The sequence below is a fragment of the Temnothorax longispinosus genome, chromosome 1, assembly GCF_030848805.1.
Source record: "Temnothorax longispinosus isolate EJ_2023e chromosome 1, Tlon_JGU_v1, whole genome shotgun sequence".
NCBI classification, from domain to species: domain Eukaryota; kingdom Metazoa; phylum Arthropoda; class Insecta; order Hymenoptera; family Formicidae; genus Temnothorax; species Temnothorax longispinosus.
The window spans coordinates 8,162,433-8,389,549 of record NC_092358.1 but is presented as its reverse complement, the minus strand read 5'-3'; the positions used below and the strand labels follow the sequence as shown (position 1 = coordinate 8,389,549).

Sequence of the window (227,117 nt, the reverse complement as noted above, 5' to 3'; positions counted from 1 at the left end):
GAACGAGAGAGAGAAAGAGAAGAGCCTCACATTAAAATATTTTTAAATTTCTTTTACCCCCGCACCACCGTGTGTTATAAATTTATTATATATTTTTTACACGCAATACACGATTACATATTATGCAAATCTATCTAGAAGAAGAGAGTGGCTAGAGAGGGAAAGATAAGTTTATCAATGAAGCTGTCCGTAACCATATGCCGTCGACAGTTCCCGCGGAACAACGGGAAACGGAACCGTCGAGAATCACTCTAATCCTCGTAAAGGGATTCCCCGTGTGCGTATATATCTCCGTCCCCTTTCCACGTAATCTGAGCTTAACTAAACTCAGTCTTAAACTTGCTCGCGGTAATAGTCTTCGCTGTTAATCGAAGCTCCGTTCTCTCGAGCGCGAGCGTCCCGCTCCCGGAAGTTGCTCTGGACGACGCGGCATGCACACGGGGCGATTTTGTCGTCGTTACCTCGTCGGACTTCGCCGTTGACCCCAAAGCACGACGCAAAGGCTCGATTAGGGCGTTATCCAGTGCGGCATGAATATCAAACTTCGGCGCCGGGAGTGCCGCGCCGTGCCGCCGCGCCGTTCCGTTCCGTTTACGTAACTTCAGCCGAGAGGGGTTGCGCACGAAGTCTCACCTTCGACCTCAGCGTCTTCGCTGGAAAACCGATACCATCTTACTACGATTACTATATTAATAAACGAATGGTTTTTCAACGATATCGATATAGTATCGACCCAGAGAGCATTATAACGTCTTAAAGACGTCTTATACTTTTATCGTCTTATGGACATCTTATAAGCGTCTTATTTTAATTAATTTAAACGACTACTTTTAGACATATTGTGAAATAAAAATTCATGACGGAAACACGTTAACAAGAAGAAAAGTACGAAAGAGCAGCCAGTGTTGCTCGATAAATCGGTATATAAAAATAATTTAATATTTACATAGTTTTTGATAACAATCTATATATCACAACAAAGATCGCGTCGATTCTGTCGTTAGCAAAGTTATGTAAGTATTAAATCATTAATACCGATATATCAGATAATTCCACATTCTGTCTCGTATTGATCTTCTTGTTAACGCGTTTCCAAATAGTTCCGCCTTAATTGTATCGTTGTGACACTAAATAATGCAAAATATCTGAGTACCAAATTAGCTGGCAGTAAATGTTTTGTAGATTATGTTATATTTAAATTGGCCATATCATATATATGTAGTTTATTCGATTAATGTTATATTCGATAATGTAAATATCTGTGCATGTTCCAAAAAATATCTTATAGAAGACTTTCAGGTGTTCTATTTAAAAAGTCTTGAAATTTAAGGCATCTTTTTATAAAGTTTTAAAAACGTCTTTTAGACATGTGCGTTGTCTGGAAAGGCATACATATTATTTTCGAATAATTGAACATTTAAAGATGAAAGACCTCCAGCGAACCCAAAGCTTCGAGAGACACAATAGACGACAAAATTATATTTTTGAGTTAATTTTATGTTCTTCTCTCTAGCACGCGGGAAATCTATTCCGGAAAAGATGGAATGTGAAAATAGCTTTTTCACTTGCTTTAGACATTATTTATTTACAATTAGCTTTACGCCTCGTGGAGTTTTAATCGCCCTCGGCCATCACTGCCCCCATCAACGCGTCATCCCTTGTCCGGCCGCGTAGGGGTCGACCCTGGGCTGGTATAAATTGCACACTCGCTCGTTTGCTCATTCGTATCGGTAAAATTAGATTTACACGAAAATAGGTGCGGGACCGTAAGTTTGGCAGCTCATTTTATCCCGTCCGCAAATGTAACCCCGTCGTCGCGTCGGCGCGACGCACGGACGAAGAGAGATGTTTCCCGGACGTTCCCGGACGGTTCGTCGGTGTGATACGGTATGAATACATATAAGGCTGGTACTAAAGTTGGCCCCGGGAACGTTATAATGCGTCATAACGGGACCGGCACGCACACACGGGCTCGCTCATCCTAAACACGAGGAAATGCAGTGCCGCCCGTAACTTCAACTCGCGTCACCCATACATTCGCGTTGCATATAATTTACATAATGAGCATCCATCTGCCTGGAAACGTTCGCTTGAAAGGGGTCGGACGAAAGTTAAACGCGTATGTGCCGTTCGTCCGACGTAGTTCCCCCCGATGTTGTCCGATCCGTTTCGTTTGTGCATACCGGATACGCCAGGCCGGATATCGTTCAACGAATTTAATGAAATCTGAGCCGAACACGTAAAACACCTCCTCTCGAATTCATTTTTAAATCCAGATTGTGAATTATCCACTGTCAACATCAATCATTGTTATTTAATACATGATATCGAATTGCCGTCGAATTATATTACCCAAGGATATTTTTTTAATGGCGATTTTGTTATTGCGCTATTTTTACGAAAATTTAATTTGAAATATTAAATTTTGAATTCTTAAAGCAAAATATTGGTAACATTTTGCACTGAACATTTGATAGGGCATTATTATTTGATAGGGAGAAATTCACATATCCTTCTAACGCAACGCTAATAACGTCCGCATTATATGGACGTATATCGTATACATTTCGTACATACGTTTATATTAGAATATGCAGAATTAACGCGAATTAATCGTCGTACCGGTTATGGCACTTTGCGATCGACAAACAAATTTGAGTTGCGACGAACAACGACGCCGCGGCGTCATACGCGTTACCTTCGTTTACACTAGCTTTCCAATCTGTCGAGCTGTTCGCAATTTTCCATCGAAGAGTTCGCGTATTCCGTTTAGGTACACCTACGGAACGCGGGACATATAAGCTCGTTTCTACCTAAAAGGACTGCTCGGACTCTCTAGCGCACGATATGAATACGTATAAGGCAATATTAAGCTTCGCATAGGGCTATCCACTGCGATACATATATCTTTTCTGCCTCAACGAAGCGTACAAGTGGATAGGATATATACCATTCACGCAAGGCTGACCATATAAATCCTTTTCCCCTCGCTGCGTATTCTCTGTTTTTTTTGCATTTTTTTAAATGCGTAAATATAAGGAGGTTCAATGTTTCGTCTCATCTAAATTATTTTCGAGCCGAATATTCTAAAAATATATATATTTAGAGGTGAAATATATACAGCAGCGAAAAGATTTTAAACGTCTGAAATATAAAGCTTTTTTAAATTTTTACTGTTTGAATTTTTTAATATCAAACTTCTTTAAATTTCTAAGAAACAAAGTATACTTTTCCTTGATGTTCAGAAACTTGCGAAGAGATACCTTCGCAAATTAATCGATGAATGTTTTAAATGCCATCATTTCCGATATCTATCATTATTTACTCAATTGATACTGACTTTATCTCGCTTCTATATTTACGAGAAGAAACAATATTTCGGTATTCGCAAATATGCAAAATACTCAAGCCATTCATATTACTTTGGCCAATATGAAGGTCTTTTATTCTTACGTAAAAAAAATTCTTCATTACAATTTTATCTTTAGTGTTGTAAGATTGAAACTCTGTTAAATTCTATTTATTAAAATTAATCCAAGAATATAATGTTACCATTTCATCTTCTTTAGAGCTGGATTCGTCTCTGACACTCTTTATTCTCAATCACTGAAATATCGTAAAAACGTTACAGATGCTCCGACACTTCCGTTCAAGAAGATTCGTTTCCTGAATGGCGAAAGAGAGTCCGTCGTCAGAAAATAACGCGTTAGAAGTAAAACATGCGATACGTGCGCGCGTTGCACGAATATATACTTAAGCGCACACGCGCGAAACGATGGGTTCCATGCACATAACGACGGCGCGTACATTTGGCCGGTGCACAGCCCAGGATTTTAGCATGCGGAGCAGACCGGTCTTTAATGCTGAAATATCGCTAGAACGTCGCAATGTTGCCCCGTCATCGTCGTCGTCGTCTTGCTGCGCGATATTTCGGGACCTGAGTGCGCAAAACCCTTAACCGCGCGCTCAAATCTACCCCTCTGCTGTTTTGTATGCGTATATACATAAAGTTACAACTATAATTGTTAAGTAACTATTGGGAAAGTTTTAACGCTTTGATATATTATACAATAACTATTATTCTCTCTGAGAAGTGTTTGCCGAGTAATTTAGCAAGGAAGCCATTGGCAGTATTAAATGGGATACATAGATATTGGTTACATAGACGGAAGATTAGTAATCCCATCGACATAGTTGAATGCCTTACGTGCCTAATCGATGTCTGCTTAAGCGGGAGCAAACGTCTCGAGTTTGAGTGTTAGCCGAACGGCAAAACAACGAGTCGCCGAGGCGGAAAGCGAGCGGAAAGGAAGTTTCGAGGGCATCTGGAAGCTCCTAGTTAGTACTCGGAAAAACAAGCTGCCTGTCGTCAGGATAAGGGGATTAAGAGGGTTCGGAGCCAGTAGCTGGCAACGAACGCTCAGGCCAATTCCTCGGAACGGGGCTGCTGGTCCATATATATATAGTCGCATTCAGACAGCACGTCGGCTTCGACGAGCCAAGAAAGAGAATCCGCCGCCGCTGCCGCGCTGTCGTGATTTATCGTCCGTTATTGCCGGTATTTTGCGAATTACGTGCGCCTACGTGGATCGGAAGGGAAAAATGCGAGCAAACGTCGCGGTAGAAATTAATTCATGTATTAATATATGTTTAAAAATAAATTCTTAACATATATATTATTTTTAATAATTTTATGGTGGGACAGTAGAGAGAAATTTTTAAACAGCCTAAGACTTTTCTCAGACTGTTTCTAAGACTTGAGACTGTTCTTTTCTAAGTTCCTTATTTTTGCAAAACGATTTAAGAAGATTTATTATCATCGTTTTATAGAACGAGAGAACTAATTTCTTCAATCTAAATTCTAAACAATCATCATTAATTTCAGAACTTTTTTTTTATTCCATCAAAAGGAACAGAGGTAGGGAAAAGAGTTTTCCAATCCTGCGTTTAAAGAAACTCGAATCAATAACTTTATTCGAATATTCTTTATAACGGAATTCGACAGCGCAACCGTAAATTTTCTGCGTCGATCGAATACATCTTATAACTTGGATCACCAGCACCATCATGCAACAAGGATCGAGGGGCTGTAGATCGAGGATCGAGGATCGAGAGAGGGGCAGCGGAGCTTTCGGCTAAAGTCGAAGGAAGTCGTAAAGCGCTTAGAGGTAAAAATCCATCTTGCTGCGGGATAAAGTCCGACCGATAACTTTAGACGGAAAAATTTCTGCCGATCGCAGGGATGAAACCCCGAAGTTGTCGGACGATAAGTAGCGGCTGGGCCGAAGTTCGCTCGATTTCCTACAGTTTTCATTAGTGAGCGAATCATATTTCACCCTCTTGCCCCTCGGCTGCGCGTGTATCTCGCCTCCTTCTTCTCTCTCATTAACGGCCCGTCTCGGGCTACTCTACAATTTCCTCGACTAGACAATAAGTAGAGCTACGAAAAGAAAGAAGTACGAGGCTACGAGAATGAGGAGAAGCATCGCTCCCCCCTTCCATTGCACTTGCCCCGGCTTTTCATAAAATCCAATTTAAGAACTACTCTGATCCCCCCCCCCCATCGTTTTTTCTTATTTTTTTTAAGTAGTGAAGAGCCGACGGACATCTTTCTTCAAGATTGCAGTTAATGCATAACAGAAATAATGTGCAAAACGTAGGGAGCTATAAACACGTACAGTGTACTTTTCTCTTTTCTTTCTTTTTTTAGTATAAAACGCAACTTTTTGAAAACATAAAGAGCACAGAATTTTTAGATTGGGTATTTATTTATTTACTAAAATAATTATAATAATAAATTACTTACAAAACTTTAACTATTTTTGTGTTGTGCGCTTATTAATTCAATCTAAAATTATTTCAAAAAATGAAAACGGAAATACTTTCTGTATACAAAAAACGATTATATTATTTCTTTTAGATAATTATAACAATATCGCATTTTAAAATAATTTTTTAAAATAATGTTTTATATTATATTAATTTTATTATTTTCGGCATACATTTTATTTATATATCTTTTTGTTTTATGTCAACTATTTTATTTTCCAATCATGTGTAGTAACGACGAGACCTCTCGTGTGAAATGTAATAATCCCGCATCGACAGTTTTCACGTCGTCGGTAACGTATTCCATCGAGAATCTGCCGATAAGATTTTGTGTGTGGGATTTAATAATATACAAAATAACAATAACAAAATACAGCTTTATAAAATTGCATATATTCTGCCAATTCAACTATACAGCTCGTTTTTTTCTAGAAAAATATTATTTCATATAATATATCGATTACAGCATTATTTTTACTGTTATTCCATTATTATTTAACGGACTATTTCTATAATTCATGAATTATACATCAATTTTTAATTACAATGAATATGCAATAAGAATAAAATTATTAGATCCTTCAATACCTATTACATTCTCTGAGTCAAACTATTAGCTTTATTAAACTAAAACTGCCTTATCCCCATAAAAACAGTCACGTCACATCCACGTCAAATCCACGTAATTTCGTCGAATCCACGTCGAATCCACGTAGCAATAACGTGGATCCACGTACTGTTTTTATCGGGATATTGCTTAGGACATGGTTCCACGTCATTCACCGATTTTCGATAATTGTCCCAGACTTTCCGATTATCAAAGCAGACAGTTCCACCGCCTCGTACGTATTGGGTATCCTAAAAGATAATAAAAAATCAAATTATACTTTTCTATTAAATTTATAGATGAGCCTTGAAGACATAAATAAAATGTTGAAAGCTGTAAACTAAATATATCTGTTACTTGGAAAAACATAATTAATTTAATCAATTAGTTCTTCAATTAAATAGAGAGAAGTGCCATCTTCGGTCAGGCTGAATCTTGGTAGCCTAATATAATTTATGTTACCTACTTAATTGAAATTCATATCGATCCAGTTTTATTTATTACTGCTTAATTCTTCTTTTTAACCCTCCATTTAATAAATTTTTCTCCCTTATTAATTAATTTTATTAATTTTAGTTTATAACTTCCTTTTTGCAAAATATTTCAAAAGATGTGCACTTACCGCTCGATTGATATCACCAATGCAGACCCAAGTTCGGTTAGCTTTACCTTCAACAGCCACCGCCCACTTGGAGTGATCGTGGCTACTCTTAAAATCGATATCAACCGGCTTCAAATGAATGGACATGATGTTGTACACTCTATAAAAACAAAAAAAATTTAATCGAATGAGATATGAGTTTAATTAAAATCTACTAAACAATCAAAACGGAAAAAAATGTGATATATTACTTCACTTGTGCGCAGTCCGATGGTAATCTACCTCGTCCGTTCAACCACGTTTCGGCAAATAAATCGGTTTTTAGTGTCGGCGCAACAAACTCGTCATATAAATCTTTAGATTAACATATTAAAGGATACATTAATTATTTACAATATTTTATAAAAATATATATATTAATTATATATATAAGAAAAAAAGATATTTATTCCACTCGTAGAATTAATTCACATCGTAAAATAAATAATTAAAATGAAAAGTAGAAGTTTTTAAAATTTAGCAGATATCCAGATGCAATATTTCAAAGATATTGCTCATTAGGGTATCTTATAATACAATATCAAAAATGTATATCTTGCTAAAATATGCTGAACGAAAATTACGTATATTAAGAATAAGCAAAATATCTCAAGTCTCATTTAAGAAGATATCGCTCTAAATTATTTTACGCAATGTATCGAAATACAGAACAATGCCAGGGATGTTTACCTTTCTGCCACTTGTCGCTCTTGGCAAATGATACGAATTGGACGCCGTCAGATGATTTTAACAATGTTTTGCTGGTGAAGGGTGCTTTTCTGATACGCTTCTGATTAGCCGCGTCCGTCAGCACCGGAAACGCTGCGGCGAACTTGACAGGGATGCTTCTCCTATATACTGTTATTTGATTGTACATCAACTGTTGACCGATCGAATCGAATTGATCGCCATCCACGGAGATGCATAGAAAACTCTGTCCGTAATGCATGCCGGATGTCGGATAATCATATTCAGACCGGTTTCCCGGAGTCGAATTTTCGGTCACGTTTTGTCTCTGAGAATACTTTAGAGAATATTTTATCCATTAAAATCCATTTAAAGATATCTTTAGATGTCATAATAGTAATGAACCATTCGGGTAAAAACTACTATTAACAATTATTAAATTAATGATTGCAACGAAAATGTTAAAGAAAGGAGAGTGACTAACAATTTTAATAAACGTTAGAAAAATCTGAAAAACACAACGTCTTTAAAAAAGACGACATTAATTTTATTAACGGATGATCGTTATCTGGTTTATTTATCTGACGATTTTGCTGATAATAAAATTATCCAATTATCGAACGTTTATGGAAAAAACTGAGTAATGAAAAGGAATTATCGATATTCATTATACTCAAAACGCTTATATACTACGTACCCGTCTTGTATCGTTACCGCTGTTGGGTACAGGTGGATAATTCGGAACACTGTGAATTAACCAGAAACCTTGCTTTTTGTTCGCCATCACAACACCTTTCGTATGACCGTTTTTTCCATTGATAGGTCTGTTAGGCGGGTCGTCATTGTACAAGATCCAGAAAGCTTTCGACGCCACTGACTAAACGCATGCAATTACATAAATAAATATTACGTGCACGTGCATTTGAAGAATAATATAATTTGAAAAATTATATTCCGAAAAATTAAGTTTTACATTTTTATAATATCCGAGAAGAAAAATTCTCCGAAATATATGAACTGTAACGAATTGAAAATTAAATCAAATAAAATATTATTATCAATTTACAATTTAGATTGATTTAATAGAAAAAGTTAAATTTCGTTATTTATTACGCAGCAAGCAGTGAAACTGACAGTTGGCGCCAGCGTAAATAATTTATGTGCTAAACACGCCTGAATAATTAAACAAATACACGTTCATATTACAGTTTATTCACTCTTACGTCATCGTATAAAGGTGCTAAGGTATTCCCCGGTATAGAATTATTTGCGCTGATTTTTCTCGTGGATAACTGCCAACCTTTATCGACAGTATTGCTGGTTATATATAAATACGCTAATCCACGTCTAACCACAGGATTGCTGCTTTCCGATACCTTCGGCAACTTGTAAAGTACATACCTGAAATCGCATTGCAGTAATTATCGATAAGTTATCGTGATAGCGAAAACACGATATAATTGCACGCTCAATGCAACATTGATAACATTAATAAGACTGGCGAGAAACATTACAAAATAACGTTCGTTATAAGCTCATTAAAAAATAACGATTGTTCACGTTTGCTGAAATACTTATATCGATCGTTCCATATAGGTACTCAATTTTTCTAGTAAAGATATAAAGATTTGTAAATGAGTAGAATTAATTAAAATTTAATTATTAAATTAAATAAATAATTAAATTAAATTAAATTAAATAATTGTAAATATTATAACTTGTATTATAATTAACATAAATTGCATACATATTAAATTCTTTATATTATTTTATTTATTTGTAGATCTAAAACGCCTTTTTCTTATAAATTGTAATGACTTAAGACAATATCTCGACCTTGTTTTTAAAAATATTCTAAAATCTGTGAAAGTTATCACAATTTGTGACCAGCAGCGAAAACATAAGCATACATAACATGTTCAAAGCACTCACCAATCGACGACTCGATTGTTCTCATCTTTACACTGATTTGCGGCATCACACACAAATAACAAAATGCTTAGGAACAATAGTGAAAACATCATTAAGTTATGTTATCCAAACTTGACGAAAATACGTAGCGATCACGAACACACTAGATCACGATCTGCTGCTCTGAATTAGCAAACATTTATGATATATAATAGCGTTAATCAAAATGCATCTACAAACACATATACTTCTACTGTCCTTGTATCAGTTGTATCGCCATACCCATACTATACGGTTACGTCATAACAACAAACTACAAAGCGAAAGCTGGAATCGCGCCGACAAATAGTTCGGTCTGCATTATTTCCGGCTCATTGAAGCGAACGTCGCACATTTCAGTCGGAATACTTTCTGGAACACATACGAACTTATATGTAAATTTGCAGCTATAATAACATTGACATTCGCCGTGAAAATAATGTCCCTTTTGTAATCGTTATCATTATTAGCATTCCACATATTTTGCACAATGATAAAAAGTTACATAAAGTCATAAAACATATATATAATATGTACAGAGTCCTTAGGATGTAATAAGCTGCTGTTTCTTGTCAAATTTTGTTCAAGTAATTAGTCTGCAATAAAAATCTGGAAGTTGCAAAAAGAATTGCGAATAAGAAATATATCGTTCAGTTTTAAATTTGATGAAAATTTTCCACTTCTTCACAAAAGAAGCATTTTGATTACTAAATCCGCTTAATTGTTACATAATATCCGTATAGCGCGAAAGATAATAGTCTGTATTTTAATTTCGACTATTTTCAGTAAAATAATATTTTTAGTTCATAAAATAATTATTTATTTTATATTTCCAAATTTCTATTATGTAATAAATATTTCATTAAAGAATTTTGAATATCAAAAATTTTGATAAATTGAAAAAGAGAACGATTTTTTATTAATATTTTATTATCAATGAAAATAGATTCTTCATATATATTTACAACTTAAAATTTCCCAAAATTTATTTTTCTCTATTTATTTTATGATATATCTTTACAGGTTGATATATAGGTATCTAATATGTAAAATTTCATTAAATGTCGATTTCTGTTTATAGAAAGTTTATTTGGATTAATGGAAAAATGAGATCTATTTATTCCTTGAGTTTATAATATTAAATTAATTCTTCTGTCATATTTAATCCAACAAAAAATTTTTAGACGCTCGGTATATTAAAAATTATGTCGTTTTTCAACTAAAATGCTAAATTAACTTAAGCGTTTTGAAAGGAAATATATTACAGTACTGAGAATTATTTGAAGAGAACAAAGCGATACCGCCGCCTCCACACGTAGATAACGTCAGAGCGATGTCGCGCAGTGCGCACACTGCGCACCGCCTCTGCACACGATCTGCGCCTATCTTCACGCGGATGACCTTTGATATAGTGCAGCAGCGCCGCGGCCGCGGGCCGCGTGAGAATTTTATTAATAACATCGAAATGAGAGACGCCTGCGTCTAATAATAAGAAAACATGTTTACCTACAGTCTTTCCCACGATCTGCTTCTTCGACTGATGATATTAATACTGTTGCAGGACAGAGTATCTTCGCCAACGATATGAATGCGACGAGGACTGACGCGAGGGCCAAGGAACTTCGTCAAGACACCAAGACTGCCCGAGAGACGCGAAGGCACAAGAAAGAAAAGTGACCGCTGATGACGTCACACAGTCCCTTCCACGCGCACAATGCATCCAGACGATGATGCATTATATTCCTGCAATAGAACACTAGATCTTTATTGCGAGAAATAGAAATAATCCGCGTAATAATTTTAAGATTATTTCAATCTTTAATACAATAATCTTAAAATTATGTACACAGATCGTATCAAAAGTCAGGCTTCACGTATACATATATGTGTATTGTGTGTCATATGTGTACATGTAGGCTTATTTAATGATTAAAAATAATAGAAATAACGTATGCATTAATTGGCTATTACTATTATATTTGTTCTTCGGAATTAAATCACGAAGAGACGAGTTCTATATAAAGAAATAAAACGTGAGAATTTTTTTTTTTAAACATCAAAAAGTTGTTGATTTGCATTATGCATTTATTACACGCATTTCATAATGTTTTACTTGCATCTATCTTTGTGCGAATATACTTGTATTACTTTTATAATATAAACTGCATTCTGGTTTATCAATTAATATTCTAGTTTATTATTTATTCAGGAACAGGTGATATATATTGATCGTGTTTATTTATGCTCGTTGCATTCTTTGAATTATAAAATATAATTTCAGTACCTAGCATAACTATATATATTTAATAAATAATAATAAATAAGATAATAAATGTGGAAGCACCCGCACTTAAAATTGTTTTTAGTTGTGAACGTCTAGCGCGAACCCGCAAGATCGATCCAAGAAATTCGAGTAATCGATTGTACCTCAATTAAGTGGTAAGAAAACATCCGCCTTACGATAATTTCGCTCAAACTTTAATTAACTTTAATCGGTGATTAACTTATCTTATCAAGTAATATCCTAGTAATAGGTAATATATTTTGTTGACATGAGATAGAATGATTAATTTTTTGTTATTTAGTATATATGGAAAAAAGGATTAGATAACGAATTATAGTTAGAAATTTAGCTTTAAACAATTCAGTTGAATTAAATTAATCGATTCGACCTAAAGCGTTTCCTTATCGCTTGAAATCTTTAATAACTCATCATCATGCATTCATGAACAAAAGTATACAATTATATATTTAAAACACACGAAATTAATTTGATGTATTTAAATTTCACAGAGAAATACTAAAAATCTCAGAAAAAGATTTAAAAATATGACGTACAATATATGAACATTATTGAAATTTTGCTAAAAATATATTTTTTATTCTGCTTCAAAGTTCTTCGATTTTCGAGCGAAAATTCGCCATGACGAAGCTGAAAAGATCCGCATCGACCGCATCCGGTCGCATCGAGACATCCGCCGGCACACGCGCGAGGCTCCCGAGCGCCTGCGGCCGGTCCTGTGGGATATCCAGAGCGCACGGACGGGAGCAGCGAATGCAGCGATATCGCCGTCGGTCGGTCGGTGTCTGTCGGTCCGCCGCGTTCCGCGGTCAGTCAATTCGTGCGGCGGTGTATGGCGGACGCGAGTTCGCCGTGCGGAGGCAACGCGGTGCCGAACTGGCCGAACGTCACGAGAGGATCAAGGGTCCGCGGGGATCACGAGAATGACCGAGCGACGCGTGGCGTGCAGCACGAGGTTTAGGCTACGCGCGCGGCGCGAGTGACTCGTCTCTTCTGTGAGTTCTGTGCACCGTCCGCCGCCTTTCCTCTCGTCTTCTCTGCTCGCGTCCGTGTGTACGTGGTCCTTCCCCCTTCTCGCAGGAGAGGAGACGCCGTGATAGCCGATGGCACCGTCCGCGGTACGAGTCCACCGAGTCCACGAGCGTCGCTGGGTCCGTCAGTGACTGGAGCCGCGCGATGACTTCCGTCCCGGTGTCCCGAGAGATGATGCTCGGCTTGAAATTGTCGGTCAGTCCACTCTCGCGATAGAGGAGATTGAGAGGCGATAAGAATCACGCACACGCGATTTAATCTCACAAATTGGTCTCTCCAGCAGCGCGTTTTGTAGGAAGATTCTTTTGCTCGCTAACGTTTCGTCATGACGTAAAATGTCAATTTTTCTAATAAAGATAAAGCCTTGAGTATTGACACGTGTTTTTCCTCAAGAAGAGTTATACTATCTAATACTACGAATATATATTATCTAGCATAAAATATACTTTATTAACATCTTAATTATTGTAGTATCAAAAAGCAGACATATGTGTGTAAAAGAATATTTCATTTATCTTTTATTATTCCTATACTATAACATTCAATATAACTCAATATGACGTTTGCATTAGTATTTATCTTAAATTTTATGAAAGAGTATCACAAATTAGGTATCGTGAAAATCTCATGCTATTACTTAAATAATCTAAATTTATTTAAGCTTCTCAGTCTCCTTATTTTTTTTTTTATCATTTTTTGTCATACAATACATACTAAAAGATTTTTCTGTGTTCTTTTTATAATAATTATACCTACTTATATTTATAATAGTTTTGTATTTAACAGGTAGCAGCTTGACACGAATGGAACCTTGGAGAATCTAATGCATGAAGTATCTGCAAAATTATAAATGTGCCTTCAATGCTCTAACCGTTGAAAGAAGAAGTATCAAAATGAATAGGGCAGAGAGCGAGGATGCTGGTAAGGGCTGGCACGAGTGTGCCAGTTGGTTGACCAGATGCGGTGCGTTACGAGCGGATCACAAGGCCAACTGGCCACAGGCAACTGCGTTCGACCTGGCCTATACATTACGGGACGGTGTGTTGCTGTGCAATCTACTGAACATTGTGGATCCTGGGTGCATAGACATGAAGGATGTGAATCAGAAGCCTCAGATGGCACAGTTCCTGTGTCTGCGTAATATAAAAGTGTTCTTATCGGTGTGCTCGAGTGTCTTCGGCCTTTCCGACTCGGAGCTTTTCGAACCGTTTATGCTGTTCGACCTTTCTAACTTCCATCGCGTCCTCTGCACACTCTCCGCTTTGTCCAATTGTCCAAGACTGAGGCGAAAGAGTATACTGTGAGTAACTTTCGAGTTTTGTATTTTTCATCGCATTAGAATTTGCCATAATTATAAGATAAATAGATTAATAATTATGAAATAATAAAGAAATCTATTTTATTTGTTGCAGTGGATTCTCTGTTGGTCATGGAAGATCACAAGAGGACATTTATAAGGATTTACAAAGTGCTGGCGCAGGGTAAGAACCTATTGCTAAGATAATAGTTACATTTTGAGTTTATTAAATATTGAAGTCCAAAAGCATTATATCTTGATTCTAAAAGATTAAGGTTTGTCTCTTTTAAAATGAAACTTCCATTTTCTATTGTCACGTTATACAGACACGTGTATATCTTCTTAAATAAATAACTTTTAAATAACGATTAATGAAAAGAATCGATAACGATTAATGAAATTAATGAAAAGAAATAATTGCATTGTTCTTCAAAAATAACATCAGAGACTTTAGTAATTTTTATATTGGTTTAGCGCCACACATGGATTGGTGGCGTTTACCATAAAAACTAGAGCTGCAGACGTAGATGAGTCTCGGGTTTATCAGGAATTGCTCTGCTTCTCGAGCAATTCTCAACGTAACTGGCCTTCCGTGGAGAAGGTATACGTCATTTTACGATTTAACAATCTTAAAAACATTTTGCTGAAAGAATACCAGCCATCATTGTATCCTTCTTTCGCAAATGCAGTCTATGCCTCTTCAATCTATAAATAGTAAACGATCCAAAGCATGAATCGAAACGTTCTTGTGTACACAAACAAAATGTTATGCTGTGATTTAAAACCTATTGCTCGGAAAAAATTTCATTTTGATTCAAACAGCTTCGTTTTCGTGAATGTAAAAATCTTTCTGATACTTTCTTACGTCAAATTTTTGTCTCGACTTATACCCCAAATTATTTAAACATAAGTATAAATTACATTTATTGTACGAAAGACTTTTTTTTTTTAATATTGAAAGTTTTTATTGTGCATGGTACATTTTTATACAGATATTGTATATATTTCTGTGTGGAAGAAGCTCTATTTCATAATATTTTATATGCTTTATGAAGCATAAATATTTTCTCGTAATATTTTTCAAAATATGTATAACTGATCTATACGTGCATATTATGTATTATTAAAAAAAAAATTACATGTATACATAAAATTGTATATACATGTATATATATTGTATATATATAATATATATTAAATTTACATGTTGATGCATAAATTATATATACTGTCTACATGATACAATGGTGGTACTGTTTCACTCTTCATGCTGAAGATACATATTGAACGCAGTTATCATAAGTGGCAGACCTTATAATTGTGCTATATTATAATTTTAATTTTTGCCGAGAACTTAGCAATTCCCGTCAGTATGCATGTCATAGTGCATGGCCACGTTTTTTTCGTGTTTTTATGCTAAAGCCGCGAAGATGAGGGTCGCCGCAGAAGGTTTAGGAGACGGGAGGGTGACGAGACGGGCGGCGGGAGGGATAATGAGGATCCAGTCGGCGAGGAAGATGGGTATGGAGCTTTTTGCAGCCACGCGCAAAGCGAGGAGATCTACCAGGACCTCTGTAGTCTGCATTTACCACCTCCTCCGTCAGTTGCGCAGGTTATCATTTTTTTTTTTTTTGCCCTTATTTCTATTCAGTTAACAACTTTTTATACTATTGTGTAAGACGTTGCCAAACCTTCCCTTTTTTCTTCGGCCATTATTTGAAAAACTTGAAGAAGAAGCAGCTAGTCAGAGAGACCGTCTGCTAAAATGCAGAAAGACTGCATGAATGTACTAAATGTTTAATCTCATTATTGAGAATACAGGAAAGTCGAGTGAATTCTTGTTTATTATTAGCGCATTTACGTACGATTAATTTTGTTATTCACCATGCGCTACGCTTTACACCTTGCATACTACTTTGTAATTCGCACAAAAAACGCTTCTTTTTATCGAGATAATCTTCGTGCAACAGAGTAGTGCCATTTCTGGAGGTGAGAAGAGAGATTACGTTATCCAGGAGCTCGTGGAGACCGAGCGAAACTACACAGAAGTTCTCAGTAGCCTACTTAGACACTTCGCCCGACCGCTATCGTCGTTACTCCGGCCCGAAGATTCCGCCCGCATCTTCTTCGGTATCAAGGAGCTCGCGGAAATCCACGTAGGCTTTCACAGTCAACTACGCAAGGCGCGGAACGGCGCCGCGCTCGCCCAAGTCTTCCTGGACTGGCGGGAGAAGTTCCTCATTTACGGCGATTACTGCGCAAATCTCACCGTAGCACAAAATACTCTGCAGGAAGTCTGCGCGCGTAACGAAGTAATCAATCAAGAAGTTATCGTAAGTTTTACAGTGCAAATTGTAAAACTAAATTACCAAAAAAAAATAAAAGTTTTATATTTTACATTCAGACTTTTTAGATTTAAAATTAAAGAAATCATTATTTCGCCAAATTTATTTAATATTCCGATGTGTATAATATCAGAAATATAATCTCTAGAAATACCTGTAAAATCGTATAAAATCACTAATTCATTAAACAGAGTAATATATTTGAGCTGTTTTAACATTGATACTTATTACAGAGGTGCCAACAAGAAGCTAACAATGGTAAATTTAAGCTGCGCGATATACTGTCTGTGCCGATGCAAAGGGTGCTCAAGTATCACTTGCTATTGGATAAGTTGGTGGAGGAAACGCCTCGCGAGTGGGTAGAGGACTGTCATGCGTTGGCCAAGGCGAGGGAAGTGATGGTCGATGTCGCTCAGTATATAAACGAAGTGAAACGCGATTCCGATACGCTTGATATCATCAAGGACATCCAAGCATCGATAATCGACTGGGATGTGCCTGAGGATGCGCAACTGAAGGATTTCGGCCGATTACTTCGTGACGGCGAGCTCAAGGTTTGCTTAATATCTTCTTAAACAAAAATAGATATTTTCAGTTAGTTTCCAATAAAACGTTGCAATGGACTCTAAAGTTAGCTTAGTACGATTGAACCGTATGACTAATTTAGTTTTTCTATAGGTAAAAGCTCATGGCGACCAGCGAATAAAGGCCCGTTATGCATTCGTGTTCGAACAAGTGGTACTGATTTGCAAAGCTGGCAGAGGAGATCAATATTGTTACCGAGAAACTCTACGATTAGACGACTATAGACTGGAGGACCACATAGGACGGCGAACTTTGGGCAGAGATTCACGTTGGTCCTACCAGTGGTTACTTGTACATAAGCAGGCGTACACGGCATACACTTTATATGCGAGAACGGAGGAGCAGAAGCAGATCTGGATAAAGGCGTTGCAGGATGCAATGGATAATGTTAATCCTGCAGCCTGTCGGAATACCAATCATAAATTCAAGTTGACAACGTTCGACACACCTAAGAGCTGTCAACGATGTGGAAAATTTCTTAAAGGCCGCATATTCCAGGTAAATGATTTAGTTCGCAAAATGTTTAATTATTTGCATTATCAGTCGCTTATAGCTATACGAAAAATAGATAATCTAATCTTTAGTGGACACAATTTATACCAAAAGTGCCAATTTTGTAATTTTTGTATAATTTTTTTCAAAAGAGCCAATTGTATAAAAATTGGATTACGTAAATCTTGAAGAATAAAACTAATAAAATTCATATAATAAAATCCTAATAAAACTCTAATAAAAATTCACCGAGAACTTGTTGAATCGTGTAATTTTCAAGATTCAAAAGAAAGTATAAGAAAGAATTAAAGTAATTTAAAATTATAAAAAATGAGAAATGTAAAAATCGATGATTTGAGAAATTAGCATTTCCAAAATTTGCCATTCTGTTTCTTGATCTTTCTCAGAGCATCAGAAAATCCAAATCACAAACTTTTTAACTTTATCGAGTATCGTATCACATAGGGCTATAAATGCGAGGTATGTCGCCTTGCCGTGCACAAGCAGTGCATCGCGCACTCGGGTCGCTGTATGCCCACGCCGCCGTCGCCGACACCGCCGCCGCCACTACCGTGCGAACGTGCACTCACCATGAAGCTGTGGTTCGTTGGGGAGATGGGTAGAGATGCAGCTTCCAATAAACTGGAATCTCGTGAAGATGGCACCTACATGCTGCGCGTCCGTCCGGCTGGACAGCCGCGTCTTAAACATGAAACCAATTACGCTCTTAGTATCAAGTAAGTTTGAACGCGCGACAAAAAATCCCTTTATTTTAGAATAATTCTATTTAATTTTATCTTTTCCATTTCCATATTATTTTGAAGAAAACATATTTAGATCATTTATATATTCTATTATTTCGATAAATTTTTAATATTTAAAGTTAAACATTCTTCTATTTATTCTATTTATCTATTGGAATTTCTTAAAGTCTTTCATTGGATACTGATAAGAGTGATAAGACCATATTATATCTTTTAGAGCGGAAGGAGCAGTCAAGCATATTCGAGTGTTCAAACGCGATGTGGACGGCGCGGATCTGTACTATCTTAGCGAGTCTCGGTTTTTCAAGAGTGTCGTTGAGTTGGTCGAGTACTACGAACGAGCGTCGCTTTCGGAGAACTTCGAGAAACTGGACCAGCGTCTATTATGGCCGTACCGGCGTGTCCTGGCCAAGGCGCTATTCGACTTCCGCGGCTGCGAACGCAATCAACTGAGCCTACGACGTGGTTGTCGAGTCGTGGTACTGAGCAAGGAAGGTGATGCCAAAGGATGGTGGAAGGGTAAAATAGGCGATCAAGTAGGATTCTTTCCAAAAGAATATGTGGAGGAGGAATAGGATTATTAAAAACACGGACCGTTATTATATCGTTGCATATAATATATCGGATTCCCAAGTTTTCGGCTAGACGTATTTTGATCATTGATTACTATGTATTGTGACAAAACGATGAGATTCTTTTATGAAATGCATACTTGTAAATATAAAGTTTTTAATGAATTGGTGAAAATTTGTGAGATATTTTTATAGGAGATACGTATAATATTATTTGAGATCCCTACATACACAGATATGACATTTGTTACATAAATTTTACACTTAGGAGGAGACATTTTTATCTTCTGTGTGATAACGTAAGATCTATTAACCTCACGGCATGAAGAATGTTATATATAACTGAAGGTGAAATGTAAAAAATAAGATTTTACAATACATAAAGTCGGGTATAATTTAAACCATACTGTTACAAAACTTCTAATTTTTTTTAATTATAGAACCGACATCTTATACGCAACGACTTAATATTTGTTGACCTCTCGATGGCAGATAAACGCCATGGTAATCATCTTACGGTGCAATTATAATAACTCTATCGACGCATACCTCAGTAGGGAAGAATAAGAAGACGAGTTTATTCACGAGGCATTTTTGCGTTGTATAAAAAAAAGTAGGTAAATGTATGCACAGTTTGCACGTCGCATGCGTAATTTTGACGCTACTGTTCTTTTGTGTTTAACGAGATAAAAACGCGTCACATCGATATGTGCATGGCGCTACACTTAGGCCGGTATTCATAGTCGGTCCTTATCTTTCAAGACCGTCTTAAGTGATGTCTTAAGATGCTAATACGGCTCTCTGTGATTGATTCATAACACCTTAAGATTATACTTAAGATATCTTAATATAAGATCGGTCTTAAATATAAGATCCGATTATGAATACCAGCCTTTAGACAACTTAGAAAAATATTTTTAGCCACGTGTATAGAATTATAAAGATAATTGCGTATATATATTTTTTACTGCGACGCGGCATTCCTGATAATCGTTAGGCGATGGTATCATAAAGACTAAAGTTGTCTGAAAGTGCGAATTTAGAAAAATATGTGCACATACAAAATAAAAGAACGGGAGCTTATTTTCTTTGAGAATAAAATTTTTCTTAAAGAAAATTAAAAGAAGAGAAAAATCATACCAAAGAATTGCAACTAATATTTTTTATAGATGTGTCTCCACTTCAACTTTAACAAAATATGAATTTTTCGCCTAAAAGATCTGCTTCCAATTCCCTTTTTTCTATGAGCATACTATATGTGTGGTGGTCTATATCTCTCTTGTCAACAACTTTCTTCTTTATGATTAAATTTCAGAGTCAATTGCCAGAAGTTAATTGTACATAATCCTACTCGTACAATTAATAAGAGATATTTCTAGTTATATTTAAATTGCGAACAAATAAGCACACAAATTGTATACAGGGTGTTTGGTAATTGGAGAACAAAGAGAGCAATTTCTCATTAAGATCAAGTCAAGAATAAGATCATTAAGTCTAAGATCATTATATTTGTATAAATTATATTCGTGTTTCACGTGTTAATTATATCTCAAGAAATTATTCATTTTGCAAGCGTTCAATTTTATGATTCTTGAAAATATCTAATCATTTCTATTAATTATCGGTGTCTATTGACTTTTATAATATCATGTATTTAGATAAAATATAATTGTATATAAATTTCTATGATCTGATTGTTGCTTGGAGTTACAAGTCCACGAGAGAAAAGCTGCCTAAAAATTTTAATTTATTATAAGCTCAATTAGTGCCAATCAAAACTCTGTCTAGATGGGAAAAATAGTAATATTTAGGTACTAGTTTAAAAGTCTAGGAGAGAAATACACCAAATCTTATTAACGGCTTGTAATATTTGCTTGATATATTCGTTATTCTAAGCAACAAAATTAATTAATTATAGAAAATTTATTCGAGAAATTGAGAAATTATTCCTCTTTCTTATAGTTATATTACTTATAGTTATATTACTGGTTATCAAACAACTATATATAGATGCAAATATATATATATAATAAATAGATATATATATTTTTTATTGTAAGTATAAAAAATTAATTTTACTATTTTTTTAATTGTTAGACATATTTTTCTGAGTGTGCCAATAAGAAATTCTATCAAATAAAGGGTCTTATCGAGATGTTATACAAATGCTTATACGATAGTGTCTCAATATTTTTACTTTTATTAACAATTCGAGTGTTTCAAATTATCTCAATCACTTAATAGTTTTGGTCTCCGATCGTTTACGATACACAATCGCGGCAACTTTCTGTTCTATCCTCTTACAGCCGGCCATCGAGTACAGATTATGCGGCTCGGGGCCAAAGGTCAGGTGCGATAGCGCCTCCTCTATCTCATCATCCTTTGGGTTGACCCCTCGCTCGGTGAAAGCTCTTGCCAAGCATTTTCTAACGTGCACCTCCTCAAGAGGTAGAAAAGGCACATAATGATCGATCACACTGGTCTGTATAGTGTCGCTGTGATAGAAACCACCCTTCTCACTGAACGCTCCGTCGGCTATCAATTTCTCGAAATCCTGCAATTGCGTGTCCTCCCGATTGTTGCCCCTTTCCCACATGTTCGTGAGATGCTGCACTATCTGTGTGCTGCCGGTATTCGAGAGAAATATAAAAATAGCTTTGTTCTGATACATGGATTCTCCTGTCTTGGTGGATTTGTGATAGCTGTTGTAGTCGAGAAAGGGAACCAGCATGTTCAGCAGGCCCTCCGGCATTTTGTCCACCTCGTCGAATACATACATCGACCTCTCGCACTCTTGCAGGCCGTTGGAGATAATTTTATACAAAACTTCCTAGAAAAAGAAGTTGTCTATTACATTTTTATTTTCTTTTAGTATATTACAATAAATTATATATATTTGAACGTACCTTGTACTCATCTACTTTTCGTTCTAGAGGAAAATCATTGCGGCCGTTGAAAAAGTGGAAATACTTGCTCTCCATACCGTTTTTATAAAAAGCTCTCGCGATCATCTGCACCACGAAGTTCTTGCCAGTTCCTGGCGTACCATGAAAACTCATTACCAATGCCTTGGGCGAATTGTGAGTTTCCCAGTGGCCCCGCAGTGCATTTATGATTGTTTCACGAGCAATTTGTTGTCCGTATAACTTAGCGGTAAGCATGTATTCTAATCCTATAATTCCAATAATTCTTTAATTATACATAGTCCTTTTATTTCTATCTTAATATCGTAGAGGGAATACATAAAAATATTACAGACAATACTATTAAATTGCTTGCAGAATTTCAAAATTAATTTCTTATTTTTCATTAAATAAAGAAATTTATTTAGTAAAAAATATACTATTCTTATTATTGAAAAATACAAAGATACTAATCACTCAAAGCTAGATCTCTATAAAAAAAAAAACAATTGTACCCTTAGTTAATTAGCAAATAGAAAGGTCCCTTCTTAATATATAAGTACAATATACCACAAATAATATAGATAATTAAATATAAAATCTAATGACCATCGACAATCGTACGACAGGATATTAAAGAAAATAAATGACAGGAAATCAAAGAAATCAAATTAGTTATAATAAAAATAATAAATCCACCAGACACACGAGTCTTTCATCGGATTGAAAAGGCGTCTCCGATTCGATTTAATGGAGATACGATAATCTAAGCTTCTTTTTCTTCAGAAGAAAAATTATTCGCACTCACTGTCTAAGTCAGGATGGATGTACTCGTCCGTGCAGCATTCCTGATACCGGCACTTGTACTTGTCGTACGCGAAATAACCTAAACCACTTAAACCGCTTAACGCACCGACTACACCGAGCGTTATGAGTTCGCACAGTGCGAACGCGAGGACCGTAGAAATAAGTAGCAAAGGCACCAGAACGCGATCGGCGAGATTCATGTTTGGCTGTCGGGGTACTTTCTTGCTTTCTTCTCCACCTTTGTTTTCCTTCACAAGTAAACATCGCTCACAATGCTCACATCAGGTTCACATGACGGATCATCGACGGTATGCCGCGCCGTGTTGCGTCACGAGCCAGCATCGCTCTTCGCTCCATCGCGCTTAATTGGATCTGTCACCTGAAAAAACGTGCGTAAGCAATGCGTGAGCGTGACCGCATCCGAGTGAGTTGTCGAAGATGTTGTGGCGCGAATCGAAACGCGAGGTACAATGTACATACAATGGTACAATTCGACCATTCGACTGATTCGACGCGTCGCGAGGACGCGAGTATCGAATTAGGCGGAGCGGCGGAGGGCGGAGGTCATGGGAGGTCTGACAATGGGACACTCAAACGAGAACCGGTTTATACCGTGCAGTGTTCGATTACACTTGGATTGTATCCCATGAAGCGACCGCGTACCACCTCGGGAGTCCCTGGGACTTTAATTCTTGCCGTCAGACACGAAATCGTTTTGTATAATATAAATTGAGGGAAAGAGAACAAGAATATTTCGCATTTTTTAATTAAATTAACGACTAAACTAATCCCTAATGTATATAACCAAGAGTAATCGCGAAAATTTGAGAGAAACCACGTACCCTGTCAGAAAGCGCAGATTTGCATGTTTATTATTAATTTCTCTCGATTCTTATAAAATCCAACTTTCCACCCAAAATAACGAAACAAAGTAAAATTAATTCGCATATCCTGTGAAAATCATCAGCGTCTCCTCGACTAGCTCGATAGTGATCGCAATATATAGAAATATGATTATTTATATTGATCAGTTGACCTGTGAGCTTTTAAATAATAAAAAGCATTATTGGTTAGCTCACAGTTGCAATACACACAATATGCACATAATATTTATTTCCTTTTATCACAAATATAAAATCAAAATCCTTAAAACTCCTTAATTTTTCCTGGCATTCTAAAAATTGTGCCTAAACTATAAAATAACACTGAAAATAAAATTGCAAACAAAATATAAATTTTCCGATATTTCTAACGAAATATGAGTCTGCTTATCCCCTCGATCCGATGATAGATTACTCATTATTTAAATAGATGACATAAAGACATAATGTTCAACATATAATTTACATTAATTGTATCAATAGATTTATAGATAGGCCTTAACTTTAATCTCTGTTTAACTTACGGCCATTGCACACAACAAAGTTTTAGTCATAATCGTAAGGCCGTAAGTAAATAGACCAATCACAGTCGATTATTCTCCTTGAGCTCGAAGAATAATCGAGTGTGATTGGTCTATTTTCTTATGGCTTTACGATTATGACTTACAAGCAATGGCCCCTTTAATTAATTATATTGTCTTTTTCTGATTAATTCTCATAACTTATAGAACAAAAAATAAAAAATTAATTAAACTGAAATTAAAGTTAAAATCTGCATTGGTAGAAATAGATATAATGTCCATTTCTACCAAAATGCCGATTAATTAACTTTAGAGATTAAAGTAAATTAATTGGCAATATTGGCATTGGTAGAAATGGACATTACAGTTGAACTTGTTACATGTTTCATCTTTCCTCTTAGAAATTAGAAAAAGATAAAAAGTAAATTAAACCGAGATTAAAAGTTTAATCCGTATTGGTAAAAACGGACATAAAGTGCCACTATTTCCAACGTCTGTTAAATAATCAATAGAGATTGGCTATTTCGATAGTTAACGCCGTTAACGGTCGGTTAGAATAAGACGTTGGAAATTGCCGCTCTTTTAAAAGAACAGCTGGCCTAAAGGTGTAGAAAGTGCGGATTACGCGTACTCTCATGTAAACCGGTCGTTCGACGACGATCGACGATCGTGTCGCCCGGGGCCCGGAGTCCGGAGCAGCACGGTGTCAAGCGACCGATGATAACACGAAATCGCTGGCACCGATCGAAAACGCTTATCCTAACCGCGAGCGTCACTCCCTAGAGCATTAGTCGTTGGTTGACGGTCTAACGCGCGCGTCGGTGACGATTGTGACGAAAGCGTGAGAAAAAACGCTGAGTCAATCTACGTGGATTGTTTGCTGAGGAACAGTGATCTTTAGTCCCGACGAAGAGACCCGCTAACCCCGCTAACCGACGAGATGGCAACTAAGGACGTTAAGGATGACACCGCGGCCGCTGCTACTTCAACCGGCAAGCTCTTCACCCGGGCGGAAGTAGCGAAGCACACCGACACCTCCCAGGATACGTGGATCATCATTCACAATAACGTCTACAATGTCACTCCGTTCCTCAATGAGGTTACAGTTTTTTCCCCTCCCGCAAATATTAAAAAAAAAGAGAGAGAAACTTTAGACACCGACTTGCGTATCTTTGAATCAAATTCAATGAGAATCTAAATCTTCTTAGTCTTTCTTATTCAAAATACATGCATATTTCGTGTTGGAACTAATCTAATGCGTTAATTTTCTGTAATAGCATCCCGGTGGCGAGGAGGTACTCCTGGAACAAAAGGGACGCGACGCTACGGAACCTTTCGAGGATATAGGACATTCGACTGATGCGAGACAAATGATGGAATCGTACAAAATTGGAGAGCTGGTAGAAGTATGAATTAATTTTTAATTTCAAGTCACGTTTTATATTACTCTTGCATTTTTTTTCTTCTTATTGTCAATTATTTGTATTTCAGGAAGACAGGACGAAAGATGGCGGAAAGAAGGGTAAAACCTGGTCTAGTGGAAATGAAAATCCTAGGTATGATCTCATTTCCATTTTCCTATCCTGCTATTTTAAGAACATGACTCTAACTTTCTTCTAACAATTCTCTAACACGTTTCAATATTTCAGAATAATCATACTTTTTTTACTGTTCCAGAAGATTATTTTCTTTGACAAAACAATTCCAGTTTCAACTTATTCCTAAATTTTCCATTTTTACAGCCATCCCTAAATTTTCCAGTTCCACAGCCAATTCTAAATTTTCCATTAGCATAAGTAACTCCTCTCTCTTCTTAACTTTCTTTAATTTTGATTATTCCACAAAGACGGTATGAATATAGAAACTTGCTTTCAATAAAGGTGATGTCATAATACTTTATCTAACGTTATCTGATTTGGATATTTTTGCACTTGTGCCGTGCAGATGTGTAATGATTTTATTAAAGCTGAGTATTTTGTATACTTGTCTTTTATCACAGTAAAATCACAATTTTTCATTAGCTTGTTTATTATAGACCAATTCCTTTTAGTGACACAAGTCGACACAAGTGTCGTTCTGTCTTTGTTATTCATTGAATGCCAAGAAGGATAGAACGATGTTTGTGTCGACTTGTGTCACTAAAAGGAATTGGCCCTATGTAACTCCAAGAACACGATATTTTCTTTTGTTAGTTAAATTTTCCATGCTTTGAAAGTAGTTTTAGCAATGCTAATGCTTTCTTTTCCAATGCTAATATTCAGCATTATGTTAGGAAGTCTAGTTTTACATTTGAAATACCTACTTTTTATTTGTGACTGAAAATAGATCTTTCTTAAGCGTGATTTTCCGGAGAACTATGGCTTTTTGATACAAATAATTTAATAATAATAATAATAATTTAATTTTTAATATACTAGCTTCTCCTTGTTTCAATGTTTTTTTAAAGTCTCGCTAAACTTGTAGACAAAATACATCAGTTTGATTTTAATTCATTTAACACCTGCATGAATAAAATCAAATGTGAACATGTTCATGCTGTCTAAATTCATATTTATTGGAAACTGACAAAGTTTCCCTTTTTAAGAATCGTTATATGTAAATAGTCGATGCTGCATCGTGATGTGATGATTGGCAATTGCAGTTCTTGGTGGTCCTGGTTGATTCCAATCGCCATTGGGGTGTGCGCGACCATCTTCTATCGCTACTTTATCAGCCTACATTAAAGCATTCCGAGCCCTTTTTCATATGTTATTTGTTAATAACTATATATGTAGATAGATAGATATATATATGTATACATATGTATTGATTGATAAATTGTTATACATTTTTTCCGAATGTATGTCGCGCACTGTTGTTTTCTATGAACCAAATAACGCATTTTCTGGCCTATAGGCTCTAAAACCGAGACAGAAAGAGGGATAAGGAGAAAAGTCGACGATGTATTATATAATGATATACAAATAACGCGCATTTATATATTTATATGTATACGTTTGTACACACGGTATATATATGCATATGTACATGTAGCGTTCGTACGCGACGTCGTTTTCCGAATTGACGACTTTAATTGAATAAACTACTTTAATTCCTTAGAAAGAAGAACCCCCGTGAAACAAAGAAGTAAAATCCCGTCCTTAAATCCTTAAACGAAAAAAAACAGGCGGCTGCGAGCAGACGAAAACTAATCAAAGTAATTCATCAATCAAACCGTACGAAACGTGATTGCGATTGCTTACGTTATTTACACTTCTTGCAGCAAATTGATCCAGCAGACTGTGTCAACCGCATCGCTGATGAGAAGAAAAAAGTGGCTGCATCGAAAATAATATTTTATATAACGAGTACAATGAATTTATAATTGCATTCACTTTTTTTTTTTTTTTTCCAAATTATTTACCGATAAGCGCGTGATACATCTCGAAAAATCTAAATAATAACGCGTACGAGTTATAAAGTTTGAATTAATAAAAATAATGTGTGCAAACAAGATTAGGACGCTGTACAAAAAATTTGGGAGATACTTGAATCGAACCTAAATTTACTAAATCTCAACCTCAGATCGATTCTGTGTACTTGCGAAAATTATCAATTATTCTTAAATAGATCATGCGGACCAAAAAAAGAGAATATATTACCATTAAATCATTCTTTTTTAATAAGACTATATATCCTATTATAAATTATAAGTTTTACATAAATTTTACATAATTTGTATAAAATTTATAAGGATACATATACATATCCTTTATTTATGATACATATTTATATTAAATATTCATATTGTATATATTTTACATATTCATAAATAAAAATTCTGTTGCAAAAATTCAGGCGCATAAGCGTTCATCTAAACCGCACGAAACTAATTCGACGGAGCTGGCGTTGAAATTAAACGCCGGCGTCGAGACGTCCTGGAGCACGCAGGAGCCGCGTGATGAGCGCGGGATAAACCAATGGATGCTTCGCACCATTCCGGAGTAAGGATTCACGGCGGCGTCGCTCCGTTGTCGGTATCGAGCGAATATTCTCCGACGCGCGCGTCTCATCGCGCCGCGGCGCACCGCGCCGGCTCTCCTCGCTTTGCCCTCGCGTCTCTCCACAGTCTCCACAGTCCACCGTCCACCCTCTCGCGTCTCTCCACTCCCTCGTCAGCGACGGCTTTGGCTAGACCTCGCCTCCGACTCCGACGAACGCCCAGTAAAGCGCGAAAGCTCGCTAAGTGAGCATCGTGGAGCGTTACTCTGTCACAGAGGCGTCAGCAATAATCTATTAAAGAGAAAAGAGATACCGGGCGAGGAGACACATCGCGAACAAGTAGATCCGGCGGACCGAATATAGCGGTGTCGTCGCGAGGGCGAGAGCGAGAAACGAGAGAGGAGAGCTAACGAGAGAGAACCGGAGGACAGAAAGCGGAGAAGGGAGCGCAACGCACGCTGAAAAGGGCAGCAGGAGAGAGGAGATAGAGCAGCGGCCGGTCCCGGAAGTGGAAGGGCAGAGGTCGGCGGGGCGGCAGTGAAGAAGGGGGTGCGAGTGGACGAGGACGACGAGTGGAAGGACGCGTGAGGATAGCAGCTGCGTAAGGCGCGAACGGCGGTGGTTGCATTGAAACGTAGCGGCGTGGTGTCATGAGAGGCGGTCTCACGGTCCGCCCTTCTTATCGGTCCCTCCAAGAGTCATGCATGTCGCGCCCCTCAAACGAGGTAAGCGCGTAATCGCAACCCGGCGTATATGAGCAACTTTCCTACGTCGGAAGATCGCGCCGCTAACTGACAGGGATGCCGGTCGCATCGAATCGTTGCTCTAATCGGTCGGTTTAACCGGCTCCGCACAATTTTGTCTTCTAATGTGAAAGAGAGTTGATCCAAATCATATCCGGTTGATTAACGAGCCAATCTCTATCTTAAGGATTCTTAAAACTGAATGTTATTATTTAATTAAATTAATTAATTAATTAAATTTTTTCTTTATATTTCACCCGTGAATGATTGCGATGCGATCGGACCTCCCTCGGTATACACAAGAAGTATAGAGCGAATTCTAGCTTCAGAACGTCTTCTTGACCTTATACTTATTTATTTAGGGTTCTTATATTGCTTTCATTCTAACTGATAACTTAAGGACTTCGGTACAAAGATGATCTCGTGCGAAAGTAAAGTTAAATTAATCAGTAACTCTTGCAAATTCCTGGAGAAGTAGAGATTAGATCATTCCGCCACAAAGCCTCGCGATTAATGGTCCCCGCATCTCGCCGGTATGCACGCGATACGCCTACGTTTGTTTGTTTGTAATGGAAACAACTGGTGCGCTTAATTGTTTCAGGGGGAAAAAAACTGCTAGAAGTTTAAAAGTAATGAAATTTTAATTGAATAATCTTTGTCCGCGCGTTGCGTACGATTCGTTATAATATTATTTCTGAGAGAAAAGCAAACAATTTCGAATTAATTACAAAATAATCAGTATTGATGAGAAAACGACTCTAGGTATTAATTAGAACTTTATGAAAACCACCTACATAAAGTGTTGCTAAATTACCATTTATTATTTGCGAATATCTGTTATTTTTTTTGTTAGAACTTTGGGATTTGTCTCTCGATTTTGAAAAAAGACAGATTAACAAAATTGTTAATCAAATAGCGTGCACATTATTTTCGTACATTATTGTTGAAAATATAATATCTCTCTCTTAATACAAATTTATTATTATTAATTTATATAAATAAATTTATTAGTCATTACAAATTCTCGATCGGCGCGGTTTACCGTTTCAGCAGAAGGGAAAAAAGGCGCGATTAACCCATGTCCATATATAGCTTTTTTTCTCAGCGGGAAAAGTAACTTCCACTAGGACAGTTTGTTTTAAAAAAGTTTTATATAAAGAATTGAAGCGTTTCGCGTCGGCAAAATATAATAAAACCAACAAAACAAATAGAACAGCAAGCGTTGTAAAAGCCGATAATAATCGCGCGGCTGAGTTTTCTTCCTTCAGTTAAAAATAGCGCTGGAAAACGAAAATACCCTTACAAGAATATGTTATTAGGTCTAGAATATCTTGGGAATTATCTCGATGAAAACAATATCATCTCGGACTGTCTGTATATGTATGGGTATACATATGTGCGCGCATGTATGTGTTTTATGCGACATAAGCACCGACGTCATTCTGCGAATATAATCTAGCCTTATTAGCACAATGAAAGGGAGGCAGGGAAAGAGGAAAGAGTGCGCTTGCACTCTTGGGAATTTACAGGAAAGAAAGAAAAAAAATTCAATTAAAAAATAGCTCAACCATTCAAGAGTATCTATATTCTCTCGCTAGCTCATCTCGAGTGTAGAGTAAACAATTCCTCTCAACGCCTCCTGTGACGTCGATATCGAGTATCGATGACGTTCTACGGCTGCAGGTAACATTAAGAGGTATTAGACGTGCTCTTATTAATTATGAAACATGAGGAGTAGTTGAAGGCCGGCGAGAAACACGTGGACATTACACGAAGACATTCCTTTTCAGGGCGTGATCGATGAAAAACGATAGCATCGCGTAAACGGTGTGCCACCCCTGCAAAAATAAGAAAATATCTATATGATTTTAGTACAGTTGTGTCCTGTGAAAGATAAAAGTATTTTAGTTCTTTATCGTAGAGGTGTTTATGGTTTAATGTTTTCTTTGCATTAAAAGTCTATTAAAGGCTCTGACAGAGATTGCGAATTCATGACGATAGCAAGACGGATTTAGAGAGAACGTAAGTCTCTCCTTTTATGCCTTTAGTCACTTGGTGGGGTAATAAATAATTCCCGGGCACCCGGTGTGCCCGCAATTGAAGGCAACGAGCGTTTCGCGTCACGAATACACTTGGATGTATTAACGAAAAACCTGTTGGTCGCGTCCTCGTGGTCGAGCGTAGTGTGCCAAGAAGATGTGTCCAGTGGTTACTCTCGCGATAGCTCGAGTCTCGAGATGTTTGCTAATTATAAACGTCTCGCCGTCGAGCCTCTTATTCCCTTTGTCAATGAAAAAAAAAACGGGTTTTGCTAGGTGCGACTCGGTGAGTTTGCGGCTGTCAATCATTTTTAGATGCGACACTACGTGAAACGGTACGTTGCGTAATCCTGCGCTTGAATTTCACGCGTACTTACTACTTAGTCGAGGACGTAGTCAGTCAAAATGTAATCAAACCGACGACAACCGCGACAACTCAAATTATCAACGATAATGGCAATTAATAATAGTAAAAAAATAATTAAAACTGTATTATAACCATTGGTCGTGACGAATATCATTTATTAATCAACAAATGGATATATTTTGTTATGATTATTTATTCGAAGAATAAATAATGAATGGACATGTTTTATTATTATTATTTATTTGATGAATTAACGAAATTCTGTACCTTTAATGAAAAAATTTGTATTTATTAATTAACAAAGTTTTTAAAATTAATTGCATGACAAAGTTAAATTTGTTTTTAATATTCTCATTTTAAATATTTCATTTGATAAATTATTAACGAAAGAATTATAATAATTATTATGTATATATATAATTATGTGTATATAATCATATTTAATTAATTTCTCCCAAATACTAACAAGTAACGATTGGCTGCATTTTGAAATACATTTTACGATCGACTGTCCAAAATGGGTGGCACTCTTCGTGCGACAGTACTTTCTATTTAACTCTCTCGCGACATCGGCTCACGATGATAAATGACTCGATGTCACTTGAGCGTCGTAGGTTCCCTTTCCTACGATTTATTAATATGACGGGAAATTTTAGATCATTGCAAAAACTGCAGTATCGGTTATTAATATATTTACAGAAAATAGAAATGATAAACTTTTGGATAGAAATTTAATTAATTTTTTAATAATGTTTGTGATTAAAAAGATAATAAAAATCTCATTAATTTTCGTTCGATATAACAATCGTAATCTGTAATATTATTATGAGAATGTTAATAATTTATTAATCAAACGCCAGCAATTACACTTAAGTGGAAACAGCACGTTATGGTCAGACGGGCTAAAATAGTCAGGCGGGGGCACACGATCGATTCTACGATAACTCGAGATCGGGCGCGAGCCTCTACTTTGAGAGTATCACCGGTATCAGCCGATTTTCTTGTCTTGTATCGACCGCTTTCTCACGACTGTTGACCCATAATTGTTACAAATCGCGCTTAACGCGCGATAAAGTTAAGCGTCCACTTGAATCGACGAGGGCCGCTAATTCATGATTAATCGCCAATGAAGCGATCACGATGCTATCGGGTTTCATCCATTCATAATATACTTAGCGTGCTTAGTATATATCCTTTTATATATCCCCTGACAATGAGATGTATAGAGTTCATCCATATATAAAATTACAATTACTTAATAACCTTATTTTACAAAAGTGTGTTATACACTTTAATAAGTATACCGTAAAGTAGATACTTGTATATGCGAAATAATCATATTTTCATGTCTCGAAATAGCTTCTTATTTGTCTTGCGTCTTATATTTTTTATTATGATTATTTATTCGATCAACTAACGAAATTCTGTTCCTTTAATGAGAATTTGTATTTATTGATTTTTATTAATTTATATTAAGTTTTCAAAATTAATTACATGCCAAAGTTAAATCTGTTTTTAATATTATTCTCGTTTTAAACATTTCGTTTTTATTGAATTACATTATATATATATATACATATATAATTCTAATTAAAATATAAAATATTTAAGGTATCTTCTCTCTTTCTCATGTCATTCACCCTGTCTCTCGTATGCACCGTTCTTTTTTAACTATATAGTAATAGCGGATAAAAATGACAGTAGAGACATCGATTTTGTTAGAGTCGCTTCTCTATAATAAGTTTCGCAAGTTTATTCTACTTTGGCGTAAAGACTTGTTTTATCGCGCGTGACCTCTCACGCACCAGGAATAGACTTATTAGTAGAATACGATGCTGCAACGTTCTCCTTCTCCTTTTCCTACGTGGAAACAAGTACTTACACGATAAACGTTAATGTACTTTCCCGCCTACATCTCGCAACTTTCACGGTACGTCCTAATCTCGACAGATTAATGCGAACATTACTCAGCCGCTGGCGAACGATCCACGTGTTTTATCAATGCTGACAATGTCCGATCTCGTTTGCTTTGAGAGATAAAACGCTAAGAAAACTTCATTTGACGCTGGAATTTATCCTGGAATTATATTAGATTTAAAACACGAGGTTTAGATTTATTACACGAGGTCTCTCTCTTACATTCTACTTTAATGAATAAAATTAAGATGTAAATTAAAGTTTATGTTTTTACTACAAAAATTAACATTTTATAATGTCTATCTCATATTAACTTTAATAATGTCTTTTAAAAGTAAATTTTGTTATGTGTGTTTTATTTATTTTATTAAAATATGTTAAACAATGTATAAGAATAGCAAATAGATAAAATTTTCTTAAGATGCTTGAAATTATTGCTTGAAAATTAACGAGTTTTCACGATATATTTTAAAGTCGATGTATAGAAATAGAAGGCAATGGAAGATAATAAAAATCTGCTAACTTCTATGAAACGAATGGCCGAGTGTCAAAACGTAGTTTTAAAGTTCACATACGAAAGATATAAGAATTTATTATCGTTGTAAGTTCTGCAAATATACATGTTGGCCAGCGTTATGATAGTTTAGCTTTTTAGCACCTCGTATGAAAAGAAATTTCGCTTCCGACTGTATCCATTATGACCAAGCCTTGTTTAGACCGCGTCTCCCGACGAGAAGTAATAGAGTGCTGCTGCACTCTATCGCGCGTTTCTTTAGCGTGGATTCATTGATGAAAAGCGGCTCGTGCACGAGTTCGCATGCATAGAATGATTGGCTTAAACGGAACGTCGCGGCTCCTCTCTTATTGTTGCCGTTCCCTCTTTCTCTTTTTTCTCTCTTTCTCGTCTCTCATCGATTCGAGCTCGTTGAGGAGTCTGTCTATTTCTCGTGTCCGTCTATTTATGGCCACTTTAGCATGCCGCATGTCCATTTGGAATCGTTAAAAATAATCTCGTGATCGCGCTCACGTGGACAAGACTCGGCGCGTATTGCCGAATTAAATTACGAAGATAAGGAAATATCTCTTTTCGACATATATATATATATTTTTTATACATATATGTAAAATGTCGAAGAAGTCATTGGGCCGCATCGTCGCGACTCTATATATTTAGCGTCAGATCACGCTAATCACGTGAATTTTATTCGTGTGATTTGCCAGATGAGAATCATGTCCAATTTAACGTTCAATTTCACGTCTAAAGACACGTCGTATCTCCTTTCGTCAGCAAGAAGACTGTTCGTGCTATTTCTGTACAATATTTACAAATTTGTAAAGCACATTGTAAAACATAAGTTAAGCAAACTAATGAAACGTTGAAAGTTATTGAAAAATAATTATTGTGAGAAAGAAAAAAATTACTTATTTCATATTATCTAAATTTATAAAATAATTTACAATGATAAATTAATGTTATTAATTTTGTACATAATTATTATATCGATATCTTGTATAGTTATTGTGATAATGAAATAAACAATTAGGTAATAAAATCATATTTAAAATATATTTACATAGATTTGCTGTATAAATATTTGTGCGCTATAATACAATAATCAGCTTGTCAGGCACATTTATTTTTCTTGCCACGTTGACACATTCGTAACGTAATATCTACGTAATCTCGTAAGCGACGAAGGATCAAGCAAATCGATGTCACCTCATTCGCGCTCAATGTTACTGACACGTGCAACGAAGCGTGGATATTTTTGAAACGAATTGCGTTTCGGTCGAACGGAAGGCATCGCGTGCTCCAGAATCTCTCTCTCTCTTTCTCCCCCTGGCGTTTCTCTGGTTACACGAGATGACGCAACTCCACATAGCCTCCTCCGCATTTGCTCTCGTATTGCATAAATTACCCTAATAAGGACCAAAATGTGATAAACTGATTCGATTAAATGCAATGTATAATACATCTGAACGTAGCGATTTTAACGAATTAGGAATTGGGTTATTAATAACGGAGAGATTAGGGTGTATGATATAATATATGATATAAAATATTTTTAATGATATAAAATAATTTCTAATTTGCTATTTTTTAAATAGAATTAATAACAATTTTCACAGAGTATTAATAACTTTGTGAATAAAGGAGATCATTAACGTAAAGTAATAATTAAATTCCAAATTACATCTGACTAACGTTCTATTTTCTGGCCCTTTGACTAGTGCCTGAGCAATTATAATTTGCTTTACTACTATAGCTAACAATATTATATTATAATAATTATCTCTATACGTTTTTAAGTAAGCTTCAATTTAAATGAGATTTCAAAACTTCAGAGCTTCAGTTATTCATGTATAAAAGTTAAAATTTCAAAGATTATAAATTGATGGCCCTTCTTTCTATTCTCCTGACATCTTCGCTAATGGAAAATTCATTCTAAGCTTCTCAAGGGACTGTGCTACGTATCTGCCCGTTCGAGGACACCTCGTGCATCAAAATTCATCATCGTAATTTCTTAACGAAGTGTCCTCTTGTAATTTCTTAAAGTTTCGATTTTTTTGCAATGTCACGGTTTTGCGTCGCGTAACAAGAGACACTTACGGGAAATTCTGAACTGCCGTACGAGGCGGATTATATACGAGATCGTACACGCGTGTCGATCGATAGAACGCGAATAACGTGAAGGCGAACAATGCGAGACCAATACTCGTGCCGGTTGCGTTATTAAAGCAGCGCGTCAGATCGTGAAACGAAGGCGCTCCTGAGAAAAATTGCATTCTCAAATCAATGTTTATAAAATATCAGCCCGAATGCCGAACAATACGCCCGATGCTATCGGCTCTCAATAAAAGTTACCAGGATTTCAATTCGCCCACGTCCGTTCTTTTCCCATTTGTACCCGATACAATTCTTTTCTATTAATAAACTTTACAATTTTATATTTCTACACAGTTAACGTAATATACATTCTTGGAATGCATTCAACTATTACAGACAATTTAATGAAATATCGATCTTAGACTCTCAAAAAATTTAGATTTACATTCGGATAAATTACACAATAAGAAATATAAATACATATATATATTATATATGTATATATAACTATAAATGTATTATACACATATAATAATAATATGGATGTGTAATTTCTCATAGAAAATATATTTTTTAAATTATTAATTTATTATTATTATTATTATTATTATTATTATTAATAAATTGTTTAAATTATATTAGACATATAATTCAAAACGTATTCTATAAAATTATACACATATACTTATAGAATTATGAAAAAAATATATAATTCTACGATAAGACTCGTTGGGAAGAATGAACTATTGTGACGCATGACGTAATTTCAAACGTGAAGCACATAATATTGTATTAGCGTTGTGTTTAACTACAGAGAGAGAGAGAGAGAGAGAGAAAGAGAGAGAGAGAGAGAGAGAGAGATTCGTACTACGGCGTTGAAATAACTTCCCGAATAGATTTCAAGCGAAGTCTTTCTGAGAGACAATATTTGTGTGCGATGAGGCACGTACGTCTCGTCAGCATTGGAAGAATTAAGCCTTGCGATGTTCGGCACACGTGTAACGAGCTATTAAACGAACAAATTATGATAATCATAATTTGACAGCAATTACCTTGAGTAAATTTGCTTTCTAGACGAGCGTAATTTCGATGCAAAAACGTTCTCGCCTTGAAGCCAAACTTATTGCTTTGCGAACGACAAGAAATTTGTTTTTAATAACCCTGAGCAATTCTTTTAAAAAAGGAAAATTAGCTGCAGTTTTTCAACTTAATTGGCGAAACGATATCGTTAATCACGTTGAAAGAAATGTGGTAACCGTAAATTCACTTTTCAGGAAAAATTTACTGGAATCTAAGTATACATATAGTGGAGGCTTTTTGCGGGAAAATGTGTGCATAGAGTGAAAATATGTACGATAAAGAATTATGTTTCTCTCAAAAATTTAATCTCAGTATGTGATAAACGCTAAAATTTAAAATAAAGATTAAAAATACATAACATACATACACTATAAAAAAAAGTATGCAAACGTAAATAATAAGTGTAAAAATTACGCAGTCAATAGCGGAAATTTGAAAATTGTGTAGATATTTCTAAATTAAAAAGTAAATATATCTTTATATTTAATGGAAAATTACACGAACGATTCTATGTTTCATAGATTTTAGATAAATATTAAAATATACCAATTTTTGTAATATTCCATAGTATAACGATAATATATACACATCACAATTGAATTTGTACATAAAAAAGGATAGCTACAAAAAATTTAAGGTAAATTTACATACAATTGTATGCAATAGATATATAGTTATAGAGTGAAAACGATACACGAAATGGCGTTATCACCATTGCTGCCATATCATGTAGTGTTTTTGCGTTTAAAAAAAATTTTTAATATTAAAAATATTTAAAAATATTAAAAAAAAATAAAAAAATATTACATAAACGTTTCTGCAAATTTATATTCAACTGTAAATTTACTGGTACAGCCAGTTTAATTACAATAATTACTATATAAAAAAATAAATTTTTATAGACGCAGGAAATTTACACCTATAATAGTTGGCCTATAAAATTACATTACAAAATTTTTTGCAGTGTACATCTATTTAATTTCTTTTTTAAATACGACAGAATTTTATTTCAGATTTCTTTTATTTGCCCTAGGTTCTTTTACAAATACCTTTTGTCACGGCTCGGTTTCACCGATGCGAAATTGTACGCAGTCCGCACAAAGATTGACGTCATTTCAATCGTTCTGTCGGTTTTTTTTCGTTACTCCATCATAGTTAAATTATCAGACAAAAAAGTTGCATTGTGCAAAAAGCGACCCAAATAGGAAGTGGCCTCTAAAATCGCAAGATCTCGAGCATCAGGATAAAAAAGTCCGCCGAGAATTAAAACTGGAAATGACTTTATTCTTGCTACGTACGAGGTGTCCTCAATTTTCTCTCAACTAGAAATATTAGAAGAAGCTGGAGAATATATATTATAGTTTGTTGAAAATTATCCGGGAAAAACTGGGAGATTACTTTTTATATAACATCTCTTTTGTAAGAGTAACACATAAATTTCTCTTTGATTTTCATAAAATCAAATTGGAATTTAAACTGAAAGTTTCTATTACAAAATATATTCCGTACAGCTTTTATAATATCAAAAAATAAATAGATTTATCCACGTATAATGTATTTTAATATGCGCACATTTTATTTTATAATTTCTAATTACATTTATAATATTCTAATTTTTGTGAAGCGTTATTTTTCTGAAAAAGAATATATAATATTGTTGCCTGTTCGCTCTTGAAAGATTCAGTTTGAGAGTTATTACTTTTTCTATTTAATTCCGACTTCAACGTAAAAGGCAAACGATAAGATGAACGCAATGGCACGACTCCGACAACGAGCTCGATGGGATTCTTACGATCGACACGACCTTGCCCGTGAAACGCAGTTACAGTAATTCCGCTTTCCGACACCTCCGCGGATGAGAAACGCTTCGTCCGTACTGCATATATGCGTCTTCGAGTCAGACACAATTGGATCATTGTGGCACTTCATGGTGAACGGTTATGGTTATTAATACGATTTGACCTGCGACAGCGCGTTAATGTGCGCAAAATGCGTGTCGTTTTAATCCTCAGTATCATGTATCTCCTGAGATACATACGACGAAGTTACGCGATAAAACATACACGACGCGGTTATCCAGGTGAAAATTGATCCGGTCTCTAATCGAAACTGTCCGAAACAATGCAAACACATGAGATCCATGAGCAAAACCATGGGCAATAAGAGCTAATGCGTTAGTTGACGGGATGCAAACAACGAATTTTTTTTCAATCACTCAATCCATCCGCTGACCGGACAGCTTTATTAATAAAAAAACATGCGCTTCGTAATTGGAAATCTTCTCCGCGGATACGAAGTCAAGTGAAATTGAAAATTTATATGTCAGACGTCAGACTATAAATATATATATATTTCTCACTGGTTTATTCGGTAAAAAAAGGTCTGAATTTTTCGAATTAAAAAAATCTATTTATTATTAATAATATAATGTATATTTATCATTAGTAAAGTTATCCGTTTTCGGATAAGCTTATTAATTCATTTTCATCGATTTAAAAAATTTGTTGTTTGTGTAAGCTATACTTATGAAGATCTTTCATTTTTTTTAGGTGTAAAAATTTTAGTTATAGTTGATTTTTAACCGTACTGCTTCAAAGTTTTTAATTAAAAGTTGACATAAAAATAATAAGAGACACCTTCTAGAATATTTTACGTAATTTGTGTATCTAAACTTCTTAAATTTCTAAGTTTATTTCGAAATCGACTTTAATCCTTTTTTACTCGACAGTCTTTCGCGACACCCCGTGTATGTCGACGCGCCGTACGCGTCAGACGACGACGACGATTATCAACACTGACACGTGTTGATGAACGCCATCCGATCGGCCAATTTGCTGTCGTCGTTGTCGTGTTGACACTTCGCAGAATTTTGTAATTTAACCCAACCCAATTCGCCGCGCTGAGAGATGAAAGATCGAGGAGGAATCACCTTCTTTACTTCGCTCCGCGCCGTCCCGTCCTTATCGTCTTTGTGTTCGTTGTCGTCATCTTCGTCGTTTAATGGCTCGTCTACAATAGCCGTAAGAGTATACAGTAAGACGTAAGCAGTAAGCTATTAACTAATTTTACAATTCAAGAATAATCGACTGTGGTTGGTCAATAGCTTACTGCCTACGTCTTACTGCATACTCTTACAGCTATTGTAGACGAGGAGCCATTAAAATTATTAGAAGCGCGCGTACGATCGTATTCCTTGGCGTCATCGGCAATTACATCGTTAAACGACGGAATATCGGTCGCGCTTGGTTTTAAATGAGACCGGATTACGGAGGCTGGATCACGCGAAAGAAATCGCAATTTCCATTTTGTCGCTGACAATAAATCTCGCAAAAGTCGAAAATTGCCGCGTCGCTGATTGAAAGTTAATCAGCTTAACGGCGATCCGAGTGCTATTATTTTAATGCTGCACTTAATGGATATATTACGCTTTTTTTACTGTTAAAAGAAATTCTTTTTCTCAAAATATAGAACATCTGTAATCTTTCTTTAAATCGAAGATGCTTCTACACTTCTCTTGTTAATTATTAAGTGCAGTTTTTAAGAACATATAATCAGTAACTCAGTAAATAAGTTATAAGTATAATTTTATTTGAACGCCAAATGTGAAATGATCTCTCGCTAGTACGAATTTTACCGTCACGTCCCGCATCTCATTATATTTAGTATTTATGTGTTTGCGCCTTTGTACATCACTCCCTCATTTTGCACACAAAAACATCGCGAACTGGCAGTTGTTACAATAGTATTAGCGAAGTTTCGACGAGTGATGCAACGACGTGGATGAGTTATAAGACGATGTGACAAGTAAAGTCAGTTTAGTTTGGTGCCAACTAAAAAATACATTACCGAAAGTGTGAGACAACGAAAGTCAGCCAAAAGGGATAATTTACAGTCACGACAATGCGCTGTCAAATTGAATATGGTATCGTTAGCGCAACATTTCAGCGTGATGTTTTGCAAAGCGCATATTGCGCGCATTGCAACGCTTTCTCGCACGTTATATGTATATAATACGCAAATTCGTTTGGAAAGGAAACTGTAGTCATGTATCGTGGATAATTAATCTCTAGGAATTGAATAACATTTAAATATATCCATATTAATTAAAACGATTTGTTATTATAAACTGAAATAGTCATGTCTGAGTAATTTGCACTGCTGCTACCACTTGATTCTTCACCTGTACATTACATAATTGAATAGGGAATGGTATTCTAATTTCTAATGTTTCTGAAAAAAAATTCTTATATTTCTTCCCCCCTCAAAAAAAACGGTTCTAAACGAATTAACTATAGCTTAACTATCTATAAATTATGCAAATGCACGCAAACAGTAACGTATAATTTATAATTGTCCTCTCAATATAATGAGAAGATCCACTTCTAATGGAATATCCCAGGATTCCCTACGTGCCGTTGATCTTAATCAGAGTTCCAACACCTCCAAGGATAAAACTTAATTAAATATTAATTAAAGTGACAAGATGTACGAAAATCCATCCCGCCTTGGCCACAATTAAGTTGCTACAATATTAATTGATAGAGGATTATCATTAATGGCATAATTGATATAGAAAATCCGCATCTTCTAACTTTATATTTTTTTATTCTTTTTTAATTTTTTTTTCCGTGAAGGATTAATTAATCAATAATCTATTATCGCATAAGAAATAAATTAGACAAAGTTCAAGCAATTCATTCTGCGTGTATAGAAGTTACTTCGCGATTTGGCTCAACGTGTGTGTGTTTGCATAGCGATCATTTCTCCCGTTCAGAGTACCCCTATTCTGTAACTCTTAACGACAGTGTCGTTATCGTTATGATGTCGTTGCGCAGGTATATTATATGGAAAAAAAACCTGCGCAACGATGATATAACAATACCGATACTGTCGTTAGAGAAGTCGTTACAGAATAGGGCTACAGATCTATTGTTTTTCGACGATATAACAATCCCGACCTTGTTCCGTTAAATCGACCTCGAAATTAAACGCCGTTGTTCTTTTGCCAGCGAATCTGTAGTTGATGATTCTTAAAAATTACATCTCTTTTTCCAATCATCCTTTTAGGTATATTGTTTGCCAGATCGGAGGTCATTCGTTGAGAATTCGAGGAATCTTAATCAGCTCTGCGATGCTCCATGACAATGACAACCTAATTAAGACTAATGGATGCTTAATCGATTTACTGCTTAACAGATACCATAGTTAAATAATTGGAATTTATACTTATCTTCTTATCATCTATTCCATACCTATAATCAATAATTGATTTCAAAAAATTTGAATTTTTTGCATAAGGATTTACTCATTAACTATAGTTAATGAATTAACTACATTAATGAGTAAAACTGTAAGTTAAAAAATATACGAAATCCATAAAGAGAGAGATAATCTTACCCGTTCGTAACCCGTTCTCTCTGATGCAGTATAAAATGTTGCTGGTAATTTAATGTACGATTTATTTTTTGCCTACCTATAGTATATCGACATCATAGTTATCTATGCTATAGTTTATATAATTTACATTTATTTTTTATATTGTTCGCTAATAAATTACTATTGTCACTATTATTATTGAACCTGCAAGGTTTATCGGTCTTTGCTTTATCAACTTTTTTTGCGCGGTTACATTCTTCGAGTTAACTTATAGAACAAATTTGGCCGCTTGCACTACTTAGTGCACAGTGCACACTAAGGCTTATTCTTAGTCAATTCTTATTTACAGATCATCTTAAATACCTCGTGAAATAGTTCTTAGCCAGTAAAATAATCTGTACAGCATCCATACGGATTGTTTTATTGGCTAAAAAGTTTTCGAACGTGTATTTAAGCGATTTTAAATATAAGAACAGATTATAAACAAGCCTTAGTCCGCACTCACTGTGCACTAATTATAATGCAACCGCCCGAATTCGCTATAAATGTTCTGTATAGCAGTGTTCCTCTTTTAGCAAGGGCATTGTACTTTTTCCCAATGCCTATAATGTATACGTTCGTCTGTCGGTACGTAATAGAGAGGACAATGCCATTCTATTCGATTCTTTTCTTAAGTGCGACTAATTCCTGAAGATCGATAAATATCATCGCTCGGTATTTGAGGAAGACCTGCCGTACATGAAAGCGTTTAATCCTTTGAAGAAAACTCTCTGTAAATCTTTAGACGTTTATATGTAATTTATCTTAGAAATTCCTCTCTCTCATTATACGACTCTCCTTTCTCATAAATTTATAAATTATACTTTTTGTAATTTAGATTTTACTTATTTTTATAATTAATTAATTGTATCATACATATTCGCTTGATTTTCTATAAAGATAAATAATAAATCTTTATTTAAATTCGCGAGAGAAGTGGTCGAAGTGCAATGAGATGAAAAGCTTTTCAGCGTAAAATTTTGACAAGTTATAATAGGTCGACTTCAATACCGTGTCGAATCTGCATGTAATTTCCTGCGGAACCGTCCATGCGGTCAATTACGATAAGCGCACTTTAATAGCCCGGTAAACGACGTTACATCGGTAATTATCGATTTTACGGCCTCAACGATTATAACGCACATTTCGCGATATCGCGCAATCATTCTCGCGGATTCGGGCACACATCACGCGTGCGCGGGCACACACGCGTGTAAAATCGTGAACAATAGAAATATTGTTTTGCTGGCATGAGTGACCTGTTCTCGTCGCTGTTGGACTTCCACGTTTTTTGGCTGTACGATTGAAGCGCGCAGCTGTCATACGAAATAATCAAGTCAACGAGAGAAGCGGGAGAGACGTATACGTGACCATCAGTCCGGTGTATCGCCGCTCAGAAATACACGCGCAGGGTCAAAGTAAAGCTTTTACGATCCTCGGCTGTAACTTACGCAATAACTCCGACGATCTATCCCCGGAATAATAAAATTGTTCTGCAATTCTATAATTTTATAATTTCAGTTATTTTAACGTTACAACAACCAGCGTTATTTTGGTATACACGTAGACATTCTATGTACAGAACTTTGGAATTAGAGTGATTGATGGAAAGTAAAGTGGCATGTATAATTATTTTTTTTTATCTTTGCAAAAGCCAATATAAATTCCAACAAAAGCTTAATAATTTCTGTAAATTCAGCTATTTGATATTGGTCATTTTGATGGGGTTGAGTGTTCCAGTGTTAACGAGAACATTAATTGCGCGCTTAAATTCACGCTTGCCGAAAACGCTGAGTATCCTAGAAACTCAACAGTTTATTTTCGACGCTATATTCTTTCGCTGGCACTGGAAACGATGATCAAAATGAAAAACGCGCATTTCCATCGGACACGTCTATCATCGATTGAATTACCCATTTGTTCGCGCGAATGCAATTACCGTATCTCCATAGATCGTACGTTATCTCATTTGCCCGCCATTCGTTCTTCGATGAACGAGTTCGATTTTCGCGAGCAACGTCGTCGGAGCGGAGCGCGACGCGCGGCATCGTTAGGTGCGCATCCAATGAGATCGATAGCTCGGAGCGGGGTCACCTTGAGAAGGGGGACGCGCACCACCCGCCCCCGCTTCGCGCGCGCTTCGAAATTTCCCGCGCCGTCCTGAGAGGACTGGGCGAGTTTCGCGCGCATTTCCCCGCTCGTTATTTATCGCCGCGAAAGAGGAGCCGAGCGGCGCGATGCCTCCCTGGCGCTCGGCCACGCGAACTATTACGGTCGCGACGCGGTGACTTCGTGATAATAATATGATAATCGCAACGCCGTCACGTGGCGCGGGGAACACGCGGGGGTTGGCTGGCGGCGGCCGGTCACGTGGCCGCCGGCGCCGCGGGCCAATCGCGCGCGCTTTACCATCCCAGCGCATCCCAGTAAGCGAGAGGGATGCGGTACGGGTTGGTCGGTCTCTTTGTCGCGCCCTCGAGTAATTATCCAGGCTCGGCGATCTGTTCGTTCGCGACACCCGGTATATGATAAATCTTTATATTTGTTAATGCGTAAACACGATTGTAAATTTGCGACGAAATATTCGCAAACGTTACATTTTAATAATTACATTTCAAACAGCGATGTAAACGATTTTGGGTGCGGTGGAAACCAGTTCGCAAAACGTTGTTTCGTTCTCATAAAAAAAAAAAATACGCACGCGGCCGGTCTCTGGAGGGAGACCTGCAGAGGCGGAAGCGTAACAATTTGCGCGTTTATGTAAGAAGCGGCGAAATCCAGAATTATTTCGAGCCCGGCGCGTTTGCGACGAAACTCCGCGCGCGTATTACGCGACGACGAAGACGACGAGGGCAGACCACGTGGTCCTCTCTCGCCGGGTGGCTCTAAACTTAGGAACCGGCACAAATCGAATATAACGAAGTCCATTTGGTTTCACGGCGCTTTCTGCTTTGTTTTTTTCTCCTCTTCTCCTTTTCGCAGACGTGCGAAACGCGATGAATATAGAAATCGCGCGACGAGTTAGCGTGCAAAAATTATATAAATTCGCCTAACTATTAAGCTTTAATTTCCGCGTTTATAGTTCCTATCGATTTCGATCTGCGATTCATTCACTAAACTTCCGTATATCCGTTCACTATTGATCACGCTCTCTAAGTGCCAATCGCGATACTCCACCGTGATGTTTCTTTAAGTGGTACGTGTTTCTTTCCGAAACCCTGCAGTTTCGCTAAATGGAAATAAAACTTCCGCGAGCAATCAGTCCGATGACCCGGATTCAGGTCTCTCGCTCGTTTGTGTTATTCTGTTATTCTGTTATCGATCTAAGTTTTGGATTCTGCAATGTAAAATGGCTCTGATTGAAGTGGAATCATAATCCGTGACGATATAAATTGCAGCGATAAATTGCGAAATAAGATTTTCAATCGATTCTATGAAGTTGAGATTCGAGTAGAATTAATTGAAAACCCACCAGATCAATGTGGTCAATACGCTTCGTTTCCCAAAGGGTTATTTATATTGTACCAGATTACACAGAAAATAGAAAGGGACTGATTAATGGTAAAGAGCAAGAGCTTGTGATACTATAGATATGCGGTGATACTAAATATGTTTGCAATCCTCTTTAGTCTTTCAATACATTTCTCTTGTGAGAATCTGTATTCTCCCTTTAAACGGAATCGCTCAGAAAATCGACATATCTTTAATCGAGTCGGCACCACTTCGCGAAGTAATCAACTTCGTGCCTCCCGGACAAGTTTGTTACTTTATAAGACAGGTGTGATTGATCCGTTGCTATTTAAAGAACTGGGAAAGTTTGTTATTCAAAACTTCAACAGAATCAATATATTATTTATGATAAGTTCACCAGACTGTTTACTCCGTTCTTTGACTTTCTTAACGTAACTCGTTAAAGAAGTTTAATCGGATAATAGACGAGAAAGATGGCTGCAGAATACCTGAAAAATTAAACAATGTATCAAAACGTCGTGTCTAATTAATCTTTCAAATCAACTTTAAAGTTACTAACGAAGTAATCTATCCATCGAGTAAATAACAAGATTGTATTATTCATCGGATAATTCTGCGAAAACGGAGTTATTCCTGCCTGAATAAACAAAGATAGTTTTTGCTTAGACGTGCTTGGATAAGAACAAGCTTTTTTATAGCTTTTGATTATAAGAAGATCGTGCTTCAAATTCCGGCAAATAAAAGCAGCGTGCGCAATAAATTTAATTTACAAATTAGTAATCATTTAATGTAATTGAATTAGTAATTTTCACTTAGTTCGATATATATTTTCAAGTACCTTTCATCATTTTTTTTTTTTTTTTTTACAAAGCAAGATAGCGTAACGATAATTCGTGAATGTTAGCTGTTTCGTTACAATTTTTTCATCCCTTTAGTTATGTTAATTTTCAATGTATTCAGTCTGTTAATTGTAAGACTCTGAAATGTGCATCAGGTAACGTATAAAATAGCAAAATAACAAGATATCTTTTCCTTCGCAGCTACCGTGGGACATGCCGGACATGATCCGCAAACGAGCAACGGCGGTCAGGTACAACTGCAGCAACAGCAACTACAATCGGGGGGCTGGCTGGGAGGTGGTGCCGGCGACACTGTCGGCGGGCTGGTCTGCCGATCCGGAAAATCTGTCAACGGCAGCAGCAACGGCAAACCGTCGTTACACCATCCTCAACAACAGCGGCGCCAACAGCAACAACAGCAACAACAACAAGGCCAATCTGGGGGTGTGGGGGATGACGAAGACGGGGGTGGAGGGAGCGGAGGGCTGGAGGGGACGGACGCAGAGGCGAACGACCCTGTTCACCTCAAGAGACGGGTGGGACTCGTCAGTGGGGTGGCTCTAATCGTCGGCACGATGATCGGCTCCGGGATCTTCGTCTCGCCGTCGGGTCTGCTGTTGCGTACCGGCAGCGTCGGCCTCAGTTTCCTCGTGTGGACCTCGTGCGGTCTGCTGAGCCTCTGCGGCGCCCTCGCCTATGCCGAGCTGGGCACCATGAACACGAGCAGCGGCGCCGAGTACGCGTATTTCATGGACGCGTTCGGCGCCCCGCCTGCCTTCCTCTTCTCCTGGGTGTCCACCCTGGTGCTCAAGCCGTCGCAGATGGCGATCATCTGCCTGTCGTTCGCCCAGTACACCGTCGAGGCGTTCACCGTCGACTGCGAGCCGCCCGACCAGGTGGTCAAGATCGTCGCCCTGCTGGCGATCGTTCTGATACTCTTGATCAACTGCTACAGCGTCAATCTGGCCACCGGCGTGCAGAACGCCTTCACCGCCGCCAAACTGATGGCCATCCTCGTGGTGATAGCCGGCGGCTCGTACAAATTGATACAGGGTAACACGCAGCATCTGCAAACGGCGTTCGACACCATCGACGGTAGCACCATCAACATCGGCCGCCTCGCCACCGCCTTCTACACCGGGCTCTGGGCATACGACGGCTGGAATAATCTCAATTATGTGACCGAGGAGATCAAGAACCCTTCCAAGAATCTGCCCAGGTCTATCATGATCGGCATCCCGCTCGTCACGCTCTGCTACGCGCTCATCAACGTATCCTATCTGGCGGTCATGTCACCGTCAGAAATGATCGAGAGCGAGGCTGTGGCAGTGGTGAGCATAATCGACGAAAAATTCGCATTTAGGAAATATCGAGAAAACGTCGAGAAACGCGATAGCGCCAAGAATATTTCTGGTTAATTACATTTTATTCTTTCACGTCGCTTATTTGCGAGTTAAGATTAAGCCGAGTCATCAGAGAAGCTGCAGTAGATTCAGGAATGCAGATCGCTACCTTAGCCCGATCAATTTGTTTCTATAGTCTGATTATGACGGATGTTCCTTCGCAGACCTTCGGCAATCGAATACTGGGCGTGATGGCATGGCTGATGCCACTCTCCGTAGCGATCAGTACATTCGGGTCCGCTAACGGCACCCTGTTCGCCGCGGGTAGGCTCTGCTTCGCCGCGTCGCGACAGGGTCACCTGCTCGACTGCTTGAGCTACGTGCACGTGCGACGCTTCACTCCTGCCCCAGGCCTCATCTTCCATTCCCTCGTAGCAGGTATCAAGTCAAATCCAGATCAAACGAACAAACGCGAACAGATGTGACCAGGCAACTTCGATAAGTATTATACTATCGACACTATCGTTCGCACTCAAGCCAAAAGTTGCTCGTTTGCGTTTATTCACGTTTGCCCGTGTTCGCTCATATATTTGTGCGCTTGGAATCTGACCTTACGCAATCGCCCTAAATTTTTTAAATTGTTTCTTAGACATTTTTAAGATGTAAATTTTTTGATCATCTTTTATATATTTAGGAGACCTAAATTTTCGAGTTGCCGTAGACGTTCTTCCGGCTTATTTGAGATTTTGTTTTATATATTATATAACATGTGTTGTTCTACTTCCAAGGCGAGACCGTTGCCATACGGACTGTGTCGACTATAAGGTATCTAAATGTGTTGTAAGCCAAATTACTGATTTCGCAGGCGCGATGGTTCTCTCCGGTAACATTGACTCGCTGATCGACTTCTTCTCGTTCACCGCATGGATATTCTACGGCGGCGCGATGCTCGCCCTACTGGTGATGCGGAGGACCAGGCCCAACCATCCACGACCGTACAAATGCCCGCTAGTGATACCTGTGCTTGTGCTCGTCATCTCCGCGTATCTCATAGTGGCGCCGATTATCGACAAGCCCCAGATCGAGTACCTGTACGCGGCTGGGTTTATCGGTGCGGGCATGCTCGTCTACCTCCCCTTCGTAAAATTTGGATATGTGCCCAAATTCATGGGTAGGTATATATCCCGTTACACTGCCAAAATAAAGACCGACTCAATTTAACGAACAATTATGGTGACATTTTACAGTGTCCTGTATTAATCATTCAATTATTCAATCGTAATATATAAAACGATATATAAACTCGTTTTTAGAAAAAGAAATAAATTAAATATCTTGCTGATAAAAAGAGGAAACAAAAAGTAAAACTCCAAGTACCTCATTAACGATCGAAAAATCTAAAATTCAAATTGAAGACTAGTCTGCATGGTAATAAATTTCAAGAAATCTGAGATTAAGCTTAAAAAGAAATATATATAGAATTTAGCACAAGAACTCTAATGAAATTAAGATTATAATTTCGAGTCTCGAAAAAGCTGAAGATAAGTTTAAAGTTCAGAATTTTTCGCATCTTTTTTTAAGAATGTACTAAGATAAAAATTTCAACTTTCGTTGAAATTTAATCTTGTTCCCCCGTTTTATATTTCTACTCATCTACTGTACCTTTGCTTGATGTTAAATTTTATGTCGAACGTTTTCGTTCATTTTCTCTGATTGTAGAAGGTGTCAATGCCTTCCTGCAGATGTTACTAGAGGTGGCTCCAACGGCGGCCGCCTTCGACTGATTTCATTTCGAAAGATCAACGTACAGTTCTCCAGAATGCCGAATCATTCCATTATGGCATTGCGTGAACTGTGTGCACACACCTGAATATACCCTATTTTAAATACATACAGACGAGAGCGTTATATCCTATGTATTACAAAGCTCAAGGCTGGCCCAAAAAATTAATCCACATAAAGAAAAGGCATATATATTATATAAAAATATTATTTTATTACTTGTTATTCTTCGTACATAGTATACAACATGCAGAAGAGATATTATTGTTAGACAATAGATAGTTGATGTTGTAACGAGAAAGCGATGAATCAACAGAAAATATTTTAAATGTTTGCAGTTACAAATTCGACTCTTTTTCTTTGTACACCCTTCTTATCCTTTTTCCCGAATTTCCATCAGTCAAATTATTGTACATCACTTATTCGCAAATCTCTTTTTCATTCTTTCACATGTTACTTTTCAAGAACAATCCTTGTTTAACCTAATTACAAAATTTAAATTAGACATCTGATTGACAAAATTATTAACAAATACATTTGTTAAATTTGTATTCTATATATAATCAACAGTCCTTACAAGATAATTTATATATATTCTAGGCATACTGGACTCTGCCAATCTCGACAAAATTTCAAAAAACGTTTTTGTCGATAAATTCAGCTCTTCTGCTTCTGTTTAAGCAAGACATCCTTCGGTACCTTCCCATAAACGCGTAGAATACCGCTGTCCTTCTTCCGCGTTTTCTTAGACTTGGGTTTGAGCAAACTACTGGCGAGTCCAGACTTATGTCCCTCCTTCTTCTTCTCCTTCTCCTTCTCTATCTTTCGACTCGTCTTTAACGCTTTGTAATTCACCCTCCTGTTCTTAGGAGGTTTTGCACCTAAGCTAATAGCGAGCTCGACCTTTGCTCGCCTTGCCTTCGGTTTCTCGAAACCGGACATACCGAATTTGATAATTTCGTATCGCAACCTCTTCATCTCTTTTTCCTGCTGCTCCTTCAGCTCAGCAGGCGTTTGTTTCATTACGGACTCATCAGAGTTCTCTTTACTATCCGAGTTATCTGTAGATTTTGGCTTTTTCTTTCGAGCCTCATAATTCACAGAGACATAATTACTCGTCGCAGTTTTCTTGACTTGAGACCCACGCGTTGGTACAAAGTCGTCCATTTCTCACTGAAAGACAATTAATATAAAGATGAGAATTAATATTGAAATTAATATTAAAAGACAAGTGCTTTACTTCTACTCTTAACCTAACCTCCGTTAACAATATACGAGTTAGGAAAACTAATTTTCATAACTTTAAAGGTAATTAAAGAGTCACGGAAACAAACTTTAAATGTTTTGAAGGTGAAAAATATAAAATAAATTTCTACATGTATGTGACTGTGTCAGTGATTGTGTATATTTAACTTACATCAATTTAAAAACATAACTCCGTTAGCAAAATTGATTCGCAGGTTTGCTCTAAAATCTATCTGTATTACTCCGCGTTCACATTAGATACGGTACAGAAATGTAAAAACGTTGCCTCAGGTTAGGTTTACTTTTTGTTACTGAACTTTTTGCACTTTTCATCTTTCTTTTCTTTTTTTGAACGTGATTGGTGAATCCAGAAGAAAGAACCAATCGGATCGAGCAGTGTAGCACTGATTGCACTCAAATGACACCTCGTGTACCTCGTCGGTGCTCATACTGCTCATACACGGGAAGGTGTAGCCGTGTAGGTCCATATGCCTATTCGTCAGAATCATCCACGTGGGGTGCGTGACATAGCATCAACAATATTTATCAGCCGGTGACGCTTAATCAAAAGAAATTGAATTGCCGGAAGGTGAGAACAATCGGGAAATCGAATTTTGTCAATATTATTGTACAATGGCTCAATATCCGCCCATTAACGTACGTCTGGCGGTGAATAGGGTAGACTTCAATCTAATAGCGAACGATGGTATCCAGCCACGGCTCTACACCCCCGGCGAGGAGATATCCAATCAGCCGGATTTTCTGAGGTAAATAAATATATTCGGTTCGCAACGTGGGATTATGGAACTGACTGTTCAATTCATTTGAATGTTTAATTAATTAAAGTCGATTGTTTAATTCATTGGAACTGATTGCTTAATTAGAGGACATGGAACTTACGTTGATGAGGAGAAAACGTTGCGCGCCTCAGTCGCTGGGATCCTGGAGAAGGTGAACAAACTCATATCGATCAGGCCCTTGAAGGCGCGCTACAACGGAGAGATCGGGGATCTCATCGTGGGAAGGATAACGGAAGTGCAACAGAAGCGTTGGAAAGTCGATGTAAATGCCAAGCTTGACGCTGTCCTGTTATTGTCCAGTGTTAATCTGCCTGGTGGTGAATTGGTAAGGCACATATAAATGGAGTACTTTTTTTTTTGTACATCTGTACAAAATATTTCGAGTTTTTTTTTCTTTAATAACTCTAAGGACCAGTTTCACAAGTTTTTTTAGGCCCACTTTCACAAGTGTCGGTTAACTTTTAATCTTACAATTAGATTAACTCACTCTTCGTCTCTTTCTAAGGGGGACGTTAGAAGGAGACGAAGAGTGAGTTAATCTAAGATTAAAAGTTAACCGACACTTGTGAAACTGTATCTAAGGGCCACTTCGACCAAACTCCGAATAACTTAATCGTTGATTAGTCCATTGAAAATGACCAATTGCATTTGCTCATTAAGCAGATTGACAAATGCGATTGGTCATTTCCAATGGACTTATCAACGATTACGTTAATCGGAGTTTGATCGAAGTGGCCCTGAAACGCATGAAAATACTGGGTTCTTGATTTTAAAATCAAATTTATCCAACGAGATAAGTTAGACTTAATTCGCGGAAAATTAAGTTTTGATATTTATCATTATTGTTATTCTTCAGTGTATTAAAATATTTTTCAGTCAAAATATATTGCTATTAGAGGTATCAAGTACCACTGTAATCAATTAAATTTCCTCAAGTTTCTATTTAGGAAACGCTAATGCGTGTTTGTCAAAATTAATAAAAAGATACCAATAGCTCCGAATGCGCCATGTATTGAATTGCTCTTAAAATTCACAGAGAAGAAGATCCGCCGAAGATGAGCAGACGATGCGCAGGTACCTGCAGGAGGGAGACCTGATTTGCGCGGAAGTACAATCGATCTTCGCCGACGGCTCACTCTCTTTGCACACACGGGTGTTGAAATATGGCAAGCTGTCGCAGGGAATAATGCTGAAGGTACCGCCGATGTTGATTCAACGTAAGAAGACGCACTATCACACTCTAGAGAACGGCGTCACTTTGATACTCGGTTACAACGGCTACATATGGATCGGCGCAAGCATTCAGAACGTCGATAAATCCGAGGGAGGTTTCACCGAAGATCTGTCAAAAATCCCGGTCGAGAATCGCAACGTCTGCACACGGTTGCGTAACTGCATCTTGATCCTGGCGCAATGTAACATGTTGCTATCCGATACCTCGGTGACGTACGCTTACGAGGAGTCCTCTAAGTACGAAGTACACGAACTGCTGCATCCCGAAGCGATGGTCGACGTGTCGTTGTTGACGCATCAGAGACTCACGCAATCTATGTAATCCCGGCCAAATGAAGAGATAATACTGTAATTCGGGACGCTACAATTATAAAGCTTTAAACTTGAACCTAAATACCGTAAATGGATAAAATTAATTCTTCCATCTGCAATTCTGAAATGTAAAAGACATGATAAATAAAAGAATTTTCTATATACCGTTGTATAATATACCGGTGTAATATACCGAGCCATTTGAAAATAAACCAATCCGAATGACGACAAAAAACGATACTTACGGAACACTTGTTACCCTTCAAGAAAATCGAGTGGGGCTAGATTACATATTGCAGTAACAACGATAAGTATTATATATAGAATACTGCAGTATTTCCGTCGATAGATCTATATTTGGCGGAGCGGTCCAGGTGTAAAGTGATCGGACGGACGCTAATCTGAGTATTGATTAAACAAGTGGATTGGAACTTGGAAACAGGTAGTCGGCAAGTAGCATTGAGAGACATGGACGCATGTTTCAATGCTTTCGATAAGGACGGCGACGGATTTCTGTCGATCTCCGAATTTGATCTCATATGCCGCGCGTTGTTTCGAAATGACCGCGGCAAGATTTACGGCCTCGAGGAGGACCAGCTGCGCGAGGTGTACTCGATCTTTGATCTCAAAGGCGACGGCCTGATCGACAGGGAAGAGTTTGAGGTACATAAAGAGTGCTCAGAATGTTATCAATCAAATTATTCGTTTTGAGAGAGAACTTTAAATATAAAATGTAGAAAATGGTTTAACTTTGAGCTTTTTCTCCGTCAATAATAGAAAGTATATTAGGAAGTCAATGTCGTTTTAACAATTTTACTTCTGCTGCCTTACTTGGAAAGGTAATAGAATGTCTATGTAATAATATTAATGCGACCAGTTTTACGTTTAGGTATTTTAGAATACTTTCTGAAATGGGTCACTTAATTACCGAAAGTGTTAATAAATTTCTGAAATTCAGAAGTTTACATTGACTTACTTATTTAATGTTATTTCCATTGATGCAACTTTGTAGGTCTGCTGGAACCGATGGATCAAAATATGCACGCGTCCGAAAAGCGCCTTCCTGATTGTGGATGTGCAAAATGATTTTATAACAGGTTCCTTGAACATAAAGCAGTGCGCTGCGCAGCACGATGGTTCGGAAGTAATCGACCCGATTAATCGGTTGTTGGAAACTGTGCCGTTCGACGCGGTGTTTTACTCCCTGGACTGGCATCCCGTGGATCACGTATCCTTCATTGATAATTTGCACTTGAGGTAATTATCAGTATATTGCAAAACGCAAAAGTTTACCATGCCTTTATTTAAGAAATGTCTATACAAGTTTGTCTTAAAACTATAACTGCCATATTTTTATTAAAGTATTTCAACTTCTGTTTATTAACATAATTTTCGATATAAAAGACATCAGAGGTCATTAATAAAGAAAGTAAAAGAAGCGGGAAGAGCTTTTCGCACTGATATTTATTTATTTGCGATCGTTAACAGAGAGGTGGACATCAGCAGCAATATCTCGAAGGAAGCGGCGCGGGTGTACGACACAGTGACGTTCCAGGGACCACCGTTGCTGAAGCAACGTCTGTGGCCGCGTCATTGCGTGCAGGATTCATGGGGTGCTGAGCTTCACAAGGACCTGAAGATCGTCGACAACGCGATCAAGATCTATAAGGGCACGAATCCGGAGGTCGACTCGTACTCGGTGTTCTGGGACAACAAGAAGCTCACCGAGACCACGCTGTCGTCGCAGCTGCAGGAAAAGGGTGCCACCGATATCTACATCTGCGGATTGGCCTACGATGTTTGCGTAGGCGCTACCGCGGTGGACGCGCTCACCAGTGGTTACCGCACTATATTGATTGATGACTGCAGCCGCGGCGTGGATCTCGTCGACATCGAGAAGACCAAGGCCACCGTGATAGGCAGCAACGGCGTGATAGTGAATTCCACCCAGGTGAAGGGAATGGTGGAGGGAAGAGACCGACGACCGGAGCTCGGTTACAAACTCGCATTGGAAATCAAGCAAAAAATGAGCCTAGGCGAATAAGTGTAGTAAATTGTGTAGTACTAATATACTTAGAAACATTCGATTGGTAGATTAATATGAAAGGCCATAATCTAGCATTTTGAATCAGATCTTGTAAGCATAGAACAGTTGAAAATGAAAAAAGAAAAAGTTGCAGAGAAGTTATAGAATGCATGTACCTTTTTTCGCTGAGCGTTAAGGTAGTTAAAATAGATGTTAGAAAGTAAACGTTGAATTTGTTAATAAGTCTGTTATCTTTTCTAGATTTCTTTAAGAGAGATAAAATTTATAAAAATTGGATCTAAGATCTGAAAGTGATAAGTGATATAAGCATTTATTAAACTTAGTATAGATATATGAAATTCAATCTCTCTATTTTAGAACTTGAAGAGAAAGAATATTTATTAAATATATATGTATAAGTAAATTGCGTTAAAGATGATTTATCTATATGCATGTATGTATGTACATTGTACATACATACATACATATTATTAATGAGAGTGAAGTTATGTTGGGAACAAAATTCGCATAATGGGTTCGATGGGTTCCTATAAAAGTATTACAATGTTATGGAACAATAAAGGGTAAAATTAAAATCTTAGATGTGTGTTACATGTGTTGGTAGTACGTAAAGTTTCAACAATTTTAAACATCATCTTGCGAGGAGAAAATAAAGAAGCGTGAGTTTTATCGCACGTTTTATTTGTATTAGAAACGCAACAATTTGCGCGTTATATGTTCCTGATTTACGATAGATTTTGCTAATATTGAAAATAAATTATTAATACATATAGTTTGTGTTGTGTATTTCTAAGAAAATAATCGGCCGATATTTGCAATTTTGTTATAAGATTTTAAGACTTTTTTATTAGATAAATATTCGAAATATTAGATAAATCGCGTGAATTTAGCGCGGGACACGATTTATTTACCGCCGCTTTTATTACAGAAATTCTTTTATTATCATAAACATTTATATGTAAAATCTTAATGTCATTTATATTTATTTTATGTATATGTATATATATAATATATCTAAAATATATTTCTTATAGGAAATATAGGACTAAGAAAAACAAATAGAAATATATATATATATATATAAAAGAAATATATATATTGGATAAAATAAAATATTGATTATATATGTAATTAACAGGCAAGAAAATGAAGCGCGGGAAACAGTTAAGATAAAAAAATACCGTAGTCTCACGAGTTTCGAGCATGATTTCTAGCCATTTTTAAAAAATTATGTATTTTGACGCTACCTTTGCGAAGCGCTATCTCGCGAAGAGCGCAAGCGCAAGAACGTGTTCGGGCCGGAACCCGGAACACGGAACCGGAGAAAATAGATGACGGACCGCGTTGCGTTGTAAAGCAAAAAGCACGCGCGCAGGCCGCGTAGTAGGGCACCGTGTGTTTTTGCGGGCCGTCGCGAAGGATGTCGTCGATCTAAACGACCAGTCGTCGTCGCGCACGCTCGCGCAACATGTCTCAGTGCTTTCGCACACTACCCGGACGGCTGTCGTCGCTCGTCAGCGGCGGCGGCGGTCGAAAACCGCTGTCGAAGCTCGACCGTCTTCAGCTGCAGCTGCAGAAGAACGTCGAGTCGTCCGCCTTCCTGAAGCAGGTGCGTCGCACGCGACGGCCGATTCCGCTCGGCGGGTCCCTCGCGGCGTGCGGAAGGTGCCCGCCGGCGCGGCGGCCGACTGTCCTAACCTCCAAACGCTTACATAATCGCGTGACTCCGTGTCCGTAATCACTCGTAAGTGAATGTTAAACTCGCTGAAAATGCGCCGAAACGCGGACTTCCGTCGTAAATTTCGCGGTAACGCCGCGCGAAACCGGAGAGCCTCCGACTCCCGATTACATCGTGACGATCAAAAGTTGCTCGGATGACGTCACGCGTCACGTTGATGCAAAAACCAAAACGCCGGATTGTTTGTTGACGGGATGTTCCGGAAGTAATTGCGTAAATATTCTTCCTTCCAATTACAAAACTATTCGGGGGCGAATTTTTCTTTAGCAAAAATACGAGGAGCAACGACTCGTAAATTTACGATGATGGACAAATGACTGAGCTACGAATCAACTTGAGCTATATTCTAAGTTTAAAAATAAAAATGATCATAGCACGAATTCCAAATAAATCTTGTAACTGCTATTTTACGTTTATGACTAATAGGAATAATTTATATGTTCTTCTTTCTTGTATCTTCTTATAGTTTTATATCTTAGCTGTACACTTTTATTAAGGCTCTATAACTTTTACTGTCTCTCTTACTATCTGTCTCAATTTTCAGTTCTTGGGTACACAGAGAGCATTGTCCGTAAGAGCAAATACCGCAGGCAAATCGGTACCTTTTGTGGGATGTACATTGCCTCCAAATTTATCCCTGGCTTATCTCGACGTTCACAATCAATGGAATGAAAAGCCACGCAAACGACACGCTGACGACGAGAGCAAGAGCGCAATGACGTATTGGGTCCAGAACCCACGCAAACCGCACAAGACACAGAGGCTCAGCGTTGCCTTCTTGAAAAGCAGGAAACACGTAGCTCCCATAGGAATCGCATCGGACAACGTTGAAATATTTCAGGCACAAAGTGTTGTAGGAAATTATAAAGATAAATCATTTCTAGATAATGATAGGATTTGTTTAGAAAGCTTGCACAGTAGTCGAGAAACAAATATTAACAAAAGTATCGTATTTACCTCCGATGATACGAGCACTCTAAAGACGAGCCCGCAACAGTCGTCACCGCTAGAAAACGAGGGTAAACCATCGCAGGAACGACTGCAATCCATAGTCGATTGTCTTAGTCAAGATGTATGTCATGTGATTTATAGGAGATACCAGAATTATTGCACTTTTGTTAACTTGGATTCTTCGAACAATTTCGCGGTATCAGAAACAAAGTACAATAATTCTGAGACACTCTTGAGGCATAATTCACAAGAAGCACCTCTTGTGCTAGATAATTTTTTTTCTGATTGAAACGTTGCTTGCAGTTACCAAAGCTGTTTGTGAAACCTCAGAATTTTTCGATATATACCGATGATATAATTTTTATCAATAATATTAGGGGAGTAACGACGAGGTAAATTAATTTTGTTAAGTATCCAAAGCAAATGAGAGTTTTTAGCATTAAGTATTTTTATTTTCTCATGATGTACGTGCTCAAAAAATATTGCAGAGGACTTACGAATTATGCGAAACAGTTGATACTGTTAAGGTGCGTTGGTCATATAAAGTTTGCACACGTCAAGTTTGACATCATGAAGATCACAATGCATCCTGAAAACAGTACCGTGCAGGTTCGTTGGCGTATACGAGGTGTCACAGGCTGGAAGGTATTTTCTATGTTTTGGAAGTATAAAGTTTGGAAAATACATGATGCCATAAGCGCTGACCAGGAAGTGTAAGTGTAATCAATGCTACAAACATTCCTTTTAACAGTAATATAAAATTGTCCTTATAAACATTAATTACAATTAATTAAAGTTGTCTATTATTTGGAAAGAATTTCGCTTTTGGTTCCGTTTTTTATTCTATTCTATCCAGAAAAAGATAAAATAATTTATATTTCCTCAAATTAATTTTGCTTATGTGTTATTGGAGAGGATATTTATTATAAAATTGATTATAATAACAAGACAATTATATATAACGATTTCAGATGGTATGACGGCTTTTCTACTTTTTACGTTAATGCTGATGGGAAAGTTTATAAGCATATTGCGGACAAGATGATGCCCGATCAGGATACAGCCACGAAAAAGGAAGACCTACGCATGGCACCGAAATTAGCGCTATTCACAAGCCTTACAAACATATTTAGTAACAACGAGGATTCTTTGAATTGAGCTCCGCCTTAAAATTGCATCAATTGAAGTGAATTCACTGCTGAATGCTAGAATTACACGATTTTATCCGTCACAACGAATAAACCAAGAGGAATGCTTTTTCCACGAATCGATGGTTTCGAATGTTGCTGGCGTATCCATTTCGTTACAAATGCATCATTGTGAAATGATGACTGGTAGTAAATAAGAGATATGTTAATTAAAAAGATGTACATTACCTAAACAGTATCTTTGTATGATTACAAACTACCTACATCTGGTTTTTTAATTGTCTTAGTAGTGACAATATCCGAATAATTTTGCGTTAGTATTTCTGTAAGAAAACATGATTATAGGCGATTTTTGGCGATCGTTTGGTATGGTTTGGTACATATACCAAAGTTGCTATCGGTGGTTGCTATTGGTTCTGGTGCAATTTGGTACCCTTTGGTTGCTCATACCAGAGTCACGCCAAAAATCGCCTTATACTCCAGTATATTTGAAAAATGTTGGAAAATGAGACGATTGTTTAATAGAGTTAACGAAGCACCCTGTGTATCATAGCATCTATTTGCTTCGCTTCTGTGGACTGTTAATAACGCGTAAGATAACATGAATTAAAGTAATGTTTATTAAATACATATTTCGTACTTAAATTTTATTTTAGAAATATTATCTATTACAATTTATAATTCCTATGAGTCGTTTCCATTTATTACCATTATGATTCCAACATAATTATAGAGGTAGGGTGTTTAAATTGTTACGATTCTGTTCCATCCAAATGTGGCTTTTATATACTATTACTATATTTTCATATCTTTTTGTCGGATTGATTATATCAGTATCTTATGTTATAAAAAAGTAAAAAGTATTTCAAGACACTTGTATCGTTCCAGAATATAAATCCCAGAATATAAAAACTTATTTAGATAAATTAATAAAATCTTTTTGGACGAGCAGACTGCAGACACGCTAGTTGCATACAAGACCTAGAAAAAGGAAGAATAAATTATAAATATTGCATTTAAATGTATTGTGTGTGCAAACGATAACGTTAAACATGCCGTTACCTAAGTAGTCATCCATTAACGTGCCAATAGCAAACTGAAAAATAATTTAATATGTAAATTAGTGTGAAACAGAATAATTTTCTCATTATTAATTTAATTAATACTAACAATTCCCGTAGCATCGACTCTCGTGCCCACGATTTTCAATCTAATCTCGTCATCCGCTTGGATAACTACGTCCTGAAAGAAAAATTGTTATTGTAAATTTACAATCACAAAATTTCTGTTGTGATGCTTCACAACACAACTTACTTCTTCTTTCGATTTGTAGCAGGCTGGATTCACATTTGGACAGAACTGCATATCCTCTGGGATTGACTATAGGAATTTAGGTTCATATATTATTTTATATATCGTATGTAACTTAATAATTAACCTTGTACTAATTAATATTTTATTTCAATAATTAATTAATTTCATAATCGTTACAATTACTCACGTGATGAGATATAAAGCACGAAAGCGGACCTATTTCAGCGAACATGCCAACCTACAAGTGTGAAAAAACATGAAACATCATCGTTGTTCAATACTTAATGAATCAATATTCAAACGGATCATTTTACATTTTTGAAAAAAAAAAAGCATCTATTCCTACCTTATTCACTTGAGTTACGATCGCGTCCAGCACTTCACCTTTGAATGGCCTGAATACAATCGCTTTATATTTGACTGGATATACTACAAAGCCTTGTCCCGGTTGTATAATACCAGCTCCTATGTTGTCAATCGTCGTGACTGCGACGACGAAACCATATCTGAACAAGCATGTGAATAAAGTAAAAGATCTGGGAATTTGTAATATCAAAATAAAAGTATGATACTCACTTTCCTGTGCAAGTGCCTTCTACCTCCGTATAGAGCTTCTGCTTTACAGTGTCGAGTAATTGGGGACCGAAGTACCGGGGATGTAACAAAATCTCATGCTCCAACGAAATCTATGTATTTATTCGAGAAGTTGAAGAGCGATTAATTTTATGTTTCCTTGTGAATTTGAATAATTGATGAAAGAGCATGACAGAATGAAGTAGTTTGAAAACAGTATGAAGAAGTTTTACTTACGTGATAAAACATTATGGTTAAGTATTAATTGAAATAATATTACAATTATCTAATCAGATATAAATTTGAGAGAGTATTAAATAAACTGGATGATCTTAGCTAATAAGTCTATACAGTAAACAAATGTCTGTATAGGTTAGAATACAATCAACTGCAACCGGTATTCCGGTAAACATGGATTACTGATTACTGGATACTGGCGCCACTGGCGGCCTGGCGCTACATCGCTACATGATGAGAATTGAGAAAACAGATCTTCATGAAATTTAAATCCCTATAGCAGTATTATTCTGAAGGCGCATTTTACAAATGCAGTCATCTTTCTTCATACTAAAAAATGAATTTTATTTCTCATTTCAAATATCGAAAAAATTTATTTAATAGAAGAAATGTAAGAGAAAAATAGTTTGTTTTTATATAATATTGTATTTTATAAATATATAAATTTTTTAGATAAATACTTTTTATATAAGCATAGTTATAAAAACCTAATGTTAGAGTAGTCATATTAGTAATCTAGCAAGTAAAGGATTCAGATTCAATTTTCGGAATCCTGTCGCCTCGTATACACACACACGCGCGCGCACGCCATGCATACACGAAATGACTCATCAAATCCGATTGGAATCCATATTGTGTCCCGATAGAAAAAAATCAAAATATTTATCTAGCCCCCAAGTAACCTAAGGATAAACAAGTCTCGTCGTTCGTTGAAAGACAAAAACTTTCAAATAGGTTTTAAAAACAAAGCTCAATTTTTCAAAGCAGAGATGATTTTGTTTACAAATCCTTCTTATAAAGATTACTATTTGTATGAAAAATCAAAGATCATGTGTGATTCCGAGTCTGTAAAACAACTAGTTGTACATAGAATATAGCATTTATTTATTAATGACATATATTTAAAAAAAAAAGCATGATCAATCAGTGACTTATATGTAATCGATAATATATAAAACTAAAAATAACATTCCAACTGATCTCAACTTAAACTATTAAGTTCTTTCTATAAACTATTATAAACTATTTAGTTCTTTCAGAACATGTTCATGCTGTTGACTTATATAGTAAACTCTTCAGTATACGGAGAAATGGAGAATTTTCTCTTGCATCTCGTTAATAATAATCGTCTGATGACGATTCGTAATCATCGTCATCATTATCACCGTCTGATGACGATTCGTCATCATCGTCATCATTATTTCTCCAGTAGGTGCGTGTATATTTCTCGACATAATATCCGCTTCCATCTCTACCACTCCTGTAAGAACGTTCGCGTACGACGACAGAGTTTTGTCCTTTCTGCAAATCAACAAAAATCATCATCAAACAAAAGGCAAATTAAAGAAGATTTAGATAGCATTTAAAAATGCTAAAAAATTTGAAATGACTAGAATTGAGATATAAAATATAAGAAATATATTTTATCGCATTGTATTATTAAAATAAAATACTGTGGTAATCACTGAACTATCTTATGCAATGTTAAAGTATATATATGTTTTTAGTATTTTCCAAGATATTTTTTATTCCATACCGTATAATCAGTACGTCGATAGCGGCTAGTTTCCCCCTGGTAATTGCCCCTTATCGCAACTTGATTGCCATTTCGACAAGCTACAGCTTTGTTTCTATCAAATAATTTTTCATGTTTTCCTTTTGAAGAATGTTGGTCAACATAGTCCCAAGCTTGGTCGGGTGTATCAAATTTTCTATAATTGTTATAAGAGTATCCGTTAACTTGCTCCTTACAATCCTCCCTTTAATAACAGAAAGCATTCATCTAGAACTTTATTCAGAAATAGGGTTATTTCAATTATCTCATTATCTTCTTACCAATTGTCATAAACTCCAATCCTACGACCATTGGCCACTGCATAGTAGGGCATTCTATTAAGAAAAAATAATAAATTTCAAAACTTCATACTTAATTTCTTTATATTGTCTATTGCTACTACTATTAATTTTATTGTTGCGCCATTAACATATAAACTTAGAATTTACAAAAAAGAAAATAAAAAGTAGCATCAAAGAAAAAAAGAGTGCTAATTATGATTGCTTTTTGCATTCTTTCCATTTTCCCTTTTTTTTCCTTTCCATCTTGCGAATGTAAACAATAAGTATGACCAGAAAAGAATAGATCTTGCATCACCAAAAACTCTCTTTATTTTATTACACCTATAATTACGGTGTTAAAAATGTGGCATTAATAGAAACATAATTATAAAGGAAAAAGAAAAGAATAGTCCATAAAAAGGTCTTTTTTCCTTTCTTTTGTAATCAACATCAATCCTTAATCAAGTCTCAACCATCATTGCATTAATCAACAATTTCAAATGGTTAATATTGGCTGACAATTTCGTGATACTTCTTAAACTGCAGTCCTAACTGTAACATTATAGGTACATATATATATGAAGGAGAGATTTATTTTACGACACAAAGCAACGAAGCAAAAAAAGGCCTCGCTAGCTGGATTATCCGAGATCGATCTCCACGGCATCCTATCTTTTTGCCAAAGAAAAGCGTCAAATGTTCGTTAAAGCACTTAATTAGTTTCACCAACGTCGGTTAACTGTAACCTTCGGTTAAACTCACTCTTCGTCTCTTTCTAATAGGGGGCAGTTAGAAAAAGATGAAGAGTGAGTTTAACCGAAGGTTACAGTTAACCGATGTTGGTGAAATTGACCCTTACTTGATCAATTTGCGATGTCAGCAATCACCACAGAAACGACCAACGATCTCAGATCAGCGATCAGCCTTCCGTTCGACAGAAGACGTAAGAAAATGGCGAAGCCCTTGTCTTTTTCCGTTATGTGAGTGGCTTCTTCTTCTTCTTTAATTCAGTTGGCTCCTGCCTCTTTTCATAGGACAATACGGCGTTATGTGAGTGGCGATATCAGTGGCGATCTGTTATGCTTCTTCTTTAGAGTATGACTGAGTATTGACAGTATGACCTTCGAGAGATCTGTTATGCATATATATACATATTATATAGAAATGCACACATACGTGATAATTGTTTGGAAATTTAAATCCTGTGATCTGTGATTCCCGTGATTCGCGGGTCACGTGGCCGTTCGAGAAATCTCATTGGGCAGAGATAGGGAAATCGGAAGTGTATTACGTCATCCTTCGACGCGCTGCCAGTGCTGCCAATGAATGTTGAGAAACAATGGCCGCGTTCAGGCAACACAACTGTTGAGTGAGCGCTAGCAAGTAAAGAATCAGATTCAATTTTCGGAATCTTGTCGCCTCGCATACACACACGCGCGCGCGCGCGCCACGCATACACGGAATGACTCATCAATTCCGATTGGAATCCATATTATACGTGCCCCGATAGAAAAAAATCGAAATATGAATTTAGCCCCCAAGTAACCTAAAGATAAGCAAATCTCGTCGTTCGTTGAAGGGCAAAAATCTTCAAATACGTTTTGAAAACAAAGCTCAATTTTTCAAAGCAGAGATGATTTTGTTTACAAATCCTTTTTATAAAGATCACCATTTGTATGAAAAATCAAAGATCATGTGTGATTCCGAGTCTGTAAAAAAACTTAGTTGTACATAGAATATAGCATTTATTTAGTAATAATGACATATATTTAAAAAAAAGCATGATCAATCAGTGACTTATATGTAATCGATAATATATAAAACTAAAAATAACATTCCAACTGATCTCAACTTAAACTAGTTCTTTCTATAAACTATTAGGTTGGCCAATAAGTCCGTGCGGTTTTTATAAGTATATATTTATACTTATAAAAACCGCACGGACTTATTGGCCACCCTAATATTATAAACTTATTTAGTTCTTTCAGAATATGATCATGCAGCATGCTGTTGACTTATATGGACAGTATATGGAGAAATGGAGATTTTTCTCTGGCATCTCGTTAATCATCATCGGATGACGAATCATTATTTTTCCAGTAGGTGCGTGTATATTTCTCGACATAATATCCGCTTCCATCTCTACCACTCCTGTAAGAACGTTCGCGTACGACGACGGAGTTTTTTCCTTTCTGCAAATCAACAAAAATCATTATCAAACAAAGGAAAAATTAAAGAAAATAGCATTTAAAAATGCTGAAAAATTTAAAATGACTCTAGAATTGAGATATAAAATATAATAAATATATTTTATTGCATTGTATTATTGAAATAATGTACTATGATAATCACTGAACTATCTTATGCAATGTTAAAGTACATATATGTCTTTGGCACTTTCCAAGATATTTTTTATTCCATACCGTATAATCAGTACGTTGATAGCCGCTAGTTTCCCTCTGGTAATTGCCCCTTATCGCAACTTGATTGTCATTTCGACAAGCTATAGCTTTGTTGCTATCAAATGATCTCTCATTTTTTCCTTTAGAAGAATGTTGGTCAACAAAGTCCCAAGCTTGGTCGGGTGTATCGAATTTCTTATAATTGTTATAAGAATATCCGTTTACTTGCTCCTTACAATCCTCCCTTTAATAACAGAAAGCATTCATCTAGAACTTAATTCAGAAATAGCGTTATTTCAATTATCTCATGAATTATCTTCTTACCAATTGTCATAAACTCCATTCCTACGACCATTGGCCACTGCATAGTAGGGCATTCTATTAAGAAAAAATAATAAATTTCAAAACTTCATACTTAATTTCTTTATATTGTCTATTGCTACTACTACTAATTTTATTGTTACGCCATTAACACATAAACTTAGAATTTACAAAAAAATAAAATAAAAAGTAGCATCAAAGAAAAAAGAGTGCTAATTATGATTGCTTTTTGCATTCTTTCCATTTTCTCTTCTTTTTTCCTTTCCATCTTGCGAATGTAAACAATAAGTATGATCAGAAAAGAACATAATCTTGCTTCATCGAATACTTCCTTTATTTTATTATACCTATAATTACGGTCTTAAAAATGTGGCATTAATAGAAACATAATTATAAAGGAAAAAGAAAAGAATAGTTCATGAAAAAGTCTTTTTTCCTTTCTTTTGTAATCAACATCAATCCTTTCAAGTCTCAACTATCATTGCGTTAATCAACAATTTCAAGTGGTTAATATTGACTGACAATTTCGTGATATTTCTTAAATTGCAGTCCTAATTATAACATAGGTACACATACTACACATATGAAAGAGATTTATTTTACGACACAAAGCAACGAAGCAACAAAAGGCCCCGCTAGCTGGATTGAGCAGGATTATCCGAGATCGATCTCCACGTCATCCTATCTTTTTGCCAAAGGAAAGCGTCAAATGTTCGTTAAACCACTCACTTGATCAATTTGCGATGTCAGCAATCACCACAGAAACGACCAACGATCTCAGGTCAGCCTTCCGTTCGACAGAAGATCAAGATCAAGATGTTGTACGAAAATGGCGAGGTCCTTTTTGTCTTTTTCCGTTATGTGAGCGGCAGTGAGCGGCGATCTGTTATGCATATATATACATATTATATAGAGATACACACATATACGTAATAATTGTTTGGAAATTTGAATCCTGTGATCTGTATGTATGTATGTACAATACGTGATTCCCGTGATTCGCGGGTCACGTGGCCGTTCGAGAAATCTCATTGGACAGAGAAGGCAAATCGGAAGTGTATTACGTCATCCTTTCGGCGCGCTGCCAGTCACCAGTGTTGCCAATGAATGTTGAGAAACATTTCAAGTATGTTCTTTTGTTGCTGCACTATGGTGTAGGGTGTAGCAATAGAAAGCACGACGGACAAATCGTCATTATCGCGCATATTTTCGTGTCTTCGTTTTGAGAGATCATCGGAGAGAGAAAGAAAGTCAAAGCGTGCTTCATGTGCTCTATTAAATGATACAAATACTTATGGCTTCGTCAAAATGAGGAAGGAAAGAGAGGAGGAAGAAAAAGGGTTTGCAAGCGCAAATAGATCGCGACAGTTATCACTTTGTCAGATCTGAATTTCGAGAGCTTTTGTCCGCTAACAGCTTCGCGCGGCAAATCCAAAAGTCAGGCGATTTCGCGAAAAAATGGCGTTCTCGCAGTCGCATCAACAGGAACTGATTGAACTGGCCGAGATAACGGGAATCTCCGCGGTACCCGGCGTTTTCCGGTGAGACACATTCTCGACGATGACGAAAGTGGCGTATTGTCCGCGTGACATAACCTCCACGCATGTTCTGTTACAATTCTACATGATACAATCTCTTTCTCTCCGTTTACAGCATCGTGTTGGAATTACTGGCGTTACAAGTGTCTCCAGAAGATATTTATACACTTCTCAAACGAATCTCGACGAGATCATCAAAATCGGTGAAACGACAGACAATAAATGAGGATGGGCACGCTTCTGGCTCATCTTCGAGGAAACAATAGTTGTTTATCAAATTGACGTTTTTATCAGACTGACGTTAGCAATTAATGTTCTTAATTATGTTACGAAAAATGTATTGACGTAGACGAAATGTATATAATTTATGTAGATATAAAGATATATAACTTAGACGTTTTTCTATAAATCTGACATAAATGTAAATTTTAATTTAACAATTTGTATATCTTTCATTATATTTATCCTTACTTAAGGAGAACCAACCGTTCTGTATTAAATAATATAATTTAAGTAGTCAATAATTTTTAATTGTAGCAATTTTTTCTATCTTACAATTTATCTTTTACTGACATAATCTGCTTTACTCACTAGAATTATAAAAGAAAAGGTTTTATTACATATCAGATTTAGTAAATTTTATAATAAATGTCTAATTACAGAATATTTTCTATAGGAAAGTTTACGTAAACAAAAATAATTAGATAATCTAGAATGCAATTTATAGAAAATATTTTGTACTGTTAATCTTCGTTCTTAAACTTGACTTTTATATCGTAAGGCGCCGTCTCTTGCCAGTTTGTCTGCCATTTCGTTACCATGAATTCCTACATGTCCATTCACATGATTCTAGAAAATTAAATATTTGGTATTTTCACAATAGTACAGAGTATATCTATATCATATTAATTAGATAAAAAAAAAGATATGTATATGACATTTAAATTTCATTTCTATAAAACTTTAAATTAAATATTAAAAGATTGCTTACCCAAGCAATAGTCAAAGAATTCAGTTCCTTTTCCATTTCCAGCAACTCTGTTTTGTTTGTAACTGGCTTGCCCTGCACTGTCTTCCACCCTCTTCTCTTCCAGATTGGCATCCATTTCGTGATGCGGGAGATAAGGAATTTGGAATCGGTATTGATTTTCAGCTTTTTGATTCCAGCCTTCTTCGCCTGCCTCACAGCTACCGTGACGGCTTGGATCTCTGCCATGTTATTGGTAGCTCGTCCCTCCACCGGTTCAGATACGTTTCTATAAAAGTTATAACTATGTTATACACCGATTCATTGGATTCTGACAGACAATTGACAGACTAAAAAATAAAACGTACAAGGGATGATTGTCTCGGAACCAAACGCCGATACCGGCTCGCGCCTCCTTGTATCCATTTGAACTGCACACGCAATCCGTGAAAACGTTCATGTAGCCATCTTCGTCCACAATAAAGTCCGCTTTGTCATCCTATATAATTCCAAATTTGTGGAATGTATAATTTTGTAGTATAATTTATTCTTATAAATCACATAGTCTGAGAAACACTGAGCTGAGCTCAGGCAATTGTCTGAAATATCTGACGCTATTTGTCTCTTTTTGCTTGATTGTTCATTAGTATTGTCATTTGTCGATAAAGTCCTCTTTGGAACTGATGCGAATAATTTTGTCGGAGCTACCACAGACTGTTTACCACCAAGTAAATATAGTTGTTTCGGCAGAGTCTGAGATCTAGATAAAACATTATAACTTTAAGTGATATTGTAATGAGATTTCCATATTATTAGCTTTACAATGCTCTTTTGTTATTAAAGGAACAGTTGTTATTCAAGTTTTACCTCGCAGATTTAACAATTTTTTTACGAAAGGAGGAGGCTATTGGTAGAATTTGTCTCCCCAGTTGAAGAGGAATGCTCCTTTATGAAGTTTTGAGCCTCGCTTCCCGTTGCAAATTTCTTATATATTGATCCAGGAAACTCAAGAACCTGAGCGCTGCATTCATCCCTAATAAAACAGAAAAACTCTTTATTTAATTCATTTTTGCTGATAATTTATTAGTTATTAAATTGATTTCCTTACCATGTGACGTAAATTCCAGGTTTTCGACCCCTGGCTACCGTGTAGTAAGGCATTTTGCTTAAGAAATAATGCCTTGTTGTAAATATGAAATTCAATTTCATCCATTTGCTCAATACAAATGACGTTTATTCAGGAGAGTCATACCTTTGCTAATTAATGTTTCCACTTTTACTACCAAATAATGTTAATGCACTTTCAGGATTTTCTCTCAGGACACAAAAATTAAAGAATCTTTTAGGAAAACCTCTTACTCTAGTAGTTCCTGTACGTGCTATATATATACCCTGTTATTAGTGGAAAAGGAATAATTAAGTACATCTGCAAAGAGTAAAAAATAATAATTAATTAAGATGCATTTTCGAAGTACGACACACTTATCTCCATAAGCAATTTTCCATATTATTTTTCCATATTTAAGTTTGCAATGTACTGCAACATTGTATTGTATCAGTGTAATTGTGATTTTTTAATAAAAATGAGATTAGTTTGTAGGATCTTACAATTTAATATTGTTTTTGTGATTTATCTTAGTCCATATTTTTCAGTTTGTTTTGTTGACTATGCATACGCATACACAAATTCACAGCCCATCTGCACCAAGCAAAAGCACGAAAGGTTATAAATCGTTTCAGTTTTCAGTTACACCCTAAGCACCGCTAAGCACTTTGCTCTTTCTTACACCAATGCCGTAGCATATAAATCTATCTCGTTTTAAGTGTAGAAAATGATAAAGAGAACATTTAACCAAACATCACAATTGACCACAACATAAACATAAACTATTAAAACGTAAGTACTTGAAGGTTGAGAGACACTTTAAATTTATACTTTGCAGTTACATTTTTTATTTAAAATGGATGCTATAGAGAAAAAAAAGAAAAAAGAAAGTCAGCTATAGAAAACATTTTTTTTTCACTGTTAAATTTTAAATATTGTTTCTCGCGTAGACACTTGACGCATTTCCTTTATTTTTTCGAAAAATAATTTTATAAAATTTATGTATGTACATACAATGTTCATATAAATAAGCATGCTTTTATAGACAATATAAACAAATATAAACAATATAAACAAAACATTTTATATGTTTTATATACATTTATTAACATGAAGTTGCAATGATCATACAATGCTATACATCGTTATGAAAAAATACAACAATAACATAACATTCTTATATAGGATAACTTTAAAAGAATTATATTCAACAAGGACAGCGAGAGCACGTGTCAAGCTAAAGAGAAGATTTATAAAAATGATATCAACGATAAATATACATATAAATCTTAATGCGAGTGAACACAAATATTGAAAATAGAAGTTTAATAAATAATTTCGTAAATATGCCATTATAATGTCACGTAGACCGGTATTCATAGTCGGTTCTTATATTTAACACCATCTTAAGTACTATCTTAAGATGTCATAAACTAATCACACAGAGCCGTAGCACTTTAAAACATTACTTAAGACGGTCTCGAAATAAGATCAGACTGTGAATACTGGCCGCAGTCGTCATATCACGTGATATCACGTACGGAATAATGGCCAGTCTACAATGAGTCGTTAGTCGTTAGTCAGATGTCGGAAGAGAGTCGAAAAAAGTCATAAACGTGTCATAAGGCGATCGGAAGTCTGTAATCGGCAATCATAAGCGATTGGCCAAATGCCATCTCTTACGATCACCGATTACGGGTCTTCGATTGCTTACAATACGCTTATAACTATTTCTTCCGACATCTGACTAACGACTAACGACTCATTGTAGACTGGCCATAAAAGATATTCGCAATATTATATCCATTCACGCAACCAACTCGTCGCCATATGGATTTTTCAAATACTCGTTAAAAATCGACAAACATTCAAGAAATGCAATATAAATAAGTGCAGGTTTGATCGCCGAAGCATATTCTTAATAAAATCACAATTTTTTTTTATCGTGGCAGACTGAAATGCCGAACCCGACTGAAATGTAGGTCAAAGTAGCTCAGAACGGACGTCTCGCCGAGTTTGCGAAAAATGAATGTATTCTTTCGCAGATTAATAGATCGCAATCCGAAGTACATCATTTCTCTTTCGCGAAAAATCTTATTTCTCCGCTTTCGAGAGCATAACATATATTACATTGGAGAGCGAAGACGTCCTCTTGGAAGATGCGTGGCTTTTAAAAATCGTTACTGATAATTGATAATAATTCCGGAATGCTAAATCGCTTCGTAGGCCAGATCAACGCCGATTCTCGTAACCGAGCCGTTCAAAAATTACTCAAGCTCGTCTCGCTCTCGATCTTCCTTCGTTCGATGCGACGAGCGTTTCTTCTTCTTCTCGGTCTTCTCCGTTTTCTCTTTATCCTTATCCTTGTCTTTTGACTTTTTCTTTTTCCTCTTCTCTTTCTCATCTCCTCGGAATCGGTAAAAAATAAGTAATAAATCAGCAATTCAAAATCAATCATGATAATTGAGAAGAATACGTTCTCTAGTTCAACTAACAATCTTTTATATGTCACTGTTAAAGACAATTACCTTCTCTTCGTGTTTCTTTTTTTCCTTCATCACCGGACTACTGGCATTGGAGCTCACCTGGCGCATGCTAGTGTCATTGAGCAACTCCAAATGAACATTGGAACTCGTCACGCTAACATCCAGACTCTTATCGCTCAATTCCAGTCTATCCTTCCTCGTACTAGTGCTACTCACATCTTCACCTCCTTCAGGACTTTGCCGCCATTTGGAATCTCGTCGTAACCAGTTATCAAAAGCGTCTGAGTTTATGTCTGATTGCTCATTCGGTTGCTCATATTCATTGGAGATACGCAATTCTTGCTCTATAGAGGAAACAGAGTCGCGTTTCGTGACTTGTATTGGCTTCTCGATATTTATCTCTGGCCCTGATAATGGTTTTAATTTGTGTTTTTGTTTGGACAGCGGATTCTCTGCTAATTTTGGCTGTACAGGAGAAACTACTTCTTCGATGGACGACAAGTCATCCTCATAACCGGCTACCAGAGGATTACCAGTCTCCACATCACTGTGCGAAAAAATCGTATTGTAATGTATATTAAGGCTCCTGGGTAGTCACCGCGGCCATATTAGATTCTTACTATCGAGGCGAGGAAAACACCTAATTTTAAGTTGCGGTATTTTCCGAAATAAAAAGACATTTCAATAAAAAATCACGACAGATCGTTTCAGCACACTTCAAAAATTGACCGGATACTATCCTTTTCCCTCGACAATAAACAAACAGCCATAAAACGAAGCCTAAACATACGGAAAACAAGCCGTTTGACGACTATCGAAAGGAGTGGTGAATGTTCCTTCCGCATATATATTTCTTGCAAATCTTACCATACGGTCAATTTTACGAGTTTCACGAATACGTTAAACGTTAGAGCACAAGTACAGAGCGAATAATAAAGAAATATACCGCAACTTAAAATAAGGTTGTCAACATGTTACAAGACAGAATTCTCCATTGGAGAGAGTGAGAGAAGAGAGTTCTTATTTCTGCCGCGACGGTACGGCGCTACCGTCAACGCAGAGTTCTCGGCTCAGGGACCAGGAGCCTTAATACTATTACTATTAATATTAATACTGTATAGTTATAATTTTGATGATATATAAAATGGAAAATAATTCTTAGTAATTATTGTGTATTGATTGTATTTATAATATACTGAAGAATAGAAAGAATTATATTATTAAAAAAACTTTACAACGGATAGAAAATAACCATTGATATGCACGGGGAAAATGAAAGAAGATAAATAGAAGAATTACAGATTTTTTGTTTTAATAATAATGATAATTTTAAACAGATTTCTTTTAATATTAATAGAAAGGTTTGATAATAATTTAATATATTTAATTATGAAAATAAGTTTGTAAAAAGCAATTTGCTTTGTAATTAGAAGATAGTTTAGAAAGCTGTGCATTTACCTCTCAGATTCTGCACCTTCTTGAGCTACAGGTACAGGATCTGGCTCTGGAGTGAGGGAGTTGGAGCTCATACTGCAGCCTTCCAAAAACGATTTGTCCAGCATTCCATCCGGCACGAAGTCTTCGACACTAGTCAACGGTGCGTTTAAACTAACATTTTTAATATTTGGCAGTTTCCCGTCTGTCTCGTCTTCCTTCTTATGCTTATGACCGAAGATCATGGATGATGGCCGATTAAGCGAATCTCTTCTCTCACCGTTGTTATTGGCAGATTCAGCCGGTTTAGCCGCTTCTATTTTAGCAGTGGAATTTTGCGAAATGGATGATGTCGAAATTTGTGACGTTTTCGTAGAATTAGATACGTTATCTGATGTGCTCGTCGTATAACTCTCTTTTCTCGGTAACGATTTCATCTCTAAATTTTTCATCGGTATTGGAGTTCCGCCGCCGATCGGACCGGGCATCGAGGCTGATCTTTTGACTTCCCCAACAGCATTCGCGTTGGAAGGTGCAAGATGATAGTTTCTCATAGACGGAACATTTGAGACTAGATTACTGGCGGACACTGAATGGGCAAGGGCTCTTCTACGATTCACGAGATTGTCCAGGAATTTGTTGTAGTCAGCATCGTCGCTATCCTGGAAGAGATCGAGCTCTTGGACAGTCAGACGGATCTCTTCCTCGTTGGTCTCGAGCTGCTTTAGCAATGTCTCGCGTTGCAGCTGCAGAAACGATAGATTAAAAAATTTGTGCAGCAGTTTTAGGCCGAAGCCATTTCGCATCGATGACTCCGCGTATCTTACCTGTACCAATTCATATAAATTCAAAATTAAGGGCCGGTTGTTCCAACTTGTTGGTAAACGTAACTAATAGTTAAATCATATATATATATATATATATATATATATGTGTGTGTGTGTGTGTGTGTGTGTGTGTGTATATATATATATATATATATATATATATATATATATATATATATATATGTAGGTCTAGAGGTATGTTCCGGGACTGTTTACGTTTTTTGAAATGTACAGTCCTGGAATATAACGCATATATATGTAATCAGATTCAAAAAATTGTCCCGAAACGTGCCGTAGGACATGAATTTTTTCCAGGACAGTCCTGGAAACTGCCAAATGTCCTGGAATATACCGATGTAAAAAAATAAAAGTCCCGGAACATACTTCCGGACCTACATATATATATATATATGTCTTTGTTTATCCTTTACATTAGACAAAGATAGACATATGATTTAACTATTAGTTAGCTTACTAATAGGTTGGACCAACCGGCCGTAAGTAAACTGTTTTAGTTGGAATGGATTTGTGAATATTGCTCGATAAGTTACATGGATGCGCACACAAAAACACACACACACACACGCGCGCGCGCGCGCGCACGCACGCATACACAAAATGACTAATTCCGATTGGAATCCATATTATACGCGCCCCGATAAAAAAAAAATCAAAATAGAAATTTAGCCCCCAAGTAACCTAAGGATAAGCAAATCTCGTCGTTCGTTGAAGGACAAACACCTTCAAATACGTTTTAAAGACAAAGCTCAATTTTTCAAAGCAGAGATGATTTTGTTTAGAAATCCTTCTTATAAAGATTACCATTTGTATGAAAAATCAAAGATAATGTGAGATTCAGAGTCTGTAAAACAGCATGTATTTATTAATAATGACATACAAAAAAAAGCATGATCAATCAGTGACTTATACGTAATCGATAATATATAAAACTAAAAATAACATTTCAACTGATCTCAACTTGAACTATTAAGTTCTTTCTATAAACTATTATAAACTATTTAGTTCTTTCAGAACATGTTCATGCTGTTGACTTATATAGTAAACTCTTCAGTATACGGAGAAATGGAGATTTTTCTCTGGCATCTCGTTAATCATCATCGTCGTCGTCGTCGTCGTTGTCGTCATCGTCGTCGTCGTTGGCGTCGGCGTCGTCGTTAATCATCATCGTCATCGTCATCGTCGTTGTCATCGTCATCGTCATCGTCATTCTCATTGTCATTGTCATCGTCGTCATCATTATTTTTCCAGTGTGCGTGTATATTTCTCAACATAATATCCGCTTCCATCTCTACCACTCCTGTAAGAACGTTCGCGTACGATGACGGAGTCTTTTCCTTCCTGCAAATCAACAAAAATCATCATCAAACAAAGGGAAAATTAAAGAAGATAGCATTTAAAAATGCTGGAAAATTTGAAATGACTCCAGAATTGAGATATAAAATATAAGAAATATATTTTATCGCATTGTATTATTAAAATAAAATACTGTGGTAATCACTGAACTATCTTATGCAATGTTAAAGTACATATATGTCTTTGGCACTTTCCAAGATATTTTTTATTCCATACCGTATAATCAGTACGTTGATAGCTGCTAGTTTCCCTCTGATAATTGTCCCTTATCGCAACTTGATTGTCATTTCGACAAGCTACAGCTTTGTTGCTATCAAATAATTTCTCATTATTTCCTTTTGAGGAATGTTGGTCAACAAAGTTCCAAGCTTGGTCGGGTGTATCAAATTTTTTATACTTGTTATTAGAATATCCGTTAACTTGCTCCTTACAATCCTCCCTTTAATAACAGAAAGCATTCATCTAAAACTTTGTTCAGAAATAGCGTTATTTCAATTATCTCATTATCTTCTTACCAATTGTCATAAACTCCATTCCTACCACCATTAGCCACTGCATAGTAGGGCATTCTATTAAGAAAAAATAATAAATTTCAAAACTTCATACTTAATTTCTTTATATTGTCTATTGCTACTACTATTAATTTTATTGTTGCGCCATTAACATATAAACTTAGAATTTACAAAAAAGAAAATAAAAAGTAGCATTAAAGAAAAAAAGAGTGCTAATTATGATTGCTTTTTGCATTCTTTCTATTTTCCTTTTTTTTTTCCTTTCCATCTTGCGAATGTAAACAATAAGTATGACCAGAAAAGAACAGATCTTGCATCATCGAAAACTTCCTTTATTTTATTATACCTATAATTACGGTTTTAAAAATGTGGCATTAATAGAAACATAATTATAAAGGAAAAAGAAAAGAATAGTCCATGAAAAGGTCTTTTTTTCCTTTCTTTTGTAATCACCATCAATTCTTAAACAAGTCTCAAATATCGTTGCGTTAATCAACAAATTCAAATTGTATTGGCTGACAATTTCGTGATATTTCTTAAATTGCAGTCCTATAATTATAACATTTTAGGTACACATATATGAAGGATATAGAGATTTATTTTACGACACAAAGCAACGAAGCAACGAAAAGCCTCGCTAGCTGGATTGAGCAGGATTATCCGAGATCGATCTCCACGTCATCCTGTCTTTTTGCCAAAGGAAAGCGTCAAATGTTCGTTAAACCACTTACTTGATCAATTTGCGATGTCAGCAAGGTCAGCAATCACCACAGAAACGACCAACGATCTCAGATCAGCCTTCCGTTCGACAAAAGACTTTGTACGAAAATGGCGAATGGCGAGTATGGCGACGCCCTTTCTCTTTTTCCGTTATGTGAGCGGCGATGTGGCGATCCGTTATGCATATATGTACATACATATAATATAGAGAGACACACATACGTAATAATTTCTTGGAAATTTGAATCATGTGATATGTGATTCCCGTGATTCGCGGGTCACGTGGTCGTTCGAGAAATCTCATTGGGCAGAAATAGGGAAATCGGAAGTGTATTACGTATTACGTCATCCTTTCAGCGCGCTGCCAGTGCTGCCAATGAATGTTGAGAAAAATATTTTAAGTATGTTCTTTTGTTGTTTTGGTGCTGCACCTGCACTATATATGGTGTAGCAATAAAAAGCACGACGGACAAATCATTTAATGTCATTTATCACGCATATTTTCGTGTCTTCTCCGTTTTGAGAGATAATACTTATGGCTTCGTCAAAATGAGGAAGGAAAGAGAGGAGGAAGAGAAAGGGTTTGCAAGCGCGAATAGATCGCGACAGTTATCACTTCGTCGGATCTGAATCTCGAAAGCTTATTGTCCGCGAACAGCTTCGCGCGGCAAATCCAAAATTTGTACCTTTCATTATATTTATCCTTACTTAAGGAGGACCAACCATTCTGTATTAGATAATAAAATTAAGTAGTCAATAATTTTTAATTGTAGCAATTTTTTGTAGCTTACAATTTATCTTTTACTAACATAATCTGCTTTACTCACTAGAATTGTAAAAGAAAAGGTTTATTACATATCAGATTTAGTAAATTTTATAATAAATGTCTAATTACAGAATATTTTCTATAGGAAAGTTTACGTAAACAAAAATAATTAGATAATCTAGAATGCAATTTATAGAAAATATTTTGTACTGTTAATCTTCGTTCTTAAACTTGACTTTTATATCGTAAGGCGCCGTCTCTTGCCAGTTTGTCTGCCATTTCGTTACCATAAATTCCTACGTGTCCATTCACATGTTTCTAGAAAATTAAATATTTGGTATTTTCACAATAGTACAGAGCATATCTATATCATATTAATTAAACAAATAAAAAAAAATATATATATGACATTTAAATGTTATTTCTATAAAACTTTAAATTAAATCTTAAAAGATTGCTTACCCAAGCAATAGTCAAAGAATTCAGTTCCTTTTCCATTTCCTCCAACTCTGTTTTGTTTATAACTGGCTTGCCCTGCACCGTCTTCCACCCTCTTCTCTTCCAGATTGGCATCCACTTCGTGATGCAGGAGATAAGGAATTTGGAATCGGTATTGATTTTCAGCTTTTTGATTCCAGCATTCTTCGCCTGCCTCGCAGCTACCGTGACGGCTTGGATCTCTGCCATGTTATTGGTAGCTCGTCCCTCCACCGGTTCAGATACGTTTCTATAAAAGTTATAACTATATTATACACCGATTCATTGGATTCCGACAGACAATTGACAAGACTAAAAAATAAAACTTACAAGGGATGATTGTCTCGGAACCAAACGCCGATACCGGCTCGCGCCTCCTTGTATCCATTTGAACTGCACGCGCCATCCGTGAAAACGTCCACGTAGCCATCTTCGTCCACAATAAAGTCCGCTTTGTCATCCTATATAATTCCAAATTTGTGGAATGTATAATTTTGTAGTATAACTTATTCTTATAAATCACATAAGAGTCTCAGAAACCATACAAATCGACCCCAATTCCATGAAATGAAAAAAAATTAATGAATTGACTGATTATGCACTCTGATATTAAAGTTTACAAAAAATGAAGTTGATTAGTTTAGCTCTTGAGAGAGTTTATATAATTCCTGTGATTTATTTCAAACCTGATTAAGACACTGAGCTGAGCTCAGGCAATTGTCTGAAATATCTGACGCTATTTTTCTCTTTTTACTTGATTGTTCATTAGTATTGTCATTTGTCGATAAAGTCCTCTTTGAAACTGATGCGAATAATTTTGTCGGGGCTACCACAGACTGTTTATCACCAAGTAAATATAGTTGTTTCGGCAGAGTCTGAGATCTAGATAAAATATTAACTTTAAGTGATATTGTAATGAGATTTCTATCTTATTAGCTTTACAATGCACTTTTGTTATTAAAAAAACAGTTGTTATTCAAGTTTTACCTCACAGATTTAGCAATTTTTGACGAAAGGAGACTCTTGGAAGAATTTGTCTCCTCAGCTGAAAATGAATGCTCCTTTATGAAGTTTTGAGCCTCGCTTCCCGTTGCAAATTTCTTATATATCGATCCAGGAAACTTAAGAACCTGAGCGCTGCATTCATCCCTAATAAAATAGAAAAACTTTATTTAATTTATTTTTGCTAATAATTTATTAGTCATTATATTGATTTCCTTACCATGTGGCGTAAATTCCAGGTTTTTTACCCCTGGCTACTGCGTAGTAAGGCATTTTGCTTAAGAAATAATGCCTTGTAAATATGAAATTCAATTTCATCAATTTGCTCAATACAAATGACGTTTATTCAGGAGAGTCATACTTTTGCTAATTAATATGTTTCCACTTTTACTACCAAATAATATTAATGCATTACTCTCAGGATTTTTTCTCGGGGCACAAAAATTAAAGAATATTTTAGGAAAACCTCTTACTAGTAGGATAATTATTTAGTTTAGGGGCCTCACCTCAAATATCGATGTAATTATGCTCAATCAACGCGTTTTTGCACGAAAAGTGTCGGTCTGCCCCGCGAAGCGAAATATTAAATGTTAAAGTTTTTTTTCTTTTTGAGGTTAATTCTCTCATGCCGTGGCACATAGAAAAACTTAAGCAGTAAAACTCAAGCAGTAAGCAAATCAGCCAATCACAGTCAAGAACTTAAGGCACGGCCCTAAGCGGCATTGAATCCAAACCGTTGATTTCTTACTGCTTAAGGGTTGATTTATAATAGCCGTAACCGTTGATTTAAGCCGTAATCTTTAAGAAATTGACCAATCACAGTCGAATGTGAGAAGAATAATCGACTGTGATTGGTCAATTTCTTAAAGATTACGGCTTAAATCAACGGTTACGGCTATTATAAACCAGCCCTAAGTTTTACTGCTTAAGTTTTTCTATGTGCCAAGGCCCTTTAGTGCCTTCGGCCCCAAAATGTTAAAGTTGACAAATATTAGGTCATGATTCCTGTCATACCGACGAGCTGTAGCGAAGCGACTACGAACATGCCCTATGGCCATTATGGTGGCCCATGTGTGCATGCTCAGTGGCTGCACGCGCATGGGAAACTGCGCCAACTTTAAAATAAATATACACCAGCTGAGAGGAAACGCAATATTGAGTATAGATTTCGATATTTAAAACATGAGGTAATTCTTTCAAAATTCATTGATAACTATAGCAAACAAGTAGATTGTTTTTTATTCTTTGTAGCATATGGGACAAATGCGACGCAGTCGTGTGTACAGTTACAGGGTTTTCCATAGAGAAATGTTAGATCAATATAAATCCAATAAATAATTAAAATTGAATGTATTATTTTGAAGTTGTGATTTTCATTAAAGCAGATATTTTGTAGTTAACTATTTAAAACGCGTCACTAACATACATAAGGTTAGTGACGCGCTTTAAAGTGATAATATAAAGTTTTATTTCGAATTAAGGGGATGCTGGAGCCGTAGCCGAACTCGATCGGCGTCGGTAAAGAAGACCGGCGAACTATATCTGTCCTTGTATAGACAAAGATATAGACAAGGATAGCACGCTACATTGCACGCACACATACGCACGATGCACATCGACATTATACTTTTATATTACGCTTCCAAATCTTGATTTGGAGGGTTTATCGATGTTTTTCTTGTTGTGCAATTCGGGGGAACTTGTTTTCGCGTTCGTACCAATGGTATATCTCTTATATGAAATACATCTTGTGACGAGCTGACAGCTCGCCGCCGCAACTCGAGACGCCATATTGGGATAAGAGTAGGATAAGGAAATCTGTACTTCTGTAATTTTTTCTCGTTTTCTATATAAAATCGGAGTTTCCCCGAATCATTAATGTATGTACTGCAATTCTGGAGAAGGATTTTTAATTCTGTCAAATTAATACGACGCTACGTGCCGACAAAAAATGCCGGTAAAACAGACGGCTCCAGCATCCCCTTAAGCACAGAAACTATATTAAAAAAGATACAAAATTTACCAAAAATATCATATTTGTTTAATTAATTTGTATTTTTGAAACAAATTTAGATTTTAAAATGAGTTATCAAATTTAACTCGATTTTGAGTAACCAATTTAGAATTTTTGTGAAACGTTTTCTTCCATCTACCGATGATCGGACAGTATATTTCTATTAAATCGAATATCTCTATAAACATAATTTGCCAATACCATATGTCTGTGAATTAAAAACAAAGATAAATAAACTGATAGAAAAAGAAATAAGTAAAATATAATTTATATCTATATATATATTTATCTACGTATGTATATTAAGAAATAATTAAGAATTTGACTGTTTTAATTTAATCGCATTTTACTGAACTCCAATTAATGATCAACAATTAATGAACAACATCGAAAACGTATGATTGCGATAAACATTAAACAACAAAAATCGAGTTTAAATTTATGAAAGATAACTTGCTCGTTGAAAAGGTAAATGCTAAAAATACTGACACTGTAATATGCACAAGATGATCTACAGAACAATTGGAAATTTTTAATACAATATAGAACTGATAAAATTAAATAAAACATTTTCAGATAACATAGGTTTATAAGGATTCTTATTTTCCATTTCCTTTTGTTCTAGATCAACCTGTAGACTTGAGAAACTTATAACTAAACTAACAAGTATAAGTATAATAAATATAATTAAATAGTTTTCAATTTATATAAATATAATTAAATAATAGTTTTAGTCGTACATCTAAACTCAAATCACAAATTATTTTTAATTTGTATTAATACTTATTTGCATATAAAATTCTTACATATATAAAAATTAAAAGTTATAATTATAGAAAAGAAAAAACCATGTTTATTAATTAAATAAAAAAATATCCTTATCCCGTATTATGCATATTATTTTATGAATCACTACCAGCCAACGTAAATTTATCTATCATAAGTGGTGACGAAACAAGTGATGAGTGCTGATTTCAAGAATTTCACTTTTCTCAATCAATTCCAGTATCTTATTTAAATCTTCTTGCAATAGATTTTTAAATTCTTAACATCCCTAATGTCTTCTATGTGAAAAGTCATATCAAAATTTGTCAATTAATTGTAAGATACGTCGTTGCTCTGCTTCTTTCCATTCTGTATCACCGGCATCTCCTAAATTATCGGCGTATTCTGGTTTTGAAACAAAAAACATGTGAATGAATACATTGTTAATACGATTAAATATGTAGATAGATTTTATACTATACATAATTTACCTCTCATGATGTGGCGAATTTTGTTAAAGGATCTCTGCGCCAAGAGATCCCTTACTCGTTGCGTGACTGCAGGCTGACAACCAGTGCAAGCTTCTAAAAGTACATAATCTACTAACTGTAATATAAATAACCCGCCGTCTAATCTTCTCAAGTACGATTCTTCTTCGTCTTCGTCCTTATGATAAAAATAAAAAGAGAGTGTAAATTTTTATACGTCTTCATTTTTAGATGTCTCTGTTAAATGTTTTTCATTGTGCACGTACCTTCCCATTCTTTTTCACTTCTTCTACCTTTTCAAGATACTTGAAATGTAATTCCATTAATCTATCCATTTTCTCATAATCATTCTCCGTAAAATAACTAAGTAATGTTTGACGCTGTTGTCCTTTACAGTTCTTTAACAAGCTTACTATGATTGAAATCACGTGTTCTGCAAAATTAATTATTTATTATTTCGCTATAAACAGTTAAATAAGTTGAAATTTTGCTTACTAATATTAATAGATATATCGAGGCCATACTTTCATCCTCTTCTGCAGTAAGCATTCTTTTTCTATTTTTTGTTGGGGTTTTCATAAATAGAGGAAATATAGTTTGCAATCCAAGAATATCTACAAATTTGCTGCAGTTATCTTTTCCATCCGGGCCATTCAAAGCGTGATCTAAAACCTATAATTTAACTATAGTAATTTATATAAATCCAATAAAATCTGTTGCGAATAAACCCACTTTGAGAGATCCATTCCATGACATTTTTTTTTTTCGTAATATTAAGTTCATAAGTTGGAGGCCTTCGCCACGCAGAAATCTATCTCGATTTACAGTAGCCATTAAGCTTGAGCACAAAACGTTAAACAAATCTTCCATTATCGCTTCATTCATCTTATTTATCTCATCATACCACTCATTTAAATCATGTTCCTGTGCAGTCTGCGGATCGTGACTCTGTAAATATTGTAAATAATCGGTTTTAAGATAATTCAGCTTGGTAATGTTATATGCAAGGGCTTAGAAACATACAAATACATACAGCTAATTGTTGTAGTAAAACATCAATTCCATCCAAGTCACCTAAAAGGAGTCTATTTTCTGGCGTATGCCGCAAAAGTATAGATAGGAGATGACAGGCGTAACATTTGTTCAGGTCAACAGGTGTTGTTTTAATTTTAACTCGACGTAACAACCATTTCATCAGACCCTGCTTTCCCGCATCCGCACATAGATCTGGTCTAAATACCAGTAGTTCCTCAAAAATGTCTGGAAATCAAAACCGTCGTTGAGTTAATCTAGTAGAAGCATTATTTTGCAGAAAGATAAACGATATGCACGTTTATTAAGTAATTACCAAGTGTGTTATAAACACCGTTGTCCTCTTTAGTCACTGTTTCATCAAGTCTCTCGAGATTTTGTACTAGGAGAGCGCAAACTTGTTGCTCAAACAAAGCATTGATAAATGTATCCGCGCCTTCTTTCTGAATTTTGTGTAATATACCTTCGTAAGTAAATTTCTGCAGAAAATCTACCACACCAACTGCTATATCAGTATTTTTATGAGACAACAATTCTAGTAAAGAAGGTACGGCGCCTAACTTTACCATTAACATACAATACAAATCTAGATTGGTTGGATTGGTTACTACAATTTGAAGCTCTTGCAGAGTTTCGTGCAGTTCTACTTCGGATTCCATAAACCTGCAAAAGGCCAAAAAGAAATCGAAAACAATTATACATTGAGATTTCCATCTGACATTTAGCTTCTACGTATTCATCTACTTCTCCGGTTGATCTGGAAATTTGACTCTCATCTCCTTATTCCTCAGAGCTCTCTTCTTGAATACAAGGATCAAACGTTTGAGCGTCGCTTCATCCAACGCTTCGACAAAGACCTTAGTTTTCACATACTTATTCAATATATCTTGCTTTTCCTTTTTCGTTAGTTCGTCAAGCTTCTTAAACTGTCGTTGACTCTCCCATTCATCGTCATCGTCTTCCTCTCCCGCTGCCGGTCGTTTCGATGTGTTTGGGGGCTGTACATACATATTACCATCGTTTAATTATCATATCGCGGTTATTTGTAACGGACGGAAAAGCAAATCGTGAAATTTTCAATTTCACGATGAAAATTTCCGCTAAATCAAAAGTCATGACACATAAGTGAGAAATTAAATTAAACAAAATATATATTACTTTCGAGATAAATATAAATTATACAAGCCGCTGCAGAATAATTCCAATACGCATCTTATAATTAAAAGATAAAAGGGTAATTATTTAGAATACGCGCTGCACCTCGAATGTCAATAAAATTATGCTCATTCGTTTTGACACGAAACGAAAGAATCTGGCAGAAAAATGCGGCGGTCTGCCCTGCGAAGTGAGATATTTAGCGAGATATTTAGCGTTTAATAAAATAAACTGACAATAAGAGCTGGATGCAGTAAGTAGGACGCATATATATTTTATTATATATATAAACAAAAGATGAGATAATATTGAAAATATTGTTTATATTATAATTAAATATATACGTGCCCTTTTCTGCGCTTCTTATTGCTAATTCTGTTAACCTTATTTGATTTTATTCAGAACCTCAATATACATTTTTTTTTGTTAAAATACGTTAAATTTCAAATAAATATCCTAACATGTAGTAATATATTTACATGTACAGATAAGAACCACTTGTTCTGATTTCACCAAAAGTACGTTTTTGAGATATATATACCCTATATTTAATATCTTTTTTAATTAAAATAATACATTTTATGTAAAATAATCATAAAATAGAATAAATTCAATGAATAGCCAAGTTGTAGGAAAGAACTTAAACATGGATGTTGTCGTTAATCATGATCAATTTCGATAAATACTTTGTGTCAAATATCAAGAATAATTAGAAAACTGCTTTCTTATGTAAGTCTTAGACAATCTATTAGAGTTAAATTTAAAGAAAAACTTTTATTTATAATTTTATACCATCACATTCATATTTTGATGTATATACAAGTATAATTTTAAAAATGTGTTTCATATTACGTATAAACAGAGTTCTATATTAAATTCTGATAATTAATAGACTTTTTACAATAATTTTTAATTACATTCAAATTACACGTGCTAGTAAAAGAAACAGATTTGATACGTTATATGTGTATGAGTTTTGCTCCGTCGTACAAAATATTGAATTGTTACTTTAGGAAATGTCACGAATATACTGATTTGTTTACACAAAATTTCGTGTGCTTTCTAGCATTCTAATTATAGAGCAACGAAATTGAGAAAAGAACTGTTAAGAACTTACTTGCTTCTTTTTCATTATGCGTATTTTCTTTCTCACTGAATCTTGATCAGTTGAACTTGAGATTTTACGTTTCTCTGATGACATGCTTCGGATATTCTCAGACCAGATGAAGAAGCTATCAGACTAATGCGTGTAGAGATGCGGCAACTGGTACCTCTTTGATTTCCTTTTACCAAAAATCAAGTTTTTAAGCTACGGTGAATATAACGTCAAGATGTGCAACAAACAATGCGAATTAACAAATAATCTCGACCACAGGTTACTTCTGAGATGCCAAATTTGAGCCCTGACTCACCTGCAATAAGATATGTGGAGAGGTAGCGAAAACCGGCCTCGATAGCATGCGGTAACACGTGGAGGGAATGGATCACGTGCCGCACACATGTGCTGTGTATGTACGTATATGAGCGCTGAGAGAGCGACACGTACACTGCTCGCACTTGTATACAGCACGTGAGCCATCCTCTCCACATTCCCTTCACGTGCTACGATTTCTTACATTACTGTATAGAGAGGACATGTATACTAATAAATAAAGAAAGATCCACGTACATGTATCAGAGCCGATAGAAAAATAAACAAATAACGAAATATATAAGTTTATGGATTTTGTTATCTACATATATTAAGGAATAACTATGAATTTGTTTCCGTTTCAATTTAATCGTATTTTATTGAATCCAAATTAATGACAATATCGAAAACATATAATTGCGATAAGCATTGAAGGCATAAAAATCAAGTTTAAATTTCATTAATATGAATTATAACTCGCTCGTTGAAAAGGTAGATGCTAAAGATTTTGACTTTTGACACTGTAATACGCACAGAATAATCTACAGAACAATTGGAAAATTTAATACGATATAGAACTGATAAAATTAAATATATTTAACATAGGTTTATAAGGATTGTTATTTTCCATTTCCTTTTGTTCTAGATCAACCTGTAGACTTGAGATATTGTGTAAAGTCTTATACCTACATCTAAACTCAAATCACAAATTATTCTCAATTTGTATTAATACTCATTTGTATATAAATTCTTACATATATAAAAATTAAAAGTTATATTATATTTGTGGAAAAGAAGAAAGCACGTTCACTAATTAAATAAGAAAAATATCTTTATCATGTTCTATGAATGTTATTATATAAATCAAATATTAGCCAATGCAAAAAATCTCTTATCTGCCAGGCGAAAAGAATTGATGAGTGCTGATTTTTCAAGTGGTTTACTTTTTTCAATCAATACCATTATCTTATTTAAACCTTTTTGCGGTAGGCTTTGAAATTCTCAAGGATACCTATTGTCTCCATCCTTGTCTAATGTTGTCTCTATCCTTGTCTAATGTTAACGATACGGATACGGTACGGGTACGGCACGGCTGTGTCTGAATCGACCCTTAGTGTCCGTAATTTCTTTTATGTGCAATTTAATAAAACTTATCGAATGTGTTTCCAAAAATTTGGCATTCAAACGATAACGCAAGCTGTATAAGTTTCAATAATATATAGCGTAACAAATAATGTTCACACACGTTAAGTTTAAAGTTGTTACATCATACTTATCAGCTGTTAATAATTTTTTAAAACATGTCATAATCATATTGGCCGGTATTCATAGTCAGATCTTATATTTAAGATTGTCTTAAGTTTATCTTTAGATGCTGAACAACTCGTTTCATTGGCTATACAGCATATCTAAAGATAAACTTAAGACGATCTTATATATAAGGATCTGACTACGAATACCGGCCATTGTCTTATTGAAGCAGTTATAATATATAATAAAATCTGTTTAAAAAAGATTTTACCTCATTAAACGTTACTAATTCATTTGTCACATATTTTTCTATTCTCTCATGTGTAAGGCAAATATTCTTAAAGTAACTACTATTCGTGGCGCACGACAATTTTCTTGATATAACGTATATTGTTCCTCTCCTATTATAAATTTGATTGATTCTTCATCTTTAAACCGAAACTCATTCAAGGTCAAGTCTTCAATATGTTTGCCTTAAGGTGCTTTTTCACGTTGACGCTCGACCGGCTCGACGTTCATCAGAAATAATATTTTATATTTATATATATATATATCCGTAAAATATTACTACTTGAAGATATTACTTAAAAATAATTAATATTTTACGTATTTCGAAGTTTATTTTTGAGTGTACTGGGACAATCAACGATTCAGCGTTGGATGTTGAATAATTTCAACTTTATTTCTTGACGCTAGCGTCAATGCGAAACCACATGACTCTAGAAATAATAATTTTTATTTATTTATATTACATAAATAAATTTATATATATACATATATAAATAAAAAATATTATTTTTAAAGATTTTTTCTCATTAAAAATGAGCGTCGAGCATCAACGTGAAATGGCACCTTAAGGTAAATATTCTTAAACTACTGTTGCGGGCGCACAATTTTTTTAATACATTTTTTTCTACCATAAAATTGATTTATTTTTAAACCGAAACTCATCAAAAGTCAAGTCTTCAAAATATGTCACGTCTCTTGAAACCGTTGAAGATAGTGGTTTCATACGTATAGTTCTATTTATCGGATTACAAAGAAATTCGAACTTTTAACGTATTACAAGCGCATCTCTATGATCTAACAACGGAAGAGATTTTAATTAACAATGTGTTATTCGATATAGGACCTGAAATGGATTTCGATGATATACATTTTCTAGACGGTAGCATTATAGTCGTAATGGGTAGTGGTACACAAAGCGTTAAATGTATTACTAGTAAGTATATAAAAGGATATTGTATTGACTGACATCGTTTTGAAACTTTCATTTGAATCATATATTGATTTTCTGGAAACGGTGAAGACGTTATCGTCAGTTATCGTGTTCATAGTATTATTTCAATGCCATAAAAATTGATTAATTTTCCATGTATGGTTAAGTATAGGTACTCAACTTAATCTGTGTTTCAGAATAGCTCGTGATAGATGGTAAAGATGGCAAAGATACTGTCTGCTGGTTTTCCGGGATATTCTCTATAGAGATATTCTCAATTTCTCTTTCGTCAGAAGTCTGTGAATAATTAATTTACTTATGAATATAAGGATCAACATCGAAATGTCATAAAAGTTTCTGTGCTTTTAAATAAAATATATTAAATTTCAATCAAATATCCTAACATGTAATAATAATGTTTAAATGTACAGATGAGAGCGACTTGAAATCGGACTTTTAACTAAAAATACATAGAGATTTTTTAGACACTCTACATTTAATATATCTTTTTTTAAATAAAAATAACACTTTATGTTAAACAATCAGAAAAAGTTGAATAAATAGCCAAATTGTAAGAGAAAATATTATAAATACGGCTATTTTCGTTGATTACAATTGATTTCATAAATAAAAGTTTTGTCATAAATTTGCGTCAAATTTCACGAATTATTTGTGAACTACTTTCTTGTCTAACAATAAGTCTAAATACTTAAATCTATAATTCCCGTTAAATTTAAGAAAAAACTTGTTTATAATCCTATGCATTTTGATGTATATTGTATAAATCTAATTTTTTAAATATTTTTTTATCTTATATATCCTAAATAGAATTCTATCTTGAATTCTGATAAAAGTAATGCATTCGTCTGAAGCAGACTTTTTGCATTAAAAACTATTAAAAACTACTTGAAGGTTGAGAGACACTTTAAATTTATTCTTTGCAGTTGCACTGCGTTACATTTTCTATTTAAAATGAAATAGATATATAATTATGCTGTAGAGAAATAAGAAAAAAAAAAGTCAGCTATAAAAAATATATTTTTTTTCACTGTTGAATTTTAAATATTGTTTCTCGCGTACACTTGACGCCTTTCCTTTATTTTTTCGAAAAATAATTTTATAAAATTTATGTACGTACATATTTTGTACATATAAGCATGCTTTTATAGACAATATAAACAAAACATTTTATCTGTTTTATATACATATGCATCGCGCAATGTATAGATCCACGACGAAGTGCCTGCCGCGTGAGATCACGAGAGCACTTGCGATTAATCATTTACATTCAGCGAATTAGGAGTAAGAGGGGAACAAAGGGGAAATGTTTGTTTGCAGACTTCCTGTACCATGGACCAGAATCTAGTACGTCTACAAAACCCTCACCGATTTTTGAGAGAAAATCGTTTCCTGGAAGGGGAAGACCCAAGTAAGCCTATCGCCGGTTGATTATTTAATTTCTTCAATTTCTCCCACGATACTTCCGAATCTCTAAGCTAATCGGTCGTTTTTTATATTTAACACATTATTGACTACCAAAATTCGACGTTAAATCTAAATTTAAAATACATAATACTTAAACTAATTATTGATTACCCAAATTTACTTAAAAGCCGATAGTTAAATATATATTATCTGAACACATTTCCCAATCAATATAGAGAAAAGGCTGTTTTACTAGATCAGGACTAGATCTTTGTTGCCTATAAATAATATTGATAATATAATTTAATTATGTGATATAGTACTGTTTTATAACTTTTGGTTGAGACTACGTTTCAAGTAACGCCCGAAAGTAACGGCGCGTGGTTTGTTATTGGGGTGATAAATTACATAAATTTACGCAAATAATATTATTAGGCAACCAAAATCCAATTTTGACCATATAAAACGGCCTTTTCTCTAAATTAATTGTATTATCATATCGGTATTATCATATGTTTGACATTTTCTAAATTCTAAACTAAATATGTCCTATAGCTTGCAAGGTAATGAGATAAAGGAAGATCCGTTTGCATTCCAGGATGTTACAGCTGGCGCGTCATACCAGCGAGCGGGCCTGGCCATCCCAAGCACCAGTCGGGCAATCCCTGTGCCAATCGGGACCATCAGGAGCGTGACGGATCAGGAAACCTGTTCGTCCCCAAGCTGGACCCACCCTCGGGGTTCTCCGACGCGTTTGAGCTAAGCGAGGCCGCGGTCACAACAGTCAACGAAACGTCCGTGACTTCGTAATCGCGGTGTAAATAGCGTGTAAAAGCCTCCGACGCGTACGCGGGAACCCCTCGCCGTAAGGTAAAAGAGAAGAGAGGAGAGTTAAAAAAAAAGTAAATAGCGAGAGAATAAAGAGAAGAGTATAAAAGTAAGGGAAACAAATCGCGCGAGAATTTATGTAAGCCGCGGTCCGTCGTTTCGTTAATGCGAATTGGCGCCTCGCGTCCGATCGCCCAGCCACTCAAGTGATATTATAATTCCACATGCTCTCTCTCTCCTTCGTCCTACGCCCCGGCCTACGTCGACGAGAACGCGTCCGTCAGCTCGACCACCGTGCTCCGGAAACTGCCACCGGCCGTTTCCCGGTGAGATCGGTCCGACACGTCAAGATATATTAGGGCTAAAAACGATTTAGGCGAACGATCGCGAACGCGCCGCGATTGATCGTATAAACAAAGTTAAGTTTAACGAGAGACAGAGAATCTATGAATCATAGAATAAGCTGCCGTTTATTGGTTCCTCTCCGGATGGAACCGCCAAGTTTTACGCATCGCGTCGAGCTCTACGTTGTTGTCTGTTCTATAATCGTGGCGGAAAAAAAGCAAGTGGAACGCCGGACGAGCGTTTCGACGACGACGATCTGTATAAACTGCCGTATTTTATTCCACACGCTCCGTGTAATAATCCTAGTTAGTTAAATTGGCGGTGCTATATATACGCGCGACTCGCATCCACCTCGGATTTCTTCCCTCCACGCGACGATCTCTGTACGCGGGTATATCTGCCTCCGAAAGCACGTGAACCACACGTACGCCCTCCCCTCTCCCTCCCCCCCGCATACAGTCTTCTAATTGTTACGAGATGAAAATACGACGCGAACGCGCGACGACTGCAATTAAACTGTAAAAGTCTAACGGTAACTGCCATCTTACTCTATTACGAAGCGACCAACGCGACCGCGAAGAAACTTAATTACGATCGATCGAGACCGCCCCGCGAATCGTTCTCCGACAATTGCACGTGTCTCTCTCTCTCCCTCTTGGCGCGAGACACCTGCACATGCATATCGAAGCGAGCAATATGCGAACCTCCGAAAATTTTCCCCTTGTCTTCCAGTCATTCTCATCGATCGAGCTTTCATCGCGCTATAATCGAAACGCTACCATCTTCCGCTTCTCCACAAAGAACATTACCGTCTAAGTAAAGAGAAAGTATAACGCGACCATTCGTCGTTGCCGTCAGTGTCGTTTTAACTTATCCTTGAGAGACTGAAAGAAGCATCGTAGATTTAGGTTTACACTCGACGTCTGTCGCAAGGCAAGCTCATATACGTATAAGTCTCTGCGGTTCGTGCGAGAAAATTTAACGACGCCAGTGAAGAAAGAACACCGTCGGAAAGGAACGTCGAATGCGAGCGGATGCCGAGCGTAAATCTAGTTTTAGTAGACGAATTACCACGTAGCGTAAACGTAACGGCCGAACGTAATGTCTGTAAGCTGTCTATTATATACTACTGTACCCGTTGTACACCTCGCTCATCACAAACCGCCCGCCATCCGAGACCCAGTCCCCCCTTCCCGACAAATGAAAGAAGAAGAGGGTAGGACGAGATAGAAGAAAACGTAAAGGCGATGCCAGTCTGCGTCGATTAACGATCGACGGACCCCGAAGACGATGGCGATGATGATGATGACCTGAGAAAAATTATTCAGGTACACGAAAAGAGTACTGTTTCGCGAATGTCATCGCAACCTTGATAACCACGTGTTGCCATCGTGCCGAAACGTCACCCGTTGGCTGGTTGGGTTACCGTTCACACTCGGTCGCGGGTGACGATGATTTTTCGGTCGGCCAGTTTAAATTCCCCGTGCCCCCCCGTCTCCCCCCAATGTGCCGCCCCTGTTATTTCAGCCCTCGAGTCTTTCGCGCGAGGTGGAGGAAAGCGAAAAAGGAGTCCCCCTGTTGATATATCGTCTATCTTTACGACACACGAAATAATTTACCACGAAATTCGTACTATTGTGTTTTAGACGACTTTAGATTGTTTATATTCTATTTACTTTGTAAAATATACAACACTAATTCCATATTGGAAACGTGCCTGTGTGTTTCTTGTGTCCGTCCATCTCCTGTCCGCTAAAACCTATAATGGCAAATCTGTTTTGCAGAAATGCACAAGTTAAAATTGATTGACGCAAGAGGTGCAATACTTACAACTTTTATGAGACAGTGTGGAAAGAATTTTTTTCCTTCACAAAAAATATTGATTTTATCGTTGTTCTCTCTCCGCGATGCTGATTGGAGCTTTTGCTATATGTTGTGCTTATTTCGTACCATTATCACGCAAATTAGATATTTTAATGGCTTAAATGTTAACAGGGTTAATTTTATTCATTACGCTTGAAGTTATGATTTATTTCACCTTGCTCCTGATTATTATTCCCAATTATATTGCAATACTTTGTCAATTTTCCAGACTTTTGATTTTCACGAAAGCCGGATTTGAAAGCTCGAATTCTTAGAAATTCGAGGAATTCTTGGGAATGTAAAATATTCTTGACAATTGAGAAAATTCTTGGAAACTGACAAAATTCTTTATGTTGATAAAGTTCTTAAATTTGACAAATTCTTTATGTTGATAAAATTCTTAAATTTGATAAATTTTTTATGTTGATAAGATTCTTAAATTTTCGGCATCGCATTGGTCAATTGCCGAATTGCTTAAATATGATTGATCAATCCTTTTTCTCTATCCGAGATCTCGAAGCGATTTCTAATATTGTTCGAACACAAAACTTTGGAATGCTTCACTTGTTTTTCTGCCCTTCTGCCCCCACCTTCTTATAAGCACAAGGACATACACGCACATTTGTATATAAGGGAACGCTCAGCAATTTGACTGCCTGTTCTTTGTCTGTACGTATCGGTTGTGGATTGACTCGCAGTTCTAACGGTCCTAAAACAATTTTGACTTGTGTAGCTTCAGTCACCAAGAAATTCAGGAAACATGTATCGGCTCTTTGTGACGATGACGGTAATCACGGTAATCAACTTCGCGTCAATCAACGCGGAGTTGATTAGGTAAGTACATGTTATATACAAACGATTCACATTTATATCGACACGATAAATTATAATACCGTATAAAGATCGCGCTTCCAACTACTTGGAATCGTCGCAGAATTCGCGATAAATAATTATCAAATCAATTTCAAATACCATAATTGTATCAAATCTGTGAGAAAAACGCATTTTGAAAGTCGGAATAAAGTGAGCAAACTAATTACAAGAGATCCTTTGAGGATTCCTTCGAAAATCTTATTTTAAGTGAGATTAGCGTCGTGTGATATCCTCTTTTCATGATGACACCACAATCTCACTTAAAATACCTAATTACATTTTAATGCGTAAATATATGCAGGTAGCATTTATTTCTTAATGCCAAAATATATGTTGAGGCTTTAATAGCTTTTAAATAAGAATTGCTTGAAAATAATCAAATAAATTGTTTGAAATTCGTATTTATGTTGTACGATATATGTACATACATTCGCGTTTATACGATACGCATATAATATAACGAAATTTTTTTTATGTTGCTTCAAGAATTCCGTTATACAAGACATTCACCGATGAAAAATTTTTGACGGAAACTATGGCACGACTCCGTTCGAGTACGGCAAACGTATCCCTGATTGATTATGACAATTTACAATATTATGGTACTATCGAGATTGGAACTCCACCGCAGACATTTAAAATACTTTTCGACACTGGTTCCTCAGATCTCTGGGTACCATCCAAAAATTGCAACGTCAGGCAACCTGCTTGCTGTAAGTACATAACATCGCTACCGCCCCGATATTCTATTATTTTTATATGTACATTTGTATTAAAAAAATTAATGTTTCAAGTATTAAAATAATCTTAATTATTTTTTTCTCGTTTAATGATTGATATCAAATAAAAATATAAGATAAGAATAATGCTGTAGAATTGTATCTATTCCATTTACATTTCAAGTAAAGTTATAAAACCTTTAAAGCAACCGTTTCAAGTTTCAAAGATTCGAATCAGTGGTAAGGTAAATATTATGTAGCTAAGTTTCATACTTCCATACCCTCTTATTTACATTATTTATCACGCTTACTTTAAAGATACAAATAATTTCTTATACAAAACAGCTCGCATGCTGAAGCAAAAAATATAAACATAAATATATTTGATGATTTAACTAAATATATTTGATGATTTAACTCCTATTAGTTATATATTTAGATTAATATAGAGAAATTTATATTTCTAGATTTTTCAATATTAACTGATTTAATTTTATTTACTTCTTTTTGCAGCGAAACATAATAAATATGATAATACACAGTCCACCACATACGTGCCAGAAAAAATTACGTTTGATGTTTCTTACTACGATGCAAAGTGGCAAGATGTCAAATTGTACGGAAACTTATCTAATGATAACGTAATCGTAAGTCATCGTCAAGAAAATGATATATTTAATTATAATCACAGTCATAATCTATGAAAATTTTCTAAAAAGCACAATTGCTATTATTCTCCGTAAAAGAACGCCCGCAATTATACTTTATTAATAATATTAACGTTTTGTAGATTGGTGGCCTTAGGGTAACATCTCAGATATTCGGCGAAGTGTTTAATTTCTCGGAAGGTTTTTTGCCCTGGGCACAATGCGACGGCGTTTTGGGGATGGGTTATCCCGACTTATCTGAATTTGAAGTGCCTTCTGTCTTCCAAAACATGATTGATAAACATGTGGTGTCCCAACCAATTTTTAGCTTCTATCTAAATCGGTTTGTATCTTTTCGTATGCCTCACGTGTGTTTAATACTACTTTTTTAATTACATATACTTTGTCTTTCCATGCAATGTAAAATGCAAATGTATAAACAATGTAAAAAATATACAACCTATACAGAAATCTCACGGACGTGTTCGGCGGTGAACTGATATTGGGTGGCACCGATCCTTCCCATTACGAGAGCGAGTTTGCGTATGTTAATGTTACTAAAAAAAAATACTGGCAAATTACCATGGATAAGTATGTAGTTTTTTTTCTACATTATACGTATGTCAACCAAGGATTATATGTAAGCTAATTAGTAATGCTATCCTACTGTAGGTTTCAAATAAAAAATTACACCTCTTGCTCGGAAGGCTGTAAAGCTATTGTCGACACGGGTTACCCTAGGATAGCTGGACCACCGCAGACTATCGAAGTTATTTACAGAGAAATCGGTGTTGTTAATGATACGGTAATTTATTATCCCTTATTTCTGCAATGGCAGTTTTTATAATTATCTTAAATAAATTATTGAAATAAATTAATAAATGTTTGATAAGTTACGGATTATTAATATGGATTACTAACATTGACCTTCGTTTAAAGGTGCCATGCGACGATGATTATATTTCTAAATTGCCCGATATCAATTTTGTCATAGGTGGTAAGACGTTTCGACTCATTGGTCAAGATTATATCTTGAAGGTAAAGAATATTATTATATAAAAGTTATTTAAATTGTTTTTAGAATAGAAATATCATGCTATATTTAATGTCTCATAGCTCGGCGCTGATATTGGAGGTAAATGCATTCCCGGCTTCCAAGCTGTTCCTCCGTTTGATGGTATAGAATGGGTTTTGGGCTATGTATTTATTGGTCGGTACTACACCGTATTTGACATGGAGAACGACCGAGTGGGATTCGCCACTGCAAAAAATTAAATCTTGATTGCCTTCTCATGAAGTTATCATTAAATATTAGGAAATCTAAGTGACATTACTAAACAAATAAGTCATATTATAGCTTCTTTAGAATATCGACTGACATATGGTCTGTAATTTTATTTGGACTATTATTTATATGTATATTTGGTATATTTTTAAATTAATACGTATGTGAGAATTTAGAAGAAAGATATATGCAATATTTATTCTACCAACGATATGGTACATCTTGTTCTTTCGGCAACTATCGAATTGTTAGATATTGTGAATACAACTTGTATATAAGTCTATTAAAATGAAGTATATATTTTTAACACTGAATAATGATTTCATATATCGCCCTTTCAATCTCATCTTAATGTAGTATCCAGAAAAATATTATCTCGTTTAATCTTATAAATTTTCTGCTTACATACGAGTACAAGATATCATATAACATTCTGCTTATTATGTATAAGAGTTATGACATACCGCATTTGTAATCAATATATAACTTTTTACATTTCTTATGCTTACACAAACGTATACATGCATAAATATTTTGCTTATTAATAAACATTATCTAAAATTTTCGACACATAGATACCAAATTGTCGATACAAAAATTATCATGTCGTATGTATTCTAATTAATAATTTGTTATAATATTGCAAAACTGGTTTAGGTATCTCACTATCGTTAATATTATAAACTTATATTTTAAAATTGTTATTTTTAGAAACTTGCATATTGTATTAACTACTGCTAGTTTTAAATAAAATATGATACACAAAGAAAGATTATCGAGTAATTTTGATACATGATGTGTAACTACAATAATATTTTCTGGCAATACACGTTTGCAAAAATTTTATATGATTACAAGCCAATGTCTCTACTCTAATATTAAAATAAAATATCACATTATATAAATAATGGTAGCTAAACATCTTGTGTTATGCAATTTACGTTGTGTTTTATTATATTTTTACAAGATTCTATAAAAAAAAGGCTTCAAGTAAATCTTATGTAAAATTGATTTCTTAATTCCAAGCTAACATTTTCGGGATTTTACCGCTTATTTCCAGCTATCTGTTTTTTTAAATATTTCTTTTGATCATTTTATTCTGATCTGGGATTAGATTGACCAACGATTAATTCCAATATGAAGGATATAGTGACGCAAATGTATCCAGATTAAATTACTGAAAAGAGCTATTGGGCTGTTAGAAACTTAATGTTTATAGAACTTTTAAAACTCTTTATCCGCTTTACCGTCCTTCTTTTCACCTTCTTATAAAGACAAGAACGTAAACACGTATTTGTATATATATTTATTAACATAAAGCTGCAATGATCATACAATGCTATACATCGTTATGAAAAATACAACAATAACATAACATTCTTATATAGGATAACTTCTTTAAAAGAATTATATTCAACAAGGACAGAGCATATGTGTTAAGCTAAAGAGAAGATTTATAAAAATGATATCAACGATAAATATACATATAAATCTTAATGCGAGTGAACACAAATATTGAAAATAGAAGTTTAATAAATAATTTCGTAAATATGCCATTATAATGTCACGTAGACCAGTTTCATAATCGGTTCTTATATTTAACACCATCTTAAGTACAATCTTAAGATGTCATAAACTAATCACAGAGCCGTAGCACTTTCAAACATTACTTAAGACGGTCTCGAAATAAGATCCAACTATGAATACTGGCCGCAGTCGTCATATCACGTGATATCACGTACGGGGTAAAAGATATTCGCAATATTATATCCATTCACGCAACAAACTCATCGCCATATATGGATTTTTCGAATACTCGTTAAAAATCGGCATTCAAGAAATGCAATATAAATAAGTGCAGGTTTGATCGCCGAAGCATATTCCTAATAAAATCACAATTTTTTTATCGTGGCAGACTGAAATGCCGAACCCGACTGAAACGTAGGTCAAAGTGACTCAGAACGGACGTCTCGCCGAGTTTGCGGAAAATGAATGTATTCTTTCGCAGATTAATAGATCGCAATCCGAAGTACATTATTTCTCTTTCGAGAAAAATCTTATTTCTCCGCTTTCGAGAGCATAACATATATTACATTGGAGAGCGAAGACTTCTTCTTTTGGAAGATGCGTGGCTTTTAAAAATTATTACTGATAATAATTCCGGAATGCTAAATCGCTTCGTAGGCCACATCAACGCCCATTCTCGTGACCGAGCCGTTCAAAAATTCCTCAAGCTCGTCTCGCTCTCGATCTTCCTTCGTTCGATGCGACGAGCGTTTCTTCTTCTTCTCGGTCTTCTCCGTTTTCTCTTTATCCTTATCCTTGTCTTTTGACTTTTTCTTTTTCCTCTTCTCCTTCTCATCTCCCTGGAATCGGTAAAAAATAAGTAATAAATCCATAATTCAAAATCAATCATGATAATTGAAAGGAATACGTTCTCTAGTTCAACTAACAATCTTTTATATGTCACTGTTAAAGACAATTACCTTCTCTTTGTGTTTCTTTTTTTCCTTCATCACCGGACTACTGGCATTGGAGCTCACCTGGCGCATGCTAGTATCATCGAGCAGCTCCAAATGAACATTGGAACTCGTCACGCTAACATCCAGACTCTTATCGCTCAATTCCAGTCTATCCTTCCTCGTACTAGTGCTACTCACATCTTCACCTCCTTCAGGACTTTGCCGCCATTTGGAATCTCGTCGTAACCAGTTATCAAAAGCGTCTGAGTTTATGTCTGATTGCTCATTCGGTTGCTCATATTCATTGGAGATACGCAATTCTTGCTCTATAGAGGAAACAGAGTCGCGTTTCGTGACTTGTATTGGCTTCTCGATATTTATCTCTGGGCCTGATAATGGTTCTAATTTGTGTTTTTGTTTGGACAGCGGATTCTCTGCTAATTTTGGCTGTACAGGAGAAACTACTTCTTCGATGGACGACAAGTCATCCTCATAACCGGCTACCAGAGGATTACCAGTCTCCACATCACTGTGTGAAAAAATCGTATTGTAATGTATATTAATACTATTACTATTAATATTAATACTGTATAGTTATAATTTTGATGATATATAAAATGGAAAATAATTCTTAGTAATTATTGTGTATTGATTGTATTTATAATATACTGAAGAATAGAAAGAATTATATTATTAAAAAAACTTTACAACGGATAGAAAATAACCATTGATATGCACGGGGAAAATGAAAGAAGATAAATAGAAGAATTACAGATTTTTTGTTTTAATAATAATGATAATTTTAAACAGATTTCTTTTAATATTAATAGAAAGGTTTGATAATAATTTAATATATTTAATTATGAAAATAAGTTTGTAAAAAGCAATTTGCTTTGTAATTAGAAGATAGTTTAGAAAGCTGTGCATTTACCTCTCAGATTCTGCACCTTCTTGAGCTACAGGTACAGGATCTGGCTCTGGAGTGAGGGAGTTGGAGCTCATACTGCAGCCTTCCAAAAACGATTTGTCCAGCATTCCATCCGGCACGAAGTCTTCGACACTAGTCAACGGTGCGTTTAAACTAACATTTTTAATATTTGGCAGTTTCCCGTCTGTCTCGTCTTCCTTCTTATGACCGAAGATCTTGGACATAAGTGATGGCCGATTAAGCGAATCTCTTCTCTCGCCGTTGTTATTGGCAGATTCAGCCGGTTTAGCCGCTTCTATTTTAGCAGCGGAATTTTGCGAAATGGATGCTGTCGAAATTTGTGACGTTTTCGTAGAATTAGATACGTTATCTGATGTGCTCGTCGTAGAACTCTCTTTTCTCGGTAACGATTTCATCTCTAAATTTTTCATCGGTATTGGAGTTCCGCCGCCGATCGGACCGGGCATCGAGGTTGACCTTTTGACTTCTCCAACAGCATTCGCGTTGGAAGGTGCAAGATGATAGTTGCTCATAGACGACGGAACATTTGAGACTAGATTACTGGCGGACACTGAATCGGCAAGGGCTCTTCTACGATTCACGAGATTGTCCAGGAATTTGTTGTAGTCAGCATCGTCGCTGTCCTGGAAGAGATCGAGCTCTTGGACAGTCAGACGCGTCTCTTCCTCGTTAGTCTCGAGCTGCTTTAGCAATGTCTCGCGTTGCAGCTGCAGAAATGGTAGATTAAAAAATTTGTGCAGCAGTTTTAGGCCGAAGCCATTTCGCATCGATGACTCCGCGTATCTCACCTGTAACAATTCATATAAATTCAGAATTAAATGAACTGTTTTAGTTGGGATGGATTTGTGATCATTGCTCGATATAAGTTACATGGACTGATAAATTTTTTTCAAGGTAAAATGATAAACTCGATAAAATCAAGTTAATAAAATATAATTTTATAAAAATTTTAATTCTCTCTCAATTATATACGGAATCCCTTAGTATTACTAAAACTTGTAAAATACGATATGGTACTATGTTTTAATAACATTTATTAAAATATTGAGAACTGTTAAATTGTGATAAAATGGCAATAATTTCTTAATTTTAAGAATTTTGGAAATTAAGAAATTATGATAATTCCAATTAAATTCTTGCTGGACATGCTGATTCAAACTTTTTTTAGTTCACTACTGGAGAAACATTTGCGTGACACACAATAAATCATTATATTAATAAATAAATCAATTACTTGTGCAGTTCTCTCATGGAGCGAATCTATGAAGTACGTCACGTGATCTGCGGTGACGGTTCTGTGATGCGACATGTCGCAGTGGTTGCCGAGGACAATGACGGGTATGTGGCTAGGTATCTTCGGCAGCTCACGCTGTACGTAGTCGAACGTCCAGTTCTTCGTGATGTCCATCACGATAATGACGCCGTTGGTACCCTTGTAAACGTCGAGGAACTCGGCATCTAGAGCGGGTTCCTCGATCGCGTTTTCCGCGTTAGTCGGAGCGTTATCCATTTTCAGACCCTCCAACTTCCGCCGGCGTCTGCCGCGATCTACAACATCCCATACCTCCACCTTGACCACGTCGTCGGTGGCTTTGTAATTCCACTGTATACTCGCCACCTGTATCTCTTCCGTGGGTATATACTCTTCGATAAACTTTTGCCCCTGCAGTCTATAGAATAAACATGTCTTTCCTACATTCCTGTCCCCCTTTATTATTATTTTCACTAAAAATAATACGTAAAATTTGCATTACAACTGGTGTTCCATCGATCACCTACATCTAAAGCTGTTCTACATCATCATTCTAGCATCATCTACATACATGTACTTACTATTATATTGCACGCCTTTGGCGAACTTTCTCTGAAGATTCGTCGGCATGGATTGGTGGGCCGGTCTGGGAGACGCATTGCCGACTCCGTCAGACTTTCCGGCTAGTCTTTTAATGGCAGAAAACATCGTGCAATCTTTCCTCAAAGAAGCATCGGTCCAAGAAATTAACTTTGATGCCTAAAAAGGGGAATCAACCACAAACACCTGTAGAAAATATATCAAAATAAATATTTAAAAAATGTAGCAAAAATAACATAAAAATACTTACAAAATAGTAACATAAATATTTTTTTATTGAATAAAAGACATGAAGACTGCACAATTTTCGTTTTTAACGCGATTATTGGAGGACACTTTGTGGTTTGCAACGCGAACTAAAAACATTGCGATAACGATAAAGAACTTGATTGCTCTACTTGACTATTATTACGATTATTACAGCGGCGACGAATTCCGTCCACCTCGTTATCACGAAACATATCCCGGAGGGGGATAGGAGGTATGTAAGCATTGGAACAATTAAGGCTCACGCATCCTCGCGTACGATGAGACCCGACACTCTAACCCAAATCGAATTTTTTTCACGGTATCGTCGGGAAAGTTCAACAAATCGCGCGGCCAGGATCATCCCGAGGATTTGTCAGAAATTCGGGTGAAATCGCACTTACCACATGTGTCGCACGCTCCGAACCCCGTGAACGAAGCCGGATCTCTGGATGCGACTCCGCTCTGAGACAGCTGTCATATGCAGCAGCTGTTCCTCTCTCTCTCTTTCTCTTTCTCGACGCCGCAAAGTTGGCAGCGCCAACAATTGCTCTCGACCACTCTCGACGTGCCCATTCATAAAAAATCGATCGTCGATAAACCCCCCTCGCAGTAACAAAACCGCAGATCTCTCCAAATTAATCTTCGAGTGCAATTTTCCTCTCATCTTCTCTTTACATCGCTAGAGCTAATTTTACTTTACATTTATTTACTTTATTTCAAACGCAAAGAAAAATGCGAAAAAATCTAGACTAATTACCGTCTCGAGTTCGATTTTTCGAGAAAAATATAATATCGATCGCTCTATTCTCGTATAGCATTTTTATTTCTCTTTTTTTATATATACCGTCCCAATTTTTTTTAAATTTAAATTTGATTATTTAAAATTTAAATAGATTTAAGCAATTTAAGCTAATTAATCATAGACATGATATTACGAACAATATACAAAAAAATATATAAAAATTAATGCTTTAACAAATGTATTAATAATTAAAATATCTATGCTCTCGGAAAAATGATAATAATCAGCATATGAGGGAAACAAAAGAGAAATATGTTGAGCTGGTCATCGAGCAATGCGTTGAGCTCGCGTTTAAAAAATAATTTATTACTAAAAATTACAAAAATATAAGATTGCTACGCGCCGTGAGTATCACTGTTCGACTCCATAACAGCTTGATAGAGCAAAGGTCTCAATTCCTCCCTCATCAAGGAGTGCTTATCACCATGTGTTATCATTAACACCATGCTCGCTTTGTTCAGCGCCTTGAGCGCTTCTTTCGGTTTTCCCAAGTGCAACTGCATCTTTCCCGTCGTGAGATATAGCAACCCTGTCAAAGGGTGTACTTCCCCGTAATACAATCTGAAAAACGATCGCATATACTCAACTTGGGATTATTAATTTTCTAACTTTCATTTATTAAAACCCGCCAGGGAGAATCGCTATTAGGCGATTAGTTCGAATTAATTATTCTCAGCTAATTATAGCACGTGTACATTCTAACGACTTATTACAATGTTGTAATAAATAAAATAAGCAAATACAAAAAATAAAAGACATTGACATTAATATTTGAAAGTTAGAAAATGATTTGTGAATTATCTTATTATCTATATACGTTATATAAATGATCACTCACAAATATCCTGGCATGAGTTCCTTGCCATAAAACTCCGCATCTTCCCAACACTCCAGATCCATAGCCGCAATATGAGCCATTTCTAGAGTACGGACATGCTGTATATTAAATTTATGCATTACACCCTTCTGCTTCTTCAAACATATCTTACTAACATCAAGATCTATTGCCATTAATAAGGAAATATAAAGGAAATGTTTATTATTGTATAGAACAAATGCATTACGTCAAAATTTGATACATCTATTGAGATGAAAAAATATTATTAGATTTCTTAACGTGAATCTTGAAAGGATACAAGCCATAGTTTTCATTTTTTCCAAATGATGAGCGGTAAAGTCGACGACTTCTCGAAATGTCTCCTTAAATTCTACAGATATCTTGGTGTCGCACTTCTCGCACTTATCAGCTTCAACCGAACACGGCGAGTCGCACGATAAGTTCGGACATGCGGCCGCTTCGGCCATTGGTTCCTCTTGTTTACATCTTTCGCAATCACACCAGAAATAGTACGAACTGTGCAGCTCCTCGCGTCTGTCCTTATTAGAATTAAGTAAATCGACGTACGAGATTCTTACCTGCGCAAAATAAAATTATACAGATTCCGAAATGTAAAACATTTCCTATAATTATATTAAACCGCTTTTAAATTATTAGTAAGACCAATTTCATTGAATTTTTGAGAGTTAGACTAAAAAGGTCAAATGTTTTTCGACTATTGGAGTTTGCGTCTTTGTCAATGCTTGCCTGTGACCAGTCCAAAGAGGGAAGATCCGTCAGCGTTCTGACGATGATGGTGGTCCCTTCGAAAACGGCGACCGCGTTAGGTTTGCAACTGTGATCCATCACAGACGCTCCCAGATAGATGCCAGCTCCAATGGTATTCATATTGACATCCAGGATATTGAAACAGTTAGTGCATATCCTGCCATAAATACCCATCAGCTCCGCGATGTTGGGCATAAGTGCCTCGTCGAGAAATTGGAGTAAAACTCCGTACAGCATGACGAAATGCTCCTGTCGTTTTGCATCCACTTTTATGTCCGAATAATCTACAGTCCAGAGATGCAAGTTGATTATATATATTCATGGTTCTTAATATCGTCTTTCTTAGGAAGATACGAAAGTACTTACGGGACATTAGATCTTTAAATTTCCTAAAGTTTTTATCAGTGTAATAGCCCACTTCATCGGCTCCACCTTGATTGAGCTTGAAAATTATACGCGCCATAAGTCTGGCTGCATCTGGCAACACTTTCGGCGATACCTTCTTCAGACGTGCACACTCTGCCTTGTGTATCGGCCACGATTCTTTCTGACAATTCCGGTCGCAGTAGTACACATACTGACAGCCTGAGCACTTTAACAATTTCCCGCTGCAATGATAAATCACATGAGATACTCATGAGGTACTATGCAGTGTACGCTAAATGCATTCTTACTTGATAGTAATTTATCATACATAAAATTAATCCCATCCGAAATAATTTAAAACAATGTGATAGAAAATCATTAAATGGCAAATATCGCAATTTCACAAGCTGTTCTATACCTCTTCAAACAATTGTCACATCGAGTAGTCCTGTGCTTCGAGTTAAGAGTAAAGACGAATGGCTTGCCGGTAAAGATTGTTGTTCCTTTTTTTACTATGTCGCCACTCATTTTGCAAGCACAGGTGTAAATTATATTTACGAAACATTCGGTTTTTCGTAAACGTGAAGATTCTAAAGCGCAATCTAACCTAACCTAACTCAAACTTTCGCTCGACGAGCGAAACACCGGTATTGTTCATAACCTCAAATTTTTAACATGTTGCATTTTTCTTCAATAGATCATTCGTGGCGTAGTATTTCAATTGAAATAAAAATTATAACGGTTATAACAATTATTTTTTATAAAGTTTTATAAAGTTACTATAAAAATAGAAATGCATATTTAGTTTTGCAGATTTTTAATTCAACAGCTGTTTCTAGCAATTTGTACATCCCATCTTTTTAATGTACTTTTTACAAATTTTATTCCATTAGGTCATCCCATAAGTAATATTTTTATGTTGAATATCGTTTTTTGTCTTTTATGTTGAATTATGTATTATTTAAAACATTAATTCGAACGACTTAAATGAGAAATTGAAAACCAAGAATTTCGTGTCAAAAATATTCATTATTTTAAAAATTAATTCAAATGTGAAATGTTTTAAATTAGAAATTGAAGAATATTGTTGTGAGCAATAATTTAAAATTCTGGTATTTTTTTATTGCTTAAAATTATTTCCAAAATATGGGACATTATTTATGAGAAGACCTGATACAATTTTCTTCTCTCTCCTTCATTTCCGAAAATTTCAATGCACTTGTATTAGTATCTTTTAAAATAGAAATGGAAAAGAAAGACTTTAAGTTTAATTTTTCAAATTCGTTATAGTTTTTACCTGTTTTACCTAACGTAAAACACTATATTCTCAGATATTGTAAAAACAGAAAATTGACAAGTACAAAAACTGTATATGGTTAAAAAAATAAGTCTAAATTATCAATAAAATATTTATATAATTTGTTAGAAATTTCGGGCTAACAAAAAGTAGTTGACTCAAATTTGAGCTCGTACCTCACATTTAATGCTAAACTTTCGCACCATTGAAAAGGTTTGTAAATAGATTTAATATAAAATGTATATGTATGTGCATACATGCGTGTAAAATTTGAATTTAAATAATTTGTCATTCAACATACATTACATATAATTTTGTATAAAAATTACAGAAGCCGTATTCACAATATATAAGGGGACATTTATCATTGACATTTCATCGGTAATACTTATTCGATAAATTATGAGACGTGTCAATTGTCATCAAATAAAATTGTTGAATTTTATATACATTTGTATAAAATATTTTACAATTTTGCTACGAATTGACCCCAATAAATTAGCAATCTTCATAAAGATAATAAAATTTTAACAATTAATAGCGTAAAATAAGGTTCAGTAGGAAGGAACAATAGGATAAGACGGTTCTATCAAGATTATCTTTATATATATATATATATATATATATATATATATATATATATATATGTATATATATATATTGTATATGTATACACATATATCTGATAAAACATTTTTACCTTCGTAGGCAATGGTCGCATCGTTCGTCGCGCACCACCGATCTTACAACATAGGCAAATGGTTGTCCGTACAAAATAGTGGTACCTTTATTTACAGGTACTCGCTTACACCCTTGATTCTTGATTCTCATCTTTTCAGACTTCTTGGAGTTTTACCTTCTCGCCGGCTAGCCTTGTACAGTAAAAATGAGAAGGCGTTGCACTTTCCCTAGTAGCTTTATAGGACTGCGTCCTCCTTGCTTCTCTTTCTTCCCTCTCCTTGTTTCGCTGATGTAGAGAGAGGTTCGAACGCACGCTATTTTAAGATCGGTTTATTTTCGCATGACATATTATTGGAGCTACCTAATAATAACCCTTAACCTGCTGATTTCTCATTAACAACCCATTCTTTCTCTATTATATTTCATAATTAAAACAAGTTTGGAACACTTATTTACAGTCAATTAAGCTAAAAAGAAGGTTACAGTGAAACTAGAGTCAACGGGTTTCTTCTCCCCGGAAATTCGTAGATCTTCTGCAAGGGAAGCCTCAGAACTGAACTCCACCGATTTCGAAACTTGGCAGAATTTACAAAGAATGTTCCTCCGAATGTAATAATACTCCTATTTGAGTGCAGACAGTCAACCGATGTTACCTCCTTATTGTTAGGAAATTTTTGATACAAGTAATTTAACCAATCTGTAGTATCAATAGTTCTAAATGCAAAATCATTAAAATAAGATTTAAGAAGTGGTTCAAATACTGTCAGTCCCCCTAAAGTATTCTCTAGATGACCTAAGAGAAAATATCCCCTCTCGTAAGGCACATATTTAGTGCCTATGTTAGGTGACAAATATTTCAAATTAGGCAATAAGTAACCTTTTTCGAGATATTTTAATAATAAATTTAGTAGCGTCTTTAGTAGAGTTTATTAAGACTCTCACATATGAGTAATGTAGTGGATATGGTAAGTATCTTATAATTTGTAGACTTCATATATCATACTGTTTATATTACAATTTATATAATATATATTTTTTATATTATATGTTAAAATTATATATTATATATTTTATATTAAAATAATTTCTTTATATTAACAAGTATTTTTTTGTATAAAACATTATATAATAAAAAAAATTAATTAATTAAAAACTCGAATATATATACAAGTTATGAGGCATTTATTATATCCACTGTGCCACAAATACTCGTATGTGAAAGTCCTCTAATAAACTCTATTAAAGATTATTAAAATATCTCGAAAACAGAGTTGACCGGCTGTACCCAAATAAGGGTATCATTACATTCGGGGGAACTTTCTCTGCAAATCCTGCCAAGTTTCATCGAAATCGGTGGAGTTCAGTTCTGAGGCTTTCCTTGTTAGATTCGGGAAAGTGGAAGCATATATCCGATATTAAAATACGAGTTTTAAAACAATCGTTTCTCAGTTCGTAATTAAAATTAGGTAAATTAAAAATATATGGAAAAAAATACATTATCCACATCAGAGACGCAGTGTCGTATGTACAATGCCATTAACCGTCTTATATATCTTATATATCATCATATATGTGTGTATGTATATGTATGTACTTTTTTCTTGTCTTTTCTTTCTAACTTTACTTTCTAAGGCCGGTACTCATAGCACAATCTTATATTTAAGATCGTCTTAAGTACTGTCTCGAGACGCTATACGATAATTTCATTGGCTGGATGAAGTCTTGATACTTTGACCAGACTTAAGATGATCTTAAATATAAAATCCCCTCGACTATGAATACCGGCCTAAAATATGGATAGTTTTACTGATCATCTCGAAGTCTTTCGAGTATTTTGTCGTAATGTTAAAATATAAAACTCGATTAACCGATTAGTCAAAATAATCGCTCTGGATTGGTGATATCCATGCATTGGTTTTCTTGTTGTTCGACGTACGATTCGCTTAAAATTTCTTTGAGCGCATACGGTGGCAAAGATGGGAGACATGATAATTCGCTTTAACTTTCGTGACAACAACCCAATAACGCATACATCCTTCATATCTTTAAAAATTATTTCTACCATTCTTTCTTATGTTCGTCCATCGATACACCGCCTGGACCTAGAGAGACTATCATCAGAAGGCCACCGATGACTGATAGTGTCTGGAATGAAATACAAATGTATGAGAATGCGTAGAGGATGAAATTAAACATTAGAATTATATCAAACCTCAAGCTCAACTTATATCAAATTATATTAAAATTACAATCTTTCCAAAATTAAACAATAATTAGAATCTAGATTCAAAATAATTGAAATTAACTCTTTCTTTACAATTTCTGCAATTAGCAATTTTCTTCTTACATAAAAATTAATAATCTATTTTAAATTTAACCAATAGTTCTTAAGTTTTTCTTTCACTCTGCACTGTAAATAAAATATTTAAAAAACTAATTTCTTTGTCTTTTGTTGTAATAAATTTTAATATAATAAAAGAGTATTTGATACTTTCCAATCACGAATAAATGGTGGAATTAGTAAAACCAGAGAAACTTACCTGGAAGAAGTCGTATTTGAGGAAATCCCTGAGTGGCTTGTAATCGGGAATGGACCACCACGCGTTATGGTAGAAGTTCAATGCGGTCAGTAAACAGACGAGTAGCAACGCGCTCAGCTTAGTCTTGTAGCCGACTGTCACTAGCACCATTAGGATGCTGCCAACGATATCTTGAAGTATTTGCAAGAAGGATATTTCGAAGCGGATCAGCGTGATGAACATGAACGCCAGCAATATTCGACCGGCTAATTGTAGTAAATTCTTAGGTTTGTTGTCGCCGAGGCTAGGAACGCCGGCGAACAGCGATCTACCCTCGACCCGGGACTCGGCCAATACCAGCAGGAGCGCGCCTATCAGCGCCAAATTCCTGAACAAGAATTGCATGTCCCACAAAATGCTGTAGGCGATAGTCTGTAGGATCACGATGAAGAACAGGACTCCACAGGCTATGCTAACTCGCCATCTGCCAATCACCATGATACATCCACCGAGCTGTCCAACAAGGTTTACCAGGACAAAGACAGTAGCCAGGAATTTCCCGCAGCCCCAGGAAGCGTCCATATATTCTCGTTGCTCGCTCCATTGGAACCACATTCGTAAACCGTCTTCTAGGAATGTAGCGATAAGGCACAATCGTGCCATCGTTGGAAGCACGTGCTTGCCATTGCGAATTACCTATATCGCAACAGATAAATAAATATCTTAATACATATGCTTTAATCACTTAATTCAATTGAATAAAAAGATTGCGTCAAGGAATGGACATGATTTGTAGAATTTTGTTGGAAGCTCCAAGTCTGGCGTGTCTCAAAAGTTACATTTTTATGAGCCGCAGATTCTCTAGAAATTTTACAGCTCGTCTTCTGTTATCAAGTCTTACGTTACTGTTTGATACGGATTATCTTTCTTACACAGACTACGGATCATCTTTCTGTTCGCAACTTGCCGATCAGAAAATATGCATCACATTGTTGTGCACAGGTATAAAAAGTAGGTCTGTGAAAGTGCATCAGCAAGATCCATATGTCCACACTGTGGTTCATTGTACATAAACATTCAGGTAAAATGTAACATTTTCATTTATACGCTTGTAATATTTCCATCAATAAAACTCGCTCGATTATCTTTTCGTACGAAGCAAATTACAAAACAACAGATGATAAGAGCGATATATCAGCGAAAATTCCAGAGTCATCATTCTACACATGTGCAATCGTAAAAAATACTTAACTCAGATTTGAAAATCTGTCCGTATATCAAACGAGTGTAACTATACGGGGTGACCGGTAAGCGGAGAAAGAGAGACGCAAAAACGTTGTGTCGCAGCCTGACCGTCGGCGACTCGCGTATCCTCGCCACCCCCGGGTGACATCGGAGGAATTCACCTGTGGAATTCATAACCTCGGCAAATCGTGCGCGGTCGCTTTTTAATCGCGGCCGCACGATGCGCGAAACGCGATCACGACGGCGAAGAGTATACGAATTTCGCGCGTATGAAAATATGGAAAAATATGCGCGACGAGAACGATGACGTTGACAGGAAGCGCGGCTCGTTCTCCCGCAGGACCAGACTCTCTTCCGTTTCTCTTTCTCGCGCACGGGGTCCCCCCTACGTCGGGATCGGGATCGCGCGAGTCGTCGTGACAGCTGGAGCGCTCGTGGGAACGCAAAATTCACCTGGTCGGCGATCTCCTCCGCCCTCGAAAGCACCTCCTGCGAGATCACCATCTTTCAAAACCGAACGGCGCACCGTCTTTCAAAAACCGAAAAAATCTACCCATGCACACACCGACGTACACACGTGCGCGCACGCAAGTGGCAGTTGGCACGGCTCGGCTCGACGCGGAGCGGCGCGGCGCGGGCAGCCACGACGGCCGCGGCGGCCACGGCGCGCGGGGAGGCGCGGGGTGGCGCGGCGACGGCGAGTGAGTGGGGGCGCCGGGCGCGCTCGGTGGCGCCCCTGGCGCGCACCCGAAAGTGTGATGTGGAGATCGGCTGCGCGCGCATCGCTTCCTGCGTACGTGGTCGTCGCAGAGTCGCCGGCGCCGTCATCGCCGCTCTCGCCGCGTCGAATTTGATTCGCGCGCCAAGAACGCGGGGGACGCGCGACTCGGAGTGAGCCTTCCGCGCCGGCTTCCTCCTCGTCGAGAGCGAGGAATTTCAGAGAATTTTCACTTTGTACGTATTTATGTCGGTATTACTTATTTGTATGTCGGGGGGGAGGGAGAGTTGTATATTTGAATAAACTATATTCTGAATTCTACTTATATGTATATTACGTATCCTGAGGTTATAATTTTCGTGTATATCTGGAGATTATATCGCGTTTTCTCATTTTATTCGGATATAATATTCGTTCGGCTTCCCCCCCCCCCCTCAAGTCACGCAATATCTTTTCCATTTCTTATTTGTAACATCGCGAAATACTTCCTTTCCTACTTCGTGACTGAGTTCACGCCGCTTCGATATTTCGAGAATTGCAACATCGCGTAGATTTGGAATGGCATGGCGATCAGGTTGCGAGGTACGTTACGGATCGTAGGATCGCGTTCGAGCGCGTTCCGGTGTGTTTCTCGCGATCGTTATCGTCGTGACTCTTTCTATCAGAGTGTCTCGTCGAGGGACGCGTTGAATCCGATGGGACCGCTTGGCGGACGCGAAAACTTATATCCAGGATCGTGGATCTCTTCAGAGGTATCTCGCCGACGACGCGACGCTGAGACTAATGAATTTCGACTTTTCTAATCATCCGATATATATCTAAAAGCTCATTTTATGTACAGGGAATGTGGAGAACGCAGTGGGAGATAAGCGGAAAGTCGACGCAATTTGAAAGAGAACGGGAATTTATATTGTCGTCTAGAACGTCGGGAAGAATCGCCAACGTTTCGCCATGATTGCTACTTGCTTTCCGTCGATAAGTACAACTTGTCTTCCGCCGGTAAGTACCACTCATTTTTGATCAATACTGCTATTCGCAGTACTGTCCGTTGCACTAGATCGCAGCATTATGTATTTATAAATTCGATGTTTACAATACTGCTTCGGCAGTATCTACATACATATATTAAAATTGGAACGATACGGAGCGAGTAGTCTTGCGACTATGAAATAAAAAATGTATGTAAAATCTTTGTGAAAAGAATTAATGTACAATCGCAGGGTATATTCTTCAATAAGTTGATAGATTATAATAACGCTTCTTTTTTCAATTGTCTGTCAATGTCCCTTTAGAAGTTTAATATTGTAAGTCAGTGTAAGTGATTATTTGGCTAGTGATTAATTATTTTGAGTATTCAAAGCATTAAAAACAGTGCTTTTAATATTCAAAATAAATAAATAATTAATCACAAGCCAAATAATCACTTAGGGCCGGTTGTTCCAAAACTTGTTGGTAAGCTAACTAATAGTTAAATCATATGTCTATCTTTGTTTAATGTAAAAGATAAACAAAGACATATAATATATGATTTAACTGTTAGTTAGTTTACCAACAGGTTGGAACAACCGGCCCTTACAGTATTAAATTTCTGCAAGGGGTATTTATTAGATTAAATAAAAAGAGTTGCTGTGTATATTATTTATCTGATAATAGGTACCAACTTTTTTTATATTAAGTTGTTCTAATTATTTATTGATAAAGCTACCTGATAGTTAAATTACATGTCTATCTTTGTCAAATGTAAAGGATAAACAAGACATACATATGATTTAACTATTAACCAGCCCTCAATTTTGAAAAAACCTTGAATTTTTTTTTTAATTTGGAGCACATACATTCTGTTATATTTATCATCTTCCGTTTATAAATTTTCCATCAAGAAACAGAGTATGCATATAATTATACAGAACTTGGCGAATCAATAAGTGTCTCGTTTTCAATATTGTAATTGTTATATCGAGACTAAATAACAAAATTAGACTTTAATTCGTTCTTCGCTTTATCGAAGGCAGAATATCTTCATCGTAATTGCTACGATTCGTGAACTTTGCTCGGAGATCAAGGAGTCACGTATTCGCTCATCTCAAACTCGATTTTCCTTAACGTCCCGCGAGAGATTTTCTTCGTGAATCGCGTCTCGACGAAATTTTCGCGAATGCACGAAGTCGACAAATGCGACCGTCGTCATTTTGTCTCGCGAGCGACGAAGCTCGACAGTTTTCGCTCCGAGATGCCGCTTCGCGATAGCCGCTATCTGCTACCGCGAATACGAATACGAATACCACGTGTATACGCCGCGTATATCAAGTTGTAATAGAGACGAGTAGGTTTACTATCGCCGCCCGCCGCGGTGCCGGTAGGCGCCGAGTTACTTGACTCCCTATCCTATTTGGGACCGGCCAGGAAAGGGAGCTGACGAGCCGAGCATCTGCCCGTTGATCTCGCTCGCATCTATATACGCGTTCTAAATGGCACACACAGGTAGTTTTCCAGTAACGCGGAAACTTTGCTAAACTTCCGCGTACGTACGCTTGTAACTTACGAAACAAGCTCGTCGGATAAGTTTTACAACATCCCAATGGAAACTTTAATCGGAGAAGGAAAAAAGTGCCCCGACAGAGCGAACAAATCTTTTTTTCTCTTTTACAAAGATTTAACTTTTTTTTTGCCAGTGCTTATAAAGAGAAGCATCATGTATACGTATTTATATCAATTCTCCAGAAAGTCGTGGAATAAATACTTTTTAATTAATAATAACTAATTTTAATTTGTAGAGATCGAGTCTCTATTTTAGGTCTTTAAATATTTTACGTTGGACTATTTTCAGTTTATCGGCATTCGCAGAGGTTTAATGTAATTATTATTAATTACTTTATTATTTAATTTGAAGATTATTAATCTTGCGCTCAATTGTCATTAATCTTACATAATCAAGATGAAATTTATTTTAATGTTTTGAAAAGAAGGAACATTTAAAAAATACTGATATAAGTTTTACCCGTTTTGCAGCAATTTAACATTGATAGAAACGACTTTAGAAATTCTATATTTTTACGTATTTATATCATTTTTCAAGAGGACGAATTTAGTGATCTGTTTAATATGAAGTATAACATCGTCATATATATATTGACATTCACATTTTCATTCTAATTATCTTATATACATTCTGAGAAAAGCCAGCAACATCCGAGTCTAATTGTAAGATAAAGTATCTCGCACTGTGCCCGCAACACGGTGACTCCTCGGACTTGTTTTCGCTTTCTTGGAAAGCCGCCGCGGGGTTGCAAGTGCATCCCTTCGCGCTGACCTCGTGGTCGGCGGTCGCGGTCGTATCGCCACACGGGTACGGTCGAGACTTACGTAAGCCGAGGACCAAGCCGTGGTCGCATTCGTTCCGCGAAGCGTTCGTCGCAGCGGGAATCGAGCGACGAGAAACCCGGCTCTCTGCGTGTGCGCGCACGAGGCTGTCTGGCGCCGCGCTGTCGCATCTCATACAGAGGATTGCTTTCGCACAGAGACACAGAGAGACGGTCGTCCTCTCGTGGGTGTCCGCACGAGGAGAAGGATAAATTAGGGGAAGGAGGAAGAAATCGGAACTATTACCTATCTCGAAATACCGATGCTTAATAAGGCGCGCGTGCGTCGCCGCGCTATTATTTGGATATTTGCTTTGCAATTGGCGTGTCTTTGCCTTGGGCAGAACGATCCACGACTCCGTTGATTATAATTTGACAAATGTTGATTGACGACTGAAAAAAGCATTTTGTTATATAGGACAGGTAAGAGTAGTCATTATTTTAGATTAACTTTTATGGATGAATTTGAAGAATAAATAGAACGAATGCCATGGAATTGTCGTATATAAAGAGATTTATAGATTAGGAAATTAGATTGATATATATTGAAGCTAAGTTTGATGAAGATATATCTTATAATGTGAAATTTTTTATTAGTAATAGTAATAGTTTTTCATTAGTAACAAGTAGAAATAATGTGGCTGATGGTACAGTTTTGAATTTCCGCGTGATTTACAAGTACCTACCGAGCAAAATTTGAGTATTTAATTTCTAATTATGAATGGATTATTTCAATATTTAACATCGTAATAACTTCCTAATTAGTGCACTAATTAGAAACATACGAGAATGTCCCTGCAATGCCAAATGATACTCTACGGAAATCTTCGTTTAAACATCAGGTTTCTCGAACAAATTGTTAATTAGAAAATGATAGTTGGAGTAGAAAATGACATTTCTTCTTGTTTTTGAGATTAAAATCTTTAATTATATACATATATATATATATACATTAAACTGATTTAAATAATTTATAGGAGAGGAATCTCTCATAAATTAGATTAAATTTAATTTAATTGACTCCAAAGAGAAATTACATAAAATCTTGCAAATCAAGATTCAAGCTCTTGAGCTCTCGCAGAACTGGTTAGTCCGAAACGGCCGCCGCTGAATCACCACTTGACTCTTATTATTATTCTTTCACGAAGATCGATCACAGATGCCTCGCGCTATCGGCGCGATCGATGCTTACGCGGAAAAAGGGAATCGGTTTCCCGGACGTGTTTTCTTTTTCATTCGTGCGAGTCGATTCGGAGACGAGGCGCGGGTCGATGGCGCGCATAATTGAATACCCCGGACTGGTTTGGACACCGTCGTCGTCCTCATCGCCGTTCCGTCGTTCCGTGAGGCACGATCCGCTGCTCTCTCCGGGTCCGGGCATAGCGATCGTTCCGCAGCATTCTCATGGGCTCCTCCTCGCCGTATCGTTGCGGCCGGTGTTGCATTAATTAAGCGCAGATGCCGATGCCTTGTCACCCGCCATTTGCCATTCGTATTCGCGTTTGTATTCGTCCGGCCGCAGCGGTCGGAACCTAATATACGACGGCGTGTAGAGGGTGTCTCGGAAATCGCGTCTCGCTACTGTCTAATGGATTTTCCCGAATAATCCGAACTGTATAAAAAACGAAAACACAATCTATTACTCTGCGCGGTTTTCAACATTACATATCCTAATAATTTAAGTATTGCATTTAAGTGCGTAATAAAATACTTTAGACTGATTAGACATATAATATGTCAACGAAAAAGTTTTCTTGAAAGAAATCCTAATATCAAAGTGGGATTTATTTGCAACCAAAGATTTCTAAATTTTTTTATTTATAATCCGGATTAAATGTTTTGATATCGATATAAATGATACTTTCTAGATTTTCTAATGTAGAGAATATACGCAACTACAATACGCGCTTCTATCGAATACAATTGTATTCATGCAAATGCCCGTCACAGCAAGACGAATATACAGAATTTGCTATCCGATAAAAATGTAAATATAAATTGATCTACGGTTCTTTGAGCAATTTCAAGCCATTATATACATATTTCTAAGATTATTAATATATTTTAAAAATTTGTTTTTTAAAATTAAATATTTCTTAAATTTATAAGTGATTCGAAATTTTTACGAGCCAAGTTTTAAGTTTGCAAATAAACGACTGTCATCTTCCTTGTGCAATTTCTCATGGGCTGCAGTTTAACGGAAGTTTAAATGCTGAGAAGTGCCGTTTAATTGCCGCTTGATGCTGAAAATAAAGAAGGCGCGAAAAAGATGACGTCCAATTAAACTTTCGCTAAAGAGAAATCGATGCCAAATTGATTAAGGAGTTCGCAGCTGGGAGAAAGCGCGATAATTCGCGGAAATTCCTAGATATTTTATAAACTTCAAGTTTTTTGAGGAAAAAGTGTTTAGAAAAATATTATATCATATTTTTTTATCAGTCATTAATTATTATTAGTCATTTATTTAACGCAAAAAATGTAACATTGTTGTATTAATATTTATATTTTGATTTTAATTATTTTATTTATGTTTTTAAAAGAATCAAAAATATCTCGACTATAAAATATAATTAAGTAAAATATTTTATTTACCGGAACGGTACATTTTAAAGTAATTATATATATAGATATATTTAATTCTCATTATGTCGTCTCACACGTAATACTTTAATTCGACATAACATATTTCTGCAGTTTTCAACATTATCCGATAACTCATAAACATAAATACCTAAATTGCATAAAATATAGATAACAGAAAATCACTCTAGAATTAAAGTATATCCAAAGATCATCTTTATATTGCCCGGGGATTCCTAATTGATAGAAACTATACCGCAATCCCAGGACACCCTGTACGTTATCGCGCGATTCGATTTGCCGCATTCGTAATCGTTCGCCTAATTCGGCCGTCCATCCCTGCGTTCGTGCGTGCGTGCATGCGCGCGCGCGCGTATGATCTTATGCGTGCACGCGTGCGAGCGAGCGGTCCTCTGCGTCCGATTCTTATGCGTGTGCGATGCATGTCCGTGTATCCGGCGAATCGATCGGTATAGCCGGGGCTTTATTTGAGCTCGCGTTGCGAAACTGGTTATGTACTTAACGTGGAATAATCGTCGGAGACAGGTGTCCCGAACTCCTCTCTCGACGCCGACCATCACGAGATAGTCGGTCCGATCATCGATGGCAGCCTGGGAAGAAGATGCGGAAGGCCGCGTCGAGAACACGTAAACACACACACGCACGCAGACCGCAGACTGCCGCGTTTTCTTTGCCCACAGCCCTGAAAGATATCCCCGCGTTCTTGAATGTCACGATCGTCGCCGATAAAGAGATCAATCAGTCCCTCGCCTGAAAAAATTATCGCATATGGGTTAAGAAGTTATCAATGGGGAGGCATGAATTAATTGATAGCAGGTTTCATATGAATTGAATCTTATCATTTATGTGGGAGATTAATTTTAATTAACGGTTTTAAGAGTTAACGAGTGATATAATGACAGATGATAATAATCACCTATTATTATCTCCTGTTGTAATCATCCCGTCCAGTAGTAATCAATAATTTTCTTATTATGATAAATAAGGGACAAGTATGATTTTGATACATAGACTTGTTAAAATTCCGAATGTTGTTAATATTCCTCGTTAGGAATAGATTCGGGCCTCGTAAGAAATTACGAGGCACGTTTCTTGTATAACGGAAAACAGAAGACAGATTTATTCCTTATGAGTACAAACTAGTGTATTAAACTTAATAGTGATTAAGAAATTTTCTGTATATTTTACCTAGGGCCTTCCTAATAAAACTCTAGGTTCATAATTGCTTGTTTACAATCAGTGAAACTTCAACATCCCTCAATTCTAAAGAAAAAAAAGCAGGAACCACATGGCAAAAGTACCTATTTATATGTTTTAAGTTCTTCAATTTTCGTCTAAATACACATAAGAAATTCACATTAATCACTTGTTATTATACTTCTTCTCCGCTCTTTTATCGTATCTTCTTCTAATTTTTAGATATTTTTGTCGTTACGCCGGATCCGCCGGATCATTAATTGTTGTTAGATTACGTTGACGAGATCTATTTTCTGGAGGACGCAAAACGAGCGAGTTTGTCGTCATGATGAGGAGAAAGAGGAGGATTTGGATCATAGCTCGCGGATGCATGTATTTCGTATGCGTGTGTGTGGGTGCAATACATGTAGGTGTATGTGTGGTCGATACCGTGGCTGGTTGTGCGAGTCGTCTGGTCAGCTGGCGCCAGGACCATGACAGCTTCCTACCAGAGCGCACTTCGCCTCATTAATCTTGCTTTATAGCCGCTGTTGCACCTAAGTCCCTCGTTCTCTCGGTTCCTCCTCGGCGCTCTTCTTCGCGATTTCTCTCGGCGCGATGGGCGCTTCGTGCCGGTCAATCCGCCGTTTAAAACAGCTTTAAGTCGAATTCCTAAGTCGAATCATGAAAAAGACCCTGTATGTGACTCTGTCACGATACAAATCTCGAAAGAAAATTTAAAATAATAATACTCGGTAAAGAATAAACGAAAATATTCGATGTCTTGCGAGTTTTATATATATATAATGAAGATGTACGTACAATATACATGTATGCGTCACGTGTGTATATTACACGATATAAAAATTAAGCGGAGAATAATAACAAACTTTCTTTAAAACTTATCTTAAAATTTGTGAAAGTAAATTTGCAATCCAAAATTAGATTGAAAATCTCTAAACTGTTACTCAGATTATTATACACGGATCGTATTGTCAATAATGTTATCAAAAATTCATCTTTGTTCTCGTTCGTGTTCTCTAAAATAATTCCACATGTTTAAAAATTGTTTAAGTAATGAACACTATTGCATTTGCGGCGAAATATGATAAAAATGATCAAAATGTGCCAGTGCAAGAATCGCTAATGCGCCAGTAACCAAGTGCTCAAACTCTGCAATGTGTTCTGTTTCAAAATGATAGAGCAATCTTTGTTAACGAAACGTTGAAATTGATCTAGCCGATATATGAGCGTATCGAGCGAACATTAAAAAGCTTGCGAAGGCTACTTTTAGTCGAATCGTATTAGGAATGCAAACAGTATCCTCTTTAATTCTTTTGTAACGAAATTATTTTTCACACACACTTTTGTGTTCTTTCCTAATTAAATAAATTATTTAACACAAAACACAATGCACACACCAACACCCATTAAGAAATATGAAATATATGTCTACAATGTAATATTAAAAATTATATATTTTAATTAAAACTAATGTTATTAATATACTAATTGTGTAACGAGAGAGAAAGAGGGGGAAAAAAGAAGAAAGAGAGGAGTGGAACATTTATGATCAAGGCAAGCACGATCGTCCAGGATGTGTCTCTTCTTTTTCTTTTATAACAGGACCGGCAATTATTATTAGCTATTACGTTTTCTCTCGTCATTTTATGATTTTCAATATTAAGTATTTTAGTCATTTCACGTCAAATTAAAGAAAATGTATGAACGATAAAGGAACCGGGAACGGCGGAACGCCCGTGACATAAAGTTGAACATAACCATTCAAGACGAGCGCCCTTTTATCCCTTTTCAAGTCAGGTATGCACTGAGCCAATTACTATACTCGCGCTATGTGTGTAACCGTCGAAAATTAAGTAATGCTTATGAAGGCGGATAAATGCACCTGCGCCTGCCTCTTAGCAGGTGCGTACCCACGGTTCGGTTCGGGCTTTTCGGGCCCTCACACGAAAATAAGAGGCGTGGAGCCAGATCGCGTGTCCTTGCGCTGCAAACGCATAATAATCTGCCTCGCGGTGCGTGCACGCATGTAGCCTTGCAGTTCTCATTGTTGCTATACGCTTCCGCAAAATAGCATGTCATGACCTTTATCTTTCGTATAGCGACGATAGCAGTTGACGACGGCAGATTGTCACCGCCACTTAATTTTCTATTTCTAATTCCTTACAAATTTAGAATCTTTGTTCACAATCTTTGCAACGCATATAGATAAAGAGAGTTATATTTGAACACCAGTCAGAAAACGCGAACAATCTTATCTCAAATTTCATTCGAAATGACCGTGCGTCATGCAAAAGATTATCGACATCTTTTGTGTTTGTCAAGAGTGACATTTTTTATATCACTCTATTTTTTTTTGTAAGAACATAACATACGCTCTCTCAAATAGGATATTTAAACTGTTCCAATGTATCGATTTTCCTCAATTATCTTGTTCGTCCGTGAAATGTCTAAGATACTTGATACTTGAGAACGATATGTTCGCGAGAAGGGCGACGAACGTATAAGGGACATTCGTAGCGTGAGAGAGGATTGAAAGAGAAGAGAAGAGAGCCCGTATCGCGATGTTGTGTTTCGAGCACCTGCTCGCTCGCCCGGTCGGCATTCTTTCGCTTCATCTGCAGGCAACGAAACTGCCATCCGTGAATCGCGCATAGAGATGCTCTAATTGCACATGAAAGTCAAGTGGAAGTCATAAATAGTACCTCTCGTGAGACTCCGGTGGCGTCAAAATCGATTAACGCTTAAATCGATTTCCTCTCTTCCGCTCCCACTATAGACAAGTGTTATCTAGTACGGTCTACACGGAACATGTTTCATGTACCTTTTCCATGTATTTATTTTTATCCGTAATGGGACTGCATCCCTGTAATTAACTAATCAAGATTGTTGCTGTAACTCGTCGCTTTTCAAACGCGAGGATCGTGCCTTTTAAAAACGTTTGCTCTTGCTCGATTGCCCTTTTTGCTTTCTTTAAGAAAAACGCTATTTGATATATCCATATAATCGATTTGATGCGGCACACTTTTACTTCGGGCAGATTAATTAAATCTTCTACTAGGTTTGGGTCAGCTAACTCAATGGGTACAACTGATACCATACAACAAATAAAAGATAAATCAGAATAAAACGCGATCCAATTTTTATTTAATCTTAAATTTATTAGCCGTTATTAGGATCAATTAATTCGATGCTTAAATGGCGGAGTAGGTACAGAACGGAATCCGATATATTCTGAGTACTCGCTTCATTTCGAAGTTGTACGAATATGCAAATACTTTTGTGAGGCCCGAATTCATCCGTGCGCGCAAATAATACGATCATTTAAATATTTGCATACCCGGTTGCTTCTTCTGTTCTGTACTCCCGCGTGCGTATCTCGTTGCGCACACATCTTTCTTACACTGCCTCCTCTCGCCCTTGCGGCTCCATGCAGCCCCCGCGTCAACTTCCCCAGATTACTTCCCTAATGCCTGTGTTACACGTGCAACTCGTGGCGATTCCGGCCGACGGCGAGCATGCACACGTGTGTTACATGCGTATGTGATGCTGGCCGCCCGTGGCGTAGCGCGGCGAGTAAAACCGCACGCTCGTGTTTTCGAGGCAGGTAGCCGAACGGCCGAGCGCGAGAACGTCATCGCCACCTGCCGCATCTCCGGATAATGGTGGAAGGAGGCGCGGATCGCGAAAGACGGGCGAGAGGCGACGGCAGCGCAAGAGAATTATTATTTTTTCAAGCAATTTGCCCTTATGCTAAACAGCTGCCGAACCGGACACGGCCCGAACGCGCCTCGCGCCGATCCGTCGCTAATAATCCGACTGTCACATCGAATTACAAAAGGATAATTAAATAAAATCGAAGAATTATAACGCAAAAGCTATATACATGCAGGAGATAAAATTCTTCCGCACTTTATATAACATCTCGAATTTCTCTCCTTGCAACAATTAATAGTTATTTGTGTAACAAGTGGCGTAAGATGAAAATTCCCGAGTGCGATAACCGCACCCGGGAATTTTCATCTTTACGCACGGCTTACACACCCTATTTTATGTTGCAAGTGCCTGGAAAGTGGTCTATCACGCACGCGTAGCGTGCGTAATGGGGCACTTTCCATGCACGTGTTGCATAAAAAATATATTTGCATGATCTCTACAAAATGTTAAGTGCTATTGCAACGCATCGAGTTCTATTCAGATCCGTCCGTTCTTAATAGTTTTTCAAAAATTCTACGAAAGCGCCGAAAGGAAACCGAAAAGACACAAACAAAATATTTGAGATTAATAGATAAAGGAAGTATTGCAACTTAAAAAATGCTGTGATTGTCGCAAACAGAGAGCGGCGCAAAACTATCGCAGTTTCGCGAGTACATATACGTACCGAACTCGTGTCCCATGTATCGTGCAGTGGCAAGTAACACAATTGGATTGTTGGCCGATATCGTTATCTTTTGTGGGCCAGATGTGCGCATTCGCTCGGGGAACACCCCCGCGTCATCATGCCGACGCCGACGACGTGTTCAGCGTTGTTACACCTGAATACATTCCGTGTCCACGTGTGCGTTTGTACGCGTTTTTATGAACCGCTTTTAGATCCACTTTTACCTCCGTCGCCGCGATAACAGTCGCGATTTCATATTCCATCTCGGGTGCTTAGGCAAACTCGCGAAATCTGGCTGTAACTGGTTATGCACGTATAGTACGCCTGACCGAGCAATGTGTCCGCTGAGCTTGAATTTACCACGAATTTTTGTTCGACATTGTATTCGTGAGACGATACGGATGCCGTCTTATCTCATATATCTTATACTTTCGTGCTAAAATTTCCATTGTTTTATTAGAATTGTTCGATGAAGGTCGCGATAAATTTTTTTGATAATTCTATAATCTAAGTTAACGAATAAAAAATGTACGCAATAATATTCAGAATAAATTAAAAACTCATTGACGAGCTTCCGTATATTTTTGCTCTATTTCTGATGAGCGAAAAATTCGCGAATAAGAAATGATATTAATTTCAGGGAAATATATATAATTAACTAACTTACGTGAGAGGAAAGAATGGGGAAAGGTTGTGGAATGGCCAGCATAGGGAAGGCTGTTGCACAAAAAAGACACGATTTTCGTTGTTGAATTTCACTTTCATTTGAACTTTGTTTGAAGTTTTTTTTATCTTATAACATAGAAAGGTACACATCGAATATCGCATCGGATCGTCGCGTATAAGGCCAACGTGCAAATGCGTTCCTTTCTCGCACCGCGTTCAATTACTGTACATTCGCTTCGGCATATATCGTTAGTCGTAACACATTATTACATTCACTATTTACAAAAATCGAGACGCAGTCGACGGTACTGCGCGAAAAGACTGAGCACAGATCAACTCCTCTTCGACTACTTTTTTAGCTTTATCTCAGTATCAGGTAACGTCCTCCTATTGCGATAGCGTTAACGCTACGGAATATTTTTTTAATAAATTGCGCACAATTATTCTTTTGTTAACAATTTAACGTATATCCCACAGTAAAAATCATTTAATACACTTTTTTAAGATTACCGATATTAACATTCAATAATATTAAAACCAATTCTAAAAAAAAAACCACATATTACACTTGTATCATTTACATTCTGTTTTTGATTATCAATAGTGAGTTTCCAAAAATTTCCAAAAATTGAAAAGTAGTAGTCTTTCCGAAAAATGAGACGATCCTGGCAGATCCTGTCTAATTATAGCGATGATACTTTCATTACACATGTTCAGTACACATTACCTGACTATCATATGTTCTAGGAAGACGATACCGTTTGTAGCTTCGTAATTTAATGCACAACATTCACCGCTTTATCAAGAATACCACAAGCAACATTATTATTGTCTTTCTTTTTTTTATTCGTCCTTTTTCGTCTTTGCGCATGTCTCCTAGATCGTCATTTTGTAAGCCAGTGCAACAGATTTGAGGCGACCGATCATTCCTTTTGTTCTTTCATTCAAATAAGTGCATCTCAATGAATCGTCGCTTGAAAATCATCGCTCTAGGCGACACACGAATCCGCTCGGTCGAGCTAAGGCGCATTCGCATGCTTCACATTTAACCCTTTCAAACGGCAACGTATACCGAAGAATATTCAAAATTCCGCCAGAAAAATACATCGTGCATTATAATACTCTGTGAATCTATCGTCGCGAAAATAGAAATTTACCAGAATTATTATGTTCATGAAAAATAAATTTTGTTCATAAGAATCATTCTGTAGGATTCTAGGATTAAAAAAAATAAGGAAATAGATTTTATATTTTTGTTATAAAATGATATTACGAATGTACAAAAATCATATTTTTCATAATTTTATCTTACTTTAAGATAAAAATACCGATGTATTTTGTGGGATTAGCAAATAAGATGTAATAAATTTACCGTTATCATTTCGAAAGGGTTAAGATAGCTTCGAGACTAGCTTCTATCATGAATTGTCAAATTCTACGTAAACGTACGTTCGTCGTTCTCTAATGTCCGTGACGCGGTGTAATGACTGCAGCAGTGTCTGTTGTAAATCGAGTGTAATCTAAGTATGAGAATCTTTCTAAAGATTTATTGTCTGATTGCGCAACTGCTATCGGTATGTAGGTAGACGAATCCCCATTGCGGGCGCCGCGAGAAATTCTCTGCTGATAGTGTGTCCATTAAAATTTAAAGCTTATTACGATTTCAAAAAGCGTAACATACAATTTTTGTAAAACGACAAGTATCCTATAACGTTTTCTGCGAACAAGACGTAATTTAAATTATCTTATCATCATTCTTTTCGAAAATCCTTCCATCGCGACTCTATTTAATGCATTCCTGGTCGATACTCTATAGTCTATACGAATTAATACGCGTAGCGTAGAAACCGGCGAGGATCAGTTGCTTAGGTTAACGGCTTACTTAACCCTAGGTTGTCCTCCCCTCCCCGCGAATCAAATGGCATCGAGAATAGAAGACGTGTATAAGCGTTTGACAGTGCGGAGCGGAACATCTCTCCTGTTCTGTTTCCGTTACAGACTCCACTGTCCTTTATTTCCATTATGTTCCCGTTGTTCAGGTGGAAACGCGATTCGTTTAGTCGTCTTTCCGCTTTCTGAGCTTGCCCTCCGTCTGAATGGTCCTGGAGACCAGCTCCACGCAGCTACTCAAGCTTTGCAGGCCGTTGCTTTTTGTGGCCATCACCTCGCCGTCCTTCCCGAGACTCTTGACGAGCGTCATGATGTAGCTGCAGGCGATCCTCAGTACCGATAGCTTCGACAGCTTCTGGTTATGCGAGTAGGCGGGTATCGCGCGTCTCAACGTGTCGAAGGCCGCGCTGATGGTATGCACCCTGGTTCTCTCTCGAGCGTTCGCCTCTATCCGTCTCTCCCTTGTCATGTTCTTGTAATTTCTCTGCTGGCCGCCCTGATGGTGGTGTCTCGACGCGGAGGCCGCTTGGTGACTCTGGTGACTTCGCTGACTTTGATGAGCCTGGTGATTTTGATGATTACGACCGGACGAAGTCGCCAACAGGTGTTCCATCATGTACGACGGCGTTTTCTCATAGGAACCACTTACAGCGGGATGCGACGGCACTCGGGGCGCCTCGTTTCTCACCACCAAGGACAACGGTTCGTCCTGCAGCCTAGGGTGCGGTAGAGAGATCACGCTTCCCGACGGAGACGTCGTTGCCGCTATTGGCGTTGCCAATGACTCGAACAATCGCTGACGAGGCTCTCGTCGAGAGGAAACAGCCGATCGATTATGACCGGGAGAATGTTGTAGTCTCCTAAACGATTCGTGCAGCCTCTGCGTCGTCTCGTCTTGGTCTCTCCTCCTTTCTTCTTCTTTTCTCTCGCTGGACAATGCCGTTGTCGTCGTGGTTGTCGTCGTTGTCGTGTTGGAGATCGTGCTCGTCGACGTCGTCGTCGAAGTCACGGTTGTCTTGGATTCGTTTTTGTAGGAAGCAGGAATCCACGGTCGGAAGGGATTCGGCGTGTTCAGCGACCTGGCCTCTTCTTGATTCACGGTAGTCGAGGAGACGATCTCCGAGGAGGAGATCGGATCGAATCGTCTCTTCTTCAATGGCGTCGCGATGACCGCTGGTTCCTGAATCTTCCGCGGCTCCGCTAGCTTCCGCTTGTTTCGCAACGAGATCGGTGTCACCTGCACCTCGACACTATCCTCGGACGAAGTAGGTGAATGCAAGCTCGATCTGCTGTCCTCGTCGACGCTGCTGCAGGAGCCGCTGTCCCTTTCGGAACCCGCCATGACACCGGCTGTAACAAAATAGAGAAAAATACGCGTTAGTTATGGCTATCCTGCACTATAAGTATTATATATAATAAGTAGACGATATAATAGAAATAAATAAGTAATTACGCCACACAATTTAATCTTTCGTTCCTTTTTATAAGTATACACGGAAAAAAATAATGTTGTATCAACAGAATCAGTGTTATTGAGATAAAATTTATTGATGCAACATCAATATTAATGAACAAAAAACATCAATATAATAATATAATTGTTTTAATAATTTAAATATTTGGTCCAATAATATCCAATTGAATTAACTACATATACTTGTGGCAGCCCGTGACGTCGACGTTTAATTGAAGCAACTTCTTTTTTTTTCCGTGTACTGAATCTAAAAATATAATCAAAATTTTTCTATTATTCTTTAGATTGTTATGTGCATATGTTATACCGTGGTATTTTTAGAATGTGGAACATATAATATAATACGGAAATTTTTTTATTAAATTGCGGTTTATATCTCTCTCTCTCGTCTCTATTATACAGAAAATGTTACAAATTACATCGTTTACCGCATAAATCAATCAGGTTATGATTTTAATGTAAGATAAACCGTTCGAGGAATTCGTCATTGAATGCGCGGTGCCATGCAGTGTCCACTTGCGGACGACATGTAGGTAAATAATGTTCCTCGGTAATGTAGGCGCGTTACGAAATCCTACCGAATTCTCGCACTATGAGATTGTGTTTGCAACGGAACGGATGCCGATGCTGGCGACGGCGGCAGCGGCGGAGGCGCACGTGTTTCCCTCGCGATTCCGTGGGCGGAACCGCGCTTCGGACACGCGGGAGGTTTTCTGCTTTGATGCGTCATCCAGCTGGTACCATCTGGCGCGCACACAGGGACCCGACCCGAGCGAGAGAGGATTATAATATACTCGCGCCGTCTTCGCTCGCCTCTCCTCCCGTCCGCTTCGCCGACCCGAGCCGACTCTCGGATTCCAAGGCGGAGACTAATTTCGCTGATTTTAGTATCGCCGGCGAAGACGCTTGTCATCGCGCGAACAGTTCCACCTCGTTTTCAGCGTCTGATGCATTTCGGAAGGGGCCAAAATGATTCCGCGTACTTACTACTTCTATGATTTCGCACGCACGATTTTAGTGCTTTTACAGATACCGAGATTCTCTTGCTTTCCTCGAAATAACAACGCGATATGTATATATATATACACATATATATATATTTATATATTTTTTTCAATATCTAGAGATTCTTGGAAAAGCTGGAGCAATAGGCTTTCGCAAGGCGACGCGCACGAGTCAAGAATCGCGAAAATGTATACAACGCGCGAGTTATCAAACCGAATGACGTAATTGTCTTGTTTGTGTAACAAATGCGTATGCAAACACGACGGTGCGTAATTTTATCCGGCGTCAGAGCGGCGATCGCGATTTCACGACCTTTCTCACATTTCCCGACCGCGAGACACGTAAAATTCCGCGAGTGATACCGTGATACGCGATCTCAAACTTTTTGACATTCTTCCCGTGTGATTACGTAAGTAAATTATTCGATGAGTTCTCGCGCGGGCATTCGGTAGCGAAAACGAACGGTCGGTTTCATTCGATCATCGATCGAAGCTAATAATTCATACGAGCCGATGATCGCTCACTGCGCAGCGACTGATCGAGCGCAACTTAAGCGTTGCAGTGTTGCAGTGTTGCAGATGCATCGGACTTCTCGATCGCGGATCGCTGGCGCCACAGCCGGCGCGATTCTTTCATCTCGCTCTGTCTCGTTTTCGCATTCACTCTCTCTCTCTTTCCGTCTTACTATCGGTCTCCTCTCCCGAATACGATTACTGTGAATGGAATCAGTCAACATCCTTAAGAGGCGTCTGACGCTGCAGTATTTATTCAAAATCGAAGCCGGCGTTTGGCACAAGGTCCTTAGTCCTTATCTAGCTGTCTTTCTTGAAATCTCCAATTTTGTAACGCTCTAATTTTAATTGGAATAATTTGTAACAGAAAATATAAGATAAAAAATGTGTGTGCGAAAAAAATTATTTTCATAACGTCTAACAATAAGATATAATTGGAAAATACGCTAGTAAGTCCCTCGGTTCTCCGATTAGAAATCTAAGGGACAAATGGCGTAAACTGGCTGGATTTCGATGCTGCGGTATTAATAAACGCCATTTCTCACCCTTCTCCTCTCCGCCGCTCTATACTCTTCCTTTTTCTCGTGTCCTCTCCTCTCGAGAGAAACAAGCCGGGAAGAGCAGAGCACGGCCGCCACATGGCGCTGGCGCCAACCTCGTCTGTTCGTTGCTCTCCTTTTATTGCCTTTCCGTGAGGAGAGGAGTCATCGCGATCGCGACGGGATTGCAACTGGATCGTCTTTCCTTTCTGGTTGGCGATCACGCTGACCTCGGCGCGGACGCTTTCCCGAAAATCTCTCGTAGATACCGCGTATCTTGGAAGTCGTCCAACCGAAGGGCTCCTCGCCGGAATTCCTCCGAGCGCGGTAAGTGCCCGCCGATTGGAGCTAAACATAGATTCCCTGTCCGCCGCCGCGCCGTTTCGGCTCGAGCGCGACCAACGGCGTTGACTTCTCGCGACGCGATAAGTCATGGGTTAAAGTTGGATTAATTGGAACGAGATCCCACAGTTTGTTCAATGCCGCCGCTCCTCTTTTCGTCGCCGAACAAATTGGATCGAAAAGCAGGGCGAATTATAATAGAACGGGAAAGCGCGAACAAGTGAGGCGGAGCTGCTCTCGCGCAAGTGAGATAACGTTAACTGGCCACCTGGCATCTCTGCTCGTCGCGCGTATTAGTTTAGAAGCGTTATCGTACCGATAACAAGGCCGCACTCTCGATAGCGGCCATCTGCCACCGCCATTGGCGACGATTATTATTATTGTTTAACGAACGAAGAAATCTCTTCCTTGTAGTGCTTACTTGGCTTATTACCGATGCATCGATATTATAAGTACCCATAATGCTGCATTTTCGATATTGACTAAGGCCCATCAGTTAACTTTCATCGATAATTGCGCGCCATTTATTTCTGAGGTTCCATAGTATATGTAACGTAAACTATATGCTAAATGTGCGCATTTATGATAAAAATGAACTGAGAATACGCGCCTAAATATCGATCTCCACACAATTGGTTATCAGTTTTTCTTTAATTACTTTAAACAATGCGGACAAAGTGAAAAGCATAAGTATTTTTAAAGACGATATTGCGTGCGTGGTACCGATACCAAAAGTAACGACAATCTGCTAAATTTATGCATCTCTACATAGAAAAACTTTCATCGCCTCATAATCTTATCACACGCGTTAAAAACGAAAGGTCGCGAGCGCGTGGAAAGGAAATTATCGCGACGGTGCCGGGAAGAGTTTAGGTCATTTGGGGTCATCAGTAGGCGCCGGCCGAGACACATGCTCGATCATCGGCCGATTCATAAATATCGGACGAAAAAAAACCAAGTCGACGAAGGAGGTCGCGCGTTCACGACTCGCTGCGTGCTACTGATTGTGTCATCTCAATTTGTGTCATCTCAAACAGGATGTATCTTCCCCCCAAAATTTTCCGCAAAAAAAAAAAAAAAACAGGAGAATATTCGCAGTTTAAGTTATAACCGGATAAAACGACCGAATAAAGGGGACACACGTGCCGTTCTTTTCCTCGCAAAATACAAAATTAGACCGCCCGAGGTTCGGACGCGATTACGATCCACGTGGAGCAATTTTGACCTAGAAAGGATCTCAATCTCTCTCTCTGCAGTTTCTAGACGGCTAATTGAATAACGATATCCCGCTGGGGACCGTCGTCAGTTTAGAGGGCGATCGAGATCTGTCTGCGGACGCGCGCACTTGGAGTCCGCGCTCGTGCCATTTCGCGACAGGCGCTCGCGAAATGTCTCGGGGGACGTATGTACCTCCGCCGTCTCGTTCGCATTTGTTCAAACACGCCGGGCACATCTGTGCAAACTCTCGCGCCGGAGAACGTAACGGCTTGTAACGCCGACCTTCCGCCGGGTCTTCCGTCGCGCCGGGTGCGCATCTTCTATACGTGACGCTTCGTAGAAGCATCCTCTTCGTGGAAAAAATTCTTCTTATTTGATGTTGCGTCTGCCACACAGCTGTGTTTGCCCTATCGAAATCATTGTTATGTACGACCGTGTCATTGCCTCGGTTCTGATGTCCAAATTATTCCTTAATCATTACAAATTCTTTTATGGAGGACGAAATTTAATGAATCATGAGTGTTTTAACAAGTTTAATTCGAGATGTATTATTATTTTTACCGTGGCATTTATTAATCGACGAAGAATATGAATTTTACCGGGACAATTATTTAATAAGTTTCATTAGTTTATTTATTAAATAATTCGATAAATTCAACAGAAATTTGGAATAGGATATTTAAAGATTTCAAACGTGTTAAATAAAAATAAATCCGGATACTTTCCATTTCATTCATAAGCAGAAAAAGAAAACAGAAAACTTGTTTTTCTCTTTTTAATTGAGATGGGAGGCACTAAGAGTGCATCCCACGTGGAAGATTGAAGAGACGGCGAAGGCGGGAACACGTGGAACGTGTCGGAAAACTTCCAACTGCTCTCGGGAGCTTTCTATAGAACTGAAGTAGCTAAATATAAATGTACGCAGACGCTTCTTGCGCACGTGGCCGAAATTCAATCGTCCACGCGACGACTTTCGAAATTGTCGGTGATAATGAATTGGAACGATATTGTTTAGGAAGCGATCATGCGCTTCCTAGTCTCTTTTGCGCAGTAATGTAATGTGCAAGAAGAATTCGATAAGCGATAAGAGATTCGAGCGTGATCTATGGCCTCAATTAAAAGAGATTCGATGAAAACAGGGAAAAAGAGCACGTGCACGTAGGATGCATGATTGATGCGTCTAAAATATTCGCTATGCGCATTTCATAACACCAATGAATGCGACGATAATATTAATGTCAACAATCAGTCTATTTCCGTTTGAATACGTGAAGCACAATACAAAGGAAAATTTTAAGTATTTTCTTCAAACTTGAAATCTTATCTCTATGATGTATTCATGGAGGATATTATCTCTAAATTACCATAGGATGTGTAATATTTGTGTTAAGTTTCGTGTTGATAAACCAGAAATGATCATTAAAGCTCGTCTCGAGGGAATGCGTCGCGAGATATTGACATCAAATTGAGACACCGCTGGTCTTTCATCGATAAACGGGTCCCGGCGAATGAAATGAGCCGAGCTAAATAAGGGAAATAAGGTTGCTCTCGATCGTAGATCATTCGCCTAGTGGTTTTCCGTCATCGCGCGCTGCTTGTATCGCCGGACGCTTGTCCGTCAAGCGCCGGCCGCCTTTTGCGGGATTATAAAGCGCCAGAACCGCGTGATGTCGACTAGTTCGCGTAATTACGCGACGCCAATTGCATCCGGCGCCGAGCGAGACGCCGCGCGCCGCCGTGGGCCGCTAATAATCACCTGTTACCGCGGCGTAATGGCGACGTAATACGAGAGTCCGCACGATCGTCGCGCCGCGCCGCCGAGACGATGACTTTAGATCGCCGACCGATACGGGTACGTGTCGTATGTGTGCCTAACGATCTCCCTCCGATATACCGCGATACTTAACGATTGCCTAACGAGCGGTTCTCTGTTAGCGATTACCGTTTTGACGCGTGTCAATGCGTTTCGCAGTCGCCGCTCGTGGGCGCGTTTACCGTGCGCGTCGCCTTCGCCGCGGCGTTATTGGGAGAATTATGCGACAGCTTGAGAGCGTTGATTTAAGACCGCGGCATGTCGAGCGTGGGCGCGAAAGTGTGCGCGCCGACCGAATTAAGCGTCTGATTATTCTTTCTTTTTCTTGGGGCGAGGGGGGGACGGCACGCCGTGCATTGCTCACGCTATTCGTCGCGCTTGCAAAAATAACCGGCGTCAGGGCATATGCTGTAAAAGACATAACTGTGGGGGCTTGGATTAAAATTAAAATAAGATGTGTGATTGATCAAAATGTGAGTAAAATTTAGTATTAATATAATGCATGTTTGTTTTTTTTTAAATGAAACAGAGAATAATACATGCATTATATTAACAAGAAAACGAAACAAATTATCTTTTAATTAGCAGAATAAGATTTACTTGCATGTCATTCAGAGAAAAATATTAAAATATATTTTTATCAATACGTGTGACGTTGCGGAGTTTGGACCGTCAAAACTTGGACTGTCAACGATGCTTCCATGTAATTGACTATTTCAAAAGATTACTTTCTTTTTTTACTTACAATTATCTGTTTGAAATGGAATATCACAAAAATTATAATGAAATATTTCTTTGAGGATAGCCCAGTTGAAACGAGGATTTTTCCAAAAGCAAGACAATTTAACGATAAATCAAAATATCCATTTATAAACAATTATTTTTGATTAACTTGCCTAATCGTCGTGCTTCTTCGAATTAGTTGTAAGCCAGATGCAAACGGATTTCGGTAATGTTCAAAAGGGAAATTGTGCGCGAAGACTGCGCAACGACGGGAGAGCTATCCCTCGCTCTGGCGCTATTATATTCCACTCTCGTGTGGCGGCGCGTCGCATTTCCGCCGGAGGCTTTCCGCGAAGCGAGCGGCGAAGCCAGAGAGCGCGCGGAAGAGAGAAGAAAAGGGAAGGGAGGAGGAAATAAAAAAAACAAGTCTCGCCGATAAATCTCGCCGACGCGACGCGACTCCGCCGCCGTGTGTGGATGCGCCGTTTCCTGTCCCGATCCTCGCGAGGAGCGGCATTTATCGCGTTGCGCCAATACACCGCGCAAGAGCGGCTGTTTCCGAACTGAGGCAAGGGTTACCAGTCGCGCAGTTTCTTCGTCCGACGTAAACAAATCGACCCGCGGCTCGTTCGTCGTGCTCGATTCGGTTCGATCCGGATAACGAGACAGCATCAATACTTTCGCGGTTTTGATCGGAGCACGTCTGTCCATGAGAGATGGAATTTCGCTGCCGCAGCAAAACTGTCGCTGCCACCGCGTTTTTTCGTATCCGACGCGATTGACCTTCGCGATCGTTAGCCAATTATTTATTGCATTACGGACTACCGTGTTGTTACGTAAAATGGAAAAATTTCGCTCGGTGAACTTGTTCGTATATAGAATCTGCTACCAAAGGAAACTTAATTCGCCGCGAAACGATCTATAACTCGTCGTGAAATTATTCTTATGTCTCTCACGACATCCGAGTATTCTCTCTCGTGAATGATAAGAGAAAGCCAGATGCGAACGTGCGCATTCAGTGTCGTCTTGGGGACGGGAATCGGAGGAGATTGCCTAGAAGAGAAGCAGACTGACAGCAGAGAGGAGGAGAGAGAGAGAGAGAGAGAGAGAGAGAGAGAGAGAGAGGCAATGGCGCTAGCCAGATGGTCGTGAGAGCGAGCGTGACTCGATGTACCGGGCTGGTCATTTGCGCGACCGACCGGCCCGATCGCGAGAACGCTCGTGTGTCTGTTCCATTTCTTCACGCTCGTTCTGTTTTCTACTTTTTCACCTCTTCCGCCGCTTTTTCGTATTGCGCGGTTATATGTCCGTTCTATCGCGTTCTGGTCGATTGGCATTGGGCGGTTTCGCGTAAACACAATGCCGGTACGTGCTGAAAGTGTAATTTGTTTTTTGCCAATATTTTCTCGTGCGTGATCTAGGAGTCAAATTGTTTTCTCGCTCATGCTTTCTCTTTTCTTTTCTTTTCTTCCTTAAAAAAAAAATGATTTATTCCGACAGCTCGTTTGCATAAACGATGCAGCATCGAAGTATTAATTTTTAATTTAATTGCATTTGGCATAATTGTGATGGAAGAGAATAGAAATAGAATTCGTGACCCCCAATTTCACTGGTTCAATGAATTCTGAAATTTTCCTTTTTACAAGAAATATAAATTAGACAATATTATATGTATAATTTATTTATATAGAAAAAATAAGTTTAAAAAATCCACGAAAATCATACAATTATTTAGAATTCATACAAATATCTAATTCATATTAAATAATACATTTATTTATTTTATATATTTATATATGTATATATTTATTATATACATGTTTTTTTTTTAATTAAGTAACATTTACTTTTATTGTTATACTTTAGTTCTTTTTTTACAATAAAATATTGATCATGATTCATAAGGCGTCATTAGAGAAAGTGCACGGGCATTAATAACATCAAATGAAGATATCGATCGGAGACATGTGATACGAGAATTCTCTTCCTTTCTCTTTCTCTCTTTCTTTCTTATTGACCTTATGTCTTGGCCTTTGCCAGCATGCTTAACTCGCACCGATATCGAACCTTCGAGTAGTATCGTGTTTTCCGCATACTTTAGTTTTAACCGTTAATAATTTTGATAATAATGTAATTATAAAATTTATAAAATAAGAGACCAGTGCAGTGATGTGAAATAATTATACAGAATAGAATTTATTACTTCAGTTTACAATTGCCAGGAAGGGACTTGATTTACAAAATAAATCCTTAGCCATACAGTGAGATAATTATATATTTAATTAGTAAGATTTATATCAGATTTCTAAAAATGAAAGAAGATATCTTAATAAGAAAAGAATAATGAATTCCAAGAAATCGTTGTGAGTTTAGCTGTACCTTCCAAGTTATCCAATCTGAATGAATTTTTCTGATGTCATTCCGTGTCGGCCTTACGTGTGTTCCGTACATTTCAAAATAACTTTCAAGTCTCTTATCATATCGCTGATTTGTAGCAAATATTTACTGGTTCATGTTCATACTTAACTTCTTATATTCATACTTAACTCATTAAAAGTTTGTAAATTATCCTCCAAATGCGTATTTTCAGGTTGATAATATTTTTAAATTCAAATAAGAAAAGAAAGTTCAAACTATTTAAAATTAATATTCTCTTAATAAACAACTTTCAAAAATTTTTAATATTCAATATTATAGTAAAAATAATTCAGGCTCGACCGAGGGCTCGACTATAAATTGAAATTAAATAAAGACGTTATTATTTATTTATATCTGTAAAGATTTGTTTTTCCTTCCAAAATTTAATTTAATTTTAATTAACGCAATTCGCAAACATTTAAAAAGAGATACTACTTTATCTTGAAAAAAATCACCGTTATATTTTTCTCCGAATTTGTAATCTGCTCGTTGTTAAAATATGTATATATATATTTTTGATATTTTTAGGAGGTACAGCTCCTAAAAATAGGTAAAAATTTTATTGATGAATTTACCTATCGAATGTTTGTTTTTCTCATTTTACGCGTGTGCTGCGGTGCATATCAATCCGTGTAATAAACACGTGTAAAACCGACCACGTGCCACGCCGCCGACTCGCGCGAAATCGTTCGTATTTACTCATCTGTGTTTAAACTAACAGAAAATCGTGAGTTATAATATACGAACGAATGCGCAAACGTGATATCGCGTAAATTTTGTATCAGTGGCGATTTGTAAGCTCTGTGCAAAAAGGGTTCGAGGACGATCGTTTTTTTTTATTTTTTTTTTTTTATTATAGCATCTTTCTCGACAGATTATATTATCTCTTTTTATCTACGGTGAGGAATTCCCGTCGCCGATTATTTCTGGCGCGGGTGAGATCCGGATACCGAGGACCGCTTATTTTAATCACGTCAATCCAATCGTACAATCGAGAACAAGTGGCTCGCTGTCGCGTGCATCGCAATGCTCTCATCGTACATCATCGATTATATGTATATAATATACGTTGGATGGTTTCGAAATTATTACACACGTATGTACGTCATTTTTTAAGATAAGTTCCTTGGGAAATAGTAAACCAATTTTGTTGACGCTTGTAAGTCAAAATTACGCCTTCGGTCTTTACTAATCGCGCGTTATGTAAATTTATGCGGAAATTGAAGATCTCTTCAGATACGATCTTGTTTTTATAACAGGACGAAGGTCAAGAGGCTCTTCCTTTTTTTCGCGGAGGATAGCTATTATCGAAGTTAGTGGCACCGCAGGTAGCAGGTAGCAGGTGCGGGACCCGTAATGCATAAGTGGGTGGCGATGACATCCTTTGTATTTGTGACGGGACTCAATAGGGTATCGATTACACTCTCGAGGCGAGGTCAAAGCCGGCGCAATAAACCCCAAGCGAAATTTGTATTGAGTATTGTGCCGTTGCCCGAGGCGTCTACGAAGTGTCGGAACGGAGTGTTGACCGATCTATAGACATCTCGTACAATGCTATTTAACTGTAATAATATTGTGCCGCGTATGTACGACGTGTTTGTTTTTAATAGAATTTTAATTTGAGAATTTTAATTAAGTAGCCGTTAAATTGTCCAGCGTTGAAAATTACGAAGTGGCGAAAAAATGACGTTCAATCGAATATTTGCCAAGAGAAAGATCGGGTCGAAACTTTTCAGATATCTAACAGTGAAATGTGCCGAGTGTATCACGGACACTCTGTAAAATTTCCATGCTATTGTACTTGCCTGCAGTGTCGACCTTTAATTATTATATGCATACGGTAGCACTGCGCGCTGGTATAATGTTCTGTGTTAATAATATAAACGTATTTTCTTGTTTTAATACATAAACATATTTACTTTCGGCCAAAGTCGACGGATATCACGCGAAAGGCAAATACGTCGCAATGACATCGCGAATATGAGAATGAAGCGCATAAAAGTGCGCCCATTTGCGCGTAAGAATATGCATGCAGTGATAAACGAATGATGGTGCTCTCTCTCTCTTTTTTCTGTCTCCTTCTCTCTTATAATTTTAACCCCGTGAAACTTACGAGAAGTCATTTCTTCGTTGCGACTCACTGCAGTCGAAATCAGGCGTAACGCCACTTGCTGCCGATGCCGGCGGCAGGTTTGAGAGTAAAAGTAGTCGGTCGAGGAGATGAGATATGTAAATGAGCGCGTAGCAACTTAAGTAGTAACAGGCGATAGGTACTATCTCGATTATAGTTATCGCGTGGAGGGCAGACACGATCTAATTAAAATGCTTGTTTTCTGCACGCTTTCGTGTCGGCCGATTATGATAGCGGAATGAAGCTGTGATGTTTCTCCACGATAAGATTGATGATTGCTCCAAGATCAATAAATATGGTATTTACGAAGCTATACTGTCTGTAATAAACGGCATTGGTTGTGAAGTTAGTAATAACGTTTCAATCAGAATCAGAGCCACTACTATGTAACAGATTTTTTATAATTATTGATAACTTTTAGATAATATGTAGAAAAAAGATTAATAAAATAACGGAAATTAACGAAGACATAAAAAATAAATTAAACTCAAGTAAATAAAAAAAAAAAACAGAAGTAAATTAAGTGAGATAATAAAATAATCTAGAGTGTTTAAATAGGTGTTATTTATCCACAAATATCTCGACACACTTTATCATTTGTACCGACCACTTATTAATTATTGTATTAACCATTCAGGCGTGCTGAAATCATCGGAAAACGCTGACTACTAATTTTATCGTTGAATAATATCGCGGTATTATGCTAACAGCACTTCAGTTATCTCAATTAACTTTATGTCTCGTTGATGATGCCGACAGGGGCGTAGATTTACGCGAGAAAACATCGAACGGCACGCACGCAATCTAGTCTTTCATTAATATTTTTTTACGACTCACGCAATCGCCCACGCACGACATTATCGCGATCGATGCATTTAAGGGGTTACACACGTTTGACAGGCCTAAAACTAGATCGAAATTAACGAATTTTTATTGTGGTAAAATTATATATGTATATATAAAAAATGAAAATACATATCTTATAAAGTAGTCTTTTTTGAGAATATCTCCTGAAAATTTCAATAAAAAATATCAAAAGTTGAGGTCCTGACAGCTATTTTCCCGACCGGTGTTTGTAAAAACGGTGTTTGCGATACCTCCATCCCCTCTCATGTGAAACAAAAAACAAAAATTTTCCGTCAGATGAAGAAAACTAATGTTTATCATAGCCGATTTTGAAAATATTGATTTTCCGAATTTTTTGGCAGTGATTCGTAACGAAAAATGCAATTTTTGATTACAAAAATTGGGGTTTTCTTTTATTTATAAAAAACTAAGCCATAGATTGAAAAATTTTCATGCAAATCAATTTATTAGTCTCCGAGATATTTCTGGTACCGATTTTTAAAACATTGTTTCAGGAAAATAGCTGCCTCAATTTTTGATAGTTTTTAATTTTTGAGAGATATTCTCAAAAGAGTACCCTACAAAACATGTATTTTTATTTTTTAATAAAACATAATTTTACCTACAATAAAAATTCGTTAAGTTCGACCTAGTTTTAAGGCCAACGTGTCAAACGTATACATATGTAACCTCTTAACACCGCTGATAAATATTGGATTTGAGCACGTCACAATTAAGTGACGAGCATTGAGATTAACATACGTACGATTAATCGCATTGATCAACGGTGTAACAGTTTATTGACACGATTTTTCGATCTGTTTTTTTTTCGATTTGCGAAGAGTGGAAAGTAAGACACGATTGAACATTATTATTTCTTCTATAATACTGCGAAAATTCGTCCATCACGATAAACAGCAAAACAAGAAACTAAAAAGCAATACTAATTCTTCACACATATGTGCTTATATTAAATCCTTTGCTAAAAAAAATCCTAATAATATTGTTGTTGTAATTTTGATATAATAATATTCTCATATTGCAGGAATAAATAATACCTAATCTTCTCTATCACGAAGATATTAATAATAAGTTTGATATAATGCGAGCGGCAATAAATTAAGAAAATTAGTAAAATAGCGAGCAATATATAACTAGCAATATAACTGAATTCTGTGCAATTAAATTAATCCTACAAGTATTACATGAAAACTGTTACGTTTAACGAGTTGTTGCTCTAGGATTCGATTACAAAGATATATGCTTGTCATGGTTAGATAGAATCCTGTTTTTACTCCTAACTGTTATCACTCGAAGGTTTAGTATTTCAACGACTGCATACTTCTGCGTTATCGGTTTCTGAGAAACATCTATAAAATGACGTTTTGATATCAAATATTATAGATAAATGTCTCATTGACCACTTCATACGTAATCATTTTCAACCGTTTCATCAATAGATTCAGACGACAAAATGTACTCTATTCTCGTGTGACATCTCATGCCGATTGTTAGATCGAGACGCATATATCTAACATTTATACATATACACACACATACAGCATACAAATCATCAGGTTTCGGTCTTCCGCTGGCGTTAGCTTAAATCGGCGCATCGCGCTGATTCTGCTGTTCCGAGCATCGTTGTTTACGCATAGATGCTCAGCACCGATTTCAAGCTCGGTCAAAGGGGGTCGTCTGTTACCCGGGATCGTATCTCTGTAGCAGTGCGTGTATGTGGCGACCCACGCTGGCGCCGTCGCAGCCACAGCCGCCGTCGCCGTCACCGTCGCCGCCGCCTTCTGCCTCGCATTCTCGTTTCTATTCTCTCTCTCTCTCTCTCGATCGAGATCGCGATACTATGTACCTTCGGCGTCCAGTAAAAATGCTGGGACTATTATCCGGCATCTGATATCACCGGCATCTAACGTAAACAGCAATAGTCTAGTCTCAGTTGTGAATATGTTAGTGAATTTAAAGTCGACGTTTTTGATGGTATTTTGATATAAAAAGAAGAAAACATCCTTATATTATTATCATAGATTTAATAATTTGAATCTTTAAATTGTTTCAATCAAATTCGTAACGTTTTGTTAGAATCGCCACTAAACTATACACTAAATCTGTTTTAATTCGAGCCAAGCCAAGATATTCGACTGGGATATTAAAAATGTCCCAGATGAATGAATATCAGATGTTTGGTATTCAAGTCGCATTTGCTCCGCTCTGCTTCGAAAAAAATAGGATGCAGACGGGAGAGCGTAACGAGAGTGCAGCTAATAAGGGCAATCTTCCCGCATTTGTGTACTCTCTCATCCTATTCCGCGTATCTTTTCATTTACGCGCGGATATCTACTCGCCTAATCCTTATATCGGTATACAAGTTCATTTCAATCATCCCCTGCAGGGCGATTCCCCTTTCGTTCCCCCGTTCCTGATTCATCCAGTCGCGATCTCTCCATTCCGCGGCGTTGGCGCCGCTTATAATGATAATTATCGGTCCCCCCACCAAGGGGAGGCCGATCGATCGGCCCGCATTCGAACGATCGACATGATGATTTACGGTGCATTAGAGGTATATTGGTGTTATTCAGCGGAATACTGCTTTAATGGATTTTATCGCGCATCGAGATGTCAAATTGGCACATGTCGATTTTAAAGTCGGCGATCGACGAAACCAATCTGGCGCACGCCGGTTAGAGATGTAAATGAGTTTAAATTGTGCGGGGATTATTATCTTTTCACAATTTGGAGTCTTATTTTCTAGTTGAAAGCGCTTAGAGTATTTAGAGCGATGACACGAGAATATGCGAAAACGAAAGCTCTTAAGACATCAAATCTAGAATAGATAAATGGGAAAATTATCTATCATAATTATCACAGGCTGAAGTGGGTTAATGTACTTCAGATGTAGAACATTGTTCTGTTTTTAGACCTGCTATTCACAGTTTGCGGTAAATAGTGACTATTAGTGTCAATTATTTGTTCGAATTTTCCATTCGTTACAGCTTGATTACGTCAACTAATTCTGTATCAACTTCAGCATGTTGAAGGAATGGGAAACAAACTTAGATTAAACTGGAGATGGAATACTCGTGTACATTTCTACCAATGTAGATTAACTTTAATCTCGATTTAACTTATTTTTTTTTAAATCTCTTTCTAATTATCGGAATTGGAAGAGGATAAAAAAGTAAGTTAAACCGAGATTAAAGTCATCAGCAATCTAAAGTGATCACGTTCGCTTTGGTCTCGTGTCATCCCTCTGTTTAAGTCCGTGGAGCGCGCGCTACGGACTACGGGCTAAAATTCACCTTTCATGAAAGCTGAAAGCTCGAACGTACTTTCCACCACGTGGTCGGTCATTTTCCTCTCATGGATCACCGGCACTTTACCGGGTTTACTTCCTTCCTCGATTCATGCACCCTCACGCACAAATATATACACTTTTTTCCTTTTTCCCCTCGAGTGATACAGATCCATAAAATCTCGGCACGTATAAAACAAAACTCTGGCTGGGTCCTGGTAATCCCAGCAAAAAAAAATAAACTCCGTTTACCGAACGAATGGGATGTTCAGAAGCAGTTCCCTCGCGAGTCTGCGTTCAGGCGATAAACTCGACACGGAACGACAGACGTCCTGTTCCGAACGCAGTCGACAGCGAACTGGCTCGCCTCGTGTACTCTCGACTCCGTTTCATGCTCTTACGTGTGCGAGGGAGGCTCGACTGGTCCGCGCTCCATTCCACCACCACCACCATCACCAGCTTTACCGCCACTAGTAGACGTCGTCGCGCTACCATCACCACCACCACCACCACCACTCCGTTACCACTACCACCATCGTCGCACCGTCACACCATCGCTATCAGCACCAGCAACACTAGTAGTACTACTGAACTACTACCGCCTGTATTACTACCACTATATCAGCAACACCGGCGACCTGACGTCGCCGCGGATACGGCCTCCCTCTCTCACCCACAAGCTTTGTCGACTCGAAACGCGCGCGGCAATACGAGAGTGTCGCGATGGTGGGGGTTCCATCGCGCCGGAAAAGATCCCGTGACAGAGAGCGGCACGGCGTTGGCGTTGGCGCCAGTGATAGTAGTGGTATGTGTCACTCCACTGTGATGCTAGGCGCGTCGCAGCTTATGACAATAACAATAAGAATATTGGTCCGCTATGTTGAATCTCGATGGATGTTAGGGTCCGACGCAGTAGCATAACAATAATGAATGGCTTGATGTCTCTCATGCTTGATTCCTAATGACGTTAAGACGTAATGGTTTTGACGATTCTAAATGATTCCTATTGATTCGTGATCAATGATTCTCGATGCGACACTGGTGTCCGATGTTGGCGCCGTTGATTGTGGTGCGATGTCGCCGTCCGCTGGTATTAGTAACCACCGAGATGTTAGACGACGCAGCGCGTTGGCGTCGGTGGTGGCGATGGCCACAGGGGACGAGGGGGAGGGGGAGAAGTGCACGCATTGTTGGCGGCGGGAGTTAGCGGGGGCCGACTGAGCGGCGCCAGCAGGCTGAGAGTTTAGCTCACAGTTTCTCTGTACCACTCGCTTGGTTCTTTCTATCTCTTTCTCTCCCTGCGCCTGTTCCCTCGCCTCGTCCTCTTTCCTCCAAGTCTCCCCTGCGCTGACCCTACGGGTCTCTCCTCTCTACATTCATCTCTCTTTCGTCGTGCCTTATAGCCGCTCTGCCCACCCACCAGTGGTAGCGCTCTCGAACGTGCTGCGAGTGTGCGGTTTGCATGTGTAATGTGCGTGTGCGGAGTAGATGCCGCGGGCGGCCAAGAATCGCGAGTTTATGGGACTCACTGACCACCGCAGGAGTCTTTCCCCGAGTCTCGAGACGGAGGCCGTTTACCGCCGTTGATCTCCCGGAGATTCGACCTCCGAATTTTTGGTTCTTTTACCGCCCCCTCGTTTCCGACCATCCTCGCCCTTTCCGCTCCCTTTCGCAGTGTCCTCCGCTATCCACGGCTATCACGTGTTCGCCGGACGCAGACCCGGTGCAACGCTCCTGTCCTCCTGAAAGAATGTTCTCGTTATGCCAAAATCATGGGAAACACCCGCGGGCGTATTGCGCACGGGCGGGTATTAGGGCCACTTCTTTCCTCGTGATCGTCGTTCCGCCGAATCGTAAATACTTGCGGGCCTGTGCGAACGCAACGACAATCCGTCGCGGTAAAATAATTACAGGACAAAATCGAAGTTTGATGTTAAACCAGGCTGGGTGTATCAATAAATGAGCAGTTATTAGTAAATAATCATTGAATCTGTATCTATTTAGAAATTTAGTTAGCGAATCAAGTGTTTTAAACTTTATATAAGACTTATCGATATAAGTAGCAAAGATAATAAGAAGCATAAAAGAAAAAACATATATATGTAAAGACAAATTTTGATTTCTATTGCATGTGTGTGTATTAATTAAAAGAATACAAGTAATATATATGTATATATATATATATATCTATATATATAATTTTTTCAATTTTGAATTATTTTCTCAGTTTTCTGGATTATCATATATTTGTTTTTTAATTGTTACATAATTACGAATTAAAATAATTATTATTGCCCATGTGAGCGTTACATTTTGTTCACATGCAACTGACTTGCATACTGTTAACACATGTACACATTTTTCTTCCATCCTTTCGAAACGTGCGGGACTTTATTTCGCCACAAATGCAACATGCATCCATGTTCGTCATATGTAATTCAGGATTCTACGGGTCAAGTAGCGAGACAATAGTGCCAGTCTTTCCATTATTTTACCGATTTTATGATTCTGAAAATATTTCAGTATATTTCCGTACTTGACACCGTAACCACGTGTTCGTATGGTCACCATCTGCAGACACAACTGTATGTTTTCCAGAATCTACGATGGCCAATCCATATGGCCAATCCGCTCGGATTAGCGCATTTTGCTTTGTAAGAGACGGAATTACCAGCTTCGTTTAATTTGATCGTTAATTCGTGTGTTAAATGAAATCATTTAAATCTTCATTTTTCCTTGGCTTATTTAATTTTCAATTTTTCCTATAGTTATAATTTTCGTCGATAAACGAAGACAGAATCTATCTCAACAGATAAAAAAACATTTATGATCTTTTAATTGTATTCTCGTGGAACAATTCTATCATAGTGCCTCGAACGTGGTTCGCATATTGCGGGTCGCATTTTCGTGGTTGCAACGAGTCCCGTGTTTCGTCTCGACAGTAGTCGGACTTGTCAAACCAGAAATTGGCCGCGCATCAACAAGCGTAACCGATCAAGGCCGTCCGGAACTTTTTATTTAATCGCGTTATTATTTTCCCACGGCGCACGTAACTGCTTCTTTTTATTCGATTGATCGAATACGCTTAATTGAAAGCTGCAATTTCTTCTCTAGCAAAATATACAATTAACGAGATAAACAATTTGTTCTTTCATGATCTTCCTCTCGTTAATGAAATTTAATCATTTAGGGCCGATTGTTCCAACCTGTTGGTAAATTAACTAATAGTTAAATCATAAGTCTATTTTTGTCTAATTTGAAGGAAAAACAAAGACATATCTAATATGATTTAACTATTAGTTAGCTTGCCAACAGATTGGAACAAATGGAACAATCGACCCTTAATGTATAAGATTTGGGGGGAGAATATTATGGTGAATTTCTAGATATAGTATAAAATATAAAACGTATAAAATATATATGTATGAGTGTATGCATTACATATATAATTCCTCAATAGCTTATCAAAGAATAAGATTTCTGGAGATTTTATAAATTATTAGATATTCTGATCATTTTCAGTATTATTATCATTTATCAGTGATCTTCATAATCTTTAATATTCTTGATGCGCTTTCTTGATAGAACACGGCTATTTTATAAATTAAGGTCATACTTGTATTCAGAAATTCTTGAAGAGAAACAAACAAAACTCTGTCACTTATCTATTTATATCTACTATCTTTCTATCACTATATGAGCGAGAGACAACTCTTAATGTTCGCGGAAAATCTAAAAGAATAAAAATAATCGCAATTTAGAAGAATCTGAAAGACGGTTGCATCTTTATTCGGAATTTGTAGATAATCATCGACAGACGTTCTTTTTTTGAAATAGGCGAGTTGACGCATTCTCTTGCGAAATGAACCGCTCAGCTTTAGCATCGTTTTTGTGACGTCGATCTTTTCTTCGCACTAGGGAGCTTTCGGCAGTTTAAATTACCACACTTCTGATTGAGTCTACCGACCGGAAAAGTTTCTGGTTTCCGTCTCTTTCTGGGTATACCGACAACGTCCGGAAATGGAAATAAAGAAATAAAGAAATACACCTGCGTGTTCCCTAAAACGATACTTGGGTGATTTTTGGGTTGTAATCTTAAGTATGATTTATACCACATTCCTTTCTATTACTACGTCCTGGAATTGGTCGGAACTTTTAAGTGACGCAGCTACTTTCAAACGATGAATTTTAAGACATGTGCAGAAATTTTCTCACATTACATAATCCTGATGACTATGTAATTTTAAGCTCTACATGCAATTAAATTTCGCGAGAAAATCAAATCAATACATATATATAGATGTTATAAAATAAGTAAGTATAGGTTTATAAATTTATACCTAAATTACGGTTTTTAATTTAAAGTTAAATTATGTACAAAAGTATTGTTTTGTTTCTCGCTACTCTATAGGGCATGACTTGCGATTAAATTGCACCGAGAATTTTTAATGAAAACGCTTGTTTTTGCGCTTTTATAAGAACCGCATAATAATCTAGTGTGATATTCTCGGGACTTGATTATTTCAATGAAGATTTCTTTCGATAAAGTATGTTAATCGAGATAAAATTCTTCGTGTCACCTGACGGTTAAACGTTTTATCGGGAATCCTATCATTATTGACTTACTTTCGCGAGCTATCGACGATTAAATTGTATATCTTAAAGTAAGGACGGCTGACCTGATAACGATAAAGACTACACCTAAATATTTTCGCTAACATCGTATATGTTGTAGATTATATTATTGAGCGTCAATTGCATATCACGGTATATATTTTTTAAATTGAAATTTATTTTTAAAGATAAAAAGCTTCAGTAATTTATATGCTGATATCTTAAACAAGGATACATAAGTCGACGAGATAATTTTCTTTTGTTGGTTCATTATTTATATCGAGAAATTGGTTAATCTACCGATCTAACCATTCTTCTTGGGAATTTGCTGCTAATCCCACGATCTTTTCCATAACAAACAAACGGATATTGTCAGATATTTCACTCCTTTGCAGTGTATTTATATATTAGTGTTGTAAAAAGAGCTGCTTTTTCAATCGTGGCGAATATCAGTCGCGCGCGCGAGAAAAAGAATATTAATCACTGTTATTTTGGCCGGCAATTTCGTGCGCAATTGCACAAGTTCACTCGCAAAACAGACACGCCCGTGCTGCGCTCGGTCGCCTTTCAATTCGCGTCGGATTCAAAAAGCAACCTCAGCACCGGACACGGCCGCGATCTCTTATTTCCTTTCGCTTATAAACGTGCAAAGGTTGCAAATAAAGAAAAAGGTTGCATAAAAAGAATCTGTAACTCTCAGAAAAGAGTAATTTAAGAAATTTTATAAATTGAATTAAAAATTAAAATTTAGTATAAAGTTATATATCTAATCTGGAACCTGGTTAGCAAGAGCTCTTTATGATATATAGCAATTTTACTAATTATTAATTAACTTTTCATTAACTAATTAATTATTTTATCTTTTTAATAATTCTTGTTCAGCTATTTATAATTTATAACAGTGTAACTAATTATTAATTTATTAATTAATTGTTTATAAACAAATTTATTATTTTATTTTATTTTTTCTAATAATTCTTGTTATTGATTGAACTTGAAACGGACGGTGATTGCGCGTATCGACTTTAATATATTTGTAGGATTCAAATGACCTATCCTAATCAGTCCTAGATTATCGTGTGATAATTATTGTACCACTGTGGAAGATAACAGCAACAGCTTTTGTGGTCCCGCAATCTCGGTACCGCGAGCATGTTTGTAATAATAGTAGCGAAGAACGCTTCACTCGGGGACGGAAGTCAGACGACAGCTGGTGATTGCGGGGGAGGATGCGGGGGCGGAGGAGAGGAGACTACGAAGATGGTCGCGTTAAAGGCGGTGTACTAACTCGGGGAATGCCATGTAATTTACGTTAACAGTCAACACACGAGCGCACGGCGGGAGGTGGCCTTTATCTTTCGCCGCGACACGTCACGTTTGATGCGTCGAACATGACACGGTATATTAATCCCACATCCCACATATTTATCCCAGAGGGAGAATCTGTAATATTTTTATCAGTCCATATTGCGTTTTTTAAGCTCATGTTCTACGTGAAAGTTAGTCCGTTTTGCGATAAACAAATACTTTATTTAATATATACGTATATGCGTATCGATAAAAATTTCAATATATAAAATGTTTGATAAAATACGTAAATGAAAATAACGTATTACTCGACACGAAAGGATGAATATTTATACCGCGGATTTGAGTTTATTCCTGCAGAATAAACCACGCTCGCCACGTAAAACATTTCCATATTAATGATCGATAATATTCGAATGATGGGAGGAAAACGCTGTCTCTGAAAATGTCGTATCGAGTGACACGAAATCCTCGTCAAATAGAACGTGTTTCCATCGGAAAGCCACGCCGCCGCCACTCGTCGATCTTGGCGGACGACTCCGCGATTCGCGCGGGATCGATTTTCGCAGAATCAGCGTCGGTCTCGCTCTTATCGCGCGAGTTCCATTTTTATACGAGTGCGCGCGCGCGCGCGATAAAAGCTTACATCGCCGTACGCCGGGAGACGCGTGACGCGTTAAACGCATCCGATACGCATTACGCGATAACCGACGTACAGCCGAACCGCGTATCAGATCGGAATACGAGTGCTCGCGTACTCGCGTACAAGTGCACGCACGCGAGACGGATAACGATCTTCGACATCGTCATCGTCATTCGCGAGTATCGCTTAACCCGTCCTTAGACCGAGAATGATCGGGTTCGGTCTTTAGGGGGGAATGTTATCGTTTTATGACTGTTTGCGTTTATTATCGCTAGCGCGGTCCGTGAAGAGGATGTTTTGATCTTCCATGATAAACACTGAACAACAATATTTTATATAAACTTATTATTTTGTATCTATATAGATAATTTTTTATTATATGTACTGAAGATATTGCAGTAGCTCTGAGAAAAATATTATAAAAATTATTTATAATTGTTTATTATATTATATTGCAAAGATTTATATCTACAATTATTTTCTAAAGTTATTTATAACGTAAGAAAGATTCCAGTTGTAGGTAAACAATTCTTTAAGGTTTCTCTTCTCTTTCGATTCTAACGCATCTGTTCATTAGATGGAGAACATCACGTTTACGCGAAAAATGTGTTGAAGCAAGAAACTCACGAGTTTCTTGAAGAGACTTCGGTTGATCTAGCTGTTAAAGTTTCAACCGCTTATAGAGACTGCAAGACAAAATTGTCGTCTTTGCTTTCTCTCTGACGAGTCTTTTTCTGTAAGAGGAAAAAATACAGTTCGAGAACAGGGGGTTTGTTTTAAGGGGTTTTCCCTTTCCCATATGACGATGAGTGGCGCGACGAAATGAAAGAAATCACTGTTAACGGACGCACACACACAAGACGCCCGTTGCGCCTGCTCGTGTCGTTTTTAGAGTTGTGTGCTTGCACTCGATACCTCACAACTTGACTCTGTCCCATTATCCCCGTTCTCGCTTCTCTTTCACAGGCCTCAACAAACATGCTGATCATTTCTCGAGAAAGACTCGAACGAGGACTTGAGAATTATATATATCTAGGAATTAGCCCGATAGTTTAGAATCTGTCACATATTCTGCTTTAATATTCCTAATGATAGGATCTAGATAAAAATTTGTTTAAGATAATCTCTTCTTTAATATTCACGTTGCGAGATAAATTATGAATTATTTGGAAAATTTTAAGCAACGTTCGGTAAATCTTTTGTATCGCTATTTTTTAAAAACTAGTTTTATTATAAAACTAAAAACCTATAATTGATTATTATAAAATTAAATATTTCTGAACCATTTCAGATTTTTATTTTTTAGAAAAAATAGAGAAAGAATAACACATATATGTATGTGTGCGTGTAAAATATTGATATATAAATATTTAGTATTTCTCTAAAAGAGACGCATCTCTAAATTTCGTGAAATACTTTGCGTAAAATTTTACTTTAGAGAATTTTCACTTCATTTTCACTTACAGAGGCGAGAACTGCCAAACTAATTGAGAAAGTTACCAACGATAACCAGAACATGTAGATACGCGGTAATTGTTCCCTGACAAATGCTCGAACAGAACACACAGGACAATTGGAGCGTGTCACATGTGAAAAGCTTTGGCTTATCGATTTTCCAGATTTAACAAACCAAGACAGCACATGTGACACATCCGCTAATATTTAACGCGTTATCTCTTACGCATTCGCGCTTATCTCGTCAGTTCATTGATTCGTGTTTCGTGAATATCGTATAGTTCTCGATATTATCCCGTTAATACTAATATAGATGAAAAATATATAAAAAACAATATATAATCTACTTATTGTAACATGATATAAGTTAAAAATCTCGTGATATATTTACGTTCTATTATATTAAAAATTTTATTTACCTTACGCTAATATAAGTATTTTATCACACATTTAATATGGCGACATTGTAGTTCTTCGATTATATTAATATTACCTATTAATATTATGCTGACAATTTCAAGACAAATTATTATAGCATACTACTTGAATATTACAATATAAGTACTAATATAACTAAAAGACTTAAAAAATTTTTTTTATACCTAATCTATAATATATTTATTTTTCGATGATATCTTCGATAATTAGGAGACCACCGATCAGATAGCAGTACTAATACCGATACTAATTGACCGTGGCAATTTTTCGATAATAGGGGTCGTACATGACCTACCTACAAGCCAATCGACCAATCGACTCGGCGTGACAGAGGGTCGTTAGCGCGTCATCGTGTGCCGCGGAAGTCCAGCCTCGGCCCGACCCCATATAGAGTCACGTCGCGGTGCCTTATGGCGTGGCCGACAGCCGCAGCGGGGTGTCGTTCTATATTTACGGTGACGGTAACGTAACGATGCGTGTATGCATGCGTGCGTGCGTGCGTGCGTGCGTGCGTTCACCCCGCGAAAGTAATCGTGGCGCGAGCGCGACACACGCTTCCTGCATTTGCCTACTCGGTTATCGTCGCTGCCTTTTGGAACAGCCCCATATCGCTTGTTTATATACGGGGTCCGTCATCCCTGCTACTTCCGGAGATCGAGGTCTATTGATAAATCTTATACGGGGCGATCGGGAGTCAATTTTCTCGGGAGAAATTTCAAGGAAGGAATTCCAAGCTGTTGAATACGATTTTTTAATCCTCGACATCGAATGTTCTTGCAACTCCAAAAACATATATATATAGTTAAACATTCTGGTAAAGTAAAGTCCACTTAAAATAGAGCAATAGACAAGAAAAATATTATTCTTATTTGTCTCAGTAGTTTTTTTTTTAAATCTCTAATCATATAATTCCTTGATAATTTTTATTGCAAAAATTTTAAAAAGATTTGCTTCATTAATTTTTCCAAGTTTCGTGCGGTATTAAACTCGTCGAATAGGCGTCATGCGAGAGCTTGTTTCGCAAGAGACGCGTCGAGAGTCCCCAGGTGCAATCAGACGCGCGTTCGCGTCGGCACAGCGAAATTGCATGTCAGCCGCCAATAAAATTAGGCCGGCTTAATAAGATCCGATTTCGCAGGCGCGATTAGACGGGGCGGCAGCCTTTTCTCGGCGGACTGTGAATGACAGTTGGTGCAATAATGCGTGGGCTCGGCCGGGCCCGCGGGGGAATCTCCGCGACGCGCCGCGTAGGTTACACACCGGGCGGCACATCACGCGCGCGGGTATCTACGAAACATATGCACCGATAGGGGTGCGTCGGGGAAGCCATCGGGGAAACAAGGCGCGCACGCAGCCCCGATGCGTGTCGGCCAGATGTTCCCCTAAAAGGGCCAAGGAAATTCCCAAGGGTTCCCGAGGCCGCCCTCGCCTCGTGGACCATTTGCACACGCCTTGAGCGTATCATGCGAAGTTTTGTCCCTTTCCATTAATCAGCCTCGAGTACTCTAAGTGTTTACATTACACTAATAAGGAACTCAAGATATTGGGCCTTTCTTTCAAGGTATTTTCCGCAGAAACGAATTTAAGTGCACTATCAGGATAATTCTTTATTAAAAAACTTGAACAAAGAAGAAGAAGCAATAGACAAATGACTACGATAGTTATTGATTACACGCAAAATCAAATTTGTTTGTAATTTGGGAGAAAATAAAAAAATATTATGTAAAAAATATATTGAATGTATAATATTGCGTTTTGTCAACAATTAATATTTATTTATGTTTATATTAATGCATATCAATTCAGTTTATATGAAGCCGCATTTACATACTAGCTTTCACGGAGAATACAAAATCTGGTCGCGAGCGGCATACATAATAAACTGTCATTATCACTATATAAAACATTTTCATCGACACAGACAGAAATGTTTAGAGGAGCGAAATTCCTGCTATTTGAAAATCGTCTTGAAGTAAAGACTTGACTTACATATTTTGGGACGGGCCGGACGGGCGTGAGTTTTTTCGAAGAATAGGAAAATTCTCGCTTGAGATGCCTTTCCACACTGCGCCACTTCAGAGCCAGAGATATACCCCGGTGCCACAAGGCACAAGCCCTATCGCGTTGACATTCCGTGGCTGTCTGAGTCTAAGGTGACCGCCCGCTGGGGCACTCAAATTCTATTATCCCGCCCGTCCGCCGCCACCCTCTGCGCCATTCTCAACGCGATCCTGGCGTCGTCCTGCAATCGACCGACGGGCCAGGACGACCCTCCTGCGAGTGGCACGTGAAGGATACGGCATGCTAATCCGGCGGGACCTCGAGGGTAACCAGATGGCAGGTCCTCGACTAATCCCGCGCCACCTGACAAGCAGCTTCAGTCAGATTCGTTCTTTCCCATTTCTTTGCTTGCGGTTCTTCGGCGAGATAAACAAAGAGAGAAAAGGATCTCGACGCCTATTCATTATATGAAGCCTCTCTCTCGAGCGGCGATCAGATTTATTATTTTCCATGAACTGACACGTTCAAGCAAATTATTTCCAAATTGAAAGTGCTTTATTACATCTTCTCGAGCGTTTCGGTTTAAATGATTATCCTATAACTGTGCCGTCGAGATAGTTGTTGTCTCAAGTTATATCGCTGTATATATTTTTTTTGTAAGATAACATTGTTTAATGATAAATGTGTAAAGGCTTGGCCGATGACTAATGCCAATCTGATCTTATCTGATAGTGTAAAATACGCACGCAGACATCTTCCGCTTATTTGTTTAGTCAGGTTACCAAAATTACGCGATGACGAATTCGTCTGATCTCGCAATGCCATTCCACTGTGTTTCGCGTCTTCAATGTGTCGCGATTCGTCTGGTAGCTGGTTGCTATGGCCAAAGTACACCTGCTCGCTGCTCTCATCTGCCCGCACGTTACCTTAATAAATTTTGTCGCTTACCCGCAGACCCGGAGAAACGACTGTAATCTCTTAGTGGCTCTTGTACCATTGGCATTCTAACGTATTTCTCGAAGGCATCGTGCTACGTGTCTCCCTATAATTCGTTGAGAATCTTATATTTTAATTGCGTTTGCACGTGTGTATGTATGTGTGTGTGTGTGTAGTAAATTCGTGTTTGCTCAAGTTTATTAATTTGTAAGATATACAGGAGTTCCACAGTCCACCAATCTAAATTTAGCGACGAATCTGAAACCGGCTCGTCTTTAATTAAAATTCCAAATTAAAAAAACATTCCAGCAAACTAACAGTAACAATATTATAATTTCCTATTCGACAATGTAACTGTTATTTGCAACATATTGAGTGGAAATTATAACATTGATGTAATGTTACTGTTAGTTGAAATTTTTTCAAACTTATATTCTTTTTTTCTATTTCTCTGTGCAAATTATCTACCAGAGTTTTCTTAATATTTATCTGGACAAGAACGACCTTGCAGCCTGTCGTATTTTATATCGTATAGCTCAATAGTTACTTGCGCGCCGAGTTGTCCGCCGCAGAACAAGAACGTATCGTCGCTCGTATCGGGGTATTATTGTCGCGCGCGTTTCCGATGCGACTGGCAAGAGCGATGCGCATATGCGTCCGCTGGAAAAACGCGGAAAGGACGAACGCGGGCAGTGCACGCAGGCGTGTGTGCACGCCGTGTGTAGTTTATAATCTCTAAATATTTGATGGTCGGACCGTGCCGCGCGCGCGTCGCGCGCGCGATAGCGTGGTGGCCGCATCTGCGCCAGTGTCGGCTTCAATTATTAAAGCTCCGCCATATGTCCTCTCCCGGGTATCTAATCCGTCCTATACCCAACCCCTCTTGCCACGCCGCCTGCGTGACCCCCTTCTTCGCGATTCTCGCGAGAACCCGTGTGGAAATTCGAAGGAGTGCCGGCACTCCTGAGACACACGGCGCAATTTCGAAAGTACCCCGCTGCGGAATTAGACGTTGCTTAAGCAACTAGTGTATATTACAGTTATTACCATACCTGCTGTGAACTATAAATACAAAAGAATTTATTTGTCAATAAAAAATAAAAATAAATTTAAACCAAATAAGAAACGTTTAATACTTCGCCTGAGGTAATATTTTTCGCAATAAATTAAATTATTTAAATAGGATGCTTAGATATAAGCATCAAACTTATATCAATTATTTAGAAGGACCAAAATCCGCATGGTTGAAAAGCGTCTTGATAATAACTGACCAAAACCAATGGCCGTATTGTCATAACGATTAAAATGATAGCCAGTAGGGTCGATTAAAGTCTTTACTGCCATGCTAATTAGAATTCTTCATTAAGCATGGAATGACATTGACCGATTGTACTATCGCAAAAATTTAATTTAACCCTTTCGTTCGTCCAAAAACAATTTCGTTTATTTAAAATTCCAACTGGGTATTAATTTTTTCTGTGCATGTAAATTGTTCTTACGCCGAATCGCCAGCCATTCATTTCGTCACGTTTTCGTTCGGAATAATAGGGGAAGATTACACAGCTCGGGTCGGGATCTCTTTATTATGCTCATTTGATCGAGGGCGTGACGCGATTGGCGCGATACACGCGTACGCGCGCCAGTTGGAAATTCATGGTGTGTACACGAAATTTCGTAAATCAAGAGCGGGCGAGGGGTCGCGCGACAGCTCGCGTGACAGTGGATACGCTTTAGCCGGCGCGGCGCGGCGGCGGGATCCCGACTGTATCGCTGTACCGCTGTACGGTGTGTAATTATGATCGGATTTGATGGATAGATGAACGGATGCGGCCGGTCGGATCGGATGGTGTTCACATACCCGGCTACGTACGCGGTCGTCGTTTAATTCGGGTAACGCGATATCCGCGCGCGCGAGAGGATCGTGCGATTGCGACGAGGAGATGGGAATCGCGCAACGCGAGACCGCACCACCACCATTCGTTATCTGCGATCTGAATTCCGCTGCGTGCATCGGCTGCGAGTTGCTCGCGCGCCGATATTGCGACGAACGACGAGCGGCGCCGGCCTCCGGTAATGTTTACCGCGCGTTTTGCGACGAGGTCGCGGTGCGAAATGAAAATGTTGTCAACTGACAAGTTAATTTAATGTCGACAATGTCTTAATTTTATAATACATGCACATGTAGGGTGCGTTCCATTTTACGCGTGATCCGTATAATGCGTGAAACGGAACGAACCCTATATATAAATTCCATAAAAATTAATTTGTGTATTTTCCGCACAAATTACATGTTTTAATTTCTCTGATTTGTTTTTTTATATGGACAGTTATTCTAAGTCTTAAATTGTCGTTGAAATAATTTTCAAACTGCTTTTTTACTTTTCGCTCTTTTGATCTTGAATTCGTTTAATTCTTTTAATTCTGTTTACATTAGGTAATTTCATAGGTATCGATTTTTTGAACATCGCTAATGTCTTTAGTTTTTTAATATTTAAATTTTTCGCGTGACATCAGACTTTTCGAAATTAAGATACAGACCTAAACAACTTCTGTATATTTCTTCTGTTTTCCTAAGTAGTTTTCCTAGTAATGTTGTGATCAATTTGTTTCCAGTTCCAAATTTTCTTTTGGTTCTGCTAATAGTTCTCTGCGTGACAAAGGACCTTTCAAAGTATAAATAACCGAAAGGTAACTTTTTATTTCTTTCTGAAATACTTTCCTAAAAATATCGACTACTCTTGAGGAAGGAAACTTGGTTTCGAAATGAGCAGTCATTATTATCGATTTGACCCGCAGAAAAGGGCACAACAGAAACGTGCAACCACGAGAGAGCTCTAGTTTTTCCCCCCATTTCCCACTTGCCTCCTTTCGTCCTTGATAGCTCACGATGTCGCCATTAGCTCGCCGCATGTCGCGGGAGGCACGTGCTGTTTCAATTACAGCGCTGTAAGGGCGGGATTTGTCGAGAGAGTAACAAGGAGAACGAGTTTCAACCCTCTTTTTCAGCCGGGTACAATGACACGTGGTGACCTCGCTGAAATAAGTAAAGAAGAGGGATGCCTCGCGAACTTGTTTGCGCTTACTTGAGCCTGAAGGATCAACGGTCGAATTTATTTTTACGCTACCAATCATTTTAATGGACGTGACGTCAGCTGGTGTAGATTTTTAGCTTTTAACTCGAAGCATCCGAAGGATATACTCGCGCATTATCTCATTTTACGAGCTTTTTATTACATTAATGGAACACATACGTGCTGCAACAATTCTCTTTGTTTCTTTCGGCTTACCTGGGATCTGAATCCTTAGCTCTTGGAAATCGTAATTAAATTTACTTTGATTAAATTTACTGTGAATATATGTAACTAGCGTAAATCCTATAACAGTTGGAAATTGTAATCTAATTTACTGGCGCATCGGAAATATTCGCCTATTTTTTCCGTCCACGCTGATCGTAGACCACCCGAGGACCGGGGTAAAAGGTTCGGGAAATAACTTCGGTACTCGTCGAGCGGCGATTAATCGGAAGAAGTCTCATCCGTATGCGCCGCGCGCGCGGCCGATGGTGCATCGCACACGCACGCGAGAGACATCAAATTTACCTCCGGAGCCAGCAACGGCGGTTGTTTGCAATCACGTACAAACGTCGGGACGCCCATTGACGATGGTCGTCATTGTCAACGCGCGGCGCGATGACATTCCCCTTTGTTTACGCTATCCGTCGCACGAACGACAAATCACCGTGAATACTAACGCGATCGCGCTTCGCGTCGGCTGGTTTCGCGTCGGCATGCACGCGGTGTCCGAAAAGTATTGTATTGCGAATCCCGTTCGCGAATACTATGTATAATACTATGTATAATGGAACGCGCGGGGCAAAATGATAGTGCTGATTGTTTCATGATTCACGAATTAAACCTCGAAATTAAATCTCAGGCTTGCAGAAAGATCGTTCCTGGTTCGATTACAAATTGTGTGCTGTGATAGAATTTTGATTCGAGGATTATTTAATATAAAAATATAATAAATGTAAAGTGTAAGAAGTGAATTAAATTCTCTCGAGATTACGAATAGATAAAACTACGTTTCTCAATCACAAGTAATTTTAAGAGAATTTGAGAGAAATTTCAGTAAATTACAATTATATGAGATTTTAATGTACAAAGTTAAAAATCGAACAAGATGATATTTGATCGAATTTTTTTAAGGGATAATCGACAACCCGTGTACGTACAACGCGTGTTTGACGACGTAAATCATGCTACCGTACATCATCGAATACAAATGCATGCGCGCACATTTCCGCCGCGGAGCGTGTAATAAATTCCGGGGCATAAAGAGCCAGGTCACTTTCGACCTTTCTTGCTCGCGAACATGTGTTCGACATGTCCAAGAGTGATGTAACGCATAAAAACTATGCGGACTTTTGTAATATACCTACGCAACGTATATTATTATATATGAGTCGCAAAGTCCATGAAATATAGACGAAGAAGGGATCGGCCATGTGCAAAACAGCAATGCCTGTGGAATAGTAAACCATCCGCAAATGTACATATTATAAGCTTCAACAGTTTCGAGAATACTTCAAAAGTAAACTATTTTAAAATATTTTACCTCGGAGTAGCAAGTAAATATATTTTTTTGATAAATTAATAACGATAATAAGATGAAAAGGACATTTTTAATGGAGTTGATTATACATTTCTCTTACATCCTAACTGATGGATCCTATAAAGCAGACTCTCATAATTTCTCTTAAATTGATAAGTGTTATAAATCTAAGACTTACATACACATATTACACACCTATATACATACATGTACAGAAGCGATTAAACCGCTTTTCCTATATCACACCTGGAACTCCGTCGTCGGCTTTTCTGTTATTTGTCTTTGATTTACGTCATTTGCGTAACGCCCAAATAGTTGGTCGTCATAAATGAGCGAGACGTTCCGATTCTTGGCTCACCAGCAGCGCGACTGGAAACACGTGTCGTCGAGCACTCGACACAGGGCAATTAAGGGTAAACTCTCTCATCCAGGTTTTCCTCGGTCGGTTAGACGACCGTCGTTTCGTTGACGATTGCCTTCACCACGCCCAAAACAGACGATGTCCTTGCGGAAAAAAGTGGTCGAGTTTCACCGATGTGCAGAGTTTCCCCGATGTGCAGATAGGAAATCACCGGTGGACCATCCAGTTGCCAGACGTGGCTGCGCTGAAATGTGTTGTTGGTCACCATATGTGGGGGATGTTTTGAAAAAGAATAAGTTCTACCCCATCCATCTGGCTATTTCTGATTTATAACCGAGGATTTCCAGGATGCACGGAAAAAACTTGTAATTATAGAATACACGAGTAAACCCGAAAACTGGGAAACGGATGCAATTTTCGATTTCGCCCCGCACGAACAAATTCATCTTGATTTCCATCATTAAAAATATCTTAAATCTGAGATAATTAAATCCGAGATTGTTTTATATATTAAGTATCCGCGTATCTATACGAGCCTTCAATTAAAATCGCGTTCAGAAAAAAATTAGACCACCCTGTGTACGCGATCCAGTCGAGTCGATTGAGTTGCCCGAATTTAACTTTAAATTAAGATTCAGGATACACGCTGCTACTCTCAGTAAGAAAGTAGTTAAAGCAACAAGCAAAAGTTCAAATGCCAATTATACGTAATTAATCGGTTCTCGGGGTTCCGGCGCGGCGCGTCTCGCAAGGGTTAATCAAGTGCCGGCGAATTAAAGCAGTAAGTTTCGGCCAATCCAATCATTCCGGTCGATGGCTTCTTCCATTCGGGGGCAGGTGGTGCAATTTGACTCAGAATCACCGAATTCGTTGTTTCCTCGCAAAAGTGACGCGAATAAGAGAATGGAACGTGTATGCGGGTATGCCGTGTGTGCGCGCGCTTGTGTGTATGCGTGTCATCGAAGCGTCCGAATTATCTGTCGAAGATCGCATGGCTCGTCCCATCTGTCGCTCTATCGAACGTGTTGGAGATGTCAGGTGTATTCTTTCGATTCGATCGACGAGTAATTGGTGAGATCGAGCGAATATATAATAAATTCGCGCCGAATCTGAATATCGCCGGCCAAACTTTCTCAAACGATCAGCTGTCCTCAGTTCGTTTTCCTCTTAATCCTTCAATAATGCAATTTTAGCGCTGTATATATGTTATGCGCTGATATATAATCAATGATATGTAATATTAATATTTTATATATAACATTTAATCCAATCTTTTCTATGTATATAGACAATTTAATTAATATTTTCGGTATCGACAGCAAACGATCTCGTCGAACATTCTAATTCACGAAGACGCTATCGCGAGAAATTCGAGTCGATGCGGGTGTTCTATGTCACTTAGGCGCGAGTTTCCACGGGACGTCGCGACATCGGTAGCTAAGGACCACGGGGATGGCGGGACAGGCTACACGAATCGTATTTTCCCGTCTAATTAGCGCCGCCTGCCGCCGCCGTTCGTTGCGGTCGCAGGTGCTCGGGCTTTTATTTGCTCGCCAGAAAGTAGCAACAGCTGAAACCGCGCACCGCGGCGCATATATGACCAAGGGTGCATGTGTGTGTGAAGGGGAGGGAGGAGGCAACCTATATGCGTGTATATACGCTCGATATATACCACCGTGTCCGTACATCGTGGTTCTAACGCCGCCTGTAAATTGTCGACGCGATTGCTGGAAACCGCACTCTCCAGACCGCGTTTACCACTCGCGAGGAGCGAGTCCTTCTTCCTCGACCCTGCTCTTTTAGGATTTCCGAAATCGCGGTTTAGTCGGCGCACCTGTGCGATCGATTCCCTTCCTAGGCTCGCGCACCTCTGAACGGAAGCAGGCGAGATTTCAGGAAGGGCGAGAGAGAATGGGAGACAAACGCGTGAACGTGCGAACGATCGGGGGATGTGTGTGGTTAGAAGTTTCTCTATATCTCGTCTTATCTGCCGATATATTCACGGACGCGCGCGCGCGCGCGCGCGTGATCTTATCTCCTAAGTCCTAAGATAAAATATATCCAAATAAATTAAAAATTTACTAAAATGTAACGCTATTTGGGAAACTGATAATTTTGAAGTGCATCAGGTACATCGTTGTATCTTTAGTTCTCAAGATGCAACGGTGTTCAAATAATTACATTACGATTACACGGAGAGAATTTTTTGTTATATTTTACCCTTAAATTCACTACAAACTTGGGACAACTTGGCAACCAAGGAATTTTTAAAATATACAAGACATTTTACAAACAACATGATAAAAATTACCAAGCAGATTGGTAAATTTTGAAAAATTATTGAAATTTCCTAGATATATTTTAGTAAAATTAATCAAACATATTTTATATTTTAATGTAATAAAATATTAATATTTTTTATTATAGTAGATATAAATCAGAATAGCTCGCACATAAAATTCTTGGTGGTACATGTTGTCTCACAACTACCATAATTTCAGGGTAAATTTTAAGAGAAAATTCTTTCCGTGTACTTTGAATCGATATCAGAATGCTCTTTTTTGATCTCTTTCGAGGGAATCTAATTTTATTTAATCTTAACAAAACACGCGATATCCTATGTTTACCCACGCTGTGGAATTCCATTCCTCCGGATTACCCTTCGGTCGTGTTCCGATCCGACGTCTCACTCGGCTCCCGTGGCGAGAAGGCATTCCGGTAGCGGGAACGTTTCCGCTCGCCCTATTGGAATTCGAAGACGCGCGCAACACGCATCTCGCGGGGTGTGCGGGATCGGTTTAGCCGACGGCGCGAGCTAGCATTAAAAGTTTATACTAGTAATTTGTATCCCTTCGGGGCTGACTCTCTCCGCCGAAGGAGAGAAGCCTCCGAAGTCTCTCACGCTGGCTGCAGTTACGTGATAATGAACCAGTGGAATCTTCCTGCTGCTTCTTTCCCGTCTTGCTACGCGACTTGATCGTGATCCATCGACCTTTCCTAGCGCACGCTGTTCCGGCCGACATGCATTTTATCGAAAAAGTTCGGCAATACTCCCGGAAGAGTATGTCGAGATTGATAGTACCTATTTAGCAAGTCTGCTGTAAACTGATCTGGAAATGAAATTTAATTATTTAGTTCTGTCTTTTTAAAACTACATGATTATTGAATTATATATATTTTTTGAAAATAATATTTGATATTTTTTAATGAATTTTTAATAACAGTACTACGATTACAAATTTATACCTTGATCAAAACTATATAGGTATACCTATTAGATATCGTATGATTCGTGGATTCAGGACTTCGCGATAATTTCAAATGCCCTCGATTTCAACGAAGTCCTAATTTGGAGCTTGGTCGCTAAAATATTCGTCGACATTGAGAATTCATCATCCGATCGAGTCCGTCGCCGGGGAAAAATCGTTTTCGAATTCGCCGGGGGAGAGCGCACCTTGAAATTTTATGCAAATCCGACGATGCATCCCGTAGCTTTAATGCCTGTAATCGTTGTGCATTTAATCAATATAAAAAGGTAGAATGAGACGCGGTAGCCCGGCTCTCGTCGAAAATTCGGAGCCGTTCGGCCAGTGGCCGTCGAGCCACATGAGTGCACACACGGTGGCAGTGGCATTTGCACCTAACACACTCACGTCAAGGAGAACCGGATCGTCCGGCTTGAGGAGTGGTCCTTTTCGTGCAGTGTCAAGGTGCTGCCCGCGAGACTATCTCAAGATTAAAGTCCAGGATCACGGGCGGATCCCGGTACCCCGTAGTTATGCCGGTTAATCCTTCAAAGATCGACTTTTTTTCCGCTGTGTTAAACTTATGCAAGGGCACGCATTAATCGCTTCACGATGTATTTTAGATAAATATGGAAATTTCAATGTTACCGAAATTTATTCAACTATATGCAATAAATATAATTTGTTAAATAAATCGAGGAGAAGCAAGTTGAAATTTTTTAAACTTTGATTTTCAGGATAATGTCTGACAGTCGTGCGTAAACGGGAAGTATAAAATATATTGTAATTTAAGAGAGAATCCTCTAGACTCTAGAGTCTAGAGGATCGATTCTTCTTATCTTTATAACTCACATTCTTCTTTATAGTCTCGAAAGAGTTAAATCGATCGTAGATCTTACTTCGGACGTTACCGATGGGAATTCGATTCCGAGAATCTGACTTTCCGAAAATTTTAATAGACCCGGGGTTTCACCCGTGAGAAAAATACACACGTTCGCCCACGAGTGTTGTAAAAGTGCGTTCTCTAACTAGCATTATGTCGCGATGTGTTTGCCTATGTGAAAGTACACAAAGATGGACCAGGATGACCCTTAAGTGGATATCCCTAACATCCTTGTGCCCGATACGACAAGTAGAATGTTCCGCTATTCCTACATGTTATTATAGAAAGATAAATTTCTATAATTAATTTTAATTAAAAGGCTACCCATTTTATTATTGATAATTAACTTATCATATATCCTATGCTAATCATGATTATATTAATATTATAATCATTTCAATCGCTCACGTATGCAGGATGCCGATTTTTTCGATAGATAACCGACAGCAAGAAACGAGTTATACATTTTTTGTTTTTCATCGAATCATCGGCTGTTTACAGTATTTACGGCGTGATACTGTCTGTCCTTTATATCTTTATTTACTCACGCTTGCAATGAACCGAGAGGCGGCTTAAGCGTTATCCATCGACGCGATATATTCGAACAGCACGGTCATACGCGTACGCAAAGATCCGATTTTTTCGACAAGTAACTGACAGTAAAGGACGACTTATGCTCTCCTTTTTACGGCTATACATATATATATATATATATATATAGGTATGACGGCGCAACCTTCCTTTCCCTCTGCCACCTACGCGCTCTTGCCTTAAACGATTAACAAGGACACGAGAGATTGACGCACAGAAAGCAAATCAAAATATTTTCAAGTATTTTTCGCTATTCCTTCATTACGTACAAGTCATTAATTTCTCATTAAAAAATATAACATTGCTAAAAAGTTTGGGGGGTAGTCAATAGCAAATTGGAGCAAAAATAAAATGATACTTTGGACGATTGTCTCACCGAGAGGAATTCGTAGCGATCGACTCTCCACGATCTAAGATTCGTCCTGCCCCTCCCAGGTAAAAGGCGATGAGAAAAAAGCAAGCAAAAGGTGGCAGGATTGTCCGACGAGGGACCTGGCGCCTACACGGTGCCCGGCACACCTGTGCCTGCCCGTCTTTCCCTCCCTCTCCCACCTCTCGCTCCTATTATTTCCCTTTTCCTTACCCCGACCCCAGGCACGGAGTTCTATACCACGTCTTCTCTATTCTCTCTGTCTCTGCGCCGCGAGGTCTTCTCTACACGGTGCCAAGGAATCACACATGCGAACTTCAACATTGCAAAGCGAGAAAGAGAGTTCGATACGAATCTGAAGAAATCTTTTATCTTTAATTTAGAAGACAATGAGTTGAAACAAGTTCCTCCATTGAATAGATAGATTAATTTCAGGTTAGCTTTATTTAAAGATTTTTAAAGCAAGCTTTAGCCACCAAGAGATAACTGATCATTAGAAATTAAAAAGAGGTTTAAAAAAATATACAGCCAGTTGAACTAAATTTTCTCGATTAAATTATCGACTTCGAATCAGTCGAAAAGTCTAGGTGATGTTCGTCTGTGTAGTTTTACGACACCCGATATAGGCACCATCTCCGTCTTTATATCTTTCCGGTAGATTTCAGAGCGGATCCAGCTTCTATCTTCTCGATCTACTTCATCGGTGGGCCGGCGAAAAAGCCATTTCTTCGTCTGTAGGGCTTTAGCCACCTGAAACGCTTCACGTCTTTCAAGTTTCGAACATTACGTGACCGTTTCTTTATCATCTTGTCGAAAGAGAGAGAATGCCAATTTGACATGTCTACGTGACGAGGTTTGGATTTCGTCGGCTTTCGATCGCTCGCTTCTTTCCTTTTCGTGTAAATCGATTTTACAATCGAATCCGTCGACCAAATATGAGATTATCGTCTTTCACCGTGAAAGAATCAGTATTCTGTCCGCATTTTTTGGTTTTAAATATTGTTAATGGAGTGCTAGAATGTTGTGACGAATTGCTTGATGCATTCACGTTTGTACCCTGTTTTCAAGATATTTATTTAAAAAAAAATAAGATAAGGGAAACTATCAAAAAAATTTGTTTTTTTTTTTAATATTGTATTATAGATTTTTTGAAATATTGAAGTCATATGTGAGCCCATCTTTTGCTGAAATATATGATGTAAATGTAAATATATATCTCTACAAAATATATACAAAATATATACTTAGAGTTTTTAAACATATATATACACTTTAATATATTTTATTTGAGTCCAACAATATTCTTTGAAATAATTAAGTAATAAAAAGAGTGCTATTCGAAAAATTGTTAAAGCACGTTGCTTATTATATAGAGAAAATATCGGTTGCGTTGCTTAAATCCAAAATAGAAGAGATGAAAAGAGAAAAAGGTTCTCGTAGGTAGGTGGTATCGTCGAGAAAGGTCGGAGCAACCGTTGGCGCATCAACAGGTGGGTATCGGGTGGCGGAATGAGAGTCGAATCGAAGCAAGGTGAGGCAAGGCGGGGCACGGGCATGCACGCACTCACACAGCCGCGTCTGAAATGGCTTTTCTCCGAGCGCGGCTGGAGCGATCGTATTTCATCTCTCGTACATACGCGGTACCGCTTATTTCTCACGTTCTTAAAGCCCCGGCCATCCGGCTTCCTGACTTACGGACCTCGATGAGGCGCGTCGCGAATAGCAACGCTCGACTGCGATATCGATACTTTTTGCTTGTGTAAGTCTCAGCATCACAAGTAGCAATCCTTATTAATGCAGTTTTAATATTTTGGAATAATTCTAAAGAATTTATTTTTTAGGAGAATGTACGTATTAACTATTTATAAAGTATCATCTGCATTAATTTATTATGAAAAATGTCTTTTTTTTTTTAATAAAATTTACGTAATTTAGATTGCAGAGTGGAGGACAATTTATCAAAAATCGTCATTGAAATAAATTCTTCAGTTTGACAGTAAGGCTGAAAGGGCGAAGTAGTTTCTGTATATAAGTATACCTATATACAATTTATTGACGTCATCGGACGCATGAAGATAATTTATTTAATCTTCTTCTGAGTAGTTTTTTTTATCGAGTAACCGTATCCATCCACGACGCGACGACGTCGTCGCGATTGATAAATGTCTCACGGACGGCTCGAACTGTTCTTCTCGAGAGGTCTCGATTGCGAGAAGTATATCATGCCGTTCGGCCCATTTGGCAGGATGATTACACGAGGCGGAAGAGGAGAGAAGTAGCACCTCGAGGAGAAGTCTACCACGCATCGGCTACCTCGATACGCGTTTCCGCGAAGCCGTAAATCAGCGACGCTGCGATTACGCACTCGTGGCCGCGTAATTTATCTTTAAGAAGGCCGCCATCAAATGAAGGAAGAAAGGGACTGAGTAGAGGAGAGAGAGAGAGAGAGAGAGAGAGAGAGAGAGAGAGAGAGAGAGAGAGAGAGAGAGAGAGAGAGAGAATGAGACAAAGAGAGAAAGAGAGGGGGAGGCGGAGAGAGTGGAAAACGTCTCTCCGGTGATGGTGGGACCTCTTTCGACCCGGTTCGTCGTTCGACGCGAGTGTTACAGGTGCGCCGGAGCCTGGGACCGGATCACTCGTTAAACACGCCACGACGCACCTGCCGCGGCATCATTCATTGCCTTTATTTCCCTCTGCTCTCCTCTTCCTCTCCCCCCTCTAGTCTTCCCGTCGCTCTTCTTCGTCGGGCCCTGGGTTCTCGATCCCGTTTCCTCTCCTTCGTTCATCCCTTTTCTCGCTTCTCGCTTGCGGAGAACCCTCAGCGACGCGTTCCAAACGTGCCATCATCTTTCTCGTCCCTTCTGCTTGCTCTCTTCTGTTACCCGCTATAGAAATTCATCCGTGTATCCCTTCTCCACGTCTACGCGGAGTTAGTCTCGGCACACCCTTTGGATTGGATTTATTATGCGCTATTTTTGGAAGAAGGGGAAATTTCTTTGGCACGAAATGGAGAAGATTTGATGATTAGTTCCTTCCTACACACATAAGAAACGCTGTGTATTTTAATAACAATGTTTTCAAATCATTTAGTGTCAATCTTTCCCTAGAGAAAGTTTGACAAAAACGACTGCCTGATGTGATTTACTATTTTTTATGAGATGATCAAATATTCTACAAATCAAGCTTTGAAAGTGCCGTTAAAATATACTTCAAACTGATTGAGAAAAAAATAGCCTTTACCTTTTATGTTTGCTTTGCGTAAACATTCCCTGAAATGAAGCGGAGCACTTTGTTCCGTGTGTCACACTTATAAATTTTTTTTTGACGCTTAATATTCTTGAGTATTATACTCATACCTTTGCCACAAATTCAACAAGTGTAAACAAAGATTTGTATGGCTAATCAAGCTAAGGAATATCGATTCCTAATCATCAATGCGTAATGGCGTCCAATCGCGCGACAAAGAGAGAATCGATAAGACGGAATAAAAGTTTTTTTATTTTTTCTCTTTTACAAAGCACAAAATTTAATTTTCATTTTTTGCTAGATGAAAGAAGATTGTGATTAGAGACTGTTCTTGACATTGTCCTTTCTCGATAGAGATGAATGTTCTATCAGTTTTACAGAAATGCCTAAAAGCTTTGCTGGCAGCTTAAGATTTCAGATTGAAAAATACTTCAATTTACGACCGATATTATCTGTCGCGCCTACGGAGCTAGAAAACTGCGCAGATATGCTCGGAATGCAAAAGTCTGGAATTTTTTGACATTTTTCTAGTGGAAAGAACTTTCAGTCTCAAGAGGGAATTACGTTATGCATACAATAAACTCTATCTTTCTCGAGAAAAAATTTTGAAAGGGCTTTTAACAGTCGGATTAGTTGCGCCTCAAGTGGCCTGCCGAGGCAAGCCGAACAGGTGCCATCGGTGATCGGTTCTAGGTAGGTATCAGTTACAAAACGCAGCAAGGGTCCCGCCATCCCCGAAAGTTAGTGGCGTTGACTGACGCCATTGTGCATTTAAAGGAATTTATACTATCGCTGCGCCACATTTCGATAGGACGTTCCGGAGAATTTTGACTAGATATGCTGGATACTCGTTGCGCAAGGAGCCTCTTCCTTGACCGAGGCATTTATCTGATTTATGTTAGGTTTATGTAAAGAGAATAGCCTTCGAGACAGGTGCTGAGTCCATACGGCTTTTTGAAAAATATACATAATCTCGTCGACAGTTAGAAATAGATAAATATTTCGTAGGTCTTTCGGAATTTTCAGATGGTATTGAGAAAGTGAATAATTAATATGTTTCTTTTATAATTTTGTTAGTTTTGGATTAATTTAGCATGAATAATAATCATAATTATCGAGGGCAAATTGAATTCTTGAATATGAAAATTTATGCTGCCACTCAGTGGCATATTTCCAATTAAAAGTATTTTTTTTTACATGTGTAAATTTATAATACAATATTTGAGGATCTGATCTCAATATTTACTATCTTTTTCTCTCTTTTTTAAATCTTTCTGCTTTGTTTTTTATGTTGAAACGCACGCTTAATATTAAAACAATCAGCGTTGTTTTGATAGATGTAGACATCCTATATACAGAACTTCGAAATTAAAATAAATTGGCATATATTATCATTTTTTTATCTCGACAAAAGTCAACATAAATTCTAACAAAAACATCTCAAATTTAAAAAATAATAATTTCTGTAATTTAAAACAAGAAATTTGAAATCCGTCGTTTTGACGGAATTGATTGTTTTAGTGTAAATCTCTTTATTGTAATAAAGAGAAATTAAATATTCAAACACCCGCGCGATCAATTGAATATCTTGTAAACGAAATTTTGTATGTTTCTTTTAAAATTTTTTAATACAAGTTAAAATTATAAGACATTATATCTCAATATTTTACAGGATAGACGAGACAAAGACGAGCCCAAATAGAGCTGAACCGCAAGGGCTTCAGGTATCGCGGGTAAAAAGTCCGCACGAGGACGACCTCGGTCGGGATCTTGGCCGTTAATATCGCATCACTCATTTTCTCATTCTCTTCCAACCGGAGAAAGAGAAGAAGGGACTCCGGTGGGTGTGTTGTAGGCAAGTAGACACAGGTGTTAAGAGAACTCGAGAGAGAGAAAACTAGGTCCGCGTCGACTCGGTGACCCAGGTGGCACGGCCGTTGTGTGTATCGATGTCACCGGTATTCCAAATATACTTTTCTGCCTCGCTGTTATAAATTGTAAGCAATAGTCTCAGGTTACACTGGCGCGAGAACGGACCACGGATTTTTACCTGCGTTTCCCTCGACCCGCCTAATTAGCGGTACCTTCGTGCAGTCGCTACGTTTCTCCTGGATCCACAACAAACGCGCATACGGAGAGATTACTTAGGCGTGTTTCTAACTTTCTTGGCTTTCTTTGCAAAATATGTATACATATTTATACAGACAGATCTCTCACGGAACGATTTTATCGCGTAATACATGAGATTCGCGTCTTACGGGACCGAGAGTCGAGCGATTCCAGAAAACGTGGGCCTGGCAAAAACGGGAAAATAAAATGAGGAAAAGGGGAAACTCGATACTCGCGCGCGACGGCACGCGTCTCGTTCCGCATAGAGAGAACGGGTCGTATGCATAATCCGCGAAGATCGCTCTCCTACGCCGGGAACACAAAGTGCCGCGGCAGCCTCGTTCTACAAATCATAATGCGCGTATATCTCTCGACGAGTGCGCGCCTCCGCCATCATTAGTTCCACGTGCTTATGGGGAGATGAGCTTGTCTTTGGCGACTGTTTATGCGCGCCGAGGAATTACCCGGGAACGTAATAATATTTATACAGGCACTTGCTCGACCGTTCGTCTTTCCTCGCCGGGCGTCATTATCCCTAATGGAATCGCGCCGTTTGAATCGTTAGTCGTTATTATGATTACGTTATTATCGGCTTTTTGAATCGTCGGCTGTTTTGAGGTTGACGACCGATTCTCTTTGTTTCTTCGGCCTAATTGCAACCGTTCTCCCGCGGTCCACTGGGTTAAGTTGCCCGCTGATCCACCGAAAGATAGAAGTTCGGTCCTGCCGCGGCCGGTAGGTCCTCCGCGTTTGTAGCGAGAAAACCTCGCGCAAACAAGATAATCTCGGCGCGGCGCGGCGCTCCCATTGAATCGTTCCTGGAAGCGGGACCGACGGCGAGGACACCGGTGAGAGGAAAGAGCCGCCAGGTACACGCACTTAGGAAGCGCGAAAAAAATGAGACTTTGCGAAGGCGTTTATCGTCGTCATATAAACACGACGACCAATGCTACCGGATGCCTGGCAGCCATTCGGACGGTCGGTTCTGCGCGCCTCGAGCTGTTCTTCCATATCGCGCCTTGAAAAGAATCGCCGATTCGACAACGGTATAAAGAATAAAGATAAAGCGAAATACAATTTGACCTGTAAACTCACCAAAACAGAATAAAAATTTTCTTCTTTGACATCACAGCTTGAATTTTACGTTAAACGGATGAGTTAAATTTCAAAATTTAGAGATTTGTTATTCATGAGTTTATTAGATTAATCGTTAAATGTCTTTGTCTTGCTTGTTACTCGGCACTTTGGATCTGAACGAAATGAAATGTGGAAGCACGATTTCTTTTTAGTCTCTCAAGGACTCGCCAGCTTCTCCATCGAGCGTGATAATCGATAATCGAGTTATCTCCCACACGGCTCATTGCCCTAATGGTCCTGTTTTCTCGTTAGCGTGCGGAGATCAGCGGTTATCTTCGTCGGCGGCATGCGATCTCGATCTCTGCCTTCGAAACGGGCTCGTAGCCGGCGGCCCGATCGATTCCGGGAAGGATATCTCGTAAATGTTAATTTACGGGTCCGACATCCCGACGAGGCGACAGATACCTCGCGTCCCGATACCTTCTCGCCGATACCTACGCGCGAAACGTAGTTATCGCGAGCGTGATTCACGCGTCATTGGGGAACGAGACGTTTGTGGAGCATTCGTGTGTGTTCGATTCGCGCGGAATGGTCCCTCATCGATGTTCCCAACATCAGCCGGAGAGATCGTTCGGCGCAGATGCGGAAAATGCGCGGCAGATGCGCCTTCTACGAGATATATGTGATCTCATAATCTCTTCATCCAAGCCGGCAAACCGCTCTTGCGAAATCGCCCGCCGATTGTATGAATCGACGCGAATTGCCGATTCTCCTTGGAACGAGAGCAACGTCAGCCCGCGACTCATTGTCAGATGAGATAAAAGGATGAATGTCTCGTATATCTCAGCGAGATGTTTTGCTCCTTCGAACTTTGTCAAACCGTTCGTTCATGTGACTCAGCCTTGGGAATTGCATCCAATGGTATTTAAATGGCTTGTTATATCACGTGATAAAAATTTAAATGACTTGTCATCAGTGGTTAATATTTAAATGGCTTCACGAAAACAATCACGATTCGATTTTGTTGCTATTTGATATTTTGCGATTAAAAAGATGAGATTCGGGGGGGGGGGGACTTTAACTCTTATTGTTATAGCAAGTTTTAGGTGGAACGTCAAAATAGTAGAAAGGTGTCATTTACAGTTGATACGTGTGTAAATTAGAAATAAAGAAATCAACTTTCGTAAAAAAATCAACTAGGTTTGCACGATATCGATATATGAAACTGCGATCGTAGCCAAGTGAGACGCTTCACAGGGCGAAGACCAGTAACGACCAAACGGATTGGTCATTACTACGTGCAAACGAGCGTGCCAGGTGCAAATGTGTAAATCGTAAAATTTCACAAGACTCGTGTATCGGTAGCAAAATAATAATTCACGCGTTTCACGCGCGCGTTAATACTGTCGCCAGGCCCGAGCTGTTATTTTCATCGCGCCACGGCCAGATGTGAACGTTAAACGCGGTGACTAATGCAATTTCATGCTTTCTGGCAATCGGTATCCTTTGAGTCGTTACACTGCATTATACTGGGTGTCCCAGAAATGTCGTCACATTTTTTGTGGATGCGCCGCTGCAATAAAAAAAATAAATTAATTACACGAACACCTAAATCCTGCGATGTATAGTTGCCACTCTAATTATTCGTGTCATCTTTTCAAACGACCATCAGATATTTAAAAAAATGGAGATGGCGCACGCGAGATCTCCCGCCGTGTGATAGCCTCCGCAAAATGTGGGCGAACCGTTGGAGTTTTTCGGGACTCCCCAAGCACACGTTTTTAGGGTCGGGATAATTTTTTACCGGTTGCCCGTTCCGCCGCGCGCCGGCGTCGCTACCGATGTCGGCACCAACGACCGGTCGCGCATAAACTCGCCGTTATTGTTGAGGCTATAGAAACACGATACGCGGTTCCAATGTCTCTTCGCGCGAAAGGCAGACCTCTCTCGGCTGCGAGAGCGATAAAAAAGGACACGGGAGTAGGAGCGAGATGGAACGGGAGAGCGAGGGAGCGAGAGAAAGGTCGATGCTGCGATGGCGACGGTTGCGGGGACGGGTCGCGCGGGGAAACCGCGCGACCGCCGGCCGGCGTAAAGATTACGAGGCGAGACATCTGGCGCCACGCACACACGCGCGCACGTACGTGCCATGTGTTTTATGCCGAGAGACTGCCGTGAGCTCTCGCGGAGATCGCGGCTCGGGGGATCGAGTCGCTCGCTCGCCCACACTGGCCACACTCTTTACAGCCCGGTAGCCCGGACGAGGCGCGAGGCGCGAGCCGCCGCGTAGATCCGCTCACTCGAAGAGTCGAAGGCGAACGGCACTCGCCCTCGCGAATGTTTTACGGCCCGCCGTATATGCAAGCGCGAACAATAGCGGCGTGTATACGAGCGGAATACATGAAACAAGCCTGAATATCCATTCCATGTGTAACCAGTGAGAGAGAGTAGGCTTGCCATGGCAGGTGATAGAGAAATTATTAAAATGAAATGACAGGATGTACTGTAGAAAATATGAAGTATAGAATTAGAATTAGAATAGAACTAGAATTAAAAAATATAGAATAGAATATATTTTATTATAAAGTATTATTAAATATGAGAAGTATTCTCTTTGCAAAAATATTAGACGGAGCAGATACTAAGATCACGTAGCTCCACGACAATCCTTCTTTTTTTGTCTCTTTTCCTGGCGGTTTCCACATATAATACATTCCTGTTTGATGTCGAGAGCGCCGCGTCAGTTGCCGGGACATTTGTCAGGAACTCAAAGCTGGCATCTTCGCCGAACGCCTCGAGATGCTCTAATTATACATCCACAACGCTAGAAACTCGGGACCATTTCTATTCCACCCGCGGAACACCTGCACGCATTCGTCTGGTCGCGTGGTCATGCGCGAAGTGTCACACAGCCACAACGACGACGACTATACGACGCGTCGCGCCGCGACTTACAAAACAAGGACGTCGGATCGCGACGACGCCACGGCGCCGACGTCCAGCTGGCATCCCTGTCACCCCCTTGACACGTACCACAGCCGCGTGTCGCCGCGAATTCCGCGCTATCTCGATCGCGCCGGCCCGCCGCGATGTCGTTTTCTCTGGCGCGGTGAAAGACGAACGGATTCGTCTCGAGTTACGCGCGCAACACCCTTTATCAAAGGGTTGTCGATTCGTGATTTTGTTAACTTAGGGAAATTAACACCGCAGCGACGTTTAATTATTCATCTAATATTTCATGAGGAAGAAGCTACTTCCAAATTTGTAAAACAATTCACAAGCGATTCGAGATATATAGAACCTAGTGATTCTATCAGATTTTATACAAACCTACATACACTGCGTTTATAGTAGAGTTTAAGTTTGTAATACAATTCATTAACGTCATTGCTCCAGTTTTCGTATTAGAATCTTTAATTCCTTTCACCTCAGTTTGGACATGTATGTTTCATCATGTCGATTGTTTTTATTACAATAAAATGTGTCCCACATAATGCGCTGTATTAAGGGGCTTTTTCATGCTGACGTTCGACGCTTGATTTGAGCGTCAAAACTGGTCACGTGACCAACTTGAACGGTAGAAGGCGAAATAGCATCAAATATGCGAGCGTCAAAACACGTCTAATTATTTTTTAACGATATACACACTTTATTTACAGTCAACGATTTGCAATTGACAAGCAATTGACTGAAACGAGCGTCAAGCGTCAAAGCTGAGCACAGTTGAGCTTTTGCCATTTAACGCTGGAATTAAAAAGACTATCACGTGACCTGTCACGTGATCAATTTTGACGCCAAAATCGAGCCAAAATCGAGCGTCGAGCGTCAGCATGAAAAAGCACCTTTAGAATTAAGAACATGGAAGCTACCCAAGAATGGAAGTGAAAGATTAACAAATGGTACCATTTATATATACCGCTTCGAGCACTATTCTCGAGGCAAGTGTGCTCGCCCGCCGCGTTGTTATTTCGCGCCAGCTGACCGCGAGGCATCCCAGAATCCGTCGGTCGGTCCAGCGGCTGCGGGGCCGCGGGTGGGTATTTTCAATCTGGCTTGTCGTCCCCACGGAGTCTTTTCTCCCGCGCGTATTCGTCTCCCTCGAAACGTTCTAATTCCGTAGACACGTGCCCGGATGGAAACAGATGTACCCGCCTCCTCCTCCGTGCCCTCCACCCCCCTTTCCACCCCCTGCCTGCCCTCCGCGTGTCTCCTGTCGTATAAATATATTCGGTAGGCTTGAGTCGTTGAGTCGTGACCGGGTATGTCGGCCCTCACCAGTGCCGTACTCTGCACAGACGTGCCGATATAAAGTTACCGGCGCCACACTGGCCGGACATTCGCGGTATTCGCCGTCCGGGTGACACTGTGTGTAAGCAGCGAATCCGACGCCGCGGATATTTTCTTCCCAGTCAGCGGGACATCTGCGCGAAAACAACAACAATGGGGGGGGGGGGATAAAATATGGATCGATGCTCGCGACGTCGAATTAATTTTAACCGCGGGCCAATTGGGCGCCATTAGCTGCGATCTATCTTGCGTCACGTGCAGACGGAGTTTTATAATAGAGAATTATATAACGGAAAGAGAGAAAGAGAGAGAGATTGTATACATTTTATGTCCCATTCCTAGATCTTTTCTCGGTTGAGAATAAATCTGCATGCGCTTAAAAATGAAACTGAGATCGAAATATTTTAATCCCACTGCTATTTCGCTCATCTCTCAGCTTATTTATGCAAAGTTTTCATTATTAAGAGCCTTACATTAGCACGAAAATCACGTTGTTCGCGATTAGTACTGTTTGCGATTGATTGGGACACGGGGACTTAATTATTCGCGAACCGCATCTTCTCCTTTAGAGATCTCGTTCGCAAACGGAGACGGGCGCCTCGCTATTGAGAAGTCCGAACAGAGCGAGGCGTTCCCCGAAACACGGGCGTGAAGATCTCTGCGGGAATGCGGGGGTTGGCAGATAGATAAGTAGATGGTTAGATAGCTGGTGGTGTAGGTAGGTAGGTAGGTAGGCGGATAGTCCCGGTGTAACCGCGCTGGCGTATGCGCTCGTGTTGCATTATTATGCATCGCATGCGAGCCGCAGCGCACGTTTGTCGGGTCGGTCCGAGGCGGATCGGAGAACAGAATGAATCCTAGGAACACGGACTTACCCAGAAGGGAGGAAGTACAGCATCGGAGACATCCTCGTCCTTCTCCCGTGCGCTTCACTCTTTCTCTCTTCCGGTCTTCCCTTTTTTTCCGCGCGATCGAACGTTCTCCGTCTCGTCGACGTTGACGCCGCGTGCGACGACCCGATTCCTCAAAAGAGATGATCACTCGCCAGGCGACACCTGTCCCCGCGGAACTCGGTCGTATCTTAATTTGATGTATCTTCATTCGCGCGCGCGAGGACAGTTCTTTTTTTTTCCCGAGAGCGAGGGTGAGAAAGCGTCGCGTGGGCGTACGCCTCCTTTTCCTCCTTCCTCGCGTCCTCGTATCGAATGAGTCATCGACACGAGTTCGCGATCGCTCGCTTGCTCGCTCACACGACTTGCTTTATTATTCATGAGCCGGTAGCGCGAAACCCGGAATACGCGCGCGAGTCGTATGCCACGTGCGCTGTCGAAACTGTCGATGAAGTCGAAGAAACACGGTTTTTATCGAAGCGAAGATTGTGATGTGACGAAAACATTTAAACTCGATCTTTAAGTTTGGATAAGATATAAAAAACATTATTATTACTTATTAAAAATCAAACGATGATAATAAAAGCCGTGTGTGGGGGTGACACGTTAATCATAATTACCTAATTGGACAATAATTAATATAATAAAGAGCAATTCGCTGATAATTTGTAAAGCAATAGAGAAAGTATATTTTTAAAAATCAAATTATTTCTTAAGTAGTAAAGTGACGTTGAAAGATGACATAATTATATCTATTTAACCAAACAAGATATTCGTTTGCCAAATAGGTATCCCTTCTGAAATACCTACATATCCATTTTAAGTTGCGATTGTGTTACGAGGAAGGAAAGAGAGAGAATAGCAAAGTAGATACGAAATTAGAGACACGTCTCATATTATAATGCGAAGCTGCGGAATCCCGGTGGCTACGATGACACGCGCGAACAATCACGTGGACGTAATTTTATGGTCTCTTACTATCTTCGCTTACGCGACGCGCGGAACACAAGTTCGTGTGCACACACGGGCGTTGTTAGAGTGTGCGCGCGCGCGTGGATGTGTGCCTATATACGCAGAAACATGCGTGTGCAAAAGGGCGACGCCGAGAAATGCGCGTGTGGCGCCAATGGCGGTGAATGCAACGCGATTCGAGCGGAGCCGGCTGCGGAATGCAGTTCCGAGCCAAACTCAGAGGTAGCCTCTCGTCTCTCTCGGCTACTGTGCGCAGAAACAAGAACGAGGGGAAGAGGGAGGAAGGAAGAGAGGATCGGTGAGGAACGGGCCCCGTCGTAACCCTTTCCCCCCCTCCCTCCCTCCCCCTGGGGCCCTTTATCATCGCGGATGCGAAACGAGATGTCGAAGCGCGCCGCGTCGGAGATACGATCCACCTTCCAGCCGGTCGATATGGGATACAAAACATGTAATTCTTTATTTTTCAGTATCTGGGTGATACAGGTGGTCACAGGACGTAAAATGCATTTAGATACGTAAAAATGTATCTAGGATACAAGGAAAAATCACTTACAGTTAAATGCTTTATGTTGTTAGCCACGGCAGCTTATTTTTATCTCACGCAGAGATGTACTTGCGGACTCTCATGAGCCTTTTTGCTCGATATTGCCTCTCGGATAAGAACAGACTCGGAAATGAACTAACGCAGATGCCAAAGATAAATAATCGACGAAAGGATGTTTCTGTTTCGACGTAAAATTTTGTTAATTGCCAATGCTTTTCATTTGACATTATAAATATGTATATATTAAAAAAATCGATAGGAAAAAATCACTCTCTTATAATGGCGAAGATCCGACAGAAATTGATTGACATCTCATTTTAACAATTTAATCTTCATAATTGAAGCAATAATTAAAATCGTTGCTTTGCTTTATAAATAATGAACACTTAAGATATGCATATTCCGAAAACTGTTTCTCGCTTAGGAGATATGAACTATAATTTACCGGCCGCAAGCTGACGATCGTACATTAATCTTATCGCTTCTTAGCGCGTAGAAATAATCTTGAAATTCTCCCCGCGATTTGATTAACAAGTAAGTAGCGTTGATACAAAAAACGAGGGAGCGAGAGAGGCGCCGACGAGTCTTTCCACCGGCGCGGCAGACCAACTTTTTGCGGCGCGCAGGTAGAGGCGTTCCTGCGGCGGTCTCCTCTCTGCGCTCGATGCGCTCGATGTCATGACGCTGCTCGGAATGACGTGGCGTATAGTCTCGGGAGCTGCGCGGCAAAACCCCGCGAGAAAGAAGGAGCCGTTAACTCGAGCCGAGAAAGAGCCAGCCGGGTTCGGGTTCACGAGGAACACGAGCCGCGCGCTTTAATTACTTCTTTCGCACGACGTCGTTAATGATACCGCGATTATAATTCGGCTTTTATGACCATTGAGAGACACTCTCTCTCTCTCTCTCTCTCTCTCTCTCTCTCTCTCTCTTTTTCTTTCTCTCCCTTGGTTTCTCTCTTTCGTTTCTCGGAATGAACCACGGCATGGGAAAGAGAAGCTCTCTTTTTCTCATCTTCTCGTCTTCCTTTCGCTTTCCTTGTCGTCCAGTTTCTAATCTTATCTTAGAAATGAGATTCGCAGAAAGAAATTGATATTTTCTGCGATTTGAGATAGTTAACATTTGCAAATGCGGCCTTCTATGGAGCTTATAAATCCATTGATGATCGATGAGGCGAGATCCGCTTTGGACAGTTTAGAACGAGCCTTGAAATGATGGATGACCGAATTTTCAAAATAATCCACTTACAAGTACAATCAACTCTCAAATATTATACATTCACGTGTTAATGGAAGAGTGAAAAAAACGTACACATTATTGTGGTAACATGATTTTTGGAGTCATTGAACTTTTCCTTCCGAAATTAGAAACAAACATGCTTAAGCGTATGTGCATATATGTTTAGGCTTTAAAAAGCGAGCATCGACCCAGTGCGAAAGAGTTGCTAATAACAGTTTGCGCCATATTGTATTATGTCGCAAAACAAATAAATTTGTGATAACGGTCAACTTCGATTATTCTCGATTTTGATTATTTCCATTCCTAAATAAATTTGACAATATTAATAAAAATTTACATATAGAAAACGTGAAGGCTAATTCAGAATCTAATTTGTGCACACTGGTACTTTTTGCAAAAAACAGATGACCGAAGGATCCGATCAAAAATATTTTATTCCTATTTCTAATCTATGTAAAAAAATGCATCGTGTTAAACGAACGCAGAAGCGATCTAATTAGAAGCTGGACCGTTACTCCACAATCGTTCCGGCCGTCCTTTCTGTTTATGTGGATTTATGGTACTTACGCTTCAGAACGACCGACAGAATGACGCGGGCGGCTCGTTCGTTTGCGTAATGCGAAACGGTGATCGACTAGTAGCCTCTCGGTTTGCACGCCATATGGCGTCAGCCAGGCAGCGAATCACGGTCTCCATGCCTCGTCGGCCGCAAACGAGATGCCCTTTTTGCGTCGGATTCCTTTTTTCCATCTGTCCCTCTCGCGCTGTTCTTCCGCGCTGACTGGAAGAAGGGTGAGAAACTCCGAGACCGAACTTTCGGTGGCGCGATCGCGCTTCGCTTCTAATTATCGAATATTCGCCGCACAATTATTTAGTACAGGAATGCAAGTCTATAAACAAACATTTCGCTATTAAGAGAGTATTAGTTTTGTGCGTATTAATTTAATTTAAAACTCAATTTAATAATTATTTGATAAATAAAACACATTAATAAATATTTAAGTAGATTTAAATGAATTTTAATATCCCACGCTCAAATTAGTAATCTTCTATTCGGCGAAAGACGCTACTTAGGTTTCTTGTGTGAAACGCCATATGGTGTTATAACGCCGAGAGGAGATAGGAGGCAGAAATTCAATCAGCCATTTCGCAGATTAGAAATTTCAATCTTATGAAATGAATTCTCATAATTCTCCCCTCTTAATTCATCTATTTCTTGCGAAGTAAGAGCTCCGCGACGCTAATCGCCGCACACGCGGAAAGGACTTTGATTATCGACCCGCGGGGCGTGTAATTGGTCGGGAAGATCGTTAGTGCTTGTAGGAGAGACTCGAGACCGGCAATTTCTTTCGCGATCGCCCGTGAATTATTGCGCCTTCGCTTCGTAGAGTCCCGCGTCGTGGCCGTCTTAATACGGCGAGGTTGTAGAATCACGCCTGACCGGCGGAGAGGGACGTTTCCGGTGTTTAGGAGGATCATTCTGGCCCCGGTAATCACCACCTGCCACCGCTAATTGCCAGCATTTGGACCGCCCCGAATATCCGATGTGTTTCGACGATAATATTTGTCCGACACCAGCTTGCGCGTAGTTTTCCGCGCCGATTGCTCACTGAATGCTCACCTGTGATCTCCGTGCTGTTAAGCGTACAACGCGACACTTTAATTTGTCTAGCGGGATCCGTTGATCTCTCAAAGAAAGAATGAGGCAGCTTTTGTGTCATGAGAGTAATTTATCAGTTAATGCTTTTTCAATTTCTCGGAGTCGCATGGTCATATATGCGAAATTGATCATGCGAAAATTGTGTAGCAATGTTATTGTACGGATAAACGACGCGCTCGAATGACTGACACTATAAAACATGCAAATGTTGCGCTTAATAATTTCGTGTAAGACCAACTCGTAAACAATTATTTATAGCAATAATACTACTTTATTTAGACGGCAGTGTGGTCTAGTGGTAGAGCGCCAGATTCGTAATCTGAGAAACAAACATGGAATTTATTTTCCGAAAGCTGCGCCCTCCGTGCGAGAAAGGATCTTGTGCGGAGCAAACTGAGCTCCGTCTTCTTTCGGGAAGAGACGTTAAGCCGTTGGTCCAAAGGGTTAAGTGAGAGGAGAAGGGTAGTGATGGATGAGAATTGTAAATTGTAACCCTACGGGGATCGATTAAAACTTCCATTTTACTCCATTTTTTTTACTACTTTATTTAGTAGAAATATTTTGTTGAATTCCAAGGTTACGGTATAAAAGAAAACCGTCGTCGGTTAGCATGCGACGCGTTAAACCGACGTCGTGTAACACGTTTCTCGTTTTGCGACGATGTTAATCGGCGCGTCACTGCTCGTCCGTGAAACGCGAAGCGAATATTGGACGACCGACCGACCGACCTGCTCTCGCACCTGCGACATGGCCATTAAAGGATCCATATCTCTTCGTCCTCGTGTGTATCAAAGCATATCTTCACGTCTTTCGGGACGAGAAAATATGCGATTCTTGTCGTTTATTTATTCTTCTTTGCAAATTTTTCGGTCATTTCGAAATGGGACGAGTTCTTTGATGAATTTAGTGTCGATCTTTCTTAAGATATACATCTTCAAGCATGGCTCGCTCATTGTACGATCATATCGATTGCATCCCGAATCGATTTGCGCGCGAGGGCATTTTCGGGCAGCAGCCGGGCAGTAATTATTTTCAGCGGGCCATTTGTCGAGCCGCGCGCCCTTTCCTTGTCTCAATTCGCGATCATTAACATCTCTATCGGTTGATCTACAAGCGCGGCTCCTCGATGCATCAGGTGCACAATGCGGAGAGAAGGGGGACCCTAGGCAGGGTGGCAACGGCACATCGCGGACGTTCGTATGCTCGGGCAGGTGGATACGCGCGCGTATGTGTGTGTGTGTGTGTGTGTGTGTGTGTGTGTGTGTGTGTGTACGTTCAGCGTGTTCACGCTCGCGAGTGCAAACAGCCGGAATGCTTAAGCACGCGCCGGAACCGGAAGCTGCTGGGTGAGCACGCGAGCAGCGCTGCACTTCGTGCACCGTCAGGTGCTACGGCGCAGGAAATTAGGGTGAAACGCTTCGCGATGGAGGAGGGTGCGAGAGGGAGGTGAGACAGAGGGGCATGTCAGCGAAATTTGCATTAACAAGACAGCCGCAACAACGAATCGATTCGCGATCTTGAGAGTCGCGACTCTCGTGCGCGTTCAGGTGCGCGTATAATTATAGCTCGATAAGGTGTTTACTGGGACGAGTTGTAATCTGCATATTCCTTAATGTCCGCAAGTACAAACGCTGACTATATAGTTACATATATGTTTTATGGAACACTGACATTTTTGGCCCGTGTCAAAATCTAACTGGAAACCTTTTCGCAATATTTGAAGCTTGACATTAGACATTTAAATAACGTTGATATTAAATACTGAGTAAAACTGTTATACTTTTATTAAAAGTACCCTACTCAAAGTTAAATCGTGAGAACGATATTTTATTGTCATCGAAATTTTAATTGATATTTAGTATTAATAATCGATAGTTCTCAGATACTGACACGTAACATTTTACGTGTAACTGACATATTAATCTTATAGACGAGGTAAACGTAATCCATTATCGTCATAAAGTCAATATTACATAATTATCGCGCGGAGTCATCTCAGGTTGGAACGGCGCAAAAAGCACCAGCTGCAACTCAAGAGAATTTCTTTCTGCAAGAACCGCAACGGCAACGCACACTCGACCAGTGTAGGGTGTTCCTCACGGGTCGTTCACGCGCGCGAACGTGTACACGCGGCGTACTCCTCGGAGGCGTCTCGGGCAGATCCGGAATTGGTTCCCGGTGTAAACACCTGTACGCTTAATAATCGGGAATTTCTGGCGATTATCGAGTGCCGGGCGGGCCCCGGTGGCTTTCGTTGCGCGTTGCCCCGCCGCGCGCTCACTCTCCTCGTCTCGCCTCTCATTGTGTTACATCGCCCGCGAGAGCGGCATCTTGCAGTGCGCGCGAGTGCACGGGGATACAGGTGTTGCCTTTTAATTTCCAGAAGGTGCACAGAAGCAGGTATCGTTTACGCGGAAGTTGTTTTCACTTCAGGAATACCTTTGCTTTTACACAAAGACACAAGTATAAATATGAAAAAAAAGAGAATATTTCAAATACGAATAAACATATAAATATTAGAATTTTACGAATAAGTAAGTATGGGAATTGTCTCATGCGAAATCAAGACTATGTTGCTATCTTATATAAACATAATAAAACTTATATATACATATATTGCTTTATTATCAACTATATACGGTTATAAAAATTAGAATAAAACATATAAAATATGCTAAAGCGGTTCAGTTTGCGATTGTAAATAGGCAATTCTTTTTAATAGAGATAAATAACTTAATAAGTCGTGTAACAAAAATAGTCTGCCAGTTTGACAGATAAGATAACTGAATCATATTTGGTCATCCCCGCCACATTTTTATTCATCACTGCCACGTTTGAAATAAAGAACTTTAACGAGAATAATCTCGCTTCCTCGTTGATCATAGGAGCAGGGAGCAGGTCGCGCGACGCTCGCGGCGATACCGCGATATCGCGCGTATCTAACCGCCGTAAATCCCCCGAGCATACGTCGCGGGCTCGAAATTATTCGACGTTTTAATGGCACGGCCCGGACGATATCGATGCCCGGTGAACATCGGCCGGATGTGGGTCAGATGTCATGTGGGCGACCCCTATAAACGGCATCGGCCGTCGCACAAAAGCCACAACGCGGCGCGCGGCGGCACGGGCGCATGGCGAGCCGAAAAGCCGTGTCGCTCGTGTTATATATAATATACACGAAACGCGCGTGTGACTCGTCGCAGGTGAACACGAACGAGCTTCACCTGGCGCGTGCCAACTGTCTAATTAATGACAATCGCTGTGCGCGAGCGAGACAACCGCCGCCGCTTCTATTCATATACATCGCGCGCAATTTGCCGGGCTACGCACGTAGCCGGTAATGCCCGGGTCCGGCTTATCGATCTCGCCATAATGCTGCGAGATATCGGCCCAAAATTGGCCGTCCCTAGAGAAAGAGACGGGTGCCGCGCGTAAGGATTACATCGCGCGCGAATTTACATGAGAATCGCGCGAGCGTGCTTCGCGTCAGCCAGTGAGAATCTAAAGTTAAAAAAGATAAAAAAAAAAAAAAAATTGAAGCATATTTGTATAAAAACCAAATTACATGAATGAGGAAATTAATTGCGATAAAATTTTAATTATAACGTTTCTCGTTATATGATTAATTTTGATGTTTCTTATTATTCCTTATTATTAAAAAGAAATTGGGGAAAGGAAAGTTTATTCAATTTTTGAACGACGCATTTCCGATGTCACGTTTCACTTTTCAATTTCCACGATCTTTTAATTATCGCCCGTCCAACTTGATCGACCCATCCATACCCCGCGGGCAGTGTTTGTAATTGACCGAGAATTTTTCGTTTTCGCGGCACGATCGCGCTCGGTAGTAGTGCAAGTTATACGATAGATTCGATTTGGTCGTGCATATCGATCTCCGACATGCATCGTATCCCCGCGAGCGGTCGGTAGGCGGAGATGAACCTGTAATGCACCGGAGAGCGTGGGACCGCTATGCGGGAAAAGTGCGCTCTTCCTCGCGGATGATATCGCGCATATATAGCGGCTACTGCGTGCTTATGGGCCCCCGCTTGGAGATCGGCACGAGGACTTTTTGCATCTGGCGAGGAATTATAGAGGACCCTGAATTAGCCTCGTGAGACGTATAATAATGGCAAAACACAGCATTTATCCTAACAATTCTTCTTGATGTTGTCTGTAAATTCTAGGCCACTTTTTTGTCATCACGTATCGGTATCGTGACAAAAAATCTCTTTATATATGATTATGATTGCATATCGTTATGTATCTACTGCTCTAGAAGAAGTAATGGGCGCTCTAATACATGGGCGACGATAGGGTTGCTAGTCGCACGGCGTTCCTCTTCGCTGGTAGCAATATATTTCAGGATAAAGAACGCTTTGCAGAAGATACAGGAAACTGTACTTTAGGAAATAAATTAGAAATATCATGTTTCGTAGTAATGACTCTCGAGTTGCGATCGAATTTTGATTTTTATTATTATGCTAATTGCTCGTCGTATAAAACAGTCTTTCGCTTTGCGAAACGTTTCTAATGATTTCACATGTTTGCTCGCATCGTGACGATATACGCAAGGAACACATTTTCATTTCCCGGGGAACAAATCGAGAGGAATGTCTAAGAGTTCCAAAAGAAAAAAAAAAGAAAGAACGGGCCCACATGGAAATTACAGAAGGCCGCGGCGGGGCACGAGATTACCCATGATGTCTGAAACGCAAGAAATGATCGCGAGGAGGGCCCCGCGTTGTGCCCCTCTTTCTACCTTCTACCTGCAGGTTCGCGTGATGACGGCGTGTGCCCGCGGGGGCGTCCGATTCTCTTCGAGAGTTGCGGATCGCGTGCGAGTCTCGCAGCTGGAGACGAGAGGGAAAAGAGTGCTGCCCGAGCCGGGAGTTTATCGCGGGGCCCCCGGGGGCACGCGGGGCCCCGCTCGCAACGGGCACCTTAAACGTGGGCGGAACGGCAGGGGCGCCCCCAGGGTGTTTCTCACCCGCATACCTGACGTACGTGCCAGCCACCTTCTCATCCTCCTCCCCCTCCCCCGTCTCCCGCTTCGGCCCCTTCTGCTCTTCTCTCGTCCTCTCCATTACCATTCGGCTTCTTGATCCTCTCCCGCTCTCCTTCCGTCTCTTCATCTTCCTTTTGGATCGTCGTCATTCTCTCTTTCTTTTCGCTTAGGAATTACTTAGCGCGCTCGTGCTTGTACGAGATAAGAATTCTTGATAGGCGGATCGCCCTTTTATTTCTACTTGAGGATTTCCTAGGACGGGATTAGAGAGTATCGGGAATATAATGTATGAGGGAAAGTAGGAATATGAAATATATATTACGTTTTGCGTAGATATAGAAATACCATTACGCTCGGCCCATAAAATTAGACACTTAATTATACGAATTTATTTTCGTGTTCGTGTCTCGTATATTTATGCGCATTCCAGCGAGATAAGCGCGAGCCACCGCCGCGCGCTGATGAGGGTTAATTTTCGCGGCGACCGTTCTATTCGGGAATAACGGAGTCCGATCGTTCGGGAGAGTCCAATTTGTTCACGGCGCGGAATCCGGCGTGAGATCCGTTATCGAGCCGTCCGAGATTCTTTTCCGTAGACACGAAAGCCGCCGCCGCCGACGCCGCCGCATTCCCGCGAAATTATTGCCTACTGTGGTAAACTCTCGGACCTTCCGCCGGCCAATGCCGGGTGTCTCGGAATTAGAATCGTAGAGGAGCGGCCTCGGGAAGAAGCGGGATGGAACTCTGGTCCCATAATGAGGAACAGAGATGTTGAGAAACCGTTCGCATGAGCACCGTGAGAGAGAGAGAGGACACGTAGGGCATAAGCATAATGCATCCCTTTGGATATCCACGAGCACAGAAGCTTTAATTAAAATGTAGCGTTAATTAAGATTTTTCGTTTATATTCTTTTAATGCAAATTTTATTATTTATTTTTTACAAGTATATATAATTAAAAGAGCGAAGAGAGCGACATTAATAGCAGTTCTTTAAAGACGTACACGCACAGATGACAATTTTTTATTCTTGAGAAGTCATTCGTCTTTTTGTGAAATTTTCGTACAACGAACGATGAATAATTGCAATTTTTTAAATGACGGTTGTTATTTCTGTAATTACTATTTCGTGGCTGCTATTGCAATCGATTCATGCCTAATGATTTCGCAGAAACTATCTGGGGATTGTGAACGCGCAATCGACTCCGACGCAATTCTAATGAGGGAGCCTTAGATTTTAATAAGTTCCTAAGAAAAATTCCGACGGCGGCTCTCTACGGCTGTGCGCGATCCCGTCGACCCTATGCTGCCCCGAGGACGTTCCCATGAGTCGGGGGCGGCCACGCCGACGCTTTCGTAGGCTCTGGAAGATGCTGGGTCCGAGAGAGCACCCGGGGGCCATGCCATGTTCCACCTCGTGAGCGGTGCGTGCAACCGCGCGCTCTCACAAACACGTTATTACAGGAACCCTTAATAACCCGGTGCGAAAGTTAACCTCTGCCTCTCTTTTTCTCTCTCTTTCTCTCTTTCTTTATCTCCCTCGAAGAGACTTCCTTTCGTTTCTTCTTCATCGCTTCGATCCCAACTATCGGATTAGCTGTTCTTCCAACAACGTACACAGTAGCCAGTTGCCTCGATGCAGTCTCTGACATATCTTGTGGCTTTATCGACGGTCAGAACTGACGAGAAGCTTAATTCGTTTTTTTTCTTGGAAACTTATTAAAATCTAAAGCTCCCTCATTAGAATTGCGTCGGAGTCATTAGGGTTAATTGAGCCTTATTACGCTTCAATATTTTTATTAATCTTGACAATAGGCAATAATTGCATATATAATTTTCGATTTTATAAGAGTTTCGACAGATAGGTATACACCGTTTTAAACAAGTGTAATATATGTATAAGTTATTTAAAAAAATTTGTTTTAATCAAAAATTACAAATTTTTAATTGTCGAAGATCATTAAACTTTACATTTGTTTTTTTTTTTAATGTGAAAAACTGATTCCGAACAGTCGATATTAATTCGTGAAACATTTAATGCTTTAATACTCCACGGCTTCAGTTCTTGAAAGACATTCTTTGGAGGATTAGCTTGTAAAATGTCTATCTTGCGTAATCAAAGCAGCAGATGTAACAATGAATGCGAATAATTTCACTACTGGCGAACGCATTTACGTCGCATATGATTCACCGCGAATATTTCGCGACGATGTCGCGATGGGATAAACCAGGAAGCGATGCGAGGCAAGAAGTTCTTGGCCTTCGCAGATCAATGTCGACAGAAGGTATATTTGCTCGCGCGGTCGTTCGTCTACTCGCAACGCTTCCGCGAGATAAAGCTTTCATTCTGGAAATAAATTGTCATCATTTGCGACAATTGGTTTCTTGACACAATTTAATGAAAAATTATCGACATTATCTGTCGACAATTAAATATGGACAACGCAACTTTATATTTCTTTATATTTCGAGACAAGTGCTGAATGTTAACGATCAAACTTGACGTATATCTATCTGACGAAACCCGTCATCGTGATCGATCGAAAGGACTGCGGTATAAATAAACGCATCGTCGTTTTTGTACAGCATGGCATATAAAAGTGAAAATGAATAGGAGCGATATCTCTCGCCCTTCGTCGGCGAACATTCAGCGGGAGCGCGCTGTCGCGAGCTATTATCGATTCTCGCAGTCCTCGCAGACGGCGGCGCGCGGCGTCCCGGACGGCGCGCTGGCACGTCTCGCGCGTCACGAAGAGACTCTGCATCTAACATCTCGCGAATTTCGGTATTAGGACCGTATGAAGGCCGGCCGTGTGCGCGGGAGACGAGAGTGCCTCGGGAAGCGACGACGCGGTCGCGGGCTCGTCCCCGGAGCCAGCGACCGGAACACAACGCGCGTCTCTCGTTGACGCGCACGACGTCGTATTCATATTAGTAGGATCCCCCGACGGCGCCGGAGGTGTTTTCGGGCCGCCGCGCCGGCCGGGTCCGGGCGAGATAGTCCGGCGGATTATCATGCGCGTGCATGACGACAAAGGAAGTTTAGCTTGTAAAGCTGATTAAACCTTAGTTAATCACAACCGAGCAGGCCGGCATGAGGTGACTGGAGGTGTACGCCGGATCCCCCTTCCCTCCCAGTCGACCGTGCCGTTATCCGCTCTCGCGATAGGGGCGTTCACCGTCTCCCGCTCCCCGGGCGTTCTCCCCCACGGCTCCTCTCATACGCGCGCATGTCCTCCAGTCTGGCCCCAGTTGCCCCCGCTTCCTACGGAGCGCTGCGGAGCGCTCCCCTGTCTGGCGCGCGACGGTACGGACTCCTCGGGCACGTGTTCCCCCGGTAGCGGCTCGTGCGAGCGGGCGGTCCCGCGCGGCAAACCGACGCGCGCGACGCGCGCTCCGCGCCGCTCATGTTCGCCCGCTGCGCGCGACATAGCAACTGAATTCGGTACTGCAGTTCGCGAATTCCGGAGATTCTGCCGTCATACCTAACGGCCGCGCTCGCTCGCCGATACTCTTGTCTAGGGTGTTGCGTGTTGCGTGTGGCTGCTCCCTTTTCGCGACGTCCGCGACCGCGATTTTCCCTCCCGTCCGTTTGCTCTTCCGTTCCGGAGGTCGAGGACGAGGAGAATAAGAGACGGCGTCGAACGCCGGCGCGAAGCTTCAGCGCTGCGAGATCAGATACATTGACATCTCTGACGGAGGAGTATCAATGAAAATAATTTATTCTTCGGGAATGAAATTCCTCACGTCTTGCTGAAGGGAAAACACCCGCAAGACTGTCCTTCCGTTTCTAGCATATGCTCGCTTTCGGGTTAAAACGCGCGGACCGTCAGATCGCGGGGATCCTACGTACTGATGCACACGAGGCGGAGAACGAGAGTGATTCTCCCGCGTGCGCGCGTCCCAGCGCGAGGACGCGGAGAAACGCGAGCGGATAACGGTGGTTCGACGGAGAGCGAGCGAGTACGGGCGGGGAAACGATAGAGACAGAAGTATGGAGGAAACCTCCTCGGACAGCTGATCCCCTGGCACATCGGCGCAGCGCCGCAGCGCCACGCGTCACGGCGAGCACCATCGCAACGCGCGGCGCCCTTACGCCGGCCACCGCGACGCGGCCACGCCGTGATACGTTAACGCGCCTTTGACTCCTTCCTGCCGACCATCGTCGCGATGCTGCGACGGCGCTGCTCCTCGAACCGTCGCGTCGGGTGCGGGCGTCCAGCAACGTCCGGCATATGCGGATGACGATGGGAACGGGGCAACAGCGTGCCAAGACGCTCGAGCACCTTAAGCCAAACTGATCTGAAAAGCTTTACCGCACGAGAAGCAAAAGCCGCAGTCTTGAGTTATCTAAAACCCGCTTTAGGCAATCTTTAGTTCGTGTCAGAACTCAGGATAGAGTTCTGTTTTTCATGTTATGTAACATGAATTACACACATATAAAAAATGTATATTATTATAAAATACGGCGCATATAAAATTATAATAGAAAACTAACGCGAATTATAGATCCAAAATGGGCTTTAAAAATCAATTAAACCAATTTTTGAGTTAGAAAAAAAACTTGCGTTTGAGAGACAAACTTATTCTTGGTGACATGGATTTTGTTCCAGTAGAATTTTAATTCGGATCTTAGCGAGACAGTTGAATAATAAAGATATACTCTAATAGTTAGTCGAGGGCATTTACGAGTTTCAGTCTATTAGTTTAATATAAATATTAGAAATAATGACTCGTAAAAAAGTTCTTTTTATTCTGCCTTTGATATATATGATTTAAAAACCACGATTTAAAAGGCACTGATTCATTCTGGAGTTGCTGTGTTTATCCAGCATTCGACGCCACCTCTTGGTCAGAGAACATACGAAGAACCCGAAGAACCAACAGTCATTGTTCAACAACTTGGCATACTGACGTTAACAATCAGTAGGATGTCTTCATGGTAGATGGCAATACTGATGAAGTTGAGTCTCTTTACCAACATACGTTCTAAAGTTAATTCACTGATCAGTCAGGCACTGCGCTGGTATCGTTAATGACAATCATCATTTTGTGAGATTTTATCTTTGTCGTTGGTATCATCAATCAGATTTTTACCAACGTCGGTAACTGAATGTACAGTCTCTATTATAAAAATCACGTATTTTCTCTGTTTCACAGAAATCAAATAGTAAGTTGAATGTGTTAACTTGTCATATCATGACATAAATAATTTATACATTGGTCAGCTACATTATTACTTAGTTATGATAATAATGTGGATATTTTAATAAGATTTTAATTTATAAAGCTTTTTCTTATATGAATCCTATAGTTGTCATTTTAGAGGAAATTTGATATAAATTTGCTAAAAATTGTATATTTATTTATATAATATCGAGTGAACACACTGAATTTTCTACTAGATACTTCTAGCCGCGTGTCTTTTCTTTTCTCTTTCAGTAACTGTACGAACTTATACTATCAATAGAAAATGAGTGTAAAAACGCACTCAATTATTCTATATTATTCAATCCTAAACTTGGCAAAATTAAAGAAGCGATTTTAACTCGATATACATATACAATTGTGATAAAAGCTATTATTAACCCTTAAAAGCTACACTTCAAGTCTCAACCACTTGAGACTACACTCTGTCCGTATATGGACCTTGCAACTTTGATCGCGTATAACTCTGGATCTAATCTACCAAATTTAAAAAAATTATATATGAAATAGGGTAGAAAAGATTGAAGAATATAATAGAATTTAAAAAACTGCTAATTATTAATATTAAATTGTTCAAAAACATCAATTTTTGAAGATGTACACGCGAAATTACACTTTTATGAATAAGTCCATATATGGATCTCCTAGTAGTCTTTAAGGATTAAAAAATCGGTCTTACAATTAAAAAAAAATTCTTTTTAACGCTATTTAAAAAAGTAAAATATTAAATTATAATAAATTACATCGATTTTGAGAATTAAAAGCCTTATTTCGAATCTCTAAGTTAGAAATTAGGCTATTAAAAGATAGGAAAGTCTTGCAAATTACTGCCAAGCTGAGGGACTCATCGTCCTAAAATCCGAAGGTAATGAAAACGAATACTGTCCCGTTTGGAATTTATCGTGTCGCAATAAATCGACACCCTCTTCGTCAATCTCTTAGCAGAATCTAAGCGTTTCCGATGCGTTAAAATGCTACGAAATCGTTTTGCTCTTGAGAGGAACCGATTCGGCGCCGTCTTCCACCGTCATGCCGTTCTCTTTCGTGTGGCTGCCGGACGGATTGTTCCAGCTTTGTAACTCGCCGGTGCCGAAAACGGCGAATGTCACTGCGCCGGTGAAGTAGACGGCCGCCAGGATCCAGAAGATGATGCTCCACTGCGTGTAGGTCTGATTGTGGTACGTGATGTTGCCGACCATGAAGCTGCTGAGGAAACCGCCTATCGAGCTGAAGGTGTTGGCGATGCCGAATATGGTCCCGGAGAAATTGGGCGCGATGTCGAGACCGTTTCCGAGATAACCGGCAGTTATGCCGCCGTTTATCGTTAAAGCGACGGTGAACACGGCGACCGACGCCGTGCGATCGCAACCGTAGTACGCTTGCATCACCATGAGCATGCTGGGTGTTAGCACAGCTAGAAAAAAATATCGAAGTTTTCGTATTAGCCGAAAAGATTAAAATTTTCTATTTATAACAGTCAAATACTTTATCAACACGTTGACTGTTATGATCACGAATAATTGGCGCATGATTGGCCGCGTTCAGCAGACACAACTGTTGAGTTTGTCTTATCAACACTCTGCGTTGATTGGTTGGTTCTAAAAGTAAGAGCCAATCACGTTCGACTGCTATTGAGCGGCTTGGTCTGCTGAACGCGCCCATTGAAATTTTTACAGACCATTACAAAAAATAAATGCCATCTAATATAATATTTTAAATGGCATATTTAGCTATGCAACAATGTAAAATAAAAAGTGCGCTATTTAACATACAATATCTATAAGAATATGGTCTTATTTAATCATTATATATTTATGATAATGAAAATTTTACTGTAAGACACGTAGAATTTGGTGTTAAAATTTATATATCTAAAAAGATTTTATACAGTATTAAAACAATTATTAGTTACAAAATCTGATTTTATCGTCCGAGTAGACAAGAGGCATAAAAAAAAGAAAGAACGTTTGCGAACGTTTTACTCACCAAACGTCGTAAAAATTTTACGTATTGCCGTCACAGATAACTTGTTATTGCGGAGCAAGTAATCGGCCAAGATGGACATCGATACGGCAAAAATGTACTTGCCTAAGTAAGGTAACGAGGATAACAGGCCGTTCTGTAAATATCATTCTTATCAGTGTGTGTTCCATTAATAAATACCATTTCTATTGAATACAGTATATCGATCAGTGAAACAACGACGACATGAAAAAGGTTTTATCCAGTAATATGATTATAACGACATATACCTCTTTAATATTGAAGTGCAAGATGTACTTCATATAAGTCGGAAGCTGATTAACAATGGTATGGTAACCGAAGACGCTACACGCGTGCGTTATCACGATAGCCCAAACGGGTCCTGAGGTGATAAGTGCGCGCCATGGTATGGGCAGATGCTGCAGTTAAAGTATTGTATTATTAAAGTATCTTAAACATTGTTTAAGATATCTCGCAGAAGAGGAAGTAAAACGAGATATTTCCAACCGGGACTAATAAATAAATTTGTCCTTCTTAGAAGATTAAATAAAATAGATGAAGGTAAAATAATGAAAAGAAAAAACTAAAATAGAATAAAATGTGCACTCCGGGACTAGAATGGATGCTCTCTACTATCACAACCTTGGTGGTGGTCGTCGTTCCAATCGCGCTCTCGATAAAGTGCCGCTCCTCCGCACTGATGCGCGGATGCTGCGACGGTGAGTCGAACACCAGCCAGAACCACGCCACGCTCCAGATAATCCCGATCACGCCGGTCACGTAGAATACCGACTCCCAGCCGAGCGAGGCGATAAGGAATCCGCACATCAGCATAGTTATCGCGGCGCCGAGCGACGAGGCTGCAAGTTTAACGATGCAAAAGTTTACGGCGGCGCGGCGATTGACGCAACCGCGCATCTCTGTCGCGCGACCATAAAACGGCCGCGTCTATCTCGTGTATATACGTTTCGCAGTTTCTTAAGGCCCCAAGAACGAGGGCGGGCAGACGATTATGGCATCGATTGGCCTGGATTTCGCGATCGCGTGGCGAATTAGATCATGATCATTTACCCATCATGTGAGAGACGAACTTGCTACGCTCCGTCGGTGGAATCCATCGAGCAGTCATTGGCTGGATGGCAGGCCAGGTGGCACCCTGATTTACGAGACGAATCAATTTTGAGAGATTGTTGTCAGTAATGATTGCGTGATCGTTTGCAGTCACGTGAAACTCGATCGATGAGCGTAATTTGATTACGTGCAGAGAGAGAAAGAGAGATGCTCGATAGATTCAGATGTCAGATTTTTCGCCTGTTAGATCGTTTCTCACGAGGCGGACGCGCACATTTATTGTAATTATGATGATGCCTAGATAAGATAACGACGTACCAGCATAAATCCCAGTACGACTCTTAATGCGACGACCATGGTGTAGCCCAAGCTGGCCGCCAGTGGTGTCAGCAGAGTGACGAAGCTTGACGCCATCATACTGTAGCCAAAGACCCGTTTGGTGCCAATTATCTCCGCGAGTCGGCCACCGGGAAACTCCGTGCAGATGTAACCCCAGAAGAAGCTGCCAAGAATCATATTCACCTCATATTCGTTCCACGGATACTTGGTCTGGGCTCGTTCCTCCTGAGATTGAAAATCGAGGATTTCGTGAAAGAAAAATTGAACGAAGAAAACAAAAAGATCGCTTAATTCCGATTAAGATAATTTTCGCTTCGATCAACGAAAATACGAATTCGAGTGAATCAGAAAAAGATAGTTATAATATAATCGACCAGAGCAAAACAATGTTTCTGTTCCGATTAATCGCGGTTAAACATCGTATCGATGTTGCAATTAAATGAAATCTCGCTCGCGCGATGTGTTCGCCATGGGCGATTGCTGAGGTCATTCACCGTGCAAGTTCGGCTTTACGCGAGTTTCAACGAACCCGGTGCCAGTGTGGGAGCGCCGCGAGCGTGCTGTCGTTGTTCAACTCGTTGACTCTATTAACGTCGACGCCGATCGCCGGGGTCCTGGTGTCGCCGATCGGGGTGAAGTCGTTCATCATCGTCGCCTGGGCACCGCACTCATCCGGCACCAACGTCGATCCGTTGGAATGCGAATGTTGACCGCTGCTATTGCTCGGTATCACCATCGAAACGATCGCTATCGTTAGATTCATGCGTAGCATGTAGTTTAACATGAAGCCGAGGATCACCATGATATTCAGTACCTGACTGCATGATAGACGATCTGGAAAAACATTTGCGGTCATTCGTTTTGCGGTTCTGTGCGGCTCGAAATCGACCGCAAGCATTTAGTCGATGCATTAAACTGATGCATAGTAATGGTCGATTTTAATGTTGTTATTTATTTATTTCATATTACAAATTGCAAAATAAGATATTTATATTTCTGATAACATGATATAAAATATAAATATATTATTTTAATTATATATCTATATATATATGTAGAGAAGAGGAAGAAAAAAATATTTAAAATAAAATTGATTATTATTTTAAATTACAGATACTAATTATTCTTAAAATTATTGGCTCTGAAAATTAATATTTTTAAAAAATACTGACATAAAATAATCATAGAAAAGAACAGTTATTATATTAATATAATAATTTGTTCCAGGATTGTTTGCTTTACGATTTTTTTCTGTAGTTCGATATACTTTCTAAATCTAAATAAATATCTTATTCAAAATTTTAAATATTTAATGATGTATTTTTGTGGAAATTCAGAACAGACTATTTGATTTCCGTCTCATATGCACGAGTAACGTTAGTTTTATTTACATAAAAATTATTTTGTCTTCCAGGATTTCTTTTACACAATTCAACAGTGTATGTCGAAAACAGGACGTACTTATCTATGTCATACGTCTCACAAGTGCTGTAAACAATTTTTACGTAACGTCAGCACGCAATACACGTGACTACGTATAGTTTCGGTCCATTATCGATCTCGGTGCTATTGTACACAACTGCGATTCATCTCGAGGTCATCATTGGGGATCCCGGAGGTCCCAACACGCGAGATCACGCTTTCTCTCGGTCGTATCATCGGACACCGCGTTATCACACACGAAATCCCCGAATTATCATGCAACTACGCAAATGTCTATAGTTTGCAGCGCAAATCAAAGGCGGAATGGATTAATAATTAAAAGCGCGTCGCGCGATTGTGCCAATTCACGACTCGGCCGATCGCGTCTGTTTCGCTTTAATGAGTCGTCGTATACCTAGGTGATATTGAACCTCTCCGGTCACATGAGTGTCGCCCGACGGTTTCCTCGTTCTTTGGCAGGTCGCCGAAGTTATTTCAGGAATGGCGCAAACGGGCCAATTATTTTCCCTTCTCTTTCCTGCATCGTTCGCGCGAACATTTCGCGATTTCGCAAATCGCGGACACGTGCGCGTGTCGAGGTATGAAAGTTCCAGGTTTCGCGGGACGTTACGTCAATGTGCCGAACGAGTTGTAGGTAGAAGAAAGAAGCTTTGCGGGGCGAAGACGCGGGGCAAAAGCCTCGCACTTAATCGCAGAGCGCAAACAGGCGCACCTCTCGTCCCCGATATTAATAGTCAGCATTAGGTCGCCTTGCATCGTCCGCTTTGCATGCACTACGTGATCGTATCCGTAAAGCCACGACTGGTTACTTTGCTTATCGCGAATTTGCGTTCGAGGTTATCGCGGTAGCATTCGATGTTACTGCATGTATACACAATGTGTGAATCATGCTTACAAGTATCAAATTCCAGTCCGTATAGAATCTGATGACAAATCTCCTTAGTCGATTTTTTTTCACGCTGGAAACACGAATTGAAACAAAAAGCAATGTGTGCGTAAGCAACTTTAAAATAATTATTGAAAATTAATTAAGGCCATTGCACGTAACAAAGTTTTAGTCATAATCGTAAGGCCGCAAGAAAATAGACCAATCACAGTCGATTATTCTCCTTGAGCTCGAAGAATAATCGAGTGTGATTGATCTATTTTTTTCGCGGCCTTACGATTGTGACTAAAACTTTGTTACGTGCAATGGCCTTTATTGGAAACGAAGCTTATTTTCTGCAATTTAAATAAACAGCAAATAGATAGACCGTAGGCAAGTTGATTTCATATATGGACTTTACTTCAGAATTTTATTTGATTTATCTACGAGGAATAACAGATTGCTAAAAATGTACTACGATGGGGTGAAGCCAGCGGTTCTTACGTCAATTTACTCTGTCTAATCGTTCTCGTCTTTGACGCATTTAGTTGTTACAACAGAGAAGCGCGTGTCGAGAGACAAATAAGTTTGTGCCCCGTTGCGCAATCGCAACGTACGTGTCTGCCTTCGACTATGAAAGTCATCAATACGCGGGATTAGAATTTCCTGAAAAGGTAAGTAGCCTCGTCGTTGCGACAAAAAGTCGGTGGACAATTTGCAAGTTAAACATTCGTCGACGGCGTCGACGCAAACCTATGTCAGCGATTGCCGATCTAAAGTCGTGTTCTAACCACGGTATCTGACGTAACTAAAACCGTGAGTAAGGTCATATGAAATTGCAGGCAGGTGCATTCTTATCGCGAGGAAGTAATACTCTTATTTCGACAAATTTAAGCGGTTTCGTGCGTTAAAGCCGCTTCCGTATTTTCTGGCTTCTGTATTTTGCGTATAAATCGTTCAACTTTAATTAGCAGATTAATGCTGGTTTTCCGACTGATAAAAGATGTGGAAAATAAATGTAATTGGCCTAAAACACATTTTGTACAATGATAAATAAGATACTTCTTTTTTAAATCTATATTTAACATAAAGGTAATTTTATTACACATTGTTTAAATTTTACTTTCAATTTTATTTACAACTTTTCTTAAAGATTTATTTGTGATTTTATTTATTATGGATTTTATTTATTATTTTATTTATTATGGATGGCGCTAACGCGTAATAAAACTCCGAGATTAACTTTGCTTTCCCAATCAACGCTGCTCCTTTTTGAATGAGGAAATTTAATTTGCGTCAATGAATTATATTGTCTCACTCTCTCTCTCTCTTTCTCTCTCTCTCTCTCTCTCTCTCTCTCTCTCTCTCTCTCTTTCTCTCTCTTTCTCTCCGTGTTTCCACGTCACATGAAGAAACGGCAAAACTGGCGATAATGAACTGGCAATAATGAAATTAATTAAGAACGATCACTTTCTTATTTTCACTTTAATCGATTTGTGTGCCCACTGACATCCTCATTCTATTTATATTACATAAAGTTTTTCTTTGATCTAAAATTTGCCAAATTGACATTGTAGCGTTACAGTTATACGCACTATTTGATATTTTACCATCGTACTTTTTATTTTAACATATCAGCCATATATACGTTATCCGCGCATGTAGGATTGCTTTGGGGAGGACGAGATCCCCGTGGATGCAATTTGGACGATTGGAGAGGAGTGCCTATTTAAAAGCCCAATCTGACCGATATAATAATGACATTCGTGAATCGAGAGCCACGTGTGTCGCGCTACCCACTTAACCGCTATTGCGATCATTACGCTCCCCGATCATGCGGCAATGGAACTTGGTACTTTAAATGCGGGGAATATATCGTGTTTCTAGTATTTGAAATTTGTCGACTTTGAACGTTTGCTGATAATAGCGACGTATTATGATAATAAAAACATGCGATTCAGTTCGAGTCTGATGTCAAAGCGAAAAATTTCGATCGACAAGCGAGACGGAGAGATTGCAATATGTGGAAGATAAATAAATCGACGAAGAGAGAGATTACATGAGGTCAATTATAGTTCAACATAATTTTCTCAATTTACAGACTTCATCGATCTTAATATCTATTAAGATCTAATTCTAATGAATATATTCTGCCGCATTATTAAATTAATCAAAGTGACGTCGAATATTGATATTGATATTACAAGAAATGATCATTTATCTTTGAATTGAGTTGAAGATAGATAAAGATAGAATTTTCCAAAATGTCAATTGTTTTAATTAATTAATAATAGAATAAATAATTCCATGTCAATGTTATTCAATCACAATTGAAGTCATTCAATAGAATATATAAATTCATATATACAATATATACAATATTCATATATACAAATTTATTTAATAGAATATATATATTCAATATTATTCATTTTCAAAAGACAATAGCGCTTTCTCTTCTGCTACTAATAAGCAGTCTATAACGTTGGTCATAAATTTATATAAAACATATTAATGTCAATTACACATTGTTTCATGTTAGCGTGTAGCAGGGTCAGCCTGACCAATACTCGGCGCCTCTAATCACGATTTTTATGGCTGCTTTTATACTTGATTACCAAGCCGATTTCACTTGAGCGCAGGGTTATATCGTAGATGACCTCGATAACGTGACACCGGTTTTAATAGTCTTGGAAAACTTGGTAACATGATCCGATATGATCGGTGTACATTGACCTTTATTCCCGAAAATAATGGATCTTTTTCAATTAATTTTATACGAAATGTAATTAAGGTATACCTAAATCAAAACCTAGTCTGCTCAATAAAAATATTAAGACATTAATAAGTCGTGTAAGTAATGAGATGTACACATTAACGCAATTATATAAACGTTAAACACTTACCCCTTTCCCTTCACATATACCCGTTCTATAAAAAATTAACACAGAGTAACGCGTAAAATATCATACGATTCTTTTGTATAAATGATTGATAAAATTGCAAACCATAAAATTACATTATAAAATTGTGAAAAATTAATAGATAAATGTTTGCAACGTGATCTTTGCTCTGTCTCACGATCTCGTGGAAACGCATTCTCGTATTGAGATGACATTTTGTGCGCCATCGTTTGTGTCGTACATCACAGAGGCTATTACGACCTTCACCCAGAACTCTGTGCACGTTTTCCCGTAGGCTATTTATAGCGCTTTCGTCGTTTCGCGAAGGCTCAAAATAGTATACCTGCTTTTCTTAAAGTCGAGTTTGATGACTTGCAGCTTCGACAGTCGGAAGCACCGGATTCAGGTCAAGACACGAGTTTAACGATGCAGACGGCATTATTATCTATGAGATTCATCGCTATACGCATTCATCACTATACGCAGTCTAATTGGCCAAAGATTAGAGGCTGGTACGTCGCGTCGCGTGGACTATAAGCGTTGAACTATCAATACGCGACCGTTTTCTATCGAACGTCATGAGCGAGTGTTGATGATACATGTTAACTCTATAGGAATGTAGAGGTGAGGGTTCGGGGCAAACCGGGCAAACGGCGATTGCGAATTTTCAATCGCGATAAACTATGGTCATATTTCATATAAACTTCATTCAAAGAGATCATAGATTACCCGAACAATCATTTCCTCTATACATATGTATTAAGTACATATACCGAGCCTCTCTAATGCGCTCTAATACCTTTTCTCTTCTACTCTACAACTCTACCTTATTAATTCTATCTCATCTAACATTTATATCTTTAGACAAAGTTAACATTATTCATTTCAGTATAAATATATAGAATTTATTTGTATTTATTGTTTTTAATTATTCTTTAAAATTCTATTGTCTTTAGGTTGACTCTTATTTTATATATGATTTACCTTTTTATACGTATATAAAGTTAATAAGATAGAAAAAATAATATTATATAGTAACATGCATATATGTTTTCTGATAATAAATAATATAAATATATATTATAATATATATAATAATATGTATAATATATTTAATATATATAATATTATATATAAATAATATATATTATGCAGGAAGTTGATGCTTTTATCAACTTTAATTCACCGTCGACTGGTCGAATTATGCGTCGGCATCTTGACGAATCATCATCCCTTCCCGTAATAAAGAATACATTAACGTCCAAGCGGAAGCCGCGTTCGTTGCCGTCCGTCACGAGACACGCATGCAATTCAAGCTTGTCCACACATGAATCCGTTCATTTTCTTTCAAGAAAGTTATGCGCCCGCATAAGAGTTTTTTCAGGAACATAATAATTATTTTTGAAGAAACGTAACACGATATTAGAAATTGAATTTAAGTGATTTTCTGATTCGTGTCTAGAAGAGAACGAAATAATCCTTCAATAATACTTCATAATCTATTACGAAGTAATTTTTATCCATATTCACATCGATTACAATGATAATCAATAATTTTTAAATTATTAAATTCAATTTTATAATGTTACTCGTTTGAAATCGGAAAGCCGAACGCGATGCGAAAAAGATACGAGATGTGTAAAACAAACATATCACTTGAACTAATTATGACTTCGTGTTGGAACATCATGCTAATGGTGGAAAATCTAATAAAACCAATTATGGAATCTTTTGTCACTTCTGCGAATTCAAACATCCAATAAGTATGGTATCACATATCACACGTTTAGAATACTTGTTTAAGATCACATGTTTAGAAACACTAATAATGTACTATAAAACAAAAGCACTTCAATAAATAAATTTCCGCCATACAATACTCAAGAAATTTTGACCTTATAAATGTGCAACTTGCTAAAGACTCTTTTTACATTCTGACACAACGAGATATAAATTTGTATTCAAACTTTTAACGGTATATTAAATCAAGATAAACAAGGTATTAGGTTAAAATAAATATCACTGCTTCAGCTATTTTATTAATTGTTAAGACTTCGCTTCCTTTTTTTCGCGTTAATCACATTTACTACAAATAATAATTGTGCAAATGTTCAATGATATTTACGATAACATAACATTAATCTCTTTTCACTATATTATTTTTTTATATTTACTTTGTAAATATAACAGACATGCTTTAATACATCTCACACATTTTTCGTTTGCTAATCACTTATTTTGTTAAAATGATCTGTGATCTTAAAGGACTTAAAGAGATAACAAATTATTCATCCCTCTAACCCCTTGTCAACCACTGCGACTTACCTAGCACGCTGCGATTGGATGCCATGTCACCGGTGATGATGATTCCCCACCGGCTTTCCGGTCTTTCTGTTTCTCAATTTCAGCGCACTTGTTAAAAAATCGGATTTAATTTACAAATAATAAAAAAAAGTTTTTTATTATATTTCTACACGAATAAACTTATATTCTTCCAATTGAATTGAAATTTTTCACGTGTAAACCATCATGTCACTCGAACGATTCTTGATATGAGAAAGAACATTCAACCCCTCTTAGAGATGTGAAGAGCTTGGAAGAGCTTGCTTTTCGTCTACGAACGCCTTCGCTGGCGTTGCAACTGGCTCGTTCGCTCGCCGCGCTTTGACTGTGCTCTGCTCTAAACGCTCTGCCAAAAATCTCAGCTGCAAATTGCGGCGCTGGCTGTTCGGAAGACGAAAGGCGAAGAGACGGCGAAGAAGAGGCCCGTCAACAGCGTCAGTCGTTGCGACACCGACGTCTTTCGCGGGCTGCGTCGTTCTCCCGCTTCGCGTTTCGCTTCGTTCCGTCGTAACGTTCCTTGTCGTGTCGTAACGAAGGCTGCATGAAACGACGAGGTAGTAGAGGCAGAGGGAAAGAGAGAGAGAAAGAGGGGCACGACCACGCACGTCACGAACGTCCGCGGTTGTGTACAATGACGTGCTTTGTTCGCCGCGCGCCAACGAGAAGATAAATGCGCCCTATCAAATGAACGGACGGTTTTTCCTACCCCCCGTGTCTGCCACTCGCCCAGAGGGAGGCGAACAGCGAGGGATCAGCTACGTGGAACCAAAATGTTAACGAAACGTTTTTCTTTGCGTTGGAAAGAGATATATAGAAGATTCAAAGACCTTCGAATACTCAACACTCCTGCAGTGTTTCGATTTTTTAAATAATATTTTTATCGCCTTCAAATTTTTTCCCACCTAACTTTTAGATGAACTGTATAAACTAGTTTGTTCTTGTTATACATTTATCGAAGTTAGATCTTCGCAAACTTTTGTTTAATTCAAGTAATAATGTGAGAAAAAAATAATTAGACGGTCATAATATACAATTTCAAAGTATTATTAATTATACAAATATATTATATAGAAATATCAATTGTGTTATATACATATAATTTTTCTTAGATAATATATCGTGGATTCGCGCTCAGTGATATCGCAGTTAAGGGGTTAGTATAATTCCACGCACAAAATATCTCGCATTCGTTCCTTGCTCCGTTATTTCACGAAGAGATAAATCTTCGCGAAAGAGGCGGAAGATAACTGTTGTCCGAGCGATATATGTTGTAACGCGCCAGGCGTTATCGTGACGTTGTAGTTATTAATCAACGTCAGCATTAATTCGCTGATCTGTCGCTTCAGCGTTCTAATGACTGTAATTGGGTAGTTACCAAGCATATTCGCCACGCTGCTGATGATTCTCTCTGACACGATTAATTAGGCCTAGAATCGCCAACTGTCTCTTCGGACACTTTGCGCGATTAAATGCTAGATTGTCCGTTGAAGTAACCGAATTGAAATGAACGGAGAACGATATTTGAGTCCAGTGGAAATAATCGGAGAAAGTAATTAAAGTGAGGAACAGATTTTCTTTTTCTTTTTCAATAGCGATAAAGTTAAAAGTGATGAAACTGAAATTGATAAACGGCAATAGGCTATCTCAAGCTTTACAATGCAAACGAATTGTAAGACTTATTCGTATGTACATATATCGCAACGTGCTATACAATTCAAGACGCATGATAATTAACTTGAATTACGCAGTTCCGATCTATCTTTGTCTCCGTTTGACGAACTTCACGAAACGATTACTGTATATATTTTTTTACGAACAAATATTTCAGCAATCGTATTTTCGAAAGATTGTTCTCATCCTCCGTTATTTTAAGTAAAACGGACGAATTACTTGTGAGTTCCCATTTATTTGAGTTCTTGGAACCATGAAATAACTATTAAATTCCACTCCGTTCCAAGATAGTTTCCATAAAAATAAATATCAAGATATGCATATGTATATGTTTGATATTACAGAGTTAATTACAAACGAGGAGGTTCTGCGACGAAACGTATAAAGTATTTTTTCGATTTCATCTTAGATCATCTGTACAGTACGTGCTAGTCTTACGAGTTATCGAACACGCTTCGTGTTGTGTAATTCCGTGATACCATCTTATACGTTCATTTATTATCTCGACTACCAGCATATATTTCTTTCTCACAATCACACAGACTCTTTCCATATTGCGCAAGTCCCGTTATTTTTGGAAAGATTTCATGGTACATAAATCCGCGCGTTTAACGATTAAACACAATACTCACATCACACTCGTTTCTTACGACAAACAGAAAAGGCATTCGCAAGATTAATCGAGGATATTAAGCTTGCTGTTGGTCTTCCTTAATTGCGCCCGCCAAGGTATAATCTGACCGTCGTCGGAGTCGTCCTTGGCAGGATCATCCCGCTTCTCATCGACCTCGGGTTTATCTTCCTTCTTGATGACGCACGACGGCGCCGCCGGCGAAGCATCCCTCTTCGGGTTTACCGACGTTGCCTCGAATTTCATTGTCGTTGTGCTCGTCGACGCGTTTACCTGCGTCGGATTCAGTCTGTAATCAAACCGATAATTTGACGCTTGAATAAGGCGCGTGAAAAATTTTTCCATTAATATTTAATTAATTGTTAATTAATGAGTACAAAAGTTAATTGATAAGACAACATTATTTCGTAATAATTGACGTAATAAAGGAAATAGAGTAACAGAAAGGGATGCTTAAATTGAGAAGATCTCAAGAAGTATATGAAATATAAAAATTAAATTCTCTCTTTCTCTCGTTCTCGATATTCTCCTCCCTTTCGTTTTATTTGAAAATTTAAGAAAATTCAAAACGTTCTGAATAACAAGATGTTTCTATACTTGGAAATGGTCAATTGTCAGATTTGAGGGGCCAATCCTTTAATACACGCATAAAATATTATGCATAATATACATATCGCGTAATTTTGCATGTAACGCGAAACGGGGGAACTTGAGACCAATTGCAACGAGGAGCAATTGTAATACTCGCAATAATTGGAGCACTTAGCCCTCTCCCCCTCTTGTCTGCGTTAAAAACGGAGTTAAATATAGTAAAATAACGCGAGATGAATCTCTTCTGAAATGTGTCGCAATCCAAGTACGATTTTATGACGAGCGGTTAAAATTACGTTCTCCACTCGTTGCAAAACTCGTTCTAATTAAATCTGGCTTTCTCCAATCACCGAGAAATAGCATCCAATTACATTTCTGATTGATTGATTGATACAGATCCATTAATCTTCGTACCTCTTTTCTTCGTTGTCCTTCTTAGCGAGAAGCTGTCGCTTCCATGGCGGAATCGCTTTCTGCCGCCTCTCCTCGTTTTCTCGCGCTATTTGCTCCTCGAGTTCCTTTTTCGCTCGTTCGGCGGCTTTTCGCGCCAGCATCTGTCGCTTCCAGATTGGTATTACGTTTCCCGAGCTGTCCTTTTCGGGAATCTACAAAAACAAAGATTCGAAATTGAACTGCATAAAATTATAAAAGTATCATAAAAGGAAAAAATTTTTTAAATGAAACATTACAAAAAATTAGAGATTTTTATAATTTCTTGTATATGATTGTACGTATATTTTTCAAGAAGAATGACAAATAAAATGCTCTTACTTGATCAACGAAATTCGTAACGCTGAACGCTTTGCTAATTTCCGACATGAGGGTCTGCTCCTGAGTTTTCTCGACCTGCGCCCTCTCCACCTTTAGCTTTTTGATACCAGGTATATCCTTTGTGCGCTTCAATTCGGCGATTAGGTCCGTCTTTTGCACGAAGAATGGCTCCGAGACTGAGATCGATACGGTCTTATTTGAATTTGTCCATGATTCTATTTTTAAACTTTATAGCAAGGTAATATGATCGTATAAATTTTGTGTAGCATGCGTAACAAACATAGTAGAAATGACCTCAGAATAAATATACAGTCGCTAATGTAACGTAGAATATAGTTACAAACAAGGGATTTCTCGGATAAGGATAATGAACTCTGAATCCTTACATTGTTAAATTCGCAGTGTCAAATTATATACAATTTGAGTCATTTTTAACCATTTCTGTAGGTCGCCACTGCTCCCACTCAATAAGTCGATAATTTAACTAAAACAATGTTAATTTAACTAAACCAATGGTTAAAATAATACTGTTTTGTGTTAAAATAATAAATTCCAGCACACACATAGTAATTTAAATTAACAAAATGTTGTTTAACTCAAGGTATATTACTTAAAATTGCATCCTTTAATATTTAACAGTGTACGCTCGAGTCCGTATTACAAAAGCGTGAAATTATACGTGCATGTGTGTCGCGGACCAGCTTACCGTTAGTCATGGACACGCTGCGAGGAGGCGGAGCGGAGAACGTCTTGGTGGCGTTCATCTTCGTGCTGGTCCGTCGTAGCTGGATACTTGTGAGGTCCTGGATGCTGATTGTGGCCAAGGGTTGTTGCGGGGAGCTCTTGGAGCTTTCGGTCTCGTTGCCGGCGCCGGCGTTACCCGGGGCCTGATTCCCTCCCCGTGCACGTTGCTGCAAGGGAGACAGGGGCGGTGGCGGGGGGCCCGTAGGAGACCCCTTGGCCTCCTCGCTGCTCCTTCGCGCCCCCTCCTCCTCGTCCGCCTCCTCCTCCTCCTCCTCCTCCTCCTCACCCTGCTCCGTATTCCGGCTATGAATGTCCAAGTTGTCCACTGACCTGCGAGCGCGATTTTCGCATTGTCACGCGAGCGGAAAATTTGGTAATAGCGCTGCTCGAAGATTGATTTATTTATATTTGAATAACATTTGTTTTATACCTTTTAGAGAATTATTACGTTTATTTTGTTGAGCGTGTGTTAAATATGTATATTAATAAAAACATATATTTTTAATTATATTCATATAAATGCATATGTAAATAAATGCATTGAAAGATTTGAAACGTTTCATATATTAATTTCTGTTCGAGAAAGATTTTTGTCAAATTTCAATTATTTCGAAGGGAAAATGCCTTTTCACGAGTAAGAAGTATTTCTTCGGAAGCAAAACGTCAATCATGTTAAATTGATTTCTTACATTTCTGCGCATGTAATCGTTAGGTCAAATGCACACATGAGTTTACATTTCTTCGCATAGCTGAAAGGCTTTAACTGGTGACACCTGTTACATCAGCCGTAAAGCTGATTTTAGCGATCATTACGAAAGTGATTGTCGATATTATTTCATGTGCGCGAAGATTGAATTGATAAAAGACTTCAAAGTGTTAGATGTTTATCAAACTACTTTTCGTGATTTAAATTGCATGCAACATGCTATAAAATGTTGCGCGCCTACAGTATAAGTAATCGTACAAACACTATAAATGAAACACTTCAAATAGATTTTAAATCCCCACTTTCCAAGTAATCTAAGTGGATGAAGCACGCACAAAGCAATTCTTATTTCGCGTTATTCGCTCGTTCCATATATTCCAGACATCCCTGAAGTGCACTATATATGTCTTGAATATTCAAATCGTCAATTTGAAATTGATTTAATTAAACGAACAATAGAAGAATGTTCGCCACTTCAACAACACGACAATCGCGACATACTTTATACGCGAAAGATTACGAAACAGATAAAAGTAAACACTATGTGTAATAAGTATGTAATAGGAAGGGTCACTGACCTCGCCTTCGACAGGCTGTTTTTAGCTGACACCTTGCAGATACTCTTCAGGTACTCCGATGGCTTGAGCAGGGTGTTGGAGTCCGCGTTGGCGAACTTTGGCGGTATGAACGGCAGCACCATGTGCCTGTTTACCAGGTGGGACGCCTGGCTCGTTTTAATTTCGTCCGTGTCCGCCGGCGCACTGGCGGGAGCCGGCACTTCCGGCTGTTGCGGATGCTCGCCGGAGGATGATGCGTCGGACTTGTTGGCCGCTGTTCCGAGACCGACCAGCCAGCGTTAGAGAAAGAGAAAGAGACGGAGATAGACGGGGGGGAGATAGAGAGAAGGTGGAGTAAGAGGAAGAGGGCTTCTCTCGTTATATCCTCTAGCATTGGATGACGGTCGTTACCGAGGGGCAAGTGAAATCTAGGTAAGTATATTATATGCCCGGTGAGCGCCATGGTCTAGTAAGTGAGGCCACCTCCGCTGAGCATGATCCGCTAACAGTTTAATTAAATGCCGAAGTATACGCGTTTGCAGCCCAAATCGAGATCGCGACGCGACGGGGAGCTCGCGCCTCCCTCCCTCCCTCCCCTACACCCTTCCGCCTTACCCGCGCCTTCGTCCGATCGCGAGTCAAGCCGGCCTAATTAGACTCGTGACGCTGATTAACATCATACGAATTAATTTCACCCGATTTTAACTGTAATTGCTGATCACAGTCGATTCAGCTAATTGCCTTCACGTTTGTATCGAAGAGTCGGGAGGCACGCGTCCCGAAAATGTAAGCGTAATTCGCACGAGCGTAACACGGCCGTCGAGGCAATTACCGCAGCGATAAAAAAATAATACGGTAATAGCGAATTGTATATAACGGAGTTATCGCATTTCCTGGTTATAGTCCGGTGGGGACTTGAACGAATTCAGAGTTGATCTTTCTCTCCGACAAAAATCAACTAATTATAGCGGAGATAATTAAGTTACGGAAGTATATTAAATGTCGAAGACAAACTCCGAATCTGGGGAGATAGTTCGTAACTAGCGCCATTTAAGACAGATCGACTCGTTAAGTAAAATTTGTCGAGGAAGTGATTGGGAGTATACGATGGTCTTCGCGTTGACCGGTAGTCGTAAGATGCCTATCGATCGGTCATAAAATCGTCGATGCGCGACGCGCGATCTCTTTTCACGATTGTTGCGAATAACGTGAAATTACGGTTGTTATATATTAAGAAAATGTCCTTTCATATCCATCGTGGAGTAATGTAAAAGACATAAACATAATTTCAATGACCGCGTTTACATAGCACGTGCGCGAGAAGTAGGCGGATTTTTCTTCGATCTTTCCAGAGATCTTTCGAAGCTGTAATTGCAGGAGAAACGCCCGATTCGGATTGAAAGCATCATTTTTCGCAGTGAACGCGCGTGGAAAATGTCAGGTGAATGTGCGTGCACGCATTTCTGCTCAAAGTCGAGCTGCAACTTTCACGTGGCAATTTCGCAAGGGAACGAGAGGATATCGAAGAGGAAATGGGCGTCAAGCGCAATTTCTCACCAAAAGACTCGGTCCTTACGTCCTGGCTGTTTCCTCGCGCGTCTTTCTTGTCGGCGTCTGCGTTCGGCTTTGCGTTTACCAGGACGACCACTACGTCGTCGTCCGGCGGCGGCGGCGGTGGCGGTGGCGGTGGTTTCAAGAGACTGTGGAATAAAAATCTTGTTTTTAATGTGACGTGAAAAATATCATTCAAAGAATATAAATGATAGAAAAATAAATTAATACCGCGCGAAAAAATGTTGTTAAATAATATTGATTAAAAGAGTATTGATAATTATTCGTTGCTCGAGCGCGAATGATAAAGTTTGATTGTATAAACGTTTTTATTGGTCCCATGTACTAATGAAAGTAAATCATCTTTCTGACAAAGAAAATTACGGAAAATTGATAAAGTTAAGTTTTATCATTCCGTATTATATATAGTAATCGATTGCAGCGTCTGATAAAAATAAATAGTAGTAATAAAAATCTCGTCTATTAAATAATTAAGGGATTAGATAACGTTTATCAATTTTATGAAGACAAGTGAAAGTAACAATCATAGAGAACAATCATGGTAATAGATTGCAAACACCTAATTGCACCTAATTGCAGACAATGATAGTAAATGTAAACGAGCGAAAATATGTGGAAAGTTAAACGGTTATAAGATAATAAAATTGATGGAGGTGCCGGCGCGGAATAGACATCTTGTTTCGAAAGTAATTCCTTCATTCAAGGATCTTTTAGAGTCTCTTTTTATCTGAGGTCACTGTGTCTGGGGTTAATGCCAATCGACTTTAATCTGCTCGCGCTCGCCTGAACGAATCGTACGATTCGGATTATCGTTGCGATTATTCACGTTCGTTTTACAATATATTAATAGCCGGAGATGATTACTGGCGAGAAAACGGCCTTCACAACGTGCCCTATCCGCATGATATCTCAAAGGAAAATGCTTCGGAGATCATTGGAGAACAAAAGTCAATGGCGAGAAGGAAAGAAGCGAATCGAATCGCGCGAAGTGGCGAGCAGCTCCGCCGTTCGATCGACTTTCGATCGAGCTTTCTTCTCTTATTGGCGCGCGGCTTTAACTTAAGTTTCGATCCGGTATATCGATTCGCCCTACTTACCTAGGTCCGCCGTTGCCATTTGTACGGATCTCCTTTTCACTTTCCACCTGCGCGCCGGACGAGTCCTTCCTCTCTGCGAACCGAAACAGAATCGCGTATACCGGTTAATCGCGGCCGTTCTCGTCATCGTAATTTATTCGAAACTCCGCAGGATAGCCACTATATAATGCCCTGTCACTTTTTGTCGAAAAATTGTCAGCGCCGATTTGCATCGTGTTAAACTTGATGACGAATTAAGACAAGTTGTTACCAACTCCATTACTCATTTTGGACACGGGCACACAATCACACACAATCGTGGAATGTAGTAATAACAAAAGGTAAACGAACGCACACTAGAAAACCATTCTTTTGTTTTCTACCTCGTATAATTGTCTTTATGAATAATACATTCCAATTTTTTATTCTCTCTTGTTGAAAACGATTTCTTTTCTTCTCACACAATGATTTATATATATTTTATACTTATTAATCTTATTATCCAATAGATCACACATAATAAAAGTTGAAAAGATATTTCACTTCGGTTATTTAAAGTCATTAATAATGTACTCGTTACGGTACACAATTTGTGCATACGCGATACTTTGCGCGTATGCGACTCTCTGATCATAGACACTGTGGCCATCCTGCAGAAATTTCCGGCTACTTTCGACGTACCGTGTGGTGCTTCCGCATTCGTCTTGATTCCCGGCTTGCCGATCCGTTCGCTGCTACTGTGCCGCGATAAGGACGGAGTGGACGTCGTCGAGGAGAGACCGTGGACCTCGCTGCTCATGTTCGACGATTCGCTGGCGCTGCTGGATCGACTGTATCGCCTGTCGATTTTGCGAGAACGACTGAAACGTTCAGAGACGGTTCTATCGATGTGTTTCGCGAATCCACGAATCGGAGTTAAGTTTAATCTACGCGCGATTAAGTACCTGGCGCGCGATCGCTTATCTGCGAGATAAATGAACGGGCGAGAAAAATAGCGATACGATGCTGTTCCCCGAACGCGCCCACGAACAGTCATCTCTTAACGATTATAAAGACAATTTCGATCGTAACAGGATTACACACCGTTCCACTTGTTGATACATCGCGTGATATTGCTTACCTTCGTGGTCGCTTTTATAGTGCCTGATATTTTGTTGTGCTGCGCTCATCAATAATCTCTTTTTAGAAGCTTGACGTGTAATTCGTGGTATCGCGAGAACGACTTCAATGTCTACTTGAGTTAACAAATTCACTTCGCCAGACAAATTTTTACACGTGACTTAACTTTTATAAAACAAGATGTCTAATAAATACATGTAATCCGTATCTTTTCTAAAAAGTTTCTTTTATTGTTCTACTACTTTTATATTATTTTTAATATTCTACCTTTTGGAACGCGCGTATCCTTTTGAATATATATATATTTTTTTAAACTTGGGAAACTTGATTCTTAAATTAATTCTTTCAATTTTAGGAGATTAGATCAGATGTTATGGACTAAACCCTTTTGATCTCGCTCGCGAAATTGCTCACGTTACCTGCTGTCGGAGGCATTGTCCGCCGGCTTCTTGCGCGACGACGAACTCACGCTGCTCGTTTCTTCCTGTCTCACGCAGATCTGCTCATAAGCATGATCCGAGGACTCCCTCGCGATCTCGGAGCGCGCCGCATGTCCGTTGCCGGTATGCGGCCGGCCGACGAATCCGCCGCCGTTGTTGATGTGCACGTCCACTTTCACTGAAAGCCAAAGCCCCGCTCGGAATATTACGTATCGCGCACGAGAAAACTGCGCCTTCCACGAGAAAACATCACGCTCGAGAAGTTTTCCAGAAAACATCTTGAGCTAAACTCAAACTAACGATTCGCAAACTTGCGACTAGTAAAAGTTGCCGACAGCTTTGTAGAAATTTATAATTTCTATATAGCGCCGCGCGAGAGAGATCGGAGTTCGACTTTTTATAAAATTTTAAATTTCTTTTTTATTTCGATTCTCGCGCTGTATCGGCGACTTTTACGCGTTTCGCTGGAACTCGCTCGATCCGTCGATCGCCGTTTTTATTGCTCTTGCTTATTAAGAGCCAGTGCACAGTAACGGCTTAACGGTATCCGCGGTAAATCGCGCGCGAGTCTTTAACCCGGTTTCGCAGAGCGCGCGCGTTGTTCGCGACGTGTGTGGCTTTTTTCGCTCCCTTGACAATTATCCAAGTATCTCTCTTTCTTCGAGATCAATCTTGCGACAGTCTATCATGCACTGGTCACGTGTCGTTCGTAAAACGAACGATTAAACTTACTGCTTGCAAAGTAAAACGAATAAGCAGGGCAATTACGATTAAAATTCTCTTAGATCTTGTGCAGACGTCGACTTACGCGTGATTTTTATTTAATCATTAATTAACATTTGCCAGAAAAATATATATACCCTAATCTCTTATGGATGTGAATAGATACATGAAGCGGAAACAATGCTTCATGACAAATAGTTCCATTTGCTCGATCTTTGTAAATATCATTGAGAAGAGCGAAAGAGAGACGATACCGAACATCGGATGCGAATCGAGGTCGCCCTGGAGCCGCAGTGGTTGTCGAGAACCGACGGAGTAAATAGGGTGTCTCAGAATTATCACTTTGATTTATCTCAGCCATAAATAATTCAATTAATGGAATTCATCTTTTCTTAAAATCCAGTTGTTTGCTCGGGGTATCTTTCCAATATATCTTTGAACTCTCGTATTTCACACTTTAATTTAAATAGCCATGCATGCCTTGAGTTAAGATCCTAAGAATGCTCACCATTTGTTTTATTTACGAATTAATATTGTAAATCCGGTGACTTGTCGCTTCGAATAATCGCTATTTGATTAAAACCCCTTCACTTTCGACGATCGACGACAGGATACCTTCTGGACACCGTGTATAGCGCACGTTATAATGTAGTGATGAAGTATCTGGGACGTGCTACTTACCAGTCAGAGTCTCGTCCTTCCTCTCTGGCGTATGGCGCTGCTCCGCCGCGACGCCGTTCCGCGGCTTCTCGGCGTCGCCGAACAGCCGCGTGATCCTGGTGTAGACGAGATCGTGCGGGCTGTGCAGGTAGAAGGACTCGGCCGTGTCCTTGGGTTTGGGCGGCTCGCCGATGTACGCACTCATGGGATTTATGTAGATACCGTCCCGCGGCCGAGAGCCCGGCGGATGCAGAAAGAACGGCTCTTGGAACATGCCGCAGCCGCGTAACGAGCACTGCAACGCGTTTTAGTGATGGCTTTAGCAGTCGAAATGTACAAGAAGAGAAAGAAAGAGAATTTATTGAGTTAAATTCGTGTCAAATTATACTCAATTTGAGTCATTTTTAATTATTTCTATAAATCGCTACTGCTGCTCAATATTTCGTTAACTTAACTAAATCAATTAAAATAATAAATTTTGAAATAAATGGTAGTTAACAATAATAAAATGTTATTTAACTCAAAGTATTGGTTTAAATTTCATCCTTTGATATTTAACAGTGTTGCATCTATATAATCTTTTTTTAAACTTTAGAAATAAGTATTTCTTGCCGATTAAGATTTTATAAGATAATTTATTAAGTATACGTGTACATTTTATAAATATGAATTCTCACGAATAGATAAAATAGTTAAAACAAAAAATCTCTTAGGTCTTGTTTGTACAATCCAGAAGCAAGTTTTGCCTTAATATTTTGAGAAAAAGAAGTAAAAATTGTCGAATAAAATCAAGGAAACTTTTGATGTTATTCATGACGCTTTTCTTTCTTTAAAAGGTTGGTTTAAAAGTATACTTTTGCAAATTTTCTCTTGACACGATGTCTAATAGCCAATTATTGTTAATAAATATTTAGATGCATGAAGTCCATTCTCTTACCTTGTCGATGGAGCTCGCGACGCAGCTGCACGTGGTGGTGTCGCTCATGTGGCCTGAGTAGTCCGACCCGGCACGATCCCTGGCCATCTTCGGGGTGACATTAGGAGGTGGAGGCTTGCCGGTCTCCTGCTGCATACCGGGACAATTGCAAGAGCGATTAGAACAGTTCGCCGGTGATTAGAAGATTAGAACCGATCGGCGTTTATTCGCAGATCCATTAGATCGAAATGATCCTGATCGTTGCCGTGTGGGACCTGTCGCGGAAGCGATCGCCTGCTCTTCCTTATTGAGCGAGTAATAAAAGCGCCCGAACCTCCTTTCTCTCTCTCTCTCTCTCTTTTTCCCCTCACTCTTCTCTCATTCTCCCTATCTCTCTGGCTCGTTTCCTCGAGGTACCGCAATCGATTGCGTTTGCCGAACACTATGCCCGCGGACTTGCGATAATCCCCGTTGCCTAATAGCGATTATCTATACGGTTGCGCAAAAGTCTGGGATTGACCTCGTTCACCGAATAAAAGTTTATTCCAAGAAAGAAGGAGGAAAATGCCGATGATTCGGCGAACGTCGCAAAAACGCTACTATATTGTCGCGGGAGGATTAGCGGTTATTTAGATATGTAACCTTGCATCGTAATAAGGCGGAGGAAAGTGGAAGCGCGCAGGTTGCGATTAATGCTTCTATATAATTTTTGCGAAGGTCAGGAGAAGGAATTTATTTCTTTCTTTACAGAGCGAGCGCGGAATAGGTATAATAAAGTTTAGGGTCTGAACGACAAAAATGAGAGAAGTGAGAAAATATAAAATATTACCGTTTATCTTCGCTTAATTCACAGAAACAATTAAATCTTTTTTTTATATGTAATATATTGATTTATAATAAACTTATGAAAAAACATACCTGTATTCCTATCATCAATTTCTCATTTTACCGACGATCTTAAATTCATTAATAAATTAATTAAACGACGAATGATGTTTTACGATTTAAATAAAGCGGAAAGATCGTGAAAGGAAAACGTAATTAATTGGCTTCGCGCAATATGGATAAAATATGTTCCGCATTAATCTGTTCTAACGGCTAGAAATAATAATAATATTGATTATAACGATTTGCGCGAAGCTGTGGCGGACGTCGACCTCTTATCGATCGCTCCATCGACACAGGAAAAGCAAATTGAATCTATATGGTCCAAAACACGTGTCGTAGGTCTTTGCAAAACCCCAGGCGGGACAACTTTAACTAGCACGTCGCCAGTCGAGAAACCGGATTATTTTACATTTTGTTAGACCGGTAACCCGCTGACACGCTATACCGTAAGCTACCGGGCTTGTAACTCCCTTTCCGCGTAATTCCAGGTAGGTACGCGTGGAAATCGCGCGCCGCGTCCGTCGCTTCCCAGTCGCTCTCGTTTCATCGAGGTGAAACCGCGTTGTTGATACAGCACAAGATTCCACACTCGAGCGTGCGATTAACTCGACATGAAATGCACTCGACAAAAGGGAGTTCTTTTCTAGAACACATTTTGGAATATCTTTTCGTGCGAAACAAGTAAAATTGATTTTATCGTTTGATCGAAAAATGTAGAAGCATCAGCATCGATTGAGAATGTAACGTTAAAACACGAATTTTTATTTAGCCATATTTAGCATCATAATTGTTTGATTAATTGTCATTAATTAAATCATTGTCATTAACATTACAATTACAGAAGTATTTAAAATATTTATAATACAAATTGTCTAAAATTAATCAAATTCATTATATCAAAATATTTTGTTTCGAAAGAAACGGAGAAAAGAATTAGACGAGTGATTAAGAGATTAGTTCTTGCTCTACCGTGCGTCTTAGCATTGCGGAAATACACTTGTACGCCGTAGTTATGCAAATTCGCGTGCGATGTGCTTGGCCTGTGGCGTAATTGGGTCGCGTGATGAAAGAAGGAAGCGAAAGAAGAGCGCACGATCGCGCAAGAGGAGGAGATCTAGTCTCTACAGAGCGATAAAAGTGACAAATCTCGTGTCGCTTGGCCTGCACGCGGGAAAGTGGTTTAGATACTTTAAATGATTTAAACGATGGCCACACGCGTATACTCTAATTTCCGTGCCGGTCGAGAAGAGAAATTCGCGCCGCGAAATCTCTCGTTCTCGCACCGTTCTCGCGTCTAAATACGGATCAATCAGCTTCTCACGATTACTATCTTACCAATCGTCACAATTTGTATTACAAACTCATTAAAATTTTTTCTTCTTGAAGAATCCTTTTTGTTTTAATCTAGATTTTTTTTACTCGAGAGAAATATATATATACCTCTCATCTCGTTCTCGTCAAAACTGACAGGAGAAAACGCAACTGTGATTTCACAGTCTGCCGCAGTCTTATTGACTTCTTGATCAGAGTGTTGCGTGAGCCTGAGTGACATCTCGGATCTTTACGAAGGTATGAAAATGTATCGTGACGGAAAGGAATGACAGCCTAGCCGCGACAGCTAGCGCGATGTCACTGGTCACCGATGGGCACCACCCCGGAAAAAATGCCCGTCCATTCGAATCCTTTCCCTGTGACGTGTATCCCGTTGCGATACGCGCCAACGACACGCTTTCCGCTCAACCGGGTGAAGGACGAAAAGCGAAAAAGAAAAAAAAATGTATTCAAACGGCGCGCCCAGGTGGATTTTTAATAGAATTCGGAGCGCGAACGAAACAAGATAATGCAAGGTAAAACAGTGCGTTATTAAAATAAATTTTGTAAGTGAAGTCTTTAACGAAGTGTCGGGTAATTATGGTAATGAACTCTTTGCATCGGTGGGCGATCACGCAAGGTGCGCGCGGTGTGCGATTTCCTCTCCTCGACATCGATCAAATCACCGCTAACATATTGTTTTAATAGTCGGTTCATTGCCCACCGTAATTACGAGCAACGTTTGGCGCATCTCTCGCTTCCGACTAAGCAGCTTCCTCCCGCTATCTCGCGCATTTTTACCGTAAATCAAAGTAAGCAAATTCGTGTGAGCAAACATTAGAAAGCCACGGATTTATAGCCGTTACATCTTTATTGTCGGATCGGTGATTTTAGACACGCGTCAAGTCAAATGTATCGGTCGTCTCGAGAAAGTCGACAAAAACTTCCTTCTTCTAATTTCACTTGAAAATGGATTTAATGTAGTGGATTGGATGTAATGGATTAATGTAGATTTTAGATCTTATACTGGTCTTACTACTCTTACTGTTAAAATCAACAGATAAACCGTTGAAAATAAACTCTCCGAGGAAATTTAAAAATATCTAAAAAAACTTTTTAAAATACAAAAGCATATATAAAATTTAATAAAATGATTAATTAATCAACCGTCACTTTCTCCTAAGAGAAATTAAAAGTAAGACAAAAATAATAAGAGCAGTGAAAATTCATATAAAATAAGAAAGTACCGTGTTTTTAGACTTAACTGGATCCCTGGAATTATTTATTTAAATTTAAGAAATCAATCCTTCTCGTGTTTCCTGAGCTGCGATGTTTTCATTTCGCGCTTGACGTCGCAAACGTTTCCATTGTTGCGGACAACGCGCTTAAAAGTCGCTTTAACCTCGTCTCGTTATCGGCCATGAACCGCGCCGTAGCGTCCGTCTTATCTTCGCGAGCGCATTCGCGCGGGCGGTTGACGTTCAAGGTGATACGCGGAGAGAGATCCGAGTCTCACATGCGTGGAACTGACCCGCGCAAGGTCGACTCGCCACGCTGCAAAATGCAATTCGCGATACTGCAATTCCGTTTCATTCACGACGGACCGCGGACGAATGACAGTGCCGATCGATCGGAGCGTAAAGCGTAAATCGCGAACGAAGATACTTGTATTGGTGAACGTAAGAAAATTCGCGAACAATCGAAGAAGCTTTCCCAAAAATGTATTCTCTATTTAATTGAACTTGTAGAAAACGCGCGATGTCCGTTTTACATCTCATACATTTTCATTGCAGCGCACGTTATGCGTTAAATTTATAATGTTAATTAATTGTCCGAACGTGATACTTCGAGTTAAATTAAACGCAAGTTGCATCTATAATCCGAGTAAAACCTGAGACCGCCATATGTTGAGCTGAATTTACGAGAAATTAAGTGTGTCGATGATGCTGGATTAAATTAATATCCGAGAAGAATTCGCCAGTCATACGGGCAATAAGCATTTCGGATATCGATTTTACAATCTTTTATCTCGATCTTCGACGCGGAAATACGCACGTAAGTGTGTATTTTCCCATTTACACGCATGAACGTTCGCGCCGCTCATTAACGAGTGAAAAGTAGCAGCTATTAGATTTGCACGCAAAACCGGATCGTATACGTTAGAAACCGCGGTTCTCCGTTACAGCTAGCCGATTTTACTAACTTTCGAGTCATCGTCGAAAGGCGAGTCGGTGTCAGCGTGGAGTCGATCTTCAAGTTTTGAACTTCGAATTATTTAAATTTGCTAATCGAATTTCTAACAATATACTATGAAAAAAAAAACCAACGAATACTATTTTATGCGAAACTTTCTTCGTACAGCTTAATATTTTTAACTGTTCAAAACGCAAATCTAAATACGTAGCACGCGTTATCTCGAAGTCATCTGCGAAGAGAGTTCAACAGCGCTAAACGTCGCCTCACGGGAACGCAGGAGTAGTCCCCCGCGACATTACGGTACTTACGGATTACGGTTCACTTACATATACACCCATGCAAAACCGGATTTCGCTGCTGCCGCGTAACGTCGTAAAACCAAAAGCCTCAGGTCGACCGGTCGCCGTTCAGGGAAGCCCTCTCCGTTCTGGAAGAAGATGCAGATTTCGTTCGATTCTCTCGTCCATGTATCGGTGCACACGCTTCGCTGTCCTAGTTCGGACCAGTCGAGACTCGCTGAGGCTCGCGCCGTCAAGGCCGTTCATCCGCGAGTCTCCAGTACGACCAGAGACAACGGTACTTCCGCTCCGCGTCGGTCGAACGGCTGATCTTCCTCGTACTCCAGACGAGAGTCCAGGGGAATCTCAGAGTCTTCCAAACTGCTGTCGGAAACCTTCTAAGCGAGATGGGCTTTAGTTATTCTTGACCTTCTTTAAATTTCAAGTGAAAGATTCAGTGGATTCGGATTTCTAAACTAGACCGTCCAGGTGTCTAATTTTTTCCAAGCCTGTATGGCTATTTCTTATCCTCTTCGCGCTGTAGGCAAGTTATCCAGGATTTTCCAAAATATCACAAATATGAAAACTGTGATCCCTCCAAAGAATATTTAAAACTTTCCCAGGTGTTTACGGTCACTTCTGATTATCTTCACACTCTAGAAAACGGAATCTTTCGCAGATTCAAATGTCAAGTCGGGTCCATGAAAAAGGTCTTTAATTTTGGACAAATCTCCAGGTGGATCTTCCGGTTATTTTAAATAGCTCCAAATTTTTTAAAGCAGTCAGAATTCTCCAGAGTCCTCGAGAGTTTCTATAATCACGCGACGCTGTTTCCCACCAACTCTTGCCAGCTCGGCGAACACGTCCGGTCAGCGCGAGCGGGCGCGCGACTATGACTGCGAGCTAACACCGGAGTCACGCGCGAGTTAGCACCTGCCGGCAGGCTGGGTGACGCGGGTCGATTTCTCGACTGGAACCCACGATGCTCGCGCGGGTTCTCCTCCGGTCGACGGGGCGGAGAAGGGAACAACGCGGGCGAGTCGTACCGCACCCGCGCCACGTTCAGGTCCGGCTGCCCTTTTCCCGACCCAGCTTCCAGAATCTGGTGTAGCCGTCCCAGATGGAGAACAGCAAATGCGAGAGCGATCGGGAAAACGGGCGTGCGGGTGACGGTCGGCCAACGAACTCTCGCGCAAGTCTCTCTCTCGGCCGGTGCGTGCCACCGCGGTGCGAGCGCAGGAGGCGGCAGACCGGGACTCTCTCGCCGCTCTCGAGCAGATCGTCGAGAGCTCACCTGCTCTCGCCCGGACGTTCGAGGTAGGGATACGGCTCTGCGGTTCTCCACCGGAGAAGACCTCTCTCGGATGTCGTCCTTTTACCTTTCTTCGCAGTCGTCCTAGTCCCGACTACGTCAAATCCTGCGGCTTTTCCCGTTACGTTCCGTTTTACCTTCCGATCTTTGGAAGGATCGAGGTTAATTGGTCCTCGCGGAAGGTTTTTTTTTATTAGAGGCATTTGTATCTTGATATTATTCTCGAATGATGATACTTGAGAAACTTTTTCTATGCAACTTGTGTGTAAAATTTTTTTTATTTTTATTTACATTATTTCTGTGAGAATTCTCTGTGAATTTTCTGTTATTGTCGGATTGTATTATAGATGATTCGGAAATTTCTGGGAAACTTAAGAACGGTGTGCGTTTCTCATTTATTAATTTTCAAATATTAAACAAGAATTGACGGAAATATTCGCTTCGTCAAATGATTTTTTTGCTTCTACTTGTTTTAAACAAATCTCGATTACAATTCGAACTAAATCTCGATTCGAACAAGTGGTGTCTTTATTGAAACATAAAAATTAACATTCATCTTCGGTTTTGCTCCTTATTAGTTCAATGAGAAGACGACGCGCGCCTCCTTTTAAACAAATCTCGATTACAATTCGAATTAAATCTCGATTTGAACAAGTGGTGTCTTTATTCAAACATAAAAATTAACATTCATCTTCGGTTTTGCTCCTTATTAGTTTGATGAGAGGACGACGCGCGCCTCCTTGAAAAGTAAGCGCGACCTAGAAAGCGTGCACGGGATCGAGCTCTTTTTCTTCAGGTGTGCATCTGTGCATTCCCCGTTAGTTCTCTCTCCCGAGATGCAAAAGGAAGTCTCCTCTCAAACGGGGAGATGGAAGAGAGAAGTCGTCGCCGCCGCGAGGTGGCACCGCTCTTTCCTCTCTTCGAGGCGGACTTTATCATCTCCCACCAAGAGGAGAATTTCTCGCCTCCTCCTTGCTTGTGATCCCACTACGTCTAACTGTAAAGAATAATTCCCTGCTGTTGCTGCTGGGCTGCGTTTCTTCTTTCAGGTGCTACTGCAAGTCTCGCACCGAACGATCCCGAGTTCTCCGTGATCGCGGGCTCTATTCATAAGCGATTTATGAATAGAGACTCGTAAATTCGTAAAATTACCAACGCAGCTTTTTGTGAATAATTACTTCCGAATGATTCAGCGTGGGATTAAGCGATTTTAAATACCGCTTGAAGAAAGTCTAGTCTAGTCAACGTAGACCATTTCCTTTCTTCATTTCATATTATTAACGCGGATTGCTTCAGTATTTTCTCTTCTCATGTCCACTTAATCGAGTAACATTGGTAGTGTGAAATATGCAAAGAAAGTCCAAAGTCATTGCTTTTTATTATTTAAATTTAAAATATAAAATGTAAATTGACATGACAAGGAATAATTCAAGATTCTTATTGCTTGTTTGTTTGTTTGATTGATTGATTATGAAGATTAATTACAATTATAACGTTTTAATTGTAATATTATTGATCAAACTTTTTCACTGTTTCTTACAGAGATTTTGCATTTTTAATTAAACTAGAATTCGATAAAATGTCACGATTACTAGTTTGCTGGATGTGAATTAATGAACGTGAAAGCAATAAATCTAAGGTCTACTAAGTTTAGCGTTGTTAAATCATCTGTGAAATTAGGTTGGACGTACATTAATTTTTCAACAAGTCTGCATTTTCAATTTTTGTGACTGGAATAAAACTAGCAGTCCCGAGTTGACGTCGTCAGCGTTTCGAGAATTCATTTCGCTCCCCGACACGCAGCCGGTTATCGAAAAAGCCTTAGACTGTCACTTCGATTTTTATCAGTTCGAGAACCAGTCGGATCAGTGTTGCGCAATGCACAGAGTGCAGTAGAATTTTCCATTGTTTTTTATGTATCGGAATTTTTGTAAAGTAACACCTGGCGGTTAAACCGCGAAGCGTATAAATACAGATAGGTGAATTATTATTTCGTCGTAAATCAGTAATAAACTTGAAAATATCTAAGCATTATATATATGAGCATTAGATATTAGAATATCATAAAATACCATAAATACCAAATAAACACAACGTGACAATTTGTTTTTTATATAACATATGTCTGTTGTCTCGTGGGAGAAAATAGAATATTGCTGTGACGGAAATAAGAATGACGGGAATAGGAATTGTCCTATTGCCCCGCAATATTGCACTTTTGCGAATTGTTCTATTTGCCCTATTTGCATGATTGTGACTCACGCTCTGGCGCCTTTGTCGATTTATTCGCGATGCAACCGCGGATCGTAAAGCTGTTTACAGTTGCAGCAAAAGCTGCAATTAGATTCCTCTTTTTTTTTTTCCGCAACCGCACATCGTGTCGCTCGCGAAAACAACGTGTATGCAAATTCATCACGCATCTTAATTATTAGCGTGGCGATTTCCATTTACTCGTAATATATCGAGATCGGCGCGCAAAAAAACATTCCGATAATTCGATTCTGTTCACAAGCGTAAAAAGACACCGAAGGCTTTCCTTCCTAAGCGAACGCGATCGACTTGTTATTATGTACCATCAGTAAATGACTGATTCTCCGCACGGTGAAAGTTCGAGAATATGGAGCGCAATTATGACAAATGCCTTGTTTATGGCAAGTGTTATTTTCTGCATTGCAACCGCGCTTTCCGCGAGCGAGCTTAAATCTATGGAGCTCGAATATCATTAAATAATGCAAATATAATTCTACATAAAGACAATAACAGACTATTATTGTATATATTATTGTGACTATTCGCGAATGTAAATTAAATTTGTTTTATATACTGCAAAACATAACATAAGTTTTAATGTAATGTTATATAAGACACATATATAAATCTTATTTATAATAATTACTGTTTTGTATTATATTATCAAATAGTTACAAGAAAGCGTTGCGGAGTTGCCGATAGCAGCAGACGATCTGGAATTAAACGTTGCTTTCTTTACCGCTGCTTCATCCATGGATTGCAGCGCATCAGACGTCTTCGTTGCGATCATGATTGATGGAAACTGCGCGTATAATTACGCCAAAGGTGCGAGGAGGCATACTCGTTCGGCGTGACGTAAAACGTAAAACTTTCTCGCGGTCAATAAACTCTCCGCGATAACCGATAACTAGCCGTCAAGGTGAAAACGATTAGATAAGTATATAGGATCCTCTGACGTTCGTGCATATATCATAAATGCGCGCGATGCTGTGTACTTACTCGTTAAATGCGCGCGAGCTATGTGCTCGTTTCAGAGAGGCGGCAAAACATTCAACTTCGACGAAAAGCGAAACGAATTCCTGTTAAATTACAGCATTGCCCGTCATTTACCAGAATAAAGATGTGAAAATTACTGAATTCTTAATCTTCACGAATCTGTAAGATAAAGTATGTTATGACAAAATGAAGAAATCGGTGCGGCTGTTGTTATCGGTGTTATTTAATTACGGAATTAAGAATAAATAAATGTTTCTCAATATTCTAATGTTTTTAAATTATTCCTTATTTCTTGAATTCTATACACATAATAGTTATATTTTATTATATGGCAATTATAGAAAAAAGAGGAGAAAGAATAATATAATAATTGTATAAAATAATTAAACAAATTATATAAATGTTATAGAACGCAAATGTACTTTGATACGTTATTGAATGTAACAAACAAGTCGAGTTTGTAAATTTTATAATGATATTAAGTCAGCAACAAAACAGCTATTTAATGTACGACACACGTGGTTAGTACACGCCTTTTCTACTCGTAAATCCTTCTCAAAGCTACGAGAGTGTTTCCAGGTAAACATGATGGAAATCGAGAAAGGGGAATTAAAAAATATAATGCAGTATTTAAAAAAATAATGATATATGCATTAAAATTCTCATATTATTAGAAACGCTATCATATATCAATTACAAGATTAATAATTCCAATTTAAGCGCAAAACGGAGATATATCGAGGTATATGACAGTAAAAGAAAACGTCAAAGAGGAGAATATTACTATTAAATAGAATCTTCATTGCGTAAGCAATTTAAGGAGGTTAACTGCTAGAATTTAATTAATTGCCGAAATAATGAAATCATGATTTAATAGACGCTCTCACGGAAAATACCTGCTGGCGGTGTCAGAGACTGATTTAAATACGGTTCACATGACTCGGTAATATCGTACGATGAGTTTCGTGTCGTTGCGAGGGGCTCGTCCCGGCCGTGAGATAATGACGATAAATTCTGTCGCGTGACGTGGAATTTCTGGCTCTTCGACTGGTTATCAGAAGCAAGCCGTGCCTACGCGGATAGTCGCGCTCGATTGGTCCAGGAGTGAGTAAACATGTTTTTTGTATAACACCGATCTCTTGTCGTTGCGTCGCCTAAGGACGACCGCGTTCATATAAAACGGGGGAGTGCCGCGGAAATTTCTGTATTTTACACCAGGAAAAGAAACGCCCGTGTGTCTTTGGAGAAAAGGATCGCTGGCGACATGAAGGACGAGCTCAAGGTAGCAAAAACGTTTTGATTCTGACAGATCAAAAGAATTCAGTGTGCAACACTTTTCGGAACGTATTTTCTGTTAAAAACAGCCTATCTTTTTATTGTGGAAATGATAGCTGGAAAATTATCTGATCTAATTTTCAAATGGTGTCCCGCGAGTAACCCAAACTCTTTCGTGTAATTTTGTTTAGAATTTAGTGTATATTTCTCATTTTAAATAAGAAAGTATAAAATACTGACAGTAAAGAATATTTTGATATAGGAAAATGTGATATAGGAACCGCTGAAATCTAAACTAACGCTTGACATTGCAAGATAGTGTGTTAATTTAACGAGTAAAAGATAGAGTGCTTGTTTTATTGAGAAGTGTCTTTTAGTATCTTACGGGATTCGGCTGTGAGTTCTCCAGCGAGGATGAGCGTTGTCCGGGAGCGCTACCCATTGGGCAGAATAACCCGCAGAAGTGTCCATACGGTCTTTATGCCGAACAATTGTCGGGCACAGCGTTCACTGGTGAACAAAAATCCTTTTATTCTTGAATTTGTCTTTAAAAAACACTTCCTATTTTAATTATACGTTTTGATTTGATTCCTACACAGTTTCGACTTTTACGGTTGTCAAACAAAAAGTCAGTCAGTATAAATTTAGAACTTAAAAAAATTTAATTTTATCTAAAATTTGTCAATCAAGGTGTAAATTTATAAAGTGAAATAAATGGAAAATTTACGCTTTGAAAGAGGTAAACATATTGTTAGCTCGATTACATTTCTGTCTCGAGTCTTTAACTTGTTTCTTATCAAATTTTGATAAAGAGAAGTCTTAAGATAATATGAATTCTGTAGTAATAAATGTCACTTGGTTTAAATTTTTTATCAACGCGATACTGAATCAATAGTTCAATTTTTTTACTTTCCTAATATATTGTATAATACTAGACATTAATTATTATTTGAAAATGCCAATTATTTCCATTTTCTAGCTCCGCGTGGACAAAATAAAAGATCATGGCTCTATCGAATAAGACCATCCGTTGTTCACAGCCCGTTCAAACCTTTCGTTAAAATTCATGGAGCCGAATCTTATGTAAAAAACGATTGGAACGATACTCATCCTAATCCTAACCAGGTAAATTTTCGTAATATTACATTCAAGGATTCGGTGCAACAACGATTTAACTAGACGATTAATAGATATACATTTAATTTTTTTTTAGATCTCTTTTTTTCTCTTTTTTTTTCTTTTTCTCCCACAATTTTTTTCAAGTTTACAGAAAAATAAAATAGATCTCTGTTGTACTGAATATTTCAATCTACGAACTATCGGAAGGTTGTTCGCGTTTCAGTTAAGATGGAAGACCTTTGACGTCCCGACTCGACGAGATCCCGAAGTCGACTTTATCGAGGGTCTTCACACTCTGTGCGGTGCCGGCGATCCCAAGATACGCCAGGGCGTTGCGGTACACGTGTATTTATGCAACGCTTCCATGAAGGATAGGGCTTTCTACAACGCTGATGGCGATTTTCTCATCGGTAGGTGGTTATAGGAAATGCAACATCTACTTTTTTTTTTAAGGAAAAAAAGAATATACATATGTCAAATTTTGATTTCGGTTGCAGTGCCACAGTTGGGCGATCTGCAGATCGTCACCGAGTTCGGCAAGATGCGATGCGAGCCGAACGAGATATGCGTCATTCAGCAAGGTATGCGATTCTCCGTGACCGTTTTCGGCCCGTCCAGGGGTTATATCCTCGAGGTCTTCGACAATCATTTCCAGCTGCCCGAATTAGGACCAATAGGTAATTCGATTCGAAGAATTAATTGTGGAAGTAGCTTATAACACTTTTTTTGTAGAAACTTAAGAAAATTAATCCACATTCCCAATTCTCTCAACGTTAATGGTAAATAAAACTTTTCGTATTTTATCTTCGAAACCAAGCTGTTGAAAAACAACATAATGCTGTTATGCTGTCGTCGAACAATTACATCTCTTCCACTAGGAAGATTCGATACATTCGCATTTTCTTAATAAGCGGATTAATGAGCTGGGCTGTGAATTAAATGCGCAGGGGCGAACGGTTTGGCGAGCCCGAGAGACTTTCAGACACCGGTGGCTTGGTACAATGATCGCGAGATCGATTACGAGATCATATGTAAATATCAGGGAAAGCTGTTCGTGGCCAATCAAGGTCACAGTCCCTTTGACGTCGTCGCATGGCACGGCAATTACGTACCGTACAAATACGATCTCAATAGGTTCATGGTCATCAATTCCGTTTCCTTTGATCACTGCGTGAGTATAAACAATATACATATATATAACGCAAGGAAAAAGCTTATTAACGATTTAATATTATTTTCAATAGTAAATTGCGTTACTGCTTCTTCTTTAATTTTCTTTAGCATTTTACATTTTTGTGTTTTAACGTAACAAACATACATACGTGCGATAAGTAAGATTTTTTTAAATTCTACATATTCATCGGATGTTTCGGATTTTATCATGCTCATTCTCGGAATGTTAAGTAGCTCAATTAATTCCGCAGGATCCTTCCATCTTCACCGTGTTGACGTGCCCCACTAACAAGCCTGGAACCGCCGCGGCCGACTTTGTTATCTTTCCACCCCGATGGTCCGTACAGGAGCACACTTTCCGACCCCCTTATTATCATCGTAAGTATATTCCTAGAAAGTACATACCTTTTGCGTTCATTATATATACGCGCCGATGTACAGATGAAACTGACCTGTGTAAACTTTTCTTAACGCGATTTAACGAGGGAAATTAAAGTGTATGCCAATAATATTTAATAAGATTACTGGATTACTTCTATAAGTGCTTCATAATTTCCAGTAGTTTGTTTAAATTTGTAATTGAGCAAGAAAAAAATGCTAATTTGATAAATATCGTTCCAAATTATAGGAATATGTAAAAAATTGTAGAAATTATAGTTAAAGATTAGATATTGTATTTAAGGGTTTTTTATTAGATATTATATTTTTATATAGATATTGTATTTTTAAGGGTATTTAAGGTAAACGTCTTAGATACTTGACATATCTTTCAAGTCTCTTTTAAACTGGTTCTTTGGTTTGCTTGGTAACCGCTTGGTTATACCTATCTTGATTAAACTACCGATTCGACGATCCGTGACGCGTTTACTAAACACGGTATACCACCAAGAAATTGCGGATTCTGCGGCTCTTTTCCCTGTCGCCGATCCCGTGGGTTCGATTACACGCGGCAAGAGTTCGAGCGCGAGTGCACCGTCGTACTCGACTCGGCGGCGTCTTCGTTCCAGAAGAGCGCCCCTGAAAATTGTGAAACCGAGTTGGCTCGGAGAAAACTTGAAATTTTTCCCGGCGACCGATCGCACAATGTCTCTTTCCCCGGTAGGTCGTTTCACCGATTTCCTGTCACTGCCGATCGCAATATGCCGATCGATTATGACGAGACGGGACGGACCACTTTCGTTCGATGTCGCGATTATCCTCGTCATATTCCGCTGCGTTATCGCGCTCTCTTGTTGAGAAAGTCCGTCGCGTGCAAGGAGAAAGACGGGTAGGCACGATGTGCCTATCAACGAGGTTGCATTCTTACGAGTTGAGTAATTGAAAACCACAAGAAGCGGCCATTATCGGTGTCTTCAATGTGTACCATTCCGTGGTACAGAAGTTACGTGCAAAATTATAGGATCGATCGGCGAGTAATTGTGACAGCGGACTATAAACGCGCTGTGATAGTTTCCAATCGTAAAGTTAATGCCGATTATCGGGAATCTTATTAAAATTGACAAAGGCTCGCTTAATAGCTGTGATAAATAAGCGAACAGAATAATTGCCATTTTTGTTATCGGCGAATATCGAAAGTGTGTACATATACATATATATACATTTATTATGAAAGAAATTATATATACTTATTCCGTAATTATTCTGAAATCGATGGAAAACGTGATTAAAAATTGTATCCTTGTGAGACATTTTTATTACTCTCTATAAAAGTATTTCATGAAATAAAATTCTATGATAATTGGCTAAAGATAACTTCTCTTTAATCTTAATTTTATGAGTAAAGATTTCTAATATAGATTTTCTATCATTTATACTTCTATTAATTTTATACTTCTTACTTAATTCTTCAATT

General features: G+C 38.7%; 23 protein-coding genes, 1 long non-coding RNA gene and 1 pseudogene across 53 annotated transcripts in view; 8 read left to right on the top strand and 17 right to left on the bottom strand.

The window, feature by feature from the left end:
• Window positions 1–6,200: 6,200 nt before the first annotated feature.
• Dnaseii (deoxyribonuclease II) lies at window positions 6,201–11,442 on the bottom strand. 7 transcript variants are annotated; one of them, XM_071782971.1, is made up of 9 exons: window positions 11,220–11,442; window positions 9,696–10,085; window positions 8,987–9,164; window positions 8,461–8,640; window positions 7,767–8,100; window positions 7,289–7,391; window positions 7,059–7,197; window positions 6,582–6,687; window positions 6,201–6,471 (listed from the first exon to the last, which is right to left on the bottom strand). In XM_071782971.1, the coding sequence occupies exons 2-9, from the start codon at window positions 9,785–9,787 to the stop codon at window positions 6,452–6,454; spliced, it is 1,152 nt and encodes a 383-aa protein (XP_071639072.1). In that variant the 5' UTR covers window positions 9,788–10,085; window positions 11,220–11,442; the 3' UTR covers window positions 6,201–6,451. The 7 variants fall into 7 exon arrangements, with proteins under 7 accessions (XP_071639072.1, XP_071639036.1, XP_071639045.1 ...); XM_071782935.1 differs by adding an exon at window positions 10,984–11,114 and having other exon boundaries at window positions 6,201–6,687; window positions 11,220–11,441; XM_071782944.1 differs by adding an exon at window positions 10,984–11,114 and having other exon boundaries at window positions 6,201–6,687; window positions 9,696–10,081; window positions 11,220–11,441.
• A 1,345-nt stretch (window positions 11,443–12,787) lies between these two features.
• On the top strand, window positions 12,788–19,508 carry Vav (Vav guanine nucleotide exchange factor). Of its 4 annotated transcripts, none has more exons than XM_071782859.1 (9): window positions 12,788–13,242; window positions 13,834–14,347; window positions 14,460–14,528; window positions 15,767–15,956; window positions 16,315–16,656; window positions 16,923–17,243; window positions 17,368–17,772; window positions 18,232–18,503; window positions 18,748–19,508. In XM_071782859.1, the coding sequence occupies exons 2-9, from the start codon at window positions 13,875–13,877 to the stop codon at window positions 19,103–19,105; spliced, it is 2,430 nt and encodes an 809-aa protein (XP_071638960.1). In that variant the 5' UTR covers window positions 12,788–13,242; window positions 13,834–13,874; the 3' UTR covers window positions 19,106–19,508. The 4 variants fall into 4 exon arrangements, with proteins under 4 accessions (XP_071638960.1, XP_071638949.1, XP_071638969.1 ...); XM_071782848.1 differs by having other exon boundaries at window positions 16,315–16,677; XM_071782868.1 differs by lacking the exon at window positions 15,767–15,956 and adding an exon at window positions 14,819–14,945 and having other exon boundaries at window positions 16,315–16,677.
• A 1,599-nt stretch (window positions 19,509–21,107) lies between these two features.
• On the bottom strand, window positions 21,108–23,431 carry LOC139815805 (torsin-like protein). The gene is made up of 4 exons (XM_071782988.1): window positions 23,293–23,431; window positions 22,814–23,191; window positions 22,009–22,274; window positions 21,108–21,932 (listed from the first exon to the last, which is right to left on the bottom strand). Exons 2-4 carry the CDS (start codon window positions 23,010–23,012, stop codon window positions 21,336–21,338), a joined length of 1,062 nt encoding a protein of 353 aa, XP_071639089.1. The 5' UTR covers window positions 23,013–23,191; window positions 23,293–23,431; the 3' UTR covers window positions 21,108–21,335.
• Window positions 23,432–24,872: 1,441 nt separating this feature from the next.
• Window positions 24,873–27,322, top strand: Cyt-b5 (Cytochrome b5). 2 transcript variants are annotated; one of them, XM_071783029.1, is made up of 4 exons: window positions 24,873–25,313; window positions 25,492–25,620; window positions 25,706–25,770; window positions 26,856–27,322. In XM_071783029.1, exons 1-4 carry the CDS (start codon window positions 25,155–25,157, stop codon window positions 26,935–26,937), a joined length of 435 nt encoding a protein of 144 aa, XP_071639130.1. In that variant the 5' UTR covers window positions 24,873–25,154; the 3' UTR covers window positions 26,938–27,322. The 2 variants fall into 2 exon arrangements, with proteins under 2 accessions (XP_071639130.1, XP_071639141.1); XM_071783040.1 differs by having other exon boundaries at window positions 26,818–27,322.
• A 1,034-nt stretch (window positions 27,323–28,356) lies between these two features.
• Window positions 28,357–50,144, top strand: LOC139815752 (b(0,+)-type amino acid transporter 1). 3 transcript variants are annotated; one of them, XM_071782899.1, is made up of 5 exons: window positions 28,357–28,920; window positions 46,876–48,005; window positions 48,242–48,455; window positions 48,883–49,188; window positions 49,737–50,144. In XM_071782899.1, exons 1-5 carry the CDS (start codon window positions 28,896–28,898, stop codon window positions 49,799–49,801), a joined length of 1,740 nt encoding a protein of 579 aa, XP_071639000.1. In that variant the 5' UTR covers window positions 28,357–28,895; the 3' UTR covers window positions 49,802–50,144. The 3 variants fall into 3 exon arrangements, with proteins under 3 accessions (XP_071639000.1, XP_071639008.1, XP_071638993.1); XM_071782892.1 differs by lacking the exon at window positions 28,357–28,920 and adding an exon at window positions 44,789–44,885; XM_071782907.1 differs by lacking the exons at window positions 28,357–28,920; window positions 49,737–50,144 and adding an exon at window positions 44,787–44,885 and having other exon boundaries at window positions 48,863–48,995.
• On the bottom strand, window positions 49,992–51,496 carry LOC139815824 (uncharacterized). 4 transcript variants are annotated; one of them, XR_011732833.1, is made up of 3 exons: window positions 51,479–51,496; window positions 50,377–50,972; window positions 49,992–50,281 (listed from the first exon to the last, which is right to left on the bottom strand). XR_011732833.1 is itself a non-coding variant. In XM_071783011.1 (2 exons), the coding sequence occupies exon 2, from the start codon at window positions 50,964–50,966 to the stop codon at window positions 50,457–50,459; it is 510 nt and encodes a 169-aa protein (XP_071639112.1). In that variant the 5' UTR covers window positions 50,967–50,972; window positions 51,217–51,410; the 3' UTR covers window positions 49,992–50,456. The 4 variants fall into 4 exon arrangements, 1 of the variants encoding a protein (XP_071639112.1); XR_011732832.1 differs by lacking the exon at window positions 51,479–51,496 and adding an exon at window positions 51,217–51,408; XR_011732836.1 differs by lacking the exon at window positions 51,479–51,496 and adding an exon at window positions 51,058–51,175.
• Window positions 51,497–51,675: 179 nt separating this feature from the next.
• Naam (Nicotinamide amidase) lies at window positions 51,676–56,208 on the top strand. 2 transcript variants are annotated; one of them, XM_071783060.1, is made up of 6 exons: window positions 51,676–51,811; window positions 51,929–52,169; window positions 52,881–53,232; window positions 53,811–54,052; window positions 54,402–54,646; window positions 54,878–56,208. In XM_071783060.1, the coding sequence occupies exons 1-6, from the start codon at window positions 51,678–51,680 to the stop codon at window positions 55,431–55,433; spliced, it is 1,770 nt and encodes a 589-aa protein (XP_071639161.1). In that variant the 5' UTR covers window positions 51,676–51,677; the 3' UTR covers window positions 55,434–56,208. The 2 variants fall into 2 exon arrangements, with proteins under 2 accessions (XP_071639161.1, XP_071639154.1); XM_071783053.1 differs by having other exon boundaries at window positions 52,881–53,359; window positions 53,854–54,052.
• Window positions 56,209–56,755: 547 nt separating this feature from the next.
• LOC139815799 (uncharacterized) lies at window positions 56,756–59,901 on the top strand. Its single transcript, XM_071782981.1, has 5 exons — window positions 56,756–57,045; window positions 57,719–58,246; window positions 58,429–58,517; window positions 58,614–58,838; window positions 59,097–59,901. Exons 1-5 carry the CDS (start codon window positions 56,905–56,907, stop codon window positions 59,281–59,283), a joined length of 1,170 nt encoding a protein of 389 aa, XP_071639082.1. The 5' UTR covers window positions 56,756–56,904; the 3' UTR covers window positions 59,284–59,901.
• Window positions 59,902–60,049: 148 nt separating this feature from the next.
• Window positions 60,050–61,598, bottom strand: Rpb7 (DNA-directed RNA polymerase II subunit RPB7). Its single transcript, XM_071782995.1, has 8 exons — window positions 61,398–61,598; window positions 61,164–61,273; window positions 60,934–61,093; window positions 60,775–60,825; window positions 60,588–60,653; window positions 60,444–60,515; window positions 60,336–60,369; window positions 60,050–60,254 (listed from the first exon to the last, which is right to left on the bottom strand). The coding sequence occupies exons 1-8, from the start codon at window positions 61,407–61,409 to the stop codon at window positions 60,238–60,240; spliced, it is 522 nt and encodes a 173-aa protein (XP_071639096.1). The 5' UTR covers window positions 61,410–61,598; the 3' UTR covers window positions 60,050–60,237.
• Window positions 61,599–62,258: 660 nt separating this feature from the next.
• Window positions 62,259–64,826, bottom strand: LOC139820157 (uncharacterized). The gene is made up of 5 exons (XM_071790190.1): window positions 64,410–64,826; window positions 64,093–64,257; window positions 63,234–63,287; window positions 62,935–63,157; window positions 62,259–62,699 (listed from the first exon to the last, which is right to left on the bottom strand). The coding sequence occupies exons 3-5, from the start codon at window positions 63,284–63,286 to the stop codon at window positions 62,514–62,516; spliced, it is 462 nt and encodes a 153-aa protein (XP_071646291.1). The 5' UTR covers window position 63,287; window positions 64,093–64,257; window positions 64,410–64,826; the 3' UTR covers window positions 62,259–62,513.
• A 188-nt stretch (window positions 64,827–65,014) lies between these two features.
• Window positions 65,015–67,058, bottom strand: LOC139820165 (uncharacterized). The gene is made up of 4 exons (XM_071790201.1): window positions 66,686–67,058; window positions 65,960–66,013; window positions 65,657–65,879; window positions 65,015–65,425 (listed from the first exon to the last, which is right to left on the bottom strand). Exons 2-4 carry the CDS (start codon window positions 66,010–66,012, stop codon window positions 65,297–65,299), a joined length of 405 nt encoding a protein of 134 aa, XP_071646302.1. The 5' UTR covers window position 66,013; window positions 66,686–67,058; the 3' UTR covers window positions 65,015–65,296.
• A 944-nt stretch (window positions 67,059–68,002) lies between these two features.
• LOC139820176 (ribonuclease H1-like) lies at window positions 68,003–70,405 on the bottom strand (annotated as a pseudogene).
• Window positions 70,406–70,660: 255 nt separating this feature from the next.
• LOC139820096 (uncharacterized) lies at window positions 70,661–75,028 on the bottom strand. Of its 3 annotated transcripts, XM_071790093.1 has the most exons (4): window positions 74,314–75,028; window positions 73,511–74,232; window positions 72,095–72,599; window positions 70,661–71,973 (listed from the first exon to the last, which is right to left on the bottom strand). In XM_071790093.1, the coding sequence occupies exons 2-4, from the start codon at window positions 74,038–74,040 to the stop codon at window positions 71,827–71,829; spliced, it is 1,182 nt and encodes a 393-aa protein (XP_071646194.1). In that variant the 5' UTR covers window positions 74,041–74,232; window positions 74,314–75,028; the 3' UTR covers window positions 70,661–71,826. The 3 variants fall into 3 exon arrangements, with proteins under 3 accessions (XP_071646194.1, XP_071646176.1, XP_071646185.1); XM_071790075.1 differs by having other exon boundaries at window positions 73,511–74,407; XM_071790084.1 differs by having other exon boundaries at window positions 70,661–71,970; window positions 73,511–74,407.
• A 134-nt stretch (window positions 75,029–75,162) lies between these two features.
• LOC139820171 (ribonuclease H-like) lies at window positions 75,163–77,072 on the bottom strand. Its single transcript, XM_071790217.1, has 4 exons — window positions 76,931–77,072; window positions 76,203–76,256; window positions 75,904–76,126; window positions 75,163–75,672 (listed from the first exon to the last, which is right to left on the bottom strand). The coding sequence occupies exons 2-4, from the start codon at window positions 76,253–76,255 to the stop codon at window positions 75,571–75,573; spliced, it is 378 nt and encodes a 125-aa protein (XP_071646318.1). The 5' UTR covers window position 76,256; window positions 76,931–77,072; the 3' UTR covers window positions 75,163–75,570.
• A 679-nt stretch (window positions 77,073–77,751) lies between these two features.
• On the bottom strand, window positions 77,752–79,914 carry LOC139820130 (ribonuclease H1-like). Of its 4 annotated transcripts, none has more exons than XM_071790153.1 (7): window positions 79,671–79,914; window positions 79,385–79,593; window positions 79,150–79,311; window positions 78,849–79,044; window positions 78,493–78,623; window positions 78,148–78,412; window positions 77,752–78,003 (listed from the first exon to the last, which is right to left on the bottom strand). In XM_071790153.1, the coding sequence occupies exons 2-7, from the start codon at window positions 79,480–79,482 to the stop codon at window positions 77,911–77,913; spliced, it is 945 nt and encodes a 314-aa protein (XP_071646254.1). In that variant the 5' UTR covers window positions 79,483–79,593; window positions 79,671–79,914; the 3' UTR covers window positions 77,752–77,910. The 4 variants fall into 4 exon arrangements, with proteins under 4 accessions (XP_071646254.1, XP_071646263.1, XP_071646267.1 ...); XM_071790162.1 differs by having other exon boundaries at window positions 79,385–79,456; XM_071790166.1 differs by having other exon boundaries at window positions 79,385–79,441.
• Window positions 79,915–80,960: 1,046 nt separating this feature from the next.
• Window positions 80,961–86,583, bottom strand: LOC139820088 (beta-catenin-like protein 1). The gene is made up of 9 exons (XM_071790064.1): window positions 85,736–86,583; window positions 84,208–84,461; window positions 83,780–84,126; window positions 83,465–83,691; window positions 83,164–83,379; window positions 82,956–83,103; window positions 82,698–82,864; window positions 82,435–82,609; window positions 80,961–82,348 (listed from the first exon to the last, which is right to left on the bottom strand). Exons 1-9 carry the CDS (start codon window positions 85,817–85,819, stop codon window positions 82,260–82,262), a joined length of 1,707 nt encoding a protein of 568 aa, XP_071646165.1. The 5' UTR covers window positions 85,820–86,583; the 3' UTR covers window positions 80,961–82,259.
• Window positions 86,584–87,396: 813 nt separating this feature from the next.
• On the top strand, window positions 87,397–96,791 carry LOC139820119 (lysosomal aspartic protease-like). Of its 2 annotated transcripts, XM_071790126.1 has the most exons (10): window positions 87,397–89,928; window positions 90,523–92,425; window positions 93,694–93,794; window positions 94,320–94,546; window positions 95,066–95,199; window positions 95,343–95,542; window positions 95,668–95,790; window positions 95,872–96,004; window positions 96,139–96,237; window positions 96,316–96,791. In XM_071790126.1, the coding sequence occupies exons 3-10, from the start codon at window positions 93,721–93,723 to the stop codon at window positions 96,472–96,474; spliced, it is 1,149 nt and encodes a 382-aa protein (XP_071646227.1). In that variant the 5' UTR covers window positions 87,397–89,928; window positions 90,523–92,425; window positions 93,694–93,720; the 3' UTR covers window positions 96,475–96,791. The 2 variants fall into 2 exon arrangements, with proteins under 2 accessions (XP_071646227.1, XP_071646237.1); XM_071790136.1 differs by lacking the exons at window positions 87,397–89,928; window positions 90,523–92,425 and having other exon boundaries at window positions 92,959–93,794; window positions 96,194–96,237; window positions 96,316–96,453.
• A 984-nt stretch (window positions 96,792–97,775) lies between these two features.
• LOC139820081 (rab-like protein 6) lies at window positions 97,776–102,830 on the bottom strand. 2 transcript variants are annotated; one of them, XM_071790051.1, is made up of 6 exons: window positions 102,398–102,830; window positions 101,729–101,906; window positions 101,130–101,620; window positions 99,878–100,683; window positions 98,971–99,475; window positions 97,776–98,850 (listed from the first exon to the last, which is right to left on the bottom strand). In XM_071790051.1, exons 2-6 carry the CDS (start codon window positions 101,853–101,855, stop codon window positions 98,653–98,655), a joined length of 2,127 nt encoding a protein of 708 aa, XP_071646152.1. In that variant the 5' UTR covers window positions 101,856–101,906; window positions 102,398–102,830; the 3' UTR covers window positions 97,776–98,652. The 2 variants fall into 2 exon arrangements, with proteins under 2 accessions (XP_071646152.1, XP_071646142.1); XM_071790041.1 differs by having other exon boundaries at window positions 101,729–101,933; window positions 102,398–102,828.
• Window positions 102,831–103,083: 253 nt separating this feature from the next.
• Window positions 103,084–106,899, bottom strand: Smyd3 (SET and MYND domain containing, class 3). Of its 2 annotated transcripts, none has more exons than XM_071790107.1 (6): window positions 106,768–106,899; window positions 104,771–105,012; window positions 104,384–104,688; window positions 103,935–104,214; window positions 103,637–103,799; window positions 103,084–103,359 (listed from the first exon to the last, which is right to left on the bottom strand). In XM_071790107.1, the coding sequence occupies exons 1-6, from the start codon at window positions 106,896–106,898 to the stop codon at window positions 103,134–103,136; spliced, it is 1,347 nt and encodes a 448-aa protein (XP_071646208.1). In that variant the 5' UTR covers window position 106,899; the 3' UTR covers window positions 103,084–103,133. The 2 variants fall into 2 exon arrangements, with proteins under 2 accessions (XP_071646208.1, XP_071646218.1); XM_071790117.1 differs by lacking the exon at window positions 106,768–106,899 and adding an exon at window positions 105,189–106,010.
• Surf4 (Surfeit locus protein 4) lies at window positions 106,166–111,167 on the bottom strand. The gene is made up of 3 exons (XM_071790177.1): window positions 110,966–111,167; window positions 109,289–109,963; window positions 106,166–108,893 (listed from the first exon to the last, which is right to left on the bottom strand). Exons 1-3 carry the CDS (start codon window positions 111,014–111,016, stop codon window positions 108,807–108,809), a joined length of 813 nt encoding a protein of 270 aa, XP_071646278.1. The 5' UTR covers window positions 111,017–111,167; the 3' UTR covers window positions 106,166–108,806.
• Window positions 111,168–111,343: 176 nt separating this feature from the next.
• LOC139813875 (uncharacterized) lies at window positions 111,344–168,694 on the top strand. Its single transcript, XR_011732288.1, has 3 exons — window positions 111,344–111,466; window positions 112,072–112,229; window positions 168,027–168,694. It is a non-coding gene; the product is annotated as an uncharacterized lncRNA (long non-coding RNA).
• On the bottom strand, window positions 123,941–142,264 carry Net (atonal bHLH transcription factor 8-like protein net). Of its 4 annotated transcripts, none has more exons than XM_071772607.1 (2): window positions 141,690–142,264; window positions 123,941–126,674 (listed from the first exon to the last, which is right to left on the bottom strand). In XM_071772607.1, exons 1-2 carry the CDS (start codon window positions 141,709–141,711, stop codon window positions 125,491–125,493), a joined length of 1,206 nt encoding a protein of 401 aa, XP_071628708.1. In that variant the 5' UTR covers window positions 141,712–142,264; the 3' UTR covers window positions 123,941–125,490. The 4 variants fall into 4 exon arrangements, with proteins under 4 accessions (XP_071628708.1, XP_071628696.1, XP_071628723.1 ...); XM_071772595.1 differs by having other exon boundaries at window positions 141,660–142,252; XM_071772622.1 differs by lacking the exon at window positions 141,690–142,264 and adding an exon at window positions 128,861–128,987.
• A 20,780-nt stretch (window positions 168,695–189,474) lies between the features above and the next one.
• Window positions 189,475–200,816, bottom strand: LOC139808678 (sialin). 2 transcript variants are annotated; one of them, XM_071770926.1, is made up of 8 exons: window positions 200,273–200,816; window positions 193,266–193,570; window positions 192,716–192,961; window positions 192,398–192,482; window positions 191,969–192,186; window positions 191,596–191,745; window positions 191,330–191,462; window positions 189,475–190,757 (listed from the first exon to the last, which is right to left on the bottom strand). In XM_071770926.1, the coding sequence occupies exons 1-8, from the start codon at window positions 200,295–200,297 to the stop codon at window positions 190,318–190,320; spliced, it is 1,602 nt and encodes a 533-aa protein (XP_071627027.1). In that variant the 5' UTR covers window positions 200,298–200,816; the 3' UTR covers window positions 189,475–190,317. The 2 variants fall into 2 exon arrangements, with proteins under 2 accessions (XP_071627027.1, XP_071627037.1); XM_071770936.1 differs by lacking the exon at window positions 200,273–200,816 and adding an exon at window positions 198,291–198,672.
• Window positions 200,817–201,333: 517 nt separating this feature from the next.
• F (espin protein forked) lies at window positions 201,334–218,474 on the bottom strand. The gene is made up of 12 exons (XM_071770912.1): window positions 217,189–218,474; window positions 212,489–212,617; window positions 211,573–211,846; window positions 210,148–210,346; window positions 209,291–209,469; window positions 208,631–208,703; window positions 207,519–207,661; window positions 205,983–206,235; window positions 204,661–205,028; window positions 203,955–204,130; window positions 203,598–203,788; window positions 201,334–202,881 (listed from the first exon to the last, which is right to left on the bottom strand). Exons 1-12 carry the CDS (start codon window positions 217,198–217,200, stop codon window positions 202,638–202,640), a joined length of 2,241 nt encoding a protein of 746 aa, XP_071627013.1. The 5' UTR covers window positions 217,201–218,474; the 3' UTR covers window positions 201,334–202,637.
• Window positions 218,475–222,821: 4,347 nt separating this feature from the next.
• Hgo (homogentisate 1,2-dioxygenase) overlaps window positions 222,822–227,117 on the top strand; it is a 7,061-nt gene continuing 2,765 nt past the window's right edge. For both annotated transcript variants that reach the window (XM_071773241.1, XM_071773248.1), the window contains exons 1-7: window positions 222,822–222,980; window positions 223,351–223,486; window positions 223,953–224,098; window positions 224,316–224,502; window positions 224,590–224,769; window positions 225,040–225,263; window positions 225,517–225,643. In XM_071773241.1, coding sequence (XP_071629342.1) covers window positions 222,963–222,980; window positions 223,351–223,486; window positions 223,953–224,098; window positions 224,316–224,502; window positions 224,590–224,769; window positions 225,040–225,263; window positions 225,517–225,643 — 1,018 coding nt within the window. In that variant the 5' untranslated portion in view covers window positions 222,822–222,962. The remainder of the gene's footprint in view (window positions 222,981–223,350; window positions 223,487–223,952; window positions 224,099–224,315; window positions 224,503–224,589; window positions 224,770–225,039; window positions 225,264–225,516; window positions 225,644–227,117) is intronic.

Bases quoted from the DNA above. Each gene is read 5' to 3' on its own strand.
- Dnaseii (XM_071782935.1), bottom strand. From the start codon at position 9,787: ATGATGTTTTCACTATTGTTCCTAAGCATTTTGTTATTTGTGTGTGAT. The intron at 7,198-7,288 runs GTAATATATCAC...TTGTTTTTATAG, and splicing joins TCGGACTGCGCACAAGTGAA to AGTGTACAACATCATGTCCA. The intron at 6,688-7,058 runs GTAAGTGCACAT...ATTATCTTTTAG, and splicing joins TTGGTGATATCAATCGAGCG to GATACCCAATACGTACGAGG.
- Vav (XM_071782848.1), top strand. From the start codon at position 13,875: ATGAAGTATCTGCAAAATTATAAATGTGCCTTCAATGCTCTAACCGTT. The intron at 14,529-15,766 runs GTAAGAACCTAT...TTTATGCTAAAG, and splicing joins TTACAAAGTGCTGGCGCAGG to CCGCGAAGATGAGGGTCGCC. The intron at 17,244-17,367 runs GTTTGCTTAATA...GTTTTTCTATAG, and splicing joins TTCGTGACGGCGAGCTCAAG to GTAAAAGCTCATGGCGACCA.
- LOC139815805 (XM_071782988.1), bottom strand. From the start codon at position 23,012: ATGAATCTCGCCGATCGCGTTCTGGTGCCTTTGCTACTTATTTCTACG. The intron at 22,275-22,813 runs GTGAGTGCGAAT...TTGGAATTATAG, and splicing joins CATCCATCCTGACTTAGACA to GATTAGAATACATGCTTACC. The intron at 21,933-22,008 runs GTACGTTCAAAT...TTCTTTTTCTAG, and splicing joins GAAAAGTAGATGAGTACAAG to GAAGTTTTGTATAAAATTAT.
- Cyt-b5 (XM_071783029.1), top strand. From the start codon at position 25,155: ATGGCAACTAAGGACGTTAAGGATGACACCGCGGCCGCTGCTACTTCA. The intron at 25,314-25,491 runs GTTACAGTTTTT...TTTCTGTAATAG, and splicing joins TCACTCCGTTCCTCAATGAG to CATCCCGGTGGCGAGGAGGT. The intron at 25,771-26,855 runs GTATGATCTCAT...TGGCAATTGCAG, and splicing joins AGTGGAAATGAAAATCCTAG to TTCTTGGTGGTCCTGGTTGA.
- LOC139815752 (XM_071782892.1), top strand. From the start codon at position 44,804: ATGCGGTACGGGTTGGTCGGTCTCTTTGTCGCGCCCTCGAGTAATTAT. The intron at 44,886-46,875 runs GTATATGATAAA...TTTCCTTCGCAG, and splicing joins CTGTTCGTTCGCGACACCCG to CTACCGTGGGACATGCCGGA. The intron at 49,189-49,736 runs GTAGGTATATAT...CTCTGATTGTAG, and splicing joins ATATGTGCCCAAATTCATGG to AAGGTGTCAATGCCTTCCTG.
- LOC139815824 (XM_071783011.1), bottom strand. From the start codon at position 50,966: ATGGACGACTTTGTACCAACGCGTGGGTCTCAAGTCAAGAAAACTGCG.
- Naam (XM_071783053.1), top strand. From the start codon at position 51,678: ATGGCTCAATATCCGCCCATTAACGTACGTCTGGCGGTGAATAGGGTA. The intron at 51,812-51,928 runs GTAAATAAATAT...TTGCTTAATTAG, and splicing joins AATCAGCCGGATTTTCTGAG to AGGACATGGAACTTACGTTG. The intron at 54,053-54,401 runs GTACATAAAGAG...GCAACTTTGTAG, and splicing joins TCGACAGGGAAGAGTTTGAG to GTCTGCTGGAACCGATGGAT.
- LOC139815799 (XM_071782981.1), top strand. From the start codon at position 56,905: ATGTCTCAGTGCTTTCGCACACTACCCGGACGGCTGTCGTCGCTCGTC. The intron at 57,046-57,718 runs GTGCGTCGCACG...CTCAATTTTCAG, and splicing joins CGTCCGCCTTCCTGAAGCAG to TTCTTGGGTACACAGAGAGC. The intron at 58,518-58,613 runs GTAAATTAATTT...AAAATATTGCAG, and splicing joins ATTAGGGGAGTAACGACGAG to AGGACTTACGAATTATGCGA.
- Rpb7 (XM_071782995.1), bottom strand. The intron at 61,094-61,163 runs GTGAGTATCATA...ATGCTTGTTCAG, and splicing joins GAAGGCACTTGCACAGGAAA to ATATGGTTTCGTCGTCGCAG. The intron at 60,826-60,933 runs GTAGGAATAGAT...TCACACTTGTAG, and splicing joins TCGTAACTCAAGTGAATAAG to GTTGGCATGTTCGCTGAAAT.
- LOC139820157 (XM_071790190.1), bottom strand. From the start codon at position 63,286: ATGCCCTACTATGCAGTGGCCAATGGTCGTAGGATTGGAGTTTATGAC. The intron at 63,158-63,233 runs GTAAGAAGATAA...CTGTTATTAAAG, and splicing joins ATTGGAGTTTATGACAATTG to GGAGGATTGTAAGGAGCAAG. The intron at 62,700-62,934 runs GTATGGAATAAA...GTTGATTTGCAG, and splicing joins ATCGACGTACTGATTATACG to AAAGGACAAAACTCTGTCGT.
- LOC139820165 (XM_071790201.1), bottom strand. From the start codon at position 66,012: ATGCCCTACTATGCAGTGGCCAATGGTCGTAGGAATGGAGTTTATGAC. The intron at 65,880-65,959 runs GTAAGAAGATAA...CTGTTATTAAAG, and splicing joins AATGGAGTTTATGACAATTG to GGAGGATTGTAAGGAGCAAG. The intron at 65,426-65,656 runs GTATGGAATAAA...GTTGATTTGCAG, and splicing joins ATCAACGTACTGATTATACG to AAAGGAAAAAACTCCGTCGT.
- LOC139820096 (XM_071790075.1), bottom strand. From the start codon at position 74,292: ATGCGAAATGGCTTCGGCCTAAAACTGCTGCACAAATTTTTTAATCTA. The intron at 72,600-73,510 runs GTAAATGCACAG...TTTTTCGCACAG, and splicing joins GAAGGTGCAGAATCTGAGAG to TGATGTGGAGACTGGTAATC. The intron at 71,974-72,094 runs GTAATTGTCTTT...ACCGATTCCGAG, and splicing joins AAAAGAAACACGAAGAGAAG to GAGATGAGAAAGAGAAGAGG.
- LOC139820171 (XM_071790217.1), bottom strand. From the start codon at position 76,255: ATGCCCTACTATGCAGTGGCTAATGGTGGTAGGAATGGAGTTTATGAC. The intron at 76,127-76,202 runs GTAAGAAGATAA...CTGTTATTAAAG, and splicing joins AATGGAGTTTATGACAATTG to GGAGGATTGTAAGGAGCAAG. The intron at 75,673-75,903 runs GTATGGAATAAA...GTTGATTTGCAG, and splicing joins ATCAACGTACTGATTATACG to GAAGGAAAAGACTCCGTCAT.
- LOC139820130 (XM_071790153.1), bottom strand. From the start codon at position 79,482: ATGAAATTGAATTTCATATTTACAAGGCATTATTTCTTAAGCAAAATG. The intron at 79,045-79,149 runs GTAAAACTTGAA...TATTTTATCTAG, and splicing joins AAAATTGCTAAATCTGTGAG to ATCTCAGACTCTGCCGAAAC. The intron at 78,413-78,492 runs GTAAGTTTTATT...TAACTTTTATAG, and splicing joins TTCCGAGACAATCATCCCTT to AAACGTATCTGAACCGGTGG.
- LOC139820088 (XM_071790064.1), bottom strand. From the start codon at position 85,819: ATGTCATCAGAGAAACGTAAAATCTCAAGTTCAACTGATCAAGATTCA. The intron at 83,380-83,464 runs GTATGTATTTGT...CAATATTTACAG, and splicing joins TTTTACTACAACAATTAGCT to AGTCACGATCCGCAGACTGC. The intron at 82,610-82,697 runs GTACGTGCACAA...TTTTATCATAAG, and splicing joins AAGTGAAAAAGAATGGGAAG to GACGAAGACGAAGAAGAATC.
- LOC139820119 (XM_071790126.1), top strand. From the start codon at position 93,721: ATGTATCGGCTCTTTGTGACGATGACGGTAATCACGGTAATCAACTTC. The intron at 95,200-95,342 runs GTAAGTCATCGT...AACGTTTTGTAG, and splicing joins TATCTAATGATAACGTAATC to ATTGGTGGCCTTAGGGTAAC. The intron at 96,005-96,138 runs GTAATTTATTAT...CTTCGTTTAAAG, and splicing joins TCGGTGTTGTTAATGATACG to GTGCCATGCGACGATGATTA.
- LOC139820081 (XM_071790051.1), bottom strand. From the start codon at position 101,855: ATGTTTTCTGCCATTAAAAGACTAGCCGGAAAGTCTGACGGAGTCGGC. The intron at 99,476-99,877 runs GTAAATGCACAG...TTTTTCACACAG, and splicing joins GAAGGTGCAGAATCTGAGAG to TGATGTGGAGACTGGTAATC. The intron at 98,851-98,970 runs GTAATTGTCTTT...TACCGATTCCAG, and splicing joins AAAAGAAACACAAAGAGAAG to GGAGATGAGAAGGAGAAGAG.
- Smyd3 (XM_071790107.1), bottom strand. From the start codon at position 106,898: ATGAGAATCAAGAATCAAGGGTGTAAGCGAGTACCTGTAAATAAAGGT. The intron at 104,215-104,383 runs GCAAGCATTGAC...TATTTTGCGCAG, and splicing joins CCTCTTTGGACTGGTCACAG to GTAAGAATCTCGTACGTCGA. The intron at 103,800-103,934 runs GTATCCTTTCAA...TAATGGCAATAG, and splicing joins AAAAATGAAAACTATGGCTT to ATCTTGATGTTAGTAAGATA.
- Surf4 (XM_071790177.1), bottom strand. From the start codon at position 111,016: ATGGTGATCTCGCAGGAGGTGCTTTCGAGGGCGGAGGAGATCGCCGAC. The intron at 109,964-110,965 runs GTGAATTTTGCG...GTTGCGATATAG, and splicing joins CGGAGGAGATCGCCGACCAG to GTAATTCGCAATGGCAAGCA. The intron at 108,894-109,288 runs GTAAGTTTCTCT...ATTTCATTCCAG, and splicing joins TCAAATACGACTTCTTCCAG to ACACTATCAGTCATCGGTGG.
- Net (XM_071772595.1), bottom strand. From the start codon at position 141,711: ATGACCGACCACGTGGTGGAAAGTACGTTCGAGCTTTCAGCTTTCATG. The intron at 126,675-141,659 runs GTGAATTTTAGC...ATTTTGTTACAG, and splicing joins GCTTTCAGCTTTCATGAAAG to CCGGTGTCATGGCGGGTTCC.
- LOC139808678 (XM_071770926.1), bottom strand. From the start codon at position 200,297: ATGGCATCCAATCGCAGCGTGCTAG. The intron at 191,746-191,968 runs GTTGTGATAGTA...CTTTAACTGCAG, and splicing joins GAACGACGACCACCACCAAG to CATCTGCCCATACCATGGCG. The intron at 191,463-191,595 runs GTATATGTCGTT...TGATATTTACAG, and splicing joins TGCACTTCAATATTAAAGAG to AACGGCCTGTTATCCTCGTT.
- F (XM_071770912.1), bottom strand. The intron at 211,847-212,488 runs GTAAGAGAATGG...AACGCGTTGCAG, and splicing joins TCGCGAGCTCCATCGACAAG to TGCTCGTTACGCGGCTGCGG. The intron at 204,131-204,660 runs GTAAGCTGGTCC...TATCGATCTCAG, and splicing joins CAGCGTGTCCATGACTAACG to TCTCGGAGCCATTCTTCGTG.